Here is a 278,430-nt window from a genome sequence, read left to right on the forward strand (position 1 = left end):
CCGCAGGGAGGTGGAGGAATGGTTCACCACACAGGTAGGCATTGAAGCACACGGTCATTTGGGACTCCAGGCTCACAGACAGAGCCCACAAGGCAGTGGGTGACCCTGTCTCTTCCCCTTCTGCTATCACAGACTGAGGAGCTGAACAAGCAGGTGGTGTCCAGTTCAGAGCAGCTGCAGTCCTACCAGGCAGAGATCATCGAGCTGAGACGCACAGTCAACTCTCTGGAGATTGAGCTGCAGGCCCAGCACAACCTGGTGTGTATTGTTCAGAGTGGCTGGTGTGTAATGGGGGAGGGGTCCAAGGTGTTCCTTGGACCACAGTCCCCTGAGTCCTTGAAGCTCCTGAGTTGTGTGGCAGGCCCTGGAGGAAGGCTTTGCAGGAGTAGCTCCTGACATCCTCATCTTCTCCCCTGCAGAGGAACTCTCTGGAGAACACGCTGACAGAGAGTGAGGCCCGCTACAGCTCCCAGCTGTCCCAGGTGCAGTGTCTGATCACCAACGTGGAGTCTCAGCTGTCTGAGATCAGGGCTGACCTGGAGCGTCAGAACCAGGAGTACCAGGTGCTGCTGGATGTCAGGTCACGGCTGGAGTGTGAGATCAACACCTACCGGGGCCTGCTGGAGAGCGAGGACTGCAAGTGAGTCTGGGTGAAGAATTCCTGGGATAATGTACATGATAGGATTGTACAATGTGGAGGCACATTCATGGTGGCCATCTTTGTAGTTCCCCAAATGATCAACGTGGATTGTCTACTGTATGCTTAGTGATCTGCCATAGCTATGCAAATTTTGAGCAGTGACCAGGATGTCAACAGGCTCTGACTCTGAGGGCTGTTTGGGAAGTGGTGAAAGAGAGATTGCTAGTGACAACTGTCTCTTGGGTAAGGAAAGTCACGATAAGTTCCATGAACACTCAAGGCCATGAGATAATTTTTTTGACATTTTCTACCTTTGCACATGGCATTCTGGGAGAGGGAGAAGGGTTCAAAAATAATCACAATTTTAGTCAAGTGAATTCCAATCACTTAGAACCAATAGATTGTCTCCTTAAGTATAAAGCATATGTGTGCGTCTCTAATGTTTTCTCTTTTCCTTCCCTAATCCACTGTAAACCTCTGTGTCCCTCTAGACTCCCCTGCAACCCATGTGCTACCACCAATGCCAGTGGTAATTCCTGCGGCAGCTGTCAAAAGCGTTGCTGTTAACTGAACAACTTATTTCCTCTTTGAAGACATCCACAGAGTACAGAAAGTAGCCTCAGTCCGCCCTTTGCCAAAGCCGAGTTGCCATGAAGAAACTTCATCATGCCAACTATGATATCAGGACACCAACGGTCTATCCAGACCCAACAAGCAAAGACACATACCATTAACATCCAACATCTGGGAAACTCCTTCATGTTGAGGGCTGTGTCTTTTTATTTTCTTTTTAAATGTTTGTTTCTGAAAATGTAATCCAAGTTCTGGATACCACTTTAGGGAGTTTCCTAGTATATGCTGCCATTCCCTGCTTTCCTCTCTTCCTTGGAATGCATGGAGGTTACTTTATTTATTTCCCAATAAACTTTATTTCTCTGGCATAGTAAAGGTGTTTCTCATTCATAGTCATACTTTGCAAAGTCCTCACCAAGGGTGTTTCATAAAAATGTGCTTCACTTGGAGGTTGAAATGGATTAAATGGCTGATTCGTGACCATTTTGTTCCTCTGGAAACACTGATGGTGAGGGAGGGATGGATTCCTGCGGAGGGGAGAAGGTTTTTTTTTTGTGTTTTTGTTTTGTTTTTGTTTTTTTGTTTTCTTTGGGTCCGGTCATGGGTCCTGAACTCTGGGCTCTTGAGCTCTTCAGCTCAAGGCTAGTGCTCTACCACTTGAGCCACAGCGCCACTTCTGGCTTTTTTCTTTTTGCTTATGTGGTGCTGAGGAATCGAACCCAGGGCCTCATGCATGCAAGGCAAGCACTCTACCACTGAGCCACCTTCCCAGCCCTGGAGAAGGGTTTTTATGAAGGGTAGAATTTGTAGAAAACCTGGCTGTCAACACTCATGCTGTTCTTGCTTGTGGCAAGACCCTTGATAGTCTGAGAATCCTTTTCCCATCTTTCCCTATTTGCTTCTGCTCTTGCCTTATTAGACTTCCCTTTTCCCTAAACTGCCTAAACATTTGTGTCTATAGAAATTTCACAGAGACCAGAAATCCTCTCTACTCACCTCCCTGCTGGACCTGAATCACCAACATAGATGCACCCTCATTCATTTCTATAGTTCTGATCCCTCCGTGTCCTCTTGTATAATGTCTCTGATCACCTGTGATCTCTGGGATTACCTGTTTTCTAATTTCTGTTTTCTAATTAGCCATCTTCCTATTTTTGTTCCAAATAGAGAGACTACTTAAATCTTTATCCTGTTTTTTTTTTTTTCTTTTTCCTTCTACAGCTTATTCCTGAAGGACTAACACCCCTACTGATAATGACTTTCAAGTCTTGTGCTCAGGAAAAGTTCCAGGTTTTCAATTGCCCATAAGATAGTCTTACCTGGGCTGGGAAGGTGGCTTAGTGGTAGAGTGCATGAGGCTCTGAGGTTGATTCCTCAGCACTATATAAACAGAAAAAGCCAGACGCCAGCGCTGTGGCTCAAGTGGTAGAGTGCTAGCCTTGAGCTGAAGAGCTGAGGGACAGTGCCCAGGCCCAGAGTTCAAGCCCCACAATGGAAAAAAAAAAAGATAGTCTTACATGATGTCCCTTCATCTCATCATGTTTAATTGGACTAAGATTTATGATGGTCAAGCTGGATCACTCCTTTACTTATTTCTTATATCCACAAGACATTAGCTTCTAAAAAGACCCTTGAAATGCAGTTAACCAACTGTCTGTCCTTACTTTTTCCTTCTCAGCTATATTCCTTTCTCTAGGATTCTGCACATGTCTGTAGTGTGCTTCCATAAGCTTCTCATCATTTTATTTCCTGTAATTCTCAGAAAGGAGAATATTCTTTTTTGAAAAAAATTAAAAATTTTATTGTAAAGATGATATACAGAGGGGTTACAGTTACATAAGTCAGGTAATGAGTGCATTTCTTTTTGAACATTGTCACTCTCCCCCTCATTCTCTCCCAGTATTTCCCCTTCTGACTTCCCTCCCCACCAAGTTATATAGTTCATTTCCAACATAGTGTCCAGTGGGTTTCACTGCAGAATTGGCTTACCCTTTGTCCCACTGTCTCTGTGCTTCCCCTACCCCTCTCCAAATCAGATAAACTTATATACAAGACAAAGGGTACAGAAATTTAAAAACACAGTGACAGAAGGGAATAAACCAAAGAAAAAAACTCTTCAAAATATAATAAAAAAAACTCTTTCATTTCTTGGAGTTCATTTTGTTAAATATCATTTTATATGATAATGTGCACATAGCTATTGAGCCCTTGTGATCCTCTCCTAAGAATATTCTCCTTTGTTCTCACTATGTGAATGTTTAGACTGCTGTCTAATTAATCATGTCCAAGTGTAATTATTTATCTTTTGCTACCCACGGGGTTTACTTATAGATTTATAGGCACATTTTAATGATTACAAATGAGGGAAACCATGCAGCCCTGTGTTTATTTGGGTATGGCTTACTTCAGTTAATATATTTTTTTCCCAAGTCTTTCCAGTTAGAAAGGATAATATTCTTTAGTATCCCTCAATAAACATTAATCTACATTACCCACCCATTTGCCTTATCTTTGGATTTTTTTTTTGTTGTTGTTGTTGGTTGTGGGGCTTGAACTCTGGTCCTGGGCGCTGTCCCTCAGCTCTTCAGCCCAAGGCCAGCACTCTACCACTCGAGCCACAGCACCATTTCTGGTTTTCTGGTGGTTAATTGGAGTTGAGTGTCACAGACTTTCTTGCCTGGGTGACTTGAACCATGATCCTCAGATCTCAGCCTCCTGAGTAGTTAGGATTACAGGCATGAGCCACCACTGCCAGTTGGATTTTTTTTAATCTCTGAATTTTTAAAGCTGTCAAGTCTGTAAACCACATTGCAGTCTATTCAATTGAACTCCATTTGATGCAACCATATTCAGTTATGTATTGTATGTGCCAGGAGGAGGAGGAGACACACAAAGAAAACTAATCCTAGCCCTGGCCCACAGCACATCTATAGCCTACAGTAAGTAAGGAAAAGAGACAGCCATCATAGACAAATGTGAGGGTGGCTCAAGGAAGGTATAAATGATTAAAATTATAAAGAGATGTGAGAGAATGGTTAAGAAGATGTACCAAGAAGAAGGCAGTGCTAGTGAGGGCATTGAAAACTCAGAAATTCAGTTTGCATAAACTTAGTTTGACTGCCTTATTTCTTTTTTTTGGTCAGTTGTGGGACTTGAACTCTGGGCCTGGGTATTGTCTCTGAGCTCTTGAGCTCAAGGCTAGCGCTCTACCACTTGAGCTACAGCACCACTTTTGACTGCCTTATTTATTGACTGTCACTCTTTCAACAGAGACAGCATCAGCATGAGCACCTAATCAAAGCCTAGTATAAAAAAAAAATGGGAAACTATAAGTGAAGTAAGTAAGAAAGAGTAACATTAATGAGGATTCATGATAAGGTTGTTAAACTTTTGTATACTTCCCATAGATCCAATTTCAATTAACTCTTTTTTTTTCTTTTTTTTCTTTTTATTTTTTGTGAACATACTGTACAGAGGGGTTACAATTACATGGGCAAGATAATGAGTATATTTCTTATCAAGTATTGCAGCTTCCTCTTTTGTTTACCCTTCACATCCCTTCCCAGCCTACCCCCCGCCCCCACCCTCAATTAACTCTTACTATATGATATTAACATGATTCTGAAATAAAGTTTGAATGTTAAAGATGATGAGTATATGAAGGTCTGAGAAGAAGGAAAGTGTTTTTTCAAACATAAATTTTGCCTGGTAAGGAGCTATATTTAATGGCCCTGATAGTCAAATTCTTAGAACTGAAAATAAATGTGGTAAGAGGAGATTAAACTTCAAGATAGTTAGGTAGAGTGCTTTGAATATTATCTGTGAGATTTTCTTGTAAGAAAAGTTGTCATGTGATATATTTAACCATGACTTATAGGCTGGGTTTTGATAGCTTCTGTAAGTTGGTAGAGTTGGGTAGAATAGAAGGAGAGAAGGAAGGTCAATTAGAAATCTAGTGTAAGTCCCCAAAGAGGAAGATGAATGGGTGAGTAGGATGGGGATAGATTGATATTGTATATAAAACCTGGAACATGGAAGGTGAGTGGAGATAGAGGAGCAATGGAGAGAAAAGGATAGGAAACTAGTATTATAAATCACTTTGTTATAGTTTTCAAGCAACTGGACCATAGAATCTCTCTCTTCCTCTCTTCCTTCCTTCCTTCCTTTTTTGTTCTCATGATAAATGTAGAATCTCCTATTTGTAAGTTGATGATCCAGGAGGGCCATAGTTCCATTCCTAAACATGTGATAACCAAGGGAGATAATTAAATAAGTTCAGCCAGAGTTTGAAGTCACCGATTTCTGAGGACAGGAGTAGGTGAATCTTCTTATACTTGTCATTTTATTTGGGCCCTGAATAGATTAGATGATGTCTACTCACACAGTTGAAAGTTATCTTCAAATGTAAACTCATCCAGAAACATTCTTTATAAATACCCAGAACTAATGTTTGTCAGCTATCTGGGCATCCCATAGTTTAGTCAAGTTAATACAATTAATTAACCACCACAAATACCTACTATGGGTCTGAAGTTTTTAAGCCTCAGAAAATGAAACAATAGTAAATCTTTGGGTACTGAGAGTTTGACAAGAGTGGATGGATTTGAAAGAAATGTTAGAAAATTACCAAAATAAAGATGTAGGGGTTAAAGCTGTGGAAGGGAAGGTAGTATAGATGCATTTCAGGGACATATGATAGAAATGACCTCTGAACTGGGGCTCCCCCAAAGTCTGTGACTTGAGGTTCATCTGTAGTTTTGTCAGATCTCTGAGGATAGGAGTGACATCTGATTATAGCGGTTGGAGAATGAAATGGAAACACAACTGACATGACAGTTGTGTTTCATTGGGGGATGGTCAACAGCATCCAGGTAAAGAAAGATGAGAATCAGAAAACTCTAATGGCTATATAACTATGTAAAGATACATTGTTTGTGGGAGGTTAGGGAGAAAGAAACATTTTAGTAGATTCTTCATGCTTGTTTCAAAGCTCCAATGTCATAGCTTAATGCAAAAGTTCACCAGAACACAATTCATATTAAGCGCAAAGTATACTTTATCATCTGTATTCTGCTAAAAATGGTATAACATCTGCATATTTCCTTGATCTGAAGAACTGTCTACATAAACAGGTCCTCATTCCTCTAATGGCCCCTGAATCCAGCTATTCCAGAAATACTAAAACTGTTAAATTGCATTGTCCTGGATTATTCTTCTCTTCCATACTGAATAGAGTTAAAAATATAACATGGATGAGCTTCACCAATTCCCACCGGAAGTCCAGAATGTAGTGTAAGAGGAAAAAAAAAATTGCCAGCTCTGGAGATTTCTTGCACTAGCCACTGAGTTCCATTTTGAGGTATTTATCTTTGTTTGGGCTAACTGCTATAATTTGAATCTTAAATGTCTCCCTAAAAGCCAATTTGTTCAAGGCTTAATCCTTAATGTGGCACTAATGGAAGGTAGTGGAAACTTTAAGAGGTAAGGCTTTAATGGGAGTTTTTTTTTGTGTTTTTTGTTTTAAGAGTCTCATGGACTTTCCTGCCTGGGCTGGCTTTGAACTGCGATCCTCAGATCTCAGCCTCCTAAGTAGCTAGGATTACAGGTGTGAGCTACCAGCACCCGGCTTTAGTGGAGGTTTTTAAGTCATTAGGGGCACAGTATTTCCTGAAGGAGATTATGGACCCTAGCCTCTTTCTTGTTCTCTCTTTTGCTTTTTGGCCATGAGATGAATGAATTTGCTCTATTAGCTGCTCTTACCACAAATGTCCAAGGCAAAGGGGCCAATTGCTATTTCCAAAACTGTGAGACAAAATAAATTGAATATAAGTTGAGGCAATAAGTTGATTATCTCATGGTATTTTGCTACTGCGATAAAATGCTAACTGGTGCATGATCTTACTATTGACCTGGCTCTTTTCCTGCTCCCTCACTGGAAGCTCTATTGAACCCAACTGTTGGGCTTAGATCCTGGATTACCATCACACTTTCTTCCCTAATGTAGTGAGGCTGGACTATTGATAAATGCTGACTTATCAATATTGACTCACCTTTATGGAGCAGCTTGAGAAAGCTCTCTGGCAACATGAACTGAGATTATCCAGAATAGTGGGTTGAGGGTGGCATTAGGCAGCATTTCTGCTTTTCTGATTCTCCTCTGAGATTTCTTTTTGGCATGAGTCAGTCTTCTAGTTTTTGGTAAACCCAGCGATACAGCAATTTTGATTTCTCTCTCTCTCTCTCTATCTCTCTCTCTCTCTCTCTCTCTCTCTCTCTCTCTCTCTCTCTCTCACTCACACACACACACACACACATACACACACAATTAATGACTGGCCCAATATATTATTCTGCATTTCCAAAATCAATAGATTGTACACTTTTCATGGACAGATTTCCAAGCCAGAACGCTGGCCATCATGGAAGATGGCTTTGGAAATGAAGAAGGAGGTCTTCCCCATGACTTTAATGTCTTATGACAAGGATGGTGACCTTAGCCAAAAATCTGCCCTGACTCTACTTCATAGTTAAATACTATTGGCAAGTTTTCACGTGACCCCTCCCATGGAAATAGCCTTAGCTTCCATAATAAATAAACCTCAAAAGCAGAGTGCTCTCATCCTGAGACCAGAAGCCTCAACCACAGCGTCTGCCACAATTACACAGGCAGTTGTAAAACCTTTCTGGTTGTTAGGATTTGAATTTCTCATCACATTTATTGAGAGGTCATTATCCAGAGACAATCTCATCATTTATGCAAAGGTAAGAATGCACTGTAAGTACAATAAGCAGAGTAAATAAGAAGCAATGACTGACCAATGGAATAGAATTGAAAACCCAGAAATGAACCTACAGACCTATAGCCATCTAATCTTCGATAAGGGAGCTAAAACAATAGAATGGAAGAAAGACAACCTCTTCAGTAAATGGTGCTGGCAAAATTGGTTAACTACATGTAGAAAACTTAAGCTAGATCCTTATATATCACCCTGCACCAGAATCAACTCCAAATGCATCAAAGACCTTGAACTCAAAGCAGACACTCTGAAAACATTACAGGATGGAATAGGAGAAACCCTAGGTCTCCTTGGCTCAGGCCGAAATTTTCTGAATAGAGACCCAGAAACACAACAAATCAAAGAAAGGTTGAACAAATGGGATTGCATAAGGTTGCAGAGCTTCTGCAGGGCAAATGACATAGCTAGCAAGATCAATAGAAAGCCCACGGATTGGGAGAAGATCTTTACTAGCCATACAACGGACAAGGGTCTCATATCTAAAATATACCTGGAACTCAAAAAATTAAACCCCCCAACAACAAATCCTCAAAGAAACAACTGCCCAATAAATAAGTGGGTGAAAGACTTAAAGAGAAACTTCTCTGAAGAAGAAAGAAGGATGGCCAATAGACACATGAAGAAATGTTCAACATCCCTAGCCATAAAAGAAATGCAAATCAAAACAACATTGAGATATCACCTCACTCCAGTTAGAACGGCAAAAATCAAGAACTCTAACAACAACAGATGCTGGAGGGGATGTGGACAGAAAGGAACCTTACTTCATTGTTGGTGGGAATGTAAACTTGTTCAACCACTTTGGAAAGCAGTATGGAGGTTCCTCAAAAGACTTCACATAGAACTCCCCTATGACCCAGCAATCCCACTTTTGGGCATTTACCCAAATGTTTACAAACAAGACCACACTAAACCTACCAGCACAACTATGTTTATTGCAGCATTATTTACCATAGCTAAGATATGGAACCAACCCAGATGCCCCTCAGTAGATGAATGGATCAAGAAAATGTGGTATATATATATACACAATGGAATTCTATGCCTCCATCAGAAAGAATGACATTGCCCCATTTGTTAGGAAATGGAAAAACTTGGAAAAAATTATATTAAGTGAAGTAAGCCAGGCCCAAAGAAACATAGGTCCCATGGTTTCCCTTATTTGTAATATCTAGTATAGGTATGAGTCAAGCGGAAAAGGTCAGATAATGTGAGGTCAGGAAAATGAACCCTTAGATGTGTATTTTAATGTTTTTTTCTTTCATGCATGTGTTTCTAATGCATTTATAAGATTATCTCTTTGTTGCTTTGTATATCCCTCCCCCACAGTATAACCCCTGCTTTCACTATATTTGATGTCAGTATAACTTGTGGAGGAGATGGGGAAAAACCAGTTGTTTAAGGATACAGGTGGACCTGTTGCAACAATGAGAAGTACAAGTTGTCATGTCCAAAACAAGCTTTACAACATCGGTGTGGGGGGGGTTAGGGGGGGAAGGAGAAGGATTGGGATTGGGGGGGAGGGGGGAGGCTGGGAAGGGATGTGAAGGGTAAACAAAGGAGGAGGCTGCAATGCTTGGTAAGAAATGTACGCATTATCCTGCCCATGTAATTGTAACTCCTCTGTACAGTATGTTCACAAATAAAATTAAATTAAAAAAAAAAAAGCAATGACTGCCAAGAATTCCTAGGAAGCAAATGGAAATTTGTCCCTTTTCTCAATAGATCTAAATCTTTTCAGCCATCATCATTTAATAGCCATGTAATTATGTAAATAGATACTTCCAAACTCTGTCCTCCATTTTTGAAGATACAAGGACTTTTCCCTTGGGTTTTCTTATTACAATTGAGGTAGAAGCTACAGGAATGTATAGAAGTCTCCATAGATATTTTTGCTTATCTATAACATTGTAGTAATCCTACTTTGTTCATGGATTTATTACAAGCAAATTTGTGCAATTAGTTTTGATCAATCATGGTTAATATTTTTTTCAAAAACAAAAGAATGTTTGAATTCTTGGAAGTTGGAGTTGTGGCTCATATGATAGAGAGCTGCTAGCCTGATGTGAGAAAGCTAAGATACAGTACCCAGGCCCTGTGTTTAAGCCCTACCGATCTCTCTCTGTCTTTTTCTTTCTCTGTTTCTTTTTTTCATATAAATCACTCGTTTATTTTATTTTATTTTTTGTTTTTTTTCTCTCTCTCCCTCACACACAATCATGCTCAAAAAGCAAGATGAATATAAATGTGCTTCATTGAAATGATAAAGTGAAAATTTTAGATCTGTTGAAAGGCAGCATGTCTTTGGTGGAAGTTGGGTAACATTATGGATAAATGAATCAAGCATCCTGCAGTACATTACTGAACTCTATGCATCCTGAGCATGGATGTCTTTTCCTTGGAACCGTATATTCATGGATACCAAGGGTCTATTGCATTCCCTTTCTATTTTTTTTAAGTTCTACTTTTCTCTTTTGAAGCTTAGATGTAGAACAAAGGGAGATCACTTGATAATTACAAAAAAAGAAACTAATGAATTTATTTATTTGACAAATAGGACTTTGATTTGGTACTGATCTGAAACCAATTCGTCCATTCTACATCTCATGGCTTGCAGGGCCATTTCAAAGGTAGAAGAACAGGTAGGAGGGGCAGTGAGCTGTGCATTGTGAATATGAATGAGGTTATCAGCGCTTATAAGGAATTTGCTTCAAAAGACCACATATTTTCTCCAAAGCTTTTATCCTTTCTGAAAATAGATCACATTTGAAATTCCTCCTTAGAAATGACCTTCAAAAGCACTTATAACACAACTTGTTTCCAACCCATTACAAATGCTCTTCAGCTTGGTTGTTGATCTCTCACTCACGAGGTTTGATTCCCAATCACCAACCATCTGGTTCCAAAAATAAACACAGCTTTAGGAGATGCAGATTTTCCATCCTTGCAGACAGTGAAAAGAATGTGTGCCAGACTGCAAGGGATATTTGAAGAAAGGATGATCAGGGTGATGACTATATTGTAGGAGTTAACATATAGCTTCCCCAGAGAACAAGTATAACAATTACCTTCTACATCTGGATCATGGATAGATTGAATGTGAAATCTTTGAAGTTCATAGCTCCATCTAGAATAACCTGAAGGCAGAACATTTGTTTGTCTAAATGTACTGATTGCCAAGAGATGCCATCTTAATCACATGGAGATGTGGCCTTACAGGATATCATCCTTTGGAGAGCTAGGCCCAGAGTTTCCCACATTGGATTCACTTAGGCTTTCCCCATTTTACTTAGTAGATTTCCATCAGAATAGAAACTACTTTTGGTTCTTTAATAGAGGGCAGACTTGCTATTTCTCAGCTCATTCTAATTTAGGAGGAGATCATGTCTAGTACTACTGAGCACCTGGGCTGAACCTATATTCACATTATTGCATCTGATAGTGAAAAGATGGGAAGGCAGGTATAGTGCAATGTGCTAGGGAGAGCATGGCCTTTGGAATCAGAGAACTGCGTCTGAATCCTGGTAACACCTAGTAGGAGTTTTGTGGCCTTGAGCAATATCTCAGAGGCCTGAAGTTGCCTGGTACACAGTGGGTGCTCTGCTAGCAAACACAATCACCAATAAAGAGAGATACTGTGTGTAAACATACACTATTGTGCTTCACGCATAGTAGGTGCTCTCACAATGTTAATTTTCTTAAAGTTTTTGTAGAGATGAATAGTTGAAATGGAGCCTGATGGCTTCCTTCAGCCCTCAAAAGATGGCTAGAGTTGTCATCAGTTGGCTCGAAATGTCAATGGGACATTGAATTCATTTGCTTTCTGACTTTTCTGATCTTAGACAACAGGATGTTCTGGTTTCCAGAAAGGTTTCCTTAGATGTTTCTTCCATAGTGTCTTAGCTGAGTATGAGCTAGATGAGTCAGAAATCTCTCTTTGCTTAGGAGAAAGAAGTCAGAAATGTCCTCCAAATGGAGGGGACAGGGACAGCGGCCTCATGAATAAATGCTGGTGTTTGCATAGTTGGTTACTTTGAAGCCAAACTATGAAGCTTTTCCATAACTAACCAGTATGATTGCTGAGGAGTCCTGACTTAGCAGGAAGCCAGAGTAAAACATTTTATGAGGGAAAAGACTCACTCAACCTGCCTAAGTAACTAATGGAAAAACTGGTAATGAAGGGTAAAAGGGGAGTAATGTTTTACATGGTCACCACGCCCACAACTGACAGAATATAAAGCCCTGGAGAAGACTTGGGTTTATACCAGAGACAAGGAATCAGAATCTGAAGCTGATTTTCAGAGCTCTGCTCCCTCCAGCACCATGCCATACAACTTCTGCATGCCCAACCTGAGCTGCCGCACCAGCTGCGCCTCCCGGCCTTGCATTCCTCCCAGCTGCCACAGCTGCACCCTGCCCGGTGCCTGCAACATCCCTGCCAATGTGGGCAACAGCAACTGGTTCTGTGAGGGCTCCTTCAATGGCAGCGAGAAGGAGACCATGCAGTTCTTGAACGACCGCCTGGCCAGCTACCTGGAGAAGGTGCGTCAGCTGGAGCGAGAGAATGCAGAACTGGAGAGCCGCATCCAGGAGAGGAACCAGCAGCAGGACCCACTGGTGTGTCCCGCCTACCAGGCCTACTTCCGGACCATTGAGGAGCTCCAGCAGAAGGTGAGGGGGGTGGGCCCCACAGTGCTCATTTAGTAAACTATCTGGATTTAGCATATTGACTTCTGAATAGATCTAAGGCTCTGTACAGGTGCACAGTGGCAAAGGTGTAGAATCAACATCAGTCTGAGCAGCTATTTTGGAATCACCATGAAGGAAGGACACAGAGTGGGGAGGGGGTGAAGCATCAGCCCACAATGAGTTGCAGAAACCTTCTGTGGCTTCTTACCTAAAAACAAGAATGTCTGATTTTTTAAAAATAAAGATCTGTTATAACATCATGGAATTATAAAATTTAGAAAAGGATGCACACTTGGATGATTCTTTGATCTAGGGATGTCCTCTGCAAATCATCAAATATTGAAAGTCTTTCAATGGTGTATAAAAGTATCTTCCGGAAACCAAGAGAGCCATTGAATCTAGAAGCCTAACTAGAATATGCAGGTGTGCTTATCATCTAATCGAGTGAGGAATTTTTACAAGTGATGGTTCAGGGCCAGAAATGTAGGCATAGGATTGGGTGTTAACTAAGGAGGGCTCCCCTGCAGAGCCAATACCTGAGTAGGATTTGAAGGGCAAGCACAATGTGTGTTCGGTTGTACAAGCCCTGGGTTCTTGGAGGGAACTGTTGGTCCACTGTTGTATAATACTGGCAGCGTGGATAACAGAAAGGGTTCCTGTGATCTGAATATCATGATTTATTTACTCAGAGCTGGTGAGTGATACATAGAGTTGGGGTGGGGGATGAAATGCTCTTTCCTTCAGGAGCTCACATTTTCATAGGAGACAGAGAGAGAAACAAATGACTACAGCACAAGCCTAAAAATGGTACCAGAGAAGTGCACAGTGTATGGAGGAAGTGGTTTGGAGGGGCTGGGGAAGAAGGGGGTGCAGGTTAGGCAGTGTTGTGATAGGAGAGTGTCAAAGGGCATTCCAGGTAGAGGAATACACTTCAAGCAAAGCATGATCAAGTGCACAATGAAGGGAGACTAGAGAGAGATCAACAGGGCTGGAAGGCAAATGGAGTTATGGTGTTCTGGCTTGTCTGTGACTTGACTGGTTTTAGCATCCCTCCTTTCTAATTAAATTGGGATGACTGCTCACTATACTCAAGGTTGAGCTACCCAGTGAGCTCATTTCCAACAGAAAACAAGAGGCAGACCCAGAAGCAAATAGACACAGAGTAGAATTCATGGAATAGAGCACATTTAATCTGGATGTTTATAGTTTTGAAACAATCAGGTCTATGAAATTGAACCTTCCTTGTATCTCCAAATTGCAAATCTGAAAGAATATGGAGCTCAGCTGGGAAGGTGTTTGGCCCCAAAGGAATAGCTTTGCACTTGAAGTCACAATTCCTGCTGCATGACACTAATTTCAGAACCAATCTTGTCCCCAGATTTTGTGCAGCAAGTCTGAGAACGCCAGGCTGGTGGTGCAAACAGACAATGCCAAGCTGGCTGCTGATGACTTCAGGACCAAGTAAGACTTTTCTAATGATTGGAGCAGTTCAGAACTGGCTTGCATTTTCAGATTGATGGATTTTCTATCCTGGAAATGTTGCGGCAGAAGCTTCTGGATGATCCTGGAACACTTGGTGCATTGATTTAGAATTAGGTTAATAGTCAAAGTTTCTTCACTGAATGCAAAGTTTAGGTTTTGACGCTGAATGCATGCTTTAAGTTTCATTTAAAGGAGTGTAAGAACCTATTCATTCTCTGTTTATTAAGTTTAAAAGTGAAGAATGTGGGTGCTAGTAGCTCACACCTATAATCCTAGCTACTCAGGAGGCTGAGATCAGAGGCTCTTGATTCAAAGCCAGAATAGTCTGGGCAGAATAGTCTTGGTGAGACCCTTATCTCAATTAACCACTCAAAAACCGGAAACGGAGCTGTGGCTCAGAGTGGTAATGCACTAGTAAAAGAGCTCAGGGACAGCACCTAGGCTCTGAATTCAAGCCCCATAACTGACATAAAGAAATAGCAAATGACATGCTGGTCTTTCAGATTCTTCATTATCAGTCCATTAGAAAGAAATTATTCAACCACAAAAATAAGATACAAATCCATTTCCTTCTGAGAATCAAACGATATTTTTATGTATGACCATTGCAATGATAAGGAATGCGTTGCTTTTCGGTGTGACCTTACAGTTTAAAATCTGATTTTTTTTGTTACATACATTATTTCCTCATCTTTAGTGGTGGAGACTTTTTGGGTTTTGTCTTCATTTGACAAAGAAGGCTCAGGTTGATCAAGGACTCTATCCACAGCCAGTGGATGTCAAGGCTGGATCTAAGTGATTTCTGATTTAGTACTTCTCTTGTTGTTAGGATGGTGGGATGAGCTGTAGTAGAATTCTGAAGTACCGAGACTCAAAAGGGCAATGATGGCAGGGCTTTGTTGATAGTCACTTGTGACTGGGATTCTTGTCAAATGTCTTTCTTGATTTGCTCATCATCTTACAGCAAATACCACATTTTGCTGGTTGTTCTGAATGTAGTTGGGGGATTGTTGATGAGCGAGTCACAGGCGGACCTCTTTTTTACATGAAGGAGTGTGGTGAAGTGTTCTATTTCCACTTGGGTCCAGATTTGTGGCTACAGCCCACCAAAGATCTATAAAATGCTTTCTATAGTTGGGTAAGGCTGATGATTTTTCTGAAAGAGATGCCAAATGAATGACAGTGATAGATGACATACAGGCATCCCAACATTGCCTTTTCTGTGCATCTCAGGGAGGAAAAAGTTCTCTCAATTCAGGGTATTTTCCTTTTGGACAATTAAAAATAAATCTTCAAAGTAGAATGCACCTGCCTACTTCAGCCAGAGAAGGCTCAGGAAAAAATGTCCCCCCTCTTAGACTTCCTTTGATCTCTGGCTGTATGTGTAGGTATCAGACTGAGCTGTCCCTGCGACAGCTGGTGGAGTCTGATATCAACGGCCTGAGGAGGATCCTTGATGAGCTGACCCTGTGCAAGTCTGACCTGGAGGCCCAGGTGGAGTCCCTGAAGGAGGAGCTGCTCTCCCTCAAGCAGAACCATGAGCAGGTAAGAAAGTCCCAGTCCTCCATCTCACAACACTGACAGCTCCCTGAGTCCCCTGAGCAGGTCTTCCTTGATTTGCTCATCGTCTTACAGCGAACACCACATTTTGCTGGTTGTTCTGAATGTAGTTGGAGGATTATTGAGGAGCGAGTCACAGAAGGACCTCTTTTTTTTTTTTTTTAACATGAAGGAGTGTGGTGAAGTGTTCCATTTCCACTTGGGTTTGGATTTATGGCTACAGCCCACAATAGACCTTTAAAGAGCTTTCTGTGGTTGGGTAAGGCTTATGATTTTTCTGAAGAGATGCCAAATGAATGAACAAGGTAGAAGGAGATCTCAAATTTTCTTGCCCTCTGTACCACCTAGATAGCTAGAACACAAGCTGAAAAAATGCATAGGTAGAAACGAGGATGAACAGATGGTGGGGAATAAGGGAGAGGCAATGCTTCATTAAGATCTCATGATGACACAGGATGCTAGGGAATCTTACACAGGACTCAACCATATGTTTTCATGAGAAGCAAACAAGCTCTAGTAGTATACGAAGATAGCAAACACGGTATGAATAGAAGGCAATAAATTTGGCTTTCCTACATTTAAGTAGCAACAATTATAAACCACTTGTCATTCTGGAGTTGCCACTGAGCAAAAGGAAAACAAGGAAGAAATAAGAAGGATAGAATCTTTGAGAGGCAAGAAATATTGACAATAACACAATAGCACAGATGAGGAAAGAGACTCAAAGAGGAGGCAGGAGTTCCCGGAGGTCAGAAACTATGGATCGCATTAGCTGGACTCCAATTTATGTCTCCTAATTTTAATGTAACTCGTTCCCTACCATTATTGGACTCCCTTTGAGGGAGTTTAGGTGTAGACTTCATTCAGTAGGCTCATTCTTTCCTTTCCCCCACCAGGAAGTCAACACCCTGCGCTGCCAGCTGGGAGACCGCCTCAACGTGGAGGTGGACGCCGCTCCCACCGTGGACCTCAACAGGGTGCTGAACGAGACCAGGTGTCAGTACGAGGCCCTGGTGGAGACCAACCGCAGGGAGGTGGAGGAATGGTTCACCACACAGGTAGGCATCGAAGCGCATGGCCATTTGGGACTCTAGGCTCACAGACAGAGCCCACAAGGCAGCGGCTGACCCTGTCTCTTCCCCTTCTGCTATTGCAGACTGAGGAGCTGAACAAGCAGGTGGTGTCCAGCTCAGAGCAGCTGCAGTCCTACCAGGCAGAGATCATCGAGCTGAGACGCACAGTCAACTCCCTGGAGATTGAGCTGCAGGCCCAGCACAACCTGGTGTGTATTGTTCAGAGTGGCTGGTGTGTAATGGGGGAGGTGTACACAGTGGGTGTCCCTCAGACCACAGTCCCCTGAGTCCTTGAAGCTCCTGAGTTGTGTGGCAGGCCCTGGAGGAAGGCTTTGCAGGAGTAGCTCCTGACATCCTCATCTTCTCCCCTGCAGAGGAACTCTCTGGAGAACACGCTGACAGAGAGTGAGGCCCGCTACAGCTCCCAGCTGTCCCAGGTGCAGTGTCTGATCACCAACGTGGAGTCTCAGCTGTCTGAGATCAGGTCTGACCTGGAGCGCCAGAACCAGGAGTACCAGGTGCTGCTGGATGTCAAGGCCCGGCTAGAGTGTGAGATCAACACGTATCGGGGCCTGCTGGAGAGCGAGGACTGCAAGTGAGTCTCTGAAGGTTCCCCCCCCCCATACACACTACGACAAGGCATGCACACATGCACACACACGCACTCATACACACACCAGTCTAAAGAGTAAAATAGAGCCTTTGGGTCAAGTTTCAGATACTATGTCAACAAATACTAGTATAGAATATTTGTTGGTTTCAGATACTATGTCAATAAACACTAGTATAGAATATTCGTTGCTAGCATTGTATAGTCTAAAGATACTTGATGTTCTAAAAGATAGTCATGGGTAATTCTTTTCCCTGTTGCTGATTGGCAAAGAAAGTTTTATATCTTTAGGGTTGGCTCTATGGAAAGGACTCCCCCCCATCCGCAAAAAAGTCTCTAACAATCAGTACTCTTTTTGATATATCCAAAAATTTTAAATATCCATTGTTTCATGGATTCTTGTTAGAATTATTTGAGGAAGCTAGAAAAGGATCATTTATAATCACCTAATATCATAAACTGAATATTGAATTGAAAACTCTTTGTACAACTACTCTAAGATAATAAAAATAAATAATTGAAAAATAAAAATATTTTAAAAAAACCAATCACCTTATGGAAGAACATTAGAATATCCTAAGGGAAAGCAACCCAGTCATCAATAGTGTATGCTAGTTGGTGACTAGCAGAATATATTTATTTATTGTTGGTTGTGGGGCTTGAACTCAGGGCCTGGGCACTGTCCCTGAGCTATTTTGCTCAGGGCTAGCACCCTACCACTTTAATCCATATCATCACTCCTGGTTTTGTGATGGTTAATTGGAGATAAGCGTCTCGTGGACTTTTCTGCCTGGGCTGGCTTTGAACTGTGATCTTCAGCTTCCTGAGTAGGTAGGATTATAGACGTGAGCCACCAGTGCCCTGCTGACATAGTATACTTAACAAACACAGCTTTTGGGTGGGGGTAAATTTTTCTACCTGTGTGTGGTAGGCATCACTAATATAATTTTATAGGTATGAGGCTGAAGTTTAGAAGGAGGAAGTGACTTCCTCATGTCACTGGGGTTACAGAATGAACACTGAGATCCTACCTCAAGTGTTGTGTCTCTGAGCTTGGTGTTAAGGTCTGATCTGATCTGATCTGAATAAGACTGGCCTCCTAAGACAGCAGGGAATGAACTCGGCTTGGGTTGAGCCCCCTCACATTTAAAAAGTACTTTTCTGATGACCTAATAATTCTGTGTTCCAGGCTGCCCTGCAACCCCTGTGCCACCACCAATGCCTGTGACAAACCCATTGGCCCCTGTGTCATCAATCCATGTGCTACCCGTCCCCGCTGTGGGCCCTGCAGTACCTTTGGGCACTAAATACCCCAGGGATTGCCATAGGAGGATTGCGTGAAGACAGGAAGATCATGGATGAACAGTTCAGCCTCTCTGACTCCATGCTCAGCTTCACAATGAGTCACTGAGACATGGCCTAGCAGGAGAACAAATGCTTACTGCTGTGGCCTAGCTCTGAGCCCTGGCCTGCTGGGACTTCTTCATCCTGGGTCTCTCTCACCATCTGCTGGTGTTCTGATGGTCTGGGAGGTCTGAGCTGTGAAGAGGCTGCAAGAGATGCTTCCTGGTTGTCCCATTATCCTTCTTGCCATTCCCCAAACCTCCTAATAAACTTTCCTTCTTGCAATCAGACATGTTTCTCATGTGCATTTATTCCTTTCAAAAGTGTGCATTTTGCCTGGGCAGAATGAAAACAGCAGAGGACTTTTAGGGTTCAACATTGTCCTACAAAGGTCTCCATCATGACTTATTAACATTTAGTAGGCAGAACAGCCACCATTATCCATTAAGTCTGGTTAAACCAGCAGAATCCAAAACTGCGAGACCTCATTTGAATACAATAAGCACATTTATCACATGTCCTACCTCTGTAAGATGAATGTAACATTTCTAGGAAGTTCCTTGGTTTCTTTTTCTTTAAGAAGAGGAGAGGATCGAACATTTATAGGACACAGATGCACCAGGAGCTGGGCTATTCCTTCCTTCTCTTAGTCACATGGCTAGGAAGGGGCAAGTTCAGGAAGTTCACTTGCTGTAGGGTAGTTTAATGTGAGGTGTTACTGGGAGAGAATGGAACAGATTGTAAACAAGTACCAGAGCTGCAAATCACCTGTATCCAATTTATCCTGTCCGTTCTCCTGGGTGCTAGGACTACTGTCCATTGACAGTGGCCTGGCAGTTGCTTTTAAGAGGTCCTGAAGTCTCCCAGGTACATTTCCCCCTCCCCCCAGGCCTTCTGAGTAAGGGCTCAAGCTTTCTCCACACTGATCTTATTGTTCAGTGCATGAAGTGTTTAAAACTTCATGTCGTTGGTGGGGTCATGTTGGGATAACTAGATTCAGAAAGTGTTGTCCTTAGTTCTTTTTTAAAAATGGTGGGGTTTTTTTTGGTGAAGAAGAGGAAGGAATGTCAGGGTAATCACCTTTTCTCAGGACAAAGCTATTTCTGTTTCTGATCTGAGTAGGGGTCAGTGTTACTATTTAGCTCACAAATGAGCTAAATCAGTTATGATTTGTGTGGTAGATCAACATCCGGGACAAGGGAATGCCACCATTTCTTGCTTTAAATGGCTAGACATGGAACAAAAAGATCAAATATGTTAAAAACTAGAGAGACAACTGTGAATTTATCACTAGGACTTAAGAGACGTTAACTGTGTACTCTATTTACATAATCTCTGATTTACTTTTTTTGAGAAATGTTATGTCATAGATTGAGCTAAAACTACATTTTATCCATCCTTTTCTCCCCTGGTTTGCATTATGTTCTTTTGGCCTGTCATGGGGCTTGAACTCAGGGCCTGGGCACTGTCTCTGAGCTTCTTTGGCTCAAGGCTAGTGCTCTACCACTTGAGCCACAGCACCACTTTAAGTTTTTTCTGTTTATGTGGTACTGAGGAATCAAACCTGGGGCTTCATGCATGCTAGGCAAGCACTCTACCTCTCAGCCACATTCTCAGCCCTGTATTATGTTGTTAAGCACTATCTTTTTGTAATCTAAAATTTGGCTATTGTTATTATTATTGTTTAGAATTATCTACACACATACATTCATTTGCTTATAAAACTGCTGCCTTTATTTTATTTCTCATTTCTGGTTTTAATCACCTGTTTCAGAAACATATTCTCCAGTAGTTCTCATGAAATCCATGTAATAAATTCTCTGTTATTATATGAGAATAATGGTCACTCATAAATGAGAGTGTAGTTGGTAAAGAGTTTCAGGTTGTTACCTATTTTCCTTCAGTATTTTGAAAATGTTATACAATTAACATTTGGATTTTGTGTTTAATTTTGAAAGCCTGTTATTGGTCTATTTCTATTGTTGGTAATCCTTCCTTATGCTACTACAGGTAACAATAATTTGGTTTAACAACTTGATACATAAAATGATTGAACACATAAAAGGAGAACAATGAAGAAATATAGATCTTGTAAAAGAAATGAAAACAATGCAATATTCCACTTGAAAACCAACAAAATGAATATCAACCCCTAGCTCCCTTCCTTCTCCAAACATATTTGGAGATCTACTTAATTTAATCAGTGATTTTGTTTTATTTGATGAAAAAATAAAACAACCTCCCCCCCCAAAGTTATTGATTCCTAGAATTCGATCTGTGAAACTTTGTGGAAGAATTATAAATAAAATCAGGCTAAGGAAAACATATGACAATTAAATAATTGCTCTAACCTAATCAATGGGAGAGGTATTAGTCTCCTAAGAATGTCCTGTAGGACAGAGGGGCCCATCAGCTGCACAGGACATTGATGTAAAGGAACTAAGCCACTCAAGGGCAGTGATGAGAGGAAGAGAATAAGAGGGACAGAGATAACAGCTAACACTAAGCAAAAAAAAGGTAAGGTACATACCACCTGATGTGGAAGAGATAGCTGTATTGTCGAAGCTCATAGAATTCATAAACTTTATAGACCACGATAATGACAATTTGCCTCATGAAGGTTAGAATGTGTTTGTGATTTTAAGTATCACTATTTCAGAATACTGTGAAATTTGTAAAATTTATGTAATCACTTAATCTCAGTAAAAATTATTTTTAAAAAAGAATGTCCTGTAGGATTATGGGAACTAGGACTTTGTGTTAATTATAATTCTGTTAGTTTAGTTAGTAGTAGCTGAGATGAGAGACAAAAGAAAATCTTGAACCTTTAAAATGACAAGAGACATATTCTTAAAACTTATACCTTAACGTGTATTTCCCATTTCTAGAAGTTCTGCTTTTTTATTAATACATTTATTCTTTTTATAAAACAACCATCTTTTTATAAGGTCTTGGTTTCCTATCATCTCTTTAAACATACTTATTTAAGATTCTTGGCTCTGGTCTCCTGTTTCTTGTGTCTTCTCCTTTCTCAGCCTCAGTTACTTCCTTATGTGGCTGGCAACTTACCATGTAGCTGGGGCGGGAGGTTCTTCAACCCTATGAATTCAATCTCCAGAATTGCTGATAATACAGATCAGTTTAGCAAACTCTAAGGAGAATTTTACTACTATTAATTTGAGAGCCTACTAACAAGTAGTTCAGTTTAAAAAAATCTTCCTATAACAATAAGAATCCTTCATTTTTCCTGTCTACCTCTTCCCCAAGTCTTTTTTTTTCTTTCTGTTTTTGCTAGGCCTGGGGCTTGAATTCTGGCCTTGGGCTCTGCCCCAAGCTTCTTTTTCTCATGGTCAGCACTACCATTTGAGCCACAGTGCCACTTCAGGCTTTTTCTGAGTAGTTTATTGGAGTCTTTTGGCCTTTCCTTCCCCAGGCTGGCTTCAAACTGTGATCCTCAGATCTCGGTTTCCTAAGTAGCTAGGATTACAAGTGTGAGCCACTTGTACCTGGCTCCCCCAAGTCTTTTGAGGGGCTTAGATTTTTCAGTTGATTCGGTTTGAGAAATAGCTAAGATAGCTTTCACTTCCAAAGGGGAAATAACTTACCCAAACTCTCATGGAGAGTTCTTGCCATGAGTCTTTCTTTGCTTTTATAAAATTAATTTTAAAAAATTCTATTAGCATCAATTCATTGTACAGGGATGTCCACATTTTGACATGTCCACATATGCATGTAATGTTCCTTGATCAGACTCATCCTGTTCCATCACTTCCCCTCTTCCCCTCAAATCAATCTCAATAAGCTGGATGGATCTGGAAACCATCATATGAAGCAAAGTAAGACAAATTTGGAAGAACAAAGTTCACACGTTGTTTTCCCATCTGTAGATGCTTGACCTAAAAGACAATCTCTCTAAGATAAAGGGGACTCACTTTGTATTTTACAACAAAGCTGAAGTCATTTCATAGGAATGGACAGAACAGATTGCTTACGCTTCTTGGATGGTTGTTCCTAAATGACAAACTGTTATGAGTCACCGAGTTCAAACGAGCTGAGCGTTTCTAAACTGTTTCAAGCACACTCCAATTATTTCATGAAAGTTTAATGGCTCACCAGCTTTATCATCAGCTGTCAAGATGGATTGTGACACAGAATTTCTTGTAAGTAATAAACATGTTAACTCTGCGGGTTTCACGTTTCAGTTTACCGAAGTTCAGGGCAGGCATACCTTTGAGAACACAGGTGTAGTGTCCAGCAGACACAATCATGTGACCCTAAGAGGGTCCTGATAACTCTGTGGTCCACTCAGGAAACACCCTTCTCACCTTGAATGGGCCACTGGCCAATCTGGCAGCTCTCCCAGGCTCTATTCTTTTATGTGCTCTCCCTCCCTTCCTGTGATGCCATGAATCCATCTTTTCATTTAAACTACTTTTTCATTCTTGGCAATGACCCAGAGGTATTTCTTTTTCTTTCTCAGCTCCTTACGGCTTTGTGTGTGTGTGTGTGTGTGTGTGTGTGTGTGTGTGTGTGTGTGTGTGTGTGTGTGTGTGTGTGTGTGTGTGTTGGCTTTGGGGTGTGAATTCAGGGTCTGAGCAATGACCCTGAATATTTTTGATTAAGGTTAGTGCTCTACCACTTGAGCCACATCTCCACTTCTGGCTTTTTGGTGATTACTTGGACATAGGAGTCTCACAGACTTTCCTGTCTAGGCTGGCTTCAAACCATGACCTTCAGATCTCAGCCTCCTGAGTAGCTAGGATGATAGGTGTGAGCCACCGGTGCTCAGCCATTGTTACTGTTTTTATGCTCCTCCATTGCATTCATTTCTAAAACTCTCACAGCTTCACTTAAGCCTTGTCGGTCCTTCTTCTTTTTTAATCTGTTCTTCTTATCCCTTTCATGAACTCTTAGCTCTCAACTCCTTTTAGCCTCTTATTACTGCATGCCTGGCCTACTATAATAACTTGCTTTCTGGTCTCTGCCTTTAGAATTTCCTTCTTATTTCCAAAACCAACAAATGTTTGGTGAAATGGTCTAATGGTCTCTAACACAGCTTTTTGTTTTGCCACATTCAGGTGTTAAAGCTTACCTTGGCTCTGCTGCTACCAGGGAAGTCTAAGTCCCTTACCTTACTGTGTGTCACTAAGCATTTTTGACATATGACATTGTCTTCCCTAGATGGCTTTATTTTCTATCACTTCCCTATAGCTCTCTCCTCTCAGCCAATCTGGCTTACCAGAGTTCTTCAACCATGTTGAGCTTTCTTACCCCCCTTGATGAAAACACATATGGGTCTTTCTTTTCAAGTCTCTTCATACCAGCACAGTTCCATTACTGTTCTCCCCAATATGGAAACCACTCATGTGTCACTTGTCAACTTGCTTCCTGTTTATTTCTTCATCCGTGTGACCCCCACACTCAGGAGAGTACACTATATGGTAGGGCTAAATGAACTGAACTGTTAGGGGGTATCAAACACAGAGAGATAAGCACAGAAGTCAGGACGATGCTATGCTCAAGTTAAAAGGAGAACTTACAGGAGAAGATCTTAGGGAAGGAGGTAGATCATTTTTATCAGAGCAGAATGATGTGAGGTAAAGAACAGAGACCTGTGTTGGGCTCCTAGCTACTTCAACTTAATATCTCCTGCCTTTGATGTCTTCATTTGCCATATGATTTGCCTTGAAGAGTTGTAGTGAGGAGTGATAAGATCCCATTTGTGAGAGTGTCCATTACCACAGGGGCCTATTCAAGTTCTCAACAAGGACAAGTTCTTTCTGATCATAGCATAGGTCCAAGACAGTACAGTCACACTGAGCTGGACACAGCCTTAACCCAATGTCTATCTGTTATTTAGTTAGTGGACATTATCATGAATGTATCAGGAAGCAAGGTCCCCAGGAACCATGGTCTAACATTTCCAAAAAGGATTTAGTATTTCTAAGAACTATTAGTTTGGCATTTTGGTATTTGGCAGTTGGGCCTACCAACAGACATCTCAGTAAGAGCTCTGCTTTTCTAATTGCACTGAAGAGAGCCAGAGGCATGCCAGAGAGTCAGGGCAACCACAGTGTCGCTTGACCTGCCAAACCCAATTCAATGAAGGTCAGGGTTTCTTTCATGAGTTCAGCCCTTTGAAGTCACAACCATGAAGGTCTGACTTCATGACACACAGCATGGAAGAGGAGTCCTGACTTATAGAGAAGCCGGAGTAAAATCTTTTATGAGGTGAGGGACTCTTCTAAAAGAAACTCATAACAAATGGAGGGGAAGGGCTTTGACAATCACCAAATGATGGGGAGGGGGGTGGAGGAAGAGGACTGCCTTACCTGTCCACACCCTCTGTGGAAGGAGTATAAATGTTCACCAGAGGTAGGTGACCCACAGCTCTGAGGCTTGGGAAACTTGTACTCCGTGTTCATCGGGCACCTCGCTCCCTCCAGCACCATGCCGTACAACTGCTGCCTGCCCAACCTGAGCTGCCGCACCAGCTGCGCCTCCCGACCTTGCATTCCTCCCAGCTGCCATGGCTGCACCCTGCCCGGTGCCTGCAACATCCCCGCCAATGTGGGCAACTGCAACTGGTTCTGCGAGGGCTCCTTCAATGGCAGCGAGAAGGAGACCATGCAGTTCTTGAACGACCGCCTGGCCAGCTACCTGGAGAAGGTGCGTCAGCTGGAGCGAGAGAATGCAGAGCTGGAGAGCCGCATCCAGGAGAGGAACCAGCAGCAGGACCCACTGGTGTGTCCTGCCTACCAGGCCTACTTCCGGACCATCGAGGAGCTCCAGCAGAAGGTGAGGGGGTTGGGCTCCAACCTAGCAGGCCGAGGACCTGAGATGGGATTCAGAAATGATGCACTCTTTCTCATGATGAGGAAGTTATGATGACTGACCTTCCATTTTAATTCTTCAGTGCCTGTGCCCTTTCAGACCTAGACTTTCAGACCTAGGTTGGTTCTGAGTATTGGTATAAAACCATTTGAAGAGGAGGTAGTGGCACGTTGGATTTGCTGAGCCCTACAGTTATTACCCTAGGGTGAGGGAAAAGAGCCGAGTCTCCCTCAGCAGGGCATCTGGATACTCTGACTGCTGGTTGACTGCCTTTCTCTGGATTCCTATTTATCTCAATCCCATTGCCTTGATCTCCATATTTCTGGGCTTCTAGGTATGCAGTGTCCTGTGGGGGAATATAATATTCGCCTAAATCCAGAAAGACTGGAAGCTCTTTAGGTGGAAATGGCCCTAAGCCACCCAGAATGGTGGGACAGCTCCACTAGCTCATTGACCTTGTGTATCTTCTCTACTGGATGGAAAGTTTTCTGGAGACCAGGATCTAGTACTCATTCATTTTTGTGTTTTCAGCTTCTAGAACCATGACAGTAACAAAGCAGATGTTACTACTAAATATGAATAAACTAGGCACTGGTGGTTCAGGTCTGTAATGATAGCTACTCAGGAGGCTGAGCTCTGGGAATCATGGTTTGAAGCCAGCTTGGGCTGGAAAGTCTAAGAGACTCTTTATCCCCAGTTAACCACCAAAAACACTGGAAATAGTACAGTGTTAGCTTTGAGCAAAAAATGCTCAAGGGACAGTATCCAGTCCCTGAGTTCAAGCCTCAGGACTGGCACCACCTCCCTTCATCCCCACACAAATAAATGTGAATTAATACCACCAGCTTCTTAGTATTGCTTATTAGGAAAAGTAAACAAAGTATGATCATTTATCTGCTCATCCTTTCCTTGAATATCTTAGTGATCTGTTTTTGCAAATTTAGTTTCTCAAATATTTGCTGAGTACATGCCATACACAAATAGCACTTGATAATCTTATTATATAAGCTACGAAGTGATTTGTCATTTTGATCCTTCCATATATGTGGATTAGCATGGATTGCCTTTTGGCAAAAAAAAAAAATCAAAGCTCTTGTTCATTCTCTGTGTTTTGGGGCTTTTTAGATCCTGTGCAGCAAGTCTGAGAATGCCAGGCTGGTAGTCCAGATCGACAATGCCAAGCTGGCCTCAGATGACTTCAGGACAAAGTGAGTGGCAAGTGGGGTGGTGATATTTATCTGTCTTCTCCCCTCTGTCTATCCTCAGCCTTCTGTCAACACTGATAAACGCTGACCTGGCTTCTCTCTCAGCCTTTCCATGAGGTCCATATTGATCTTGCTCACTGTAGCTCAGAGATCCCTCTACTGTGCCTCATTCCTTTCTCTTTCCTGACTTCATTTTAGGGTGACATCCCTTGGTCACCCTGAGCCTCAATGAAGACTGCATAGTGCTCACTCATGTCCTACTATGTGAAGGATTCAATCAGGAGAATGTGGGAAATGTATTCATCTTAGAAACATCACAGTTAATCAGCCTTAACTCTACTGGCTCTTTGTAAAAACAATGACCAGTAACATTTTCCCCTGGGACCAGTGTTGTACACCTGCCTGGAAAGAGGTGGTCTTAAAAGCTACCAACTCCTTAGGCGCAATGCCTATGTGCTCTGCACATCCAAATAGTATTTATTGAAATGAACCTTAGGAAAGGGAAGCAAGAGGTTTTTTTCTTTTCTTTGTTGATATTTTTATTTTATTTTCTTGTTGTCTTGTTTGTTCCTTTATCTCTCTTTGGGAGGATAAGGAGGGCACAAAGATGGAGGACAAAGAGTGAACAAATGCAGCAGTGGTACTCACTGGATATCATGTTGAAAATGAACGCTACAACCTGTGGGTGGGGATGGGAGGGAAAAGCTGGGAGAGAATGAGAGAAAGGGTGACATTGTCCACCTGACATGTGTAACTGTAACCCTTCTGTACATCATCTTTATCAAACTTTTTATTTTTACTTATTTTTTATCATAAGTTTAAAAAGAAAACTATCAACTCGAATTCCTGCTTATCTGACAAACCAAATCAAAGCTGAGTCAAGGCCGGGCATGTTCGTGCTCAGCCTATCTGTAATCTCCCTGTGATCACAGGTATGAGACGGAGCTGTCCCTGCGGCAGCTGGTGGAGTCCGACATCAACGGCCTGCGCAGGATCCTGGATGAGCTGACCCTGTGCAAGTCTGACCTGGAGGCCCAGGTGGAGTCCCTGAAGGAGGAGCTGCTCTCCCTCAAGCAGAACCACGAGCAGGTGAGGTTCTCCCCAAACCTGGACAGGATCAGACTCGCCCGGGGCCTGTTTCCAACCACCGCAGGCTGGGGAGAGGCAGTAGGTTGAAGCTCAATTAGCCCGGGAAGCTCTTCTCTAAACACAAAAGGATTTGTAGAGAATGAGTAATCTAAAAATCTGTGATAGGAGATTAGCGTTTGCTGCCAAAGACAGGAACAGGGGTGAAGAAAGTTGGCCAGCCAATAAGGAAGGCTCGGCAATAAGGCAGTTGCTGTGACCCTTCAGTGTCCAGGGGAGAAGCACGTGGCCACTGTAGACTCTGATTCTCTGTTTTGTAACTGGAGAGGATAAGATGGCCTAGGGCTACTTAGCAAGAGGGCTGAGCTAGACATAAAATGCATCCCTCCTAGTTCCTATCCAGAGCCCTTTCTGCTACTCAGAAAATAGAAATGTGGAGGAAAATGCACCCCAATACTAGGGTGGTCTTTGCATAAAGGAGGTATTTACAAATCTTCAATCCCAGAACCAGGCACATAATAACAATTAATATGAATATAATACTGTCTTTTTTTTTCTGGTGGTACTAGGATTTGTACTCAGGGCATAGCTCCTACTGGCTTAAGCAGGTGCTCTACCACTTGAACTACCTCCCAGGCCAACACAATGCTTCCTTATTGACCCATCATTGCGCTAAAGTGCTTTGGAGCTCCAGAGGAAGGTCTCATGTTAAGATGAGGAAATCAAAGATTCCTGAAGGTCCTAGAAACTCTGTTGAGTAGTAGAGATGGGGTATAGTTCAAATCTGCTTCATGCACTAATCCAAGTACTAAGTGATTCTGGCTCTGCAGACAGATTAGCTGTGAAATGAACAGGTATTTATTTCCCTTAGGAAGTTCTATAACCTGGCAGCACCAACACCTCAATAGCTAACTCTGTGTGTGTCTTCAGGGATACGGAAGGTAGCTTCAGGTTAAATAGGGAGCATTGGGATCTGAGGGTGAAGAAAGTCTTCACAGTTAGGAGTCTCAAGTCACAGGAGTGGCCTGTTTTACCATTTAGCTCCATCTCTGTCCTTGTTATCACTTTACCTTTGGAATGTGAACAGGAATGAGTTGCTTGGCAGGTGATCTAAAGCTTTTGTCTGTTTCCTTTAAGATTATTATAAGAAGAAGGCATTGACTGCTGGAGAGGTAGTTTGCTTTCCACACAAGATATTTGTTTTTTTTTAATTTTTTCCACACAAGATGTTTATCAGTGATTTTTCTCTTTCCTGAAGCCTGGGGTAATTGCTGCCTGAGAGGAGTACAGATATAAAGGGTACAGATACAAAGTTGGGGGACTTGTAGTTAATTCACAGGATCTAGCAAGAGCATCATTTAGGTTGCCTCCAACGTTCTTATTTCCTCTGCTTACGAATCAAACCTAAGATGCCATAAGATATCCTGGCCAAAAAAAAACATCATGAAATCATGATTAACCATGTCTTAGCGTTGACAACAAATCACCACCTCTCTCTAAAGAAGAAATACATGGAATATGAAAGTCAAAAGGAGGACTCAAGTACTTGTGAAGTACAGGGATAGTCACTGAATACAGAATCTGACCACTGATGGGAGGGGAGGAAATGGAGCTTGTTGAAAGCTGAAGAATCATCACAACTTGAATTTCATTATCTCAAGGAGCAAAGCAGAGCATCAAGATTTTTTTCTTTTGAGGTTTTGAGCTTTTCCCTTCGCCCTGCAGGAAGTCAACACCCTGCGCTGCCAGCTGGGAGACCGCCTCAACGTGGAGGTGGACGCCGCTCCCACCGTGGACCTCAACAGGGTGCTGAACGAGACCAGGTGTCAGTACGAGGCCCTGGTGGAGACCAACCGCAGGGAGGTGGAGGAATGGTTCACCACACAGGTAGGCATCGAAGCACATGGCCATTTGGGACTCCAGGCTCACAGACAGAGCCCACAAGGCAGCGGCTGACCCTGTCTCTTCCCCTTCTGCTATTGCAGACTGAGGAGCTGAACAAGCAGGTGGTGTCCAGCTCAGAGCAGCTGCAGTCCTACCAGGCAGAGATCATCGAGCTGAGACGCACAGTCAACTCCCTGGAGATTGAGCTGCAGGCCCAGCACAACCTGGTGTGTATTGTTCAGAGTGGCTGGTGTGTAATGGGGGAGGTGTACACAGTGGGGTGTCCCTCAGACCACAGTCCCCTGAGTCCTTGAAGCTCCTGAGTTGTGTGGCAGGCCCTGGAGGAAGGCTTTGCAGGAGTAGCTCCTGACATCCTCATCTTCTCCCCTGCAGAGGAACTCTCTGGAGAACACGCTGACAGAGAGTGAGGCCCGCTACAGCTCCCAGCTGTCCCAGGTGCAGTGTCTGATCACCAACGTGGAGTCGCAGCTGTCTGAGATCAGGTCTGACCTGGAGCGCCAGAACCAGGAGTACCAGGTGCTGCTGGATGTCAGGGCCCGGCTGGAGTGTGAGATCAACACGTACCGGGGCCTGTTGGAGAGCGAGGACTGCAAGTGAGTCTGAGACAAATTATGTTTGTTTTGTTTAACTGGCCCCCGGGGTGGAGGGCACACCAGGCTTCGGGGAGAACAAATGTCTCCCAGGTGGACTTACTTCTAACTTTTTGTTAGGTCATGTAAGGTATCACAGTCATCTAACAAAATGAACGTCTGGTATCTTCCGGGATCCTTAACTTGTTTGACTCTGACTCATTCTAATGATTTCCTGTTTCCAGGCTTCCTTGTAACCCCTGTGCCACCAGCAATGCCTGTGACAAGCCCATCGGGCCCTGTGTTGCCAATCCCTGCCTGACCCGGGCTCGCTGTGGGCCCTGCAACACTTTTGGGCGCTAGAGGCCCTGCCGCCAGAAGGAGGACAAAGGCTCCAGTCCACTTCATCCCAAGATGTTCAACAGCGCTGTGAGCACAGGCAGTACCAGCCTCCTGAAGCCAGCGCTCTCATTCATTCTTCCAATAAACTCTTGACTCTGGTGTGAAAAGTATAATTGTCTGTTTCATGCTTGTGTTCCAAAATTGGAGGTCTTACATTTTTTTAAATAAAAGGAATCAAGGCCAGGAGCCAGCGACTCACACCTGTACTCCTAATTACTATACTCCTAGAGATGTTGTGAGGAGCACTGCTTCAGGCTAGCTAGGGGAGACTTATCTGAGATATTCTGATCTCCAATTAGCTAGCAAAAAGCCATAAGTGGGAATGTGGCCAAGGCAGTAGAGTGCCAGCCTTGAGCACAAAAGCTACGGAAGAGGGAGAGTCCTGAGTTCAAGCTTCAGTACTCTCTCTGACTCCTCTCTCTCTCTCTCTCTCTCTCTCTCTCTCTCTCTCACACACACACACACACACACACACACACACCAGTGTCTTCTCATGAGACAGAATTGTTCACTCCAATCTATGGTCTATGGCTTTTTTCAAAGGAGAAGCCTCCACAGGTGTCACCTGCTGATCTGGGTTTGTCCTAAGTAATCAAAGCTAGATGTCCCTGAAGGCTGGGAAGAAAACACACCAGAGAAGATCATTCCAACCATAGGCACCAGCAACTCAAGAAAGGGAGTCAGAGTACTGCCTTTAAAGGTGGAGGGGCTCCTGAAGTCTGCAGCATTGAGCTGGGAGGAGTAAACCCCCAGGATACGCAGAGGCTGGGCAGGGAAGGGGGTGATATGGGGCTCATTGGCTCTGGAGAAGACTGATTTTTATCTCAAGTGGAAAGGGAAACAAAAGAAGAGCTCAGGGGATGGCTTGGTGAACACTCAGAGAGCTCAGGGGGGTCAGGTGAGTGGCATGTAGGTTTAGGGAACACTTACATGGATAGCTTTGGGATGAGTGATGGGTCCATTGTGTTGTTTGGTTTTTGTTTCAAAGAAGAATAACTGATGTTCCCCATCCAAGAAGGGCCAGAAACTGCGCAAATGGCTCAGAGTATAAGAAGAGAGGATCGTGGTGTGGCAGCCTGCCCTGTATCATTACAAAACTCCTGCCCCTATCTTGACGGGCATGCTCCAGGTAGATGGGCGCGGCCTCACCTGGCTCTCTCTATGCCCACTGAAGGTGTGTGGTGGTTTCAATCTCTCACTCTCATTTAAGTTTTATTTTTATAGCATGTAGGTACAAGCCTTAGTGTGAAATATTAATACCAGGAAAGACTTACATCCCAAACGAGCTCAGCAGTGGTCCCATTTATCTCTTGATTTAATATCTAACTTTTGTTAGTTTTTTTTTTTTTTTTTTGTCATTCCTGTGGCTTGAACTCAGGGTCTGGGCACCGTCCCTGAGCCTCTTTGTGCTCAAGGTTAGCAGTCTACCACTTGAGCCACAGCGCCACTTATGGCTTTTTCTGCATAGTTTATTGGAGATTAAAGTCTCACGGCCTTTTCTGCCTGGGCTGGCTTTGAACTGTGTTTCTCATATCTCAGCTTCCTGAGTAGCTAGTGTAATCCGCTGGTGCCTGGCTAGATCTGGTCTTGGGTGCCCCCTGGGATACTATTTGCTTTTCTTTTCTAGCTCTTCCTGGTCCTGGCCTATCCACTAGGTTACCCATATGAACCATTAGAAAAGAGAGGCTCTCTCATGAGGGGAATGGAGCTGCCCAGAAGGCCTGTGTGGCAGGCAGCGCATTTGCTATTCTCCAGTCAATGCAGAGCCCTGCTTCTGGGCCTTATGCCAGGTGTAACCCTCCATAAACAGATATGGCAGCCTTGACACAACCATACATCCTGCTCAAAGCTGGGCACCCAGATTCCATCTGGGCCATTGTGTCCACTTGATTGACCTCAAGTCATGCCATTTAAATAACTACATTTTTACATTTTAAAATGGATCCTTGTGGTACCTTTATGACAGACACAGGAGGCACATAGGAGATACTCAAAAACTAATTAATCACATACCTGCTTGGCATTAATAACTCTTTTGAGGGCAGTTAAGGAAGCAAAGAACAGAGAGATTGTTTGAGTAGGTCATGCAGCAAAGATAATTTTATTCATTGGCAGAAGATGTTCATGGGGTTCCTGAGAAAAGCAAGAAATAGGCAGGTCCATAGATCACTCATTCTGTCTCTTTCCCTCTTTCTCTCTCTCTGTCTCTGTTTCTGTCCCTCTCTCTCCTTTTTCTATGGTGCTAGAGATTGAAGCTGGAGTCTCACATAGGCTAGGCAAGTGCTCACCCAGCCCATGACGAGAAAGGCATAAGCCCCCCCCCTTTTTTTTAAAATCCTGCATTGTATTCTTTGAAGACAGCGTGTTATTCTTGCTTTAACAACCATGACATATGCAGGATTAGGCCAGAAACTTCATTCTTTGAAGACAGCATGTTATTCTTGCTTTAACAACCATGACATTTGCAGGATTAGGCCAGAAACTTCATTCTGAAAGGACTGAAGTGACAACAACAGAGTTGTTGAGAGCAAGTTTTGAAGGAAGATCAGTACAAAAGAGAAATTAAGAACTTAAGTGACTTGAGCACAAAACAATTGAGTTAAGGCCAAGAGTTTTTCCAATTCTTCTTCAAATGCTGAAGGGTAGGGCCAGGAAGTTGCTGGGCATGCTTGTGTCACAGGACTGCTTAGAGTCTCAGCTTTGATCTGGTGATGATTGCTGTTCTCTCTAGAGGACTGGGTTGTTCTGGTTAAGCTTTTATAAAACTCAAGGGGCTTCTGATCAAATAAAACAACATGGAGTTTACATTCTGAAAAGCTTTGGATTCCAGTTGAGAGACCCTATCTAAGGAATCTCTTTTGTTTCCCTTCAGTGAGTTATTATGTTAAACTAACCAGCAACCAAAGACTTGTTGATTAGACCAAGAAGTTCTCTCAAACTTTTGCTAATTGTAGAGCTGATGAAAAAGAGCCATTTTTTTTAATCCCCTGTTGCCACTATTTTTTATTTTGGTGCCCTGTGTCTTACATACATTTAGCTGATTTGGGGAAGGGAAGAGAAACAAAAAAAAAAATGGTGAGATAAAGGACAAAGGGTGAACCAATGCAACAGCAATACTCACAAGATAAAATGTTGGAAATGAACTTTACAACTTGGGATGGGAGAGTTGCGGGGGAAGGAAATTGGGAGAAAAAATGAGGGAGGGTATAACAATGTTTGACAAGAAATGTATTATGTATATAATTATAACCCCTCTGTACATCACCTGGAAAATAAAATTTAAATTAAAAAATGCTACTTTATGTTTATTCCGAGATATAAACAAAAACAATTTGAATTCATACACACAGTTTAAAAATCACACTCATTTTCTAACGCATTTATAAGATTATCTCTTTGTTGCTTTGTATGTCCCTCCCCCACAGTATAACCCCTGCTTTCACTATATTTGATGTCAGTATAACTTGTGGAGGAGATGGGGAAAAACCAGTTGTTTAAGGATACAGGTGGACCTGTTGCAACAACGAGAAGTACAAGTTGTCATGTCCAAAACGAGCTTTACAACGTCAGTGTGGGGGGGGAAGGGGGGGAAGGAGAAGGATTGGGATTGGGGGGGAAGGGGGGAGGCTGGGAAGGGATGTGAAGGGTAAACAAAGGAGGAGGCTGCAATGCTTGGCAAGAAATGTACACATTATCCTGCCCACGTAATTGTAACTCCTCTGTACAGTATGTTCACAAATAAAATAAAATTAAATTAAAAAAATCACACTCATATATATAACTTTATATATTTTTATAAATTAATGAAGATTATATAAATTATATATTATTTGATTTATATATTTATATAACTTTCATATATTATTTATGATATATGCATTTCATGATTGAGTTTGACTTTGGGAAGAAGGAATTTAAGCGAGATGGTGTATGAACACCAAGGAAGTCCTCTATATTACCACGAATCCTACATTTACTTGATTTTAATCCCATTAGGAGCAAATATAGAAATATATAGTCACCAATCCTCTTTACACTGGTTTAAAATACATTTTCTTTTAATTCATGTTTTTGGTATCCATCAGAGTAGACCAGCTTAGAGTTCTTTTAAAAACAACTCCCATATTTCCCACGTGTTATCACAGTATTAGTTTTCTTACTCATACAGCAGCCATCATTAGGAGGACACCTTAATCACTACATTTCCATCCAAGAACTCAGGTTGGAAATCATTTGAACTTGAGATGTGGGTTCACAAAGTCTGCTTAGCAGGGTGAAGGGAAAGAGCATTGGCTATAAAACTTTGATCACTCTCTGTCATGTGTTATTATTACCCAAGGGGAGTCACTTGGTCACGTCTGATTTTGAAGTAGATAGTATTCTCTTATTGTCTTATTTCTGAAAGGCAGAGAAACAGGGAGAATCATTTGGGGAAGAGTGGCGGTGGCCTCTGCACTTGTTTTCCCAGGAATCTGCCTTGTGGAAATGGCTGAGGTGGAAGGATGGCTTCCCCCCCCTCCCCAAAGAATGGCACTTATTCCTATCAATGCATTGGAAGCAGTATCAGTCAGATGCCTCTTCAGATTCATGGTCTAGTAAACTCGTAGATCTTTGCCTCATAGTGTCTTGGTGGTAGGAATGGGTGGGCTGAATTTCTTTTCTGGACTACCATTTATTACACAAGGGTATGGCATTTTGGAGAACCAGATTGTTGGGGGCAGAAGGGTCTTCTAGGGGTGTCTCTACCTTGGGTGTGTCCTAGGCTTTGTCTTTGTTTCTACTCCCCCAAGTAAGTCATGAGAAGAGCAATTCAAGTTTACCAGGTTCAGTCAATGCACAGGATTTAAGTCAATGCCATTTAAATACAATTTGTTTCTTACATCAAACCAGTTTTTCTGTAGAGTTGCTTCTTGCGTCTGCTTCCGCTGTCCAATCAAAAACCACTGGGTGCTGCCTATAATGTCAGGATGTGAACACTAGAGGCCGCCAGAGCAGCAGGCAGGCTTAGGTTTTAAGATTGTCAGTAAACAAACCATTCATTTGGGCATTGAAGTCCTTCAAAGAAAGACACACAGACTTGTCCACATAAAAAGAAAATCCAAATGCATAAAGGACTCATAGACACAATTAAAAGGAAATGATACCGGAGGACAAATTTTGCAACACAAGTGAATGACACAATGGGAAAGTTAATATACCTGCATAAAATAAGTAGAGCAGAGACATGTAATTTCCTGAAAGAGAAAAAGTAAAAATACATAATAAAAATTAATAAATCAAAATAAATGCACAAATAAATACTACAGGAGAATTTATGGTTGGCCCAGCTGAGAGACATTTTATTTAAAAATTATTATTATTACTTTTGAGATATGGTTTCATTATGTCACTATTTTGAGATCAAGATCGACTTGTTTCAGCCTTCTGAAAGTTGGGATTACAGGGATGAGCCACCAGAATTGGCTTCTTTGACTGACAAAGTAATATATAATTGCTATTGGAAATGGATGCAAATGGGAATACTTTTTCTAGAGAGTAACATTTATTAATAGGGTAAAACTATTTAGGTTAAAAATTACTTGGTGGAAATTTCAGAAGTTATATATATTTTTTTGTTTTTGTTTTTGGGTCTGGTCATGGGACCTGAACTCTGGGCCTGGGTGCTGTCCCTCAGCTCTTCAGCTCAAGGCTAGTGCTCTACCACTTGAGCCACAGCGCCACTTCCAGCTTTTTTCTTTTTCCTTATGTGGTGCTGAGGAATCAAACCCAGGGCTTCAGGCACGCAAGGCAAGCGCTCTACCACTAAATCACCTTCCCAGCCCCGGAAGTTATATTTTTATGAGCTTATTTTCAAGAGATAAAAAGATATGTAGAAACTCATACTTAAGAAAGTTCACTCTAGTGTTTCACCTTATTTTGTTTTCCAGTCCTGAGGTTTGAACTCAGGACCTGGGAGCTGTCCCTGAGCCTCTTTGTGCTCCAGGCTAGTGCTTTACCATTTGAACCACAGGACCACTTTCAGCCTTTTCTGATTAGTTAATTGGAGGTAAGAGTTTCACAGACTTTTCTGCCCAGGCTGGCTTCAAACTGTGATCCTCATATCTCAGCCTCTTGAATAGCTAGGATTACAGGCAGGAGCCACTGGTGCCCATCTTTAGTGTTTCATTTTTAATATTGGAAAATTGGAACTGGCATAGATATCTAACAATAGGAAAGGGTTATACGAATTTGAAAACAAAAATTCTCAATGTTTCATCTTTAATAATGACTGTACTCACAATCATTTCCTATGTGAAATGTATAATACTTTATGTACAAACCAAGATATATATATATATATAGTTTCAATGATGGAAAAATATGTGTCCATGTGAGAACTTTACGATCATCTCTGGTGTTATTTTTTCCTAAATTTCTTTAGGTGTTTGCTCTTTGTAAGTTGAAAAGCAGCAGGAATTTCCTATATTCATTTCCCCAGCATAGGGTTAGGCAAGGCAAGGGCTGGTTTAGGCCATTCAAAGCAGACTTTGGTAGTGAAGGAGGGTGGGTGGGTTTACCTGTGCTATCGGGAACAGCTGAATACAAGTAGTTGAGAGCATGTACATTTCAGCAGATGTCTATCACAAATCTGTTGTCACTCTCTTCAATTCTATGATGTTATTTAAGTCTCCCAAAAATTCAGATACTACCTCCAGAGGAGAAGATGGGGAAGAAATCCTGGATGAATTCTTTTCTTTCTTTCTCTTTCTTTCGTTTCTTTCTTCCTTCCTTTCTTTCTTTCTTTCTTTCTTTCTTTCTTTCTTTCTTTCTTTCTTTCTTTCTTTCTTTCTTTCTTTCTTTCTTTCTTTCTTTCTTTCTTTTTTTGGTACCGGGGATCAAACCCAGGATGCTGCACTTGCTAGACAAGTGCTTTGCCAGTGAGCTACATCCAAGCCTGGATGAATTCTGAGTTTATACAAAGATCTCTCTCTCTCTCTCTCTCTCTCTCTCTCTCTCTCTCTCTCTGTCCCTCTTCTCCCCAGAATTTACAGTGAGGGTTTGAAATAGACTTTAGCAGTTGTAGAGAAAAATGAAGTAATCTATTTCAAACCTACATGTCTTGGAAATTTGTAATTGACCTATGTTTTTATATCCTCTATGTATGTCTATTCATCTACATTCATATTGATATTTACTTGCAATTCTTTAGAATGAAATACTTAAAGGAAAATTAGAATGTTACTTATATGTGTGTGTGTATAAATATGTTGTGGATTGTATTTTCTTCTATTTATTGTTTTGGCTTTCTCAGAAGTATCACAGCAAGCAGATATGAAATGTATGATGCAAAACTATAATGTAAATTTGTAATGTAAGTGGAAACCTGGGAAAATACATCAAAGGCAACCTGGGGGGAAATACAACTTACAATACAACCAAGCTTCCACTTTCCATTGCCTTTAAATGATTCCAATCAATCAAAGGAAAAGACCAACAACTCAAGAGAAAAAGAGAACCCACACAGATGGGACTGGAGTTTATTGTATCTAGCTTAATTTCCTTTGCAACAATAGAAATGCAAATGAAAGCTATTGCAAAATCCTTCCTGCCAGCTGATGGATGAGGCCACATTCCTCCATAGCGCATGTCATTAGTCAGGTATGAAGAGAGCCTCGCACTTGGCCCAATGGCAATCCCCATGAAGATGACCAATTCAAGGCACTCACGGATCTAGCACCCACTCTTCTAAGAACTGGTGGCAGAAATACGTTAAGATGCGTGTAAAATGACTTTATCCCACAGTTATTCACCGTCTCTTGGTTACAGTAGGAAACAAATAAGAATACAAGGAGCATCTTGGAAGTTGATAATTGGCTAAATATAATTTACCAATCAGATAGAATGCAGTGAAGGTCTTGGGCATGGATCTGGAAGGAAGGCTAAGCTCTCCTAAGGAGCAGGAGGAACAGAGTTGAGAAGTGTGAGCCTAGTCTCTATTGGGGGTGCACAGCCAGGTTCTTAGTGGCTTCAGTGTGATTCTAAAAATTTTCCCAGCAGTCTTTGCAGCACTTTGTGGGCAGATCTTCTACAGGAAGATAGAGTTTGTTGGGTGCGGTCTGGATATCCAGCTTCAGCCCTTGCTGTTTTCACCAGGAAACAGTAAGTGGAAAAGAGAAGCTACAGGCTCAAGCTGCCAGCCCTCAGCCTCTCCCTGAACCCCCCCTCCCCAACCCCCGCCTCTGCCCTTTACAGGAAAAGGAAAAAGAAAGCCAGAAAAAAGAAGCCAGTACTTTGTAGGGATCTTAGAGGAGCTGGTAGAGGTGCTGGCGCTGAACAGATCTCTGAGCTCACCAAAGGGATGCAAATGCCAAGGCCCTGTTCAGACCTGGAAAGGCACACCAAGAATAGACCAGAACAGCCATAGAAGGAAGGGATGTCTCCTCGGGGTCCTCGGAGGAAGAGCAAGTTTCCTGCACCTGTTCTCTCAGTGAAAGCAGGTTTCTTTTGGGACTGGACAGCTTCTCTCCAACACCCTCCGACTCCCGTCTTTCCCCTTTCCTACCACTGCAACCTCAGTGTCTCTCCATTCCCCTCCCCACCCCACCCCCACCTCTGGCCAGGCATTGGTGGTCACCATCTCAGGTCCTTGACCATCTTCATCCCCCCAACCCTTCTCACCTGTGCACATGCACTTGCTCACTTGGATAAGACTAACATCCTGCTTAGCCACATGCTGTGTTGTGCCCATTTCCTTGGTCTTAGGGACATTTCTATCTGGGATCTTAGCTTTGGGGTGCCTTCTCTGCTTCCACATTCTCCTCTTCCTCTTTGATCCCATAAAGCATCAAAGTTCCCTTGGCTTGAAATGGGCTCTGGAAGCCAGGTGTGGCATCTGTAATCCTAGCCACTTGGTAGATGGTGGTTAGGAGAATCGAGGTTGGGGAACAGCCTCAGTAGAAGTTCACCAGACTCTGCCTCATGAGCGAACAAACAAAAAGCCACAAAGGACTGGGGGGCTTGGTGCAAGCGGTAGAAGGCTTGGCTAATAAGCCTGAAGACTTAGATTCAACCTCCAGTGCTCTGAAAAGTATAGGGGCTGAGCCCCATCTCACTCTGACAGGCCTAAGTGCCCTGAGTAAGCCCTCTGCCCCCAACCAACCTGTGTTTCTGAGACTATATGGGGCTCACTCCAATCTTCTTCCTGCTCTACCTTTCCTGGTTGATCCCTCTCCTCCTTTTCACAGACATTACAGCCCTTCTTGTGTATACTGCAGAGCTGAGCATTTATTGCTGTCCTAGGGATGCTTAAATTAACTCTTCTCTAGGTGGACAGGGGCTGCACACTCAGCTGGATTTGCCCCTTGCTCTAAAAATGCACTACTGACAAGGTATAAGCTCTGTCTGCTTCACTCCTCTCCCTCCAATCCCCACTACCCGTCCGATCACTAGGCACCTCTGTGTGGTTGTGCTGGTTTTGTTCAGTGCTTTATTTTTGACAAGTTTCTGCTGCTGCTACTGCTGCCGCCGCCGCCTGTGGCCCTGTTCATCCTCAGCGCTTCCCCCTCTGACTGCATTTCCTCCCCTAGGCAATCTTCAAGGGGTGAGGAGCTGGGCTATGTATTAGTGTTAACTAAGTTCTACAGAAGGTGGGGCTCTGTCCCTAAGGTGCTGACACAGATGGGGACAGTTCTCATGTTGACTGTTGAAATGGTGGAGGGCTCACTTTCTCTCCTGTTCTGTCTGTTTCCGTCTGAGGATCCTTTCCTTCCTTCCTTCCTTCCTTCCTTCCTTCCTTCCTTCCTTCCTTCCTTCCTTCCTTCCTTCCTTCTTTCCTTCCTTCTTTCTTCCCTTTCCTCCTTCCTTCCCTTCTCTTCCTTATCTCTTTCCTTCTTCCCTTTCCGCCTCCTTCCCTCTTTCCTTCCTTCTCTCCTCCCTTCTCTTCCTTCTCCCCTTCCTTCTTTTCTTTCATCTCTCCTCTTTCTCTCCTTCCTGTCTTCCTTCTCTTTCTCTCCTTCTTTCCTTCCTTCCTTCCTTCCTTCCTTCCTTCCTTCTTTCCTTCCTTCCTTCCTTCCTTCCTTCCTTCCTTCCTTCCTTCCTTCCTTCCTTCCTTCCTTCCTTCCTTCCTTCCTTCCTTCCTCATCTCTCCTTCCCTCCTCCTCCTCCCTGCCTACCTTTCTTTCTTTCCCCTGTATCTCCCTTTTCTACCAAGGAAAGGCATGGGGCAAGGTGGGGGTGGGGGAGCAGGTGCTGAGCACAGCTCCCCCTGCCCCCGCAGAGAGAAGTGTGCCTGTTTCACTTCCCCTTGCAGTCTAGAGAGAATGTGGCTCCCCTACCTTTGGCAGTTTTATGAGGAGTCTTTCTCCATTTCACAAGTCAGTTATTACTTGTGATTGAGGCTCACGCACCACACCCAAACAAATGTGCTACACAATCTGCATACCACACACACAGACACAAATATTTGCCTAGCTCACCTGGGCTGGGGAGACGATGCCATTTCCACATGTGAGAAGCCACATGATCAGACCTTCTGCATCCCCTTGTAGCCTGGTGCCAGGAACAAGGGCATGGAGTTTTTCCTGGCTGCCTTGGGGAGTCCTCCACGAAAAAGAGCCCCCTGTGAAGTAGAGAGGTCTTCAGGGGTGCGAGAGAAAATGTGGGAGAGGAGCCCAGAGTCTGTGGCTGGCTTCTCCTCCCTCTCTTCCACCTGGCTAATGACAGGTCTTTTCCTAGATGTATTTTTACCCTCTGGACAAACAGCAGTTGGGGAAGAGTAGGGTTCTTGTTCTTTTGTTTTGTTTTGTTTTTATGAGTTGAGGTACTCGGGGTTTGGGGGGGCATAAACAGCCAGTTAATGAGACGGTTCACCTGGAAACTGACACAAATAATAACAAAGCAAACATCCTGTGTCTTGTGCCAGCCCCCCACCTCCTTCCCCCAGGGTGAGGGGGTATAAAAGCCATGGTTCTGCTGGCCACCGTCAGACCTGGGGAAACTTCGGCCGCGTTCCTGACTCTGCGACCTGACCGGCTGGGACCATGGGGTGCTGCCCGGGGGATTGCTTCAACTGCTGCACCCAAGATCAAGACTGCTGTGAGGAGTGCTGCTGCCAGCCCTCCTGCTGCGGCTGCTGCGGCTCCTGCTGCGGCTGCGGAGGAGGGGGCTGCGGAGGGGGGGGCTGTGGAGGAGGCTGCTGTGGGTCTTCCTGCTGTGGGGGTTCTGGCTGTGGAGGCTGTGGAGGCTGTGGAGGTTGTGGAGGCTGTGGAAGCTGTTGTGGTGGCTGCTGTGGCGGCTCAGGAGGGTGCTGTGGCCCTGTGTGCTGCCAGCCCTCACCTGTCTGCGACACGAAATGAAGATCACGCCCGGCACCCCGCCGTGGGGCCGTGTGAAGGGGACAGACAGCCTCCATCAGCTCTGGCTGGAGACTCTGCAGAACCTTCTAGACCTGCCTTCTCCCCATCCCTCAACACCAGTGTCCCGGCCTCTCATGGAAAAGGAGGACGTGTTCTCCATCGCCTGCCTGCCCCTCTCCCTGATTTCAAGATACTGGGAACAAGAGCCATGTCCTGGAGAGAAATTAAAGCTGGGCCCCCCTGACGCGACTCCCCAAGGTCCGGAGGGCGACTCCCCATGGCTTCACTGGCCCGAAGTCAAACGTCTTATCAACCCCCACCCCCAGGCCCCACACACTCCCCAAGCCAGCTTCTCCTGCCAGTGCCTCTGGCTTTGACCCTCCTCCCAGCTTTCCACTGCCTTTGAAACTGGGCTAACCTCTTAATAAATTCAAGCATGCTGGCATATCCCAATCAGTCCTCTGGCCTCTTCCTTCACCCCTCCTCCCCACTAGGTTAGGGAAATGTACTCTCTGGCATCTGCCCTAAGGTTTTGCTTTGTGCAGTGCAATTTATGGATTTATCATGGCAGAATCTAGTTCAAGCAGGAGATTCCTGGAGCATAGGCCTGAGGAATCTGTGTGTGTGGTGCGTGTGTGTGTGCGTGTGCGTGTGTGTGTGTGTGTGTGTGTGTGTGTGTGTGTGTGTGTGTGTGTGTGTGTGTGTGTGTGTGCCAATACTGGAGCTTGAACTCAAAACCTGAGTACTATCCCTTAGCTTTTTTTTTGATAAGGCTGACTCTCTACCACTGAAGCCACAGCTCCACTTCTGGCTTTTTTTTTCCTGGGTAGTTAATTGGAGATAAGAGTCTCATGGGTTTTCTTGCTCAGGCTGGCTTTGAATGGTGATCTTCAGATCTCAGTCTCCTCGAGTAGCTAGGATTGCAGGCATGAGCCACCAGTGCCTGGCTGAGATCTGTGTTTTTCTCGGGTCTCAGGTAATCCTTTGCAGGGAGGCTGGCAACCACACTGGTGCAGACAAGACTCCGTGTGCTGCATGAGACTGGCTTGGAGAGACTTTTAATATATAGATCCTGGGGCTTCACCATTAGCTTTGGTAACTGTTGGTTCTAGAGCTTAGGGCATCTGGGAATCTGTAGTTTTAAAAGCTCCACAGTAAATGCTGGCTCCATGGGCTAGGACTCCTTCTGTACTACAGAGATCTGTAGGAGGGCTTCAGGCTCAAGCTTCCTGTCAAAGTCAGGGTTTGGTAAAATAACTTTGGTTCTGAATGGCAGGAACTCCTGTGGCCACACTATACCAACACATGCAGCTTCTAGGAATGTTCTGGCCCGCTCAGCTCTTTCTGCAGCTTCATGCTCTTTTGCTTCAGAGCAAATAGGGAGTGAACATCTGTTAGCACAGGCCTGACCAGCTGTGGGAGCCCAACTGGTAAGTTTAAGCCCAAAAGATGGTTGTCCTGCTCTGGGAAAACACCTACAAAGCCATGACTCATCTGGCAAATAGATAAGAAAAAAATATGTGTGTGTGTGTGTGTGTGTGTGTGTGTGTGTGTGTGTGTGTGTGTATGTGATTCATAAGAATAGCAGTGATTCCTAAAACTTTGAAAAAATATAAAGAAGAAATAATACCCTCCAGAATACTCAGAGTTCATAACCAATATATAGGTTTCTAGATTCTCATGCAGGCAGATTTACAAATGAAGCTACGATTATGCTGCTCTTACTCTTCTGCCTTTAAGTTTTTTGTTTGTCTCAAAGTTGGGCACTGCTGGCTCATGCATGTAATCTAGCAACTCAGGAGGCTGAGAGTTGAGAATCCCTGTTTAAAGCCAGCTCTGGCAGGAAAGTCTCTAAGACTTCATCTCTTATTAAGCAGTGAAAAGCTAGAAGGGGAGCTGTGGCTCAAGTGGTAGAACATCATCCTTGAGAGAAAAGGCTAACGAAGAACATGAGGCCCTGAGTTCAAGCACTAGTACCAGCACTTGTGTGCAAGTACACACACACACACACACACACACACTTTTGTTTCTCTTTTATAAGTCAATTTTCTTGAGATATAATTTACATATAATAAAATGCTGCCATAATTGTATATATATATATTTAAAATGGGATCTGACAGTTGTGTGTACTATACTCATGTGATCAATACATGGCACTTTTCATCACCTTTCAAATTCCCCAGTCTCCTCTTGCACTAATTTCTTGTCCCCAGGAAGTTATACAATGTAAACATGTTTTTGCTTAGTGTCACACTTTTGATACTCATCCACATTCTTATAGGCAAGACCAAGAGTTTGTTCTTTTTTTTTTTTTTTCTATTGAACAGTACTCCATTTTATGGATAAACTACATTAAAAAAACCCACTGGACTGGGAGGTGTGGCTCAAATGGTAGGGTGACTGCTTAGTAAGCACAATGCCCTTAATGCAATCTTTAGCACCAGAAAAAAGAAAGAAAGAAAGGAAGAAAGAGAGAAAGAAGGAAAAAAAGAGGGAAGGAAAGACAGACAGGAAGAAGGAAGGAAGGATGGAAGGACAGAAAGGAAAGAGGGAAGGAAAGAAGGAAAGGTAGATGGAAAAAGTATTTACCTGTTGATAGGCATTTGGTTGTTTCAAGTTTTTGGTCATTATGAATTAAAGGCAACTCTGGCTTTTATGAATATTCATGTACAAGTCTTTTCATGAACATATGCCTTTGTTGATTTTAGAGAAATACCTAGAAGTTGAGTTTCTAGGTAAATGGTAACCTTATTTAATTCTGTGTGAAACTACCAAATTTATTTGATATGTTTACACAATTTTGTTTTCCAACGAACAATGTCTGAGGATTTCAATTTTATTTTTTAAAATCCCTACTGATTTTATTTTTTAAAAATGATATTAGTGCCAGGCGCTGGTGGCTCACGCCTGTAATCCTAGCTACTCAGGAGGCTGAGATCTGAGGATCGTGGTTCAAAGCCAGCCCGGGCAGGAGAGACCGTGAGACACCTATCTCCAATAAACCACCAGAAAACCGGAAGTGGCGCTGTAGCTCAAGTGGTAGAGTGCTCGCCTTGAGCTGAAGAGCTGAGGGACAGCGTCCAGGCTCAGAGTTCAAGCCCCACGACTGACAAAAAAAAAAAAATGATATTAGTATATTATGCTTTGGGGGAGAACGGGAGACTGTAATCTGTCCTGATTTAGTCTCAGATTCTACTATTTAAGTCATCTTTGCTCTGAATGGAATTGGCCTCCCAGGAACTTTTTCATCCCCAGGATGAAGCCATAGTTAGAACAGGAACAGACCAAGGGGACAAACCTGCCCAGGGGTTAATGGGGCTGCACTGGGGAGCTGTGATTCAGAGCAGTTGATTATTCTATTGCTCATGGTCATGGCGCCCGGATGACTGGGTAGAGGTAGTGATTTCTGTGGACTCCCAAGGAGGGTTGCCTTTCTTGGCTTTCCACAGAGGTCCTCATTTGTTCCTTCAATAAATATTAATTGTGTACCTCTGATGTTTCAAACACTACTCTGGGTGCTGGGTAGACATCTGTAAACTCACAAAGTCCTTGTGTTTGGTACCTATGCGATGTCAAAGAATGATAGGGACCGATTACAAATAATCAAGCAGGAATGACATACCTCAAAGAGAAGAGCTACTTCATACACAGGGAAGGATTATGCGAGGAGATGACCCCCCCCGTCCCCCCTCCCCTGCCACCATAATGTCAAGGATATGCCTACTTCTTGGCTGAAAGTTTATGAAGAACTGATGGGAGAAGGACCCTCTTCACCTGTAATTTCATCACTGGATGAGCCAAGGAAGGGAAGTCGATTGAGAGAAATATTAGCAATGGCAGGGGGGGCTAATAAACTCTGCATTACCCCGTTCAGAGCTGTGTAAAAGTTCTTTGCCTCAAAGAAAAGCACTTCTGCTTTCTAATCTTCCATTTTCAATGACAAGACTTGTAGATTCTGCTGCTTTGGAGCTTTGCAGCTGCTCATATCACTCTATCCCAGAGCGCTACTCTGTTCAGTTTGTCACCATGAAGCTTTTGGGTCATTGCTCCCATCCCTTGGTTGTTTCCATGCCTTGAAATTTCCTCCTTTTCCATAACCAAAGGGCAAATCTGATCAAGTTACCTTCCTGCGTAAGCATTATAAACATCCAAATTTTTACACATAACCAATAGGCATTTTATGACTGGGTGCCTCAAAACCCCCTGTAGCCCCATCGCTGTCCCTTCCTGTCCCCTGTGCTTTTTATCTTGGCTATGTGGAACCATTGGCTGCTCTCCAAATATATGATGCTCTTGTATGTTTGGTTTCCACAGTTTTCTTTTCTTGTCTTTATCACTCTTCCTTCCTTCTTCTTTGAGGATTCCCCTTAGTCATCAAATTACTGGAGAAGTCTTTCCTACCTTCCCTATGAACCATGTTACCAGTTCTTCTGGAGGCCCCCAAATCTCCACATGTCCCCCAGATTACAGCAAGTGCAATGCTGTACCACAACTGCACACGGATGCGTCCATCTCTTCTAAATGTGTGCTGCTGATGGCTCCGCTTAAGACTTAGTCTTTCTATATCTCTCGCAGAGAATCCAGAGTTGGTTGAGCTGAATGGGTGAATGAAAGGGAAAAAGAGTGAATGATTGTAAAAGATTAATGAAAGAAGGGGGACTGGATGGCATGATAGCTCAGTTTTTTCCAAGGCACAGCCTGCTTTTTGCCCTGATGATGAAAACACACTGAGCTTAGGTATTTGAAAATCTGGGGTTGATTTCCTACCTCATCCCTCTGGGGCTTGAACTCAGGGCCTGGGCGCTGTCCTTGAGGTTTTCTGCTCATGGCTACTGCTCTACCACTTGAGTCACATGCCTTTTTTGGTAGTTCATTGGAGATAAGAGTCTCATAGACTTTGTTGCTGGGCTGGCTTTGAACCACAATCCTCAGATATCAGCCTCCTGTGTAACTAAGATTACAGGGGTGAGCAATGAGCATTTGGTTCTTTTTTTTTTTTTTTTTTCTTTTAGGACTGGTCAAAATCTCCAAAGGCAAGGAAGACCATGGAGATCTACTGACTGCGGAGGGATGAGCCTGGGTGGAAGAAGAAAGGAGGGATGAGAAGGAAGTGATTTTCCAGGGACTGGTGGGGATAATACCCCAGTGGCTCCTGCTGCAGGATGGAAGGCAGCATACTGGGCAGAGTCTGTGACACATGACTTTGCTGAAGTCTCCTGAGAAAAGCCAGTCCACATTGGTCCCATAGGAGAAAGAACCTCGACCCTAGATCATGGACAAGCTTTGCATCATCTCCAACAAGTGACTTAACCTTTCCAGGTTCTCCATCTTAATATGGGGGAGTAATCTCTGCCTCGTGAGACTGCTGCTGGATTGACCCAAGATGGCTGTGCGAGGTGCAGTCATTGACAAGGCAGCCTACGTATCCCCTCCCTGTCCGGATTCATCATTTCTCCCTATGCCTCCTTTTGTGTTTTAATTGTGTGTGTGTGTGTGTGTGTGTGTGTGTGTGTGTGTGTGTGTGTGTGTGTGTAGTGTGTCACTGTGGGGCATTGAGTTTGTGTCTGTCCTTGTCTGCCCACTGCAGGACGAGATGCATGAGGGGAGTTGTGAGTCTGATTCCTGTGTACATCATCTGTGCTTAGCCCAGAGCTTCTGATAGAAGAGCCAGAGGGTGGATAAATGATAAGTTTCTTTCTTCTTTCCTTGTTCAGGAAGCTCAGAGGTAAAGACCAGGAAGCTTGGAGATGCTGCTGCTTATTCCACTGTAGCTTTGAGGATTCCAAATTTAGCTTGTCACTACACCAACACCTTCTTGATGGGTAGATAGACAACGTCTAGGTCAACAAACATGGGTATAATAAGATGTTTCTCTGCAACTGGGCCCAAACAGCAATAAGGAAAAGATGCAGGGGCCACAAACAGCATGTGCCAGAGATGGACATATAAAAGACAGGGACTTGGAGCTCCGGCACAGTCGGGCAGCTCCTTTCCAGCATTCACAAAGAAGCAGAGACACCTCAACCATGTCTGGCAGCTGTTGTTCTAGGAAATGCCCTTCCCTGCCAGCCATCTCTCTCTACTCCACTGAGGTGAGCTGTGGAGGGCCCATCTGCTTGCCCAGTTCCTGCCAGAGCCAGACGTGGCAACTAGTGACTTGCGAAGACAGCTGTGGCTCATCTGGCTGCGGGTCCCAATGCGGTCAGCCTTCTTGCTCGGTGAGCAGTTGCTGTCAGCCTGTGTGCTGCGAGGCCAGCGTGTACCAGCCTTCCTGCTCAGCAAGCAGCTGTGCCCCATCTGCATGTCTGGAGGCCACCCTGTGTGAGCCCGCCTGCTCCATGAGCAGCTGCTGTCAGCCGGTGTGCTGTGAGACCACTGGCTGCCAGCAGTTCCTCTGCATGCCTGCATCCTGCCAGCCGGTCCTCTGCAAACCTGCTTGCTGCCAGCCGGTCATCTGCGAGCCCAGCTGCTGTCCGTCTACCTGTGCGGTGTCCACTTCCTGCCAACCAATGGTGTGTGAGCCCATGGTGTGTGAGCCAGTGGTGTGTGAGCCGGTTTGCTGCCAGCCAGTGTGCCCATCGCCCAGCTGCTGTCCCTCGGTCTGTTCCGCCACCAGTAGCTGCTGCCAGCCTGTCTGTTGTGACCCTAGTCCCTGTGAGACATCTTGCTTGGAGGCCAGTGTGTGCCAGCCGGCCACCTGTATGGCTCTGGTCTGTGAGCCTGTTTGTCTCCGTCCTGTCTGCTGTGTTCCAAGCCCTTGTGAGCAGCCATGTGGTTCCGGCCCTTGCCAAGAGCCCTCTTGTTGCGTCTCCAGTATCTGCCAGCCTATGTGCTCTGAGCCTAGCCCCTGCGCTCCCTCTGTCTGTGTGCCCAGCCCATGTCAACCTTCCTGCTACCTGGTCAAACGCTGCCGTTCTGTCAGCTGTGAGCCCTGCCCATCTACTTCGTGCCAACCTCCCTGCTGCCGTCCAGGGTCATCTGCATCTGCCGTCTGTCCACCGTCTTGCCCTCCTAAGACTTACTACATACCTAGCTCCTGCAAACAGCCGTGCAGCCCCATTTCCTACCGCCCGATTTGCCGTCCAATCTGCCGCCCCATCTGCGCTGGACCCATCACCTATAGGCAGCCATACCTGACGTCCATCTCTTACCGACCTTCCTGCTATCGCTCCTGTTACTCCATCCTGCGCCGTCCCACCTGCTTCACTTCCTACTCCTACCGCCCTGTCTGCTCCCGCCAGCCTTGTGCTAATTCCGACTCCTGTAAGCAGGAGGGCAAAAAGTCCACCTCCAGCCAGCCTGATTGTGCTGATTCTACCCCTTGCAAGTCAGAGGTCCCACAGGAGACTCCCTGCCAGCCTTCTGAGGCCAAATCCACCACGGAGGCCACAGCCCCTCAGCCTCCTGCCAACAAGCCTGCCGATCGCTGATCTGACCTCAGCCCACCAGCTCCTGCTAAGCAAGCTCTAAGCTAGAGAGAAACCTGGACTGTTCTGCACACAGCTCATTATGGCTTAGCTCAAACCCTGCTTTTTCTGTGACTGTCATTCACACCACTGGTTTAGGTTCAAAGAACTTACCAGAAATGCCAGTGTCCTAAGGGCCCAAAGGAAGGTTTCTTGGACACTGAGAGGGAGACGGCCTGACTTCTTGTTTTCTGCTGCCAGTAAGCTGAGAAGAGCTGCTTTTCCATAGTGCCTGTCTCTTTTCTGAGACACAGTATTTTCTGTCCTTATGCATGGGCTACCTTGGGTATGTGCTTATGTTCCTTAGGAACTTCTTGGAGATGCATGTAACAGTTCAATAAAGGTGGCTAAAATGAAGGGATATGCTATTCTTCTGTTAATACCATAATATCATCAGAGACCCATTTCATCTTTGAGCAGCTCTACCCATCATCCACTCATCATTCATCATCCATCTATCCATCATCCATTTATCCATCATCTATCCATCCATCATCAACCCATCTGCCATCCATATATCTACTATCCATCTACCACTCATCCATCATCTATTTATGCCTCTCTCCACTCAAGGGTCAACTGTCCATCCATTTAACATTCATCTATCCATCCATCCATCCATCTGCTATTCATCCATATCTATTTATGCCTCCACCAACCCATTTTTCATCCATCTAATCTTCTATCCATCTATCATCCATCCATCCATTTAACATCAATCCATCCATTCATCATACACTCATCCATAAATGTATCCATCCAATATCCATTCATTCATCCTTCATCCATCCATCAATCATCCATCTATCCATCCATCATCCATCCATCTATCCATCATTATTAGATGTAGGTGGCAGGCTGTGTTAGTCTCTAGGAATGAACAAATCAAAAACCCCAGTTCTCATTCTCAGGGAGCTCAGTCTGTTGGGAAAAATATGGGCATTGAGAAAATTATTGTAATTCTTTGTGTTCGGCAGAAGACCCATGTCCTTTCCTTACAAGTAGGAATTAATCAGGTACAAACAAGGAAGAGAGACCTTTTAGGCAGGAGAAGCATGCACAAGTAAATGGGGCTGGGAGCAAACTGCTCATTAGTGGATGCTTTGACAGAAATGTCCTTAGAGGAGAGGCACGTCCTGTGGCGAGGCAGCCCAGAGGGATCGGCCCACATTGGGTCTGGTGTGTTTTCAGTTTAGTGCAGAGCTTCTGTGAGGCATTGAAGGGAGGGTGCTGTGAGTAGGGTAAGGACATAGAAAGTGCTGCGTTTTAGAAAGTCTCGTTTGCCTTGGAATAAAGAACTCAAAGAAAGAGCCTGGGTATAACTGGAAAAAGGGAATAGCTTTGGAGTCCACAGTGGGATGAAAAGAATAAATGGGAGTCAGACTTACAAGAAGGAAGGTTGAATAACCTTTGCTTCTTGTGAGACAGCTAATTTTGTGTTCTCCAGGTCAGCAGAGAAATGCTCGGTATAAACTCCATGCCCACTCTCTTACAATCTGCAAGTAGGGAGCCTCTTCCAAGTAGTTACCTCCTGCACTGGTTGCCCAGGGCAGAGGGCCATCATTTGGATGGATACGCCATGGTGTCTCAACTTGACCACTGCTGACATTTTGGGCAGGATGGTTTCTCATTGTGGGGAATATTCTGTGCGTTGTGGAGTGATAAGCAACATGCTTGGTCACTACCAGCTAGGCAATGGCAACGATTCCTGGAGAGTGTAAAACCCCCCATTCCAGAAGCTTCTGATTAGACAAGGGGAGAAGAAAAAAAGTCAGAAATGAAGCTTATTCTGTACATGAGTGTTGGAGTTACTAGCTCAATGGACCATTGAGATACATCACTGTTGTTTTCAAGAGTCACATGAAGAATTAATCAGTGTGTTAAATCTTTGTGTCAATCTTTGCTTAGTGTTTTATGTAAATCACAGTAATTCTGTAAAGTTTTTCTCCCCTCTCTCCCATGTTTTCTCTATCTACAAGACAAAATATCTGAAGGACAAACCAACAAGTCAATTGCCCATTCAAAGAGAAGTAAATTGTGTTATAGTCACACAAGGGAATATTATACTGAAATAAAAATGACTGGGCCAAGGTTATATGCAGCAACATGAATGGACAATACTAATAATGAGGTTTTAAAAGACAATACATGAATATTTAATGTTCAGAGACAATACACACATATTTTCTATTGTATATCTATCTATCTATATATCTATGGTGAATAAAGGTATTTTAATGATGATGTTTTCTAGATATTGTTCTGATCAGAATAGTTTCCCTTCTTTAAAAATGAGGATGAGGAGCATACCAAGGAGAAAGTATTTTGTAACTAGTATTTTACAAAGTAACCTCCAGAATTGCCAGTCTGTTGGCTGTTGCAATAGCCAAAGTAACCAAGAAACAGTAATGCGGTTGATAACATCTTGGGACTTTGAAGACCTGGATAATTAGCTATTCCATCCAACAATATGTGTTAGCAATGAGCCAGAAATCAAGACCAACCCTGTCTGGTGTGGTAAAACCATTGTTTTTCCAAGGTACCATGTGCAATCCAGCATGAACAAGGCTCAGCATGCGGATAGTATGGGATGCTGAAGTTGATTGGCAATGCTGAGCAGAGGCAAGCTCAGAAGAAAAGAAGAAGGGTCTGGACAGCACCTCAGGAATTCTTCCTGGAGGAGCTACAGCCACTTTGCAGTGATGTCCCAATATTACTTCTGATGGTTGTTCTTTTACATTTGTAGAATTTGTATGCTGTGGGCTCTACCTTAGGAATTGAATCCTTCTTGATGTAATATTTGCAGGTTTAACTTTTTCCATCTGAGTGTACTGCTAAGTAGATGTAAAGGTTAAATTAGCTTTATCTAGCCAATGATGAATGTCTCTGTGGTGGATAAGGCCATCCTCAGGACAGAACTAGCTAGCCTGCTGCTGAGCAAATATCAGCCTCCATCCCCATATACAGTCATGCTTCCCTTCTCTCTTATTTATATTCCTTTCACTCCTCAACTTCTCCAATGCCAAGTGGTATAATAAATAACTAAGATCTGAGATTTGGGGGCCAGCCAAGCCAGATTAGAATTCTGTTTATTCAAAATTACTTACATAATTGGGGAAATATGACATAAACTCTGAATTGAGTCTAGGTACTTGGAACCTAACACAGTGATGACAGTTATACTTACTAATTAAAGTCATTTCAAGGATAAGTGAAAAATGCAGCTAAAGGCTGGGTAGCTCCTGTAAGCATGCAATAAACAGATACCATTACAGCTATTATTGGTAACAATTCTAAAGTTAAGTTTCCAGAAAGTCAGATGTGAAGGTTGTAGAAAGAAATGGAGACCACTGGGTGCCGGTGGCTCATGCCTGTAATCCTAGCCGAGTAGGAGGCAGAGATCTGAGGATCGCAGTTTAAAGCCAGCCTGGGCAGTGAAGTCCATGAGACTCTTATCTCCAATAAACCACCAGAAAACCAGAAGTGGTACTGTGGCTCAAGTGGTAGAGCGTTTGCCTTGAAGCTGAGGGACAGTGCCTAGGCCCAGAGTTCAAGCCCCATGACCGACAAAAGAAAAAAAAAGAAGTGGAGACACCTAAATATCTCTGAGAGTCATCTCAGAGATGACCCTCACTATGCATTTTCCTGTCTGCCATCTTGGATACCCTCTGTCCTGATAGGGTCAGAGCTTCACTTCCTGATTGTCTGGATCTGCAGAGCTACATTCCTGGAGGAAGAGCAGGGTAAGCTTGGTGGAGCCCGCCTGATGAGAGGGTAGAGAGGCAAACCAGCTTCCGTAAGGCTGCGAAGCAACCTGTAAAAGAGACAGCTCATCCCAGAGCAGCATCAATGTATTCCAATCCCTCCAAGGAAAAACTCTGGAGGTTTCTAATCAGATGTTTGCATGCAAATGAGTAAAAACAATAACAAGGAAAGATGCTCTCAGGATGGTGCCAACACCCCTAGGAGAGCACTATAAAAGCCCCTCAATTCTGATAGGCTGGGTTTGCAACCTGCCAACCTGGTGAGCGCCACTACCATGGAGGACGCCTGTAGTCCTGGAAATGCCACTTCCATTCCAACGGTACCCACCGTTTCCACATGCTCCAATGGTCGCAGCTTCCGCAATGCTGTCTGTTTGCCCAGTGCCTGCCACAGCAGGACATGGCAACTAGTTACATGTCAAGAAAATCATCAGCCACCCAGCAGTACCCCGAGGGGCTGTGAATCCACTTGTCAATCTACCTGCTTTCCAGAAACTTCTTGTGTGGGTTTTCTCTGCCAACCCATATGCTCCCACAAAGCCTGCTGTGAATCCAGCACTGGGCAGTCTCTGTGTCCAGTTGCCTCGTGCCAGCCATTCTGCTCGGAATCCAGTGGTTGTCAGACAAAGTCCTGTGATGCCAGCTCCTGCCAGAAACCTGTCTGCACATCTGTATCATGCCAGACCACTTGTGGCCAACCAGTCTGCTGTGATGCTACATCCTGCCAGCCATCCTGCCCCGAAGTAACTTCCTGTGCGGAAACATCTTGCCTTCCAATCATCTGTGAGGCAAGACCCTGTGAACCCTGCTGCCAAGGAGCTTCGTGTCAACCCACCCGAGGCAAAGGCCAATCTGGCAAATCCATTTATTACCAACCCATCTGCTACATTTTCAAACCTTGCCAATCAGTTCCCTGCCTGCCTGTTTCCTGCCAGCCTCTGACTTGTATGTTCAGTCCTTGCAACCCTGCTTGTTCTCCGTGCCAGCTGCTTCACTGTCAAACAGTTCCTTCCACACCTTGCGTCTGCCAGCCTGTGACAAACTGCCAGTCCCCTTGCTTTGTGAAGAGTTCTTGCCAATCATCTTCCCAAGGCACCGTGCTTTCTTGCCAGCCACCTTGTAGTGGACCCTCTCCCTGTACCCCAAATGGCTGCAAATCCCCTTCCTGCCAGCCAGCTTGCTGTGTAACAGGTGTAGGCAAGTCCTCCAGTAATGGCTCCAATTGCTACTGCCCAGAATCTCCCAGCACAGGCAAAGTAAGCACCTAACTGTGCAGCAGTTGTGAATACAGCTTCTGTAAGGCCACACTCTGTGGACCAGATGGAGAACTCTTCACACTTCTGGTGAGGGTGTGCTGCTGTCTAAAAAATGTACAGCCATCTGCAAGGTGCCTGCTCCTGGCCAAGCACAAATGCTGCATGGAGTCTAGTTTCCCATTCTCTCCAGGACTGATGAGAGACCTCCTCAGCCATAATGAGGTCCTTCATAACCAAGGGCAAGGTGTCAGCAATAAAGAGCTGCTCCACAGCTTGCATTTCCTGAGGTTTTCAATTCATTTCATCCCAGTAGAAGTCTTCTCTCCAGTTTTTTTTTCTCTTTCAATGTTAACAGGTTTTCCAGAAGACTGCCAACAACAAATAAAAATGTGAGTGGTGAACTATAATAAATAGGACTCTCGGAGTGTTTTCATTTCATTTTCATACACCCCCTACTCAGATTTCCTTCAGATCACATTTGAACACAATGACCCCGAGCCCTCTGAGTCCGTGGGTCTGCACTGCTCTACATGGGTAGCAGGTGTTTAGAGCTCTAACACTCAAGCAGAAAGGATGAGGTTGGACACTAGTGTCCAACCTTTTAACCACCAAGAACCCTTTTGAGCTGAGTGGCTTCACTTCTTGGGAAATTGAAGATAGAGATGGGGAGGTGGCACCATGGTTCAAAGTGGTAGAGTACTAGAGCAAAAGAGCTCAGGGATAGCACCCAGGCCACGAGTTCAAGCCCCATGACTGACCAAAAAAAAAAAACCAACATAGATGAGGGCCTGGTATGGTGTTGCCTATCTGTAATCCCAACACTGGGGAGGTTGAGGCTGGAAAATCTTGAGTTTGAGACCAGCCCTAGCTGTATAATGAGACCTTGTTCAAACCAAACCAACCAACCAAGCATTCTTTGAGGCATTGACTGTGGAGAACAGCTTAGGGTTAATTCACATAATTAAAGCATTTGTTTTAATCATGAATTTACCTAATTGCTCATTTAAATAAAAGTTAAAACCCTTTAATTTTAACTTTTTTTTATAGTTATTAATGGGGCTTAAAGTCTGGGCTTCATGTTTTCTTGGCTTTTGCTTTACTCCTTGAACCATACTTCTAACCTGGCTTTGGTGTTTATTTTAGAGATGAAGCCTCATGAATGTTCTTCCCCCCACCTCCTATGTTTTCAACACTCTTTTTTGGGGGGGTCAATACTGAGATTTAAATTCGGACTTTATACTAGCTTAGGTAGGTGTTCTACCACTTGAGTTATGCTTCCATCCTTTGTGCTATGATTCATTTTGAGATAGGGTCTCACATTTTTTGCCTGGGCTAGCCTAGACCACGATCCTCTAGGACTAGCTTGTGGGCTAGGGGACTGCTGGGTTTAACAAAATATGCATTATTGAAAGGTGAAGAGCCCACTTCTGCCTCTTGTTAAAACTTCATATCCTAAGCTCACTGTTCAATGTGTGTGTGTGTGTGTGTGTGTGTGTGTGTGTGTGTGTGTGTGTGAGAGAGAGAGAGAGAGAGAGAGAGAGAGAGAGAGAGAGAGAGAGAGAGAGAGAGAGAGAGAGAGAGAGAGAGAGAGAGAGAGAGAGAGAGAATTTGCATTATAAAAATATAAACCAACGTGTTACTGGGTGAGGATTTGGGGATGGAAGCTTCCCATCTAAGTTCTAGATACTTTGTGTCTTGAACAAAGAATGGAGTAGGACACAGACAAGCAGCCGGGAAGCATAGGTTTATTTGAAAACAAAAGTAGTCTCTGTAAGAAAAGCAGGAGTGGGCAAAGTGGGCACTACAGACCCGAGGGTAACACTCCTGCCATCTGTGGGGAGGAAATCAGGAAAAGAGAACTGGGACAGTCCTTTGCATACTTAAGCTGATAGACAGGTTGATTGACAAGTGGGGCTTATGAAACATATTGGTGTTAGTGCAGGCCCAAGTTTGTCTGAGCGCATCAGGATGAATGTGTGCAGGCTCCGTACAGAGATTGAACAGTTTTCACCTGGGATCTGGGTATCATGGTGCCAAAAGGTCATTATGAAGGGCATCATCCTTGACTCCCAAGCATGTGTACTGGGCGAGGGCTCTGTTTTGCTGGACAAACATTCAGGTTGGCAAAGTATGACATCAACAAAGTTGGCCACAGGAATTTTATCAGGACTCTTGGACAGTCTTTGGGGTTATCTTTTTTGAAGGGATATTCGTGTGTTCCTTAGGCAGAGGTGAATCCATGGGGGGATCTATGGGCAGGTCTTGCAAGTGGTTCTGGCAACCGTGGACCCTGTAACTATCTGCCTGCCTCAAAAGGCGAGGAAAGAGCTCTGGCTCACAATTCACAGGAAAACACTTAAATCTCATCTGGTACCTTCCTCTTCCATGTAATAGCAGCTGTGAGAAATGGCAGGTGGACAAATGTGTTTATGGGATTCTTCTTGCATTGCTGGTGGGATGGTTGGTTGGCTTGTTTGGTTAAAAAACAATCCAATCTGACCCTACTTAGGTAGATTATTTATACACAGGTTACATAATTCTGAACTCTTTCTCCAAATTCTTAGAACTCTGGCAATGACCAAAGATGATACAATAAAGACTAGAACTCAATTATTTGCAGTGATATCTAAAATAAAAGTTAAGGAAAGGGAGAGAAAGAGATTTCAGTCATTCTAGAGAAGGGATGAAAGGCTCCCTTCAGTATTTGCTTAGAATTTTCAACAATGTTGCTTACAGTATACTGTTCAAGTGTTTGCTTCTTATACCTCTTCAAATAATTCCTTACCAGAATCCTCAAAATGTCTTGGATTTCAAATTTCATTTTCCTTTCATTTTTTTGACCTACTCAAAATCTACTTTTTTTATTATTCCAATTATGGATTCCTCAGTTAACTGGCCAACACTTTTCCACAGGTCATCTGCCAGGATACAAACTGTAGGTTTAAACATGCCAGGAATAAAATATGGGCTGGGAATAACTGGATCTTTCACTATGCTTGGAAACAGTTCAAATAACAGTGTTTATTTGCTCCTCTTAGGTGTGCTAGAACTTGCCGGTAAAATCATCTGAACCTCCTGCTATAAACAATGTTTTGCATAGCCTGGACATGCTCATAATTAAATTTTTCCTTACATTTATGTCTCCTGCAGGGGAACAATTTAAAAAACATGAGAAAAATATGACAAATATCTACCACTTAGAAATGATCTTTTCTTAATCTCTGCTTTGGATCTTTAAAAGTCTCCTTGAAATAAAGTATCCACAAAGTTTAATTTCTTTTATATTTCCCTCCATTTCCTTTCTTTTTTTCTTTTTAGACATAACCCTACCACAATTTTATTGTATTCATCCCAGTCAATTAATTTATATATAAAATCGAGATGAACTTCAATATTTATAATGTGTATCAAGGTGAAATAATGACATTTTCTTTTAAAAAAATTTCACCATTGCTTTTAAGAATTATTCATTTTTTTCATACATGGATCTGATTCATTGTATTAATTATCTATTTGTGAGTGTGTGTGTGTGTGTGTGTGTGTGTGTGTGTGTGTGTGTGTGTGTGTGTGTGACTACAGCAGCTTGAACTCAGAGCCTCATGATCTTGTTCTGCTTTTTTGTTCAAGGCTCTACCACTTGAGCCACATCTCTACTTCTGGCTTTTTGCTGGTTAATTGGAGATTAGAGTCTTTCAGTTTTTGTCTGCCTGGGCTAGTTTATGAACCTTGATTCTAAGATCTCAGACTCCTGAGTAGCTAAGTTTATAGCTGTGAACCACCAGCACCTAACTAATCATCCATGTAAAAATTTTTAAAAAACGTTATTATTAAAGGTGATGTGTAGTGGTTACAGTTACGTAAGTCAATAAACAGCACATTTCTTTTTGGACAATGTCACCCCTTTCTTCACTAATCATCTAGTTTTGCATGACAAATTATTTCCAAACTTAGTGACCCAAACACTCAACATTTACTATCTTACTATTTCTGTGGGTTTAGAAATAGAGATGTGCCTTAGGATCTGAGCTAGAGATACCAACCAACTAAGAGCCTAAAATCTGAGTCCATTTTAACTGTGGTATGGCCTCCTAGCAAGCCTCAGATGCTCTGGGTATGTGTAGAATATTCCGTTATGGACCTGTCCCCAGCTCTCTGTCTAACTGAATTTGGTGTCAAGGGCTCATTATTATAACATAAAATAAGATGCCAACATTAACAGTGAAATAGGTCATGGTCAACTACCATCGAATTCAATCTGTTTTTCAGCATTATTTGATGTGATTTGGTGTCATTGGTTGTATGTTTTATCTTTTTTCTAGGCACTCATAAAGGATCACTTGAACAATTCATTCCAAGGTTCATCTTCTTCTGAGACAGACAAGATCAAGCTTATAGGTGTATGGCCTTCAGAAACTTGAAAAAGGTGGAATGGCATTTGTCTGTCTCAATACATTGAGCACCCTCCTTCTCTACATTTCTCAAGTGTCAGTATGTTAGAGACTGGAAGTGTCCAGAATAACATATCGTGCACAGTCTACAGCAACCTGTACATGTTTGGAAAATCTGTTTGTAAATTTATTTGTCCTTAGAAATGTTTGTTTCCCAATACTAGTATTCCCCATTGTCTGAAAAGACAGAAAACAAATGCAAATATTTCTAGCATAACATTGACATTATTTATGCTCCAGCCCATCAAGATTCCTTAGATTTGATCTTTACAACTCCCTCTCACCATACCTGGTTCTCATGTCTAAATATAGATCTTTGGATATATGTTAAAAAAGAATACAATTTCCCTGTGTCCTGTCTATCTGTCTTGACTCAAACAAGAATAAATGAACTACAGTGTTCGTTTGTGGGACTTTCAGCAGGCAGAGGGAAAGGAATAGGATGTGTTTGTCACTCATTACAAGCTAGTGATGTATAACCAATGAATGAAATTGATACCTAAAAAATTCAGAGTTAGTTCAACGTTGTGGGGATGATAATTCTCTACTGAGAACTCCTTTTATTTTGTTTATTTATCTTGTCAGTCATGAAACTTGAAATAAGGGCCTGGGTACTGTCCCTGAGCTCTTTTGCTCAAAGCTAGAGCTCTACCTCTTTGAGACTCAGTTGTATTTTGGTTGTTAATTGGAGATAAAAGTCTCACAGATTTTCTTTCGCTGGCTGGCTTTGAACTGAGATCCTTAGATCTCAGCCTCCTAAGTGGCTAGGATTACAAGCATGAGACACTTCTTTAAAAAAATTTTTTTTTTTTACTTTGGATGAAGAAACAAAGGCTTTTAAACCCCAAGTTGCTTGAAATATGATCAGAAATGCCATCAATAGCTAGCAGCTATTGTGATAGCCATGAAGTAGATGGAAAGATAGATTCCAAGCATACTCACAGTGTAATGGTGTGAAGGAAGATGCAGCAAGTGAGAGTCCATAGTTAGATACTATCTAAGATCTGGAATAAGTTCATACCCGTAATCCTGGCTACTCAGGAGGCTGAGATCTGAGGACTGATCAGGAAAGTCCATGAAACTCTTATCTCCAATTAGTCACCCAAAATCCAGAGGTGAAGCTGTGGTTCAAGTGTTAGGGTACTAGCTTTGAGCAAAAATGCTAAATGATGGTGCCCCAGGTTCTGAGTTCAAATCCCAGTTCTGGCCTAATGAACAACATTATGTAAAGTCACTTTAAATAGAAGGGTATCTTCAAAATCTGAAGAACTGACTCCAAACTGACTGATAGAAGCTCAGCATTCAGGCAAGTGCTGGAACTAAAGCTCCCAGTGCTCACTCAGTCAAGCAACTGCCACAGAGAGGGAGAGCTGGGGAGACCTATTATCAAGTCAGAATGTCCAATGGCCTCCAACCTTTGACTCCCTCTAACAATTCCCAGGGCTGATTCCTTGCTAGTGTGGTGATTAAGAAACTCCTGCCAGTCAGTTCTCCTGTAAGTTAATACATAGATGCTCATGCTTTATGGGCTTGCTTAGGGCAAGTCTGCTCCACAAGAAAGCTTGGAATGCTTGGTATGTAAACAAAATCAGGTCTGCGGGGCTGCATGTCTAAAAGACAGCCCTGCTTTATGCATGGGGTTTGTAAATTCTGTCCTGAATGCCTCTTGGAAGATAGATTATTATTATTATTATTATTATTATTTTCTCTCCACGAGAATGCCATTTATCATGACAATGGGTTTGTTTTCCTCATAGCACTGAGTGCTTGAATGCGTATGGATTTTCAAGACTGATAATAATAATAATAATAATAATAATAATAATAATAATAATAATGCAATCTAGGGCAAGACAGGAATTTAGGGGTGTTTAGGAGGAATTCCAGGAATGGAAGGAATCTTGATAAACTGCCTGCTGGGCAGCTTACAGACTCAATATCTGAATCTACTAAATACAAATTTATAGACCCAAGTAGTCTGGTCCATCTTTTCAAATCTCTTTTAAGGATTCTTTGCCTCTTGGGCTACCTTCACTATAAGTTCCCTAAAATGTTTTCCCCAGAGACCATGCACATCCACACATTCAGAATGAATGATCTTTCTGAGCTCTTCTCCGCCCTCATCCAGCTCTCTTTTTTCCTGGAGCCCTTTGTCAAGAAATCACCCCAGACCCCTGCCCCCACCCCCCACCCCCCGCCCCACGTGTGGCACTCCATGAGACTACTGTTCCAGTTAATCAAGCATTTCCCTGTCTTGCTGATACACTTTTTTAGATGGCTCTTTTGTAGTGGCTTCATTAATACTAACGAAGCTTTACCAGAGCTTTCTCACTGTTAAAAAATTCAGAGTGTTTTACCAGAATGCCCAAATGCTTTCTATCCCCCATTGAAGCTGAGACCTTGGATAGGAATTGTTCCGGAAGAGCCTTTAGGCAGACAGTTTGGCACAAATGCACTGGGGAGTTTGACTGTAGGCACTTAGGGCATTGGAGGGAGGCTGGGACATGAAACTTCAGTTAAAATATATTCAAGATGGGGCCCGTGGCTCACGCCTGTAATCCTAGCTACTCATGAGGTTGAGATCTGAGGATTGCGGTTCAAAGCCAGCCTGGGCAGGAAAGTTCATGAGACTCTTATCTCCAATAAACCACTAGAAAAACTGGAAGTGGAGCTATGGCTCAAGTTGTAGAGTGTTCACCTTGAGCCAAAGAGCTTAGGGACAGTGCCCAGGCCAAGTGTTCAAGCCCCATGACCAACAAAAACAAAAACAAAAAATTCAAATTTAGGCTTTTTTTTCCTTTCCTCATCCAGGCTCTTCGTTAGGTATCTTTAGGTATACAATGTGAACAAGTGTCTTATAACCTCCACTAGCCTTTTTCCTTTTCTGCTTATGTAAAAATGGGGCAAATCAAACCTTATTGATGTTTCTAGAAGGTTGGCTGATCAATAAACACATAAACACACGTAAAACACAGCATGACCTTGGTCAGGACACATTATACTCATAAACTGATATGCTGAATTGAAACCTTTTTGTACAACTACTAAAAGATAATACAAATAAATAAATAAATAAAATGCAAGCTTTGGTATAACTTTTGGAAGAGAGACCGAGTACTCTGAGTTGTGAATTTAAATTTTCGAATGTATCATAAAATAAATTCTTGAGTTGTCTAAAGTTATAATTAGATTGGTTAAGTAAAATAAGCCAGACTCAGAAAGAAAGACGAATAGTACCTATTTGTACTCCTATGTGGAATTTACGTAAGAAAGAATATGAATGTAGAAGGTGGAGTATTTATCAAAAGGACAGGAAGGGAATGGTGGTCATAGGAGGTGGATGAAGAAGTAAGAGGTATTGGGGATGTTGAATATGGTTAAAATATGTTATATAGGTGTATGAAATGCCAATGAAACCCATTATTTTATGCCATTAAATATACTAATAAAATATAATTATACTTGGATGACAGGTAATACCATAATTGGCTTTAAAATGTTATGTCATGAAGGAATCAAATGAAAATGTTGTCAGGGAGGTCTTTCTGTGTGTGTGTGTGTGTGTGTGTGTGTGTGTGTGTGTGTGTGTGTGTGTGTGTGTGTATGTGCGTGAGCGCACAAGCGTGAGTGTGCACACACATGAGTATGCACACACAGTACTAGGGATTAAACTCAGGGTCTCATGCTTGCTAGATAGGTGCTCTGCCACTCAAGTCCTCTCTTATTTCTGCCCTGAGCTATCCTGAACAATAATCTCCTTATTTATGCTTCCATGTGTATCTAGGATCATAGCCTTGAGCTACATATGTATATGTTGAGATGGAGGTCTCATGAAGTTTTTCCCTGGCCTGGACTTGAACCACCATCTCTTAGCCTGCTTCTATAACTTGTCTATTTTGAATATTGTTGCTGGAAACACATATACTATTATATGCTGTTACACATTTGTTTGGGTACATTTCCTAGGGATAGAAAGTATGAAGGAATGACGTCAGCAGGATCATTTGGTACTTCTATTTGTAGACCTTTTGAGGGACTGTCATAGTGATTTCCATCATGGCTATACTAATTCCTACTGATAGTATTTCTCCTTTCCTTGTTTTTCTATCTCTGCACCCCATTTGTGTCTTGTTTGTTTTCTTGATTATTGCCACTCTAACTGGAGTGAGATGAAACCTCTTTGTGATTTTTGGCTCACATTCCCTTTATGGCTAAGGATTTCTCATCAGATATGGAAAAGTGTTTGAAAAATGTTTTGTTTTGTTTTTTTTTTCATTTGCCACTTGCTCAATCAGTTCTCCTTTTTTTTTTTTTAACTGCTCAATTTGTTTGTCATTTGCTAATTGGATTGTTTGTTTTACTGGTTCTTTTGTTGTTGTTGGTGGTGGTTGTGGGTCTTGAATTCTGGGCCTGGGCGCTGTCCCTCGGCTCTTCAGCTCAAGGCGAGTGCTCTACCACTTGAGCCACAGCACCACTTCTGGTTTTTCTATTAGTTTATTCAAAATAAGAGTTTCACAGACTTTCCTGCCCAGACTGGCTTTGAACCGTGATCCTCAGATCTCAGCCTTGTGAGTAGCTAGGATTACAAGCTTGAGCCGCTGGTGCCCGGCATTCTACTGGTTCTTAATTTTTGAACTCAGTATATATTCTGGAGATTCATCTTCTGTGTGGTGAATAGTAGCACACAATTCCCCCTGCCCAATTCTCTAAGCTGTCACTTCATTCTGGTAGATACTTCCTTTTGACATATGGAAGCCTTTTACTTTGCTGTAATCCGGTTAGTCAACTCATGCTCTTAATTCCCAAGCTACTGGAGCCCTACTCAGAAAATGGTTGGTTCTGCCTACATCTTCAATTATATTTTGTATGCTTCTTAGACGAAAGCGTACCCAAGCTCAACTTCACCAGTGGACTCAGCCACTGGCAAGTTCATGTGAAGAACGACTAGAAGGTAAATCCTAGTTGAAGGAAGAGAGTTCCCGAGAGTGTTTTTGAAGGGACTCTATTGTTATTGGATACTTCCTCTGTTTCCACTTCTTAGCTGCTATAGAATAAGCTGATTTACACTGCCAAGCCCCTGAACCTATGTCAGAAGCCTACTAACTCAGTATGCAGCATGTTTGGGAATCTACGTTAAGAATGCTGTGCAGATATAGAGGGTGAAGCTCTTACTGGTTTTTTGCCTGGCATTGACTGGATTCTTAAGAAGTAGAATCTAAGCATCCAAGATGATCTTCATTTTGGACTGTGGGAAGTGAAACCATTTGAAATTTGTTACCAAGTCATGATGTGTATGTTTTCTCAATCATATTTTATCCTGCCTTTTTGTAGGTGGGCTTTTACTTGGACAGTTACAGCTGCTATGATTTTGATATTATTTTTAATTTTTACCTTAAATCAATTACAGGAAAAAAGTTTTGAACCTTTCCTGCCCCTGTACTATTCAGCTCCTAAATGAACCTTAAAATTTTTTTGATAATTTTATATTTTCTCTTTCTAAAAATATTAAATCCTAGAAAAAAAGAATGCTGTGCAATATAAGGAAACAAAAATAGTATTAAAAATGGGTTCAGAATTTATTTTTTGAATTTAGCTAAGAATCCCTGTTGCTAAGAAGATAACTCTTAGTGATTATGAAAAGTAAAAGGCACGATACAGGAAACTGTGAGTCGACTGAAAAGGAAAACATGATTATAAAGATAATTGATCCATTGCAGAAATCTAGGAGAAAGTTGGGAGACTTTGTTTTCTTGAGTTACTTGGACAGAAAAGTGTGAAGGCATTGGCTCTGATTCAAAGAAGATACCCTAACTCCCAACTGAGCATATGAGAAGGTGCTTCTAAATCCCTAGGACATAGGGAAGAAAAAAAATCAGGATGAGGTACTCTGTACACACTGACTCCTAAAGGTTGAAGCCAGCAGTTGGACAATAGAACGTTCAGTGACAGCATGCTGGCTTTGGGATTGAATTTTTTCCTACTGAAGCAAATCTGTTGGTAGATGGTTGTGTGAAGATGATGATGGCCTTTGGGGAGTTAATCAGCAGCAGCAAGACTGGCAGCAGCTGGATCCGCAGCCCTGGGACAGGCAACCAGGCACACGGACGCATGTGGGGTAGTAGCAGGTTCTGGTGCAGTACACAGGTCCAGAGCAAACTGGCTGGCAGCAGATCTGGCAGCAGCTGGACTCACAACAGCTGGGCTGGCAACATGGCTGGCAGCAGCTGGGCTGGCAGCATGGCTGGCAGCAGCAACTGGCCATACAGGTTGGTCTCCAGCAGGTGGTTCTACAGCAGGTAGACTGGCAGCAGTTAGGCTGGCAGCAAGAGGAAAAGCAGGAATGGGTCATGGTGGCAGGTGTAGGTAGTGGTTCCTTTCACAGTTAGTATTCTCGAGTGTGGTGCCTTTTTTTCTTCTTCTCTGATCTGGACCTTTTATATACCTGGCCTCCAGAATTTGGACCAATCAGTAAACATTTTCCTTGTTGCTTGTTTATGTTGTTTTTCTGTATTCCATTTAGGTATTGACATGGAGGAAGTTTCCACCCCCCTCTTAAATGTTATGAGTCTTTTGAGAGTGTTTAATCTTTTCTTAATTAGAGGCAACTCATAGAGGCCTTTTACAGATAAAAGGAAGGAGTCAGGTCATCAGCATCTTTCTTGCAGTGATCATCATCTGATCATGTGTTAGCTTCTGCTGGCCCGGGAGTCTCTAGGTACTGGCTCCTCTGTGGCTTTGTTCTACTGATTGTACTTAGATTATCTCTAGTTTGGGGTTGGTGGGGGGGGGAAGAGGGGAGTTTGATTATGTTATGTTCACAGGGCTATACTGAATGTCTGATTCATGTCTGTGTGGCTACAAAAAACATGAGTCCAGACCAGTACAAGTATCTACTCTGTATTAGCAACTCCACTTGTGTGTCAGGTACAATGGAAACAGGTTATTTGGTAAAATGAGTTCCCAGTTATACAGCAAAAACACAGCAGGTGGGTAGAAGCAGAAGGATTACACCGGAACTTAGAAAATACTCATTTCTATCCCCCTTCAACCCACCCTTTCCAGGGATGACACAGTTCAAGATGCATTGTGTTCATAAATCGCTTTGTTAAGTGCCAAAATCCCCAATACATACCTAAAAATTAAGAAAAGTGAGGGAAGAGGTGGGGTGGGTGAGAATGTTAAAAGGGGTGTATTCATAAACTGCTCTGCCAAATGGCAATTCCTTTGAACAACTACTTAAAGACAATAATAATATATTAAAATAGAAATGTGAGGGAAGGGCTGGGTTGGGAAGGGTGGGCGAGCATGTCGAAGGGGTGACATTGATCAAGACACACTGCATTCACAAACCCTTTGGTCGAATGGCAACTCCTCTGAATAACTACTTAAAAGATAAAAAGTATTTTTAAAAGATCTATGTGCTGAGTTCAAAAAAAGACAGAAGTAAACACTAACTTATTTACATCTTAGGTAACCAATAGTCTTTGTCCAAGAATGAGGCATTTTCTATTTATAGTGGGCATAATTGGATCTAACTGGGGAACTTCTTGAAATACCAGATGTGCTGATGATTTTAATAGCCCTGTCACTTAACAGAGTCAGTAATCTGGGGTGGCTGGTTGCATAATTCTTATTTTCTTTCTTTTGTGGTTTTCTTCATAATAAAAGAACTAGATTAGGGACTTCAGTGGCTGAATTATCTGTCAGTGCTAGTATCTCTCCAATACCTCTCCAACTTTTTTGTTAAAAACTTCATTCCTACAGTGTTCCAATTATGAGTTCCCAACTTAATAAATTATCACAAAATTTATTACACCCATATCACTATAATCACGTAAGAAATAGAACATAATTCCTTTTCCTTTAAATTAAACGCCTCTTTCATATCCACAGGTAGACAATCTGTCTATTGATTTCTAAAATTGTAGGTCAATATGACTAAATCACATTATAATGAATGAAATAATACAAATTTGAATATTTTTTTCCTGGATATTTTAATAGTACTTCACTTATTTTTATTGCTCTAAAATATTCCAGGAAATGAAGAGCTGGAGAGGGATAAAGGTGAACATAGCACAGTATATACAGATATGAAAAAATGTCAATCACCTTTACAATAGAATTTAAGTAAAGAAAATGTCATACATGAAAACCATTAGTATAATTTTTTCCACATACCAATCAGACAGACAGGTTGCAGTTTCAACCAAGTGTATATGTGTTCTTTTCCCCCACACCCTAACCTGCATGCTTGTGTTCTTAACCTTGGTCATTCTGACTGGAGTGAAATGAACTCTCAGTATCTCTTTGTTTTGTGTTTCCTTTATGATCAGGGATATTGAGGACTTAGGTATTTATTGTTCATTCAAACTTCTTCTTTCAAGAATTGTCTTTTCAGTTTATTTGTCCATTTATTAGTTGGGTAGTTGGTTCTTTGACAGTATAGTTTGTTGAGCTGTCTAGATGTTGTGGTGATTAATGGTTATCTTAAAGCAAGAAGAGATTCACATTTTCAATATTATATATACATATATATTTTCATCTATATACATATATTGAACATATATACACATATATATTCAATATAATATTGAAAATATGACTTGAACTCAGGGCCTGGGCTCTGTCCCCGAGCCTCTCTGTGCTCAAGGCTAATGCTCTGCCATTTGAGCCACAGTGCCACTTCTTTTTCTGAGTAGTTTATTGGAGAGAAGAGTCTCATGGATTTTACTGCCTGAGCTGGCTTTGAATCACCATCCACAGATCTCAACCTCCTTAGTAGCTAGGATTATAGGTCTGAGCCACTGGTGCTCCGCTTTATATAATAATTTTATACAGACTTACTGTAAGACATTTAGCAACCTAGTATCATGAAGATGTTGTTTATTTTCTTCTATAAGACTTATTATCTTACATTTTGTAATTACACCTAAAATATAACTTTGATTGATTTTATATGGTTTTATTTCCTTCTCCCCCGAGGTGAAAAGTTCCATAAAAGAATCAAGATTCATATGTATACAACCCCTATTGGTTGAAAAACTTAATTGTTCTCTTGTGCGTGGACTAAACTTTCTTCTATTTTTAATGTTTTTTTTAAAATTGAAAGCTAGGCATTTAAAATAATATAGTATGATACAATCTGGAATTAAGATTCTTCTGTAGGGTTTGTCATTACTCTTTGGCTTTTCTCAGCTAATTCTGATAAGTATATCAGTTTTTTTAAAATCACATTTAGACTATTAAAATATGAACTAGATTAGCTAATAATTAGTCAGAGGTTTCCTTAAATACCTTAAACCAATAAAGGGGTTGTCTGCCATGGGACTCTAGATGTGGTGAGTGTTGAGCATGCCAGTTAGGAGAAGCTCTTCAGAAGCCAAGAAGAGTCTATGTTTCTATTTCTGATAGCTTCCAAAAAGATCATTACCTGTTCTTAGGCTCATTTTCCTTTTAGAGAGGCAGGCATGGACTACATAAAGCCTTAATGTTGAGGTTTTGAGAAGGTCTGCTCATGTTTCCATCATGTTCATTGTAGGTTTTGATGGTGTCTAGTAACGTACATGTGTGTGTGTGTGTGTGTGTGTGTGTGTGTGTGTGTATGTGTGTGTATGTATGTGTGTGTTCTTCACTTTCATCTACCTTTACACACAAAACTACCTTGCAAAGGAAAGTGTTGATTTCCTTTGCAAGGGAAAGGCTAAGCTAGATAAAGAGTGAAACCTGCCCAGGGCCAGTCAGTTCTGCTTGGAGAGAAGTAGATATATTAGAGTAACTGTCAGGTAAAATAAGAAGCCTAAGGTGCTGGGCCCAATGACATTGGACAAGGACATTTTGTCACCTACTAACTACTAAAGATATTCTTGGCCTTGAACATCTTTTTGGATAATTGTGGGGCTAGAAAGGAATAGTAGAATCAGGGAATAGTGAATGTAAAGCCTTAGGCACAACATAATATAGAAACAAAAACAAAACCCAGAAACATGATCAGTGTAGAGATTTATTAGGAAATAAATGCAAATTAATTAGACAAGTTCCTTGTCACAAAGAAGAGAATTTTGTAAAGTAAGCATAGCAGGGAGAAGAATAAGCCATAAGGATAAAAGTATAGTGAGGAAATACTCATCACTAAGAAGAGTCAGGAAAGGGGCTATATTTGTCTGCTTACTTTTTAGGTTGTTTAGGGCAAAAAGACATAGATTACTTTTCAACATCTGAGAATGTGACTCACGGTCAAAAGCAGATAAAGTAGACTGAGAACAAGAACACGGATTAGCAGGTAAAGAGATGAACAGCCAATGGAGTAAATTTTTCCCCTATCAACAAGACCTGCCCTTTGCAAGAAAACAACCAGTGGATGGTTGATGATAGCAAAGCCTGACAGTCATATTATTGCCAGGCTTGGGTTGGTAGATGGAAAGTTGCAATGTGAGACAGGGATGAGGGTCAACTGCAGCAAGATTAGAAACAGCTGGATCCACAGCCCTGGGACAGACAACCAGGCACACAGACACATGTGGGGTAGTAGCAGGTTCTTGTGCAGTACACAGGTCCAGAGCAAACTGGCTGGCAGCAGCTGGACTGGCCGCAAGGCTGGCAGCAGCTAGACTCACAGCAGCTGGGCTGGCAGCAGGGCTGGCAGCAGCTAGACTCACAGCAGCTGGGCTGGCAGCAGGGCTGGCAGCAGCTAGACACACAGCAGCAGGGCTGGCAGCAGGGTCTGCTGCAGCAGCTGGTCACACAGGTGGGTCTGAAGCGGGTTGTGCAGCAGGTAGTTTGGCAGCAGGGCTGGCAGCAGCTGGAGCTGCCGCAGCTGGGCTGGCAGCAGGGCTGGCAGCAGCTGGTCACGCAGGTGGGTCTCCAGCAGGTGGTTCTGCAGCAGGTGGTCCTGCAGCAGGTGGGCTGGCAGCAAGGGGAGCAGCAGTTGGTCATGTTAGCAGGTGTGGAGGATGGGCTTCTGTTCCCGGAGGAGATTCCCAGATTCTGAGAGCTTCTTTGATTCTGGGGCTTTTATACCCCTGACACTGGTGTGGGGACCAATGAATGAGCAGGACTTTTCTTTGTTGTTGTTGTTTGTTTTCTGTAGGCTCATGGGGAAATGGCTGAAGGAGGAAGTTTGCCCCCAAGTATTACAAATCTTTTGAAAATCATCCATTAGGCAATTAATAGTGGATAATTCATGGAGAATATTTCTAGAAGTCACCTGCATCATGCTTCCTATTGTAGTCATCATCTGGGGTCATGTGACAGTTTCTGTGGCCAGGGGAGGAGCTTCAACTTCTCCTTCCTTCCTTTGCTTTGGCCCCAGTGCCTCTGTGGAGAGACTGGGAAATGTCTTTGATGCCCATGTGTTCACAGGGACAACTTGAATCCATGTCTGTGTCCAGATGGGTTCGACCAAAAGACAATTTATTCAGGACTACAATAAGTATGTCGGATTGAGCAAACCTTGCCCATGTTATTTATACTTGTTAAACAAAAACCATGGTGCCATCTTTTTCCATATATACCTCAGCACCAAGGGCTGAGGAGAGAGGCTAAAGGAAGATGCAGGGTTTGAAACAGCATTTAGATTTCTCATGGAGTTGATCAGCAGGATATCCCTACCTGCCTGCTGCTTCCATATTCCACATGATGACCCCGTCCGTTTTATCATTTTCAAGGAAATCAAAGCATAGTGTGCTGTGGGACAAGACCATACATTTTTATGTATAGCTTGATCAAATTTGACAAAGAGCCCAGTGTGCTCAGAATTCATGCCAGGACCTCATGTTTTTTCTTATCCCTCTCTTCCCTGTAGCAACTATTTTCCTTCTTTGTCTAATATCACAGTTGTGCCCATTTTTGAACTTTATCCGAATTGAAATTACATAGTCTATACATATTTTTAAAACTTGGTATCCTCTGATAAAAATTAAGTTTGTACTGCCAGGCATTAGTAGCTTGTGCCTGTAATCATAGCAACTTAGGAGATCTGAGAATCTCACTTGAAAGCCTGCCTGGACAGGACAGTCTGTGAGATTTTTTTTTTTTTTTTTTGGGTCCGGTCATGGCGCCTGAACTCTGGGCCTGGGTGCTGTCCCTCAGCTCTTCAGCTCAAGGCTAGCGCTCTACCACTTGAGCCACAGCGCCACTTCCTGCTTTTTTTTCTTTTTGCTTATGTGGTGCTAGGGAATCGAACCCAGGGCCTCATGCATGCAAGGCTAGCGCTCTATCACTGAGCCACCTTCCCAGCCCGTCTGTGAGATTTTTTTTTTATCTCCTATTAACCACCAAAAACCTGGAAGTGGTGCTGTGGCTCAAGTGATAGAAGTACTAGCTTTGAGCAAAAAAGCTCAGGAACAGCACCTAGGCCCTGCATTCAAGCCCCAGTACTGGCACACAAAATATTTGTCACATTTACCCACTTTGCATAGGAGGTATTTGTTCATTTCCAATGATCTGATCTTTTCTTTGTATAACAGGAAAACAACTTAGTTATGTTTCTCTTGATGGACATTTTTCCATCATTAGCGTTTTGGTGAATCATGATCTTATGAATATTTTTGCTCTCACTTTGGCCAATGAGTGCATGCATTCCTGCGAATATATTCTTAGAATGAGATTCCTAAGTTCTGTGTTCTAAATTAGGCACATTCGTAGATCCAAACTTTTTTTTTTTCAAAACTAATTGCAACAACATACAAATTATTGTTTTTTCTGCCTTCCATTTGATCAATACCTGAGTTTCTTCTCCATAGAACTATGGGTTTTCCATTCCTATGTGAGATTGATATTTTTTCAAAATGTTTGAAGCAGATGCCATTCAGTACCCAGTCCTTTGAGCTCACTGTTCTACTTTCAGCAACAGAAACAACATACAAACCAACCAACAAACCACCCTTGTGGGTTACGTTTTGTCTCCCTATGCAGGTCAGTTATAATTAAACTCTTGGAAAATGTCTGCAAGGAACTTTTTAGGCTATGCATTTGAGAAGACCATATATTTCCTGAACCAAAGTCAAGTTAGCTATGTGGAAGAAACTGTGCCTCTCAGAAGGGTCCCTAGTTTCTCTTCCCTTTTTTCCCCCTCTCCTGTAGGAGTATCAGCCATCTCATTAGCAAACACTTGAGTTCTATGTTGTTACTTGTTCCTTTCCCTATAGTTCTGGTGTTCTATCCTTTAGCCTACATTCATCCAATCATGGCTCTTGGCAGTACACATTCCTTTCACCATGTTTCTTTCCTCACATTTTTATAACTCCAGAATCCTAGACTTTCATTTCCTTAAGTCCACTGGTTCCTTCTCAAAAATTTAGGGAGTTATTTCCGTCTTTTCAGTCTAGAGTTTACAGAAGGATCAAAGGCTGATAAGCACTCTGAATTGTTACTTCGATCCCCAGGATTGTCATTACTTAATTTCCCTAATACTATCTCGATCTAGGAACAAATAATCCCTCCAAGTCTGGGTGCAAATGAAATTTGGCCTGTGTTTCATGGGGCATGGCAACTCCCTCATGGCTATTTGTTTAGGTGATCGGAAGCCTTTCTAGATGTTTCTCTCAGATCACAGTCCTGGAAGAATGGTGAGAACACAATGGATGATCAAAATATTTCAAGCATTTACCCTTGGCTGGGTAGAGACTCAGACAGAAAGAACTTCACAACACTGATGAGGGTCCTTTTTTAGTGGTATGTACTGTTATTTGAACTCAGGGCTTTATGTGATACTCTTATTACTTGAGCCACACTCATACCTTTTTTGTATTAGTTTTTGAATAGAGTCTCATGTTTACTTTTGTTTAGGACCAGACACAGATAAGATCCTCCTACCTATGTTTCCTTTGTAGTTGGACAATGGGCGCATGCCACTACAACTGGCTTGTTTGTTGAGATGGGGGTCTCAATGTATAAGCTGCCTTCAGCCACCATCCTCTTGGTCTCTGATTGCCCAGTAACTGGGATTACAGGTGTGAACTACTATTCCTGGTCTTTACTAGAGTTCTAAAAAAATCACTGTTGCTCTTATTATATTGCTTCTTGTTGCTAGGGTACCATGGATGGGGAAGAGCTTTGAAAGTTGAAAATGTTTTGAAAAATGTAAGAAATTTCAGATTCCGTTGCCAAAGGGCAACCTGAAGCGCACTAGCTTTCCCATAACAAGTCACCGGCATCATTTCTACTTATTGTGGAAGCTGTACCTGAGCTTGAACCAGAAAGCCCAGATCCTGGACTCCATTCTGTCTATTACTCCATGGTATGATGCAGACCACTGCATCATGATGGTTCTGTGAAAGTTTCTGATGTTATATGCATAACAATCTCAAATGCAAAACCAAAGCCATGGAAATGACATAGAACACACATAGGAAGCAATGTAGTGAAAACTTTATTAGGAAAGAAATAGGCAGTGCCCTTTTAGCAAAGGGAGAAGTACAAGGATGTTTTAAGAGATAGAAAACAAGTCACAAAGATGTACAGTATATTGAAACAAATGATAGTTATTTACCATTGCAAGACCTAATAAGATATGTCTGGGCATGCCTTTCTGTTTCTTTTTTTAACTTCTTACTATAAAAGGCAATATCCCTTTTTCAAGGCCAAGACCACAAGGCAGGTCAAGAACAGATGATGCTGGCAGCTAGGGAGCAGAATGAAGAGACTATAAAAGTGGATAGGAACATGCTCTGAGCAAGCTGGAAGATCTGTTCCCAAGGAGATGACTGGAAGTTTGATGACAGTGTGTATCTGATAGGCAGAGACAGGGCAGTGGGCTTCTCACAGTGTGGGTATCAGGCAGGTCTGAGAGTAGAAGGTTATTCTAGGCAGGTAGTGGATCTATGATGAGTTGATCAACAGCTACAGGGCTGGCAGCAGCTGGATCCATAGCCCTGGGACAGACAACCAGGCACACGGACACATGTGGGATAGTAGCAGGTCCTTGTGCAGTACACAGGTCCAGAGCAAACTGGCTGGCAACAGCTGGACTGGCCACAAGGCTGGCAGCAGCTGGACTCACAGCAGCTGGGCTGGCAGCAGGGCTGGCAGCAGCTAGACTCACAGCAGCGAGGCTGGCAGCAGCTAGACTCACAGCAGCTGGGCTGACAGCAGGGCTGGCAGCAGCTAGACACACAGCAGCAGGGCTGGCAGCAGGGTCTGCTGCAGCAGCTGGTCACACAGGTGGGTCTGAAGCGGGTTGTGCAGCAGGTAGTTTGGCAGCAGGGCTGGCAGCAGCTGGAGCTGCCGCAGCTGGGCTGGCAGCAGGGCTGGCAGCAGCTGGTCACGCAGGTGGGTCTCCAGCAGGTGGTCCTGCAGCAGGTGGTCCTGCAGCAGGTGGGCTGGCAGCAAGGGGAGCAGCAGTTGGTCATGGTGGCAGGTGTGGAGGATAAATTGCTGTTTACAGTTTAGTTTCTGGATTCTGAGAAGTTCTTCCATCCTGGGGCTTTTATACTCTGGGCATGCCATGTAAGGACCAATGAGCAGGGCTTTTCCTTGTTGTTTGTTTTGTGTGGTTCATAGGGGAAATGGCCTGAGAAGGAAGTTCTTCTCTAAGCATTAGAACTAGTTTGAAAATTATGCTTTAAGTAGTTAATTGTAGATAATTCGTTTGAATATTTCTAGAAATGATCCACCATGTTCCTGCTCTGATATGAGCCTGGTCATGTGATACTTCCTGCAAGCTGGGAACAGGCTACCCTCTGTTCTTCATTGGCTTGTACTTTCAGAGACTGTAGGGTGTCTGCAGGGTGGACTGTGATGTTGTTATGTTCACAGTGACAACTTGAATCATCCTCGTGGCCAAGTCCATTCACCAAAAGAGCCAGCTGAGTCAACTATAACATTCATGTCTCTCTGTCACAAGTACATATCAAAGAATACCTGGAGTAGACTATGGGCAACCCAATCTTCATACATACATCAGCACCAAAGCCTGAGCACAGAGGCAAAAACAAAACACAGAGATTCTGAATGCATCCATCAATGTAGACCATAAGCTCATTTACCAGCCAGGTAGGTCCTCCTAGGTTGGACATTCACATTTGTACATGGTTTTGATAAAAATGAGGAGATCATGTTTTACATGGCATATGTATATTGTGTACCCTCATTAAGTACCCATTTTGTACATTAAGTACTCTCATTTTCAAAGAAATTGATATAAAATACACTTTGAGAGAATGGTAGCCTGGGGTCTTGGCTGAAGTGGTATGGTGCCTGCCTAGCAAGCATAAGACTCTGACTTCAAGTACTGAAAGGAAAAGAGAAAGAAGAGAAAGAGGAGGAAGAGGAAAGGGAGGATGAAGAAGAGGAAAATAGAGAAACAGAGACATAGAAAGACAGAGACAGAAACAGGCAGAGCGATAGAAACAGAGAGACAAAGAAGAGAATTCATTTTAATGTAAATCTTAAAATGTAAGTAAAGAAATAATGTTTGCAAATCATGTCAGAGGATATTAACCCCCATACTCTAGTCACTTTCTTCCTGTTTTTCCTTACTATTATCTTCCTCCTCATTCCTAAGTCAATGAGTATGTTAACTAGAATAAAATTTCCAATTTTTGAACTTTATCCAAATTGAAATTAAGGAACTCTTTGGGGGCTTATTTTATTTTCCTCAAAATTTTGTTTGTTGAGATTTAGACTTTTTTTCCTATGCAGTAGTCATTTGATGATTTGGTATGGATATTTTCGTATTGTTGCATGTGAAGACTACAATTTTAATGCTTTCTCTTATTAATGGACATTTTGTCATCATTCAGACCTTTGGGAATCATGATTCTATGAATATGTTGGTCAAATCCTGTCCCACAGGTGCATGTGTTTCTGTGGATTCTCGTGCTGAAATTTCTGGATTCTAAACTGTACATATGACTGATATTAGAAAATAGTCCCAACATTTCTTTTTCAAAAAAATTGCAATAATGTGTAGCACTTATTATCTTCTTTGCCTTATAATTTGTGTCTGTATGTGTGTGCACACGTGTGTCTGTATGTGTGTGTACACGTGTGTGTGTGTGTGTGTGTGTGTGTGTGTGTGTGTGTAATAGTGGGGCTTAAACTCAGGGCCTGGCACTCTTGCTTGGCTTTTCCCACTCATGGCTAGTGCTCTACCACTTGAGCCACACCTCCACTTCTACCTCCTTGCTATATGTCTGATATTTTTTCACTCTGGAACTTGTAACTATTTTGGTTGTGCATTTGTTATGGTTTATATCTTAAGTGTTCACCCAAAGCTCATGTGTTGAAAGCTTGTTCCTACCTGTCAGCCTATTGAGAGGTGGTGGCAAGATTAAGGGAGGGGCCTATTTGGAGGAATTAGTCTTTTCCTACTTCCTGGTTAGGCTCTAGAGTCTTGGGATTCTTTTCCTTTCTTTCTCATTGGTTCCTGGCCATCAGAAGGTGAGTGGCTCTTCCTTGACCCTTGTTGCTATTATGACATACTGCTTCACCAGAGACCCCAAAGTGACCATGCATTGAAGCATCTAGAACCTGAAAATAAACATATTCTCCTTTGAGTTTGTCTTAGGCATTTTGTTTCAGTACTGGAAAGTTGATTGTCAGACCATCGATTTTATGCTGTCTCATTTCTGTGAAGGTGAATGTATTGAACTTCCATAAGCTTAGTGGACACTGGCATTTGCTTTCATGAGGTGTAGATCATGTCTTAAATTTATAATGCTATATCATCTTTCTCTTATTACTTCATTGATGTTCTTTATTCTGGATCCTGCTTTTACTCATATTTTGCTCAATCAATATCCTTTCTTATTCTGTGACCATGGCTTGTGTGTGTGTGTGTGTGTGTGTGTGTGTGTGTGTGTGTGTGTGTGTGTGTGTGTGTGTGTGTGAGTGTGTGTGTGTGTGTGTGTGTGTGTGTGTATGTCAGTACTGAATTTAAGGCATTGTGTTGTTACTTGGCTTTCTCACTCCTGGCTAGTGCTCTGCCACTTGAGTCATGCCACCAGTTCTTGCCTTGACCCTCCCTTTTCATTTTATTGTTATATAGCCACTCAGGCTTCCATGGTACTTATAATGCTTCCTGCTTCTTCTATAATGAATTGATTATTACCCAATGACATTGGTTATTACCCTATATTAAATCTTAGAAATGCTATTGCTCTACCATTTACTTTTATATATGTAGTATTCTTGGGGTTGGTTTGTATCTGAAATAGGGGTTGATTTTCCTTTCTGCCTTAGGGGGATATATAATTGCCCCAGAACCATTGGAAAATCCAACATTTTCCTCACTTGTCTACATACCAAACTTGCTGCTAAAATAGTGATCTCACAGGTGGTGGCCCTAGTGATTTATTGTTTATTCTTGTGTTTTTCCCTTTCATTTAGCAATAGCAGCTATAACATCTACAATTGTTATTTTCTTTCTTAGGAAATCTAGTGATAACTCTTTTAGCACTACACCTTTGCCAACCACGGGTCCTAGTGGTGCCTACTTCTCAGTCTCTTGCCTCAAATACTTGTTCTTTGGCTTTCATATATCTCAGAAGGCTGGTCTTTCTTTCCCAAAACTCCAGAGCTACTTTGATCTTCAAGGAAATCCCAAAGATAATGGAAGGATCAAAGTCTATAAGGCCTGTTGCACTGTTACTGTGAATACCAGTATTTGCCATGACTTTATTTCCTTAATAATATTTTGACCGAAAGCAATTATCTCCCCAACTCTCAGTTCAAATGAAATTTGGCCTGTGTTTCACAGAACATGACTTACTCACTGCTGCCTATTTGTATAGGTGACTAAAACAATGTTGACATGAGTAATGCTATTTACATAACATCAGAAACTCTTTCTGATGAGCCTCTCACATCAAAGTTTCAGACAGTGGCAGAAACAACAATAAATGATCAAAAAGAATTTAATGGAGTTTACATTGGCTGGCAGGCAACAGACAATAAAATTTTCACACCATTCACTGGTGCTCTTAAGAAAAAGCATGAATGCTCTTATTTATGTGGTTATTGGTTACCGACCTTTCAGAAATGAATTGAGAAGAGTCTAGTTAAAGGAAACTAAAATATAAGGAATTGGAGTTTCCACTGGACACCAACCTTTTAGTATATAAAACTATATACAGGGCTGGGAATGTGGCTTATTGGTAGAGTGCTTGCCTAGCATACATGGAGCCCTGGGTTTGATTCCTCAGCACTACCTAAACAGAAAGAGCTGGTAGTGGTTCTGTGGCTCAAGTGGTAGAGTGCTAGCCTTGAGCAAAAGAAGCTCAGGGAGAGTGGCCAGGCCTTGAGTTCAAGCCCTAGGATTGGCACAAACAAAAAACAAAAAACAAAATATATTTCCATGACTATGGCAGAGCTGGAATGAGACATCCTGGGCTCTAGAGTGGATTCTGTTCATCATTCGCAACATGGCATGATGCAGGTTACTTAACTCATATTGGTTTGCTTACATGTTATGGTTTGAATAGGAAATGTTGGGCTGGGAAGGTGGCTCAGTGGTAGAGTGCTTGCCTTGCATGGTTGAGCCCTGGGTTCGTTCCTCAGCACCACATAAGCAGAAAAAGCTGGAAGTGGCACTGTGGCTCAAGTGGTAGAGCACTAGCCTTGAGCTGAAGAGCTGAGGGACAGCATCCAGGCTCAACACAAAAAAAGGAAGAAGAAGAAGAAGAAGAAGAAGAAGAAGAAGAAGAAGAAGAAGAAGAAGAAGAAGAAGAAGAAGAAGAAGAAGAAGAAGAAGAAGAAGAAGAAGAAGAAGAAGAAGAAGAAGAAGAAGAAGAAGAAGAAGAAGAAGAAGAAGAAGAAGAAGAAGAAGAAGAAGAAGAAGAAGAAGAAGAAGAAGAAGAAGGAAGAAGAAGAAGGAAGAAGAAGAAGAAGAAGAAGAAGAAGAAGAAGAAGAAGAAGAAGAAGAAGAAGAAGAAGAAGAAGAAGAAGAAGAAGAAGAAGAAGAAGAAGAAGAAGAAGAAGAAGAAGAAGAAGAAGAAGAAATGTCTTCACAGGTTCACAGGCTCATGTGTTCCATGTTTGGATCCCAGTTGGGATGTTCTAGAATCTTTGGGAGATGAAGAAATGGGCTATTAGTTGCATGCCTATGCCTATGAAGATTATGTCTGGCTCAAGTTCCATCTTTGCTCTGCTTCCTGTCCACCATGAGCACCCAGACATCCTCCTGAACTCAGGACATTCTTCCCAAGTCTGTGGGTCTAAGCAACCATGGATGGACCCTCTGAAACCATAAGCTTAATAAATCTTTCTGCCTGTAAGATGTCTTACAGGTATTTTGGCCACAGCAATGAAAGACAGTCTGACTAATGCACTAAATTTGGGACAATGATGTGACTTAGATGAGATAATAATGTGAAATGTAGAGCAATTACATTAACAAACAAGCCATCACTGAGGGGGTAATGTAGTGAAGACTTTATTAGCAAGTCAAGAGACAGTGATCTTTCAACAAGGGAGACAATACAAGGTTTCATATAAAAGCCACAAGAGAAGTCAGGAAAGTGATGAGTATTTGGAAACAACATGATGGGTTTTTGGCATTGCAAAGATACAATTAGATTACTGAGTTTCTGCTTTCCTTCTTTTTTTTTTTTAACTTCTTCCTGTAAAAGGCAATCATCACTTTTCCAAGGCTAAAACCAAGAAATCCAGGTTGAATGAAGAGTGGATAGGAACATGCTCTGAGCAAGCTCAAAGATCTGTTCACAAGGAGATGACTGGCAGTTTGATGACAGTGTGTATCTGATAGGCAGAGACAGGGCAGTGAGTTTCCCACAGTGTGAGTATCAGGCAGGTCTGAGAGGAGAAGGTTATTCTAGACAGGTAGTGGGTCTGTGATGAGTTGATCAACAGCTACAGGGCTGGCAGCAGCTGGATCCACAGCCCTGGGACAGACAACCAGGCACACGGACACATGTGGGGTAGTAGCAGGTCCTTGTGCAGTACACAGGTCCAGAGCAAACTGGCTGGCAACAGCTGGACTGGCCGCAAGGCTGGCAGCAGCTGGACTGGCCACAAGGCTGGCAGCAGCTAGACTCACAGCAGCTGGGCTGGCAGCGAGGCTGGCAGCAGCTAGACTCACAGCAGCTGGGCTGGCAGCAGGGCTGGCAGCAGCTAGACACACAGCAGCAGGGCTGGCAGCAGGGTCTGCTGCAGCAGCTGGTCACACAGGTGGGTCTGAAGCGGGTTGTGCAGCAGGTAGTTTGGCAGCAGGGCTGGCAGCAGCTGGAGCTGCCGCAGCTGGGCTGGCAGCAGGGCTGGCAGCAGCTGGTCACGCAGGTGGGTCTCCAGCAAGTGGTTCTGCAGCAGGTGGTCCTGCAGCAGGTGGGCTGGCAGCAAGGGGAGCAGCAGTTGGTCATGGTGGCAAGTTAGAGGGCGGGCTTCTGTTCCCAGAGGAGATTCCCAGATTCTGAGAGCTTCTTTGATTCTGAGGGGTTATATATACTGGCAGGTGGAGAGAGGAATCTGCAGGGCTTTTCCTTGTTTTTTGTTTTTCATGGCTTATAAGGAAATGGACTGGGGAGGAAATTGTTCCTTAGGTACTAGATATCATTTGAAATGCATGCTTTAAGCATTTAATTGTGGATAACTCATTGGAATATTTGTAGAAATCATCAACTTTGTTACTGCTCTGATCTTCGTCTAATCATATGATGCTTTCTGTAGCAACTTCCCTTTCCTCAAATTGGTCCTTTGGCTGTATGGGACTGGGTGTGTCTGTCTGTGCAGAGGTCTATGATGCTGACATGTTCACAGAGCTGAAACTATGATCATGTCCACATCTGTTTACCAGAAAAATCTACTTATTCAAGACTACAATAGACAGGTTTTTTTTCTGCAGCAAACACTGTACATGTTATGAGACTTTTGTCAAAAACTACATGGGTAGGGAATGGCTGACATAATCTTTTCTCCATATACAAGTTAGCATCAAAGCCTGGGGATACAGGCAGAAGTCAGCCACAGTAGCTCAGAAAGCATCCATCATTTTAAATCCTAAATCTGTTCCCCAGCAAAATAGATAAGTACAGAAGGAACACTCTCAACCTACACACAGTTTTTCTGAAATCATACACGACATGACAATTCCTTAGATTACTTTGATTTTGAAGAAATGGAGCATAATATATGTTGAGGGAAGGACATTCATATTTATCCATCTATCTATCCATCTATCAACCTATCTATCTATATATCTTAATCAACTATGAGCAAAGATTTTCACTCATGTCAAGAAATAGTATTCCTATACCCTAGTAGCTTGCTTTCCTCCTCCTCTTCCTCCTCCTCTTCCTCCTTCTTTCATCTTGGTCTTCTTCCTTCTTCCTTCTTTTTTTCTTCTTTCTTTTTTTTTTTCATTTTGCTGGTCCTTGAGCTTGAACTCGGGGACTGGGCACTGTCCATGAGCTTCTTTTGCTCAAGGCTAGCACTCTACCACTTGAGCCACAGCGTCATTTCCAGCTTTTTCTGAGTAGTTTATTGGAGATAAGAGTCTCATGGACCTTCATGCTTGTGCTGGCTTCAAACCTCAATCCTCAGTCTCAACCTCTTGAGTAGCTAGGATTACAAGCATGAGCCACCAGAGCCTGGCTTCTAGTAGCTTTCTTATGTTTTTCTTTATGACTCTTTCTCTTCTTCCCCAAAGCAATTATTATAATGATGTGTATATTGTAGTTTTGCAGATTTTCAAACCCATCCAAAATGAAATGAGATAGCATATATTTTTGGATATCCTTGGGTCAAAATTATGTTTGGGAACTTTACTGAATTTATTGCACATAGGCTTCTTTCCTGTCCATTTCAATGGATATTTTCTTGCCTTTAGATGATGAGAACATAATTTATTAATATGTCTGTCTCTTCTTGATGGACATTTTCCATCATTAAGGCTTCTGTGAATCATACTCATGAATAATTTTTGTTCCACATGCCTCCCTGTGCAATGCATTCTTGGAGTTAAATCTGTGATTTATAAAATTGTGAGTATGGCTTACATTACTAGATAGTTCCATACCTTTTTAAAGTTACAATAACATACACAACTTATTATAGTCATTACTTTACATCTGGCAAATCATTTATGTTCACAATGGGATTTTAGTCAAAATTTAAAAACATTTATTTTGTATGAACTCATTTGACTTTAATTTAAACTACTCTGAAGACTAATGCATTGAACTTTCATATAGTCATAGAATTCTTACTGTTTTCTTTCATGAAGTTCTGACCATGCCTTAATTTTTTTTTCTGCTGCATTGCCTGTCTTTTTCTTATTTTACCATGGAGGTTCTTTACATAGTCTTGTTTAGCCTGACTTTATACTTGATAGTGTACTTTCCTATACTGAGGGTGTCTCCCTCCTCACTTTAATGTTATAAGGTCAATAAATCTTTTACATAACTTTAAAATCCCAATTTTTTGTGTAATGAATTGGTTATGGTTTAAAACAGTGTTGGTAATGTCCTACATTAAATCTTAGAAATGCTATTGCCTTACTATTGACTTTTATGTATAAGTATTCCTGAAGTTGGTTTGCATCTGATATTAGGTAGGGTCACATATCTCTTCTCTCAGGTAGAGCCAGTTGTCCTAGCACCACTGAAAAAAATCCAACCTTCCCCCGACCTGATCTCCTGTCTGTTTTGCTGCCCAGTCAAGTGATCTCGTGTGAGTGGCTGTCTTTCTCACCTATGATTTCTATGCCGACTAAACCTATTGTGAAGAAAGAAGTAACAAAAGCTGACCTTACCTAGTTTTGCATTTTCTTTCATTCAGACCTTTTTTCACAATTTTTAAAAATATTTTTTTGGGGGGAGGGTCCTGTCGTGGGGCCTGAACTCTGGGCCTGGGCGCTGTCCCTCAGCTCTTCAGCTCAAGGCTCGCGTTCTACCACTTGAGCCACAGCGCCACTTCCGGCTTTTTTTCTTTTTGCTTATGTGGTGCTGGGGAATCGAACCCGGGGCCTGATGCATGCAAGGCAAGCGCACTACCACTGAGCCACCTTCCCAGCCCTAATGAATATGTTTCTTTTTTCTTTTTTGGGGGGGGAGGGCCGGTTGTGGGGCCTGAACTCTGGGCCTGGGCGCTGTCCCTCAGCTCTTCAGCTCAAGGCTAGCGCTCTACCTCTTGAGCCACAGCGCCACTTCTGGCTTTTTTCTTTGTGCTTATGTGGTGCTGAGTAATCGAACCTAGGGCCTCTGGCATGCAAGGCAAGCGCTCTACCACTGAGCCACCTTCCCAGCCTAAAAGTATTTTTTTAAATTTAATTTTATTGTAAAATGCTGTACAGAGGGGTTACGTTTCTTGTCAAGCATTGTTACCCCTCCTTTGTTTTTCTCCTACTATCTCTTCCCTCCCCACCTTACTCACTCCCCCCCCCCCATGGAAGTTGTAAAGTTCATTTTCAACATAGTGTCTTGTGAATCTCATTGTTGCAATGGTTCATCCTGTGTCCTTGTTTCAGCATTTTGTTATTCTCCTTCTCCTCCCCAAATTAGATAAATGTATACACAAGATGCAAGGTACCAAAATCAAATACAGTGACAACAGGGATATACCATAGGGGGAAGAACATACAAAAGAAACAAAAAAAATCACATAGTACATTAAAACAACAACAACAAAGAAAGGCCTCTTGTGTCCATATCTTGGGGTTCATTTTGCTTAGCATCATCTTACATGGTCATATGTACATAGCTTTTGAGCTTTTCTGCTTATCTGGAAAGACTGTTCTAGATGTAGGAAACCATGGGACCTATATTTCTTTGGATGTGGTTTACTTCACTGAATATGACTTTTTTCAAGTCTTTGCATTTCCTAACAAATGGAGTGGTATCATTCTTTCTGATGGAAGCATAGAATTCCACTGTGTGTGTGTGTGTGTGTGTGTGTGTGTGTGTGTGTGTGTGTGTGTGTGTGTGTGTGTGTGTGTGTGTGTATCACATTTTCTTGATCCATTCTACTGAGGGGCATGTCTGAACTTGATGTTGCTGCGATCTCCTCTTCAGGGCTGTTTCATAGGTCATGAAGTTAAACTATATTGCACATTTGGAGCTTGGAGTCCAAAATGGTTTGTTTTTGAAGGACAAAAGGCCCTAATTAAAATCTAAGAGTAAAATTTCTGAGATCTGTATTCAAGAGAGAATTTTAAGGAGTCATCTCTCATACTCAGTAGGTCCTTGACTATACCTTGGCTCAAAATATGCAGCTTTAAGTGGGAAGGGATGCTGAAGGAAAGTCAAGTTAGGAAGCTTGGATTAACCAAAAGCATCAATAAATGTCAATCATGTGCAGCCAAAAACTGCACAAGCCATTGTGTCTGCTGCCTCCAACTCCATGCGAGATCCATTCTAAACTCTGGCCTTTGGGATTCTTACTCTTTCCAATTCCATGACCTGCTTCCTTAAAGTGAAAATAAACACATCTCTGAGTTTATTTGTCTCTTTTGGAAAAGTTTTAAAGGAGCTGTAGGTATGTATCTCAGAGGACCAACCATCCCCTGAAGCTCAGTCCTTCCAGGTATCTAGAACTTTCTTATCTCTTGAGGTGGTTCTAGTCATTTGCTTATTTATTGAAGGAGAGTTCTCCCACTTTCCTTTAGCAGTATTGACTTTAACAATCACCACATATTTGAGTTCTCTGCTGCTGTTTATTTTCTTCTTCAAAATTTCTGGTATTTTGCTTATTTTTGTACCAGACTCATACCTACCAAGGTTCTAGTGGCTCTAGTCTTTTGTGTGTGTGTCTCTTCACATTTGTGTTCAATCCAAAAAGCTAGACCTTTCATTTTTTCCTAAGTTGATTGGTCTGTCTCTCTCCAAACTCTGGAATCTATTTTGAACCTTCTGGTGGTCCAGAGAATGTATCATTATTTAATTTCTTGAACTAGCATTTTTGACCTAAGAAGAAAATGATTTCTCAAAATCCACATACAAATGAAGTTGGACTCATGTTTCACAGGACATGACCACATCTTTATGGTCACTGGTATTGGTGGTCAGAAGAATGAGGATCTTAAGATGGCTACTTTTGTGACATAAACAGATCTCTCCTAGAATAATGGTGGGAATACAGGAGAGGATCAACAATATTTAATGAGCCGGCTCAGTGGTGCAAGTCTTCCAATCCCAAGTATGGTAGAAGTGGGGAGAAAATGCAAGTGGATGTTGAGTACAAGGCTAGGCTGAGCAAAAGTATAGATGAGCTCTTGTATCATAAACAAAATAAAAGGCACTGGCTGAGGCATAGCTCTTCTCTAACATGCATAGGACAAGGGGCTCAATCCACAGCACTGTGCAAAAACAGAAAATAAAGTGAATGATTGCACCAGTGGCTGGAAAAAGACCATATAACATTGGTGTGAATTACATCATTTAGTAGGTTGATAAAAATGCTCTTCTTAAACCATGAGTTGTAGTTACCAAGTTGTGGGGAATGAATCAAGAGGAATTAGGAGGGTATTTTTGGTTGTTGTTGTTGTTGTTGTTGTTGTTTGTTTTTGTCAGTTGTGAGGCTTGAACTCAGGGCCTGGGCACTGTCTCTGAGTTCTTTATGCTTAAAGCTGGTGTTCCACCACTTTGAGCCACAGTGCCATTTCCAGTTTTCTGTTAGCTAATTGGAGATACTGGTGTCACAGACTTTCCTGCCTGGGCTGGCTTTGAACCATCCTCAGATCTCAGATCCTGAGTAGCTAGGAGTACAGGCCTGAGCCACCACCAGTGCCTGGCTGAGAGGAATTTTCTGAATTGGAAGTGATCTGAAAATGTAAGGAATTGCTGACACCGTGAGGGAACAGCCTGAACTGTACAACCTCCCAGTAATCTGCTACCACCATGATTCCCACTTACGCTAAACTGTTTCTAAACATCAGACTTGAATCCTAATGCCTAGACCCTTGAACTGATCCTGTCCATCTTTAGCTATGTGGCATGCTGTTGTTCATTTAACTTGTGCTATGTCTCCCTACATTGGGATCTGATGTGGTTTAGATGAGATCTCATGAAATGGGATCATAGAAATAAAGCAAAACATAATATGGAAGTAAGTGTAGTATAAAGTTTATTAGGAAAACAAGGCAATAGTATTTTTGTTTACTTTTTTGCTAGAGAGAGGATACAAAGGTCTCAGGAAAGGGTCTGAAGAGGAGTGATAAAAATAACAAGTGGGTTGAAACAAAATGGCAAGTTTTAGACCTTGCAAAGATCTGATAATGTAGTTTTGAGGGTTTGCTTTCTTTCTCTCTCTCTCTCTCTTTCTTTCTTTCTTTCTTTCTTTCTTTCTTTCTCTCTCTCTTTCTTTCTTTCTTTCTTTCTCTCTCTCTCTCTTTCTTTCTTTCTTTCATCTTAATTTAAAGAGACAATAATCAGTTTTTCCAGGTGAAGACCATGAATCCAGGTCTTGCTTGGTGTCACCAAGTAGCAACTAAACAAAGATCAGCTTGCTGCGCACACTCACAAATCTGTTCAAAGGGAGACTGGCAGTTTGATGAGTGTTGGATACAATTAGGAGAAAAAAATGTGGTGAGCCTGGCATGGTTTTTGGTAGGTCTGAGAGTGGAAGGTTATTCTAGGCAGGTAGTGGGTCTGTGATGAGTTGATCAACAGCTACAGGGCTGGCAGCAGCTGGATCCACAGCCCTGGGACAGACAACCAGGCACACGGACACATGTGGGGTAGTAGCAGGTCCTTGTGCAGTACACAGGTCCAGAGCAAACTGGCTGGCAACAGCTGGACTGGCCGCAAGGCTGGCAGCAGCTGGACTGGCCACAAGGCTGGCAGCAGCTAGACTCACAGCAGCTGGGCTGGCAGCAGCTAGACACACAGCAGCGAGGCTGGCAGCAGCTAGACTCACAGCAGCTGGGCTGGCAGCAGGGCTGGCAGCAGCTAGACTCACAGCAGCTGGGCTGGCAGCAGGGCTGGCAGCAGCTAGACACACAGCAGCAGGGCTGGCAGCAGGGTCTGCTGCAGCAGCTGGTCACACAGGTGGGTCTGAAGCGGGTTGTGCAGCAGGTAGTTTGGCAGCAGGGCTGGCAGCAGCTGGAGCTGCCGCAGCTGGGCTGGCAGCAGGGCTGGCAGCAGCTGGTCACACAGGTGGGTCTCCAGCAGGTGGTTCTGCAGCAGGTGGTCCTGCAGCAGGTGGGCTGGCAGCAAGGGGAGCAGCAGTTGGTCATGTTAGCAGGTGTGGAGGATGGGCTTCTGTTCCCAGGTGAGGTTCCCTGAAATCTATTGTCACTTGGTCTATGGTGCCTTTTTATACGTGGTGCTCCAGAATTTGGACCAATAAGCACAAGTTATATTTTTGTTTATGCTCATTTCCTCAACCCACTGCTTGAAGGAGGAAGTAGTTCCTAGATGCTGTCCATTTCCTTTGAGTAGTTTCCTTGTTTGCTTTCCTAATTGGCAACTAACCAGCCTAGACTCTTTTCCGGCAATGAAAAATCAGTCATCATTCTGTGTGTCAGTGAAATGATAAGCCCCTTCTTTGAAGACATGTTTAGTATTTGATCACCTAACAGGTCCAGTTTAGACTGGTGGTAGGTTAGAAGTATTCTTATAGTTTTCCTGGGTGCTACTTACTTTGGGAAGTACCTCTGTAGGGAGGGTGTTATTGATGAGTCATGAAGCTGAATTAAAATCAGATTAAGGTTTGGAAACCACTCATACTGTAGAAGCCTGGAGGCAGATTTATTTTCCTGCTGCAAGCAATGAGGATCATTTCTGCAGAAGACAATAGACCTGCGAATTGGACTTGCTCTGTTAATTACTAACTTCATTTAAAATCAGTTTTCTTTTCTTTTTCTTTTTCTTTTTTTTATTGTGAGAATACCGTACAGAGGGGTTACAATTACATGAGCAAGGTAATGACTACATTTCTTATCAAGCACTGTTGCATCCTCCTTTGTTTCCCTCATTTTTCTTCTCTCTGAAAGTGAATACCTTCGCTTCCTTTGGGCAAAGGCCTTCTGAGAAGAAAATGAGAGAATATATAGAATATTCAGCTCTAGAGTTAAGGTTAAATATATTGCTGTATAAAATAAACCGACAAAATAAAAAACAAAAATCATAGGATATAGGATAATGTGACTTTTTAGGCTGGCACTGTGGCTTTTCCCTGAATTGCTAGCTACTTGGGAGGCTCAGACTGTGGTTTGAGATCAGCCTAGGCAGGGAAGTTTTGAGAGATCATTTCTCAACCCATAGCTAGACACAGTGGTGTTTACTTGTTAGCCCAAGTTACATGCAAAGCTGAGATTGAGAGGATCGGGGTTCGGTGCCTAGCCTGAGCAGAAAAGTCCATGGACACTTCATCTCAATGGAATAGCAAGGTCTGAGGATTGCAGTTTGAAGCCAGCCTGGGCAGGAAAGTCTGTGAGACTCTTGTCTCTCATTAACCACCAAAAAGCAAAGAAAAAAAACCACCAAAAAGCTATGGCTTAAGTGGCAGATTGCCAGCCTTGAGTGAAAAGCTAGGGAGCAATGCCCAAGCCCTGAGTTCAAGCCTTGGTATCGACACACACACACACACACACACACACACACACACACACACACACACACACACACACACACGGAAGCTGAACTCACGTACCTTAAACCCAGTTATACTTTTTACCTTTGTTAAACTTTACAAGTGTGCTTTGCTGATTTTATTACTCAACATTTTGCTGTAATACCTCAAGGTCTATCTTCTTCTGTGTTAACCTATTTACATCTATTTTTAAACTGTATTCAAATTAAATGGACTCATGTCTTCTCTTGCATTTGGGAACAGCAAGTTAAATGGTTGGAAGGCACAATGAATGACTCATCCTGTGCTCAGAATATCAATGGTTCAGCTAAGAGTACAGGAGGAAATGGAGGAGATGATGAAGAAATTTATAAGGATTTGGATACCTTTAGGGATAAAGAGTTAAGTAAATGAATATGACCCATAGAGGTTTTGACAAAAAGCTCAGAAAATCTGGTAAGTTCTCTTTCAATAATATAAACAATAGTAGGGAAAAAACATACCGAATGTAGTGAAGCGATGGTGTCTTTTCAGCAAGGTATAGAAGGAGATTTGACTGGAAAAGGACATTTGTAACTCCAGAACTGTGATGGTCAATCTTGTTTTTTTGGTAGTGTAAAGAGGCGGTCGTTGGGTTTGAACTCAGGGCCTGGGCATTGTCCTTGAGTTCTTTTACTCAGGGTTAGCATTCTACCATTTTAAGGCACAGTTCCACTTCTGATTTTGGAGTGGTTTGTTCAAAATTAGAGTCTCATGGGGACTTCTTGCCTTGGCTGGCTTTGCACCAAGATTCTCAGATCTCAGCCTCCTGAGTAGCTAGGGTTACAGGTGTGAGCCCCCAGTGCCTGGCTTGATGGTCAATCTTGATAGACCACTTGGTCAGATTGACAGGCACCTAGGAGATGAGCAATGCTCACCTCTGAGTGTCTGTGAAGGGATTTCTAGAGATGATTAGAAGACAATGAACTAATGAGTGGTTTCATCCTTTTCTGGCTTCAAAATCTGAATAGACTTAGGACATGTAGTAGTTATACTGAGGAAGGGGACCTTGGTTGAAAGAAGGAGGCCTTTAGAGGTATGTTCTTGGGGGAAGGGGGCTCCATCTTTCCCTGGCCCCTTCCTCTTGTCACTTTTCTCTGCTTCCTGACTGCCTTGATATGAACTGCTCCTACATGGCTGACATGTCTGAGGCTGTGAGTCACCCTCGATCTTTCCTTCTCACACATTGTTTCTGTCAGGAATTAGTAACAACAAAGATAAAACTGCCTAACACAGAACCTCATGTTATTGGAGACCCATCTAAAATGTAACCCATGATCCTACTCTGACCCAGGCTGTGACAAAAGCCTCTGCTAGAAGAAGAGCTGCCTCCACTTCCTACTGCTGCCAGCCCAGCTGACACCAGGCTAAATGCTGGCCCCCCCTCCATGATTCTCTTGTTGAACTTCCTGACCACCAGCCTTTGATAAGCATCATGTGCTGCCAGTAGGTTCGCCTTTCTCATTTTTTTTGTCTATTGTCCCTGGCCTTGTGCCTACAATCACTATGTATATTTATCCCCCAGTGGCCAAGCCACCAAGCAGCTATTTAAATCAATAAAACCCCAGAACCCCTAACTTCTATGTCTATTACCTTGGCATTCAGTCAGATGACTAAATGTCTCACATTACCTCATAGGAACATTTGCCTATGTATCATAACCATTCGTGGTTCTTAATAATTACTTGTATTTGTATTTCAACAAAATATTTATAAAATGTTTATTTAAATTTGTTTACTTATGTAAATTTATTCATTTAAATAAAATCCGGACCAGGGTTCTGAATGTGAACAAAGGAAACGACTTGCATTTAAGAATCAAAGCCTGTGTGAAAGAAAATGCAAAAGCATTAGATTTCTCCAAAAGCAGATTGCCTACTTTACCTGCCCTGGAGTTTCTTGAGATAAGAACCAGAACTTCTGTCCCACAGTATAACCCCTGCTTTCACTGTATTTGATGTGGGTATAATTTGTGGAGGGGAAGGGGAAAAACAAATCATTTAAATATGGATACAGGTGGACCTATTACAACAATGAGATGTACAAGTCATTATGTCGAAAAATGAACTTACAACTTTGGTGGCGGGGGGCGAGCAGGGAGGGGGAGAGGAAAGGATTGGTTGGGGGGGCGGGGGAGGATGGAAAGGGATGGGAAGGGGAAACAAAGGAGGAGGCTACAATGCTTGATAAGAAATGTACTCATTATCTTGCCCATGTAATTGTAACCCCTCTGTACAGTCTTTTCACAAAAAAAGAACCAGAACTTCTGGGGCGAAGAGGGGGCATAGTTGAAGAGGTGGGAAGGAAGGGATGGTAGGAGAAAAACAAAGGAGGAGCCTACAATGCTTGATAAGAAATGTACTCATTACCTTGCTCATGTAACTTTAACCCCTCTGTACAGTATTTTCACAATAAAAAACTTATTTAAAAAAACCCTGAACTTCTCTTTAACTACATTTAATATAAGGATCAAGCAGCAAGTTCTTGGGATGTGCATAAGATGAATGAGTTCCGGTCCTGAAGCTAATTCACCATGCTATCTTCCAGTGCTAGTGGGCTGCAGGCATAGATGGTATTCTTGAGCTGCATAGCAAGCACTAGACCCTGAGTTCAAACCCCACTGCCACCAAAAGAAATAGCCTTCAAAGTATATATTGAAACCTATTAAAATATGTTTCCTTGTAGCTGCACTAATTTATTAAGGTTTTAAAACTTTAATATTTTACAAGTACCATTAAAAATTGCAACTATTTCACTTTGTATTCCCAGAGTGCAAACAGTAGGTGGTTGAAGAAGGAATAAATTATTCAACTAAACATTTTTTTAAGTTTTTAGTGAGATTATCTTTCAGAAGCCGAAGAAGCATTAAAGTTTCTTTAGTTCTTTATTGAATATCCTTTGGTGGTTGACAATTTTTTTCTTTATTGGGTTATAACAGATGTCCATGCATGCAGAAAATCAGTTCATTTTCTGTTAAAGTTTTTTTATCATTTGTTAACAATAGGTCTTTAAGATATTTGATTTTATTCACATATTTTTAAGATAGGGTCTCTCTTGGTGATCCTAAACTCTCAATCCTTTTGCTTCAGCCTTCTGAGTGCTGGAATGACAGCTATAGACTATCAGACCTAGCTTCTTCATTTACAAAAAAATCCCCAGTCAGATATATAGATAATTAGATTTTCCTTTCCTTTCCTTTCCTTCCCTTTCCTTCCCTTCACTTCCTTTTCCTTTCCTTTCATTCCCTTTCCTTTCCTTTGCATTCCTTCCCCCTCCCTCGCTCGCTCACTCTCTCTTTTTCTTTCTTCTCTTACATTCCTTCCATCCTTCCATCCTTCCTTTCTTTCTTCCTTCCTTCCTTCCTTCCTTCCTTCCTTCCTTCCTTCCTTCCTTCCTTCCTTCCTTCCTTCCTTCCATCTTTCTTCCATCTTAATTTAAAGAGAGAGTAATAAGTTTTTCCAGTAGAAGACCATGAATCCAGGTCTTGCTTGGTGTCACCAAGTAGCAACTAAACAAAGATCAGCTTGCTGTGCACACTCACAAATCTGTTCACAGGGAGATTGGCAGTTTGATGAGTGTTGGATACAATTAGGACAAAAAAAGTGATGAGCCTGGCATGGTTTTTGGCAGGTCTGAGAGTAGAAGGTTATTCTAGGCAGGTAGTGGATCTGTGATGAGTTGATCAACAGCTACAGGGCTGGCAGCAGCTGGATCCACAGCCCTGGGACAGACAACCAGGCACACGGACACATGTGGGGTAGTAGCAGGTCCTTGTGCAGTACACAGGTCCAGAGCAAACTGGCTGGCAACAGCTGGACTGGCCGCAAGGCTGGCAGCAGCTGGACTCACAGCAGCTGGGCTGGCAGCAGGGCTGGCAGCAGCTAGACTCACAGCAGCTGGGCTGGCAGCAGGGCTGGCAGCAGCTAGACACACAGCAGCAGGGCTGGCAGCAGGGTCTGCTGCAGCAGCTGGTCACACAGGTGGGTCTGAAGCGGGTTGTGCAGCAGGTAGTTTGGCAGCAGGGCTGGCAGCAGCTGGAGCTGCCGCAGCTGGGCTGGCAGCAGGGCTGGCAGCAGCTGGTCACACAGGTGGGTCTCCAGCAGGTGGTTCTGCAGCAGGTGGTCCTGCAGCAGGTGGGCTGGCAGCAAGGGGAGCAGCAGTTGGTCATGTTAGCAGGTGTGGAGGATGGGCTTCTGTTCCCAGGTGAGGTTCCCTGAAATCTATTGTCACTTGGTCTATGGTGCCTTTTTATACGTGGTGCTCCAGAATTTGGACCAATAAGCACAAGTTATGTTTTTGTTTATGCTCATTTCCTCAACCCACTGCTTGAAGGAGGAAGTAGTTCCTAGATGCTGTCCATTTCCTTTGAGTAGTTTCCTTGTTTGCTTTCCTAATTGGCAACTAACCAGCCTAGACTCTTTTCCGGCAATGAGAAATCAGTCATCATTCTGTGTGTCAGTGAAATGATAATCCCCTTCTTTGAAGACATGTTTAGTATTTGATCACCTAACAGGTCCAGTTTAGACTGGTGGTAGGTTAGAAGTATTCTTATAGTTTTCCTGGGTGCTACTTACTTTGGGAAGTACCTCTGTAGGGAGGGTGATGTTGATGAGTCATGATGCTGAATTAAAATCAGATTAAGGTTTGGAAACCACTCATATTGTAGAAGACTGGAGCCAGATTTATTTTCCTGCTGCAAGCAATGAAGATCATTTCTGCAGAAGACAATAGACTTGAGAATTGGACTTGCTCTGTTAATTACTAACTTCATTTAAAATCATTTTTCTTTTCTTTTTCTTTTTTTTATTGTGAGAATACCGTACAGAGGGGTTACAATTACATGAGCAAGGTAATGACTACATTTCTTATCAAGCACTGTTGCATCCTCCTTTGTTTCCCTCATTTTTCTTCTCTGAAAGTGAATACCTTCGCTTCCTTTGGGCAAAGGCCTTCTGAGAGGAAAATGAGAGAATATATAGAATATTCAGCTCTAGAGTTAAGGTTAAATATACTGCTGTATAAAATAAACCGACAAAATAAAAAACAAAAATCATAGGATATAGGATAATGTGACTCTTTTAGCCTGACACTGTGGCTTTTCCCTGAATTGTTAGCTACTTGGGAGGCTCAGACTGTGGTTTGAGATCAGCCTAGGCAGGGAAGTTTTGAGAGATCATTTCTCAACCCATAGCTAGACACAGTGGTGTTTACTATTAGCCCAAGTTACATGCAAAGCTGAGATTGGGAGGATCGAGGTTCGGTGCCTAGCCTGAGCAGAAAAGTCCATGGACACTTCATCTCAATGGAAGAGCAAGGTCTGAGGATTGCAGTTTGAAGCCAGCCTGGGCAGGAAAGTCTGTGAGACTCTTGTCTCTCATTAACCACCAAAAAGCAAAGAAAAAAACCCACCAAAAAGCTATGGCTTAAGTGGCAGATTGCCAGCCTTGAGTGAAAAGCTAGGAAGCAATGCCCAAGCCCTGAGTTCAAGCCTTGGTATCGAGACACATACACACACACACACACACACACACACACACACACACACACACACACACACACACACACACACACACACACACACACACACACACACACACACACACACACACACGGAAGCTGAACTCACGTACCTTAAACCCAGTTATACTTTTTACCTTTGTTAAACTTTACAAGTGTGCTTTGCTGATTTTATTACTCAACATTTTGCTGTAATACCTCAAGGTCTAACTTCTTCTGTGTTAACCTATTTACATCTATTTTTAAACTGTATTCAAATTAAATGGACTCATGTCTTCTCTTGCATTTGGGAACAGCAAGTTAAATGGTTGGAAGGCACAATGAATGACTCATCCTGTGCTCAGAATATCAATGGTGCAGCTAAGAGTACAGGAGGAAATGGAGGAGATGGTGAAGAAATTTATAAGGATTTGGATACCTTTAGGGATAAAGAGTTAAGTAAATGAATATGACCCATAGAGGTTTTGACAAAAAGCTCAGAAAATCTTGGGCTGGGAAGGTGGCTCAGTGGTAGAGCGCTTGCCTTGCGTGCCTGAAGCCCTGGGTTTGATTCCTCAGCACCACATAAGCAAAAAGAAAAAAGCGGGAAGTGGCACTGTGGCTTAAGTGGTAGAGTGCTAGCCTTGAGCTGAAGAGCTGAGGGACAGCGCCCAGGCCCAGAGTTCAGGCCCCACGACCGGACCCAAAAATAAAAAAAAACAAACAACAAAAGCTCAGAAAATCTGGTAAGTTCTCTTTCAATAATATATACAATAGTAAGGAAAAACACATCCTTAATGTAGTGAAGCGATGGTGTCTTTTCAGCAAGTTATAGAAGGAGATTTGACTGGAAAAGGACAGTTGTAACTCCAGAACTGTGATGGTAAATCTTGTTTTTTTGGTAGTGGAAGGAGGGGGTTGTTGGGTTTGAACTCAGGGCCTGGGCATTGTTCCTGAGTTCTTTTACTCAGGGTTAGCATTTTGCCATTTTAAGGCACAGTTCCACTTCTGATTTTGGAGTGGTTTGTTGAAAATTAGTCTCATGGGGACTTCTTGCCTTGGCTGGCTTTGCACCAAGATTCTCAGATCTCAGCCTCCTGAGTAGCTAGGGTTACAGGTGTGAGCCCCCAGTGCCTGGCTTGATGGTCAATCTTGATAGACCACTTGGTCAGATTGACAGGCACCTAGGAGATGAGCAATGCTCACCTCTGAGTGTCTGTGAAGGGATTTCTAGAGATGATTAGAAGACAATGAACTAATGAGTGGTTTCATCCTTTTCTGGCTTCAAAATCTGAATAGACTTAGGACATGTAGTAGTTATACTGAGGAAGGGGACCTTGGTTGAAAGAAGGAGGCCTTTAGAGGTATGTTCTTGGGGGAAGGGGGCTCCATCTTTCCCTGGCCCCTTCCTCTTGTCACTTTTCTCTGCTTCCTGACTGCCTTGATATGAACTGCTCCTACATGGCTGACATGTCTGAGGCTGTGAGTCACCCTCGATCTTTCCTTCTCACACATTGTTTCTGTCAGGAATTAGTAACAACAAAGATAAAACTGCCTAACACAGAACCTCATGTTATTGGAGACCCATCTAAAATGTAACCCATGATCCTACTCTGACCCAGGCTGTGACAAAAGCCTCTGCTAGAAGAAGAGCTGCCTCCACTTCCTACTGCTGCCAGCCCAGCTGACACCAGGCTAAATGCTGGCCCCCCCTCCATGATTCTCTTGTTGAACTTCCTGACTACCAGCCTTTGATAAGCATCATGTGCTGCCAGTAGGTTCGCCTTTCTCATTTTCTTTGTCTATTGTCCCTGGCCTTGTGCCTACAATCACTATGTATATTTATCCCCCAGTGGCCAAGCCACCAAGCAGCTATTTAAAGTAGCTATTTAAATCAATAAAACCCCAGAACCCCTAACTTCTATGTCTATTACCTTGGCATTCAGTCAGATGACCAAATGTCTCACATTACCTCATAGAAACATGTGCCTAGTCTTTTCACTGCTGAGCATGTGTTGGTTGTGGCAAGGAATTATGTGTTTTAGGATGACTATGTCCCAATAAATGCTTACTCTCTTGTATCATTACCATTTGTGGTTCTCAATAATTACTTGTATTTGTATTTCAACAAAATATTTATAAAATGTTTATTTAAATTTGTTTACTTATGTAAATTTATTCATTTAAATAAATGGGGGCCGGTGTTCTGAATGTGAACAAAGGAAATGACTTACATTTAAGAATCAAAGCCTGTGTGAAAGAAAATGGGAATGCATTAGATTTCTCCAAAAGCAGATTGCCTACTTTACTTGCCCTGGAGTTTCTTGAGACAAGAACCCGAACTTCTTGGGGGGGAGGGTGGGTGTGGTTGAAGAGATGGGAAGGAAGGAATGGTAGGGAAAAACAAAGGAGGAGGCAACAATGTTTGATAAGAAATATACTCATTACCTTGCTCATGTAACTGTAACCCTTCTATACAATATTTTCACAATAAAAAACTTACTTAAAATAATCCAGAACTTCTCTTTAACTACATTTAATTTAAGGATCAAGCAGCAAGTTCTTGGGATGTGCATAAGATGAATGAGTTCCGGTCCTGAAGCTAATTCACCATGCTATCTTCCAGTGCTAGTGGGCTGCAGGCATGGATGGTATTCTTGAGCCTGCATAGCAAGCACTAGACCCTGAGTTCAAACCCCACTGCCACCAAAAGAAATAGCCTTCAAAGTACATATTGAAACATATTAAAATGTTTCCTTGTAGCTGCCCTAATTTATTAAGGTTTTAAAACTTTAATATTTTATAATTACCATTAAAATTGCAACTATTTCACTTTGTGTTCCCAGAGTGCAAACAGTAGGTGGTTGAAGAAGGAATAAATTATTCAATTAACATTTTTTTAAAGTTTTTAGTGAGACTATCTTTCAGAAGCTGAAGAAGCATTGAAGTTTCTTTCTTAGTGAAATGACTAGTTCTTTATTGAATATTCTTTAGTGATTGACAATTTTTTTCTTTATTGGGTTATAACAGATGTCCATGCATGCAGGAAATCAGTTCATTTTCTGTTAAAGTTTTAATATTTGTTAACAATATGTCTTCAAGCTATTTGATTTAATTTACATATTTTTAAGATAGAGTCTTCCTTGGTGATCCTAAACTCTCAATCCTTTTGCTTCAGCCTTCTGAGTGCTGGAATGACAGGTATAGACTACCAGATCTAGCATCTTCATTTATAAAAATTCCCCAGTCAGATATATAGATACTTAGATTTTCTTCTTTTCCCTTCCTTCCCCCTCCCTTGCTCTCTCTTTCTCTCTCTCTTTCTTTCTTCCTTTCTTCCTTTCACCTTTCTTTTTCTTTCTTTCCTTTTCTTTCGTGACTTGATTGCACTGGAGCTTGAACTTAGTACTTGGGTGCTGTCCCTTGGCTTTTTTTTCTCTACATTACCACCTGAGCCACACCTGCACTTCCAGGTTTATTGGAGATAAGAATCTCATGGATGTTCTTGCCTTGGATGACTTTGAACCACAATCACATCAGCCTTCTTAGTAGTTAGGTTTATAGATGAAAGCCACCAGTGCCAGGCCTAATTTTTGTTATGAAATTATTAATATTTCTTTTGCTATTAACTATCCTGTCTTATAAAAGTCATACTGATTCAAATATTTCAAGAGAATTTCCAAGTTTGGTTCTGTACTTTCATATGATTTACTGTTGATCTTAAAAGAGTCTAGAAAACAAGGAATGGAGTTGTAGAGGACAAGAATGAGTTGCAAAGCCCTCACACTGACACATGGAAGGTTGAAATTTATATGATCTTTCACATGACAACCACTCAGAGGAGCAACATGAAGAGTCCTTGACTTTAGATGATAAACATAAGGAAGTGTGGACCAAGGTGACTCAGGAGAAAACACTGGGTTTGATAAACTTAAGGCAGAAATGCATACTCCCTGACCTTTATATAGAATCTTCCACAACTAACTCATTTGGTAATTGTTTCTCTATTAAATAAACAATAACAAGGAAATAGCCCTTCGCAGAGTGAGACCAGCCGGGTATAAAAGTGGACACAGTGTAGGAGACTCCCACACCTGAGAAACTTACTCTCTTGGAAACCTATCTAGAACCTCCATCCCCAGACACCATGGTCAACTCCTGTTGTGGCTCCACCTGCTCTGAGCAGGGCTGTGGCCAGGAGACCTGCTGCCAGCCCAGCTGTGGTGGTTCTAGCTGCTGTCGTCCTACCTGCTGCCAGACCACCTGCTGCCAGACCACCTGCTGCCGCCCCAGCTGTGGTGTGTCCAGCTGCTGCCGCCCCAGCTGCTGCCGCCCAGTCTGTTGCCAGACCACCTGCTGCCGCCCCAGCTGTGGTGTGTCCAGCTGCTGCCGCCCCAGCTGCTGCCGCCCAGTCTGCTGCCAGACCACCTGCTGCTGCCCCAGCTGCTGCCAGACCACCTGCTGTCGCCCCAGCTGTGGTGTGTCCAGTTGCTGCCGCCCAGTCTGCTGCCAGACCACCTGCTGCCGCCCCAGCTGCTGCCAGACCACCTGCTGTCGCCCCAGCTGTGGTGTGTCCAGTTGCTGCCAGACCACCTGCTGCCGCCCCAGCTGTGGTGTGTCCAGCTGCTGCCGCCCAGTCTGCTGCCAGAACACCTGCTAACGTACAATTTGCTGTCCCACTGGCTGCTGTGGGTCTCATTGAACCTCCCATCTGACGACCAACCCGAGAGTCAGTCATCCTTACAACAGTGTCACCTACTGCAACTTTTCCCTGTGTTGAATGGTCACCAGCTTTCTTATCCTGCTACACGAGGAAGAACTTTGCCAAAGGACATCTCTCTACATTTAGACATCACTCATCCATCCCATGAGTGTGCCCAACTGGGCCACAGATACACGATACCCTCATTCTCAGCCCTCAAGTCCGTGACTGTCCTCTTTGTCTTTTCAATTATGTGTTAATTATTCTTCAATAAATATTACTTTGCCATCAGAAATTCTTGCATTTTCTTTTATTTATTTTTTATTTTCGGTTTGATGGTCAGTTTCTTTTCTCACGCTATTTCTTTCAAGGTGAAGAAGAGTTTCTGTACCCAGGATAAAAGCTGATTTTGCTAGAATACTGATTTTGTTAGACTGTTGATTTTGCCAGTACATTCCTACACTTATCATGGCCCAGTTTGCATCAACCAAGAAACCGAATCAAACTAAATATCCACCAAATGATGGGTGGATAAACAAAATGTTGTAATGCATAACGGAACACAAGTCATCCACAAAAATGAATGAAATCCTGTCACTTGTGGCGCTATGGATGGAGCTAGAATAGGTGATGTTAAGTGGAATCATCCAGGCGCAGAGAGAAAAAAGTTCTGCATGACATCACTCACACGTGGAATCTAAAAAAGTTAATCTTATAGAAGTAAAAAAAAGTAGAAAAGTGGTTACCAGAAGCTGGGGAGAGTAAGGGATAAGGTTGGCTTATAATAAAGTTACCCTTAAATGACAGAAATAAGTTATGGTGTTCCATTGTACAGTAAGGTGCCTATGTATTGCTTTGAAATATATAGAATCTTACATAAGATTCTATATAGAAAGCTAGAAGAAATGGTGTTGACTGTTTTCAATATCAATAAATGATAACTATTTGAGAAGGTAAATATGCTTACCCTGATTTGAACATATGTATGAGGTGCATGTATCAAAACATCAGGTGATGCCCTATAAATATATACAGCTTTTATATGCCAATTATAAAAACAAAGAAAGGGCTGGATGTGGAGATGCATACCTAGAATCCTTAGCTTCTTGAGAGTCAGAAATAGGAGTCATGGTTTGAGGTTAGTCCAGGCAAAATGTGAGTAAGATTTATTGGGGGAAAAAAAGCCAGCTATAGTGGTACTCATCTGTAATCCTAGCTATTTGGGAAGTGAAGGTAGGAGGCTCATAGTCTGAGGCCAGCCCAGGAAAAGGCCCAAGATCTTATCTGAAAACAAAATGCTAAAGCAAAGCAAAAGAGTCTGGAAGTATAGCTAAAATAGTAGAATGCTTTCCTAATAAGCTTGGGCACTGAGTTCAAACCTGAAGGAAGGAAAGGAAGGAGAGAGAGGTGGATGGAAAGGAGGAAGAAAAGAAGACATATTAACTAACAATAGCTTTCTTATTTAGTGGATAAGATCATGGATCACCTGGTATGTCCATTGAACTTATGGATGATTCACTCTACAACCTTAGATTTAATAGGGAGACATGTCAGGTACAGTATGTTTGGAATATTACTGAAAAAGAAGAATGTATTGCTGGAAGAAGAACAATATCCATGAATTGGTTCACATACATAAAATGTATCAAGTCTAAAAATTCAGGAGAGTATACACAGCCCATAAAACATAAGCCAAGGTAAAATCAGAGGATTGAATGACTGCTAAATGTTCGTATTCTCATAATCTTTGGCTTAGTGATATCTGTACTATTTTTTTGGTGGTATTAAAATCAGAGCCTTGTACACAGTAGGTAAAATGCTCTACTACTGAGCTACATTTCGTGGCTCTAAATGTTCATATGGGAGAATTATTGTTCAAAAGATACCAAGAAACCATTGCAATCCTTTCAAGGGTTAGGAGAAGATAGATGTAAAGATTAATTCATAGAGTCTTAATTCATTCATTAATTCATAGGGACTTGGTGTGGCTGGTCCTCTGAGAAAAGGCTCTGGAATGTCAGATTGAAGCCACAGATGCAGTGGGAAAGTCAGTGTGTGTAATGGATAAGACATGTCAGCTATGGGAAGAAAAGTGATGCAAGTTAAGTTGGAAATACTGGATAAGTTCTATTTTTATGGTGCCTGACACATGAGTGACATCCAGTCATGCTCCATTGAAGTTCCAAACATAAGGTTTGACACATGGACTCATTCAACACGAGCTGGCTGAAGTTACCTCTACAACGTGCTAATCACGCAGTTAATTTTCCATCAGTTCTCTTCCATTGTAAAGTCATATCTGCAGATTTAAGAGCTGCAGACTAACTCTGGGCAAAGTCTTTTAGTTGGGAAGAGAATAAAATAGAAACAAAGGCATCACAAGCATAACATGTTCAGTCATGAATGGAGTGGTAATGGAATACAACAATCATATCCTCAGTCTTCATGTGAGGATACACACATCCAAAATATAGGGAATAGTCTTCATCCTTGAGAAGGAAATCCTGACATTTGTGAAAATGTGGAGCAATCTACGGAACAATATGTTAAATAAAATAAGCCAGACAGGGTTCTATACAAGATATCACTTACACTCAATCCAAAAGAGTCAAACTCAAACTCACTGAAGGAAACAGAGAGTAAACAGATAGCTGCCGAGGAATAGTAGTAACAGGAATGGGGAAAATGTTCATCAAAGAACTTTAGTTATACAAGATGAACAAGTTTTGGAAATCTAATGTACAATAAGAACACAGTTATTGGTATTGAATTGTATAATCAAAATTTACTAAAACAGTACGCCTTAAATGTTCCCTCTGTAAAAGGGTCATCATGTGAGGCAAAAGATTTGTTAATTATACAGATTGGTGTAAAAAATTCACAATGTAGATCTATATCAAAATACCTTAAGTACACACAATTTTATTTGTTAATTGTATCTGAAAAATAGCTAAGATGAAACACTTCCAAGAATATAAAATAAAAGAAGCATGGTACCAGGATGCTAGAAGGGGTGACGGGCTAAGTGTTGGAAGAGATTGCTGGAGAAGGTAATGTTACCAAAGTCTTAAAGGACAAGTAGCATGGAGTGTCTATGGTTTCTGAAATAGAAATAGGGGCCCTTAAGCACCATTTATTGCCTACAGGACTCCAGCTTTACAATTCTCCAAAGGGCTTTCCAAGAACATTTCTAACTAACTTAAAGCTCATGTTTGTAAACACGTGTCTTCTGTTGTGAGCCCAGTTATGAGTCACTGGGGATTTTCACTCCCCAATCCACCCTTCTCCCTTGATCCTGAGGATATGGAACTTAGCAGACTGTGGAATCAGCAACTCACTTTCCTTCTGAGAATGATTCATCTCTAAGAGCATTATATAATCCTGGGGAATGTTGAGTGTTGGGACAATTATTCATTACTTACTGCTTTTACCTTTTCTCCTCCTATGATCCATGCTATTGATGGCCAAATAAAACCTATTTTTTAAGATAAAACATTCATTATCATAATTTAGTTTTAGTTATTTTTGTTTTGTTTTTAAAATTTAATTTTATTGTCAAGATGATGTGCAGAGGGGTTATAGTTACATATGTAAGGTAATGAGTACATTTCTTGTCAAACATTGTTATTCCCTCCCTCCTACTTTCTCTCCTCCCCAGTGGCCTCCTCAAAGTTGTGAAGTTCATTGCTAACATGTTATCTCGTTGCATTGGTTCTACCCTTGTCCTTTGTCTCACTATTTTGTTGTTCTCCTTACCTTCCCTCATCCAGATAAACATATATACAATAGCCAGGGTACCAAAATAAAATACAGTGACAACAAGGGATAAACCATAGGGAAAAAAAGAAAAAAAATAAGAAAAATAAATAACTTCACATAATACATTAAAAACAACAACAAAGGAAAACCTCTTGTTTCCATATCTTGGAGCTCATTTTGCTTAACACCATCTTATATAGTCATATGTACACAGCTGAGCTATTGTGATCCTCTTCTAGGACCATCCTAGACATACACTAATTATTATAAATGAGGGAAACCATGGAGCCTATGTTTCTTTGGGTCTGGCTTACTTCACTCAATATGATTTTCATTGCAGCATTATTGACCATAGCTAAGATATGGAACCAACCCAGATACTCCTCAGTAGATGAATGGATCAAGAAAATGTGGTATATAAACTCAATGGAATTCTATGCTTCCACGAGAAAGAATGGCATTGCCCCGTTCACAAGGAAATGGAAAGATTTTTTAAAAAATCATATTATTTTTAGTACTTTGATTTGTTAACCATGACCAGTTTTAGTTCTTGGTATTGGGGAGGGGGTATTGTAGGAAGTACCATTCATCTATTGTTCTTTAGAAACTCAAAGTTCTTCCAATTATTGCCCATCAGTTCTACAATAATGAGTAATACAATGTCTGATGCACGTGGAGCACCTGGGAGAGTCAGGAGTTAAGGCCCTTTCAGTGAGAAACTGGAATTTGTTTTTGTTTGTTTTCTTGCTAGCTCTACACTGAACTAGAGGGAGTAGCCATTGAAATTTACCTAAGCCTGTTGAAAAGTGCTTCTTTGATCTCTGTTGTCCATGGGGACTCTTGAATTTAAGAGGCAGTCCCTTTGATGAGCGCTATAAAAGTTAAGAGTGCTTGCTGGGTGGTCCAACTCCTTTCAAGGAGAAGATGGAGACTTGGTTTTATTGAGGTGGGCAGGGGATGAAAGTCTTACTAATTACCTCTGCTGCCAATTCTTAGATGCATGCTAGAAGCCTGATTCTGGGTAACAGCTAGGAGAACGTGCAGTCAGATTCCTCCAGGACTTGGTATTATTGCTTCCTCTGTATGATCTGAGTCAAGGGCTGGGAGTTAGTCAATTGAAGGAGGGATAGCTTGCCTGCATATTTAAAGCCATCTCTTTGTTCCAGAAAGCTAGCAAACATGGAGTCTCCTTACCATTCTCTATGCTAGGTGATTTAAAAGCTAGTCTTTCTGGTTGAAGTTAAATTGAAGAGCTCAATGAGATACTGATTGCTTCTGAGGGAAAGGTTGGAGACCTGGCCTTACTGCTGTAATGCACTGGTCAGAGAGGGCTGGTATAGTGCCCTGTTTTCTTGCCGAATGAACTCCCAGATCAAACTTCTCCATTTCTGTAGGCTTATATGCATCTCTGCATCCATCCCTGAGCTGCAGCTCTACGCTCAATTTTGCCATCTCATCTTAGAGTCTTGAAATGGGAATTACCACAGAAGCAATAAAGAAAAAAGAAAGAAGGTCTAGGCTCATTCAAAGACCTTCGGAGACAGCCCTCCTGCCTAAAACTCCACAGCCCTCCCTTCTAGTTCACAGGAAGCCCTATTTGCCTCTTGTGAGGCATTGCTTTCCTATGCACTAAATAGTTGAAAAACGTTGTCTTTGTGGAATTCCCTCTTATGAAATATGTCAGTGGTCTTTTTGGTTTGTGAATCAGCATTTTGTGGCAGGAGGGAGACTCAAAATATTTAGAAACCAGTATTTTAACTTCACAAGCTGGTCAGAATGGGTATGAGGCCTAACCCCAAAATGAGGGTAAGATTCTTCCTTGTGGTTCTTGGTTATATATTCCCTGCTGGATCACGGAGATGTGGCATTAGGGAGGACCCTCTGGGCACTCAGGGCAATGGTTGTTTACCAGCTCATTTTTTGCTATCTCAACCATACAATTGACCTGGTGCTACTACCTGCACATTAGGCTGGCCTGAGATGCCCCAGCTCAACCTCAAAGATAAAAATTAAAAGCTGCCATGATCCCACTGACCGGATGTAATTACTATTAGCAATTAATTAATACCTTAGTACTGCTTTGATATTTTCCTATTCACCTTAAAAGTAATTGAAGCTACACTGTAGATTCTGGTTTTTAAATAGAACTATAAATTTTTCCATACTATAGGTGCAGTTACAAATTCCAATGGTGACTCCTAAAAATCGGTGTCCATCCATGATCTACATTTGCCATTCTTTCTTTTTTGCAAATCTTCTTTTGGTGGCATTGAGGTTTAAACATAGGGCTAACCAATTGCTAGAGATGTATTGTTCTACTGGAACCGTCTCCAAACCAATATGTTTGCCTTTGAAAAAGAGGAAATCTGTCAATAAAACCAAGAACCAGGCAATAGGGTAAGAATAATTTCTATGTCCTGGACCTTTCCCTAATTTTGTCCCCTTGAGTATTTAAATTACAATGAGCCATGCTGATAGATCAAACCTTGCCTTCCAGTGCTAGGATTCTTTACTTTTTAGATTTCATTATATCTGATTGGACAATTAAGTCTCTGGTACATAGGAATGCAACAAAAATGGTGGCCATGGCATGACCCAAAGATGGGTCCAATATTATGTCAATCTTCACATGAACACTGCTCAATAGAAGAAGCTGGAGAGTTTTAAACCTAGATAATGCTCACAAGGAGAGAATGCTGAGGTGACTCAGAAGGAAAGATCAGATGGAGTCGAGAGTCAACACATTTACATTGGAATCAACCAGCATCGGAACCAAAATGAAGCACAGAAAGGAATAAAACTAGAAGTGATTCAGGAAGGATAAACAGCATGAATGTCATTCATCAGGAAATAGGAGCAATGTTTATCATTCAATTTGGAAAATGTAATTGCCTAACTTAACAATTAATTACTTATTAGAATAAACAATAACAAGGAAGAGCTCCTTCAGCAGGCATATATAAGGGACCTTGAGCAAGAAGATTTCCAGATTCAAGAAATATACTCATTTGGAAACCCACTCAGCACTGCCATCCTGAACATCATGATCAACTCTTGTAGCTCTGTCTGCTCTGAGCAGGACTGTGGCCAAGGTCACTGCCAGGAGACCTGTTGCCAGCCCAGTTGCTGTGTATCCAGCTGCTGCAGGCCCTGCTGCCAGTCTGTGTGCTGCCAGCCCTGCTGCCGCCCCAGCTGCTGCCGCCCTAGCTGCTGTATATCCAGTTGCTGCAGGCCCCAATGCTGTACCTCTAGCTGCTGCCGCCCTAGCCACTGCATCTCCAGCTGCTGTAGGCCCTGCTGCCAGTCTGTGTGCTGCCAGTCCTGCTGTCGCCCTAGCTGCTGCGTGTCTAGCTGCTGCAGGCCCCAGTGCTGTACCTCCAGCTGCTGCCGCCCCACCTGCTGTCAGACCACCTGCAGCCGCCCCAGCTGCTGCATCTCCAGCTGCTGCAGGCCCTGCTGCCAGTCTGTGTGCTGCCAGCCCTGCTGCCGTCCCAGCGGCTGTGGTAGTTCTTGCTGCTGATCTAGATCTGTGGACAGTCTAACCCTCATCCTTCAGCCATGGCAGAGAGAACCTCTTTTTGGCAGAAAATGTAGACTTTGCAATAGTATGAACTTCAGACACATTGAGTGATCTGGAAAAGTCTGTTTTCTGTATTGTTATTTAGTCTTTCTTTTTAAAAATTAGAAACACTCTTACTAGTGAATCAGAATTTAGGGCTATATTATGCAGAATTGTTTGAGAATTCCTAACTCTGAATAAAAAGCAAAAGCATTAAAATATTTCACTTATTGATTTTTTTCTTACCAATGTGTGTGTGTGTGTGTTTTTTTTTTGTGACATCTATTTTGATAGGGATTTGCTTGAAGTTTCCCAATAAAGCTTTACTTCTCAGACCCTGGGAGTTCTTATCTTTCATTAATTATTTCTTATTAATGAAGTAGTGTGTTTATATTTCTGTCTCTTTTTCTTGATGACACAGGAGGACATGATATCAGAAGGCCTTAAAACTGAAAAATTAAACTGGTACTTACCATTGAATTTAGTCTTATAGTGAAAATAGGAAACAAATGGCTTTAAAAAGAAGTATTTTCATACACAAAATCAAGGTTTTTTTTTTATTTCAGGGTTACAAGCCAATAAATGTAATATAGTATATTAAAAAATCAAAGATAAAACTCATATGACCATCTTAATAATATTACTCAAAGGCCCTTTGATAAAGCTCAACATCGTTTTATCATAAAAGTTCTGAATAAATTAGATATAAGGAAACTTAAGAGCATTTCCTCTAAGATCAGGAACAAGACAAGATTGCCCACTCCCTCTACTCCTTTTCAGTACAGTGATTGAATTCTTAGCTAGAACAATAAGGCAAGAGCAACAAAAAGGATATGAATTAAAAAGGAGGACATTAAACTACCCATTTGCAAATGATGTGATTACAGATGACAAAATTCTGTAGAGTTAACCCTACTGACACCATCAACAAACCCTTTAGCACTGACACATTCCATCAAGAAGTAAGAAGCAAAGTCAGCATACAAAAATAAAGTATTAGTATATAGCTTTTGCTGTATGCCAATAATACATTGAAGTCAGGTAAGCAATTCTGTTCAGAAACTGAGGACAGTGGTAAAATGGCTAGAACATGTCTGACCTACTCACTATTACCTTACCTTGGCTGTAAATATCTTACATTGTGCAGTAAAAAGTCATGGCTGAGCCCAAGCACTGGTGGCTCACACCTGTAATCCTCGCTACTCAGAAGGCTGAGATCTGAGGATTGCAGTCCAAAGCTTGCCTGGGCAGGAAAGTTCATGAGATTCTTATCTCCAATTAGCAACCAGAATACCAGAAACAGAGTTGTGACTCAAAGTGGTAGAGTTCTAGCCTTGAGCAAAAGAGCTCAGGATTAGCTTCCAGTCCCTGAGTTCAAGCCTCATGACGGACAAAGAAAAAAGTTATGGCTCACATAATCCTATCATTTGGAGGCTCAAACAGGAGGATTGTGAGCCTGAGGCTAACCTGTTCCACTTGGTGAGTTTCAAATAGCCTGGGCCTACAAACAAACCAACAAACAAAAACAGGCAAACAAGGCTAAAGCCAACCAACCAACCTACAAAAGTCATTGAGAGATTAAGGCTGAGTAGATAAAAGAACATAATCCAATGATACATTGCCTACATAAGACTCATTTTAGCTTCAAGAACATACAAGCCTTGAAAAGACAGAGAAAAACATAGAAATAAACCACAGACATCCTGTCAATTACTATTGACAAGGATGCCAAGACCACATAATGCCAAGATCACATAAAAGTCTCCCAAAGACACTATTTTTTTGGGTAGGGGGAGGGGAAATGGATATATATCTATATAAGAATAAAACTTGAACCTTACCTTAAACTATACTGAAAGCAATTCAAAGTTAAAGACTAAAGTGCAAAATCTGAACCTACAACACTCCTAGAAGAAAACAGGCAGAAAGTGTCATGATATCAGGTCTTGACAATATCATTTTGGATATAAAATCTCCGTGTTCTATAGTTAAATGTTAAATTAAAAAGAAGTAAGAAAGAATACTGAAAGCTGCAAGACCAAATTTTGCACAGGCAACCAAAAAAATAGGTATGAATATACTATGAAAGTTCTACACATAAGAACAAAATAAAAGACAACTTACAGAATAGGAGAATATATCTGCAAACAAAATATGTGATTAGTGGTTAATATCCAAACTATACCAGAGTTCATAGCACCCTCCTTCCTCCCCAAAAAGAACATATTCACATTAGCAGTGACTTCTGTAAGTGAAGCTGAGCAACTAAGAACAAAGATTGACAAATGGGATAGTATCAAATTAAAATGCTTCTTCACAGGAAAAAAAAGTCACTAGCCTGGCTGAGAGTCCAGATGTGGACCACCACACCTGGCCAATGATCTCCAAATATTTTGATGAACATATTTTATAGTAAGAATGCCAAAGATGAGAGGTCAATAGCTGTCCTCAGAGAGCAGGAATCAATCACTGCCCCCAAGACAACCCTAGAGCTAAAAGTGACATGTATGAACATGGTACAAAGTCAGGCTTTCCCCCCTCTATTTTAGAGTCTTTTTTGGTGCTGAGATGGGCTTGAACTTGGGATCTCACATTTTTTTAGGGTCTCACATTTTTAATTTTTTATTGTAAAAATAGTGTACAGAGGGGTTACAGTTACATGAGTAAGGTAATGAGTACATTTCCTATGGAGCATTGTCACCTACTCCTTTGTTTTTCCCCTACCATCCCTTCCCCCCATCTCCCCAAATCCCCCCTCTCCCCTAAAGTTGTAAAGTTCATTTTCTATATGGTGTCTTGTACATTTCATTGTTACAATGGGTCATCCTGTATCCTTGTTTCAGCATTTAAGGATCACACATTTTTTGCTTGATTTCTTTGCTCACAGCTTGGCTCTACTACTTGAGCCATTCTCCACCTCTGGATCTTTTTTGCTAGTTATTTGGTTAATTGGAGATAAGGATATCATGGATTTGGTTGCCCAGACTGCCTTTGAACTGCAATTCTTAGATGGAAGCCTTCTGAGAGGGTAGGATTACAGGTGTGAACCAATGACACCCAGTTCTTTCCTTCCTTCCTTGTTTCCTTTCTTCCTTGTTTCCTTCCTTGCTTTGTTTCGTCCTTCTTCCTCCTTTCCTCTTTTCCTCTTTCCCTCTTGCTCTCTCTATTTCTTTCTTTCTTTCAATTTAACATGCCTGTTTTATATGTACAATGCATCTTGGATCAGAGATCCCAATGTATCCCATCCCCCAAAGTATCACAAAGTATCCTAGTCTCATTTTCAGGTGTTTACCTCAAATAATATGATTGTATTCACCCATGATTCCTCTTTCTATTCATTATCCCCTTCCCATTAGCTCCCAATCCCTCCAGATATGAAATATTTCTGCTTCCTGGTATTCATTTTGTTAAACTGTGTATTAATTTTTCAAAGGGGATATATTATGGAATTTCACAATGATGTATACAGGATTTTAGTTTGATCATGTATATATATGTATATGTGTATATATAAATATACACTCACGTACCTGTATGTGTATACCCATATATTTATATTTTAGGTCTAACATCTACATATTCAAGAACCTATGTGCCCTTTGTCTCAATTCACTCAATATAATATTTAGCAGATTCATTCATTTCTTTGCAAATGATATCTGTTCATTAGCTCTGTTGGATGAATAAAAATGATATATGTATGTGTATGTAATGTATAGACCACCATATTTTCTTGATCCATTCATTAGTTTTAGGACATCTGGGCTGTTTCCATAACCTGGCTATTGTAAATAGTGCTGCAATGAACATGGGCATGCAGGTGTCACTATTATAGTCTGACTTATATTCTTTCAATTAAATGCCCCCCAAAACATGAGTCTATGAAGATCATTATTACCCAAGGGCAGACATGATTTATTGTGCAAACTGAAGCATATAGTCCCATGAGACAAAATTTCATGGGACAATTCTCTTTGAAGATGCAAGAGCAAGAATGATACATGTGAGATGATTCAGGAAGAGCTGATGGATGAATCCTAACATATCAGGAAAAGGAAATCATGTTTTGTATCCAGTTTAGTATTGCTTGATCATAGGGTGTTCTATTTTTAATTCATCAAGAAGTCTCCATGCTGACTTCTATAATAGTTACACTAATTTATATTCCCACTAACAGTATTAATAGAGGTCATTTTCCCCCAATATCCTCTCTAGCATGTGTTGTTGCTCATATTCTTGATAATGGTTCTTCTGACTGGAATTAGAGGTCTCAAATGAATACACTAATGATGAACCTCAAATCCCTTGAAAACCAAGAACTAGCTAAACCCCCAAACAAGCGGATGGAATGAAATAATAAAAGTTAGGATAGAAACCAATGAAATAGATACTAAAAAACTATACAAAAATCAATGAAAGAAAAAGTTGGTTCTTTGATAAACCCTTAGCCAATCTTACTAAAAGCAGAATGGAAATGACTCAATTAAATAAAATCAGAGATGAAAGTGGAGAAACCACAAATACAAGTGAAATCTCTATGTTGTTGTGAATCCAGGTTTTAAGAAATACATTCCAACTTGTAGACTGGTGACATTCCTTATTTTGTGACAAGTTTTCAGCTAGTCATTGAATTAGGCATTTTTTTTAAACCTTTAAGCTCTTACTACATTTCACAATGAAAAACAAATCACCCACTTAAGCAGATGTCCATTGATCTAGAAATCTGTTTTCTGTGATCAATCTTCTGTCTCTTGTTTGAAGGAAAACAAAGAACTAGAGAGTGAATTTTAATGAACAATTCAAATAAAAGAATAGGGAATATAAAGGTTCCAGCCATGCAACACAACACAATATGAGCTAGAGTAAGAGAGAAAAACACAATATGAGCTAGGGTAATAGAGTAATTTGATGTGGGCAAGTCAATCCACAAGGCAAAGGAGATGAGTTGCTAGAACCTGGTGCAGCTAGAAAGACAAGAAGTCAAAGAAAGAAGAAAAGTAAGTCCAACAGAGTAAGAAAGATCAAAGAATTAACTATCATAGTGTAGCTGAACTTGGCAGCCAATTTTTGCCAGAGGCCCTAAAAATGAGTTTTGGAAGTTTGTGTCCAAAGAAAGAGAAACATCAAAAGTTCAGGACTTGGCATTCTTCCTGAAAATTGTTCTGTATTTGCCATGATAAATTCTAAAAATGGCTCCTAAATTACATGGTGGCATGAGGGTGGGGGGAGGGTTCTTGTTTCAGTGGTCTTTCTGTTCTCATGTCAGTGGTCTGTGTTTTACATTCAAAAACTTCTTTACCCTGAAATATGGGCTTACAGATTATCTTTCTAGGTCTCCAGAAAAAAAAAACCCATGGGTCTATGAGAATCATTATTACCCAAGGACAGATATGATTTATTATGCAAAGTGAAGCATTTAGTCCCAAGAGACAAATATCATGAGACAGCTCTCTTTAAAGATGCAAAAGCAAGAATGATACATGCAAGGTGTATCAGGAAGAGCTGATGGATGAATCCTAACACATCAGGAAAAGGAAACTGTTTTCCATTCAGTGTAAAAATTCAACCAGGAAAACGATCTTGTCTAATTTAATAGCCACTTACATGTTTTTTAACACAAACAATAACAAGGAAAGAATGCTACAGGTGATGACAGCAGATCCTTAGCCAGGTATAAAAGAGCATCGGATGGGGGCAAAAACTATTCCATACTTTTCAAATCACCCTCTAGAAACCCTATTCAGAATCCCATCCTCTGACACCATGGTCAACTCCTGTTGTGGCTCCACTTGCTCTGAGGAGGGCTGCTGCCAGCCCAGCTGCTGCAGGCCCCAGTGCTGCACCTCTAGTTGCTGCCGCCCCAGCTGCTGTGTGTCCAGCTGCTGCAGGCCCTGCTGCCAGTCTGTGTGCTGCCAGCCCTGCTGCCGCCCCAGCTGCTGCCGCCCCTGCTGTACTAGCTCCAGCTGCTGTGGCTCCAGCTGCTGCCGCCCCAGCTGCTGCATTTCGAGCTGCTGCCGCCCCAGCTGCTGCATCTCCAGCTGCTGCCGCCCCAGCTGCTGCAGGCCTTGTTGCCAGCCCAGCTGCTGCCGCCCCAGCTGCTGCATCTCCAGCTGCTGCAGGCCCTGCTGCCAGTCTGTGTGCTGCCAGCCCTGCTGCCGCCCCAGCTGCTGCATTTCGAGCTGCTGCCGCCCCAGCTGCCAGCCCTGCTGCTGCCCCAGCAGCTGTGTGTCCACCTGCTGCCGCCCCTGCTGTCAGTCTGTGTGCTGCCAGCCCTGCTGCCGCCCCAGCTGCTGCAGTGGATCTTGCTGTTGATTGCTCTGATCTTTACCCTCCTGGTCCTCAGCCGCCAACATTTCGATGAACACCACCAGTGAGCTGAATCACAGAGGACAGCTCTCACTGGGGTTCATGTGGGCCTGTCAATCTACCTCTTCTTCACTGCTAAGGTTACTATGTCTCTCTAGAACACACAAGAATTTGAATTTTCTCTGAAATCTGCCCACTCTCATGTCCCCCTTTCCCCCTCCCCCTCACTCATGGGAACATTTGTTTTCTGAAATGCTGTAATTCCTGCAGCTTAAATAAACCTGACTTTTGCATTCATACAAATACAAAGGCATGATGTCTCATGTTTTTTCTTCTTGAATATCTTTTTTTTTATAATTTAATTTAATTTTATTTGTGAACATACTGTACAGAGGAGTTACAATTGCATGGGCAGGATAATGCGTACATTTCTTACCAAGCATTGCAGCCTCCTCCTGTGTTTATCCTTCACATACATTCCCAGCCTCCCCCCTCCCCCCCAATCCCAATCCTTCTCCTTCCCCCCCCTTCCCCCCCCTGCACCGACGTTGTAAAGCTCATTTTGGACATGACAACTTGTACTTCTCATTGTTGCAACAGGTCCACCTGTATCCTTAAACAACTGGTTTTTCCCCATCTCCTCCTCAAGTTATACTGACATCAAATATAGTGAAAGCAGGGGTTATACTGTGGGGGAGGGACATACAAAGCAACAAAGAGATACTCTTATAAATGCGTTAGAAACACATGCATGAAAGAAAAAACCTTAAAATACACATCTAAGGGTTCATTTTCCTGACATCACATTATCTGACCTTTTCCACTTGACTCATACATATACTAGATATTACAAATAAGGGAAACCATGGGACCTATGTTTCTTTGGGCCTGGCTTACTTCACTTAATATAATTTTTTCCAAGCCTTTCCATTTCCTAACAAATGGGGAAATGTCATTCTTTCTGATGGAGGCATAGAATTCCATTGTGTATATATACCACATTTTCTTGATCCATTCATCTACTGAGGGGCATCTGGGTTGGTTCCACATCTTAGCTATGGTAAATAATGCTGCAATAAACATAGTTGTGCTAGTAGCTTTAGTGTGGTCTTGTTTGTAAACATTTGGGTAAATGCCCAAAAGTGGGATTGCTGGGTCATAGGGGAGTTCTATGTGAAGTCTTTTGAGGAACCTCCACACTGCTTTCCAAAGTGGTTGAACAAGTTTACATTCCCACCAACAATGAAGTAAGGTTCCTTTCTGTCCACATCCCCTCCAGCATCTGTTGTTGTTAGAGTTCTTGATTTTTGCCATTCTAACTGGAGTGAGGTGATATCTCAATGTTGTTTTGATTTGCATTTCTTTTATGGCTAGGGATGTTGAACATTTCTTCATGTGTCTATTGGCCATCCTTCTTTCTTCTTCAGAGAAGTTTCTCTTTTTTTTAATATTATTTTATTTTATTTGAGAACATACTGTACAGAGGGGCTACAATTACATGGGCAGGATAATGCATACATTTCTTATCAAGCATTGCAGCCTCCTCCTTTGTTTACCCTTCACCTCCCTTCCCAGCCTCCCCCCTCCCCCCACCCAATTATGCCCCCCTCCCCCCCCCCACCGACATTGTAAAGCTGGTTTTGACATGACATTTTGTACTTCTCATTGTTGCAACAGGTCCACCTGAATCCTTTCGCCCACTTTATTGGGCAGTTGTTTCTTTGAGGATTTGTTGTTGGGGGGGTTTAATTTTTTGAGTTCCAAGTATATTTTAGATATGAGACCCTTGTCCGTTGTATGGCTAGTAAAGATCTTCTCCCAATCCGTGGGCTTTCTATTGATCTTGCTAGCTATGTCATTTGCCCTGCAGAAGCTCTGCAACTTTATGCAATCCCATTTGTCCCACCTTTCTTTGATTTGTTGTGTTTCCGGGTCTCTATTCAGAAAATTTTGGCCTGAGCCAAGGAGACCTAGGGTTTCTCCTATTCCATCCTGTAATGTTTTCAGAGTGTCTGCTTTGAGTTCAAGGTCTTTGATCCATTTGGAGTTGATTCTGGTGCAGGGTGATATATAAGGATCTAGCTTAAGTTTTCTACATGTAGTTAACCAATTTTGCCAGCACCATTTACTGAAGAGGTTGTCTTTCTTCCATTCTATTGTTTTAGCTCCCTTATCGAAGATTAGATGGCTATAGGTCTGTAGGTTCATTTCTGGGTTTTCAATTCTATTCCATTGGTCCTGAGGTCTGTTCTTATGCCAATACCAAGCTGTTTTGATTACTATGGCTTTATAGTAGAGTTTGAAATTTGGTATTGATATTCCTCCAGCAGTGTTCTTTCCATTGAGGAGCGTTTTTGCTATTCGGGGTCTTTTATTGTTCCATATGAATTTTTGGATTGCCTCTTCTATTTCCTTGAAGAATGAGGGTGGAATTTTGATAGGTATCGCGTTGAATTTGTAGATAGCCTTGGGAAGTATTGCCATTTTCACGATGTTAATCTTGCCAATCCAGGAGCATGGGAGGTTTTGCCATTTTTTAAGTTCTGTGTTGATTTCCTTTTTCAAGATTTTAAAGTTTTCATCATAGAGGTCCTTCACTTCTTTAGTTAAGTTAATTCCTAGGTATTTTATTTTTTGTGGGGCTATTACAAATGGAGTTGCTTTCCTAATTTCAGCCACACTTTTCTCATTGTTGGCATACAGAAAAGCCATTGATTTTTGGGAGTTAATTTTATAACCTGCTACTTTGCCAAACTTTTGAATCAGCTTGAGTAATTTGGGAGTGGAGTCTATGGGATTCTTTAAATACAAGATCATGTCATCTGCAAAGAGGGAGAGTCTTCTTGAATATCTTTAACTGACAACTCCTTTGGCAGTCCATCTCTAAAGAGGGAGAGGACCGTAGCAGGCAATTTTATGTGTGTCAGCATTTCCCCTCAGGTGTCCTCATTCTAAAGATGAAGAGGGTTTCTGAAAGCAAGCATCTTAGTGCCGTTTCTGAGAAGTTTCTGTAGTTGAAAATCTAGCTCTGCACAGTAAAGTGTCTAGGAATAGATTTCAGCCAATGAAAGGGAGCTGGGGAAGTCTTCTGTAACTCGTTTCTCATTGATTGTAAACACTCCGGTGGCTGGCAGTGATGTTCTATTCATTGTCATTCTGTAGGGTTTCCTCTGTACTTAGAATCATTCCTATAGTCCCTGACGTGCGTTCAGAGATTATCTGCCAAAGAAACTGTTTATTCTTATACTCCCATGCCGCTAGGAAAGTGGCTCAGTGGTAGAGCCCTTGCCTTGCATGCCTGAGGCCCTGGGTTCGATTCCTCAGCACCACTTAAGCACAAAGAAAAAAAGCCGGAAGTGGCGCTGTGGCTCAAGTGGTAGAGCGCTAGCCTTGAGCTGAAGAGCTGAGGGACAGCGCCCAGGCCCAGAGTTCAGGACCCACGACTGGACCCCCTCCCCCCCCAAAAGAAAATACTTATACTCCCATGCCTAATAGACCTTAGAGGAGCACAGATTAGTGTAACTATTTTCCTAGTCTCTGTCACTGCCCTTCAACACGTGTGTGTGTGTGTGTGTGTGTGTGTGTGTGTGTGTGTGTGTGTATACGCGTGCATGTGCATGCATGCAAACCAGTCCTGGGGCTTGAACTTGGGGCCCTTGTGCTGTTTCTGAGCTTCTTTTTGCTCAAGGCTAGTGTTCTACCACTGTGTCAGAGCACTACTTCTGGCCTTTTCTGAATAGGTTGTTTAGAGATAAGAGTTTCATGGTCTTTCCTGACTGGGCTGGCTTTGAACTATGATCCTTAGACCTCAGCCTCCCAAATAACTAGAATTACAGGTGTGAGCTACCAGCACTTGGCTGTAATGCTTTCTTTCACATCACTGTCTTAGGATGAGGGAACAATTCTCATGGCATCTGAGATTGTATTTAAGGGGCTACTACCTGGGCATCTTGAAGAGGAAATATTGAAGTTTACTAGGTTGCCATCCTAAGATGTTTGTACTAAGTTGGATTCAGTTAGAGCAGAACTTTACACTGGGACCAGAGAGAAAGGGTAATAACAATAATGAAATGCACAGGAAGCAACTTAGAATAGTAAAAGCAGCCACGCCAAAATGCAGTTTTAGTGAATTCCACTTGAACATCTTGGGATGTTCTAGAGTTGAGTAAGACTAATAGCTCTCCCACTCTTAGAGGTAAAGTAGGTCTTTAGACTACTCAGTTATCTCTATCTGTGACCACCCAGGGAAGAGAAGAGGCTACAGAGAGGCCAGACACATTCAGGCACCTGTAGGTGAGGGCAATTGCCTAGGTAGTAGGGCAGGTGAGCTCTGTGAGCTGAGGAAACGTTGTGCCTCTTAATGTACACCTGCATTGTACATTCACCATAGCTTCAGGATGGGAGACCATTAGGGTTCAAAACTCTTAGCATGCAAATGACTCTTGAAAACAGCTTTAATAGACAAGTTACATAAACCAAGAGACATCAGCCCACCGACAGCCCCTATGCAACCTGCTTAGGTAATTTTGACTGACCAAACGCATGGGCTGGGTAGAGGATATCATAGACTAGCCGCATGGATGTCTCCTATACAACAGTAAGATCCATCAGAGCCAGTGAAAGAGGGAGAGGGGGCCTGAAAGATAGAGTTGACTAGCAGTAGAGGTGTCACAGTCTTTTGTCACCAAATGCTGCCACATTCTATTGGGTGGGAGTAAGTTATTAAGGATAGGAAATTATGCAGCTCATGAATACCAGAGTGGAACTATCTGGGGGGCCACTAGAAGCTGCCTGTCCCAGCTAGTACACAACGCATAGCAAAAACCTAGTGACCCAAAATACATAGAGTGAAATTCTGTTTTTATAAAATTCACACATATATTGTAGGATCCACCTGTTGTTTATACATGTGTATCAAGGTGGTATAAGGTGGCATTTTAAAAAGCAATTTAAGGACTACTTTCACACTAGGAATAATAGCCATGTGCTGGTGGCATGCATCTGTAATTATAGCTACTCAGGAGACTGGAGTGTCTTAGTTTGAGGCCATCCCAGGTAGAACAGCAAGGGTTGAGGTTTGAGGCCAATTTGGGATAAAATGTTCACGAGATTGTCTCCAGATTAGCTAGCAAAGAACTAGTCTAAAAACATGGCTCAAAATGATAGAAATCTAGCTGAACAATCAAAATGAGGAAGCATAAGGTTCTGAATTCAAACCTCAGTATATCCATTAAAAAAAAAAAGAGGCCATGTATCAGTGGCTCACACCTGTAATTCTAGCTACTCAGGAGGCTGAGATCTGAGGATTGCAATTCAAAGCTGGCCTGGGCAGGAAATCCCATGAGCCTCTTATCTCCTGTTAATCACAGAAAAATACAGAAGTGGTGCTGTAGCTCAAGTGGTAGAATGCTATATTTGAGTAAAAAGAGCTCAGGGATAGTGTCCAGGCCCAGAATTCAAGGCCTGGGTCCAGAAAGAAACCCCACAAAAGTTGGAATAGTGGAGATGTGGTCCAGAAAATACATGCAGATGAAAAAAATTTCTTCTTAGATGTGGGCTTATATTACATATGTATACTATATATACTTATTATTTTTTATCATATGCTTTTTTACATGATAACAGAAAGTTTTAAGGAATTTTGGTGAATTGAAATGAAAATCAAGATTTACAAACCAATATTAGATTAAGCAATGACTAGAGATAGTTTAAGAACAAGGAGAAATTCAATTTACTTTAAATATTGCTGTAATTAATAACTGGTAACACCCCTCAATTTCTATTTGCAGATATGGAAACGGAGCTTAGTTTTTGTTTAGAATACAGTAACATAATTGAACTGAAAACGTGTTACAGTTCCTGCCAGACATGAGTATTGTAGGTATCTCTGCTCACATTGTGATATTGTAACTAATACAGTATAATACTAATTCATGTTATATTATATGGCCGGGATTTATAAGAATGGTAGCTCACACTAACATAATAGTAAGTGACACCTGATAAGAAAGGTCATGTTGGCATGCCATGTCACTGTGTTTAGGCTAACTGGCAGACATAGCCATTTCCTAGCTGGGTCTATGCAAATGTAATTGTGTCCACTCCCATCTGACTTCCTTAATGTTTGCTCATGATATTCTAAAAAGACAAAAAATAAAAGTGTAAAAGAGGAAAAAGAATCACAACAAAAAATTGTACCACAACCGCTCTATAAGAGGTAGAGTTCAAATAGCTGTCACACCATCAATGTGTCTAGCCTAGATTTTAATATTCTATTCTAGAGTTTATGTTGCTAGATCACAGGTATGATTTAATAAGAAACAGAGTGCTTTCTCTCTTAGTTTTCATTTTCCTCTTCTAAAAGCCAAAGTGCTTTCTTACAGCAATCTCTTATTGCTTCATTCCCTACCGGCCCAATTTTATCTATAAAGGATTGGTTGGCTTTGCTATTAGAATGATCCAAAAGGGTAAACTGGACTGTCAGTGTTCCAGTCTACAGTGCCTAAAGTTAAGAGTCATTTCAGGATTGTTTTCTCAATTGTTTAGATAACATCAATTAAAATTGATGATGTATTACTTTGTCTCTCAATTGAAGATGCATGTCCCATGGAAATATTGGGAAATGGCCTTAAAATCTTACGGCCATTGATACAATCAGGAACTATAAAAACTTGTGACTCTCAGGACTTGCTTAGATCAGTTGAATCAAAATTGTTCTGGTCAGGAGCCAGGCACTGATAGTTTTTAACTCTTCCCAGGTGAGTCTACTATTCAGCCAGCTGTGACCATTGCCAGCTTAGGGGTTGTGATTGTCTATACCTTGTGCTGAAATGAGAAGTTACTATGCTTTTTACTGTGAGAAAAATGACTTCTTTTTTTCTCCCCCCCCCACCCCAAGATCAAGAATCAAACTCAGTATCTGACACTTTTATTCATTGGCTGGTACTTTACCAACTGAACCATGCCTCCAATCCCAGAAAGGAATTTCTTTTTTAAAATTTTATTTTATTGTAAAGATGCTGTACAGAGGGGTTACAGTTACACCAGTAAGGTAATGAGTACATTTCTTGTTGAACATTGTTACCCCCTCCTTTGTTTTTCTCTTACTATTCTTAAGATTTCTTAATCTTCAAAAACTTATAGAGAAACTTTCTTAATATTTTTTTGCCCACTTTATGTACCAAATTCAAGTGATAAATATTCCCACTTAGGACATAAAGTTGTTTAAATCCTTTATGTTCACCAAATTAACAAGCACAAGACTATGAATAGAATATAAGCCAACTGCTTGCTGAACAAGGTAATGGATTGAAATATTGCAGTGGACTTGGTTTTTAAATGGTCTCAATTAAGAAATTCAGTGATGTCATCATATTCTTACAAGTCTCTATTTCTTGAGCCACAGGGGACCAACTGATGGAGTAAAAGTTAGAAATACTAATCACATAGAAACTTGAATGGAGATATGTGCATCCTAGAATACTTTACTATGTCCCTTCTTCATACATTTGAGATGCATTTCTTTTAATCCAGATATCTGATTTCCATCTCTCTTTCTTCACCCAAAATGGTATAAAGCAGAGCAAGGTGCAATTACTCTCTCGAATGATGAAGTCTGAGAATTTAGTGCATTCAGGAACCCAACAGAGAACAGGAAGTCCAGGTGGAAATTAGAATAGGAGACAACCACAGTAGGTGACCTAACTTAAGTTGGCAAAGAAAAAAATCTTGGAAAAAGGGCATGAGTCATGAGTTGGTCTAGCCTGTTAAAGCCAGTTGGTCTATCCTGTTAAAGCCAGAAAGACAGGATACCAAAGACAGGAGGAAAAGAAACCGTAGTATAGAATTGAGGTTCTTGAATTTTATGGGATAGGAGAGTTCTGCAACACATCTCCACCAAATGAGTTTTATAGGTTTGTTCCTGGTGAACAAACTAAGGACATGAATATTATATTGTTAATTTTTCATCACAAAGTTGTTCCATAGTTCCAGCCTTTCTACAAAAAGTCATGATTCACAGAGGAGGAAGGCACATGTCCTAATGGCTTTCCAGTCTCATGGTCTTTCTCCTTCAAATTCCCATGCCCACCTGACCCATTAGGAATGAGCCATCAGACTCAAATACAGCTTTCCTCCTGGGTCACCACAACCAATTATAAGCCTACATGGATAATGATTAAGTAAGGATATTCAATGCACAGAACTGAAGCAAACATGTAGCAGCACAGAATGCCCATGTGACAGCTCTCCTTTGGGCACAAAACCAAGAAATTCACTTAGGAGATGTTTCCCTAAGAGATGACAAATCCTAAAACATCAGGAAAAGGAAATTGACTTCAAAATTTAACCAGGAAAAAAGACTTGGCTAATTTGATTAACACCTATTTATTAACACAAACAACAACAAGGAAAGAATGCCATAGGTAATGACAGTTGACCCTTAGCAGGGTATAAAAGGGCATCAGGGTCAGAGAGACTTCCAAACTTTCCAGCCACATCTCCTTGAACACTAACTCAGAACCTCCATCCTCCAACACCATGGTCAACTCCTGTTGTGGCTCCACCTGCTCTGAGGAGGGCTGCTGCCAGCCCAGCTGCTGCAGGCCCCAGTGCTGCACCTCTAGCTGCTGCCGCCCCAGCTGCTGTGTGTCCAGCTGCTGCAGGCCCTGCTGCCAGTCTGTGTGCTGCCAGCCCTGCTGTCGCCCTACTTGCTGCCGCCCTACCTGCTGCATTTCTAGCTGCTGCAGGCCTTGTTGCCAGCCCAGCTGCTGCCGCCCCAGCTGCTGCATCTCCAGCTGCTGCAGGCCCTGCTGCCAGTCTGTGTGCTGCCAGCCCTGCTGCCGCCCCAGCTGCTGCCGCCCCTGCTGTACTAGCTCTAGCTGCTGTGGCTCCAGCTGCTGCCGCCCCAGCTGCTGCATTTCAAGCTGTTGCAGGCCCCAGTGCTGCACCTCTAGCTGCTGCCGCCCCAGCTGCTGTATTTCAAGCTGCTGCCGGCCCAGCTGCTGCACCACCAGCTGCTGCCGCCCCAGCTGCTGCATTTCTAGCTGCTGCAGGCCTTGTTGCCAGCCCAGCTGCTGCCAGCCCAGCTGCTGTGTGTCCAGCTGCTGCAGGCCCTGCTGCCGCCCCAGCTGCTGTAGTGGATCTTGCTGCTGAGGGCTCAAACCTGTACCCTCCAGGTCTTCAGTAGCCTTCATTGTCAATGGAGACCTTCTGTGAGCAGAATGTTCCTCCTATGGGAATATTTGTTCTCTGTTGTGTTTTCTCCAATGCTGTCACTCCTCCATCCTAAATAAATCGGAGTCTTACATGCCTCCAGTTATAAAGGCATAATGTCTCCTGGGCTTTTTTCCTTTCTGGAATTATTGTTCATACCTGTTAGCGTTTGCCTTACATCCTTAAATGATAAAAAAAAAAAAGACCAAAATCAAGGGTTTGGTGCATCAGGCCTTGGTCTCTTAGCACACCATACAGGAAGACAGCTTCACAGTGTCAGCACCTGGTCCTTTCTTGCTGAGCAATCTCATCACGCAAAGGCCAAGCAATGGGCATGAGGATTCAGCCCCTAGCCACACAGTTCGATCAGTGGAAGGGAGCTGGGTGAAAGCGAGCTGCTCCAGCTCACTCCTCCTTCTGTAGACCTGTGTCATTCCATTGACCAGAAGGTCCTCAGTCAGATTAGACTCCATCTGCCTCTCAGGGGAACTGTGTCACGCTGCACCAGTCCCCTCCCCACCTTGGTTCATTCCCCAGCTTCCCTACAGGTCTTCTTGGCCTCATTCCCTAAGGAAAGACAGTACTCTCTCTCAAACCTTTTGTGGGGTCTCTGTAGAGGACTCTCAGACTAAGTCACCATATTTGCAATCTTAGTGTCATTTCCCTGTCACACATTTTCTAATGCAATCTGGATGGTTGGGATGGTCAATGGTCAGCCCGAGGGTTTGCTGTCCATTGGCTTCTCAATCTTCAGAATATCTCGCTATATGCCCTTTCAGATTTTTGAACACTTGTTGCCAGACTCATTGTCTTCAGTCTTTTTGTTTATGTGTACATGTGTGTTGGCATATGAATATATCTAGAGTTTGAGGTCAGTGGTCAACACCGTCTGCCTCAGGCTAAAGGGTACAGTGTTTACACAAAGTATGCCACAACGCTGTGGGTGGAGAAGTCTCTGGAAAGGAGTGTACAAATTGTGCTCTGACCTATAGGAGGCTGTGTGGAAGGAGATACAAACCTGTGCGTCTAACAGAAAACTCAGAATAAGGGGTTGGCCTGCTAACTTGTGTAGAATAAGTTGGATTTGTGCCCCTTGGAGCAAGGGATTTTCTTTTGTTTATTTGTTTGTTTTTGTTGGTCATGAGGCTTGGATCCTGGGTACTATCCTTGAGCTTTTTCACTCAAGCCTAATGCTCTACCACTTTGAGCCACAGCTCCACTTCTGGTCTTCTGATAGTTAATTGGAGATAAGAGTCTCACAGACTGTTTTGTGCCAGCTGGCTTTGAACCACAATCCTCAGATCTTTATAGGCATGAGCCACCAGCACCCAGCTGCAAGGGATTCTTGTACAGGTCATTTATAAGGAAGTGCTCTGTGCTACCAAAACAAAGAGAAACATGAGTATTAGAAACAGCTGAGAAGAAATGCAGTTTCCAAGACTCTATTTCATTTGACCAACAGTGAGCTCTAGAAAATGAATAGGACCAAAGCTGTTTTTGTCTGGGGGTAAGGGGTAGTGGTGGTGGTGGTCTGGACCTTTTCACTGACTGAGCACCTGTGGGCTTCCCAGCACAGGAAGGAAAAATGTATATAGGGTAGCTATCTCTAGAGGAAGTGACACCTGTGCCTGACAACAAGTAACTAGGGAATTGACTAAGTGAACCTATCAGCCACCTGCCTGTGGTGCTCACACTAGCTTAGTGATGAGGACCTTTAAAGTAAAAAGTCCTTTACTAGATATATGTACTGTCCATCCTGGCCACCTGGGAAATGATTCGGGTCATGGCCATAATGTATAGAGATACGAACTGTTACTGGGTAGGCTTTCTGGTCATTTAGGACAATTGCCTAGTGGAGTCATCTGGGTCTTTTACTGAGACTTCTGAACTCAAGGTTAGTATATCCACACTGGCTGTAGTGGTTACATGGCATGCACATTCCCAGGTATAAGTGGAACTAAAAATACCAGAACATCCCCAGTGGATTCTCTAATGCTAGGTATCTTCCTCCCTAACTTCACTGGGCAGCAGTGTCCTATTCCTTCACGGCAATGAAGTCAGCTATCCTGGAACAGCTCCTTACCTACCTTGCCTGCTTACCCAGTGGTGACAGAAACTCGGGGAGCTAAGGTCACAAACATAACTTTCATTCCCATGAAACCCTTACAGGGTTGCCTTGCGTATTCTCATCTCTTCAGCAAAAGACTTCTACTTCTATGGGACCTAAATTTATGTGGAAGAAGGATGATTTTTTTTTTTCCAAAAGGGATGACAAGGTTGATGAAGGTGTCTCATCTTTTGATCTCTTGCTTTTCTAGGTTAATGCAATTTTAATCATGGAGAACAGAGCCTCACACTACCGTCACAGGTTTAAAGTACGTACAGCCTCCTGGAGGACAGGGAACCGGTCTTGTAGGGTATCGGCTGTAAGCTGGGACCTCAGCCACAGCTTACAAGTTGAAGGTATCACATTCTCAGTTCACCAGGTTTGGGTTAGAGCAATATGGAGTTGTAGCAATGCAACGGGTCCAACAGTTCTGTGCTTATAGTACCATAACCTGTGCTGCATTTTCTCTTGATCCCAGGTGCAATTATTTAGGATTCCATGATGATAGTTCAAGTTTTCTGGAGCCTCAATATAATGGTGCTAAGGAGTTGCAGAGAGAAAAGTAGACTCTTACCCAACTGAACATGAATTCCAGTCAGAAAGAAGCAACTGTACTATCTCCTCATAGAGAGTCCTTTACTTGGGACTCTTTGGCTGGCAAGGTACGTATTAGTGGGGGACAGTTGGGTATTTGATAGGCTGGACTTTTGAACACAGCACCAGTGTGACAACCCTGTAAACCATTGTCACCTGCACTTCCTATCAGCTGGGGCACCTATGTCTTATTGAAGTACAGTACTCATAGTATTTACATCTCCCTGTTTATCAGGTGTGACTAATTGATTCCACCATAATTATGAGTCAATATGATATTTGTAGTCCAGAAGGACTAACATATCTTTTGGAGTACATTGTGACACAGAGAAGATGAATTCACCTTGACAGAGAGAAGGTGACTTGCATTTATAAGTGCTCTCCATTCCACAAGTCTTGAGTCTACCTCTGCATCTTCATCTCTGGCTATTTGAAGGGATCCATCTGCCAGTTCAGGCTCCATGGAGATCCCATACAAGAGATGATGGGAATCTGTTCCTAACTGTATCCTCCCAACAATAAAATTTCTATGCCCTGTGGTCACCCACAGGGTGTATGATCTATTTTTGGTGGAGAAAAGGGAGGGTGTTGAAGAGCTAACCTACCAAATTCAGTGTAAATGTGAAGAGATTCACCTCCCCTGCATTTTCCCTGTCTTCTAGTCGATTTTTATTTACTTTTTTTCAGATGTTTGTGATGTATTTGGTCTTTGAACTGTCTTAATTAAGACATTTAATGATGTCATCCCATTCTTAAGGTCCAATCTCTGCTTGTTTCTTGATTCACAGAAGACAAACTGATGGACTGGTAGCATTCTTCACATTTAGGAATGCCAATCATTTAGCCAACTGGATGGACTTTTTTATTTTTTATGTTTTTGGTCATGGGGTTTGAACTCTGAGCCTTGGTGCTATCCCTGAGCTCTTCAGCTTAAGGTGAGCACTCTACCACTTGAGCCACAGTGCCACTTTGGTTTTCTGGTGGTTTATTGGAGATAAGAGTCTCACAGACTTTCCTGCCTGAGCTGGCTTTGAACTGGGATCCTCAGCTCTCAGCCTCCTGAGTAGCTAGGATTACAGGCGTGAGTCACAGTGTACCCTTTAACCCTTTACTGTATCTATATTATAAATAGCATGAGCCAAAATTCTTCCATTTTGGTGTCTATTTACTATTGGTCTTCTCTTTTTACTACTGCTCCGTTCCTGTTGCCTTCATGTTTGAAAAGCGAGGATATGAATAAGGACTTGAATAATAATGCTGTGCTCAGCAACTTCCACAGAGAGAAGGGAAGACAGATATAAATCATCAAACTTGGATTGGAAAAAGAAGAGGACATGAATGCACCTGTCCTGATAAGACCTGAGCTGTGTAGCCCAATTCCCTTGTTTGCTTGATAATAATATAAATAATATAAATATATGTTTATGTAACATATATTATGCACAAATATGTATATATTATGTATAAAGGAAAGAAAATGAAATATCAACATTTCAACACTTTGTATTTCTCATAAGAAATATAAAACGTGGCTCATGATCCCCAGCAGGGATAGGGTCATGTCCTAATGGGCTTCCTATCCTCATGCCTGTGGTCTCTCACATTTAAACCTTCCTTGTCCACTTGACCCATGATGAATAACCTATGTGACTCCAATGCAACTTTATCTATCTGGGTCACCAGAAATAGTTGAGTCCCTCACAAGATATGCTAGACAAAATGAGACCAAGCATGCGTACTAGGTAGAATGCCAGGTGACAGATTTCTGTAACAGAAATAAGAAGACTCTTAGGAGGTAGATCTGTAAGGAATGAGAGATGAATCTTAACACATCAGGAAAAGGAAGTCATATTTCCCATCCACCTTAAATTCTTAACAGGAAAAACAAACCTGCCTAATTGGATAAGGGCCTATTTATTAATACAAACAACAACAAGGAACAACAACAGGGAAGAATGTTATAGGTCATTACAGCAGACCCTCAGCTGGGTATAAAAGGACACCCTAGGCAGGCAGACTTCTAAACTATCTAACCCACCTTCTTGGATACCCACCTAGAACCTCCATCTTTCAACACCATGGTCAACTCCTGTTGTGGCTCCACCTGCTCTGAGGAGGGCTGCTGCCAGCCCAGCTGCTGCAGGACCACCTGCTGCCGCCCCAGCTGCTGCATTTCCAGCTGCTGCAGGCCCTGCTGCCAGTCTGTGTGCTGCCAGCCCTGCTGCCGCCCCAGCTGCTGCATTTCTAGCTGCTGCCGCCCCTGTTGCCAACCCTGCTGCCGCCCCAGCTGCTGCATTTCTAGCTGCTGCAGGCCTTGTTGCCAGCCCAGCTGCTGTCGCCCCAGCAGCTGTGTGTCCAGCTGCTGCAGGCCCTGCTGCCAGTCTGTGTGCTGCCAGCCCTGCTGTCGCCCTACTTGCTGCCGCCCTACCTGCTGTATTTCCAGCTGCTGCAGGCCTTGTTGCCAGCCCAGCTGCTGCCGCCCCAGCTGTTGCATCTCCAGCTGCTGCAGGCCCTGCTGTCAGTCTGTGTGCTGCCAGCCCTGCTGCCACCCCAGCTGCTGCATTTCCAGCTGCTGCAGGCCTTGTTGCCAGCCCAGCTGCTGTCGCCCCAGCTGCTGTGTGTCCAGCTGCTGCAGGCCCTGCTGTCAGTCTGTATGCTGCCAGCCCTGCTGCCGCCCCAGCTGCTGTGGTGGATCTTGCTGCTGAGCACTCTGACCTACATTTTCCTTGTCTTCAGTAGACAACATTCTTGATATAAATCACCTATAAGTTGAATCATGGGAGGCCAGTTGTAACACCTCAGTTCCCCTGGGGGTTCATATGGGCCTCTAAATACACTGTTCCCTCTCCTGCAAGGTGACTGTCTTTCTCCAACATAAACAGAAGTTTTGAGTTTTCTCACATATCTGTCCACGATTGTGCTACTAAATCATGTTATCATGTGACCAAATATTCCTCTAGGGGAATATTTCTTCCTCCAATGCTGTTATTCCTACATTTTGAATAAATCTGGATTTTGCAAGCATCCAAATATAAAGACATTATGTCTCCTTATTTTCCCTTCTCTATCTCTTGTCTTTATGGGCTAATTTCTTGTGACTCATTTCTTAATAATGAAAAGATCATAATACATGATTTGATGTGTGTCAGCTGTGTCCTCTCAGTCTTCCTCATTCGAATACAGAAATATGGATTCATAGAGCCTGTGTCTGAAACTTGTTGCATGAAGACTTTGGTTGAAAAACATGCTATAGGCATGAGTAAAGCCTCTAGCAGAGCTCAACCAGTATAAGAAGCTCGTGAGCACATTGGATATCTCCCTCGATGGAGTATGTTTTGCAGGTGTTTAGATGGACTGAAGTCCAGTTATCTCCTGAAGTGTTCTGCTCTTTAAATCACTCTGTAACAATATCTTCCTTTCCCTATATCACTTCACAATTTCCTTACAATTCTTTCTAGGATCTTTTCCAAAGTAAACTACTTTTTGTATGTTTGTGTTCAGGTCCTGGGCTTGACCTCAGGGAGGGCCTGGGTGTTGTTCCTCAGCTTTTTTTTTTGCTCAAGTCTAGAATTCTACCACTTGAGCCACAGCTCCACTTCTGGCTTTTTTTGGATGCTTAATTGGAGCTATGAGTCTCATGTATTTTTCTGCCCATGCTGGCTTTGAATTGTGACCCTCAGATCTCAGTCTCCTGAGTAGTTAGGATTATAGGCAAGTAAACTACTTGTTATTCATCTATTCTAAAGAGCATAGTCTAAGACAACCAAGATCTCAATCTAGTGCCTGTCTTTTTCACCACAGTATAACAAATTATGGATGCTTGCCATGGAGTATAGGGTCACCCTTTTGGCTTACTGTTCATTAATTTATAAACTTTCTGAATATGATGCCATATCCTCTTTCCAATTTTTGCACAATTGCTCTTTTAATATTTTGTTGTTTTTAGTTTGGTTTACAGTTTTTAGCATTTTATCAGAATATATTAATTATTTTTAAAAATAATAGTTTTTATTCTTTTTGTGTATGGGAGACAAAGTCTTGGAATGTTCCCTAGATTAGCAAGGACCTTATTATCCCTGAATTGCTGGGATTATAGGCATATACTGCCATAGTCAGTTAAAGAAGTCCATTTCATTATAACATTTTCAGATATGTCTAGGAGGGCCTTTACCTATGTGATTGCCACAATTATCTCCCCTTCCCTGAGTGAGAAGAGTTGATTGGGCAGTCAGAAATGGACATGGAGAGGGAAATTGGATGTTGAGAGCAACTTCATATCTTGAGAGAGTCATTCCAGGAAATAAAAGATCTAAGCCTATGCTTGTAGAGAGCTCTTACTACCAAGCAATCAGTTTACATTGATTGAGGGCAGGAGGCCATGGACCAGACAGGCTTTGGGACTGAGTCACAACTCATGATGGTCTGAAAATTAAGGCCTCACTAGCCATATTCATTACAAAGAAGCCATTTCAGAAAACAAGAGTTAGATAGTCTAGACTTCAGAGTAAATATAAATAAATAAAAATGTATAGCTACAAAGGAGTGAATAAATACAAAGGACTATTTGAAGAGGAAAGCTGAACGATGTAAGAAAGCCAATACAGATTAATTTGGTAAGGATATAGAAAACCTGAAAAAGAATCAAACTGAAATTCAGGAAATGAAAATCTCAACAAGTCAAAAAATAAAAACTCAACAAAACCTCACAAAAAAGCAAAACCTCTGTAGAAAGTCTCTAGTAGTATGGATAAAATTAAAGCCAGAACTTCAGGGCTTGAGAATAACATAGATGCACTAAGATAGTCAAATAAAGAACAGAGAGGACAGTTTATACACAAGACAATGTGTTGGAAATGATTTGTACAACTTGGGGGTGGGGTTTGGGGAGGAGGGAAAGTAGAGAAAAATGAGGAAAGGGGTAACAAGTTTGACAAGAGATATACTTACTACCTTACTTATGTAACTGTAACCCCTCTGTACATCACATTGACAAGAAACAAAAAGAAAAGAAAAAGAATGGAGCAGAAATTAAGAAATACAGGTGGAACATGTAAAACATCTCAGACACTATTGAAAGACCAAACCTAAGAATCATGAGCATAAAAGAAGAGCTAAAAGCTAAAGGTATAGAAAACATATTCAAGCCCCACAACCGACCAAAAAAAAATAGAAAACATATTCAATAAAACAGTAGATGAAAAATTTCTCAAACCTTGAGAAAGAAGCAGCCATACAGGTACAAGAGGGTTTAGGACACTCAAAAGACAAGGCCAGAAAAGAACCACACTAAGGCATGACAAAGGTAAAATATTAAGTGTGTGGGACAAGAAAAAGTACTGAAAGTTGCAAAAGAGAAGAACCAAGTTATATAATAGTAAGCTTATCTGCTAATAGATTTCTCACAAGACAGCTTTAAGGAAGGCTTGGAATGATGTATTTGAAGTTCTGAAAAGCAAACAACTACCATCCTAGATTAATGGTAAATGAAACCAAATATTTTCATGACCACTAAACCATCACTATAAAAGATATTCAAATGAATCCTATACACAAAAGATGAAAAATGCAAGAAAGAAAATTAAGGAGAAAATAAATCCCATCAGATGTTCAAATAAATTAAAATAACATCCAAACTATGCAGAAACAACAAAATGGCAAACATGACTCTGTACCTGTCAATAATAAAACTGAATAGTTATGGTCTCAAATCTCTAGTCAAAAGACATAGAAGGGCAGATTAAAAAGCACAATCTAGCCAATCTAGTTTTACTCACTAAGAAAAACAAAATTTGGCTTATAGTGAAAGATTAGACAAAAATCTACCAAGTAAATGAACCCCAGACTCAGGCAAAAGAAGCTATACTTATACATGATAAAATATACTTCAAACCAATATTGGTTAAGAGAGACAAAGAATGTCACTTCATATTAATAAAGGGAACAATCTGTCAAGAATGAATACCAATTGCTCACATCTACAAGCCAAATATTGGTGGTGTATCTAGCTTCATTAAATAAATACTATTGAACTTAAAGTGATAGGTAGTCCCAAACACAATGATAGTGGTGACTTCAAAACCCTCCTCTTACCAATAGGTAGATTATCTAGACCTGCTCGCTCCTGAAAAAAAAATCCCTACAAACACACACAGAAAAGAAACCTCAGACTAAAATGATATTATATGCAAAATGGGCTTGAAAAACATCTACATAGTATTTTATACAACAATTCCATAATACATATTCTACTCAGTAGACCATGTAACTTTCTTCCAAATACATGCTATTTTATCATGCTTTAGGATGCAAAACAACTCTCAGAATATATAAACAATCAAAATAATTCCTTGTATTCTATCGAATCATAAAAGAATGCAGACAATACCCCAACACATAGAGAATGTGCAACACTGGGTTGAATGATGAGTGAAGGAATGGAGAAAATCCAAAAGTCCCAAGTATCTAATAAATATTTTTGTAAAATTCCTTATTACTATAAAACTAAATTGTTCTTTATGAATGTGCATCAAGATGGTAACAGTATTAATAAAAAAACAATTATAAAGACTTTAGAACTCATACTAGTGAACATTTCTGGGATGGAGGAAGGGATTTTGAGTCAAGAAAAGACACATATTAGCACTTTCTGGTGAAAGAAATGTCCTCTTAGACATGGGCTTGCATTTCTTGCTTGAGAATTATTTATTACACTATATATATATATATATATATATATATATATATATATATATATAGCAAATGTTTTCATAATGGAAAGTTGATGTTAGGGGAATGAACCTCAAGACAAGTATTCAAATGTTTTTTTTCTTTCATGCAATTGTTTCTAACGTATTTATAAGATGATTTCTATGTTGCTTTGTATGTCCCTCCCCCATGGTATAACCCCTGCTTTCACTGTATTTGATGTTGGTATAATTTGTGGAGGGGAAGGGAAAAAACAAATTGTTTAAATAGGGATACAGGTGGACCCATTGCAACAATGAGACGTACAAGTCGTTATGTTGAAAAACGAACTTTACAACTTTGGTTGGGGGGGGAGGGTGGAGGGTGGAGGGGAAGTATAGGAAGGGATGGGAAGGGGAAACAAAGAGGAGGCAACAATGCTTGATAAAAAATGTACTCGTTATCTTGCCCATGTAATTGTAACCCCTCTGTACAATATTTTCACAATAAAAAAAAAGAAATTTAAAAAATTCAGGTGGACAAAAATGCTACTCAAGATTTTACAAAGATTAGGTTAAGTAACGAAGGAAGATAGTTTAAGAACAAAGAGGGCATTTCTATCACTTTAAATAAACTTAACCTGTATTTAATATATCCAAATATTTAAATATACAACCATATAGTATTACATATGACAAAATTATAAATATATTATTAAATATGTTTTATTATTGGTATTAAATATCTTTAATAATATATTTGAATATATATTGAATATGTATTTAAAGTGAAGGAAATGCTCACCAATCAGATTTAAATAGTCAGACGTTTTATGAATTTTTTTTATTGTGAAAATACTGTACAGAGGGGTTACAATTACATGGGCAAGATAATGAGTACATTTCTTATCAAGCATTGTAGCCATCTCCTTTGTTTCTTTGTTTTCCCTGCCCATCCCTTCCCATCCTCCCCCCGCCCCCCACCCAATCCTCCCTGCTCCCTCTCCCCCCCCACCAAAGTTGTAAAGTTCGTTTTCTTTCTACATAACGACTTGTACATCTCATTGTTGCAATGGGTCCTTTTTTTAAATAAATATTTCAATGACTCATAAATAATCAACACAAGTTTGATTTTCATTATAAAGTTACAAATTGAGAATTTTTTTTTTTTGGTTGTGGGGCCTGAACTCTGGGCCTGGGCGCTGTCCCTTAGCTCTTCAGCTCAAGGCAAGCACTCTACCTCTTGAGCCACAGTGCCACTTCCCAAATTGAGAATTTTTAGAGATACTGCTCACTGCTTGAGTTTGACACACAGGGATCAATCAAACGGACTGGCAGCCCTCATTTTTAGGAACACTAATTAATTACCTAGCCGATTGGATAGGCATTTTTGGATCCTTTGAGCCTTTAAGGTAGTCACACTATAAATTCCAGATAATTTTCCTAATCCGAGTAACCTGTTTTCCATCTCTCTTTCCTTTTGTACTAGCTTTTGTGAAGACCCCAAAGTGAAAGTGTAATCTCCCATGCAAACAATGAAACAAGAGTGTCTGATTCATTCTTTTCATGAACTCAAGAGAAATCAGGTCAAGTATAAATGAGAGGCAGAGGTAACAACTCTGGGATACCTACCTGGTTATCAAAGAAAAAATTTGAAAAGACAAGAATTGACATGTTTGCTAAGGTCAGAAAAACAATAGAAAATTAGAAGGAAAATAAGCCTATAGAGTGGAATTGAAGATATCTGAACTTCATGATGTAGCTGAATATTGCTGCTCTCCCACAATGCCCTAAAAATCAGTTTTAGAAATTTGCTTCTGGCAAACAAACAAACAAAGAAATCCAACATTTCACCATTCAGATGTCCAACTTGAAAGACCTCTGTGTTTGCCAAAGAAGTCTAGAAAATATATTGTAATTTGGAGTGAGGAACAGGATAGAAGTCTTCCTGTTCTTTTGTCAATGGGCTTTTGCATTCAAAATTCCTATGCTAACCAGACCCATTAGGAATGAGCCACCACGCTCTGATGCAGGTACTTCCTCCTGGGTCACCAGAAACAATTAAGGCTCAGTAAGAATTTATAATCATGATTACTAAGAATACACAGGAAGTACTGCATATGAGACACAAAATGTCATGTGACAGTTTTCTTTGAGGAACTAGAAAAAGGATACCTTAGAAAATGGTTTTTATAAGAAATGACACAATTGCTTACAAATCAGGAAAAGGAAAACCATGTTTTCTTTACATCTTGGAAAGTGGAACCAGGAAAATAAACTGGGCTAATTTATTAACACAAACAACAACAAGGAAAGAATGCCATAGGTTGACCCTTAGCAGGGTATAAAAGGGCATCAGGGTCAGAGAGACTTCCAAACTTTCCAGCCACATCTCCTTGAACACTAACTCAGAACCTCCATCCTCCGACACCATGGTCAACTCCTGTTGTGGCTCCACCTGCTCTGAGGAGGGCTGCTGCCAGCCCAGCTGCTGCAGGCCCCAGTGCTGCACCTCTAGCTGCTGCCGCCCCAGTTGCTGTGTGTCCAGCTGCTGCAGGCCCTGCTGCCAGTCTGTGTGCTGCCAGCCCTGCTGTCGCCCTACGTGCTGCCGCCCTACCTGCTGTATTTCCAGCTGCTGCAGGCCTTGTTGCCAGCCCAGCTGCTGCCGCCCCAGCTGCTGCATCTCCAGCTGCTGCAGGCCCCAGTGCTGCACCTCCAGCTGCTGCCGTCCCAGCTGTACTAGCTCCAGCTGCTGTGGCTCCAGCTGTTGTCGCCCCAGCTGCTGTACCTCCAGCTGCTGCAGGCCCCAATGCTGCACCACCAGCTGTTGTCGCCCCAGCTGCTGTACCTCCAGCTGCTGCAGGCCCCAGTGCTGCATCTCCAGCTGCTGCAGGCCCCAGTGCTGCACCTCTAGCTGCTGCCGCCCCAGCTGCTGTGTGTCCAGCTGCTGCAGGCCCTCCTGCCAGTCTGTGTGCTGCCAGCCCTGTTGCCGTCCCAGCTGCTGTATCTCTAGCTGCTGCCGCCCCAGCTGCTGTGGTGGTTCTTGCTGCTGAGTGCTCTGACCCACACTTTCCTGGTCTTCAGCAGTCAACACTAATGTAGCCAGTTTGTGAGCTAAATCATGGAAGGCAATTTGGGAAACTTACACATACACTGGTTCCTCTCCTGCCAGGCTGCTGTCTGTCTCTAACATTTATAGAAACTGAATTTTTCTCTGTGAGCCGTCAACTATCAACTATCATATTTCCCCCATGGAAGGAGTCATTCCTTGACATATCCCTTTTCTTAAATCTTGTAATTCCTACATCTTAAATAAATCTGAATTTTGCAGACATCTGAATCTAAAGGCTTTATGTCTCCTGATTTTTCTCTTCTCAATTTCGCATCTGTGAGTGTAATGTTTGTGTCACCCATTCCATATAAAATGACTATTGCAAGGGTTTTTGGCTATATCAGCTCTGTTCCTACAACAGTCCTTGTTCTGGTCAGGGATTATAAGTTCATAGATGGTGTGTCTGGTATTCTCTGCTCCAAACCTTCTTTAGGTTAACAGCAAGCTACTGGCACAAGTTATAGCAGAGTTTAACCAGGAAAATGGACCTGGAGAACAAATACTCTGGGTTCTTGGTGAACATGTATTATTCTAGAGGTGTGATGGGAATCCAGGTGCATCTAGAGGTGCTCTGCTCTTTATTTTACTCTGCAATGACTTCCTTCCTGACCTAGAGAGTTCAAAGGTTCCCTAATGAGATTTTCTGGGATAATTTTCCAAGTAAACTACTTCCTATCAAACCTTTGTCTTGGGCTGTCCCGAGAGCACAATCTAAGGTCCCATGTCCCTGAACTCAGTGTCTGTGTCTGTCTCCATATTTTAAGCACAAAATGGGTGTTTTCCAGGGGATAGGGTCAGTCGTTGAGTTTATTACCCATTAAAATGGTAAACCTTATAGGTCTGTTGCTGTCTCTTCAGTTTCCCAAGTAAAGTACTCAGTGTCATAGGTAATTGTTTTACCTCACCTTTACCCCTTACCCTTATCATCTTACCACACTTTTCCTAGTCTACAAAATAATTTCCCTTTCTATTTTCATAACTTTTTTAAAAAAAGGATTCCACATATAAAACATTGATCTTTCTGAGTTCAGCTAACATTATGATTATCATTTGCATTCATTTCCCTGCAAATGCCATGATTTCTTTCTTCTTAATGATTGCATAATATTCTGTTGAGTACATATGCTACATTATCTATTTAGCATCTATTTATGGACACCTAAATGGATTCCACTATTTGATTGTGGATCCTCTGTATTTACTCCATCAGACTATGGGTCTCTCTCTCTCTCTCTCTCTCTCTCTCTCTCTCTCTCTCTCTCTCTCTGTGTCTCTCTCTTTCTCTGTCTCTGTCTCTCTTTGTTGGCTGTGGTATTGAACTCAGGGTCTGGGCTTTTTTTTTTTATTGTGCTCAGGGCTAGTATTCTATCACTTTGAGCCACATCTTCACTTCTGATTTTCTGGTGGTTATTTGGAGATAAGAGTCTTACCACTTTCTTGCCCAGGCTGGCTTTGAACTGTGATCCTGAGATCTCAACCTCCTGAGTAGCTAGGAATATACAGATGAGCCACCAGCACCTGGCTCTATTTTCATTTGTGTGTGTGTGTGTGTGTGTGTGTGTGTGTGTGTGTGTGTGTGTGTGTTCTTTTTCTTTTCTTCTATGGTTCTGTAGTACAACTTGAAGCCAGGTATTTTGGTTCCAACCACAATAATCCCATGAGAAAGAAAGCACATGATAGCATGTATGCCCTAAATACTTAGTAATCAATCTAATGTGAGTTGTGAAACCCAGAAAAAAGAAATTGGGGATGACATAAAGGGTGGAAAGATATCTGATGTTCATGGATGGACAGAATTAACATGTGAAAATGTCTGTTTTACCAAAACCATCTTTAGATTCAATGTAATTTCATTGACATTTCATTGACATTCTTCATAGAACTAGGAAAAAAATCCCTAAAATTCATATTGAATTGTCTCAAATAGATGAAACAATGTTAAGCTAAGAGAGACAGCGCCAAGTTTTGTTTTTTTTTTTTTTGCCAGTCCTGGGGCTTAAACTCAGGGTCTTGACTCTGTCTTGAGCCTCTCTGTGATCAAGGTTACTCTACCACTTGAGCCACAGGTCCACTTCTGGCTTTTTCTAAGTAGTTTACTGGAGATAAAAGTATCATGAACATTACTGCTCAAGCTGGCTTTGAACAGCAATTCTCAGATCGCAGTCTCCTGAATAGCTAGGATTACAGGCATGAGCCACTATTGCCTGGCTAGTTGTTTGCTTTTAAAGAGCAGTTCTAGAGCTTCAGGGAAAATGTTCATGGTGAAGGTGCTTTGTGCTACTGTGTTTAAGGAAATATGAATGGAAGCTATTACTTGAGGTGGCTGTGTTAAGGTGAACCAATAAATGCCATGGGCAGAGGAGGTGGTGTGTAAACACACACAGCATGAGTTAGGACAGTTTAATAAACTAGGGATTAGGAAACTAGGCCATGTGTAATAAATTGCATTCACTAAAAGTAGAACTTGAAATAGGGATTCTTCTGCAAGTGATCTACAAGGAAATGCTCTGGGTACAATCCATTAAGACATAGAAGTAAGAGGTATACATCAATCCTAAAGGAATATTCCTAATGAGCTCAAATTCATTTGATTTCCAAGCTTCTGTAGAGTGTGAATGAAACTACCGTTTCATTCTCCTCTTAGAAGTATGGTGGCAGCACAGAAATGGAGGGACAAAGGGTGAACAAATGCAGCAGTGATACTCACTAGACACTGTGCTGAAACTGAACTATACAACTTGTGGGTGGGGAGGGGAGGGAGAAAAAGGAAGTAAGGTGGCTAGCTCTTTGCAGTTTTACTCACCTATCAAGGGGCACAGTCACAGGGCAGGAGGACAGGGTCCAGAGAGAAAACAGTCTTGAGGAAACAGAGATAGTTCAGGAAAGCTACAGGGAGAGCAGAGCATGTGGACAGAGGGCGCCCCTTGCATTGGATAGTCACAGTAACTAAAGGCGCTGGGATCTTCATGATGAAAGGTACTTGGACTCTCTTATTCAGGTCACTCCATTTACCTGGTCCAAATTAACCGGAGAAAGTTGCCTAGGGAATGTCTGCTGATGGAGGTGACTTGCCTGGAAGACCACCACCGTCACATCCTGAACGTTCTGAGCCCTTTCTTAATGGACTACAGCTGTTGTTCTTGGAAATAAGAATTCTAGAACGGCTCCAGAGGCTCCCCTAGCACTGAACATTCTCCTTTTCACCACCCACTCCTCACTTGGCAACAATCCTCCGGCTTCCTCATGAAGCTGCAACTGGGAATAACAGCTCATTACATTTCCTGCTTGTCCAATGACATGAGAAGCCCGGGAATGACAGTAGCAAGTGTCAGTCCAATGGAAGCCGTCTGGTGTCCCATGGAGTGTCCACAGCTTTGGAGCCAAAACTTTGCTTCTACAGAGCCTGGGTTTATGGGAGGGGAGTGGCGGTAGGTGGAGAGCTCAGATTCACTTAAATGGACCATGGAGCATAAAGTTGAGTAAGGCAGGACATTCTACCATGGAGATTACCACGTTCTCTGGATACTCACAGACTGCTGTGAGTTACACAACTCCCTTCCCTAATTACCATTCCCAACTCATCCATCACACAGTTAGACCCACATTAGTTTTTAAACTTTAAATGTTCTTCCTGGGTGGGTTTTATTTTCTGTAATCTTATTATCCCTGGAACCCCCAGGGGGGTTAATTTCTGCAATAATGCTTCATACAAAGTTTGGAAAACAGGCCTTATGCCTCTGTGATGCCGGTAACCCCTTCCTACTCCTTTCTCCTCATCTCAGTAAAGCATTGTGCCGTATCACCCAGGGAACAGTCAACGTGTTGGGGTTTCAAGCTTTATGGCTAGACCTGTGCTGCTGGCATTTCTACTTCTCTGTACCCTCTGATCATGCTTTGGTTCCCCGGTGTGGTGTGCAGGACCAGAGAATTCTGAATGAATCATCTCTTGTCATATTACCTCAAAAACCTAACAGCTTGAAACACCATACATTTATAACTTCACAGCTCCTAGGCATCGGAAATCAGGGACAGTTTTGTTGTCTCCTTCTTGTTTTCTCACTAGATCCAGTGCTAGTATCAGCTGGCGCTGGGGGTCTCAAGTGAAGGTTCCACTTTGCAGTTAGCTTCAGTCATTCCTAAGACTCTCGGTTCCTCTCACCCAACTTCAGTGAGAGCCTCCGTGTCCTGTGGGATGCTGAATGGAGACTGTGTTCAGTTCTAAATATTCTCAGCCACTGCTGAAGTGAACTTCAAATAGAAAATCAATACATTGGAATTCTATGCACATAAAAGTTCAATGCTGGGTACCAGTGGCTCACACCTGTAATCCTAGCTACTAAGAAGGCTGAAATCTGAGGATCATAGTTTAAAGCCAGCCTGGGCAGAAAAGGCTGTGAGACTCTTATCTCCAATAAACCACCAGAAAACCGAAAGCGGTGCTGTGGCTCAAATGATAGAGCTCTAGCCTTGAGCAGTAGATAAATGGATCAGGAAAATGTGGTACACACACACACACACACACACACACACACACACACACACACACACACACACACACACACACACACACACACACAATGGAATTCTATGCTTCTATCAGGAAGAATGACACCTCCCTATTTGTTAGGAAATGGATAGACTTGGAAAAAAATCATATTAAGTGAAGTAAGCCACACCCAAAGAAATATAGGTCCCATAGTTTCCCTTGTTTGCAATAGTTAGTATATGTCTAGGAGAATATTATCAGATAAGCATAAAAGCTCAAAAGCTATGTACATATGACCGTATAAGACGATGCTAAGTGAGATGAACCCCAAGATATGGACACAAGAGGTCTTTCTTTGTTGTTGTTGTTTTTTAAATCTACTATGTGATTTTTTTTGTATACCCCTATAGTATACCCCTTGTTTTCACTGTACTTGATTTTGGTACCCTCCATCTTGTATATACATTTGTCTAATTTGGGAAACAAGGTCACAGGATGACCCATTGCAACAATGAGACTCACAAGACACTATGTTGAAATGAACTTTACAACTTCAGGGCGGGGGGGGGGGGAGTAGAGAGTGGGGAAGGTAGGGGAGAGAAGGGATAGTGGGAGAGCAACAAAGGAGAGGGTAACAATGCTCGACAAGAAATGTACTCATTACCTTACTCATGTGACTGTAACCCCTTTGTACAGCATCTTTACAATAAAATAAAAATTTTAAAGTTCAAGAACATGAACACACAAATACATTTCTATCATCCCTTCTACCTCTCTACATAATAAAAGGAGTACCACCGAAGTATACATCACAATTTGTGTGTCCAGCACATATGCATCATCCATCTATTTCACCAGATCAGGAGAGATTTAGCAAGGAGTAGTGTCACTGATGACTCTCCTGGTTGAATTTTATTAAACTCAAGACTATTTTCATTAGTAATCTCCCATTATGCTTAGTTGGTTCCTTCTCTGCCCATGTGGGTTTGTTAGTTTTGATATTCAAGTGACCTGAAATAATACAAAAGGTTATCAGTACTTTAGTCTCAGAGCTCAGTGTTCAAAGTTTCTACTTCAGAACCATTTTCTCTATTGTTTAGATAACTTGAATTAGAATTCAATTGTATTTATGACTTCTCTTTTCTGGATATTGAAACAGAAGGACAGAACAAAAACAATTTTAAGGGGCTCAGCCTCAAGAGGAAAAAAAATCCACCAATATTTTACCATTCAGTTTTCCAACAGGATGTAATCTTGTGTATCCCATAAAAATCTGCTCCTCCCCCAATAAAGAATTGCAGTTCTCAGCAAGGAAATGGTCATGTTCTAATGGTCCTATTCTCATATCAAGGGTTTTCCACATACACATCGTTCTTGCCCACCTGAGCCAGGATGAAGGAGCCTTAAGACTCACATGCAACTTTATCCTCCTGGGTCAATAAAACCATTATGGGTCTATAAGAATCATGATTCCTTATGAGTAGACAGCACATGCTGCAAAAATTAAGATGGAAGTGTACATCCTGAGACACAGAACATCACATGACAGCTCTCTTTGAGGAACTAAAACCAAACCAACAAAAAAAGACAATCAGGAGGTAGTGAATCCTACACCAGGAAAAGGAAGTTATGTTTCCCTTCCCTGACATTTCACCAGGGAAATATAATTACCTAATTTGATAATCACCTATTTATTAACACAAACAATAACAAAGAAAGAATGCTGATGGCAGGCCCTTAGCAGGGTATAAAAGGGCATTACAGGCAAGGAGACTTCCAAACTTTCCTGACCATCCTCTAGAAAACCTACTAGAACCTCCATCCTCTGACACCATGGTCAGCTCCTGTTGTGGCTCATCTTGTTCTGAGCAGGGCTGCTGCCAGCCCAGCTGCCTGCAGTACACCTGCTGCAGGACCACCTGCTGCCGCCCCAGCTGCTGTGTGTCCAGCTGCTGCAGGCCCTGCTGCCAGCCCTGCTGCCGCCCTACTTGCTGCATCTCAAGCTGCTGCAGACCCTGCTGCCAGTCCAGCTGCTGCCGCCCCAGCTGCTGCATTTCTAGCTGCTGCCGTCCCAGCTGCTGTGTGTCCAGCTGCTGCAGGCCCTGCTGCCAGCCCTGCTGCCGCCCTACTTGCTGCATCTCAAGCTGCTGCAGGCCTTGTTGCCAGCCCAGCTGCTGCCGCCCCAGCTGCTGCATTTCTAGCTGCTGCCGTCCCAGCTGCTGTGTGTCCAGCTGCTGCAGGCCCTGCTGTCAGCCTTGCTGCCGCCCTACCTGCTGCATTTCGAGCTGCTGCAGGCCCTGCTGCCAGCCCAGCTGCTGCACCTCTAGCTGCTGCCGCCCCAGCTGCTGTGTGTCCAGCTGCTGCAGGCCCTGCTGCCAGTCTGTGTGCTGCCAGCCCTGCTGCCGCCCCAGCTGCTGCAGTGGTTCTTGCTGCTGAGCAAGTTGACACGCATGTTCCTGGTCTTCAGCAGTCAGCATTCTTGATGCTGAATCATGGGAAGCCAACTGCAAAGCCTCAGTTCGCACTGGGGTTCATGTGGACCTTTCAACACACCGCCCCTCCCCTGACAGATGACTGTTTCCAAAAGAAACAAAAAAATTGAATTTTCTTTGAAATCGGTCACTTTGTCATGTTACCCCCCACCCCATGGAAGTGTTTGCTCTTTAGTCTTTTCTGTTCTCAAATGCTGTAATTCCTACTCATAAATAAACCTAAGTTCTGCAAGCATCCAGATATAAAAACATTTGTCTCTTTATTTCTCTTTCTGAATTTTCCCCAGCTATGAATACATGTGTATAGAAGGCGTTCTGACTTATCCCTGTGACTCTCCACACTGCTCCCTTTCCTAACCTCCCACTAGGGCCATTTCTATTCCCTAGTAACTCCATCTCCACATTCATTTCTAGATAACTGAAGGACAAGAATAAAGGAACTCAGGAAGAATGTTTCACAGGGCTCCATACCTGGAATTCTTGGCTAAGGGCTTCCTCTATTCAAGAGAAAGTTCTGGACAGGAGCTAAGGCCCCCAGGACACAGCTCCGTTGGTGGAAGGGAGCCAGTGCACCCTTCTCCCGCTCAGCTTCCCCTCAGTGCACGTGTGTCCATTGTGTCCCGTGTCCCAGAGGTCGTCCGTGGGAATACATTGTCCTGGGTCCCTTGTTGCCCTCAATGATGTCCCAAATTTCCTACAACCTTTCCTGTGATCATTTCCCAAGAAAATTGTTCTGTCTGAATCCTCCTCTCCCTACAATGTCTGGGCTTCCTCAGAGTGTACGCAGTTCAAGACGCCAGGTTCCTCATCTCATTCTTGCCATCTTCACACAGGTTTGTTTTTTTCCCCACACAATGTGGGTGGTTGTCACTGTGTCAAAGCTGACTGCTTTGTTTTGTTGTTGTTGTTGTTTTTTCCCTCACTGGTGTGTTAAATCTTTGGCTGTATCTTCCTTCCCACATTTGCACAACTGTTGTCAGACTAGCTGTGTTTAATCTTTTCAACATTGCTGTTTAACTTTCAAACACTTTGTCATCAGCGTGTATCAATGATTGTGCAAATTAGTGTATTGACACTTTTCATACATGTATTTCAGATAATTTGGTCACTGGTATTCTGACTTATCCTAATTTCCCACATTCATTCCTTGTCTCATTTTCCACTGATCCATTTTTTCTTTTCTCTCTACTATTGTCTGTTCATTGTTTTTTGTTTTATTGTTTTTAATTCCACATATTTCTTTATTTTCTTGCACCAGCATCTCTCTTTATTTTTTAAAATTTTTTTATTGTAAAGATACTGTATAGAGGGGTTACAGTTACAGGAGTAAGGCAATGAGTACACTTCCTATCAATCATTGTTACTCCCTCCTTTGTTTTTCCCCTACCATCCCTTCCCTCTCCCCCTCCCCAATTCCTTCCCCCCTCCCTCTCCCTCTCCCCACCCCACAAAGTTGTAAAGTTTGTTTTCAATGTAGTGTCTTCTACGTCTCATTGTTACAATGGGTCAACCTGTATCCTTGTTTCAGCATTTTGTTATTTCCCTTCCCCTCTCCAAATTAGAAAAAAATGTATATACATGATGCATGGCACCAGAATCCACATGATGTTTCTTAGTCTCAGAGTAGTTATTTCACTTAACAAGATGATTTCCCATTCTATGAATCTTTGGCAAAGGATTATGTATGTAATTGTGTGTGTGTGTGTGTGTGTGTGTGTGTGTGTGTGTGTGTGCGTGCGCATGCACGTGTTTTATTTTTAGGTATTTTTCAAATAGACTATGGCATTTCCCCCCAGGTCAGCCTTTAATTAGTCATGATGGACTCTTATCAACTCTTAGCCCTTGAACTGCAATGCTCCCAACCTCCTGAGTTCCTACATTATAGGTGAGATACACTTTGTTCAGCTGGTTTCATTCTTCTTAACACATGAATAATATGCCGTTGAGTACATATACCTCATTTCCTTTATTCTTTCATTTGTTGATGGGTCCTTAGGTTGTTTATACCACATGGCTACTTATTCTTGAGATAATGATACCTCTTCAATAGATAGTCACTCTTGGAGATTATAGTTTAGATTTACAGTAAGTCAGTGAATTTCACATAGGATCTCACCGTGTGTGGGGGGAGGAGTGAGTGTGTATGCGCATGTATATATTCTTTTGCTACAAATATTTTAGCTGGCACTTAAAACCTCTCAAGTAGTTGCCAATTATTTCTACTTTCTGGTGTTCATAATCTGCACAATTCTCCATACTTCACCAACTTGCTTCAAAACAACATCACATAAAATCATTAAGTGGTCAGTGACAAACATTGTGACTTTCCTCTTGATGAGCATCTCTTCAGGTTAATCTCTGATGAATGCCTGTCCTGTCAGCAAGAGATCAGCACTTAGACCCTACAATCCCTGGAGCTCATCAGACAGTTGCTTGTGTCAAAAAATTACATAACAGAAAGACAAGTCACACTCTACCTACTACTCTTTGAAATAAAAAGTAGCTTCGCTCAAGCAGACCTCACATAATTTCTTGTATCGCTTGATGTTAATTGTCCATGGTATTTCATGATACATAGGCAAAATTCAGTAAGGAATACAGAGATAGAGCTTCTGGTTTCAAACTTAACAGCCCACCAGCAGGCTATCAATGGCTATTTCATATTGTGCTACATGTACCGTTGGTCCATTCTCTACCATGTGGGTCTGTTGCCTTGGCTATTAGAACAATGTAAAATAGTAAAGAGAATTATCAGTGTTTCAGTCTACAAGGATCAAAGTCCAGTTTCAAGTCAGGATTGTTTCTTCTACTCTGGTACCTAAAGATACCACCATCAAATAAAATGGAGCTATTTTTTCTGACTTCTAGTCTCTGGATATGAAAACAGATGTACTGTGGACACTTTAAGAAAGTGGATCTTACACTTCCCAGCCTAGTGGGAAAACCTGAGGAAATGGAAAAGCTCCCAGGGCACAGGCATTACTCCACACCAATTAAATTGCAATTGTTCTGGACAGGAGCCAGAGACTGGCAGTTTGTAATATTCCCCAGATGCTTTTTTTCAGGCAGCCAACTATGTTATGTTATCTATCTATTACTCCACAATGAGACTGTCATCTTCCCTTTTGCCAGTGGGGAAAGAGCTTCCTTTAGTGCCTAAATTAATATGGAACTCTGTCCTGTAAAAATCAACAAGCCTTCCCTCTATGTCTTTAAGTTTTTCTGTGTCCTCTTTATTAGTAAAAAAAAAAATAACTCCACACAGAACACATCATTTTTAAAATGTTATGTTTTCAGCTTTATAAGCATAAACCTATAATCAAACAAAACACACAGATCAGCAGTGACAGAGAGACAGCAAGACAGACAGAAGGGAAATAAGCTCACAATACAGTACTGAGAGGGAACTTCAGGGTATAAGAGAGTTCTGTAGACACATTCTCACATGAGACACTAAAAATGACATATAGAGATTTGTTTCTCACAAAGAAAAACAAAGATATATCAATATTCCTCCATTCAGTTTTGTACCTAAAGGTTGGCCTATTGTTCCCATAAAACATCTAGAAAATGGATCCTGACTCACAGTGGAGGAAGGAACATGTCCTCATGGCCTTCCTGGCCCCATACTGCTGGCCTCTCACATGCAAACCTTCTGCCCCACCTGACCTGATGAAGCACTCATTAGATTCTAGTGAGGCTTTAGCCTCCTGGGTCACCACACACAATATGGGCCTATAACAATCTTGAATACCTAAGAAGAGACAAAATGTACCATGTAAAATGCGATTGAAACATCTCATAAAGAGACACCGGCTGTCACATGATCACATGATGACTTTTTTTTTTTTTTGTCAGTGCTGTCCCTCAGCTCTTCAGCTCAAGGCTAGCACTCTATCACTTGAGCCACAGCACCACTTCCACCTTTTTCTGCTTATGTGGTGCTGAGGAATTGAACCCAGGGCCTCATGCATGCAAAGCAAGCACTCTACCACTGAGTCATCTTCCCAGCCCACATGGTGGCTCTTTGAGGAACTAGACCAAAACACACACACTTAGGAGATGGTTCTCTCTGAACCGACAGGTGAATTTCAACACACCAGAAAAATAGCATCATGTTTTCCTTCCCACTTGAAAATTTTAGCAGGAAAATATAGTGACATAATTTGATAACCACCCATTTGTTAAGCCAAACAACCACAAGGAAAGAAAGCTACATGTGATGGATCACACGTGCTCCTTAGCAGGGTATAAAAGAGCATGTGGGACAGAGCCTTCCAAACTGTTCACACACATCTCCCTGCACACCCACCCAGAATCTCTATCCTCTGACACCATGGTCAACTCCTGCTGTGGCTGCACCTGCTGCCAGCCCTGCTGCTGCCAGACCACCTGCTGCAGGACCACCTGCTGCCGCCCTAGCTGCTGTGTGTCCAGCTGCTGCAGGCCCTGCTGCCAGCCTTGCTGCTGCCAGCCCAGCTGCTGTCAGACCACCTGCTGCAGGACCACCTGCTGCTGCCCCAGCTGCTGCACTGATTCCTGCTGCTGAGCACTCTGCTCCCTCCTCCAGGTCTTAAGCTACCAATACTTAGGAAGCTGATATCTGCAAGCTGATCATGGAGGCCAGCTGCAAACCTCACGTCCCACTGAGGTCTGTGTGGATCTCCAAATACTGACCCCCAACCCCTAGTCCTTGTCAGCTTACCATCTCTCTTCAAAACAAACCCAAGTTGGAATTTTCCATGAAATCTATCAATTATCTAATTACCTTCTGCAATGCTGTTATTCCTACATCATCAATAAATGTGAACAAATGCAAACATAAAAGCATTATGTCTCTTTATTTTTCCTTCTTCAATTTTTATTCAGATCATTATGTAGTTCATCTCCTAACAATAAAAATTCCAGGTCAGGGCTTTCTGGGTGTGCCAGCTTGGGTCTTTCCTATTGTTCCCTCAAAAATAGACCATGGTTGCCTAGAGCCAGAGACTTGAATGTCTGCTGAGGACTTCCACTAATGATGAGAAAGCTCTAGCCAGGAGATAAACTCCCAGAAGTAGAGCTACAATAATGACAGGAGCTGGTGAGATCTGTCCTGCTCACCTGCCCTTCAGTGCTCATGTATCCACCGTGTCCAATGTATACAGGGTGTCTGTGGGAACATAATCCAGCTGCCCAAGGAGACCTCTCCATATGGCATTTCTTGGTAGTGGATTTTCTCTTACTCTCAATTATTTACCAAGTTTCCTACATCTTCTCCTGTCACCATCTCCAAGTCAACTACTTACTTCAGTCTCCTGAGTCTGGCTATGCCCCATAGTGCACACAATTTAATCTCACATTTTTTCTTATCTTAGTGTTACTGATTTTACATACCTTTTCGAAAACAGGTACAGTTCTCATTATCTGGGCCCCAGCTGTTGAATTCTGTGCTCATTAAACTGTGAAGTCTCCTGAACATTTTGGTGTAGATCATTTCAGTTATGTGCCCAATTGTTCTTAGATCCATAGTCTTTAGTCTTTCATTGTTGTGGATCTTTAATTGTTCTTGATATTGTGTCACTGGTATATATTAATTGTAAATTTTCTTAACATGGGGGTTAAGAACCTATAACCTTAGGTTCTTTGTTGTGATTACCCATACTAATTATCTTCTTTTAGAGACTGGTTTACTTCATACTCTAGAAATGCTTCTTTTTACTTTCATATCTTTTCTTTTTTTAAGGATTGAATGTAAGAGAACAAAACAATACTAGTCTTTCTGAGTCTATCTTATTTTATTTCACATGATAATAACCACTTCCATGAATTTTCCTATAAAGTTATGATATCATTTCTTGTGAATGTCTGTATAATACTCCATTGGGCATCTCTTCCACATTTCTGTTCTATTTGCACCATCAGTGGGCCCCCAGGATGACTCCATGACTTGACTCTTGTGAATAGTCCCACAATAGATGTGAACATGCAGGTATCTCCATTCTATGTTTCCTGACACCTTTAGGTACATAGATGTATGAAGGAGTGCTTTAGCTGGATCATGTGTGAGTTTTATATTTATATATTTGAGGAAAGTCTATACTTACTAGTATACTGGATAAACAACAATCACATGCCCACCAACAGTATATAGGGTTTCCTTTCTTTCCTAGGATTCTCACTAACTCTGTTAATTTTCTTGATGGCAGGCATTCTGACTATGGTGAATCTTGATGTAGTTTTGAGCTGAAAATTGCTGCTAGTGAAATATTTTAAAGTTTCCATGTAATATTTGCCATATATGTTTATTTAATGTTTATTCACTTTATTGCCCATTTTTATGAATGTATATATATACATATGTGTGTGTGTGTGTGTGTGTGTGTGTGTGTGTGTGTGTGTGTGTGTGTATGTATACTGGAGAGTGGACATTTTGTCTCTTGTTTCATAGTGTTCTTGTGGTTAAGTTTTCTATGTTTGGATTCATTCTACATTTGGGTTCATTCATTTTTCTGGCCATACTTGATAAAGCTAGTATATTCCTCTAAGACAATAGCACTTCTGCAATACAAGTGCTGGTACTTTTTGCCAGAATCAGAATACTATAGCTAACTAGCTAATTGGGTAAATTTCTGGGTCTTTTATTGTATCCCATTTGCCTGCTTCTGTTTTAGGGGTTGTGTATTTTATTTTTAGTTAGTTTGTTTTAGCTTGCTAAGTAAGAGCTGTACAACTTGAGCCATCTCTTCAGGTGACCAGATTTTTTTTTGTTAACATGGCTAAATTACATATATATGTATATATTTATTTATTTAAATTTATCAGTTTATTGAACTGTAAAGTTAGCATCACAATGCCTAGTTCATGTTTAAGGGCTCCCCTGTCTCTTCCTTACTGTATGGATAGGACTGCTCCCTGGCTATACCTAAAATTGCCTCTTTTCTCCAGAATTTTATCTGATGAGTAGAAGATATCCAGATGGAAAAAAATCACCTTTATTTTAGGATCATTCATCTTGATTATGTAAACTGCAAAAGAGAAAGGACATCAAGTTTGTAGGAATATTCAGGAACATCATCTGAGCCTTGAAGAACTACAATTTGGATCAGTGAAAGTGGAGGAGAGACCATTCTGGGAAAAGACAACGCTAAGACCTAAGGAAAGTAGTAATGCCACTTCACATTGGTTAGAAGCTCAGTAATGCAGAGGGTCAGCATATGGTTATGAAAAGGACAGGGAATGTGAGGGGGGGGCGAGTGAGAGAGAATAGCTTCTGATAAAAGTGAGGAAAATAATCAGCACTACCCATCTAACTGGAAATCTAGACTAGGGAAATCTAGAAGGGGCTAGATACTGAGACTGAAGTTTAGAGTTCTTTCAGTAACAATAGGAGAAGCTCTGTGGATGTCTGACTGAGGAATGACACAGTTAGGGCGTTACTTCAAGAGAATCCCTCAGGCTGGCTTTGCAGCAGGAAGGAAATACCACATACAAAGCCAAAGCTGTATGAGCTCAAAAAATTGGTGCTGACGGCCTGAGCCTGGGCAGTGGGAGAAAAGGAGAGGAGACATGAGGGAGGGGTAAGGAAAATGGAGGATGTTATAAGTTCACACAGATGCTGCTTTGAACCTATTCCACCGTGTGTGTGTGTGTGTGTGTGTGTGTGTGTGTGCGCGCGCGCGCACGTGTGTGCGCACGTGTGTGCACGCGCATAGGCACCGATACTTGGGCTTTGAACTCAGGGCCTTAGGCCCCTGCTTAACTTTTTCTTTTTTCTTTTTTAAATTAAAATTTTATTGCAAATGTAATGTACAGAGGGGTTACAGTTATGTAAATAACTGTAACAGTGTGACCCCCTATCTTGTTTTCTCCTACTTTTCCCTCTTCCAATTACCCTCCCCCACAAATTATGAAGTTCATTTCCAACATAGTGTCTAGTGAACATTAAGTGGTATAATTTTAAGTATTATGTTGTGAGACTTCCAAAAATAAGTTAATCAAGAATAAAAAAAAAAACAAAAAAATCCTATTCATAATCACATCTGTTCACAAATAAATAAAATAAACTTAACCTAAGACTTGGAAAATTGCTATGATGAAACTTAAAAACCACAGATAAAACTAAAGAAGACATGTGAGCAAGTTGGAAATATATACCATATTCATGGATCAGCAAAATTAACATGGTGAAAAGGCCAGATTATTAAAACAGGTCTAATTATGTCATGTAATTCCCATAAAAAATTCTAGTGGCATTCTTCACAGAATTACACAGAGAAGCCCTTAAATGCACAAGGAATTGTTGAAGACTCTGAATAGCTGAAACAATCTTAGACAATAAAGACAATGTTTTTTTTAATATGAATAAATCTAGCTCTTGAGGGAAATGGCTTTGGTAAAGGGCTGCTATGAAAATGGGTACTTTGCTAATGGATGGATGTATGGAGGAGTCAGTGGAGGAAATTCATTCTAACAGGCAACCAACTGCATGCCAATTTCTCTGACTAACTGCCTTAGGAACTGTCTTGTCTATATATTGGATAACACCGAGAATATGCTCTTGCCCTTTTACCTGTGGGGGAAAGCTTCCTTTATTCTCTAAGGAAACCTGAAGCCTTTCTTATGTCTTTCTAGTCTCCTCTGTGTGGCTTTACTACTAAATCCAGTGAAAAATCTCTTCACATAGGACATATGGTTTTAAATAGCTCATGTATTTCAGCTTTATCAGCACAAACTTATGAATAAAAGTAAACAAATCAGGCATTTAACCAGTAATTTACTGTGATAAAAAATGCAAAAAATTGTATTTAAATGTTCTTCATTAACACATTTAATTATGCCCTCACAAAGGTCAACTAATCTCCTTCTGACTGTTTTATGATACACAGAAGTCTGGCAGAATTTTTTTCTTTTAGAAAAACGAATCCCAAAACTATTTATATGGATATTTTTGTACCTTTCAGGATTTGCTCTATGTACTCTATAAAAATAGCACCAGAACATTTCACATTGTATGTTTTCTATCATACTACTGTTTCTTTTTAGATTCTTTTGTGTGTGTGTGTGTTTTTACTTTTAACAGTTGTAGACCTGAACAGGATAATATGATAGTTCTCTCAATAATGAAGCAGGAGAGTCTTGTTTGTTGACAGGACTCAATAGAAATCTGTCATGTTTTGTGCAGATAAAACTAAAACAGAAGAATAATGTGACATCTAACTTGTGCCAGCAGGCAAATACTGGACAAAGACAAGATTCTGGATGTCTTGTCAAAAGCCAGAAAGGGGGCAAGGGTGTGGCTAAGATGGTAGAGCATAAACTTAACAAGTATGTGATCCTCAGTGCACAGCACAATCTCTCTAAAATGAAAACCAAAAAAATTCCAACAAAACTCACAAACGACACAAACACACTATGTCAAAGCCTGAAAGACAACGTGTTCACAGTGCAATATCAAGGGGAGTGTTTAGAGGACAGCAGAGCTCTACAGCCCACGTTCTCACAAGAGGAACTAAAATTTAGAGTTTTGATTCAGGTAAAGAAAATAAAAAGAAGCAAAGATATACAGATGTTTTTCTATTACAATTTTCACCCAGAGTTAGTCTATTCTTCCCTAAAATGCCTAGGAAATGGATCCTGACTCACAGTGGAGGACATGTCCTCATGGCCTTGGCCCCATGCTGCCAGCCTATCACATGCAAACCTTCCTCCCACCTGACCAGAAGAAGGACTCACTGGTTCTAGTGAGGCTTTCGGCTCCTGGGTCACCACACTCAAATACTGGTCTATAAAATCTTAAATACCTCAGAGTAGACATAATGTACCATGTAAAATGAGACTAAAGTATTCGCTTAGGAGACACTGGCTGTCACATGATGGCTCTTTGAGGAACTAGACCAAGACACACACACTTAGGAGATGGTTCTCTGTGAACTGATAGGTGAATTCCAACACACCAGAAAAATGGCATCACGTTTTCTTTCCCACTTGAAAATTTTAGCAGGAAACGATAGTGATCTAATCTGATAACCACCTGTTAAGCCAAACAACCACAAGAAAACAGAGCTACATGTGATGGATCACATTTTCTCCTTAGCAGGGTATAAAAGAGCATGTGGGACAGAAAGCCTTCCAAACTGTTCAAACACATCTCCCTGCACACCCACCCAGAACCTCCATCCTCTGACACCATGGTCAACTCCTGCTGTGGCTGCACCTGCTGCCAGCCCTGCTGCTGCCAGCCCAGCTGCTGCCAGACCACCTGCTGCAGGACCACCTGCTGCCGCCCCAGCTGCTGTGTGTCCAACTGCTGCCAGCCCTGCTGCTGCCAGCCTTGCTGCTGCCAGCCCAGCTGCTGCCAGCCCACCTGCTGCAGGACCACCTGCTGCAGGACCACCTGCTGCCGCCCCAGCTGCTGCACTGATTCCTGCTGCTGAGCACTCCATCCTGCACCCTCCTGCCCTTCAGTAGGCAGCATTATTGATGTAGTCCTTCTCTGAGCTCAATCATGGGAGACTACTTGTAAACCTCAGTTTCCTCTGGGGTCTGTTTGGGCCTCCACATGAACTGTCCCCCTCAGTCCTTGGCAGGTTTGTATCTCTTCAAAATGAACCCAAGTTGAAATTTTCCATGAAATCTGTCAACTTCTTTGTTACCCACAGGGAAGTATTTGTTCTGTGACATGGTTTCTCAAATGCTGTTATTCCTACCTTGTCAATAAATTTGACTTTTGTCCCCATGCAATTATAAAAGCACCGTGTCTCCTTATTTTTCCTTCTTCAACTGTTGTTCAGATACGTAGCTCATCTCTGAAAACTAAAACTCACATAGCAGGTCATTCTGAGTGTGCAAGCTCTGATCCTTGTCTACTGGTTTCTCATACAGGCCATGGTGGTCTTGAGCCACAGCCTAGAACACTCTGCTGGAGATTTCCTCTACTGAAAAGGAAGCTCTGGGCAGGAGGTCAGGCTCCCAGGGGCACAGCTGCAACAGTGAGAGGAGCTGGTGAGCCCCTCTCCTGCTCACCTTCCCTCAGTGCCTGTGTGTCCACGCTGTCCAGTGTTCCATATGTTATCCATGGGAATGTGATCCAAAGTTGTCCAAGGACAGTTCTACATATGGTGTCACTTCGAACTGCTTCCCTCCCTACTCTTATTTCTCAAGTTTTTCTCATCTAGTCCTGTCATCATTCCCTAAGTAAATCACTTAACTTCAGCTCCCAGGTTAACCTGTGCCCAGGAGTGCACACAAGCTAAGAGTCACATCTTCTTCATCTAAGTGTAGCTGCTGGTCCATACATGGTTTTAAGCTATGGGGATGGTTCTCACTATCTAGCCACCAGCTCTTGGATCCTATGCTCACTGAACTGATTAGTCTGCTAAATGTTTTGATGGGGAACATTGCAGATGTTCTTAGTTAATAGTCTTTAATATTTCATTGGTGTTGATGCTTAGCCCTAGGTTCTTTGCTTTGTCTTTGTGATTACACATGTGAATTCGTCCCATTGGCTTACTTTATTCTCCAAATGGCCCCCTTATACTTTCATATCTATCTTTTTTTAAACAAATATTAAATGTATGAGAAAATAAATAAATACTTTTCTTGCTGAGTCTATCTCATTTCATTTAGCATAATAATTACCACTTCCAAGACTTTTCCTACAAAGTCATGACACCATTCTTATGAATGTCTGAATAATACTGCATTGAGCACATGCACCACACTCCCCCTGTTGATACACCACAGAAGGGCACAGGATGACCCCATGACTTGGCTCTTGTGAATAGTCCTTCAATGCAGGTGTCTTCACACTATATTGCCTGATTCCTTCATATACATATAAATGTGCTTGTATATATATGTATATATGTGTATATATATATATATATGTATGAAGTAGTGCTTTAGCTGCATCATGAGTGAATTTTATATTTATTTTGTTAAGAAATTACATGCTTATTAGTATAACAAATAAAAAATCACACCCACTAACAGTGTAAGGGAATCTCCTTTCTTATGCATCATCTTCACAATCAATATTAGTTTTCTTGACAGCAGCCATTCTGACTATGGTGAAATGGAATCTTTGTGTAGTTTTGATTTGAAAATTCGTGATGGTGAAGACATTGATTACTTTCAATGTAATGTTAGCCATTTGTGTGCATCCAATCTCCATTCACATCATTGTCCATGTTAGCCATTTGTGTGCATCCAATCTCCATTCACATCATTGTTCACTTTTATGGATTGGAAATTGTGTGTGTGTGTGTATGTGTGTGTGTGTGTGTGTGTGTGTGTGTGTGTGTGTGTGTGTGTGTGTGTGTGTGTGTGTGTGTAGGAGAGATACAACTGGTCCTCCTGTTTCTTAGGAGAACCTTGTGGTCAAGTTTTCTACATTTGGATGTTTATACTTGATAAAGCTAGGACCTTCCTCCAAGATGGCAGCCCTTTTGTAATGTATGTGTCTCTGGAACTTTTTGCCAAGGGTCAAGATACTGCAGCTAGCCAACTAATTGGGTAAATTTCTGAGTCCACTACTCTATTCTATTGGTTCATGTTTCTGTTTTAGCTGGTGTGTATTTTGTAGTTTTTGTTTGATTAAACTTGCTAGGAAAGATCTGTACCCCGTGAGCCACCATCTGCCCTGGTAACCCTACCGTTTTTGTTAGCATGGCTAGATGTCATAATTATGTGTCATAATTTTAGGTATTATATTGTGACACTTCTGAAAATAAACTCACCATTCAGAAATCCAGAAAAATTTCCTACTCATAGCCACACTTATTCCCAAATAAATAACTAAAATAAGCCTAACCAAAGATCTGGAAAATCTCTGTGATAAAACTTACAAATGACAGAAGAAAAAAACTGCCTGTTTTGTGGTGTATAGGAAGTATCAAAATTTTCTTCTTTTAGCAAAGGTAATCATGTAACTAATTAGGTAGGTATTTTTGCACCTTTCTACATTTACTGTGTCTCCCCTATAAATATATTATAATAGCATTTCATTTTGTGTGTTCTATCAAAATTCTTCTTACTTTTTAGGTTTGATTTTTCTTTTGTGTCTCTTTTTATTTCTGAAACTGAAAACCTGAGCAGGAGAATATGATAATCCTCTTGAATAATGAAACAGGAGAGGCTTGTTTATTGATAGGGCTGAGAAGCTCAATAAAGACCTATAATGTTGTGTGTGAATATAAAAATAAGACAGAAGAACAATGTGGCTAACTGGTGCTAGCTGATAAATATGGGGAAATCCCAGAGTTCCAAATGTCTTGTCAAAACCAAGAAAGAATTGGCTGAGGGTGGAGTGAAGATGGTCCTCAGGTCACAGCACAATTCCTCCAAAACAAAAACAAAAATAGTCAAACAAAAAGCACAAAGGACACAAGAACACTGTGTCAAAGGCTGAAGCACAAGAAGTTCACAGTTCATGACGAATCTTTAGAGGACAGCAGAGCTCTGCAGCCCACTTTCATAAGGGGAACTAAAATATTATTTAGAGATTTGATTCAAATAAAGAAAATAAAAAGAAACAAAGAAATACAGATGCTTTTCAATTAGAATTTTCACCCAGAGTTAGTCTATTCTTTCAGAGTTAGTCTATTCTTCCGATAGAGTCTAGGAAATGGATCCTGACTCACAGTGGAGGAAGGAACATGTCCTCATGGCCTTCCTGGTGCCATACCGCTGGCCTCTCACATGCAAACCTTCCTCTCCACCTGCTTGATGAAGGACTCAGTAGATTCATTCTAGTGAGGCTTTAGCCTCCTGGGTCACCACATAAAACGATGGGCCTATAACAATCTTGAATATCTAAAATAGGTGGAATGTACCTTGTAAAACACAATTGAAGCATATCATAAGCATATCATGGCAGCCATGTGACGGCTCTTTGAGGAACTAGACTAAGACACACACACTTAGGAGATGGTTCTCATGGAACATACTGACAAGTGAATTCCAACACACCAGAAAAATGGCATCATGATTTCCTTCCCACTTGAAAATTTAAGCAGAAAGAATACTAATTTGATATTTTAAAAGCCCAATTAGATAAATACCCACCCATATGTTAAGCTAAACAACCACAAGGAAAGAAAGCTACATGTGATGGATCACACGTGCTCATGAGCAGGGTATAAAAGGGCATGTGGGACAGAGAGCCTTCCAAACTGTTCAAACACATCTCCTTGCACACCCACCCAGAACCTCCATCCTCTGACACCATGGTCAACTCCTGCTGTACCTGCTGCCAGCCCAGCTGCTGCCAGCCCAGCTGCTGCCAGACCACCTGCTGCAAGACCACCTGCTGCCGCCCCAGCTGCTGTGTGTCCAGCTGCTGCCAGCCCTGCTGCTGCCAGCCCTGTTGCTGCCAGCCCAGCTGCTGCCAGACCACCTGCTGCAGGACCACCTGCTGCAGGACCACCTGCTGCCGCCCCAGCTGCTGCACTGATTCCTGCTGCTGAGCACTCTCCTCCTTTCTCCTGGTCTTGAGCTGCCAACATCGGAGGCCAACTGTAAACCTCTGTTCCCACTGGCATTGTATAGGCCTCCAACTACTGACCTTTCTCTCTCCCCTCCTTATCAGCTTCTCTTCAAAATGAACCCTAGTTGGAAATTTCCTTGAAATTGGTCACCTATGTTGTTACCTTCTCAAATGTTGTTATTCCTACATTCTCAATAAATGTGAATACATGCAAATATAAAAATATTATGTTGCATTTGTCTCTTTCAATTGTTGTTCAAATATTTAGTTCACTTCCGAACAATAAAAATCTCATAGCAGGGCATTCTGGTTGTACCAGCTCTTGTCTTTGCTATTGTTTCTTCACTAGGACTCCTAGAACTCTCTGCTGCAGACTTCCTCTATTGGGGATAAAGTCCTAAGCAGGAGCTAAGGTCCAAGGACCAGAGCTCCAATAGTGACTAACAGGAGCTGGTGAGCCCCTGTCCTGCTCACCTCCCATTCAATGCCTGTGTGTCCACCTGTCCAGTGTTCCACAAGTTGTCCAAGGAATGTAATCCAGCCACCCCAGGAGAATTCTTCATAGGTTATTCCTTGGTAATTGGGTGTGCCCTTATTCTCAAATGGTTTCAAATTTTCCTACATCTTGCCATGATATCATTCATCAACTAAACTACTTACTTCAATCATTTAGGTCTGGCTATGTCCAGAGTGTACACAATGGAATCTCACATCTTCCTCACCTAATTGTTCTTGACTTTCATACATATTCAAATAATGTGGATGGGGGTCATTATCTAGGCATAAGGGGTTGGGTTCTATGCTCACTAAAGTGAGAAGTCTGAATATTTTGACGTGGAACATTTCAGATGGTTGCCCAATTGTTTTAGATCAATAGTCGTTAGTCTTTAGTTACTGTTGTTGTCTAGCCACTGGTGCACATTAATTGTGTACATAGTAAGTTTTCTTTAGACATTATCATACATGCATATTGGGTTCTATGATCTTAGGTTCCTTGATTTGTGCTTGTGATTACCCATGTTAATACCTCCCATTTGATTAATTCATTCGATAATAGGCCTCTTTTTCATCTTAAAAAATATTCAACAGCCGGGTGCCGGTGACTCACACCTGTAATCCTAGCTACTCAGGAGGCTGAGATCTGAGAATTGTGGTTTAAAGCCAGCCCAGGCAGGAAAGTCCTTGAAACTCTTATCTCCAATAAAGCACCAGAAAACCAGAAGTGACGCTGTGGCTCAAGTGGTAGAGCACTAGCCTTGAGCTGAAGAGCTGAGAGACAGCGCTCAGGCACAGAGTTCAAGCCCCATGACCGACAAAAAAAAAAAAAATTCAACATAAGAGAAAGCATAACTAATACTAGTTTTTTTTAGTGTATCTTATTTCACCTAATATAATTATCATTGCCATGAATTTTTCTACAAAGTCATAACATTCTTGTAAATGTCTGAATAATACTCCATTGAGCACATATACCACATTCCTTTATTCTTTCACTATTGAGTCCCCAGGATGACTCCATGACTTGGCTCTTATGAGTCGTCCTGCAGTAAATATAAGCATGCACATATATATTCCTCTATATATGTATATATATATATATATATATATATAAATATGTGTGTGTGATGTGTATGTGTGTCAGTGTGTAATGAAAAGCCCTCCAAACATTTCAACCATATCCACACCCACCATGAACCTCCAGTCTCTGACACACGGTCAACTCCTGCCGTGACTACAACTGCAGATATATGTATGTATGTATGTATATATATATATATATATATATATATGTATGTATATATATATATATATATATATATCTGATAGCATAGTATTTTCAACAGGTTCTATATGTTAACCATACTGGTTTTTTTAATGACTATTCAGTTCAATGAGCATTTTTATGGGTTGGAATATATAAAAATATGTATTTACATTTGTACTGGAGAGTAAACACTGATCCTCCTGTTCCCCAGGGTAATGTTCTTGGGGTCAACTTTTCTCCATTCAGATATTCATTTTTCTGGCCACACTAGGTAAAGCTAGTATCTTCCTCCAAAATAGCAGCACTTCTGTAAGGCACGAGTTTCTGGAACTTCTTGCCAAGAATCAGGATACTGTAGCTATCTAGCTGGTTGGATAAATTTCTGAGTACTCTATCCTTTCATTTCTCCATGTTTCTGTTTTAGGTCATATGTATTTTATTGGTTTTGTTTGTTTTAGCTTGCTAGGAAAGAACTGTACCAGCTGGGCCATCTCACCAGAGTTAGGTAATATAATTTTAAGTATTATATTGTAATATCTACAAAAATAAATTCATCCAGAATAAAAATAATTCCTATTCAAGCCGGGCACCGGTGGCTCACGCCTGTAATCCTAGCTACTCAGGAGGCTGAGATCTGAGGATCACAGTTCAAAGCCAGCCCGGGCAGGAGAGACCATGAGACTCCTATCTCCAATAAACCACCAGAAAACCGGAAGTGGCGCTGTAGCTCAAGTGGTAGAGCGCTCGCCTTGAGCTGAAGAGCTGAGGGACAGTGCCCAGGCCCAGAGTTCAAGCCCCACAACTGACAAAAAAAAAAAAATTCCTATTCAAAATTGCATGAATCCCCAAATAAATAACTAAAATAAATGGAACCAAAGACCTGAAAAATTGCTGTGATGAAACTCATACATGACAGGAGAAAGAGACCGAAGATGACATCTACAGGTTGGAAATCTATACCATATTCATGGATCAGCAAAATTAACAGGATGAAAAAGGCCAGATGATGAAAAGCCATCTCTTTATATAGTGCAATCCCCATCAATATTCCAGTGACATTCTCTACAGAATTACGTGAATAAGCCCTTAAATGCACAAGGAATCACTGAATAGTAATCTTATGTAAAAACCAATGATTTATTGCTGTTTTTAATATCAATAAGTCTAGCTTTTTGAGGAAAATTGCCTTGGTGGCTGGTGTGAAAATGGGTACATTACATAAGGATGCATCAAGGTGTCAGTGGAGAAGAGTCATTCTAGCAGGCAACCAACTGTATACCCAGTTCTCTGACTAACTGCCTTAGGAACTGTATTGTCTCTACCTTGCTCTCCTTTGAGAATGTGCTCTGCCCTTTGACCTGTGGGGAAAATTGTCTTTTACTCTCTAAGGAAACCTCAAGCCTTTCTTAGGTCTTTCTAGTCCACTCTGTCTCATCTTGCCTACTAAATCCAGTGAAAAATCTCTTCACACAGGACATGTGATTTTAAATACTTCATGTTCTTCACCTTTACCAGAACCAACTTGTGAATAAAAGTATACACATCAAACGTTTGACTAGAAATTCACTATGATAAAAAGAGTGCAAAGCATTTTTGGATTTAAATGTTGTTTGTTAAGACATTTAATTGTGCCCTCACAAACATAACAACTCATTTCCTTCTGCCTGTATTATGACATAAAAGGGGTTAGCAGAATTTCCTTCTTTTAGAAGAACTAGTCATATAGCTAATTAAAAGGGCATTTTCATCATTTATGGTGTCTACCCTATAAATATGCTATAATAATAGTTACTTCTTCTCTCCTATCTTACTTCTTTTTGCTGTTTAGACTCTTTTTTCTCTTTTTTGCCTCTTTTTATTTTTCATAACTGAAAAAGTGAACAGAATAACATAATTTTCTTGAACAAGGAGGCTGAGTGTCTGGTTAATTGATAGGCTGTAAGAAGCTCAAAGAAGTCAAAAGAATAATGTGGCAGCTAATCTTGTGCCAGCAGGTAAATACTTGAAAAGGACAGGATTTCAGATGCTTTGTAAAAAAAGCAGAAAGCCGGCTGGGGGTGTGGTACAGGTAGTAGAGCATTACTGAGCAAGTATGTGATCCTCAGTTCACAGCATAATCCCCCCAAAACACAAGCCAAAAATTCAAATAAAAAGCACAAATGACACATAAACCTTATGTCAAAAACAGAAGGACAAGTTCATACTACAATATTAACAACAATCTTTCAGGAAAAGCAGAGCTCTGGAGCTCAGTCACAAAAAGAACTAAAATAGAGTTTTGAATCTATTAAAAAAATAAGAAGCAAAAATATATGCACGTTTTTAACTAAGTTTTTCACCCAGAGTTAGTGCTACTCTTCCCATAAAACATCTAGAAAATGGAATGTGACTTGCAGTGGAGGAAGGAACATTGTCCTCCTGGCCTTCCTGGCCAGATGCCACCAGCCTCTCTAATGCAAACTGTCCTCCTCACCTCACCTGATGAAGTTCTCATTAGATTCTAGTGAGGCTTTAGCCACACACAAATATGGGTCTTTAACATTCTGTGATATCTATAAGTTGATGGAAAGAACCATGTGAAGTGAAACATATAGTAAGGAGACACTGGCTGTCACGTGACTGATCTTTGAGGCACTATACCTAGACCTACACACACACTTAGGAGATCATTCTCCCTGAACTAACTGACGGGGCAGTCCAACACAACAGAAAGATGGCATCATATTTTCTTCCCACTAGAAAGCTTCATCAGGAATAGACAGTGTCCTAAATTCATAATCTCCTGTTTGTTAACCTAAACTACCACAAGCAAAGAACACTACATGTGATCACACTTGCTCCTTAACAGGAGCAAGTGGGACAGAGAGCCTTCCAAACTGTTCAAACACATCTCCCTGCACACCCACCCAGAACCCCCATCCTTTGACACCATGGTCAACTCCTGCTGTAGCTGCAACTGCTGCCAGCCCCGCTGCTGCCAGCTCGGCTGCTGTCAGCCCTGCTGCCAGTCCTGCTGCTGACAACCTTGCTGCTGTCAGCCCTGCTGCTGCCCCAGCTTCAGCCAGACCACCTGCTGCCAGAACACCTGCTGCAGGACCACCTGCTGCTGCCCCAGCTGCTGAGCACTCTCTTCTGCACCCTCCTGCCCTTCAGTAGGCAGCATTATGGAGTCCTTCTCGGAGCTAAATCATGGGAGACTACTTGAAAACCTCATTTTCCACAGGGGTCTGTGTGGGCCTCCAAATGCACTGTCCTTCTCCATCCTTGGCAGCTTACTATCCCTTCAAAATGAATCCACCTTAGAATTTTCCATGAAATCTGTGAACTATCTTGCCACCTTCTCTAATGCTGTTATTCCTACATCATAAGTAAAAGTGAACAAAAGCAAATATAAAAGCACCGTGTCTCTTTATTTTTCCTTGTTCAACTGTTCTTCATCTCCAAAAACTAAAACTCACATAACAAATCATTTTGTGTGTGCCAGCTCTAATCCATGTCCACTGGTTTCTCATACAGGCCATAGTGGTCTTGAGCCACAGCCTAGAACACTCTGTTGAGGACTACTTTACTGAAAAGGAAGCTCTGGGCAGGAGCTCAGGCCACCAGGGGCACAGTTACAACAGTGAGAGGAGCTGGTGAAGTACTGTCTTGCTCACCTCCCCTCAGTGCCTGTGTGTCCACCCTGTCCAGTGTTCCTCATGCTGACCATGGGAATGCCATCCAGCTGCCCAAGGTGCTGCTTATGGTATCACTTTGAACTGCTTCCCTCCTTACTCCTGATTGTTTCTCAAGTTTTCCACATCTTGTCCTGTCATCATTCCCCAAGTAAACCACTTACCTCTATCTCTCAGATTTCCCTGTGCCCCACATAAGCTAAAACTCACATCTTCCTCTACCTGTAGCTGCTTGACCATACATTTTTTAAGAGATGGGGATGGTTCTCACTACCTAGGCACCAGCTCTTGGATACTAAGCTCACTGGACTGATAAGTCTGCTGAATGTTTTGATGGGGAACATTTCAGATGTTGGCCCCATTGTTCTTAGATCAATAGTCTTTAATATATCATTGGTGTTGATGCTTAGCCCTTTAAAATATTGCCATTGGTGTATATTTTTGTACAAATAGTAAATTTTCTTTAGATATTATCATACTGTATATGGGGTTCTATGACCTTAGGTACTTTGCTTTGTTTGCTTGCCCATGTGAATCCCTCCCATTGGCTTACTTCATTCTCTAAATCGCCTCCTTGAAATTTCATATCTATTTGTTTTACAAAGATTAATAAGAGAAAAAAATACTTTTCTAGTTGAGTCTATCTCATTTCATTTAGCATAATAATTACCACTTCCAAGACTTTTCCTACGAAGTCATGACATCATTCTTATGAATGTCTGAATAATACTGCATTGAGCACATGCACCACACTCCCCTTGTATTTTAACCACAGAACTGCCCTCAGGATGACTCCATGACTTGGCTCTTGTGAATAGTCCTTCAATAGATGTGAGCATGCAGGTGTCTACATCCTATATTGCCTGATTCCTTCATATACATATAAATGTGCTTGTATATATATGTATATATATATATATATATATATATATGAAGTAGTGCTTTAGCTGCATCATGAGTGAATTTTATATTTTGTTAGGAAACGCCATGCTTATTAGTATATTAAATAAAGAAATTGACACCCACCAACAGTGTAAGGGAATCTCATTTCTTACCCATCATCTTCACAAACACTGTTAGTTTTCTTGACATAACCATTCTGACTATGGTGAAATGGAATCTTTGTGTAGTTTTGATTTGAAATTTCCTGATGGCGAAGACATTGAATACTTTCAATGTAATGTTAGCCATTTGTGTGCATCCAATCTCTATTCACATTATTATCCACTTTTATGGATTGGATAGTGTGTGTGTGTGTGTGTGTGTGTGTGTGTGTGTGTGTGTGTGTGTGTGTGTGTGTGTGTGTGTGTTTGTGTGTGTGGACTAGAGAGATAGCACTGGTCCTTTCTATGTTAAGGTTGCGGTCAAGTTTTCAACATTTGGATGTTCATACTTGATAAAGCTAAGATCTTGCTCCACGATGGCAGCACTTTTGTAATGCATGTGTCTCTGGAACTTTTTGCCAAGAGTCAAGATACTGTAGCTAGCCAGCTAATTGGGTAAATTTCTGGGTCTGCTGCTCTCTTCTATAGGTTCATGTTTCTGCATTTTGTAATTTTTGTTTGTTTTAAATTGTTAGGAAAGATTTGTACATTTGAGCCATCATCTGCCCTGGTAACCATGTTGTTTTTGTTAGCATGGCTAGATGTCATAATTTTAGGTACTATATTGTGACACTTCTGAAAATAAACTCACTCTTCAGAAATCCAGGAAAATTTCCTACGCATAATCACACCTGTTCCCAAATAAATAACTAAAATAAGCCTAACCAAAGACCTGGAAAATCTCTGTGATGAAACTTATAAATGACAGAAGAAAAAAAACTGCCTGTTTTATGGAGTATAGGAAGTAGCAAAATATTCTTCTTTTAGCAAAAGTAATCATGTAACTAATTAGGTAGGTATTTTTGTACCTTTCCACATTGACTGTGTCTCCCCAATAAATATATTATAATAACATTTTATTTGTGTGCTCTATCATAATTCTTCTTACTTTTTAAGTTTGATTTTCTTTTGTGCCTATTTTTATTTTTGAAACTCAAAAACTGGCCAGAATAATATGAAAATCCTCTTGAATAATGAAAAAGGAGAGGCTTGTTTATTGATAGGGCTGAAAAGCTCAATAGAGACCTATAATGTTGTGTGTGAATATAAAAATAAGACAGAAGAATAATGTGGCTAACTGGTGCTCGCTGCTAAATATAGGGAAATCCAGAGTTCCAAATGTCTTGTCAAAACCAAGAAAGAATTGGCTGAGGGTGGAGTGAAGATGGTCCTCAGGTCACAGCACAATTCCTCCAAAACAAAAACAAAAATAGTCAAACAAAAAGCACAAAGGACACAAAAACACTGTGTTAAAGGCTGAAGCACAAGAAGTTCACAGTTCATGACGAATCTTTAGAGGACAGCAGAGCTCTGCAGCCCACTTTCATAAGGGGAGCTAAAATATTATTTAGAGATTTGATTCAAATAAAGAAAATAAAAAGAAATACAGATGCTTTTCAATTAGAATTTTCACCCAGAGTTAGTCTATTCTTTCAGAGTTAGTCTATTCTTCCGATAGAATCTAGGAAATGGATCCTGACTCACAGTGGAGGAAGGAACATGTCCTCATGGCCTTCCTGGTGCCATACCGCTGGCCTCTCACATGCAAACCTTCCTCTCCACCTGCTTGATGAAGGACTCAGTAGATTCATTCTAGTGAGGCTTTAGCCTCCTGGGTCACCACATAAAATGATGGGCCTATAACAATCTTGAATATCTAAAATAGGTGGAATGTACCTTGTAAAACACAATTGAAGCATATCATAAGCATATCATGGCAGCCATGTGACGGCTCTTTGAGGAACTAGACCAAGACACACACACTTAGGAGATGGTTCTCACGGAACATACTGACAAGTGAATTCCAACACACCAGAAAAATAGCATCATGATTTCCTTCCCACTTGAAAATTTAAGCGGAAAAATACTAATTTGGTATTTTAAAGACCAATTAGATAAATACCCACCCATTTGTTAAGCTAAACAACCACAAGGAAAGAAAGCCACAAGTGATGGATCACACGTGCTCTTGAGCAGGGTATAAAAGAGCATGTGGGACAGAGAGCCTTCCAAACTGTTCAAACACATCTCCTTGCACACCCACCCAGAACCTCCATCCTCTGACACCATGGTCAACTCCTGCTGTGGCTGCACCTGCTGCCAGCCCAGCTGCTGCCAGCCCAGCTGCTGCAGGACCACCTGCTGCCGCCCTAGCTGTTGTGTGTCCAGCTGCTGCCAGCCCTGCTGCTGCCAGCCCTGCTGCTGCCAGCCCAGCTGCTGCCAGACCACCTGCTGCAGGACCATCTACTGCCGCCCCAGCTGCTGCACTGATTCCTGCTGCTGAGCACTCTCTTCCCTTCTCCTAGTCTTCAGCTGCCAACATTTATGAGGTAGAAATCTGCAAGGATCATGGGAAGCCAACTGCAAACCTCTGTTCCCACTGGCATTGTATAAGCCACCAAATACTGAGCTCTTTCTCCCATCCTTATTAGCTTCTCTTCCAAATCAACCCGAGTTGGAATTTTTCTTGAAATTGGTCAACTATCTTCTTACCTTCTCAAATGCTGTTATTCCTACATTCTCAATAAATGTGAATACATGCAAATATAAAAACATTATGTTGCATTTGTCTCCTTCTTCAATTGTTGTTCAAATATGTAGCTCATCTCCAAACAAAACAAATCCCATGGTAGTGTAGTGTACTTTTGCTGTGCTAGCCGTCATCTCTTCTATTGTTCCCTCACTAGGACTCCTAGAACTCTCTGCTGCAGACAACTTCCTCTATTGAGGATAAAATCCTAAGCAGGAGCTAAGGTCCAGGGACCAGAGCTCCAATAGTGACTGACAGGAGCTGGTGAGCCCCTGTCCTGCTCACCTCCCATTCAGTGTCTATGTGTCCACCTGTCCAATGTTGCACAAGTTGTCCAAGAAATGTAATCCAGTCACCCCAGGAGAATTCTCCATAGGTTATTCCTTGGTAATTGGGTATGCCCTTATCCTCAAATGGTTTCCAATTGTCCTACAACTTGCCATGATATCATTCTTCAACTAAACTTCTTACTTCAATCATTTAGGTCTGGCTATGTCCAGAGTGCACACAATGGAATCTCACATCTTCCTCACCTAACTCTTCTTGACTTTCCATTGATATTCAAATGATGTGGATGGGGATCATTATCTAGGCATAAGTGGTTGGGTTCTATGCTCACTAAAGTGAGAAATCTTCTGAATATTTTGATGTGGAACATTTCAGATGGTTGTCCAATTGTTCTTAGATCAATAGTCTTAAGTCTTTCGTTGTTGTAGCTCTTTAGCCATTGGTAAGTTTTAATTGTGCAAACAGTAAGTTTTCTATGATCTTAGGTTCCTTGATTTGTGCATGTGATTACCCATGCTAATACTTCCCAATGGATTACTTCATTCTCTAAAAGGCCTCTTTTTCAGCCTTAAAAAATATTCAACATAAGAGAAATCATAATTAATACTAATTTTCCTGAGTGTATCTTAGTTCACTTAATATATTTGTCATTGCCATGAATTTTTCTACAAAGACATGACAATATTCTTGCAAATGTCTGAATAATACTTCATTGAGCACATGTACCACATTCCCTTAATTTTTCGATGGGCCTCCAGGATGACTCCATGACTTGGTTCTTATGAATGCTCCTGCAATAAATGTAAGAATGCATATTCATTTTCCTGCATGTGTGCATATATATAAATGTGTGTGTGCGTGCATGGTGCATCTGTGTGTGTGTGTGTGTGTGTGTGTGTGCGCGCGCGTGCGCGTACGCGTGCGACAGGGAGCCTTCCAAACTGTTCAACTATAACTCCTTGCATACCCACCCAGAACCACAGGAACTCCTGCTGTGGCTCTACCTGCTGCCAACCCTGCTGTTGTCAGCCAGCTGCTGTCAGCCCTGCTGCCAGTCCTGTTGCTGCCAACTCTGCTGCTGTCAGCCCTGCTGCTACCCCAGCTGCTGCCAGACCACCTGCTGCAGGACCACCTGCTGCCAACCCAGCTGCTGCACTGATTCTTGCTGCTGAGCACTCTGTCCTGTGCATTACTGCCCTTCAGTAGGCAGCTTTATTGATGTTGTCTTTCTCTGAGCTAAATCATAGAATACCTGAAAACCTCACTTCCCACTGTAGTCTGTGTGGGCCTCCAAATGCACTGTCCTGTTCCATCCTTGGCAGCTGACTATCTCTTCAAAATGATTTCAAGTTGGAATTTTCCATGAAATCTGTGAACTATCTTGCCACCTTCTCCAATGCTGTCATTACTATATCATCGATGAAAGTGAATAAAAGCCAATATAAAAGCATTTTGTTTCTTTATTTTTCCTTCTTCAACTGTTCTTCATCTCCAAAAACTAAATCTCACATAGCAGATCATTCTGTGTGTGCCGGGCCTGATCCTTGTCCACTGGTTTCTCAAACAAGCCATAGTGGTTTTGAGCCACAGCCTAGAACACTCTGTTGAGGACTTCTCTACTGAAAAGGAAGCTCTGGGTAGGAGATCAGGCCACCAGAGGCACAGCTGCAACAGTGAGAGGAGCTGGTGAGGTCCTGTCTTGCTCACCTCCCCTCAGTGGCTGTGTGTCCACCCTGTCCAGTGTTCCTCATGCTGTCCATGTGAATGCCATCCAGCTGCCCAAGGATAGTTCTGCTTATGGTGTCACTTTGAACTGCTTCCCTCTCTACTTCTGACTGCATCTCAAGTTTTCCACATCTTGTCCTGCCATCATTCCCCAAGTAAACCACTTACCTCTATCTCCCAGATTTCCTTTTGCCCCACGTAAGCTAAAACTCACATCTTCATCTAAGTGTAGCTGCTGGACCATATATTTTTGAAGCGATGGGGATGGTTCTCACTATCTAGGCACCAGCTCTTGAATCCTATGCTCACTGAACTGATAAGTCAGCTGAGTGTTCTGATGGGGATCATTACAGATGTTTGTCCCATTGTTCTTAGTTAATAGTCTTTAATATTTCATTGGTGTTGATACTTAGCCCTTTAAAACATTGCCCTTGGTGTATATTAATTGTGCAAATAGTAAGTTTTCTTTAGATATTATCATACTGTACATGGGGTTCAATGGCCTTAGGTTCTTTGCTTTGTCTTTCTGATTACCCATGTGAATCCCTCCCATTGGCTTACTTCATTCTCCAAATGGCCTCCTTGAACTTTAATATCTATTTGTTTTACAAAGATTAAATGTAAGAGAAAAAATGAATACCTTTCTCACTGAGTCTACATCATTTCATTTAACATAACAATTACCAGTTCCAAACTTTTCCTACAAAGTCAGGACATCATTCTTATGAATGTCTGAATAATACTGCATTGAGCACACGCACCACACTCCCCTTGTATTTTAACCACAGAAGGGCCCTCAGGATGACTTCATGACTTGGCTCTTGTGACTAGTCCTTCAATAGATATGAGCATGCAGATGTCTACATCCTATATTGCCTGATTCCTTCATATATATATGTATGTATATACATATATATATGCAGTAGTGCTTTACTGTATCATGAGTGAATTTTTTATTTATTTTATGAGGAAATTACATGCTTAGTAGTATAATAAACAAATTCACACCCACCAACAGTGTAAGGGATCTCCTTTCTTACCCATTATTACTTTTCTTTTTTGGGAGGGAGGGGGCTATGGTCATGGGTCCTGAACTCTGGGCCTGGGCGCTGTCCCTCAGCTCTTCAGCTCAAGGCTAGCTCTCTACCTCTTGAGCCACAGCGCCACTTCCAACCTTTTTTTTCCTGCTTATGTGGTGCTGAGGAATCGAACCCAGGGCCTCAAGCATGCAAGGCATGTGCTCTACCACTGAGCCACCTTCCTAGCCCCCCATTATTACTTTCCTTGACAGAGCCATTCTGACTATGGTGAAATGGAAACTGATTAGTTTCGATTTGAAATTTCCTGTTGGTGATGACATTGATTACTTTCAAGGTAATGTTAGCCATTTGTCTTCATTCAATATCTATTCACATCCTTGTACACTTTTATGGATTGGAAATTGTGTGTGTGTGTGTGTGTGTGTGTGTGTGTGTGTGTGTGTGTGTGTGTATATATACTGGAGAGATACCAGTGATCCTTTTGCTTCCTAGGTTAATGTTGTGGTTAAGTTTTCTCCATTTGGATGTTCATACTTGATAAAGCTAGGATCTTCCTCCAAGATGGCAGCCCTTTTGTAATGCATGTGTCTCTGGAACTTTTTGCCAAGAGTCAAGATACAGTAGCTAGCCAGCTAATTGGGTAAATTTCTGGGTCTGCTACTCTCTTCTATTGGTTCATGTTTCTGTTTTAGGTGGTGTGTATTTTGTAGTTTTTGTTTGTTTCAACTTGCTAGCAAAGATCAGTTCCTCTTGAGCCATCATCTCCCCTGGTAATCCTGCCATTTTTCTTAGCATGGCTAGATGTAATATTTAGGTATTATATTGTGACACTTCTGAAAATAAACTCACGCTTCAGAAATCCAGGAAAACTTCCTATTCATAATCACACCTGTTCCCAAATAAATAAGTAAAATAAGCCTAACCAAAGACCTGAAAATCTCTGTGATAAAACTTATAAAGACAGAAGAAAAAAAACTGCCTGTTTTATGGCGTATAGGAAGTAGCAAAATTTTCTTCTTTTAGCAAAAGTAATCTTGTAGCTAATTAGGTAGGTATTTTCGTACCTTTCTGTATTTACTGTGACTCCTCTATAAATATATTCTGATAACATTTCATTTTGTGTGCTCTATCATAATTCTTCTTACTTTTTAGTTTTGATTTTTCTTTTGTACCTCTTTTTTATTTTGAAACTGAACACCTTAGCAGAATAATATGATAATCCTCTTGAATAATGAAACAAGAGAGGCTTGTTTATTGATAGGGCTGAGAAGCTCAACAGAGACCTATAATGTGTGTGAATATAAAAATAAGACAGAAGAATAATGTGGCTAACTGGTGCTAGCTAGAAAAATGGGGAAATCCCAGAGTTCCAAATGTCTTGTCAAAACCCAGAAAGAATGGGCTGAGGGTGCAGTGCAGGTGGTCCTCATTTCACAGCATAAACCCTCCAAAATGTAAACAAAAAAAATCAAACAAAAAAAACTGTCAAAGGCTGAAGCACAACAACTTCACAGTTCATGATGAATCTTTTGAGGACAGCAGAGTTCTGCAGCTCACTTTCTCATTAGGGGAACTAAAATGTTATTTAGAGATTTGATTGAGATAAAGAAAATGAAAAGAAACAAAGAAATATAGATGCTTTTCAATTAGATTTTTCACCCAGTAAGTCTATTCTTCCAGAAAGAGTCTAGGAAGTGGATCCTGACTCACAGTGGAGGAAGGAACATGTCCTCATGGCCTTCCTGGCGCAATGCCGCTGGCCTCTCACATGCAAACCTTCCTCCCCACCTGACCTGATGAAGGACTGGTTAGATCCTAGTGAAGCTTTAGCCTCCTGGATCACAACACACAAATATGGGCCTATAACTATCTTGAATACCTAAAAGTAGGTGGAATGTACCTTGTAAAATGTTATTGAAGCATATCATAAGAAGACATTAGCTGCCATGTGACGGCTCTTTGAGGAACTAGACCAAGACACACACACTTAAGAGATGGTTCTCATGGAACATTCTGACAATTGAATTCCAACACACCAGAAAAATAGCATCATGTTTTCCTTCCTTCAAATTTAGGCAGAAAGAATATTAATTTCATATTAAAGAGCCCAATTTGATAACCACCCATTTGTTAAACTAAACAACTACAAGGAAAGAAAGCTACATGTGATGGATCATCATTGCTCCTTAGCAGGGTATAAAAGAGCATGTGGGACAGAGAGCCTTCCAAACTGTTCAAACACATCTCCTTGCACACCCACCCAGAACCTCCATCCTCTGACACCATGGTCAACTCCTGCTATGGCTGCACCTGCTGCCAGCCCAGCTGCTGCCAGACCACCTGCTGCAGGACCACCTGCTGCCGCCCTAGCTGCTGTGTATCCAGCTGCTGCCAGCCCTGCTGCTGCCAGACCACCTGCTGCCAGACCACCTGCTGCAGGACCACCTGCTGCCGCCCCAGCTGCTGCACTGATTCCTGCTGCTGAGCACTCTCTTCCCTTCTCCTAGTCTTCAGCTGCCAACATTTATGAGGTAGAAATCTGCAAGGATCATGTGAAGCCAACTGTAAACCTCTGTTCCCACTGGCATTGTATAAGCCACCAAATACTGAGCTCTTTCTCCCATCCTTATTAGCTTCTCTTTCAAATCAACCCGAGTTGGAATTTTTCTTGAAATTGGTCAACTATCTTCTTACCTTCTCAAATGCTGTTATTCCTACATTCTCAATAAATGTGAATACATGCAAATATAAAAACATTATGTTGCATTTGTCTCCTTGAATTGTTGTTCAAATATGTAGCTCATCTCCAAACAAAACAAATCCCATGGCAGTGTACTTTTGCTGTGCTAGCCGTCATCTCTTCTATTGCTCTCTCACTAGGACTCCTAGAACTCACTGCTGCAGGCAACTTCCTCTATTGAGGATAAAGTCCTAAGCAGGAGCTAAGGTCCAGGGACCAGAGCTCCAATAGTGACTGACAGGAGCTGATGAGCCCCTGTCCTGCTCACCTCCCATTCAGTGTCTGTGTGTCCACCTGTCCAGTGTTGCACAAGTTGTCCAAGGAATGTAATCCAGCCACCCCAGGAGAATTCTCCATAGGTTATTCCTTGGTAATTGGGTGTGCTCTTATTCTCAAATAGTTTCCAATTGTCCTACAACTTGCCATGATATCATTCTTCAACTAAACTTCTTACTTCAATCATTTAGGTCTGGCTATGTCCAGAGTGCACACAATGGAATCTCACATCTTCCTCACCTAACTGTTCCTGACTTTCCATTGATATTCAAATGATATGGATGGGTTCATTATGTAGGCATAAGCAGTTGGGTTCTATGCTCACTAAAGTGAGAAATCTTCTGAATATTTTGATGTGGAACATTTCAGATGGTTGTCCAATTTTTCTTAGATCAATAGTCTTTTGTCTTTCATTGTTGTAGCTCTTTAGCCATTGGTAAGTTTTAATTGTGCAAACAGTAAGTTTTCTATGATCTTAGGTTCCTTGATTTGTGCTTGTGATTACCCATGCTAATACCTCCCAATGGATTACTTAATTCTCTAAAAGGCCTCTTTTTCAGCTTAAAAAAATTCAACATAAGAGAAAGCATAATTAATATTAGTTTTCCTGAGTGTATCTTATTTCACTTAATATATTTGTCATTGCCATGTTTTTCTACAAAGCCATGACAATATTCTTGCAAATGTCTGAAGAATACTCCATTGAGCACATGTACCACATTCCCTTAATTTTTCACCATCGATGGGCCCCCAGGATGACTCCATGACTTGTTTCTTATGAATGCCCCTACAATAAATGTAAGCATGCACATTTATGTTCCTGTATATGTGCATATATATAAATATGTGTGTGCATAGTGCATCTCTCTTTGTGTGTGTGTGCCACAGAGAGCCTTCCAAACTGTTCAATCATATCTCCTTGCACACCCACCCAGAACCTCCATTCTCTGACACATGAACTCCTGCTGTGGCTGTGCCTGCATATATATATATGTGTGTGTGTGTGTGTGTGTGTGTGTGTGTGTGTTTATGTTACATATAAATGTATATATATCACTTTATATACATATATGTATCATATGTACATATGCAGGTGCTTTAACTGGATCTATCATGTAGGAGTTCTATATTTACATATTTGATGAAATTCTGTATCTATTAGTATAATAGTTGAACAAATTCCCATTCCCACCAAAGTGTATGGCATCTCCTTTCTTTAACCAGGATCATCACTTACTCTGTGAGTTATCTTAATGGCAGTCATTCTGACTGTGGGGAATTGGAATCTTGATGTAGTTTTGATTTGATAATCTCTGAAAGTATATTGTTTTGAATAGTCTCCATTTAATGTTAGCCATAGTGTTTCTTTAATGTCAATTAAGTTCATTGACCATTTTTATGGGTTGGAATATATATATATAAGTTGTACTGGAGAGTGAATACTGATCCTCCTGTTTCCTTGGGTAATGTCCTTGCAGTCAAGTTTTCTTCCTTCGGGTGTTCATTTTTCTGGTCACACTAGATAAAGCTAGTATCTTCCTCCAAAATAGTAGCACTTCTGTAATGCACATGCTTCTGGAACTTCTTGCCAAGGATCAGGATAGTGTAGCCACCTAGATGGGTGGATAAATTTCTGAGTCCTCTGTTTTATTTCATTGCTCCATGTTTCTGCTTTAGGTGTGTGCATTTTGTTGGTTTTGTTTGTTTTAGCTTGCTTAGGAAAGAGCTGTACCAGCTGGGCCATTTCTCTAGAGCTAGCTCATATTATTTTAAGTTTTATATGGTAATGCTTACAAAAATGTATTCACCAGGAATAAAAATAATTCCTATTCATAATTGCATGAATCCCCAAATAAATAACTAAAAGAAACTTAACCAAAGGCCTGAAAAATCCCTGTAATGAAACTCATAAGTGTTTGTGCCCTCACAAACATAATAACTCGTCTCCTTCTGCCTGTTTTATGACATAAAAGGGGTTAACAGAATTTCCTTCTTTTAGAAGAACTAGTCATAATACTAATTAAAAGGGAATTTTCATGTTATATTACTTATGATGGCTACCCCATAAAATGCTATAATAATAGTTCATTCTTTTGTCCTATATTATTTCTTTTTTCCTTTTTAGACTTTTTTCTCTTTTTTGCCTCTTTTTATTTTTCATAACTGAAAAAGTGAACAGAATAACATAATTTTCTTGAACAAGGAGGCTGAGTGTCTGGTTCATTGATAGGCTGTGAGAAGCTCAAAGAACAAAAGAATAATGTGACAGCTAATCTTGTAGAGCAGGTAAATATTGGAAAAGGACAGAGTTTCAAATGTCTTGTAAAAAAAGCAGAAAGCTGGCTGAGGGTGTGGCACAGGTGGTAGAGCATTACTGAGCAATTATGTGGTCCTCAGTTCACAGCACAATCCTCTAATACAAAAACCAAAAAGTTCAAATAAAAACCACAAATGACACAAATGAAACTTTATTTCAAAAACAGAAGGACAAGCTCATACTACAATATTAACAGCAATCTTTCAGGAAGCGCAGAGCTCTGCAGCTGTTTCTCACAAAAGGAACTAAAGTAGAGATTTGATTCAATCAAAAATATATGCATGGTTTTTAAACTAAGCTTTTCACCCAGAGTTAGCTCTACTCTTCCCATAAAACATCTAGAAAATGGATCCTGACTCACAGCGGAGGAAGGAACATGTTCTCATTGCCTTCCCAGTCCCCTGAAAACCTTCCATCCCACCTGACCCGATAAAGTTCTCAGTAGATTGTAGGGAGGCTTTAACCACACACAAATATGGGTCTATAACACTCTGGAATATCTAAGAGTTGGTGGAATGTACCATGTCAAATGACATTGAAACATATAAGTAGAAACTGGCTGCCGCGTGACTGATCTTTGAGGAGCTATACCAAGACCTACACACACACTTAAGACATAGTTCTCCCTGAACTAACTGACAGGGGAATTCCAACACAACAGAAAGATGGCATCATATTTTCTTCCCACTAGAAAACTTAATCAGGAATAAACGGTGTCCTAAATTCATAATCACCTGTTTGTTGAACTAAACAACCACTAGGAAAGAACACTACATGTGATCACACTTGCTCCTTAGCAGGGTATAAAAGAGCAAGTGGGACAGAGAGCCTTCCAAACTGTTCAAACACATCTCCCTGCACACCCACCCAAAACCTCCAACCTCTGACACCATGGTCAACTCCTGCTGTGGCTGCACCTGCTGCCAGCCCAGCTCCTGCCAGCCCAGCTGCTGCCAGCCCTGCTACTGTCAGCCCTGCTGCTGTCAGCCCTGCTGCTGCCCCAGCTGCTGCCAGGCCACCTGCTGAAGGACCACCTGCTGCAGGACCACCTGCTGCCAACCCAGCTGCTGCACTGATTCCTGCTGCTGAGTACTCTGTCCTGCGCCCTACTGCCCTTCAGTAGGCAGCTTTATTGTAGATAGCTTTCTCTGCGCTAAATCATGGGAGACTACCTGAAAACCTCACTTCCCACTGGAGTCTGTGTGTGCTTCCAGATGCACTGTCCTGTTCCATCACTGGCAGCTTACTATCTCTTCATAATGATTCCAAGTTGGAATTTTCCATGAAATCTGTGAACTATCTTGCCACCTTCTCCAATGCTGTTATTCATATATAATTGATGAAAGTGAATAAAAGCAAATATAAAAGCATTTTGTCTCTTTATTTTTCCTTCTTCAACTGTTGCTCATCTCCAAAACTAAACCTCACATAGCAGATTATTCTGTGTGTGCCATCCCTGATCCTTGTCCACTGGTTTCTCAAACAGGCAACAGTGATCTTTGAGGCACAGCCTAGAACATTCTGCTGAGGACTTCTCTACTGATAAGGAAGCTCTGGGCAGGAGATCAGGCCACCAGAGGCACAGTTACAACAGTGAGAGGAGCTGGTGAAGTACTGTCTTGCTCACCTCCCCTCAGTGGTTGTGTGTCCACCCTGTCCAGTGTTCCCCATGCTGACCATGTGAATGCCATCCAGCTGCCCAAGGATAGTTCCGCTTATGGTGTCACTTTGAACTGCTTCCCTCCTTACTCCTGAATGTTTCTCAAATTTACACATCTTGTCCTGTCATCATTCCCCAAATAAATGACTTACCTTTATCTCCCAGATTTCCCTGTGCCCCACATAAGCTAAAACTCACATCTTCATCTAAGTGTAGCTGTTGGTCCATACATTTTTTTAAGTGATGGGGATGGTTCTCACTATCTAGGCACCAGCTCTTGAATCCTATGCTCACTGAACTGATAAGTCAGCTGAGTGTTTTGATGGGGATCATTGCCCCATTGTTCTTAGTAAACAGTCTTTAATATTTCATTGGCATTGATGCTTAGCCCTTAAAATCATTGCTCTTGTTGTATATTAATTGTGCAAATAGTAAATTTTCTCTAGATATTATCATACGGTATATGGGGTTCAATGGCCTTAGTTTCTTTGCTTTGTCTTTGTGATTACCGATGCGAATCCCTCCTATTGGCTGACTTCATTCTCCAAATGGCCTCCTTGAACTTTAATATCTATTTGTTTTACGAAGATTAAATATAAGAGAAAAAATAAATACTTTTCTTGCTGAGTCTATCTCATTTCATTTAACGTAACAATTACCAGTTCCAAACTTTTCCTACAAAGTCATGACATTATTCTTATGAATGTCTGAATAATACTGCATTGAGCACATGCACCACACTCCCCTTGTATTTTAACCACAGAAGGGCCACAGGATGACTCCATGACTTGGCTCTTGTGAATAGTCCTTCAATAGATGTGAGCATGCAGGTGTCTCCATCGTATGTTGCCTGATTCCTTCATATACATATACATATATAGAGTAGTGCTTTAGCTGCATCATGAGTGAATTTTACATTTATTTTGTCAGGAAATTACATACTTATTAGTATAATAAATAAACAAATTCACACCCACCAACAGTGTAAGGGATCTCCTTTCTTACCCATTATTAGTTTTCTTGATGGAGTCATTCTGACTATGCTGAAATGGAAGCTTTGTTTAGTATTGTTTTGAAATTTCCTGATGGTAATGACATTGAATACTATCAATATAATGTTAGTCATTTGTCTTCGTTCAATCTCTACTCCCATTAATTGTCCACTTGTATGGATTAGAAATTGTGTGTGTGTGTGTGTGTGTGTGTGTGTGTGTGTGTGTGTGTGTGTATCTGTGTATGTGTTTGTACCGGAGAACTTCCACTGATGCTTTTGCTTCCTAGGTTAATGTTGTGGTCAAGTTTTCTCCATTTGGATGTTCATACTTGATAAAGCTAGGATCTTCCTCCAAGATGGCAACACTTTTGTAATGCATGTGTTTCTGGAACTTTTTACCAAGAGTCAAGATACTGTAGCTAGTCAGCTAATTGGGTAAATTTCTGTGTCTGCTACTCTCTTCTATTGGTTCATGTTTCTGTTTTAGGTGGTATGTATTTTGTTGTTTTTGTTTGCTTAAACATGCTAGCAAAGATCAGTTCCTCTTGAGCCATCATCTCCCCTGGTAACCCTGCTATTTTTGTTAGCATGGCTAGATGTCATAATTTAAGGTATTATATTGTGACACTTCCGAAAATAAACTCACCCTTCAGAAATTCAGGAAAATTTCCTACTCATATTCACACCTGTTCCCAAATAAATAACTAAAATTGCCGCGGACCGGGTTCTGTCGGGACAACGGAGGATACCTAGGGGAGGAACCTGGAATAGGATGGGGAGATGGCAAACAGACAACTCACACACATTAGGAGTGGATGCTGAGTGCTAAGTGCGATTTAATGCAGAGGATAACAAACTTTTATAGCAAAAGTCTCCATAAGAAAGGGCAAAAGATTACACAATCTTGCTACAGGGCTTCATTCTTGGATGGTCACCAGCTGGTCCCCTGAAAGGGCAAAAGTTTACACAATCTTGCTGCAGGGCTTCATTCTTGGGTGGTCACCAGCTGGTCACCTGAAAGGCATTTGTTTCCGGCTTATCTCTAAGAAATATAATGGGTTTCGACATTTGTCACCATCTAACCATTACCTTATTTCTATAGAGGCCTTAATTGTCCCATAAGATCTTTCCTGTTCCTTCTTTAATAGTAAGGTCACAGAGGCCTAGATCTAGCAAGTCTCTTAGTAAATGAAAGAGAGTAACAGGAAATTCTTTCTCCTAAGTAGTTATCTCAGCAATTGCCATACATTCCTTCTGTTCTAGCCGCGCCTATAGCTTCTTGCAACTCTTTCAAACAATTCCTTCTGCTGAAGTGACTTTGTGACACCCCCAATACTTTTATATTTGCTTATGGCTTGTCTACTAGCCTCCATAAGAGGGGTTTCAGGGTAGCACTTAACTCTGGTGAGTTAGTCATATTTTTAAGACACTCATCAGATATTGGAGTCATCAACACTCTTAAGAAAGAGCTTTGAATAAGGGAACGTTGACAATGAGTAAGTACAATGAACAGCAGAAACAGTAAAAGATTAATAGGCACTCTTATACAGTGAGGAAAAGAAAGGCAGGAACACATCTTTCCCAGGGGCTTGCCAGCCTTTTGCCGGGAGTAGGCCTCTTAGAAGCCTTATTCTCCGAGGTAGATTTCGGTGAAGTCCCAAAACTTGGAGATAGGTTTCTGTAAAGCCCCATTCTCTGAGGTAGACTTCGGTGAAGTCCCAAAACTCAGAGATAGGTCTCTGAAACCCCTATCTTAGGTCTGATAGATGGTTTCCCATGCTAAGCAGACTCCACTGGAGTAGTCGTGGCAGCCTATAACAATCTTGATTATCTAAAAATAGGTAGAATGTACCTTGTAAAGTGCAATGGAAGCATATCATAAGGAGACACTAGCAGCCTTGTGACAGCTCTTTAAGGAACTAGACCAAGACACACACACTTAAGAGATGGTTTTCATGGAACATACTGACAATTGAATTCCAACACACCAGAAAAATGGCATCATGTTTTCCTTCCCACTTGAAAATTTAAGCAGAAAAATACTAATTTTGTATTTAAAAATCCCAATTTGATAACCACTCATTTGTTAAACTAAACAACCACAAGGAAAGAATGCTACATGTGATGGATCACAATGCTTCTTAGCAGGGTATAAAAGAACAAGTGGGACAGAAAGCCTTCCAAACTGTTCAAACACATCCCCTTGCACACCCACCCAGAACCTCCATCCTCTGACACCATGGTCTCCTGCTGTGGCTGCACCTGCTGCCAGCCCTACTGCTGCCAGCCCAGCTGCTGCCAGACCACCTGCTGCAGGACCACCTGCTGCCGCCCTAGCTGCTGTGTGTCCAGCTGCTGCAGGCCTTGCTGCTGCCAGCCCTGCTGCTGCCAGCCAAGCTGCTGCCAGACCACCTGCTGCAGGCCCAGCTGCTGCCGCCCCAGCTGCTGCCGCCCCAGCTGCTGCCGCCCCAGCTGCTGCACTGATTCCTGCTGCTGAGCACTCTCCTTCCTTCTCCTGGTCTTAAGCTGCCAACACTTATGAGGTAGAAATCTGCAAGGATCATGTGAAACCAACTGTAAACCTCTGTTCCCACTGGCATTGTATAAGCCACCAAATACTGAGGTCTTTCTCTCGTCCTTATTAGCTTCTCTTCAAAATGAACCCAAGTTGGAATTTTCCTTGAAATTGGTCAACTATCTTGTTACCTTCTCAAATGCTGTTATTTCTACATCCTCAATAAATGTGAATACATACAAATATAAAAACATTATGTTGCATTTGTCTCCTTCTTCAATTGTTGTTCAAATATGTAGTTCATCTCCAAACCAAAAAAAAAATCTCATGGCATGGCATTCTGGCTGTGGCAGCTCTTGTCTCTTCTATTGCTCTCTCACTAGGACTCCTAGAACTCTCTGCTGCAGACAACTTCCTCTATTGAGGATAAAGTCCTAAGCAGGAGCTAAGGTCCAGGGGGCAGAGCTCCAATAGTGACTGACAGGAGCTGGTGAGCCCCTGTCCTGCTCACCTCCCATTCAGTGCCTGTTTGTCCACCTGTCCAATGTTCCACAAGGAATGTAATCCAGCCACTTCAGAAGAATTCTCCATATGTTATTCATTGGTAATTTGGAGTGCCCTTATTTTCAAATAGTTTCCAATTTTCCTTCATCTTGCCATGATATCATTCATCAACTAAACTACTTACTTCAATCATTTAGGTCTGGCTATGTCCAGAGTGTACACAATCGAATCTCACATCTTCCTCACCTAATTGTTCTTGACTTTCATACATATTCAAATGATGTGGATGGGGGTCATTATCTAGGCATAAAGGGTTGGGTTCTATGCTCACTAAAGTGAGAAGTCTTCTGAATATTTTGATGGGGAACATTTCAGATGGTTGCCCTGTGGAGCACATGGGCAGCCAAGATGGCTCTGGGAGGGGGTTGAGTGGGCAGAGCCTAATTTACTGAAGAGCACATGGCCAGCCAAGATGGCTCTGGGAGAGAGTAGAGTGGGCAGACCCCAATTGATCTTCTGATCAGTACCTAACCAGCCTGTGAAGGCTCAGGTGAATGATAGGGTGTGACTTTGACAGTGATTGGTTCCTCTTCCTCCCTTACCATACCACCCACCCTCTTTGTCTTTAAAAAGGGGCTGCTCTCTGTTAATAAAGAGTTTTCTGCCTGCTGGATTTGGCTCCCCGCTGTGTCTGATTGTCTCCTGGGCTGAGGGAGGCTAGGGAATGGGCGAGCGCCGCACTTACCTTTCCTCGGATCCCGTCCGTCTTTTGTGGGACGGACGAAGACCCAACAGTTGCCCAATTGTTCTTAGGTCAATAGTCTTTACTCTTTCATAGCTGTTGATGTTTATCCATTGGTGCAAATTAATTGTTCACATAATAAGTTTTCTTTAGACATTATACATGTATATGAGGTTCTATGGCCTTAGTTTTCTTGATTTGTGCTTGTGATTACCCATGCTAATACCTCCCAATGGATTATTTCATTCTCTAAAATGCCTCTGTTTACTTTCTTCTTTAATAAATTCAAAATAAGAGAAAAAATAATTAAAACTACTTTCTCTGAGTGTATCTTATTTCACTCAATATAATTATTGCTGCCATGAATTTTTTTCTACCAATTCATGACATCATACTTGTAAATGTTTCAATAATACACCATTGAGAATATATACCACATTCCCTTATTTTTCATCATTGATAGGCCCACAGGATGACTTGGCTCTTATGAATGGTCCTGCAATCAATACAAGCAGCACAAATATACTCCTGTATATATGCATATATATAAATATGTGTGTGATGTGCATATGTGTGTGACAGAAAGACTTCCAAATATTTCAACCACATCTCCTTGCACACCCACCCAGAACCTCCATTCTCTGACACAAGGTCAACTCTGCTGTGGCTATAACTACATATATATACACACACACATATATAAATATATATATATATATATATATATATTCAGGTGCTTTAACTGGATTATTTAATTGTTCTATATTTATATATTTAATGAACCTCTATAATTATTAATACAAGAGATGAACAAATTCACATTCCTACCAATAGTGTATGGCATCTCCTTTCTTTCCCAGGATCATCACTTACTCTGTGAGTTATCTTAATGGCAGTCATTCTGACTGTGGGGAACGGAATCTCAATGTAGTTTTGATTTAATAATCTCTGAGAGTATGGTATTTTGACCAGTTTCTATATAATGTTAGCCATAGTGTTTGTTTAATGTCTATTCAGTTCATTGAGCAATTTCATGGTTTGGAATATATACATATATATATATATATATATATATATATATATATATATATATATATATATATATATATATATATATATATATATATATATATATTTGTGCCAGAAAGTGAACACTGATCCTCCTGTTTCCTAGGGTAATGTTCTTGGGGTCAAGTTTTCTCCATTCGGGTGTTCATTTTCTGACCACACTAGATAAAGCTAGTATCTTCTTCCAATATAGTTGCACTTCTGTAATGCACATGCTTCTGGAACTTCTTGCCAAGAATCAGGATAGTATAGCTACCTGGCTCGTTGGATAAATTTCTGAGTCCTCTATTCTATTTCATTGCTCCATGTTTCTGTTTTAGGTGTTGTGCATTTTATTTGTTCTGTTTGTTTTATCTTGCTAGGAAATTGTCGTACCAGCTGAGCCATCTCTCCTGGTGATCAGGCTATTTTTGTTAAAAGAGCTAGATCATATAATTTTAAGTTTTATATGTTAATATTCCAAAAATAAATTCACCAGTAATAAAAAATAATTCCTATTCATAATTTCATGAATCCCCAAATAAATAACTAAAATAAACTTAATCAAAGGCCTCAAAACTCCATGTGATGAAATTCATAAATAACATGAGAAACTAAAGAAGACATCTACAGGTTGGAAATCTGTACCATGTTCATGGATCAGCAAAATTAACAGATGAAAAAGGCCAGATGATGAAAAGCATCTCATTATATAATGCAATCCCTATCAATTCCAATGACATTCTCCACAGAATTACATGAAGAAGCCCTTAAATGCGCAAGGAATCACTGAAGATCCTGAATAGCCAAAACAATCTTAGGCAAATACCACAATGATTTATTGCTGTTTTTAATATCAATAAGTCTAGCTTTTGAGGATAATTGCCTTGGTAAGGGCTGGTGTGAAAATGGGTACATTACATAAGGATGCATGCATCAGGGTTTCAGTGGAGAAGAGTCATTCTAGCAGGCAACCAACTGTATACCAAGTTCTCTGACTAACTGCCTTAGGAACTGTGTTGTCTCTACATTGCTCTCCACTGAGAATGTGCTCTGCCCTTTCACCTGTGGGGAAAACTTCCTTTACTTTCTAAGGAAACCTGAAGCCTTTCTTAGGTCTTTCTAGTCTCCTCTGTCTGGCCTTACCTACTAAATACAGTAAAAAAATCTCTTCACACAGGTCATATGATTTTAAATACTTCATGTTCTTCACCTATACCAGCACCAACTTGTGAATAAAATATACAAATCAAACATTTGATTAGAAATTTACTATGATAAAAAGAGTGCCTATCTGGGGCTGGGAAGTTGGCTCAGTACAGTGCTTGTCTTGCATGCATGAGGCCCTGGGTTTGATTCCTCAGCACTGCATCAACAGAAAAAGCCAGAAGTAACTCTGTGGCTCACGTGGTAGAGTGTTAGCCTTGAGTTGAAGAGCTGAGGGACAGTGCCAAAGCCCAGAGTTCAGGCCCCATGGCTGACGAAAAAAACAAAAAAGAGTGCAAATCATTTTTGTATTTAAATGCTGTTTATTAAGACATTTATTTGTGCCCCTACAAACATAACAATGTGTCTCCTTCTGCCTGTATTATGACATAAAAGAATTTCCTTCTTTTAGAAGAACTAGTCATATAGCTAATTAAAAGGGCATTTTCATTTTTCATCATCTACCCTACAAACATGCTATAATAATAGTTCATTCTTCTGTCCCATCTTATTTCTTTTTGCTTTTCAGACTCTCTTTCTCTTTTTTGCCTCTTTTTATTTTTCACAACTGAAAAATGATAATATAATAATCCTCTTGAACACTGAAGCAGGAATGTTTGGTTAGTTGACAGATTGTCAAAAGCTCAAAGAAGACAATAGAAAAATGTGACAGCTACCTTATGCCAGCAGGTAAATATTGGAAAAGGACAGGTTTTCAGATGCTTTGTAAAAAAAAAAAAAAAAAAAGCAGAAAGCTGGCTGAGGGTGTGGCACAGGTGGTAGAGCATTACTGAACAAGTATGAAGTCCTCAGTTCACAGCACAATCCCCCAATACAAAAACCAAAAAATTCAAATAAAAACCACAAATGACACATAAACCTTATGTCAAAAATAGGAGACAAATTCGTACTATAATATTAACAGCAATCTTTCAGGAAGAGCAGAGCTCTGCAGCTCAGTTTCTCACAAAAGGAACTAAAATAATTAGAGATTTGGTTCTGTGTAGAAAATATATGAAGCAAAGATATATGCATGTTTTAAACTAAGCTTTTCACCCAGAGTTAGTTCTACTCTTCCCATAAAACAACTAGAAAATGGATCCTGACTCACAGTGGAGGAAGGAACATGTTCCCCTGGCCTTCCTGGCCCCATGCTGCTGGCCTCTCACATGCAAACCTTCCTCCCCACCTGACCTGATGAAGCACTCATAAGATCCTAGTGAGGCTTTAGCCTCCTGGGTCACCACACACAAATATAGGTCTATAACATTCTGGAATATCTAAGAGTTGATAGAATGTACCATGTGAAATGCTACTGAGACATATCATAAGGAGACACTATCACGTGACTGCTCTTTGAGGAACTATACCAAGATGCATACACACACTTAGGAGATAGCTCTCCCTGAGCTAACTGACAGGGGAATTCCAACACACCAGAATAATGGCATCATGTTTTTTCTTCCCACTAGAAAACTTAATCAGGAATAGACAGTGTCCTAATCACCTGCTTGTTAACCTAAATAACCACAAGGAAAGAACACTACATGTGATCACATTGCTCCTTAGCAGGGTATAAAAGAGCAAGTGGGACAGAGAGCCTTCCAAACTGTTCAAACACATCTCCCTGCACACCCACCCAAAACCTCCAACCTCTGACACCATGGTCAACTCCTGCTGTGGCTGCACCTGCTGCCAGCCCTGCTCCTGCCAGCCCAGCTGCTGCCAGCCCTGCTACTGTCAGCCCTGCTGCTGTCAGCCCTGCTGCTGCCCCAGCTGCTGCCAGACCACCTGCTGCAGGACCACCTGCTGCAGGACCACCTGCTGCCAACCCAGCTGCTGCACTGATTCCTGCTGCTGAGCACTCTGTCCTGCACCCTCCTGCCCTTCAGTAGGCAGCATTATTGATGTAGTCCTTCTCTGAGCTAAATCATGGGAGACGACTTATAAACCTCACTTCTCCCTGGGGTCTGTGTGGGCCTCCAAATGCACTGTCCTACTCCATCCTTGGCAGCTTACTCTCTTTTCAAAATGAATCCAAATTGGAATTTTTCATGAAATCTCTGAACTATCTTGTCATCTTCTCCAATGCTGTTATTCCTACATCATCAATAAAAGAGAAAAAAAGCAAATATAAAAGCATGGTGTCTCTTTATTTTTTCCTTCTTCAACTGCTGTTCAGATATGTAGCTCATCTCCAAAAAATAAAACTCACATAGTAGATCATGCTGTGTGTGCTAGCTCTCATCCTTGTCCACTGGTTTCTCATACAGGCCTGGTGGTCTTGAGCCACAGCCTAGAATACTCTGCTCAGAACTTCCTCTACTGAAAAGGAAGCTCTGGGCAGGAGCCCAGGCCCCTAAGGGGCACAGCTGCAACAGTGAGAGGAGCTGGTGAGGTACTGTTTTGCTCCCTTCCCCTCAGTGCCTGTGCGTCCACCCTGTCCAGTGTTGCCCATGCTGTCAATGTGAATGCCATCCAGCTGCCCAAGAAGAGTTCTGCTTATGGTGTCACTTTGAACTTCTTCCCTCCCTACTCCTGATTGTTTCTCCAGTTTTCCACATCTTGTCCTGTCATCATGCCCCAAGTAAACTACTTACCTCAAACCCCAGTCTTTCACTGTGCCCCAGAGTGCACATAAGCTAAGATTCGCATCTTCTTCATCTAAGTGCCGCTGCTTGTCCGTATGTTTTTTAAGCGATGGGGATGGTTCTCATTATCTAGGCACCAGCTCTTGGATCCTATGCTCACTGAACTCATAAGTCTGCTGAATATTTTGATTTACATTCTTTCAGCTCTTGGCCTAATTGTTCTTAGATAAATAATGTTTAGTCTTTCATTGTTGTTGATGCTTGACTCTTTAAAGTTTTCCTTTGGTGTATATTAATTGTGTAAATAGTACATTTTTTTAGACATTATCATACATGTATATGGGGTTCTATGACCTTAAGTTCTTTGATTTATCCTTGTGTTTACTCTTACTTACTCCCCTCCTGTTTATTTACTTCATTCTCTAATAGGTTTCTTTTTATTTTCATATCTTTTTTTAAGATGCAGCATAAGAGAAAAAACATTAAATCCTTGTTTTTCTGAGTCTATCTTGTTTCACTTAACATGATATTTGCCATTTCAAACATTTTTCCTATAAACTCAAGACATCATTCTTCTGAATGTTTGAATAATATTGCCCTGAGCACTTGTACCACAGTTATGGCTCTTTTTTTACTAGTAATTGACCCCCAGGATAACTCCATGACTTGACTCTTCTGAATAGTCCTGCAATAAATAGGAACATGCAGATGTCTCCATTCTTTTTTTCCTGATTCCTTCATATACATACATACATACATATATATATATATATATATATATATGAGTGGTTTATATATATATATGAGTGGTTTGTATATATATGATGTATATGGTTTATATATATATGTGTGTGGTTTAGCTGATCATGTGTGAAATCTACATTTCTATATTTGAGGAAATAATGTTCATTAGTATAATAAATGAGCTAATTAATATCCCCCCAATTGTGTGTGGAGTCTCCTGTTTTACCCAGGATTCTCACTAACTCTATTAGCCACTTTGACTGTGGAATCTTTTTTTATTTGAAAATCTCTGATGTAATGTAACTCATGTGTTCCTTCAATATCTGTGCATTCATTGCTTATTTTTATTGACTGGAACTATATATATATAAAATTTATGTTTGTACTAGAGAGTGAACACTGCGCCTCCTGTTTCCTAGGCTGGTGCTGTTGTGGTCAAGTTTTCTACATTTGGATGTTCATTTTTCTGGCAATTCTTGATAAAGCTAGTATCTTCTTCCAAGTTCTAGCACTTCTGTAAAGCAGAAGTTTTGGGGACTTTCTGCCAAGAATCAAGATACTGTAGCTAGCCAGATGAATGGATAAATTTCCAGGTCCTATATTCGATTCCATTGTTCCATGTGTACCATCTGGTATGTATTTCATTGTTTTTGTTTGTTTTAACTTGCTAGGAAAGAGCTGTATCACTTGAGCCATATCCCTGATACGTTTTTGTTAACATGGCTAGGTGACATTATTTAAGTATTATATTGTGATTCTCCAAAAATAAATCTACTCATGAGAAACACCAGGAAAATTTCCTATTTATAATTGCATGTGTTCTCAAATAAATAACTAAAATAAACCTAACCAAAGACCTGGAAAAGCTCTGTAATAAAGTTTATAAACAACAGAAGACTGAAACCGCCGGGTTTTTTTTGTTTGTTTATTGTTTTGCTAGTCCTGGGGCTTGAATCAGGGCCTGGACACTGTCCCTGAGTTTCTTTTGATGAAGGCAAGCACTTGAGGCACAGCTCCACTTCTGGTTTTTTTTTTTTTTCTGTTTTTGTGGTACTGAGGAACCAAATCCAGGGCTTCATGCATGCTAGTCCAGCATTCTACCATTAAGTCACATTTCCAGGCACAAAACTGCCTGTATTATGACACATAAGGGGTTAGGACACTTTCCTTAGAAAAACTAATCATACAGCTAATTAGATGGGTATTTTTGCACCTTTTAGCATTTACTGTGTCTACTATATAAATATATTATAATAATTTTTTTTTGTGTTCCAAAAATAATTCTTTTTTTAGTCTTCTGTTTCCTTTTTGGCCTTTTATAGTTTTTAACATGGAAAACCTGAAGAGGATAATATAATATTCCTCTTGAATTATGAAGTAGGAGTATCTTGTTTATTGATAGGGCTGAGAAGCTCAATGGAGATCTGGTATGTTATCTAGATATAAAAATAAGACAGAAGAATAATGCAACATCTAACTTGCTTTAGCAGGTAAATATTGGATAATCACAGGATTCCAGATGTCAAAACCTTGAAAGAGGGGGCTGAGGGTATGGCTCAAGTGGTAGAGCATTACTGAAGAAAACAAAAATCACAAAGGACACAAAAAACATGGTGTCAAAGACTGAAGGACAACAAGTTCACAGTATAATATTACAGGGAATCAATCTTTACAGACAGCAGAGATCTGCAGCCCACTTTTCCATAAGAGGAACTAAATATTATTTAGCGATTTGATTCAGATAAGAAAAAAGAAAAGAAGCAAAGATATATCAAGACCTTTCAATTATTTTTTTCACCCAGAGTTAACCTATTTTTCCCTATAAAGCTTTGAAAATGGGTCCTGACTCACAGTGGAGGAAGGAACATGTCTTCATGGCCTTCCTGGCTCCATGCTGCTGGCTTCTCATGTAAACCTTCCTCCCCACCTGACCTGATGAAGCACTCATTAGATTCACCACACACAAATATGGCTCTATAAAATCTTGATAGCTAAAAGACTCAATGTACCATGTAAAATGCCATTGAAGCCTATTGTAAGGAGACACTGGCTGTCACATGACAGCTCTTAGACCAAGACACACACATTTAGGAGATGGTTCTCCAAGAAATGACAGGTGAATTCCAACACGCCAGAAAAATGGAATCAGGTTTTCCTTCCCACTTCAAAAATTTAATCAGGAAAAAACACAGCCTAATTTCGTAACCACCATTTGTTAACCTACACAACTATAGGGAAACAATGCCACATGTGATGGATCACATGTGCTCCTTAGCAGGGTATAAAAGAGCAAGTGGGACAGAGAGCCTTCCAAACTGTTCATACACATCTCCTTGCACACCCACCCAGAACCTCCATCCTCTGACACCATGGTCAACTCCTGCGGTGGCTGCACCTGCTGCCAGCCCTGCTGCTGCCAGACCACCTGCTGCTGCCCCAGCTACTGTGTGTCCAGCTGCTGCAGGCCCTGCTGCTGCCAGCCCTGTTGCTGCCAGACCACCTGCTGCAGGACCACCTGCTGCCGCCCCAGCTGCTGCACTGATTCCTGCTGCTGAGCACTCTGTCCTCCCTTCTCCTGGTCTTAAGCTGCCAACATTTATGAGGTAGATATCTGCAAGCTGATCATGAGAGGCCAACTGTAAACTTCACTGGGGTCTGTGTGGGCTTCCAAATACATGGCCCCCAACCCCCAGTCCTTGTCAACTTACCATCTCTCTTCAAAATAAACCCAAGTTGGAATTTTCCATGAAATCTGTCAACTCTCTAGTTACTTTCTCCAATGCTGTTACTCCTACATCATCAATAAATGTGAACAAATGCAAATATAAAAGCATTATGTCTCTATTTTTCCTTCTTCAATTGTTTAGATCAATATGTAGCTATCTCCTAACAATAAAAATCCCTTGGCAGAGCATTCTGGATGTGCCAGTTTGGGTCTTTCCTATTGTTCCCTCAAAAATAGACCATGGTTGCCTAGAGTCAGAGAGTTGAATCTCTGCTGAGGACTTCCACTATTGACAAGAAAGCTCTATCCAGGAGATAAGCTCCCACAAGTAGAGCTCCAATAATGACAGGAGCTGGTGAGGCCTGTCCTGCTCACCTGTCCTTCAGTGCTCATGTGTTCACCATATCCAGTGTACACAGGCTGTCCATGGGAATGTAATCCAGCTTCCCAAGGAGAATTTTCCATATGGCATTTCTTGGTAATGAATCTCCCCTTACTCTCAATTATTTTCCAAATTTCTTACATCTTGTGCCATTATCATTCCCCAAGTAAACTACTTACCTACATCTCCCCAGTTTCTCTATGCCCCAGAGTTCACACAAACTAAGACTTACATCTTCCTCATCTAAATGTTGCTGATTTTCCACACACTTTTGGAACCGTTGGGATGGTGATCATTATCTAGGCATCAGTGCTTTGATCCTGTGAGAACTCTTCTGAATATTTTGATGTATATTCTTTCAGATGTTTGCTCAATTTTTTTCTTAGATCAATATAGCTAGCAAGAAAGCCCACAGATTGGGAGAAGATTTTCACTAGCCATACAACAGATAAGGGTCTCTTGGAACTCAAAAAATGGAATCCCCCAACAACAAATGCTCGAAGAAACAACTGCCCGATAAATAAGTGGGCTAAAGACTTAAAGAGAAACTTGTCTGAAAAGGAAATAAGAATGGCCAATAGACACATCAAGAAATGTCAACCTTTCTAGCCACCAAAGAAATGCAAATCAAAACAACATTGAGATTCCACCACACCCCAGTTAGAATGGCTATAATCAAGAACTCTAATAACCATAGATGCTGGAGGGGATGTGGACAGAAGGGAACCCTACTACATTGTTGGTGGGAGTGTAAACTTGTTCAACCACTTTGGAAAGCAGTATGGATGTTCCTCAGAAGACTCCACATAGAGCTCCCACTTTTGGGCATTTACTCAAGTGATCACAAACAAGACCATACTAAAGCTACCAACACAACTATGTTTATTGCGGCATTACTTACCATAGCTAAGATATGGAACCAGCCCATATGCCCCTAGGTAGATGAATGGATCAAGAAAATGTGGTATATAGATACAATGGAATTCTATGCTTCTATCAGAAAGAATGACATTGCCCCATTTGTTAGTAAATGGAAAGACTTGGAAAAAATTATATTAAGTGAAGTAAGCCAGGTGCAAAGAAGCATAGGTCTTATGGTTACCCTTACTTGCAATAACTAGTATATCTCTGGGACAAGCACAAAAGGTCGAAAGTTATGTACATATGACCAGATAAGATGATGTTAAGCAAAATGAACCGCAAATAGGGACACAAGTGGTTTTTTTTTTCTTTCTTGCTATTGTTTCTAATGTATTTATAATGTACCATGTGATTTTTTTTGTTTGTATGTTCCTCCCCAATGGTTATAACCCCTGTTTTCACTGTATTTGATATTGGTCTAATTTGGGAGGGGAAGGGAAAAAACAAAATGTTTAAATAGAGATACAGGTTAACCCACTGTAACAATGTACATCTGTACAAGACACTGTTGAACGATGAACTTTACAATTTAGGTGCGGGCGGGGGGGGGGTGGCGGGAGGGGAAGCTGGTGGGGGAGTGTAGTCATGGAAGTGGGAGGGAAGGGATGGTAGGGGAAAACCAAAGGAGGAGGCAACAATGCTTGATAAGAAATGTACTCATTACCCTGTTCATGTAACTGTAACCCCTCTGTACAGTATTTTCACAATAAAAAACTTATAAAAAAAGTCTTTAGCCTTTCATTGCTGTTGATGTTTCATTGTCTTTGATGTTTTCCATTTGTATATATTAATTGTGCAAAGAACAAATATTGTTAACACATTATCATACATGTATATGGGGTTCTTTGACCTAGGGTTCTTTGATTTGTCCATGTTAATCTCTCCCATTGGTTTGATGCATTCTCTAATAGGCCTCTTTTCACTTTCACATCTTTTTTTTTTTTAGATATTCAAAATACAAAAAAATCATTCAAGACTTGTCTTTCTGAGTCTATCTTATGTCACTTAACATGACAATTAGCACTTCCAAGAACTTCCCCACAAAGTCATGATATCATTCTTCAGCATGGCCGAATAATTCTCCATTGAGTATATATACCCCATTTTGGTTCTTTTTTCACCATCAATGACTCCATGACTTGGTCTTGTCAATGGTTCTGCAATATGAGTATGCTGGTGTCTCAATTTTATGCCTGATTTCTTCAGGCATATATAGATAGATAGATAAATAGATAGATAGATAGATAGATAGATAGATAGATAGATAGATAGATAGATAGATAGATAGATAGATATAGATATAGATATATTGACATCTATCTATCTATCTATCTATCTATCTATCTATCTATCTATCTATCTATCTATCTATCTATCTAACTATCTATCTATCTATCTATCTATCTATCTATTTCCTTTCTTTTCCAGGACCATCACAATCTCTGTTACTTTTTTAATGGCAGCCATTCTGACTGTGGAGACATGTAATCTTGATGTAGTTTTGACTTGGAAGTCTCTGATAATGAAGGATATTGGACAGTTTCCATGTCATGTTAGCCATTTGTGTACACTTGATTGCCAATTTTTTTGGATTAAATATACTGGAGAGTGAACGGTGAGCCTCCTGTTTCCTAGGGTATTATTGAATCACTTAAGGCCCTGAACAGCTAAAAAATCTTGGACAAAAACATACTTTTAATATCAATAAATCTAGCTCTTGAGAGAAACGGCCTTGGTAAAAGGTTGGTATGAAAACGCATACTTTGCTTAAGAATGGCATCAGAGAGTCAGTGGAGAAAACTCATTCTAGCAGGCAACCAACTGTATGTCAAGCACTCTGACAAACTGCCTTAGGAACTGTATTGTTTATACATTGCTTTACACTCACAATGTGCTTTGCCATTTTACCTGTGGGGAAAAACTTCCTTTCATCTCTAAGAAAACCTGAAGCCTTTCCTCTATATCTGTCTGGTTTCCTCTGTCTCACTTTACCTACTAAATCAAGTAAAAATCTCTTTATATAGAGCATATGGTTTTAAATAGTTCATATATTCAGCTTTAATGGCACAAACATATGAATAAAAGTATACAAATCAAGTATTTGATGAGTAATTTACCGTGTTAAAAAGTGTAAGGATTTTTGTATTTAAATGCTCTTTGTTAAGACATTTAATCATGCACACCTTCTGCTTTATGACACCCAAGGGGCTAGCAAAATCTATTTCTCTTTTTTTTTTTTTTTGGGTCCGGTCGTGGGGCCTGAACTCTGGGCTTGGGCGCTGTCCCTCAGCTCTTCAGCTCAAGGCTAGCGCTCTACCACTTGAGCCACAGCACCATTTCCGGCTTTTTTCTTTTTGCTTATGTGGTGCTGAGGAATCAAACCCAGGGCCTCATGCATGCAAGGCAAGCACTCTACCACTGAGCCACTTTCCCAGCCCCTCTATTTCTTTTTGAAGAACTAGCCATAGAATTAATTAAAAGGGCATTTTTTACCTTTCAGCATTTACTGTGTCTACTCTATAAATATACTATAACAAAATTACATTTTGTGTGTTCTATCATATTTCTTTTTGCTTTTTAGGCTCATTTTTTTCTCTCTTTGCCTTTAAAATTTTTTTAACAACTGAAAACCTGGATGAACAAGATAATATAATAATCCTCTTGAAAAATGAAGCAGGAGAGTCTTGTCAAATGATAGGACTGAGACACTCCAATAAGACAGAAGAACAATGTGACAGCTAACTGGTACAAGCAGGTACCAGTTAGAAAAAGACACGATTCTACATGCCTTGCCAAAATCCAGAAAGAGTGGGCTGAAGGCAAGGCTCAAGTGGTAGAGGATTACTTGGCATGTATGTGGTCCTCAGTGCACAGCATAATCCCACCAAAAAGAAATGCAAAGAATCAAACAAAAAACACAAATGGCACAAAAAACACCATGTCAAAGATTGAAGGACAACAAGTTCACACAATAGTATTAATGAGAATCTTTCAGGGACAGCAGAACACTGCAGTCCACTTTCTCATAAAAGGAACTAAAATATTTAGAGATTTGCATCAGATAAAAATAAGGAGCAAAGACATATGCATGTTTTTTATTTAAGCATTTCATGAGGAGTTAGTTGTATTCTTCCCTAAAATGTCTAGGAAATAGATCCTGACTTACATGGGGCCTTCCTGGCCCCATGCTGCTGGTCTCTCTCATGCAAGCCTTCCTCTCCACCTGACGATGAAGAACTCATTAGATTCTAGTGAGGCTTTAGCCTCCTGGGTCACCACACACAACTATGGGCCTATAACAATCTTGAATACCTAAGATTACATGGAATGTGCCACATAAAATGAGACTGAAGCATATCCTAAGTAGACACTGGCTGTCACATGAAAGCTCTTTGAGGAACTATATCAAGATACACACACTTAGGAGATGATTCTCTCTGAACTGTCAGGGGAATTCCAACACACCAGAAAAATGACTTCATGTTTTCCTTCCCACTTGAAAATTTAATCAGGAAAATATAGTGGCCTAATTTGAGAACCACCTATTTGTTAACCTAAACAACCACAAAAAGAACGCTACATGTGATGGATCACATGTGCTCCTTAGCAGGGTATAAAAGAGCAAGTGGGACAGAGCCTTCCAAACTGTTCACACACATCTCCCTGCACACCCACCCAGAACTTCCATCCTCTGACACCATGGTCAACTCCTGCTGTGGCTGCACCTGCTGCCAGCCCTGCTGCTGTCAGCCCAGCTGCTGCCAGACCACCTGCTGCAGGACCACCTGCTGCCGCCCCAACTGCTGTGCCTCCAGCTGCTGCCAGCCCTGCTGCTGCCAGCCCTGTTGCTGCCAGCCCAGCTGCTGCCAGACCACCTGCTGCAGGACCACCTGCTGCTGCCCCAGTTGCTGCACTGATTCCTGCTGCTGAGCACTCCGTCCCGCACCCTCCTGCCCTTCAGTAGTCAGCTTTATTGATGTAGTTCTTCTCTGAGCTCAATCATGGGAGACTACCTGTAAACCTCAGTTCCCTCTGGGTCTGTGTGGGCCTCCAAATGCACTGTCCCCCTCAGTCTTTGGCAGTTTTCTATCTCTCTTCAAAATGAACCCAAGTTTAAAATTCCAATGAAATTTTGTTACCTTCTCAAATACTGTTATTCCTGTATTATCAATAAAAGCAAATATGTGCAAATCTAAAAACATTATATCTCTTTATTTTCTCTTCTTCAATTGTTGTTCAAATCAATATGTAGCTCATTTTTAAACATAAATCTCATGGCAGGGCATTCTGAGTGTGCCAGCTCTGGTCTTTCTTATTGCTCCCTCAAAATAGACCATAGTTGCCTAAAGCTAGAACCTTGAGCTCTCTGCTGAGGATTTCCTCTATTGAAGAGAAAGTTGTAGGAGGAGCTCAGGCCCACAGGGACACAACTACAACAGTGATGGGAGCTGGTGACCCCTGTCCTGCTTACCACCCCTCAGTTCCCATGTGTCCATTGTATCCAGTGTACACAGGCTGACCGTGGGAATGTAATCCAGCTGCCCAAGGAGAATTCTCCATATGGCATATCTTGGTAATGTGTCCTCCCTAACTCTCAATTATTTCCCATTTCCTACATTTTGTCCTGTCATCATTCCACAAGTCAACTACTTAATCTCCATCTCCTAGGTTACCCTGTGCCCCAAGCTAAGACATATAAATATTGTTGTTTTTCAATACACTTTTCAAACAATTGGAATGGTGGTCATTATCTAGGCATCAGCGCTTGGATTTTTTTTGTACCTTTTTATTTGTTAAGGTGATAAGCAGAGGAGGGTTCTGTTACAGAAGTAAGGAAATGAGTAAATTTCTTGTCAACCTTTTACCCCTTCCCTCAATTTTCTCCTATTTTCCCTCCACCCCCAAGTTGTACAGATTGTTTCCAACATAGTCTTGTGTATATATCGCTGTTGCACTTGCTCCCCCTTGTCCTTTGTCTCACTCTTCTGTTGTTCCCTTTGCCTTCCCTATTTGAAGGGTACCAAGGTAGCAAAATCAAATACAGTAACACAGAGGATATACCATAAGGGGAAGAACATACAATAGAAACAAAAATAATCACATAGTATATTTAAAACAACAACAACAACAAAAAAAAACCTCTTGTGTCCATGTCTTGGAGTTCATTTCCCTTAGCATCATCTTATACTTTCATATGTACATAAGTATTGAGCTGTTCTGCTCATCTGCTAAGATTATCCTGTCTAGGATATACTAATTATTGGATACTATGCTCACTAAAGTGAGAAATCTTCTGAATATTTTGATATGGATCATTTCTGATGTGTGTCCAATTGTTCTGAGAGCGATAGAATTTTGACTTTCATTACTGTTATTGTTTAGTAGTCATTGATGTTTCATTATCCATATGCACACAGTATAACTGTGTAACTTGGATCTTGTCAATAGTCCTGCAATAGAGATGAGTATGTAGGTGTCTCAATTTAATACTTTTCGATTATATATGTGCCTGGTTCCTTCACACACACACACACACACACACACACACACACACACACACACACACACACACACACACAAACATTCATATGTATGCAGGAGTGTTTTAGATGGAATGTATGTGAGATCTATACTTAGATATTTGAGGAAATTGTATGCTTATTAGTATAATGAAGGAACTAATTCAAATTCCCACCAACAGTGGATGGGTCTCTTTCTTTCCCAGGGCCCTCACTATATCTGTTAGTTTTCTTGATGGCAGCCATTCTGACTGTGGTGAAATGCTGTCTTGATGTTGTTTTGATTTGGAAATTCTGATAGTGAAGGATATTGAACAGGTTCCATGCAATGTTAGCCATTTGTGTTCACTATATACTTGATTGCCCATTTTTTTGGACTGGATATACTGGAAAGTGAACACTGAACCTTTTGTTTCCTAGGGTAATATTGTTATTGGTCAAGTTTTCTACAACTGGATGTTCATTTTTCTGGCCATCCTTGAGAAAACTAGTATCTAACTCCAAGAGGATGTAAGAACTCTGCAACTTACTTTCTCTCAGGAGAAACTAAAATATTATCTAGAGAGTTGATTCAGGTAAAGAAAATATAAAGAAACAAAGACATATAGATGTTTCTAAATTAAAATTTTCACCCAGAGTTAGTCTATTCTTCCAGAAAGCGTCTAGGAAGAGGATCCTGACTCACAGTGGAGGAAGGAACATGTCCTCATGGCCTTCCTGGCCCCATGCCGCTGGCCTCTCACATGCAAACCTTTCTCCCCACCTGACCTGATGAAGGACTCATTAGATTCATTCTAGTGAGGCTTTAGCCTCCTGGGTCACCACACATAAATATGAGCCTATAAAATCTTGAATGCCTAAGAGTAGACACAGTGTACCATGTAAAATAAGATTGATGCATATCATAAGGATACACTGTTGTCACATGAGAGCTCTTTGAGAAACTACGTCAAGATACACACACTTAGGAGATGGTTCTCTGTGAACTGACAGGGGAATTCCAACACACCAGAAAAATAGCACCACATTTTCCTTCCCACTTGAAAATTTAATTAGGAAAATATAGTGGTCTAATTTGAGAACCTAAACACCCACAAGGAAAGAATGCTACATGTGATAGATCACAATGCTCCTGAGCAGGGTATAAAAGAGCAAGTGGGACAGAGAGCCTTCCAAACTGTTCAACCATATCTCCCTGCACCACCACCCAGAACCTTCATCCTCTGACACCATGGTCAACTCCTGCTGTGGCTGCACCTGCTGCCAGCCCTGCTGCTGTCAGCCCAGCTGCTGCCAGACCACCTGCTGCAGGACCACCTGCTGCCGCCCCAGCTGCTGCACTGATTCCTGCTGCTGCAGGCCCTGCTGCCAGCCCAGCTGCTGCCAGACTACTTGCTGCAGGACCACTTGCTGCCGCCCTAGCTGCTGCACTGATTCCTGCTGCTGAGCACTCTGATCCTTCTTCCTGGTCTTAAGCTACCAATACTTATGAAGTTGATATCTGCAAGCTGATCATAGGAGGCCAACTGTAAACCTATTCCCTTGGGGTCTGTGTGGACCTCTAAATACACTGACCCCTTCATCCCCATTCCTTGTTCAGGTTACCATCTCTCTTCAAAATAAACTCAAGTTAGAATTTTTCATGAATCTATCAACTATGTATTTACCTTCTCAAATGAGGTTATTCCTATATCATCAATAAATGTGAATATATGCAAATACAAAAGCATTATGTTGCTTTTTTCAGTTGTTCAAATATATAGCTCATCTCCAAACAATAAAAATCCCATGTCAGGGCATTCTGGGTGTGCCAGCTTGGGTCTTTCCTATTGTTCCCTCAAATATAGACCATGGTTGCCTGGAGGCAGAGCCTAGAACTCTCTCCTGACGTCTTCCTCTATTGAAGAGAAAGCACAAGCCAGAAGATCAGCTCTCAGGAACAGGGCTCCAATAATGACAGGAATTGGTGAGGCCTGTCCTGCTTCTCTCTCCTTCAGTGCTCAAGTGTCCACCCTGTCCAGTATGCACAGGCTGTCTGTGGGAACATAATCCAGCTTCCCAAGGAGAATTCTCCATAGGACATTCCTTGATAGTGCATTCTCCCTTACTCTCAATTATTTCCCAAGTTTCCTACATCTTGTCCTCTCATCTCCCCAAATAAAGTATTTACTTCAATCTCTTGGGTCTGGCTATGCGCCAGAAGGCACACAATCTAATCTCACATCTTCCTCATTTTCATGTTTTTGATTTTTCCATACATTGTTCAACAATAGGGATGATTCTCAACTATGCCTCAGCTGTTGGATTCTATGCTCACTAAAGTGAGAAATGTTCTGATTATTTTGATGTAGATAATTTCAGATGTTTATCCAATTGTTCTTAGATCAATAGTTTTTACTTTCATTTTAGTTAATGTTAAATTGTCATTGATGTTTGTTATCAGTATATATTAATTGTATAAGTAGTAAATATGCATAAGACATGATCAGACATGTATATGACCTTAGGTTGTTTGACTTGTCCTTGTGATTACTTAATCCCTTTAATCTCCTCCCAATGGTTAACTTTATTCTTGAAAATGTTTCTTTTTATTTTCATATCATTTTCTTTTAAATATTCAACTTATGACAAAAAAATTTAATACTTGTCTTTCTGAGTCTATCTTATTTCATTCAACATGACAATTACCACTTCAATCAATTTTTCTATGAAGTCATGACATCATTCTTCTGAATGTCTGAGTAATACTGCATTGAGCACATGCAAAAAGTGTTGGTTCTTTTTTTTTTATACCCTCAATGGGCACCCAGGATGGCTCCATGACTTGGCAATTGTGATTAGTCTGGCAATAGATGCGGGTGTCTCCATTCCGTGCTGCCTGATTCCTTGAGGTATTTATATGTATGTGCTTTAGTTGGATTTTATGTGAGTTCTATATTTATGTATTTGAGAAAATTGTATGTGAAATGAATGAAGGAATTCAAATTCCCACCAATGGTGTGTGGGGTCTTCTGTCTTTCCAATGATCCTCACTAACACTGTGAGTTTCTTGACAGCAGCCATTCTGACTGTGGTGAAATGGAATCTTGTGTAGTTTCTAGTTGAAAATCCTCAATGGTGAAGACATTGAACACTTCCCATGTAATGTTATTCGTTTGTGTTCCTTCAATGTCTACGCATTAATTGTTTATTTTTAACTGCTGCAAAATATAATGCATATGTATATATTTATACATTTCTACTAGAGTGAATACTGAGCCTCCTGTTTCCTAGGGCAGTGTTGTTGTGGTCAGGTTTTCTATATTTGGGTGTCCATTTCCCTTGCCATATTTGACAAAGCTAGTATCTTCCTCCAACTTAGTGGGTCTTCTGTAATGCATGTGTTTCTGGAACTTTTGCCAAGAATCAAGATACTGTAGCTGATTGGGTAAATTTCCAGGTCCTGTTCCGTGTTTATGTTTGGGTGGCTGTGTGTATTTCATTGTTTTTGCTTGTTTTAGCTTGCTAGGAAAGAGCTATACTACGTCAGCCATCTCCACTGGTGTCTAGAATGGTTTCGCTAACATAGCTAGGAAACATAATTTCAGGTGTTTTATTGTGATACTTCCAAAAATAAATTCACCATTGAAAGAAACCAGGAAAATTTCCTTTTCATAATCTCATCTGTACACAAATAAATAACTAAAATAAACCTCACCAAAGACCTGGGAAATCTTTTTGATGAAATTAAGAAACAACAGAAGAAAGCAATTTACAGTTTGATGACACATAGAGGGTAGCAGAATTTCCTTCTTTCAGAAAAACTAATCCTATAGCTAAGTAGATGGGTATTTTAGCACCTTTCTATATTTATTGTGTCTTCTCTCTAAATATAATTTGTGTGTCCCATCATCATTCCTTTTGCTTTTTAGGCTTCTGTTTGTTTGTTTGTTTGTTTTTGGTCTCTCTTTATTTTTGCAATTGAAAACCTGAACAGCAAAGTCTTGTTTATTGATAGGGATGAGAAACTCAAGAGAGATCTGTCATTTTGTGTGCAAATAAAAATAAAACAGAAGAATGATGTGACATCTAACTTGCAATAGCAGGTAAATATTGGAAAATCACAGGATTCCAGATGTCAAAAAAAGAGTAGGCTGAGGGTGTGGCTCACATGTTAGAGCATTACTGAGCAAGTGTATGGTCCTCAATTCACAGCACAATCCCTCCAAAACAAAAACAAAAAACTCAAACAAAAAGCACAAAGGACATAAAAACAGTATGCTGAAGACTGAGGGCAACGAGTTCATAGTACAACATGAAGGGAAATCTTCAAAGGACAGCAGAGCTCTGAAACCCACTTTCTCACAAGGGGAACTAAAATGTTATTTAGAGAGTTGATTCAGATAAAGAAAATATAAAGAAACAAAGACATATAGATGTTTCTAAATTAAAATGTCACCCAGAGTTAGTCTATTCTTCCAGAAAGAGTCTAGGAAGTGGATCCTGACTCACAGTGGAGGAAGGAAAATGTCCTCATGGCCTTCCTGGTGCCATGCTGCTGGTCTCTTACATGCAAACCTTCCTCCCCACTTGACCTGATGAAGGACTCATTAGATTCTAGTGAGGCTTTAGCCTCCTGGGTCACCACACACAACTATGGGCCTATAAAAATCTTGAATACCTAAGAATAGACAAAATGTATCATGTAAAATGAGACTGAAGCATATGCTAAGGAGACACTGGCTGTTATATGACGACTCTTTGAGGAACTACATCAAGACACACACACTTAGGAGATGGTTCTCCATGAACTGACAGGTGAATTCCAACATGCCAGAAAAACAGCATCATGTTTCCTTCCCACTTAAAAATTTAATCAGGAAAATATAGTGGCCTAATTTGAGAACCTAAACACCCACAAGGAAAGAATGCTACATGTGATGGATCACAATGTTCCTTAGCAGGGTATAAAAGAGCATGTGGGACAGAGAGCCTTCCAAACTGTTCAACCATATCTCCCTGCACCCCCACCCAGAACCTCCATCCTCTGACACCATGGTCAACTCCTGCTGTGGCTGCACCTGCTGCCAGCCCTGCTGCTGTCAGCCCAGCTGCTGCCAGACGACCTGCTGCAGGACCACCTGCTGCCACCCCAGCTGCTGTGTGTCCAGCTGCTGCCAGCCCTGCTGCTGCCAGCCCTGCTGCTCTCAGACCACCTGTTGCTGCCCCAGCTGCTGCACTGATTCCTGCCGCTGAGCACTCTGTCCTGCACCCTTCTGCCCTTCAATAGGCAGCATTATTGATGTAGTCCTTCTCCAAACTAAGTCATGGGAGACTACCTGTAAACCTCACTTTACACTGAGGTCTGTGAGGGCCTCCAAATGCACTGTCCCCCTCCGTCCTTGGCAACTTACTTTCTCTCTTCAAAATGAATTCAAGTTGGAATTTTCCATGTAATCTGTCAACTGTCTTGTTACCCACATGAAGGTATTTGTTCTGTGACTTGGTTTCTCAAATGCTGTTATTCCTCATCAATAAATTTGGCATTTTAAAAATCCAATTATAAAAGCATTGTGTCTCTTTATTTTTCCTTCTTTAATTGCTGTTCCAATATATAGCTCACCTCCAAAAAATAAAATTTCCACAGTAAAGCATTCTGGGTATGCCAGCTCTGATCCTTCTCCATGGATCTCTCAAATAGGCCATGGTTGTCTTGCACCAGAGCTTATATCTCTCTGCTGAGGGTTTCATCCATTGGATAGGAAGTTCTGGGCAGGAGCTCAGGCCCCAAGGGGCACAGCTGCAACAGTGAGAGGAGCTGGTGAGGCCCTGTCCTGCTCACCTCCCCTCAGTGCCTATGTGTCCACCCTGTCCAGGGTTCCACATGTTGTCCATGGGAATGCCGTCCAGCTGCCCAAGAAGAGTTCTGCTTATGGTGTCACTTTTAACTGTTTCCCTCCTACTCCTGATTATTTCTCGTTTCCCACGTCTTGTCCTGTCATCATGCCCCAAGTAAACTACTTACCTCAAACCTCAGGCTTTCCTTGTGCCCCAGAGTGCACACAAGCTAAGAATCACATCTTCTTCATCTAAGTGCAGCTGTTTGTCCATATGTTTTTCAAGTGATGGGGATGGTTCTCATTATCTAGGCACCAGCTCTTGGATCTTATGCTCACTGAACTCATAAGTCTGCTGAATATTTTGATTTGGATTCTTTCAGCTCTTGGCCCAACTGTTCTTAGATAAATAATGCTTAGTCTTTCATTGTTGTTGATGCTTAACTCTTTAAAGTTTTTCCTTTGGTATATATTAATTGTGCAAATAGTAAATTTTCTTTAGACATTATCATACATATATATGGGGTTCTATGACCTTAAGTTCTTTGATTTGTCCTCGTGATTACCCATACTTACTCCCCTCTTATTTATTTACTTCATTCTCTAAAAGGCTTCTTTTTATTTTTCATGTCTTTTTAAAACTATGAAAAAATAAAAATAAAAATGATACTTGTCTTTCTGAGTCTATCTTATTTCAATCAACATGTTATTTACCACTTCAATAATTTTCCTGCAAAGTCATGACACCATTCTTCTGAATGTCTGAGTAGCACTGCATTGAGCATATGCACCACATTTTGGTTCTTTTTTCACCATCAATGGGTACCCAGGATGGCTCCATGACCTGGCTCTTATGAATAGTCCTGAAATAGATGCAAGCATGCATTTATTTCTGCATTCTGTGTTTCCTGATTCCTTCACACACACACACACACACACACACACACACACATATGTATACATATATGCATACACATAAGCAGCAGTACTTTAGTTGGGATCTATATTTATATATTTGAGGAAATTGTATGCTTATTAGTTTAATGAATGAGCTAATTCAAATTCCCACCAACAGTGTATGGGTTCTCTTTTCTTTTCAAGGATCCCCACTAACACTGTTAGTTTTCTTGATGACAGCCATTCTGACTGTGGTGAAATGGAATCTTTGTGTAGCTTTGATTTGAAAATCTCTGATGAATACTTTCTATATAATGGTACTCATTGTGTTCCTTCAATGTCTATTCACTTCATTGCCCATTTTTATAAATTAGATATATATGTATGTATCCATCTATATGTATACACACTTGTACAGTTGTACTGGAGAATGAACAGTGAGCTTCCTGTTTCCTAGGGTGGTGGTTTTGTAGTCAAGTTTTCTATATTTGGATGTGCATATTTCTGGAAATTCTTGATAAAGCTACTTTCTTCCTCCAAATTAGTAGTGCTTCAGTAATGCATGTGTTTCTGGCACTTTTGCCAAGAATCAAGATACTGTAACTAGCCAGCTGATTAGGTAAATTTCTGGCTCCTGTGTTTAATTCCATTGTTCCCTGTTTCTGTTTTAGTTGGCAGTGTGTATTTTATTGTTTTTGCTTGTTTTAGCTTGCTAGGAAAGAGCTGTACCGTATCAGCCATCTCCCCTGGTGACCAGAATGGTTTCATCAACATGGCTAGGTGACATAATTTCAGGTGGTTTATTGTGATAGTTTCAAAAATAAATTCACCATTGAAGAAAACTTCCTATTCATAATCTCATTTGTACATAAATAACTAAAATAAACCTCACCAAAGACCTGGAAAATCTTTTTGATGAAACTTAGTAACAATAGAAGAAAGAAATTGCCTGTTTGATGATGCACAGGGGGTAGCAGAATTTCCTTCTTTCAGAAAAACTAATTATATGGGTATTTTTAGCACTTTTCTACATTTATTGTGTCTTTTCTCTAAATATAATAGCATTTCATTTTGTGTGTTCTTCCATCATTCTTTTTGTTTTTTAGGCTTGTGTTTCCTTTTTTTGTCTCTCTTAATTTTTGCAATTGAAAACCTCAACAGGATAACATAATAATCCTCTTGAATAATGAAACAGGAGAGTCTGGACTGGGAAGGTTGCTCAGTGGTAGAGTGCTTGACTCACATGCATTAGGCCATGGGTTTGATTCCTCAGCACCACATAAACAGAAAAGTCTGGAAGTGGTGCTGTGGCTCAAGTGGTAGAGCACTAGCTTTGAGCTGAAGAGCTGAAGGACAGCACCCAGGCCCAGAGTTCAAACCCCTTGACTGACAAAAAAAACAATAAAAATAAATGAAAGGGGAATCTTGTTTATTGATAGGGATGAGAAGCTCAATAGAGATCTATAATGTTGTATGTGTATATATAAATAAGACAGAAGAATAATGTGGCATCTAACTTGTGCTAGCAAGTAAATATTGGAAAAATCACAGGATTCCAGATGCCTTGTCAAAAACCACGAAGAGGGGATTAGGGGTGGGGTGTGGCTCAGGTGGTATAGCATTACTGAGCAAGTGTATGGTCCTCAATTCACAGCACAATCCCTCAAAAAAAAAAAAACAAAATAATCAAACAAAAAGCACAAAGGACATAAAAACAGTATGCTGAAGACTGAGGGCAACGAGTTCACAGTACAACATGAAGGGAAATCTTCAGAGGACAGCAGAGTTCTGCAACCCACTTTCTCACAAGGGGAACTAAAATGTTATTTAGAGAGTTGATTCAGATAAAGAAAATATAAAGAAACACGACTTATAGATGTTTCTAAATTAAAATTTTCACCCAGAGTTAGTCTATTCTTCCAGAAAGAGTCTAGGAAATGGATCCTGACTCACAGTGGAGGAAGGAACATGTCCTCATGGCCTTCCTGGCGCCATACCGCTGGCCTCTCACATGCACACCTTCCTCCCCACTTGACCTGGTGAAGGACTCATTAGATTCATTCTAGTGAGGCTTTAGCCTCCTGGGTCACCACACACAAATATGGGCCTATAACAATCTTGAATACCTAACAATAGACACAATGTGCCATGTAAAATGAGACTGAAGCATATGCTAAGGAGACAATGGATGTCATGTGATGACTCTAGACCAAACACTCACACTTAGGAGATGGTTCTTCATGAACTGACAGGTGAATTCCAACACGCCAGAAAAACAGCATCATGTTTCCTTCCCACTTGAAAATTTAATCAGGAAAATACAGTGGCCTAATTTGAGAACCACCTGTTTGTAACCTAAACACCCACAAGGAAAGAATGCTACATGTGATGGATCACAATGCTCCTTAGCAGGGTATAAAAGAGCAAGTGGGACAGAGAGCCTTCCAAACTGTTCAAACACATCTCCTTGCACACCCACCCAGAACCTCCATCCTCTGACACCATGATCAACTCCTGCTGTGGCTGCACCTGCTGCCAGCCCTGCTGCTGCCAGCCCAGCTGCTGCCAGACCACCTGCTGCAGGACCACCTGCTGCAGGACCACCTGCTGCCGCCCCAGCTGCTGTGTGTCCAGCTGCTGCCAGCCCTGTTGCTGCCAGCCCAGCTGCTGCCGGACCACCTGCTGCCGGACCACCTGCTGCCACCCCAGCTGCTGCACTGATTCCTGCCACTGAGCACTCTGTTCTGCATTTGCCTGTCTTAAGCTGCCAACTTTTTGGAAGTAGAAATTTGCAAGCTGATCTTGGGAGGCCTAAGGTGCATACACTTCAGTGGGCATTGTTGTTGGTGGCGACCTCTACATACCTTACCCCTCTCCTTCAGGTTCCCATCTCTCTTCAAGAGCAACTTAACTTAAATTCTTTCTAAAATCTGTCAACGAACTTTCTTGTTACTACTCCTGATATATTCTAACATGTTTTCTTAAGTGTTATTATTTCTATATCTTAAATAAATCTCAGTTTTGAGCCATCCCAATATAAAAGACTTATGTCTCTTTATTGTTTTTCTTCTTGAATTGTTTTTCAAATAATAGCTCATGTCTAAATAATTGTTTTTAAACGCTGGGGTGAGGGATTCTGGGTAGAAAGCTCTGGTCCTTTCCTACAGCTTCCTCAACTATTGAAGATGGTTGCCTAGAACCAGAGCTTAGAACTCTCTGTTGAGGACTTGTGCTATTGAAAAGGAAGCTCCAGGTGGAAGCTTCTGCCCCCAGGGTACAGCTCCAATAGTGAGAGGATCTGGGGAACCCCTGTCCTGCTCACCTCCCCTTCAGTGTTTGCGTGTCCACCATGTCCATGCTCTACAGGTCATCAGCAAGAATGCAGCCCAGTGCTGCGGGAAACATTCTTCTCAGTGTGGTACTCCGCGCCTGTTACCTCCCCACTCCTTGCCCTTAATTATTTTCTGAGTGACCCTCATCCTGTCCGATCATCATCATTTCCCAAGCAAACTACTGGTCTTAACCTCCTGGGTCTGGGGATGCCTCAGATCTGTGGTGCAATCTAAGACATATCGCTTCCTCATCTCAGTATCACAGCTGTGCCATACATTTCCATATGATGGGGATATGAATTTCATTAGGACATTTCATGCATGGATATGAGCATCTGTGTCCTTAAGTTCTTTGATTTGTCCTACTGATTATCCATACTGATCCCCTCCTGTGAGTCTATGTCCTATTCTCTACTAGTCCTCTTTCTACTTTATGTCTTTTAAACAACAACAACAACTGATATAGATGAACATATTATGGACAATTATGGAGATGGGTCTTACATTTCTTTACCCATTTGGATAATCCAAGGACCTCATATTGCTTCCAAAGTCCAGCCACTAGCCCACCACAATTCAATTTAAAAAGTTTGTGCATCATGCAGAAAACTGAAAGTGGACTGTCACCATGCACTAACATCAACTCAAAAGACCTAATATCTGCACAGCTAAAGACATAGCAACCAAACTAGAAAAGCAGACAACTAATTGGGAAAAATATTTACCAGCAATATATCAGACAAGGGGCTAATATCCAGTATATACAGGGAACTCAAGAAATTAATCCCTCCAAACCTAACAAACCTATTATTAAATGGGCAAGGGAACTAAAGAGAGACTTCTAAGAAGAGATAAAAATGGCAAAGAAACCCAGGAGGAAATGTTCACTGTCCCTGGTTGTAAAGGAAATGCAAATAAAAACAACCCTGAGATACCACCTTACCACAGTCAGAATGGCCTGCATCCTAAATTCAGCCAATGACAATTGCTGGAGGAGATGCAGAGAAAGAGGAACCCTACTGCTGGTGGGAATGTATACTAATACAACCACTTTGGAAAGCAGTCTGGAGGGTCCTCAGAAAGCTAAATACAGACCTCCCTTATGACCCAGCCATACCACTCCTAAGAATCTATCCTGAACAACAGGAACCAGGATACAAGGACAGATGCACCTCCATGTTCATTGCAGCACTATTTACAATAGCCAAGATATGGAAACAACCCAGATGCCCCACTATAGATGAATGGATCAAGAAAGTGTGATACCTATATACAATGGAATATTATGCAGCCATTAGAAAGGACAAAATAATTGCATTTGCAGGAAAATGGATGGAACTAAAAGAAATCATGTTGAGCGAGGTAAGCCAAGAGCAAAGAGACAAATAGCACATGGTCTCCCTGATAACTGGATGTTAAATCCAAAATGTAAGGATATATGACAAAGTAAACAAGACTCCAGAAACAAAGGACCTCCACTTAGCTGGTTGAATCATTAAAATGACCCCATGCTGCTGACCACATATATGGTATATATGTGCACATCAGAAAAAAACTAGGAGGAGGACACAGAAACAGAGGGAAACAGGGGAAAGCATACAACAGCGGAACCCATCATTTGTAGTGGTCATTGATCAAAATTATGCAACTAATGGCAGCAATGGGATGGAGGGAATGAGCAGGAAAGAGGGAACAGCTGACATTAAGCAAAAAGAAAGAAATGTACATATCACCCAATGTGGAAGAACTGTATTGTCAAAGCTCATAGAATTCATAAAATTTATAGACCTTGATAAAGACAATTTGCCCCACAAAGGTTAGAATGTGTTTGTGACTTTAAGTAAGTATCACTATCTCACAATACTTTGAAATTTATGGAATCACTTAATCACAATAAAAATTGCTATAAAAAAGTTTGTATGAAACAAAGACAAAGGGTGAAGCAATGCAACAGTTGTACGCACAAGACACTAGTTTGGAAATTAACTTTACAACATGGGGGAGATGGGGTGAGGGGGATCATGGGAGCAAAAGCAAAGGAAGGGTGACCATGTTTGACAAGAAATGCATTCATTATCTTACTTATGTAACCATAACCCCTCTGTACAACTCCTTTACAACAATATTAAATTTAAAAAAATTGTGCACTAGCCCAACCGTTGGCAGTTTTTAATGATTTCCATGTTCTGTCTATCATGATATGAACTGGAAAGGACCACTGATTTAGAGGTGTGAATTTCACAATATTTTTAATACATTTTCACAATATTGTTTTATAACAAAAATTTATAACAAAATATTCTGCAATATTTACCTGTGAAAAGGGGTTTCTTTCTTTCTTTTTTTTTTTTTTTGTGCCAGTCATGGGGATTGAACTTAGAACCTGGGGGCTGTTCTTGAGCTTCTTCTGCTTAAGGCTAGTTCTCCACCACTTGGGCCACAGCTCCACTTCTGGAAAGTCTTATGGACTTTCCTGCCCAGGTTGGCTTCAAAGAATGATCCTTAGGTCTCAGCCTCCTAGGTAGCTAGAATTTATAGGTGTGAGCCAACAATGCTTAGTGGAAAAGGTATTCTTTTTGTTGTTGTTGTTGGTCCTGGGGCCTGAACTCTGGGCCTGGGCACTGTCCTTCAGCTCTTCAGCTCAAGGCTAGTGCTCTACCACTTGAGCCACAATGCCACTTTCAGCTTTTTCTGCTTATGTGGTGCTGAGGAATCGAACTCAGGGCCTCATGCGTGCAAAGCAAGCATTCTACCACTGAGCCACCTTCCCAGCCCCTGGAAAGGGTATTTTTAATCTCCCTAATATTTATAAGCTTACCTCTGAATAGTTAAGGAATCTTTTTTCTATGTCTTTTTTTTCTGATCTTGTTTTGTAGCAAAGTGAAGTGGAGAAAAAGCTCCCTATTCAGGATATCTTGTTATTTAAATCTTTCAAGTTCTCTTTATTGACAAGCCCATACTAAAAGCATGAGAATCAAATGTTTGCTAAACAAGTTCATGTGATTAAAAAAAGTACATTGCAATGGGCTTGGTCTTTAAATGGTCTTAATTAAGACAGTGAATGATGTCATCACATTCTTACCAACTAGTCTCTCTCTGCTGTTCTTGATGCACAGGGGACCAACTGAAGTAGTGGCAGCGTTCCTAACTTTTAGTCAATTGGATGGGCAATTCTGAACCCTTTTGTAACTTTACTCTAAGCACACTGTATATACACACAAGCCTATGTTCTCTCATCTATACAGGTTTTATATTAGTCTGTCTAAAGTACTGTTCCTTTAAAAGGAGTCCTGGAAGTGGAATGACCTTTTTGAATAATGAAATGGGTGAGTCTAGTACACAGCAGGGGGTAGGTGTAAATTAAAATAAGAAGCATCAAATATTGGGTTTTCTAATCTGAGTTAACAAGTCAATCTAGGTAGGGAGGACATGGGTCCACATGTCCTCCTGCTAAAGCCACAGGACAGGACACAGAAGTAAAAGAAACCAACAGGGGCTGGGAATGTAGCTTAGTGGTAGAGTGCTTGCCCAGCATGCATGAAGTCCTGGGTTAGATTCCTCAGTACCACATAAACAGAAAAGGCTAGAAGTGGTGCTGTGGTTCAAGTGGTAGAGCGCTAGCCTTGAGCACAGAGAGGCTCAAGGACAGTGCCCAGGCCTTGAGTTCAAGCTCCAGGACCAGCAAATACTACTATTGCTGCTAAACAGTACAGATGGAAAGGAATGAATTTCACTATTTAGCAGAGATTGGCATCCGTAAGTAGCCTTAAAAATTATTTTACAGGTTTGGTTTTGGCAGATGAAAAAGAGAAAGAGAGAGGGGGGGGAAGGGAAGGGAAGGGAAGGGGAAGGAGGAAGGGGAGGAGAGAGGAGAGGAAAGGACAGGAGACATATAGAATGTTTCACTATTTCATTATCCACCTTTGAGATAGTTCTGTGCTGACCATAAAAATGTCTAGAAAAGGGCTGGGAAGGTGGCTCAGTGGTAGAGCGCTTGCCTTGCATGCCTGAGGCCCTGGGTTCGATTCCTCAGTACCACATAAGCAAAAAGAAAAAAAGCCAGAGTACAGGTCCCACGACCGGACCCCCCCCCCCCAAAAGAAGAAAAGTCAAGAAAAAATGGCCTATCATTCACAGTGGGGAAGGAAATATGTCCTACCTCATCTGGTCTTCCTGCTCTCATGCCAATGGTCTGTCACATAGAAACCTTCTTAGCCCACCTGACTTCTGATGAATAAGTAATCACATTCCAAAGCAGCTTCATCCTCCCCGCTATCCAGAAACAAGCATGAGGCTGAAGACTTATGATTCCCTCAAGGCCGACAGGGTATACTAGACACGGTGATGTGTCTTTATCCTCAGATACTTGACATGTGTCAGCCCTCATTGAGGAATAAAGTGAAAGAGTCACATAGGAGATATTTCCATAGGAACAGATGGATAAACACTAACACACCAGGAAAAGGAAATCCTGTTTCCCTTCCACTTTGATATTTAACCAGGAAAATATACTTGCCTAATTTGATAATTGCCTGTTTATTAACATAAACAATAACAAGGAAAGAATGCCATAGGTAATGACAGCTGACCCTTAGCAGGGTATAAAAGGGCATCAGGGCCAGAGAGACTTCCAAACTTTCCAGCCACATCTCCTTGAACACTAACTCAGAACCTCCATCCTCCGACACCATGGTCAACTCCTGTTGTGGCTCCACCTGCTCTGAGGAGGGCTGCTGCCAGCCCAGCTGCTGCCGGCCCCAGTGCTGCACCTTTAGCTGCTGCCGCCCCAGCTGCTGTGTGTCCAGCTGCTGCAGGCCCTGCTGCCAGTCTGTGTGCTGCCAGCCCTGCTGCCGCCCCAGCTGCTGCCGCCCTACCTGCTGCATTTCCAGCTGCTGCAGGCCTTGTTGCCAGCCCAGCTGCTGCCGCCCCAGCTGCTGCATCTCCAGCTGCTGCAGGCCCTGCTGCCAGTCTGTGTGCTGCCAGCCCTGCTGCCGCCCCAGCTGCTGCCGGCCCTGCTGTACTAGCTCTAGCTGCTGTGGCTCCAGCTGCTGCCGCCCCAGCTGCTGCATCTCCAGCTGCTGCAGGCCCCAGTGCTGCATCTCCAGCTGCTGCAGGCCCCAGTGCTGCATCTCCAGCTGCTGCAGGCCCCAGTGCTGCATCTCCAGCTGCTGCAGGCCCCAGTGCTGCACCTCCAGCTGCTGCAGGCCCCAGTGCTGCATCTCCAGCTGCTGCAGGCCCCAGTGCTGTATCTCCAGCTGCTGCCGCCCCAGCTGCTGTGGTAGTTCTTGCTGCTGAGCTCTCTGATCTTCACCCTCCTAGTCTTCAGCAGTCAACATTCTTAGTGGAGACCACCTGTGAGCTGAATCATGGAGGCCAGTTGTAACACTTTAGTTCCCCCTGGGGTTCATGTGGGCTTCTAAACATGCTGTCTCTTCTCCTCCCCATCTCTCTCCAAAATAAACATGATTTGAACGTTCTCTGAACTCCATCAACTATTATGTTACTCATATCCTCACCCCCACTGTGGAAGTATTTGCTCTTTGACATAATACCTCAAATGCTGTATTTCTTACATTTTAAATAAATCTTAATTTTTCAAAGCATCTAAACATAAAGCTTTGTGGCCCTCTTGAATTGTCGCCACCTGCCAATCTTTTGCAGCTGACCTCCAAATAATGAAAAGACCATTGCAGAGGACTTCATATCCCTCAGCTCTCTTCCCTCATCCCCCCTTCCAATTCAGGAGGGTGGTTTCATGGCAGCAGCCCCCCATCTGAAAGCATTTTCTCATTGCAGAGCAAGCGAGAGCTTGCTAGGAGGTGAGTGTAGTACACAGGCAGGGCTCAAGAAGTTTTAACTCTCTAGGAGTTAAAGTTCCTAGAAACAGAGGCCAAGCAGTGCAAAGTTGCTCATGGACATCTGCTCCTGGCCAAGTCCCCTCAGTGGACATCTCCCACTCCAAGAGCTCAGTGGTCCTTGGTGGGATTGGAGCCCAGATTCCTCCAGAGGAATTCTGCTCATTATATCTCTGTTGGTTTCCTCCCAGGCCTGGATCACTTCTCTAGTTCCCTCCAGATCCTCCTTGTGAAGGAGGATCACAAGGAAACCAATTTGTCTCAATCCCCTTGTGTCTGCAGCTGCCTCAGAGTGCACAAAATCTGACACCGTATCACAAGAACCTCAGGGTTCTTGCTCTTTCACTTGTTTTCATACAATATTGGGAGTTGCCACAGCATTGAGCCAATGTTTGCATTTTCTGGCCACCATGCTTGCAAATTATCCAACACTTGTCCTTTCTTCTTCCCAATGTGGGACCATCTTGGTATCTAGTCATCTCCACACCCTTTCTTCAATAGCCATGTTAGTTTATTTGAAGGCTGTAGGGAAGGATGACCATGTTAGTAATTCTCATCCCAATGGACTCATGCTTGAAGAGTGACTTGCTCTATTACATACATGAGTTGTACAAGGAGTGTTTCATTGTGGCATTTCCATAAACACACACCATGTACGTCTCAACCTTACCCTCCCTATCACTGTCTTTCCTCCCTGTTCCTCTCCTCTTCTTCTTCCTTCTTATACTGTTGGCGATGTATCACCCCTGTGGAAATCAGTATGGAGATTCTTCAAATAGCTAAAAATATGTCCAGCTTATGATTGTACCATATCACCTGAATATGCACCTGAATAATTATGTTTACTGAATGGAGTTTTTTTTTTTAATACAACAGACTTTCTCAGAAGAAATCTGGAAGAAACTGGGGGAAGCAAGTTAGAGTCTTAGAAATGGGTGGACAAATGTGGTTTCAGTGAATTCTACCAGATCCAGCCCCCAGAATGTTTCTTTTAATGTTTTTGTTTTTTTATTGTGAAGATATTGTACAGAGGGGTTACAATTACATGAGCAAGGTAATGAGTACATTTCTTTTTTATTTTTTTATTTTTAAAATATTTTTTATCGTGAAAATACTGTACAGAGGGGTTACAATTACATGGGCAAGATAATGAATACATTTCTTATCAAGCATTGTAGCCTCCTCCTTTGTTTACCCTTCCCAGCCTCCCCTCCCCCACCCCCCACCAAAGTTGTAAAGTTCATTTTCGACATGACAACTTGTACTTCTCATTGTTGTAACGGGTCCACCTGTATCCTTATTTAAACAACTTGTTTTTCCCCTTCCCCTCCACAAATTATTCCGACATCAAATACAGTGAAAGCAGGGGTTATACTGTGGGGGAGGGGCACGGGTTATACTGTGGGGGAGGGACATACAAAGCAACAAAGAAATAATCTTATAAATGCGTTAAAAAACAAATGCATGAAAGAAAAAAAAACATTTAAATACATATCTTAGGGTTCATTTTCCTAACATCACCTTATTTGACCTTTTCTGCTTGACTCATACATATACTAGATATTGCAAATAAGGGAAACCATGGGACCTATGTTTCTTTGGGCTTGGCTTACTTCCCCAGAATGTTCTAAAGTGCAACCATATCTCTGCCTCTCCTAGAGGCAATGTGGCTGAACTTCTGCCGTCCCATTTTTTTGTTATGGCCACCCCAGGGTGGAAGGAGATATAACAGATAATATCAAGTTAGATACCAGCAATTGTTTTTAAATTATTTTTGTGACTTGCAATTTAATTTATGTATATAATACTATAATATAGAGGCTTGTCTAAATGTAGTTCAACATTAGGATTCTCTGAGGAGCATTGAAAATGTCTCAAGCCCTGGCCTGACCCTAAACCAAATTAAAACAAGATTGTCCTAGGCAGAAACCAGGCCTGGACAGTTTTAAACTTTCCCCAATGATTCTATCATGCAGCCAACTGTCAGAGCCACTGGTCCCAGCAGTCTTGATGTGCTACTTCTTGGACTATAATAAGAATTTACTCTGCCTTTGTAATTGTGATGAAATGTTTTTCCTAATCTCCATAAATTGATATAGAAACATCACCATTAACAATCAAAAAGGTCTTTTTCTTCTTTGTTGTTGTTTATTTAGTTTTTTCCTCAGCCTCTCATCTGTAACAATTCCAGTGAAAAATCTCCTTTTCCCATCAAGATTCTCTGAGGCCTCACAATAAAATTATTAAAATCTTTCAAATCCCAGCTTTTCACATGCTTACAAATTAAAAACCTGTAAATCAAAGGCAATTTAGTTTGATAAACATATTACAAAGGAGTTGGTCTTTAAATGCTCTTAAGTAAATCAAGCACACCAACTCATCTCTCTTTTTCTGAGACATCTTTGGACTTTATAACGAGAGTCCTGAGTTCTGAGATACTCTCTCAGTCCTGGGAAGTCAGAGACAATTGGACTTTAAAATAACCATCAATACAGCTCTATATGAACTAGCATAGTATCTCACAGACATATGCCAAGCTAAAGATGTATCATTTGTTTGAATTCTAGATCATAACAAATCTATGGTAACAAGTTATTTAGAACACTGCTCTACCCTCCACCCCCAGTGTTGGTGGGACTTGAGTTGACTGAAGTTACACTGGGGCCCTTACATGGGATGTAGATGTTCCTTCTTTTGATAGGAAAGAAGTTACATGGAAGATGCATTTATCAACACTCACAGTATATGAGTTCTACTCAATCATAGAAAGTTAAAACTGACTGACTAGAAATGTTAATGAAGGAATCTATCAATAGTTCTACCAAATTACCACGCTAGCTAATTTGTATAAGTACAATTTTTTGAGTGAGCTGACACTCTGATGTGTTCTTCTGATGTGCCTTCGCTATAGTCTATGATAATTGTGCTTGTGTGTGTGTGTGTTTCACTCATGTGTGCACTCTCCCAGGAAAGAGACTCTACATCATACTCTTAATGGTTGGCAACATGGGTCTCTCTGATCATCTATTCAACACATCTACAGTACGAGCAAAGCAGCATCGGGATCTAGGTGCCTGTACAAAGCTTGAATGAACACTATAAATGCAGAAGGGTCAAGAGGTTTCAGCACAAATATATTACAACCAATGAGACAACATTCTCTCTGCCAAATTAAACCATAACGCAAACAAACGTACTGACAACAGGAACATGGACAGAGAATATAAGAACATTTCTAAACTCCAGTCCTTTAGTCTCCTGGACACTCACCCCAAACCTCCATCCTCTGACACCGTGGTCAACTCCTGCTCTCAGGAGGGCTGCTGCCAGCCTAGCTGCCTGCAGACCACCTGCTGCAGGACCTGCCGCCCCAGCTGCTGCGTGTCCAGCTGCCGCAGGCCCCAGTGCTGTACTTCTAGCTGCTGCCGACCCAGCTGCTATGTGTCTAGCTGCTGCAGGCCCTGCTGCCAGTCTGTGTGCTGCCAGCCCAGCTGTGGAGGCTCCAGCTGCTGCCGGCCCTGCTGCCGGCCCTGCTGCTGCCTGCGTCCAGTGTGTGGCCAGATCTCCTGCCACACCACTTGCTATCGCCCCACCTGCGTCATCTCCACCTGCCCCCGCCCCATGTGCTGTGCCATCCCTTGCTGTTGATCTCTGAGGCCTGTAATGTTGGCCACACTATGGATGTCTTCATGAGTCACATGAAAGTGCATCGTGGGCTCCTGGGGAGCTGGATGCTTACCTACACTGGCCTCTTCTGTCACAGTGGCATTCAGAGTTGCATTCTGCTGCCTGTAGGAAGCAACAGGCACAAACACATTAGTTAAAGGATCTTAGCCCAGGGTCAAATGCCTCTCTTTGTGGAACAATCCACCGTTAGTGCTTGCTAACTGTGACGCTGTCATAGAGAATCGTGCTCTCAATAAACACCATTTCTACGGTGATATTGAAATCTCCTGATTCACTTGTTATTTGGTTGTCTCTGTGTGTGAGATTCATCTGTCAGTTCACACCAAGGTCTCACTCTCTCCAAATTCAAGGGAGAGTTAAAATTTCTGGAGATTTATGAACATGGCAACCTTCTTGTGAAAAATTTAAAACTCTTCATTATCATGTGCTCACCATTTTATCATTTCTCAACAAAAACTCCTAATTTTAGTTCATCACATTATTGAAGTATCTCTATTTTTCTGGGTCACTTTACTCCTTCACTAAGGCCTAATTCACGTGAGCAACTTTTCTGCCCACCAGAACTCAGATAAGAATGGTCCCTGTGACTTGAAAAACATGTAACATGTACAGTAATATTATGTTTCTAAAAATATAAAGGTTTACCAGTTTTTATCCATAATCAAAAATGTATTAAGCCATTTTAAATTCAAATTTTCTAAGCATGATATATTTTCAGTGTTATATTTACAAAGAGTAAATTGTTTGAATTAAGAATAATTGTTTGAATTTTTGAGTCATAATTTTGTATTTCTGTATCTTTATAGAAAGCCAATAATCCTGTTTTTATTCCAAATAGTAAACCATGAGTTGCTATGAATAACTCATCTTCATTTATTTTCCCCTTATCTTTTCTCCCCTGGAGTTTTGCTATTAGTATGTAATAGTTTTATAAAGGATTTTTATTGTGACATGTCCATATATGCATAAAATGTACCCTAATTAAAAGGCGTCAAATTGTCAAGGGACAAAGTGAATAGATGTTGACATATGTTAAATTTCACCTCAACATACGTTGGAGTTATAGCTTCCAAATATCATGGGAAGATCCTGCAGACATTTTCTGTCTCAACCTTTTCCACTCATTCTATAGAGCACAGACCTGTGTCTTTTAATCACTGGGATTAACAGACCCTTCATCCTCCCATAGCTTCTTCTCTGGCAACTGCAAATTACAGGGTGTGGGCTCTAGATTTAATTTGGTGTTTTATTAGCCTGAACAAAATCAAAGAATAGAGCTTTTCTACAGCCTTTCAGTCTTAAAAAAAATGAGGCCTGTAATTTCCAACTTTACAAGAGCAGAAACGAGATGGCCCATTGAATCTGGGTAATGAGAAGATGATTTGCAAAAGCATCTGTCATGTCAAGGGAAATTAGAGAATTCAGAGCACATAATGACTAGAAGCAGATCTGAAGGCCTAGGCAATGACTGGATGAAGTGGCCAGAAGACTGCATGTCTTCACACAAGTGTGGTGGTAACTGCCTTCAGGGAGGATTCTGGTGCTGTAAAAAGGTCTAAGAATGAGGTTATGATGGAAATAACAAAACAGATAAAATATTATGAATGGAAAAGTATGACTGGCATGATTATTTTGTGATTACCACCACTCTGTCTGTATGTATGCTGGGATGGATTTTAGGTGACTGCTAATCATCTTCCTGTGGGATTGACTAAGCCCTTCTCAATAACAAATACGACAAAATATCAAGACATGGGAAAAAAAACCAAGAGTCAACATGTTTTAAGGAGATGTTTTGATTAAGGAACCTGTTGACACAGAAGAAAACGAAATACAAAAATACACAAACCATGGGATAGTTCTTACAACTTTTGGTAAGAACCTTCTTACTATAGTTCAGATGCCAATTGTTTCCACCAAGTTCATATATTAAGGGTCCAGTCCTTGGAATGGTGCTGTTCTGAGGGAGAGGGACCTACAGTGAGGATGGAAGGGCATTGGGTTATGCCCTGGAAGGAGGTTGTGGGATCTCTTGTTTTCTGACCAGAGGGAGGGGGTTTTGCACTGTCATGGGCTTCCCTCTTCACGATGTCCTGCCCAAAAGCAATGAGGTCAACTGATCATGGACCGAAATTTCTAAAATTGTGAGCCAAAAGAAACCATACCTATTGATAAGCTGATTCGCTTGCATTCATCATAGCAATAGAAAATTGACAAATGTGCCTCTTTTTTCCCCCCTTATTTTTTTTTTTTGTTCAGTTTTAGGGCCTGAACTCAGGACCTGGGCGCTATCCCTGAGACTCTCTATGCTCAAAGCTAGTGCTCTACCACTTGAGCCACAGCACCACTTCTGGTTTTTGAGTAGTTAATTGGAGAGAAGAGTCTTGCAGGGACTTTTCTGCCCGGGCCAGCTTCGAACCACAATCCTCAGATCTCAGTCTCCTAAGTAGCTAGAATTACAGGCACGAGACATCAGTGTGGATGTTTTTTTTTCTCTATTTTCAATTTGTTCCAAATCTCTGGTGACTCTTTCTTTGAAAGAAAGACCTTTAGCATTCAGCATAAATATAGCAACTGTCTTTATGGATACTCATCACTCAGTACTGGGAGTCGATTTTCAACACTGTCTCACTTTAATCTTTTCAAACAATCTCTCTCCCCAGAAATTCAAGAGCATTTTGGCATTTCTTTCTTTTTTTTAAAAGACACATATAATTCTTATTTAAGTTTTGAATTATCTTTAAGTAGTTATATAAAGGAATTGTCATTTAGCAAAGCAGTTTATAAATACAATGCATCTTGATTCATTGATGTTCAACATTCTCACCCATCCCTCTCAACCCACCCCTTACCTCACTTTTCTTAATTTTGTAGGATATAATTAGAATTCTTGACTGCATTCTCTTCCTACTTTTCTATTCACTCATCTATTCCTCTCCCCTTGGCTCCATTTCTTAAGACAGATTACTAAAGGTAAAATGAAGCCAGGCACCTGTGGCTCATGCCTGTCATCCTAGCTACTCAGGAGGCTGAGATCTGAGGTTTGGGATTTGAAGTCAGTTGTTCAGAAAAGTCCATGAGACTCCAGCAAATGGTACAGTGCCAGCCTTGAGTAAAAAAGCCAAGTGAGAACATGTGGTCCTGAGTTCAAGCTCCAATACTAATGTATGCACATACACTCACACACATTACATTCAAATTGTATTTCAGGCTTTGGTATGCAAAGAGAAATAAGCATAGTCCCTTCCCTGACAGACTATTTTTGAGGGAGCCAATAAACCAGTGCATTTCTGGTAGAGAATGAAATCAACTTATGCCTACAACAGAAGTGCAGTGAAGGAAGGATTTTGCTTTGTGTAGGGCCAAGGAAGATATGGAAGAAAACCAGCCTTAAACTCACCAATAAAAGATGATCAGCAGAATTCTGACTTCATAAGAAATGTCCTTGCCTCAGACAAAGGCAATTTCCTGAACAGAATAGTTTTCTTTAAATAATTATTTTTACCTAAGTGTTTGTGACACACACAAATAAATATTCCTTATTTAAGACTATAATCATATGAGGCTCTGATTTGGAAATTCTATATGGATGCATTTTCTGTGTAAGTACATGTAAGTTAAGTGATACAGATTTTATATTCACCTTAATGTCTCTAAAAAATTAGCCATAAGGGATACTCCAAAAATTGCAAGTCTTTTTAGCTCAGAAGGTGGGAAAAACATTCTAATAAAATATCAGGAAAACAAGGCAATAAGGTATCTTGATATTCTAAATATTAAGAATAGATAAAATATTCTAAATATTAAAAATAGATGAAAAACAATTTTTCTAGATCATTCTACCTCAGTTTGGAGGACAATTCTGAAGACAGAGCCAGACCAAGCTCAGATACTCTACAGTCCTTAAAAACACGGAGTCACCATTAATGGTTTCAGGGTGCACCGGGGTGCTGAGGATGAACACACATTGGCATGTCCTAAGAACTTCACCAGCTCAGTGACCACCCAGAATGTACACGTGACTCATACGCTTCCTCGATTCTCATACTCACACAGGGGAGCTTACTTCCTCTTCTTCATTCTAGCATTCCATTTGATCAAAGCATGGGTTTACTCACTGGGGACCCTACCTCCATCAGAAGCTTCCCTGCTTCATATCAGAATGAGAAACAGAAAAGTGATGATGGCCCTCTTATTCACATGACACCCAGAGACTGATGTCATGTAATATTGCAACCAAGAGAGAAACCTAGGTGACTCATGAGGTAACACACAGGAAACATGAAAAAGAGGAACTGATTCTTTTCTATGAATTGGTAGGTTTTACTAGAAAAATGCAGTTCATTGGTTCCACTTATCTTAACCAAAGTAAGAACACTGTCTTTTCAAATCACAGAAACTCCTTAGCCGAGTATAAAAGGGGACTACATGCAAGATGACTCCAAAACTTGAAACTCACTTTCCTGAAAACTGGCCCAGAACCTCTACCCTCAATACCATGCTCAGCTCCTGTTATGGGGTGACCTATGAACTCTACACTAGAGGAGGGGAACTGAAATAAATGTCTGACCAATTTGTGATAAGAAAACAATTTAGAAAACAATCCTAGATGAGAATTGTGGAAAAAATATTTAATACCTAATGTTGTAAACTCTATTGCATGAATAATAATTCAAATTGTGCAATGATATTAACCCTCTACTCCACTCACAGCATAGAACACCCTATGTATCTGAGATGACAGGTGGAAACTAGTTGAACCTGCAGGTGATCTCAGCCTACAGAGTAGTTTTTAATGTTATGAGACGACTCTATGTACATGGCTTCCTATCTCATAGGGAACAGTGTCTGAAGAGAACAAGGGTCATGGAACATGCTCTAAGGTGTGTTTCTAAGATGGAAAATGAACAACAACAACTAGAGAAGGTTAAAAGCAACCAGACAGAGAGGTAAAGATGACAACTAGAAAAGAATATGTCATTCTTTCTGATGGAGGCATAGAATTCCATTGTGTATATATATATACCACATTTTCTTGATCCATTCATCTACTGAGGGGCATCTGGGTTGGTTCTACATCTTAGCTATGGTAAATAATGCTGCAATAAACATAGTTGTGCTGGTAGCTTTAGTGTGGTCTTGTTTGTGATCATTTGGGTAAATGCCCAAAAGTGAGATTGCTGGGTCATAAGGGAGCTCTATGTGGAGTCTTTTGAGGAACCTCCATACTGCTTTCCAAAGTGGTTGAACAAGTTTACACTCCCACCAACAATGCAGTAAGGTTCCCTTCTGTCCACATCCCCTCCAGCATCTGTTGTTGTTAGAGTTCTTGATTATAGCCATTCTAACTGGGGTGAGGTGATATCTCAATGTTGTTTTGATATGCATTTCTTTTATGGCTAGAGAGGTTGAGCATTTCTTCATGTGTCTATTGGCCATCCTTCTTTCCTCTTCAGAGAATTTTCTCTTTAAGTCTTTAGCCCACTTATTTATTGCGCAGTTGTTTCTTTGAAGTTTTGTTGTTGAGGGATTTAATTTTTTGAGTTCCAGGTATATTTTAGATATGAGACCCTTGTCCATTGTATGTAGTGAAGATCTTCTCCCAATCCGTGGGCTTTCTATTGATCTTACTAGCTATGTCCTTTGCCATGCAGAAGCTCTGCAATTTCATGCAATCCCATTTGTCCAACCTTTCTTTGATTTGTTGTGTTTGTGGGTCTCTATTAAGAAAATTTCGGCCTGTGCAAAGGAGACCTAGGGTTTCTCCTATTCCATCCTGTAATGTTTTCAGAGTGTCTGCTTTCACTCCAAGGTCTTTGACCCATTTGGAGTTGATTCCTTTTGAACAGTGTTACTCTTCCACCATTTTCTCCCACTTTCCCACCTCTCAACTCCCTCCTCCTCTTCCCCCCCCAGCGCAAGTTGTAAAGTTCATTTCTAACATAGTGTCTAGTATCACTGTTGCACTGGTTCACCCTTTGTCCTGCAGTTTCTATGATTCCCCATCCTTCCCAAATCAGATAAATTTATAAACAAGGCAAAAGGAACAGAAATCAAAATAGTGGCAACAGGGAATAAACCAAAGGAGAAAAAGAAAGAAAGAAAAAAGAAACAATGCAAACCTCTTGCTTCCTTTCTTGGAATTCATTTTGATAAACATCATTTTATATGGTCATATACAAATATCTATTGAACTATTGTGATCCTCTGCTAAGAATATTCTAGACATATTCTAGTTATTAGAAAAGGGAAACCATGCAGCCTATGTTTCTTTGGGTCTGGCTTACCTTGCTTAATATAATTCCTTCAGGTCTTTCCATTTCCTTATGAACAGGACAACGTTACTTATTTCTGTGCCTAAAGAGACCCATACCATCCTCCAATCAAAATTCACTAATTGTTACTCACTGAAGATTGTGTCCTCATTTCTTAAAATGACAAACAACACAGTCTTGTAGCTTTGTAGACTTTATTAGTCACCACCTGACTTTTTACTAGGTGTCTTTCTATTTCATGAGCAAATCACCTAACCCTATCAATCTATCTTACCTTGGAGGATTGTATGGATAAAAGAACACAATATATGCTTCATGTGTCACACCAGACAGCCTGCATCCATAGTATTTAGGGCTTTCCTAGAATGATAAACATGCTTCCATGCAATGAGTAGGCACTAGTTCTGCCTCTGTGTACAACTGTACTCCCCCTCCCCCATGTCACTTCTTTTGATGGAAAAGTTTCAAACCCAAATAGAATCAGAGGACAAGCAGGTAGCTTAGAAGAGTGAGCTAGATCCTGGAGAAAACAACGTGGGTTGATTTTTGGAAACTGTGGCTACCTGCACACTGCAAGACCATATAAAAAGTTCTCCGGAGCTCATGGCCATTAGTTCCACACCGGATACACATTAATTTGCAGGTTCACTCAAAAGCAAGCCTTGCTTTTGTTGATCCTCCCAAGATAACCATCTTTTCATTGACTAATTCCAGAAGAATGTGCTGAGCATTTACTACCCGACCCTATTATGAGTGGAAGGCACTAGCATGAATCAACACGTACCAGATTCTGCATTGATGAGATTTTTCAAAAGAAATTACTAATGATTTCAAATGTTTGGATATATATTTTTTCCAGTACTGAGGCTTGAACTTAGGGCATAGGCAAAGTCCCTGAGATTTTTTTTACCTAAGGCTGGTGCTCTACCACTTAAGCAACAGCTCCACTTTTGGCCTTTTGGTGGTTAACTGTAGATAAGAATCTCATGGACTTTCCTGCCTCATATCTTACCTCTTGAATAGATAGGATTATAGACATGAACTACTGGTGCCTGGTTGTGCCTATACATTTTTACATTTAAGTTTATATACAAGATTTTTGTTTGATCCTTTATTCATATGAATGAGGTTGGTCCCTGGAGTTCCTCTTTAGATGCTGAAGGGGAAACAGCTCCCCACAGGACAGTATAATTAATGGCACATCCTAGTTTCAATCTTGGAGGTTCTCTAGAACCTTCAAATGTGGAGAGTGAGCAATAGATGCAGGCAGGGGGATGAGGAACAGCAGAGAGGTAAACAACCCATTGGTTGCTTGAGGTAAGAACTAAACAAGTAGGTTTCTGTCAAGCATTGCAGAAGACAGCGTAGGGTAATCTAGTATAGTAAAGCCTAAAATATTATCACAGAACTAAGACTTCAGAGACAGAAGCTAGAGGAAATACAAGAATAAGAAGGAAAAACTAACAATAAAAGACTTGGGGAGAGAGCAAGGGGAAGGATGACATTGTCCAAAAGGAAATGTACTCATTACCTGACATGTAACTCTAACCTCTCTGTACATCACCTTTATAACAATAAAAAATAAAAATTTTAAAACAATGAGTAAGAAAATGAGTAAGATGGGGAAATAACTAAACAATAAGATAGATTTTATATTCATTTACCCCATTTGGTCTTCATTTGCTCTCAACCTCCAAAAAAAAAACTAATCCTGTTTTTTTCAAATGTAGCATATTATTTTTATAGCAAAAGCCAAGAATAACTCAAATATCTATCAGCAGAGGAATAGTTATAGAAGCTAAATATGTCCACAAAAAATCAAATACTTTATGGCTGAAATGGAATAAAGAATTTCTGAACATGCTACTATGGAATTCATTGTTGCTATTATATATTAAATGAATAAAATCCAGTTGGAATGAGGTATGAATAGTATGAGAGCATTTATCTGAAAAAAAGGAGATATAAATAGATAAACCTATTTTAAATAACAAGAAAGGAAAGCATTAATTTTTAAATGACCCAAGTTTAAGGTGGTAGCTATACTAATTCTTACTTAATCATTACCCATGATTTACATGTGTCAACGTATTCCACTGTACCTCACAAATATGTACAAATCATTATGTGCCAAGCAAAACAGAATGATTGTTCCACAGGGAAAGAAAGGAATGCAGGCAGGGAAGAAAAATAGATGCATGACTTCTTTGAATATACTCTAGTTTGTGAAATTACTTTTGGAAAAAATATACTTTGTGTAATTACAAAGTCACAAAATTTTAAAGCATAATCCTAATACTAAAACAGACAGACAGACATTAGTGGAGTATTCTAATCCTCCTATGCATGAGGATGACCTTATGTAAATGAACATTTCCCTCAGGTGTTCACCACTGAGCCGGAGTCTTACAGATGAGTGAACACATTCAGGTTCCAGTAAGTTGTGCTCAACTAAAGCACTTCCCAGCATAGTGACACATATAATGAAGGAGAAGAAAATTCCATAAAAAGAAGATGTCAGGGGAAGTACTGAACAGGAAAAGCTGAGCTGGGACTTGAAGAAGAAGAATTTGAAGAAAGACTACTATAAGAAGATGTAACAGGACCACCCAAAGTGTACAATTAATACTCGTTACGCTTTGTAGATTATGACAGGCCATAACAATCTTAACTTGCTTCTTGTGTGAACTCATGGAAAACGGGCATCTTGTGGGTTCTTCAAAAGGAAAACTTAAGACATTAATTTCAAAGTATTCGGTTTCTGTTATCGCCTCTTTTACTGAAAGTATTCAAATGCATAACACTGGGCTTGGACCCTAATCTTATGATACTTTAAGTTTTTGCCCAAATCTTTCCTGTTTAATACATCATACTTTAGCATTCAGAGAACAAAGAGGAAAGCTTATTTGTCCATGTCCTTGTTGCTCAAGCAGAATGTCTTGAAGTTCTCTTAGTGAAAGAGTGTAAGAGAAGAATACTTCAAATAAAACTTTTTATAGATGTCAGAATCCATTGCCTACATTGGTCTATCCCCTATAGGGGTGCTGGCCTTCCCAACTGACTTCTGCTATTGAAAAAGAATGACGTGAAGCCATTCAGGTAGAACCATCAAAATGGAAGGTCTTTAGCAAGGACCCGTCTCCCCAGTCAATCAAGAAATACCTAGGAGAGAGGGAATCCCCTAGTTTACAGAAATAACTGCAAGAAATCCTTCCATCTGTTTCCTTACTAGCATTCTTCCTGGCAGTAGCTTGTGTTTGGCCACACTGACATAAAAAGAGGCTTAAATTGTGAAAGCCATCCTCAGAATATTATCGTGAAAGAATAGAGTGACACATGGGAATCCTCAGTCATAGAGAATCATGTGACGGTCACAATTTAGAAGATATGTAAGACCGGAGTAGAAAGGCAAGTGTGGTTTCACATGGTTTATAACAAGCCTCAATGAATCATACACACCACTGGAAAACACCTGGCTCTTCCTAGGTACTGAAATAGTTAACTTCATAAACACAATTACGACAATAACTTCCCAGTGTAAAAATAAGGAAAAGTATTGTTTACAGTAACATCAGTTACCAGGCAGAGTATAAAAGGAGACCCGGGGCACAAAGATTTCCAGATTCAAGAAAGACACTCCTTGGGAAATCTACCCAGAACCTCCATCCTCTGACACCATGGTTAACTCCTGTTGTGGCTCCACCTGCTCTGAGGAGGGCTGCTGCCAGCCCAGCTGCTGCGTGTCCAGCTGCTGCAGGCCCTGCTGCCAGTCTGTGTGCTGCCAGCCCTGCTGTCGCCCCAGCTGCTGCATCTCCAGCTGCTGCAGGCCCTGCTGCCAGTCTGTGTGCTGCCAGCCCTGCTGCCGCCCCAGCTGCTGCCGCCCCAGCTGCTGCATCTCCAGCTGCTGCCGCCCCAGCTGTGGAGGCTCCAGCTGCTGCCGGCCCTGCTGCCGGCCCTGCTGCTGCCTGCGTCCAGTGTGTGGCCAGATCTCCTGCCACACCACTTGCTATCGCCCCACCTGCGTCATCTCCACCTGCCCCCGCCCCATGTGCTGTGCCATCCCTTGCTGCTCAGCCTGCTGATCTGGACCCAGCTTTCCCTCCTCTGTCCCCTCCGATGTAGGACTTCCCTTTGTATTGACCCTGAGCACACACTGAGTGGGGCTCCTGTTCACTCAGCTGGGTCTCTTGAGTTTGTTGGGATCTCTAGAGATCCGACAGCTAGCTCAGTGACCATTTTGTTGCCTCAGTCTACATCTTTTCCATGTGATCCTCTCCCTCTCATCCAAGTGTGAATTTGCTTACGGTATACCAACTGTTCTTCAGATTCTGCTTCTTCACTTTAAAGTATCCAGCCATCAAACTAGAGGATCCAAAGTTTGATTTCAATATCTTCTACTTTTATAGATTTTCATAGACTCTCTTTCCTGTCCATTGGAGATTCTTTTCTTTCTCTCTCTCTCTCTTTTTTTTTTTTTTGGTCATTCTTAATGCTCAAATTTTCCTGTTGTATTTCTGTCCCAAAATAAACTACCACTTTCCTGTGTAGAAAATCCATGCGACTGTGCTCTTTTCTCAACATCTCAGGCAATCACGTCACAGGCCTTGCCATGCCACAGTACAGAGGAAGCCACATCTGTCACAGCCCACTTTGCACTGATGGTTTCTTTAGTTCTTAAGGCCACATGGAAGGGATTCATGGGTGAAAAATAAGAAAAATACATTTTGGAAGGAGGGCAAACAATGTTGTATGGGTGGCATGCTTTGATATTGCATATTTCTGAAAGTAGTTCATGGTCACTACAAAGAAAATGGAATTGGGTGGCTGTAGCTGGGAGCAAATGATTTGGAGGTGGGGGGAATGAAAGTGGCAAGTGATAAATCAGAATTGGAAGAACAAATGGGCAATGGTGAGGGGATTTTTGGTAGCAAATACTCTCACCTCCTGTACGCCCAGAGCAGATGAAGCTGAGGGCCAAGCCTTAGACTTAAGATGGGAGTAGCAGAGAGCTGGGGTGGTCTTGTCATGACCTAGACTGTTGTACCCACCAAGTTACACCCTCACTGGGACAGAAGGAGAACCGGATGTGTGGGATGGGACTGTCTGAGTTGACCCAATTAAAATCTGGACATTTGGATTCCAAAATACCCCTAAGCCCTCCAGGCCCGCAGAAATTGTTGACTTTCCATGCTAAACTCTAGGATCATCCTTTTCCTGAAAGACGCTGTAGAAGCTTCAGTCTTGACAGTTACCATCTCTGCCTGCTTCTCTTTGCCACACACTCCTAACTGGAATTATGTTATGACAGACTTCACCCACCAAAAAAAGGGTAGAACTCCTAATGGAGGGCTAAGCTCCCAAAGATCTGCAGGACTCAAACTACTTCATGAGTAGTGGTGTACTTGTCTATCAAGAGAGGTATATTGGCCACTTGTCTCTCCTTTTGTGATGTAATGGTTGGAAGATGATCATCTAGTAGCATCATTTCATGAGGCATGGCAAAGTGATGACTTCAGTCACTTGTATTACTCCTGTGCTGCTGACTGGCCATGGTAATTCCATAGAGAAATATCTCCTCGTGAACTTGTGGTTATGCAAGAAATACTATTATTCCATTAAAGGCAAAATAGATAGTCCATTCTCTCCTTTTAAAAAAGTCAGTTTGCATCATCACAACACAGCCAGATAGGGTTTCTTCTTTCTTCCTTTGGGATTCCTATGAATTGATAGATTCCAGTGTATTTGGTGCTATCTCCACTCTAACTTATATGTCCGTTGATTCTCATGAGTGGCTTCAAGGTGGCTTCTGAGGCCTGATGGCTCTAGTAGGCTCTGAAGGTTTTCTTTTTGTTGTTGCTGCTGTTGTTTTTATTGTTTAATGTAAGAATACATTCCAGACTTATTTGGGTATATTCTTCTCTAGATATAATCAGCCATTTCCCCAAGGATTCACAGTTCCTTTCGGTAGAAAAATGGTATCTGAGGCCATACATTAAAGTCCTAAGTTAATTACTTCCTCTCATCCCAGATTTCCTGGTGTCCACAGATAGGTTTCTAGATACAATGACACAGTTTTTATTTGACTTCACACATCTTACCTACAAGAACTAAATGCAGCCCATTGAACTCATCTTGGTTCTTATGCTATCACTTCCTCTTTCTCTATTGTTCCATCATTTTTATGGAAGTAAATTTCTGGTGTGGTGTAGGAGGTGTGTGTGCATGTGCCAGTCCTGGGGCTGGAACTCAGGGCCTGGATGCAACGCCTGAGACTTTTTTGCTCAAGGATACAGTTCTACCACGCGAACCACAGATCTACTTCAGATTTTAGTAATTAATTGGAGGTAAGACTCTCATGGACTTTTCTGCTTTGAATCGTGATCTTTAGACATCAGGCTCCCAAGCAGCTGGAATTGTAGGTGTGAGCCACTGGCACCTGCCAGCATCCTGAGTTTTTAAGAAATATTATACAAATCTGATACACATTATCATCTACTTGATTTATCATTTCTAAATGACATATCCTGGACAGACTAGCATACAGAGTGACACGTTATTCCTTTTTTTTTTTTTTTGGGTCCAGTTGTGGGGCCTGAACTCTGGGCCTGGGCGCTGTCCCTCAGCTCTTCAGCTCAAGGCTAGCGCTCTACCACTTGAGCCACAGCGCCACTTCCGGCTTTTTTCTTTTTTGCTTATGTGGTGCTGGGGAATCGAACCCAGGGCCTCAGGCATTGCAAGGCAAGCGCTCTGCCACTGAGCCATCCTCCCAGCCCCCCCCTTTTTTTTTTTTAGACTGAATACTAGTCCATTTCAGGAATGTGTAATGCCTGATGGACACTCACATTGTATTAGTCTTCTTGTTATTTTGCTGGGATTTCATAAACAGAACAACAGAACTATTGTAGATACTGGTATATCATATTTTTGTCTGAGTATCTTTGGGATACTTTATAGAGTGGGGGGTCACTTGGTCAAAAAAGCAGTGTTGCTAGTTATTGTTAATTATGTACAAGAAAAGTAATGAATATGCCTGTCTCCACATTGTTTCACAGATTATAGGCAAATTTTGAATTTTTTATAACCTAATAGATGAGGTGTCCCACATAGTTTCTTTTAGCATGGCTGAAACTCGACATCTTTATATAGTGAGAAAAATACCTGCATTTCGTTTTCCAACTAGGAAGTGATCTTTTGAAAAACCTATGTTTAGGAGTCCTTCATATACTATGAATTCTTTGGGACATAAATCATGAGATTTTAAAAAGGAAATTAGTCATTTGTTTTACCTTGCTTATAATGGTTTATTGTAAATTTGACTGCAAAAATATGCATGTAGATATGTAATAAAATAGAAGACTTACAGAATCTTCTTTAATGGGGAGTCTCTGATGATCTCTGTTTTTTTTAGGTAGTTCTAATTGACTTTTTGTTTATTTAAATTTTTTTGTTTTTTATTTTGTTGGTTTGTCATTGTTTCAGTTTCATTTTCTCTTGGGTTTTCTTGTTTTCTTTTTTTTTTTTGAGGCAGGGCATTATAGTGTAAGCTAAGCTAGCCTGGAACTAGCAATCCTCCTTCTGCAGCCACCTGAGTGCTGGGATTATAGGTGCTTCCCACCATGGTAGATGTTACTTCCATTACACCAATTCTTACCCCTTCCTATGTACATTATCAACTCTCTACACAGACATTCATCCTATAATATCCATAATACACATGTTCTCCCTGCTTCCCATCACTCTCTCAGCTCTAGTCAATAATAGCTGAGACCTGTATCTGATGGATACAGATACAACATAAATTCAAGAAAATCCTTAAAGTCTCCACATTCACTCAAATGTTTTACTTTCAAAAACTTTCGCATGCACCCAACTAACCTGCACTGGATAAGATATTTTCATGAGACTAGCACCTTGTAGGCTCTAGAAAAAGGAGGTAGACGACAACTTGATGAAGTGTGGTAGCTTTGAGCAGAAGCATATCTTGAAGCCGAGGGGAGGGAGAGATTTATTTTAAATGAAGTAGATGCCAAGAAAGCTATTAGAAATGAGCTATACTGGATACTTAAGTATGTGTAAGAGTTTTCTATCTCAGTAAAAGAGAGAACAATATTCTAGGCTAATGGAGTATTCTGGGCATGAGGAATGGCAGGGTTATCATTCTTCACATTTTAGGGGAATACCACCTCTTTGTTGACTGTGTGCCTGTGGTCTAATTAGATCTCAATTACCTCATGTGTGAAGAATTAAGGGAAATTTTGTCTACCTCACAGAGTCTTGAGATGTGTAAACAAAAAAACAATGGTAGAGAACTCAGAAAATTCCTGATGTACAGCAATTTGTAATGATTAGTGTTAGCTCATCTTTCGCTAGGAATGTACAAATTTAAATACATAATTTTGGTTTGTTTACAATCCTCTAAATGGCTACCAAACTTTTTCCTATGTATTTGTCATATTGGTTTTGAATGTTTACAGGAAAATAAAGCTAAAACCTTTATCCTTTATGCCAAGCATAATATCTCTAACATGCATCATTGACAGATAACAGCATGGAATATAAAAAGTATACTTTCAATACTATTTCAGATGCACATTTTCAGTAATCCAAAATGTTCCCTTATTGCCAGACATTGGTAGCTTACGTTTATAATTTTAGCTACTCAGGGATGCTGAGATTTGAGGATTGTGTTTTAAAGTCAGTCTGGGCATGAAAGTCCATGAGACTCTTATTTCCAATTAATAGTAAAAAGCTGGAAGTGGAGCACTGGCCTTGAGAAAAAAAAGCTCAGGAACAGCACCGAGGCCCTGAGTTCAAGCCCCAGGACCGACACAAAAACAAGAACAAAACAAAACAAAAAATGTTCCCTTAGGATATCCTAGTTTTGAAAAACATGTCAATAATAATTTAGTAATTTTTATAAATTTATTTTATTTATCAATGCCTATATGTAGTGGTGCAAAAGGGTTTCAGTTCAACAGGTCAGTTTATGAGTATAATATATCTTAATAATCTAATAATTTTTTAAAGGGTCCATCATGACAGTGTGATTTTTACTATCTAAAAAGTAGTGAATCATTTCCATTATAAATGTTTCAGATCGAGTAGATTCAATAACACAAAGTACACAGCAGGCCCCTTTACAGCTCAGTGGCCATCTGAAAAATCGAGAAGGATCAAGATATTTCTCACAACTACATACAAGCTAACTCCCCTTCTTGACCCCAGCCCCTAAAATATGGATCTTCTGTCCTGTTTTTTCTACTAGTGTTCCATATTACATCTTCTAACCTATGTGACAGCAGGGGAGATTTAGACATCCATTATAAAAATCTACTCTCAGAATGTCAAGGGAGGTCAAGCCAGAAGCAATTCACATTTAATCCAATGGAAAAGAGTCACACAAAGGGTCTAGTATAGGGGATAGAAGGAAGAAGAGCGGCACTGATTCACTGGGCTTCACCCAATTAAGATAATTCATAATACAAGAGGAAAAGGAAATGGTGTCTTTCCTATATATAGAAATATTCAGCAGGTAAACACAATTAACCAATTAACTAAAACTAAATTTCTTTTAGTACAAACAAGGTCCCTCACATGGTTAGTGGCCCTCAGAAAGGTATATAAAGCAGGAGAGAGCAAGGAAAGATTAAGTTCACTCCACTCATCCTCTTGGAAACCTACTCAGAACCTCCATCCTCTGACACCATGGTCAACTCCTGTTGTGGCTCCACCTGCTCTGAGCAGGGCTGCTGCCAGCCCAGCTGCCTGCAGACCACCTGCTGCAGGACCACCTGCTGCCGCCCCAGCTGCTGTGAGTCCAGCTGCTGCAGGCCCTGCTGCCAGTCTGTGTGCTGCCAGCCTTGCTGCCGCCCCAGCTGCTGCCAGCCCAGCTGCTGCATCTCCAGCTGCTGCAGGCCTTCCTGCCAATCCGTGTGCTGCCAGCCTTGCTGCCGCCCCAGCTGCTGCCGCCCCAGCTGCTGCATCTCCAGCTGCTGCAGGCCCTGCTGCCAGTCTGTGTGCTGCCAGCCCTGCTGTCGCCCCAGCTGCTGCCAGCCCAGCTGCTGCATCTCCAGCTGCTGCAGGCCTTCCTGCCAGTCTGTGTGCTGCCAGCCCTGCTGCCGCCCCAGCTGCTGCCGCCCCAGCTGCTGCATCTCCAGCTGCTGCCGCCCTAGCTGTGGAGGCTCCAGCTGCTGCCGGCCCTGCTGCCGGCCCTGCTGCTGCCTGCGTCCAGTGTGTGGCCAGATCTCCTGCCACACCACTTGCTATCGCCCCACCTGCGTCATCTCCACCTGCCCCCGTCCCATGTGCTGTGCCATCCCATGCTGCTAAATATTCCCCTTCGATCTACCGTTTCTTGAGGCCCTCTCCCCACCGTGATGAAGAATTTGCTTCTAAAATATATGATGCCCAAGACAATGGATGTCCACAGGAGTGCCAGAAGCACACCCCATTCCTAGTAATTTGTTGCCCTCATTTGAAGTTCTGTCTAACCTCCCTTCCAAACAAATCCAGTGAGAATCTCCCAACAATGTAGCAAACTGTCCGCAGCATCCCTCCCTTCGGCATTAGGATACCCCTTCATCATTATTTCTATCCCTTGCAGGTTCTGGGATTTGGTCCCCCCTCAACAAAATTAAATAAAGTATATCTGATCTATAGTACTTTGCACTTTTCCTGTATTTTGTTATTTTCCTTGTACCAAAAGTAAACTTCAATTCTATAGGCATTAAAATTGAACTGTTAATCTCTTATTTTTTAACAAAAGGATTTATTTGGGTCCTAGGTAATATTACTTTGCCTACACTTAGAGAGCAGATAGCATATAGTCTTCAACCTTCCAACAGGTGTTAAATGTCAAATCTCCTGCTTGGTTTTTCTCTAGAAAGACTTTATTGTTTTAGGCAAAACAACGAAGCATACTATAGTCTTTAGAGAAAAAAAAGAGAATGGAATTAAAGTAATAAACTATCCATGAATTTAACAATAAGTAAGGCATTTTGAAAAAATTCAAAAGTTCAATGGGTAACCATTTGAATGTGGGTGAAAAGGAACCCAATTATACTGCTGGTGGGAATGTAAGCCTGTTCAACCACTCTGGAAAGTAATATGAAGGTTCCTCAAAACAACTAATACAGAACTACCCTATGATCTAGTGACTCCACTCCTGGTCATTTATCCAAAAGATTACAAACTCCGATTCAGTAAGGCCCCTTACACCACCATATTCCTTGCACACTTTTCACCACAGCTGAGATGTGGAACCGGCCCAGATGCCCCTCAAGGGGCAAAGGGATCGAGAAAATGTAGTGTATACATACGTAATGGATTTTTGTTCATACCTGAGAATGATATTGTATCATTTGAAAAGAAATTGGAAGGACCTGGGGGGGGACATCATGTTAAGTGAAGTAAGAGAGACAAAGGATTCATGTTTTCTCTCATATGTGGAACCTGGAATTAATTTATAAATATAATAAATAAATGTAATAAGTAAATACTTCAAGGTGGTATCTAAGTGTATATAAGTGTATTGACTGAAATATGGTAGATTCAGGGAAGAACTCAAATGGTCTAATTCCTCAGAAAAGAAAACTCACAGTCCAATACAATAAACTGCAGGAAATGGCTACTGGAAAGAGAGGGCAGAATCAAGGGGATTGGGTAGATGAATGAAAAGAGAAAATGGGGAGGACGAAGTCATATCACTCAATGCACATCTTACAAAATTAAGAAAGTTGAGGGAAGGATGGGATTGTGAGGGATAGGGGAAAATGATGAAAGTGATGGCATTGATCAGGATGCATTGTCTTCATAGACTGCTTTTGTTGAATTGCAGCTCATCTATACAACTACTTACAGATTTTTTTTAAGGTAGTTAAAATCGCAAAGGTATAAATAGATGAAGCCCTGTGATATATTATTTTATGTGTTGAAAAGGAACATTTTGGCTGTAATTCACCTTTAGAAATATTTGGGAAAATCGTTTTCTTACACTCTTCTATTGCTCATCAAGAATAAATGCATGTTTGTGATTTACAATATTTGTTCTTTTAAAACAAGAAAACATTTTTGCCTGTACTGGTGGCTCACGCCTATAATCCTAGTTACCCAGGAGGCTGAGATCTTAGGATCACAGTTCAAAGCCAGCCAGGGCAAGAAAGTCCATGAGACTCTTGTCTCCAATTAACCATCAGAAATCCAGAAATGGTGCTGTGGCTCAAGTGGTAGAGCACTCGCCTTGAGCTGAAACACTGAGGGACAGTGCCCAGGGCCAGAGTTCAAGACCCACAACTGACCAAAAAACACAAAAATACCCCCAAAAACTTCTTTGAGCTAACAAAAGCAGCCAATAGATAGTTTAGCCAGTTGCATATGTTTTGGACTACGAGTTGTGAGTCCAAATGAGTGCAAGGAGTCTTCTCCAGATAAAGAGTGGGTCTATTTCAACCAGGCGGTTCTTCATCCTGCCATGTAAAGAGGCCCTCTCCATGGCCAGGCAAGTGATGCATATGGAGGCCTGGAAAAAGCTCACTGGTATGGCTGGGTGCTGTGTCTTCTTTTCTTGTCCAAGGCAGTGCTTCCTTCCCAGGACAGAATTCTAGCCACTCACACGCCTTACCTCTACTCATGGAGGTCATTCCATCTTTTGAAACAATTTCCACTGAGAACACCTACCGATGTGATTTCTCCCATTGTCCCACACTGCTCCCTTCCCTTCCACAGGATTAGTCCCCAAAACATTAAACCTGCTGCACACTAATCTTTGTTCAGTATCTGCTGTACTTCAAACCAACTGGAACTCTGTGATAGCTAATTTGAGAGCTGGAATGACTGATTGAAATGTACATTTCCTCTTAATGTAGAAAACATATTTAACAGCCTAGAAGAAAATTGTGCATTTTATTCAAATCACATTTATTTATGGGTATTTTATTATACTTTATATATAAATAGTTTAAAGTTTTTTAAATAACAGAAAAGATTGAAACTACAATTAAATTTTCCCTTCCTTCTGATCCCATTAAAGTGCTGTGGGTATGTGACACATCCTTATTAAATGCATTTGTAAATCAGGTGCTGGTGGCTCATGCTTATAATTGTAGCTACTCAGGAGACTACAATCTGAGGACTGGGGTTCAAAGCCATCCCAGGCAAACAAATCTGAGAGACTCTTATTTTCTATTAACCAGCAAAAAGCCAGAAGTAGAGGTGTGGCTCAGGTGGTAGAGTACCAGCATTGAGTGGAAAAAGCCAAAGACTTCCAGGTCCTGAATTCAAGCCCCAGTACCAGCATAATAAATAGACAGATAATAGATAGATATAAATATGCATGAATGCAAGTGTGCTGTATGCACGCATTTGTTTACAACCCTGACTTTCCTTGTATATTTTTTTATTCTGATATTTATTTAAATATCATTTGATATCTTTTAGGAAATGTCACTTCTTTCAGACTAAGTACATTCTCCCATCTAGATTAAGTGCATTGCTTGAAAGAATGACAGATTTTTTATTTTATTTAATTAATTAATTAATTAATTAATTAATTAAGTTAGTTAGTTAGTTATTTTGGTACTGTCATGGGGCCTGAACCGTGGGCCTGGGTGCTGTCCCTAAGCTCGTCAGCTCAAGGCTAATGCTCTACTACTTGAGCCACAGCGCCACTTCCGGCTTTTTTCTTTTTGCTTATGCGGTGCTGAGGAATCAAACCCAGGGCCTCATGCATGCAACGCAAGCGCTCTACCACTGAGCCACCCTCCAGCCCCAGATTATATATATACATATGTATGTATATATATATATATGTATATATGTGTATATATATATATTTATATATAAAAATATTATATATAATATATTATACAGAGAGAGAGAGAGAATGGTGAGTATATATAGAGAATGGTGTGTGTATTTCCCTGTTATGTGTTATGAAGGATTCTTGCTCATGTATAAGAAATGTATCAATTCTTATAAGTCTTGGTTGACTTCATGGTTAATACCAATATTACCTTGATTTTCTAGGATATTCTAAGCATAGAATCATGGCAAACAAAAGCTTGATACCTAGTGGTGCTTTATCTCAAGTGGTAGATCGCTGGCCTTGAGCTGAAGAGCTGAGGAACAGTACCCAGGCCCAGAGTTCAAGCCCCATGACTGACAAAAAAAAAAGCTTGCTATCTGTCACTTACAGTGGTAACCCTATCATTGATTCAAACATTTTAGATTTTTCTTCTTCTACCATCTTACTTTCCCCAATTCCTCACTGGCAACTCCCATATAACAAATCGAGTAAATAATTACCACTTGAGTCTTTAACATGTGACATGTTACTAGCCATATAAACAATGTAAGTACTTAAATAAATAAGATAAATATCATTTCCTTTGAATGGAATTGTGATCCATTTGTTTGGAATGCTCCCTCTGTTCTCTGGCAGTCAGATTAGATAGTTAGATAGCTAGCTTCCTGATAGATGATGGATGGATGGATAGATAGATAGATGAGTGAGAAAGAGACAGAGAAGATAGACATAAAGGACCATTATATGCACCTATGATTTCATTCACTCAATAATCATCTGTCACCCATATCCCTTACCTTTGTTGCTTGAATGGGTAGCAAAGATTTCTTCCATTCTGTGAATTGTCTCTTGAGTCTGATTCTTCTGATATGCAGAGACTTTTTAATGTGATGTCGTGCCATTTTTATCTGATTTTCTAAGCATTTGGAATCCCATTCAGAAGATGATTACCCATGCCAATATCTTCCAGATTTTCTGTATGTCTTCCAGAAATTGTTTCAAAGTTCGAACATTAAGATCTTTGATCAATTTGGAGTTGAGTGTTGTACAGGTAGATAGAAGTACAGTTTCATTCTCCGGAATGGAGAAAGATAACTTGTTTTCCAGTACCGTTTATTGAAGTGGCTCTCTTATCCCCAAGGTATATTTCTGTCTGCTTTATCAAAGAATCACTTGGCCATAGCTGCACCTGTATGATGCTTCTATTCAGTTCCATTGATCTTTGTGTCTGTATTAGTGCTAGTACCATGCTGTTTTTTGTAAAGAAAATATTATTGTTATTATTAAGGTGATGTACAGAGGAGTTACTATTTCATACGTCAGGTAATGAGTACATTTCTTTTGGGCAATATCCATGCTGTTTTTGTTACTACAGTTATGTACTATCATTTAAAATCAAGATCACTTTGGCTATTCAGAGTCTCTACATGTTCATTTGAATTTTAGGATTGATTTTTCTATTTTTTGCAAAGACTGACACTGGGATTTTGATGGACATTGTATTGAATCTTGCCTTTATTTTTGATAGCATAGCCATTTTCAGAAAATTAAATCTATCAATCTATAAACCTGAAAGGTCTTCTCATCTTCAAACTTTTGCAATTTTTCCAACATTTTTTATTGTCAAAGTGATGTACAGAGGGGTTTCAGTTAAATAAGTAATTTTCATCATACAGGTCTTTCACCGTTGGCGAAATTTCTTCCTAGGAATTTTTTGAAGCTATTGTTTTTTTGTTTTTTTTTAATTTAATTTTATTTTATTTGAGAACCTACTGTTTTGAAGCTATTGAAAAAGAACTGTTTTCCTTATTTCTTCATTAGCCTGTTTGTTGTTGATATACATGAAATCTACTGTTTTGAAGTATTGCTTTTTATATCCTACTACATTTCTGAAAGTGTTTATCAGATTTAGTATTTTTTTCTTGGAAACTAGGTCGTTTAAAATATAGAATCATATCGTCTGTAAACATCTTTTTTCTATTTGGAGCCTTTTGCTGCTTTCCTTTGCCTTTGGCTAAAAATTTTATATTAAGTAAGAGCAGGGAGAGTGGACACTCACATTTCATGCCTGACTTCATAGGAAATGATTTCAGTTTTCCCAATTTAGTATGGTGTTGGTTATAGATTTGTTATAAACAGCCTTTATTATGTTAAGGTACATTTCTTCTGTTCCTAGTTTCTTTGAAGCTTTTATCCAGAAAAATGTTGACTTTTGCCAATGACTTTTTCTGCATTAGTTGAAATGGTCATGTGATGTTTCCTTTGATTCTGTTTACATTATGTGTCCCATTTAGTGATTTGCATGTGTTGAACCATCCTTGAATCCCTAGAATAAAACCAACTTGATCCTGATGCATTTCGAATGTTTTGTTGAATTCCACTTGTGAGAATTTGTGAAAATTTCTGCACCTAAGTACATCAAAGATATTGGTAGATGGCTAATTTTTGTTGTTATCTTTGTCCAATTCTAGAATAAGTATAGTACTTGCCTCATAAAATGAGTTCACTAGTGTTCTGTCCCTTTCATTTCATGGGAAAGTTTGAGAAGTATCAGTGTTAGAATTCAGCGGTGAATCCAATGGTCCTGAGCTTTGTTGGACTCTCTTCATTACTGCTTTCTTACTTTTTTACTGTTTTAATCATATGGCTTGTTGTAGGTGTGTTTATGTGGTTTATATTCTCATGGTTCAATTCTGATAGGTCAAATGCATCTAGCAATTTATCCATTTCTTCCAGATTTCCTAGTTTATTTGAATGTAGGTTTTCAAAGTATTTATCATGATCCTCTGGATTTCATTGATTTTTTTGTCTCTCATTATGTTAATTTGACTCTTTCTCCCTACTCAGTCTAGTCAGATTGGCCATGGGCTTATCGATCTTGTTTCTCTTTCCAAAGAATCAACTTAAAAAAAATTTTATTAAGTAATTGTACAAAGGAGTTACCATTCCACAAATTAGTTTATAAGTACAGTGCATCTTGATCAATGTCACCCTTTTGATCTTTCTTTCCCGGCCCTCTCAATCCAACCCCCTCCCTTCAATTTTCATAGTTTCATATGATGTGCATTTAATAGTATGACTCCATTCTCCTTTCCTCTCTTCACTCATCTACCCACCTCCCCTTCCCCTTGACATCCCTCACATCTTTCAAGTGTCAATTAGCTGGTATTTATTTTGGCAAACTGTGAGTCAAGTTTGTTTCCCCCCTACCAAGGAATTACACCATTTGAATTCTTTCCTGCAAATACCATATTTTCAAAAACTAACTTTTTGTTTTGAGGATTCTTTCTAGAAATTTTTTTCACTCTCCATTTTCATTGCCTTTTGTCCTAATCTTTATTACTCTGCTCTGCTTGCTAACTTTAGATTTGACTACTTCTTGGTTTTTCAGGGGCTTTGGGTACATGACAAGGCTATTTATTCAATGTAGACACTCATAACTATTAAATGCACCTCTTTACCAATGCCTGTGCTGTTTATCAAAGGTTCTTTTAGGTTTGTTCTCATTTTCATTAAGTTCTAGAAACATTTGGATTTCCCACCTTGTTTCATCAATGATACATTCATTTATTGTTCACTCTCTGTAAGTTGGAATATTTTTCTGTAGTCTCTTTTCCTGTTTTACTGTATTATGGTCTGATGTTATATATGGAGTTATTTCAGTTTACTTATGCTTGCTAAGACTTTCTCTGTGCTCTAAAATATGATCTATTCTGGGGATCTTCTATGGGTTACTGAGAAGAATGTGCATTGTAAAACTCCTGGACAATATGCCATGTAAATATATGTCAAGTCCATCTGATGATGTTACTTAATCCTGAGGTTTCTTTGTTGACTATTGGGGGGGCGGGTATATCTGTGACTTCTCTATTGGTGAGAGTGGGGTCTTAAAATCTCCCACTATCATTGTCTATGCTCTTAAAGCCGGTAGTGTTCCTTCAATGAAGTTGGGCATACCAATATTTGGAGCATGTATGTTAACAAATGTTATTTCCTTTGGATAGCTTGTTCTCTTTATTATTATGAAGTGACCTTCTTCGTCTTTTGATTTTGAGGTGTATATTACCATTTGAGTATAGGTACTCCAGCCTGATTTGGGGATTAATTTTCTTAGAAAGTCTTTTTCCACACTTTAATCCTAAACCAACGCCTGAGATGGTAGTTCCTATGTACCTGTGATCCTAGCTATGGTTGAAAGCACAAATACAAAATCCATTCATGCAAAAAAAATGAGGCCATACAGAAGGGAACCTACTGCATTGTTGGTGGGAGTGTAAACTTGTTCAACCACTTTGAAAAACAGTATGGAGGTTCCTCAAAGAGCTCTCCTATGACCCAGCAGTAATCCCACTTTTGGGCATTTACCTAAATGATCACAAACAAGACCATACTAAAGCTACCAGCACAACTATGTTTATTGCAGCATTACTTACCATAGCTAACATATGGAACCGACCCAGATGCCCCTCAGTAGATGAATGGATCAAGAAAATGTGGTATACATACACAATGGAATTCTTTTTTGTGTGTGAAAAAACTGTACAGAGGGGTTACAATTACATGGGCAAGATAATGAGTACATTTCTTATCAAGCATACACAATGGAATTCTATGCCTCCATCAGAAAGAATGACATTGCCCCATTTGTTAGGAAATGGAAAGATTTGGAAAAAAATATATTAAGTGAAGTAAGCCAGGTGCAAAGAAACAGGTCCCATGGTTTCCCTTATTTGCAATATCAAGTATATATCTGAGACAAGCAGAAAAGGTCAGATGATGTTAAGTGCAATCAACCCCAAGATAAGGACACAAGTGGTTTTTTCTTTCTTGCTATTGTTTCCAACATATTTATAAGGTACCACATGATTTTTTTGTTGCTTTGTATGTCCCTCCCTCATGGTATAACCCATTTTCTCTATATTTGATGTTGGTATAATTTGGGGAGTGGAAGGGCAAAAGCAAATTGTTTAAATAGGGATCCAGGTTGACCCATTGCAATAATGAGATGTACAAGATGCTATGTTGAAAATTGAACTTTACAATTTAGGCGAGGGGGGAGTGATAGCAGGGGGAAGTAGTTGTGGAGATGGGAAGGAAGGGAGGATAGGGGGAAAACAAAGGAGGAGGCAACTATGCTTGGTAAGAAATGTACTCATTACCTTGCTCATGTGATTGTATCCCCTCTGTACAGTATTTTCACAATAAAAACCTTATTTTTTTTAAAAAAGGAGGCCATATAACCAGAATCAAAAGGGCACAGCTCAAGGCCTAAGAAGGGTGCTTGCTTAGCAAGTGTGAAGCCCTCGGTTCAAGCCCCAGGGCTATCATATGTAAATAAATAAATAGGAAACTTTAAAGCTGGGCCTGATGATGCACAACTGTCATCCCAGCACTTGGAACGCTGATTTATGAGGATCATGAATTTGACATAAGCCTTCGCCACATAGGAAATCTCTGTCAGGTGCTGGGAATGTAGCTTGGTGGTCGCGTGCTTGTCAAGCATGCAGGAAGCCCTGGGTTCCATTCCTCAGTACCACATACACAGAAAAGGCTGGAAGTGGTGCTACAGCTCAAGTGGTAGAGTACTAGCCTTGAACAAAAGAAGTTCAGGGACAGTGCTCAGTCCCTGAATTCAAGCCCCAAGACTGGCAAAAAAAAAAAAAAAAAAGTCTTTAAAAGGGGCTGGGAATGTGGCCCAGTGGTAGAGTGTTTGCCTAGTATACATAAGGCCCTCGGTTCAATTCCTCAGTACCACATAAACAAAAAGGAAGAAGAAATTTTAAAAAATAAGAAATTAAAAAAGAAAGTCTGTCAGTAATATTAATGATAATTATAAATTATAAATAAATTACAAATAAAAGTAAAACTCTCTACTCTTAAAAGACTATTCTGAGAGACACTGAGTAAAAGATATGTTTTTATTATTTTATAGTGGTGAGTGAGTCATTGCCAGAGGCTGAGACTCTGGAATGAGAGTTTAGAGCTTCCTTGGACCCAGTCATCTCTCTGACCATCTAAGAGGTCCACAAACAATCACAACCATGCTCACAACACACAGGACATTTTCCTCCTATGGTTTTTTCATTCTAATTCTTTTCAACCTGAATGGAACATGCTTTGACAACCAAAGAAACATTCAGGAAAAAGTATCTTCCATGATTTGTAATCATTAGTATGCAGATAAGGGCAAATGTCATATTTAAAAACAAAATACCAGAGACGCAGGTGATAAGTGTTTTGTAAGCTTTTGGATAGGCCCAGGGCAAATGTGACACACACCAATGAAGAAACAAGACAAATGCTTCAACTGGAGACATATAGCATACCAGGAAAAGGAAATGTGTTATTTCCTTCTATTTCTTTTGGGGGGGAATATGTCACTAGAAACACTCAATTATGTCATTAAATGATTAAGTTTTCAAAGACAGTAAATAATAACCAGGAAATAACGCATAGTCACAAGAGGTCTTCTGCAGGGTATAAAAGGGGACATGGGCCAAAAAACTTCCAAACTCAAGATCTTCACTCTCCTGAAAACACACCAAGAACCTCCATCCTCCTACACCATGGTCAACTCCTGTTGTGGCTCCACCTGCTCTGAGCAGGGCTGCTGCCAGCCCAGCTGCCTGCAGACCACCTGTTGCAGGACCACCTGCTGCCGCCCCAGCTGCTGTGAGTCCAGCTGCTGCAGGCCCTGCTGCCAGTCTGTGTGCTGCCAGCCTTGCTGCCGCCCCAGCTGCTGCCAGCCCAGCTGCTGCATCTCCAGCTGCTGCAGGCCTTCCTGCCAATCTGTGTGCTGCCAGCCCTGCTGCCGCCCCAGCTGCTGCCGGCCCAGCTGCTGCATCTCCAGCTGCTGCAGGCCTTCCTGCCAGTCTGTGTGCTGCCAGCCCTGCTGCCGCCCCAGCTGCTGCCAGCCCAGCTGCTGCATCTCCAGCTGCTGCCGCCCCAGCTGTGGAGGCTCCAGCTGCTGCCGGCCCTGCTGCCGGCCCTGCTGCTGCCTGCGTCCAGTGTGTGGCCAGATCTCCTGCCACACCACTTGCTATCGCCCCACCTGCGTCATCTCCACCTGCCCCCGTCCCATGTGCTGTGCCATCCCTTGCTGCTCAGCCTGCTGATCTGGATCCAGCTCCTCCTGTGCTTCTGCCCCAGAGATGTAGACCCTTCATTTGTTAGGACCAAAGGAATCCAGTTGATGTCATTTAAAGCATGGGTTTCATAATTTTAATGAGCCCACAACAAACCCATGGCCTCTTTGAGCCTATTTTAAACTCTCTCCTTAACTATGCATATCTTGCAACATTGCTACTAAATATGAACTAATTTTTAATCCACTAGTTAAAAAATTCACTATGCTCTTCTTTATCACTCTGGGGCTCTAGATTACTCTTTCCACCATGTTAATTACTAACTTCAGCCTCTGTTTTTGGCACTGATTTTATACCCTCAGGTCCAATTATTTTCTATCTTTCCTCCTGGAGTAAATGTCTTATGTTCTGTTGCTTCTCAATTTCTAATAAACTTTTCATCCCATAAGCACTTATTGACACTGTTCTTCATTGTTTTAATTATCATATTAGTCCTTCAGTAAGCACATGTGTTTTACATGAAGACACAGGAAGAATAAATGATGTTGAAATCATTTAAAAAATAAACATTATATCAAATGGGAATGGCTTAAGATATTAATGTAAAAGTAATATGTACGAACTGGATAGCCTTGGCTCACACCTGTAATCCTAGCTATTTTGGAGGCTGAGATCTAGAGGATCATGGTTTCAAGCTATCCTGGGCAAGAAAGTCCAAATCATGTATCTAAACCATAGCAATTGTGATGGCCAGCTAAGAATTTTGCCCTCCATTTCCTGGGCTTCCTTGTAGGGTGAAATTGTTCCAAGAGATCATAGGTAAGTTTTTAATTTGAGGCTAAGGCTCTAGATCTCTCATACTATTATTTTCACTGTGATTTATTGATCAAAGCAAGTTTTCAGGCCAAAAAAATGCAATACTGTGGGTCACTGTGGCACGACAGAGGAAGGAAGCTTTGCTAAGGTTCCTTGCTACCTCACACTTATTTGTAAAATAAGAACATTTATTTATGTAAGTCAATCAGATTCTCACCTCTATGAGTTATGATCTAAAAGATTTGGCAACCATTATTTGCAGAGAAAGAGTTTGAGGGGAGGGTCCTAATGGCTTTCTGTATTAAAGTCAAGTAAAAATGGGGAGAATGATTGTTCTAGACTTCAACATGATCCCACATGAGCATCTGGAACCAACTGACCATGGCTTGTGAAAAAACTTATTGTCACTTCTAATAACAAAAGAGTCTGCACCACCCCATACCAACCTGGGAATTTGATAGGGTGGAGAAAAAGGAAAGAAGAAGTTATTTTTTAAAGATGCATTGTACTTATACATTGATTTGTTGAATGGCAACTATTTGTACAACTTAACAATAATAAAACATATTTTTAAAGAGGTCAAAACATTGAAAGGGAAGTAGTACTGCTACTGTTTCTGCTTCTATTATCAAAAAACTACTGAAAATTTTGTTAGATTGAAAAATTGTTCAGGAAATAATGAATTTTGTACGACTGACTTGACATCAAGTATATAGAACCCAGACTTAGAACTTAGAAGAAAGTACTGAAAATGGCACATTCTCTAATCATTCTTTCACCACAAGCCAATGGAACAGTTACAACCCACAGTCCTCTCCCATTCACTAGAGAATGTCCACACCACTACCTAGATAAGCCATGTGGTTACCAGTAGTAGACAATTGTCTGGATGAAAGGGTAGGGTCTTATCTATTACTATAACACCAAACTAGCCAACTAGAATGAAGTCCCCATATTCAGACATTTATGTCAATCACTGATAGATTAATAAAAAAATAAAATTACAAAGACATTTCCACAGCCAAGAAATATGACATAAATAAAATGAAATAAATAAGAAGATAACAAAACCAACTTCCTTACAGAACATGAATAAATAATGGCATGTCACATGAGGAAATGGACCACCCCTGGTTCTTCTTGGTGATGATTTTAGGCTTACTATTGCTAGGATAAAGATTTCTCTGACCTGAAACAAGTATATTTCCTGGCCTGGGATTCTCTCAGATCACTTGCTATCGCCCCACCTGTGTCATCTCCACCTGCCCCCGCCCCATGTGCTGTGCCATCCCTTGCTGCTAAATATTCCCCTTGGATCTACCGTTTCTTGAGTCCCCCTCCCCACCGTGGATGAAGAATTTGCTTCTAAAATATATGATGCCCAAGACAATGGATGTCCACAGTAGTGCCAGAAGCACACCCCGTTCCTAGTAATTTGTTGCCCTCATTTGAAGTTCTGTCCAACCTCCCTTCCAAACAAATCCAGTGAGAATCTCCCAATAATGTAACTAACTGTCTGCAGCATCCCTCCCTTCGGCATTGGGATACCACTTCATCATTATTTCTATCCCTTGCAGGTTCAGGGATTTTGTCCCCCCTCAACAAAATTAAATAAAGTATATCTGATCTATAGTACTTTGCACTTTTCCTGTATTTTGTTATTTTCCTTGTACCAAAAGTAAACTTCAATTCAATAGGCATTAAAATTGAACTGTTAATCTCTTATTTTTTTAACAAAAGGATTAATTTGGGTCCTGGGTAATATTACTTTGCCTACACTTAGAGAGCAGACAGGATATAGTCTTCAACCTTCCAACAAGTGTTAAATGTCAAATCTCCTGCTTGGTTTTTCTCTAGAAATTATTTTTTTAGGCAAAACAACCAAGCACACTATAGTCTTTAGAGAAAAAAAAGAGAATGGAATTAAAGTAATAAACTATCCATGAATTTAACAATAAGTAAAGCATTTTGAAAAAATTCAAAAGGTCAATGGGTAACCATTTGAATGTGGGTGAAAAGGAACCCAATTATACTGCTGGTGGGAATGTAAGCCTGTTCAACCACTCTGGAAAGTAATATGAAGTTTCCTCAAAACAACTAATACAGAACTACCCTATGATCTAGCGACTCCACTCCTGGTCATTTATCCATAGGATTACAAACTCCGATTCAGTAAGGCCCCTTACACCACCATATTCCTTGCACACTTTTCACCACAGCTGAGATGTGGAACCAGCCCAGATGCCCCTCAAGGGGCAAAGGGATCGAGAAAATGTAGTGTATACATACGTAATAGATTTTTGTTCATACCTGAGAAAGAATGATATTGTATCATTTGCAAAGAAATTGGAAGGACCTGGGGGGGGGGACATCATGTTAAGTGAAGTAAGAGAGACAAAGGATTCATGTTTTCTCTCATATGTGGAACCTGGAATTAATTTATAAATATAATAAATAAATATAATAAGTAAATACTTCAAGGTGGTATCTAAGTGTATATAAGCGTATTGACTGAAATATTGGAGATTCAGGGAAGAACTCAAATGGTCTAATTCCTCAGAAAAGAAAACTAACAGTCCAATACAATAAACTGCAGGAAATGGCTACTGGAAAGAGAGGGCAGAATCAAGGGGATTGGGTAGATGAATGAAAAGAGAAAATGGGGAGGACGAAGTCATATCACTCAATGCACATCTTACAAAATTAAGAAAGTTGAGGGAAGGATGGGATTGTGAGGGATAGGGGAAAATGATGAAAGTGATGGCATTGATCAGGATGCATTGTCTTCATAAACTGCTTTTGTTGAATTGCAGCTCATCTATACAACTACTTACAGATTTTTTAAAGGTAGTTAAAATCGCAAAGGTATAAATAGATGAAGCCCTGTGATATATTATTTTATGTGTTGAAAAGGAACATTTTGGCTGTAATTCACCTTTAGAAATATTTGGGAAAATCGTTTTCTTACACTCTTCTATTGCTCATCAAGAATAAATGCATGTTTGTGATTTACAATATTTGTTCTTTTAAAACAAGAAAACATTTTTGCCTGTACTGGTGGCTCACGCCTGTAATTCTAGCTACCTAGGGGGCTGAGATCTGAGGATCACAGTTCAAAGCCAGCCAGGGCAAGAAAGTCCATGAGACTCTTTTTTTTAAATTTTTAATAAGTTTTTAATTGAGAAAATACTGTACCGAGGGGTTACAATTATATGAGCAAGGTGATGTGTACCTTTCTTATCAAGCATTGTTGCTTCCTTCTTTGTTTTTCCTCTAATATCCCTGCCCTCCTTAAATTAATTTTTTTTAATTTAATTTAATTTTATTTGTGAACATACTGTACAGAGGGGTTACAATTACATGGGCAGGATAATGCGTACATTTCTTACCAAGAATTGTACCCTCCTCCTTTGGTTTACCCTTCACATCCCTTCCCAGCCTCCCCCCTCCCCCCCATCCCAATCCTTCTCCTTCCCCCCTTTCCCCCCCTGCCCCCCACACCAATGTTGTAAAGCTCGTTTTAGACATGACAACTTGTACTTCTCATTGTTGCAACAGGTCCACCTGTATCCTTAAACAACTGGTTTTTCCCCATCTCCTCCACAAGTTATACTGACATCAGATATAGTGAAAGCAGGGGTTATACTGTGGGGGAGGGACATACAAAGCAACAAAGAGATAATCTTATAAATGCGTTAGAAACACATGCATGAAAGAAAAAAATATTAAAATACATATCTAAGGGTTCATTTTCCTGACATCACATTATCTGACCTTTTCCACTTGACTCATACATATAGTAGATATTGCAAATAAGGGAAACCATGGGACCTATGTTTCTTTGGGCCTGGCTTACTTCACTTAATATAATTTTTTCCAAGTTTTTCCATTTCCTAACAAATGGGGCAATGTCATTCTTTCTGATGGAAGCATAGAATTCCATTGTGTATATATACCATATTTTCTTGATCCATTCATCTACTGAGGGACATCTGGGTTGGTTCCATATCTTAGCTATGGTAAATAACACTGCAATAAACATTATTGTGCTGGTAGCTTTAGTGTGTTCTTGTTTGTAAACATTTGGGTAAATGCACAAAAGTGGGATTGCTGGGTCATAGGGGAGATCCATGAGACTCTTTTTTTTTTTTTAATTTTATTTTATTTGAGAACATACTGTACAGAGGGGTTACAATTACATTGGCAGGATAATGCATACATTTCTTACCAAGCATTGCAGCCTCCTCCTTTGTTTACCCTTCACCTCCCTTCCCAGCCTACCCCCTCCCCCCCACCCAATCATACCCCCCTCCCCCCCCCCACTCCGACATTGTAAAGCTTGCTTTGACATGACATTTTGTAATTCTCCTTGTTACAACAGGTCCACCTGAATCCTTAAACGACTTGTTTGTCCCCCTCTCCTCCACATGTTATACTGACATCAAATAAAGTGAAAGCGGGGGTTACACTGTGGGGGAGGGACATACAAAGCAACAAAGAAATAATCTTATAAATGCGTTAGAAACACATGCATGAAAGAAACGAAAACATTAAAATACATATTTAAGGGTTCGTTTTCCTAACATCACATTATCTGATCTTTTCCGCTTGACTCATACCTATACTAGATATTGCAAATAAGGGAAACCATGGGACCTATGTTTCTTTGGGCCTGGCTTACTTCACTTAATATAATTTTTTCCAAGCCTTTCCATTTCCTAACAAATGGGGAGATGTCATTCTTTCTGATGGAGGCATAGAATTCCATTGTGTATATATACCACATTTTCTTGATCCATTCATCTACTGAGGGGCTTCTGGGTTGGTTCCATATCTTAGCTATGGTAAATAATGCTGCAATAAACATAGTTGTTCTGGTAGCTTTAGTGTGGTCTTGTTTGTATACATTTGGGTAAATGCCCAAAAGTGCGATTGCTGGATCATAGGGGAGATCTATGTGAAGTCTTTTGAGGAACCTCCATACTGCTTTCCAAAGTGGTTGAACAAGTTTACATTCCCACCAACAATGAAGTAAGGTTCTTTTCTGTCCACATCCCCTCCAGCATCTGTTGTTGTTAGAGTTCTTGATTTTTGCTGTTCTAACTGGAGTGAGGTGATATCTCAATGTTGTTTTGATTTGCATTTCTTTTATGGCTAGGGATGTTGAACATTTCTTCATGTGTCTAATGGCCATCCTTCTTTCTTCTTCAGAGAAGCTTCTCTTTAAGTCTTTCGCCCACTTACTTATTGGGCAGTTGTTTCTTTGAGGATTTGTTGTTGGGTGGTTTAATTTTTTGAGTTCCAAGTATATTTTAGATATGAGACCCTTGTCCGTTGTATGGCTAGTAAAGATCTTCTCCCAATCCGTGGGCTTTCTATTGATCTTGCTAGCTATGTCATTTGCCCTGTAGAAGCTCTGCAACCTTATGCAATCCCATTTGTCCAACCTTTCTTTGATTTGTTGTGCTTCCGGGTCTCTATTCAGAAAATTTCGGCCTGAGCCAAGGAGACCTAGGGTTTCTCCTATTCCATCCTGTAATGTTTTCAGAGTGTCTGCTTTGAGTTCAAGGTCTTTGATCCATTTGGAGTTGATTCTGGTGCAGGGTGATATATAAGGATCTAGCTTTAGTTTTCTACATGTAGTTAACCAATTTTGCCAGCACCATTTACTGAAGAGGCTGTCTTTCTTCCATTCTATTGTTTTAGCATCCTTATCGAAGATTAGATGGCTATAGGTCTGTAGGTTCATTTCTGGGTTTTCAATTCTATTCCATTGGTCCTGAGGTCTGTTCTTATGCCAATACCAAGCTGTTTCGATTACTATGGCTTTATAGTAGAGTTTGAAATTTGGTATTGATATTCCTCCAGCAGTGTTCTTTCCATTGAGGAGCGTTTTTGCTATTCGGGGTCTTTTATTGTTCCATATGAATTTTTGGATTGCCTCTTCTATTTCCTTGAAGAATGAGGGTGGAATTTTGATAGGTATCGCATTGAATTTGTAGATAGCCTTGGGAAGTATTGCCATTTTCACGATGTTAATCTTGCCAATCCAGGAGCATGGGAGGTTTTGCCATTTTTTAAGTTCTGTGTTGATTTCCTTTTTCAAGATTTTAAAGTTTTTATCATAGAGGTCCTTCACTTCTTTAGTTAAGTTAATTCCTAGGTATTTTATTTTTTGTGGGGCTATTACAAATGGAGTTGCTTTCCTAATTTCAGCCACACTTTTCTCATTGTTGGCATACAGAAAAGCCAACCAGGCAGGGACTCATCAAAGAAAGAGAACTATAGACCCATTTCTTTGATGAACATCGATGCAAAACTTCTCAACAAAATTTTGGCCAATCGACTTCAACAATTCATCCAAAAAATCATACACCACGATCAAACAGGATTCATTTCAGGGATGCAAAGCTGGTTCAATATACGCAAATCAATTAATATTATTCATCACATCAACAGGAGCAAGAACAAGAACCACATGGTTATCTCAATAGACGCAGAAAAAGCATTCGACAAGATCCAACACCCCTTTATGATGAAGGTTTTGGAAAAATTAGGAATCCATGGAACAATCCTCAATACAATAAAGGCTATATATGACAAACCTACAGCCAGCATTATACTCAATGGTGAAAAACTAAAGCCATTTCCTCTTAACTCAGGAACAAGACAAGGATGCCCACTCTCTCCACTTCTCTTCAATCTAGTATTAGAATGCCTAGCTACAGCAATAAGACAAGATGCAGACATAAAGGGGATCCAAATAGGGAAAGAAGAAATAAAACTCTCCCTCTTTGCAGATGACATGATCTTGTATTTAAAGAATCCCATAGACTCCACTCCCAAATTACTCAAGCTGATTCAAAACTTTGGCAAAGTAGCAGGTTATAAAATTAACCCCCATGAGACTCTTATCTCCAATTAACCATCAGAAATCCAGAAGTGGTGCTGTGGCTCAAGTGGTAGAGCACTCGCCTTGAGCTGAAACACTGAGGGACAGTGCCCAGGGCCAGAGTTCAAGACCCACAACTGACCAAAAAAACACAAAAATACCCCCCAAAACTTCTTTGAGCTAACAAAAGCAGCCAATAGATAGTTTAGCCAGTTGCATATGTTTTGGACTACGAGTTGTGAGTCCAAATGAGTGCAAGGAGTCTTCTCCAGATAAAGAGTGGGTCTATTTCAACCAGGCGGTTCTTCATCCTGCCATGTAAAGAGGCCCTCTCCATGGCCAGGCAAGTGATGCATATGGAGGCCTGGAAAAAGCTCACTGGTATGGCTGGGTGCTGTGTCTTCTTTTCTTGTCCAAGGCAGTGCTTCCTTCCCAGGACAGAATTCTAGCCACTCACACGCCTTACCTCTACTCATGGAGGTCATTCCATCTTTTGAAACAACTTCCACTGAGAACACCTACAGATGTGATTTCTCCCATTGTCCCACACTGCTCCCTTCCCTTCCACAGGATTAGTCCCCAAAACATTAAACCTGCTGCACACTAATCTTTGTTCAGTATCTGCTGTACTTCAAACCAACTGGAACTCTGTGATAGCTAATTTGAGAGCTGGAATGACTGATTGAAATGTACATTTCCTCTTAATGTAGAAAACATATTTAACAGCCTAGAAGAAAATTGTGCATTTTATTCAAATCACATTTATTTATGGGTATTTTAATATACTTTATATATAAATAGTTTAAAGTTTTTTAAATAACAGAAAAGATTGAAACTACAATTAAATTTTCCCTTCCTTCTGATCCCATTAAAGTGCTGTGGGTATGTGACACATCCTTATTAAATGCATTTGTAAATCAGGTGCTGGTGGCTCATGTTTATAATTGTAGCTACTCAAGAGACTACAATCTGAGGACTGGGGTTCAAAGCCATCCCAGGCATACAAATCTGACAGACTCTTATTTTCTATTAACCAGCAAAAAGCCAGAAGTAGAGGTGTGGCTCAGGTGGTAGAGTACCAGCATTGAGTGGAAAAAGCCAAAGACTTCCAGGTCCTGAATTCAAGCCCCAGTACCAGTACAATAAATAGACAGATAATAGATAGATATAAATATGCATGAATGCAAGTGTGCTGTATGCAGGCATTTGTTTACAACCCTGACTTTCCTTGTATCTTTTTTTATTCTGATATTTATTTAAATATCATTTGATATCTTTTAGGAAACATCACTTCTTTCAGACTAAGTACATTCTCCCATCTAGATTAAGTGCATTGCTTGACAGATATTTTATTTTACTTATTTATTTATTTATTTATTTATTTATTTATTTATTTATTTATTTATTTTGGTACTGTCATGGGGCCTGAACTGTGGGCCTGGGTGCTGTCCCTCAGCTCTTCAGCTCAAGGCTAATGCTCTACTACTTGAGCCACAGCGCCACTTCCGGCTTTTTTCTTTTTGCTTATGTGGTGCTGAGGAATCAAACCCAGGGCCTCATGCATGCAACGCAAGCGCTCTACCACTGCACAATCTTCCCAGCCCCATATTATAGATATATATATAGATAGATAGATAGATAGATATAATATATTATATATATTATATAGAGAGAGTGAGAGAGAATGGTGAGTATATATAGAGAATGGTGAGTATATTTTCATGCTATGTGTTATGAAGGATTCTTGCTCATGTATAAGAAATCTATCATTTCTTGTAAGTCTTGGTTGACTTCATGGTTAATACCAATATTACCTTGATTTTCTAGGATATTCTAAGCATAGAATCATGGCAAACAAAAGCTTGATACCTAGTGGTGCTGTGGCTCAAGTGGTATATCACTGGCCTTGAGCTGAAGAGCTGAGGGACAGCGCCCAGGCCCAGAGTTCAGGCCCCACAACTGACAAAAAAAAAAAAAAGCTTGCTACCTGTCACTTACAGTGGTAACCCTATAATTGATTGAAACATTTTAGATTTTTCTTCTTCTACCATCTTACTTTCCCCAATTCCTCACTGGCAACTCCCATATAACAAATCGAGTAAATAATTACCACTTGAGTCTTTAACATGTGACATGTTACTAGCCATATAAACAATGTAAGTACTTAAATAAATAAGATAAATATCATTTCCTTTGAATGGAATTGTGATCCATTTGTTTGGAATGCTCCCTCTGTTCTCTGGCAGTCAGATTCGATAGTTAGATAGCTAGCTTCTTGATAGATGATGAATGGATGGATAGATAGATAGAGGAGTGAGAGAAGATAGACATAAAGGACCATTATAAGCACCTATGATTTCATTCACTCAATAATCATCTGTCACCCATATTCCTTACCTTTTCTGGTTGAATGGGTAGCAAAGATTTCTTCCATTCTGTGAATTGTCTCTTGAGTCTGATTCTTCTGACATGAAGAGACTTTTTAATCTGGTGTAGTCCCATTTTTATCTTATTTTCTAAGCATTTGGAATCCAATTCAGAAAATGATTACCCATGCCAATATCTTCCAGATTTCCTATATGTCTTCCAGAAATTGTTTCAAAGTTCCAACTTTCCCATTAAGATCTTTGATCAATTTGGAGTTGAGTGTTGTACAGGTAGATAGAAGTACAGTTTCACTCAACTGCATGGAGAGAGATAACCTGTTTTCCAGTACCGTTTATTGAAGTGGCTCTCTTATCCCCAAGGTATATTTCTGTCTGCTTTATCAAAGAATCACTTGGCCATAGCTGTACCTGTGTGATGCTTCTATTCAGTTCCATTGATCTTTGTGTCTGTATTAGTGCTAGTACCATGCTGTTTTTTGTAAAGAAAATATTATTGTTATTATTAAGGTGATGTACAGAGGAGTTACTATTTCATATGTCAGGTAATGAGTACATTTCTTTTGGGCAATATCCATGCGGTTTTTGTTACTACAGTTATGTACTAACATTTGAAATCAAGATCACTTTTGTTATTCAGAGTCTCTACATGTTCATTTGAATTTTAGGATTGATTTTTCTATTTTTTGCAAAGAATGACACTGGGATTTTGATGGACATTGTATTGAATCTTGCCTTTATTTTTGATAGCATAGCCATTTTCAGAAAATTAAATCTATCAATCTGTAAACCTGAAAGGTCTTCTCATCTTCAAAGTTTAGCAACTTTTCTAACATTTTTTATTGTCAAAGTGATGTACAGAGGGGTTTCAGTTACATAAGTAATTTTCATCATAGAGGTCTTTCACAGTTGGACAAGTTTCTTCCTAGGAATTTTTTGAGGCTATTGAAAAAGAACTGTTTTCCTTATTTCTTCATTAGCCTGTTTGTTGTTGATGTACATGAAATCTACTGTTTTGAAGTATTGATTTTTATATCCTACTACATTTCTGAAAGTGTTTATCAGATTTAGTATTTTTTTCTTGGAAACTAGGTTGTTTAAAATATAGAATCATATCATCTGTAAACATCTTTTTTCTATTTGGAGCCTTTTGCTGCTTTCCTTTGCCTTTGGCTAAAAATTTTATATTAAATAAGAGCAGGGAGAGTGGACACTCACATTTCATGCCTGACTTTATAGGAAATGATTTCAGTTTTCCCAATTTAGTATGGTGTTGGTTATAGATTTGTTATAAACAGCCTTTATTATGTTAAGGTACATTTCTTCTGTTCCTAGTTTCTTTGAAGCTTTTATCCAGAAAGATGTTGACTTTTGCCAATGACTTTTTCTGCATTAGTTGAAATGGTCATGTGATGTTTCCTTTGATTCTGTTTACATTATATGTCCCATTTAGTGATTTGCATGTGTTGAACCATCCTTGAATCCCTAGAATAAAACCAACTTGATCCTGATGCATTTCGAATGTTTTGTTGAATTCCACTTGTGAGAATTTGTGAAAATTTCTGCACCTAAGTACATCAAAGATATTGGTAGATGGCTAATTTTTGTTGTTATCTTTGTCCAATTCTAGAATAAGTATAGTACTTGCCTCATAAAATGAGTTCACTAGTGTTCTGTCCCTTTCATTTCATGGGAAAGTTTGAGAAGTATCAGTGTTAGAATTCAGCGGTGAATCCAATGGTCCTGAGCTTTGTTGGACTCTCTTCATTACTGCTTTCTTACTTTTTCACTGTTTTAATCATATGGCTTGTTGTAGATGTGTTTATGTGGTTTATATTCTCATGGTTCAATTCTGATAGGTCAAATGCATCTAGCAATTTATCCATTTCTTCCAGATTTCCTAGTTTATTTGAATGTAGGTTTTCAAAGTATTTATCATGATCCTCTGGATTTCATTGATTTTTTTGTCTCTCATTATGTTAATTTGACTCTTTCTCCCTACTCAGTCTAGTCAGATTGGCCAAGGGCTTATCGATCTTGTTTCTCTTTCCAAAGAATCAACTTTAAAAAAAATTTTATTAAGTAATTGTACAAAGGAGTTACCATTCCACAAATTAGTTTATAAGTACAGTGCATCTTGATCAATGTCACCCTTTTGATCTTTCTTTCCCGGCCCTCTCAATCCAACCCCCTCCCTTCAATTTTCTTAGTTTCATATGATGTGCATTAATATTATGACTCCATTCTCCTCCTTTCCTCTCTTCATTCATCTACCCACCTCCCCTTCCCCTTGACATCCCTCACATCTTTCAAGTGTCAATTAGCTGGTATTTATTTTGGCAAACTGTGAGTCAAGTTTGTTTCCCCCCTACCAAGGAATTACACCATTTGAATTCTTTCCTGCAAATACCATATTTTCAAAAACTAACTTTTTGTTTTGAGGATTCTTTCTAGAATTTTTTTTCATTCTCCATTTTCATTGCCTTTTGTCCTAATCTTTATTACTCTGCTCTGCTTGCTAACTTTAGATTTGACTACTTCTTGGTTTTTCAGGGGCTTTGGGTACATGACAAGGCTATTTATTCAATGTAGACACTCATAACTATTAAATGCACCTCTTTACCAATGCCTGTGCTGTTTATCAAAGGTTCTTTTAGGTTTGTTCTCATTTTCATTAAGTTCTAGAAACATTTGGATTTCCCACCTTGTTTCATCAATGATACATTCATTTATTGTTCACTCTCTGTAAGTTGGAATATTTTTCTGTAGTCTCTTTTCCTGTTTTACTGTATTATGGTCTGATGTTATATATGGAGTTATTTCAGTTTACTTATGCTTGCTAAGACTTTCTCTGTGCTCTAAAATATGATCTATTCTGGGGATCTTCTATGGGTTACTGAGAAGAATGTGCATTGTAAAACTCCTGGACAATATGCCATGTAAATATATGTCAAGTCCATCTGATGATGTTACTTAATCCTGAGGTTTCTTTGTTGACTATTGGGGGGGCGGGTATATCTGTGACTTCTCTATTGGTGAGAGTGGGGTCTTAAAATCTCCCACTATCATTGTCTATGCTCTTAAAGCCGGTAGTGTTCCTTCAATGAAGTTGGGCATACCAATATTTGGAGCATGTATGTTAACAAATGTTATTTCCTTTGGATAGCTTGTTCTCTTTATTATTATGAAGTGACCTTCTTCGTCTTTTGATTTTGAGGTGTATATTACCATTTGAGTATAGGTACTCCAGCCTGATTTGGGGATTAATTTTCTTAGAAAGTCTTTTTCCACACTTTAATCCTAAACCAACGCCTGAGATGGTAGTTCCTATGTACCTGTGATCCTAGCTATGGTTGAAAGCACAAATACAAAATCCATTCATGCAAAAAAAATGAGGCCATACAGAAGGGAACCTACTGCATTGTTGGTGGGAGTGTAAACTTGTTCAACCACTTTGAAAAACAGTATGGAGGTTCCTCAAAGAGCTCTCCTATGACCCAGCAGTAATCCCACTTTTGGGCATTTACCTAAATGATCACAAACAAGACCATACTAAAGCTACCAGCACAACTATGTTTATTGCAGCATTACTTACCATAGCTAACATATGGAACCGACCCAGATGCCCCTCAGTAGATGAATGGATCAAGAAAATGTGGTATACATACACAATGGAATTCTTTTTTGTGTGTGAAAAAACTGTACAGAGGGGTTACAATTACATGGGCAAGATAATGAGTACATTTCTTATCAAGCATACACAATGGAATTCTATGCCTCCATCAGAAAGAATGACATTGCCCCATTTGTTAGGAAATGGAAAGATTTGGAAAAAAATATATTAAGTGAAGTAAGCCAGGTGCAAAGAAACAGGTCCCATGGTTTCCCTTATTTGCAATATCAAGTATATATCTGAGACAAGCAGAAAAGGTCAGATGATGTTAAGTGCAATCAACCCCAAGATAAGGACACAAGTGGTTTTTTCTTTCTTGCTATTGTTTCCAACATATTTATAAGGTACCACATGATTTTTTTGTTGCTTTGTATGTCCCTCCCTCATGGTATAACCCATTTTCTCTATATTTGATGTTGGTATAATTTGGGGAGTGGAAGGGCAAAAGCAAATTGTTTAAATAGGGATCCAGGTTGACCCATTGCAATAATGAGATGTACAAGATGCTATGTTGAAAATTGAACTTTACAATTTAGGCGAGGGGGGAGTGATAGCAGGGGGAAGTAGTTGTGGAGATGGGAGGGAAGGGAGGATAGGGGGAAAACAAAGGAGGAGGCAACTATGCTTGGTAAGAAATGTACTCATTACCTTGCTCATGTGATTGTATCCCCTCTGTACAGTATTTTCACAATAAAAACCTTATTTTTTTTTAAAAAAGGAGGCCATATAACCAGAATCAAAAGGGCACAGCTCAAGGCCTAAGAAGGGTGCTTGCTTAGCAAGTGTGAAGCCCTCGGTTCAAGCCCCAGGGCTATCATATGTAAATAAATAAATAGGAAACTTTAAAGCTGGGCCTGATGATGCACAACTGTCATCCCAGCACTTGGAACGCTGATTTATGAGGATCATGAATTTGACATAAGCCTTCGCCACATAGGAAATCTCTGTCAGGTGCTGGGAATGTAGCTTGGTGGTCGCGTGCTTGTCAAGCATGCAGGAAGCCCTGGGTTCCATTCCTCAGTACCACATACACAGAAAAGGCTGGAAGTGGTGCTACAGCTCAAGTGGTAGAGTACTAGCCTTGAACAAAAGAAGTTCAGGGACAGTGCTCAGTCCCTGAATTCAAGCCCCAAGACTGGCAAAAAAAAAAAAAAAAAAGTCTTTAAAAGGGGCTGGGAATGTGGCCCAGTGGTAGAGTGTTTGCCTAGTATACATAAGGCCCTCGGTTCAATTCCTCAGTACCACATAAACAAAAAGGAAGAAGAAATTTTAAAAAATAAGAAATTAAAAAAGAAAGTCTGTCAGTAATATTAATGATAATTATAAATTATAAATAAATTACAAATAAAAGTAAAACTCTCTACTCTTAAAAGACTATTCTGAGAGACACTGAGTAAAAGATATGTTTTTATTATTTTATAGTGGTGAGTGAGTCATTGCCAGAGGCTGAGACTCTGGAATGAGAGTTTAGAGCTTCCTTGGACCCAGTCATCTCTCTGACCATCTAAGAGGTCCACAAACAATCACAACCATGCTCACAACACACAGGACATTTTCCTCCTATGGTTTTTTCATTCTAATTCTTTTCAACCTGAATGGAACATGCTTTGACAACCAAAGAAACATTCAGGAAAAAGTATCTTCCATGATTTGTAATCATTAGTATGCAGATAAGGGCAAATGTCATATTTAAAAACAAAATACCAGAGACGCAGGTGATAAGTGTTTTGTAAGCTTTTGGATAGGCCCAGGGCAAATGTGACACACACCAATGAAGAAACAAGACAAATGCTTCAACTGGAGACATATAGCATACCAGGAAAAGGAAATGTGTTATTTCCTTCTATTTCTTTTGGGGGGGAATATGTCACTAGAAACACTCAATTATGTCATTAAATGATTAAGTTTTCAAAGACAGTAAATAATAACCAGGAAATAACGCATAGTCACAAGAGGTCTTCTGCAGGGTATAAAAGGGGACATGGGCCAAAAAACTTCCAAACTCAAGATCTTCACTCTCCTGAAAACACACCAAGAACCTCCATCCTCCTACACCATGGTCAACTCCTGTTGTGGCTCCACCTGCTCTGAGCAGGGCTGCTGCCAGCCCAGCTGCCTGCAGACCACCTGTTGCAGGACCACCTGCTGCCGCCCCAGCTGCTGTGAGTCCAGCTGCTGCAGGCCCTGCTGCCAGTCTGTGTGCTGCCAGCCTTGCTGCCGCCCCAGCTGCTGCCAGCCCAGCTGCTGCATCTCCAGCTGCTGCAGGCCTTCCTGCCAATCTGTGTGCTGCCAGCCCTGCTGCCGCCCCAGCTGCTGCCGGCCCAGCTGCTGCATCTCCAGCTGCTGCAGGCCTTCCTGCCAGTCTGTGTGCTGCCAGCCCTGCTGCCGCCCCAGCTGCTGCCAGCCCAGCTGCTGCATCTCCAGCTGCTGCCGCCCCAGCTGTGGAGGCTCCAGCTGCTGCCGGCCCTGCTGCCGGCCCTGCTGCTGCCTGCGTCCAGTGTGTGGCCAGATCTCCTGCCACACCACTTGCTATCGCCCCACCTGCGTCATCTCCACCTGCCCCCGTCCCATGTGCTGTGCCATCCCTTGCTGCTCAGCCTGCTGATCTGGATCCAGCTCCTCCTGTGCTTCTGCCCCAGAGATGTAGACCCTTCATTTGTTAGGACCAAAGGAATCCAGTTGATGTCATTTAAAGCATGGGTTTCATAATTTTAATGAGCCCACAACAAACCCATGGCCTCTTTGAGCCTATTTTAAACTCTCTCCTTAACTATGCATATCTTGCAACATTGCTACTAAATATGAACTAATTTTTAATCCACTAGTTAAAAAATTCACTATGCTCTTCTTTATCACTCTGGGGCTCTAGATTACTCTTTCCACCATGTTAATTACTAACTTCAGCCTCTGTTTTTGGCACTGATTTTATACCCTCAGGTCCAATTATTTTCTATCTTTCCTCCTGGAGTAAATGTCTTATGTTCTGTTGCTTCTCAATTTCTAATAAACTTTTCATCCCATAAGCACTTATTGACACTGTTCTTCATTGTTTTAATTATCATATTAGTCCTTCAGTAAGCACATGTGTTTTACATGAAGACACAGGAAGAATAAATGATGTTGAAATCATTTAAAAAATAAACATTATATCAAATGGGAATGGCTTAAGATATTAATGTAAAAGTAATATGTACGAACTGGATAGCCTTGGCTCACACCTGTAATCCTAGCTATTTTGGAGGCTGAGATCTAGAGGATCATGGTTTCAAGCTATCCTGGGCAAGAAAGTCCAAATCATGTATCTAAACCATAGCAATTGTGATGGCCAGCTAAGAATTTTGCCCTCCATTTCCTGGGCTTCCTTGTAGGGTGAAATTGTTCCAAGAGATCATAGGTAAGTTTTTAATTTGAGGCTAAGGCTCTAGATCTCTCATACTATTATTTTCACTGTGATTTATTGATCAAAGCAAGTTTTCAGGCCAAAAAAATGCAATACTGTGGGTCACTGTGGCACGACAGAGGAAGGAAGCTTTGCTAAGGTTCCTTGCTACCTCACACTTATTTGTAAAATAAGAACATTTATTTATGTAAGTCAATCAGATTCTCACCTCTATGAGTTATGATCTAAAAGATTTGGCAACCATTATTTGCAGAGAAAGAGTTTGAGGGGAGGGTCCTAATGGCTTTCTGTATTAAAGTCAAGTAAAAATGGGGAGAATGATTGTTCTAGACTTCAACATGATCCCACATGAGCATCTGGAACCAACTGACCATGGCTTGTGAAAAAACTTATTGTCACTTCTAATAACAAAAGAGTCTGCACCACCCCATACCAACCTGGGAATTTGATAGGGTGGAGAAAAAGGAAAGAAGAAGTTATTTTTTAAAGATGCATTGTACTTATACATTGATTTGTTGAATGGCAACTATTTGTACAACTTAACAATAATAAAACATATTTTTAAAGAGGTCAAAACATTGAAAGGGAAGTAGTACTGCTACTGTTTCTGCTTCTATTATCAAAAAACTACTGAAAATTTTGTTAGATTGAAAAATTGTTCAGGAAATAATGAATTTTGTACGACTGACTTGACATCAAGTATATAGAACCCAGACTTAGAACTTAGAAGAAAGTACTGAAAATGGCACATTCTCTAATCATTCTTTCACCACAAGCCAATGGAACAGTTACAACCCACAGTCCTCTCCCATTCACTAGAGAATGTCCACACCACTACCTAGATAAGCCATGTGGTTACCAGTAGTAGACAATTGTCTGGATGAAAGGGTAGGGTCTTATCTATTACTATAACACCAAACTAGCCAACTAGAATGAAGTCCCCATATTCAGACATTTATGTCAATCACTGATAGATTAATAAAAAAATAAAATTACAAAGACATTTCCACAGCCAAGAAATATGACATAAATAAAATGAAATAAATAAGAAGATAACAAAACCAACTTCCTTACAGAACATGAATAAATAATGGCATGTCACATGAGGAAATGGACCACCCCTGGTTCTTCTTGGTGATGATTTTAGGCTTACTATTGCTAGGATAAAGATTTCTCTGACCTGAAACAAGTATATTTCCTGGCCTGGGATTCTCTCAGATCACAGAGAAGTCTAGAGTCAGATTCCAAACTCACTTTAGCTCTAAGTTTTCACTATGGCAATAGGGTTTATTTTCTTTTTTTCTTTTCTTTTTTTTTTTTTCTATCAACCTTCCCCAAAGAACAAGACTTCTCTTAGCAGACTTAAATTTTCCAATTATCCTTTCTCAGACAGGAGATCTGATCCAGTTGTCTGAGCACTTAATTGTCCTGAAGTGATATCTTTTTTGATCTTTGAGAAAGATATTAAAATCTTAGCCTTGAGCCACTGACTCATAACCTAAAGTTGCAACACCAGCTCACAGATTAAACAATCTGGTCTCAAGTCAGATGTAGACCGGACAAATTAACAGCTAATGCTCCTTTTTATTCTGGCACCTTGGTTGTTTTTTAAACTCAGAAATTTATTATTTCAAAATTTGCCATAGGCCAAAGGCATGGTCCCGTGGTGAAGTAGCCATCTAAAAACTACAAGGCCCTGAGTTCAAATCCCAGCACCCCTAAAATAATTACTCCAGATATTTATGAACTTAGGTCCTTCAATTATATTTTTTTCCAAGAGAAATTTTTCTCCATTAGTGATTGGAAGGAAATAGAATTTTTGAGAAAATATTTAAGAAAATAGCTACTTTCATAACATAGTTTTCTTCTCAACTATATTTTAATTTTTGAATACCTACTCAAATATCAGTTAATCAGAGATAGACAAGAAGTTCCTATAGAGAAATCAGGACATTTCTATTTAATCAGTGGTAGTTCTTGTTGAATCAGAAAGAGAAAAAGGGTAAAAATTATATGCACGAGAGCTAGGCACTTAGTGACTCATGCCCTAAAATCTCAGCTGCTCAGGAGACTGAGACCTGAAGGGCCACAGATCATAATCAGTCTGGGCAGAAAAGTTTGATAGGTTCCATCTCCAAACTATCAAGATAAAGAGCTGAAGGTGTGGTTCAAGGGGTAAAGCACTAGTTGTGGATAAGTAAACCAAGGGAGTGTGAGTTCCAGCTCCAGTCCTGGGGGAGAGAAGGAGAAAAAAAGAAATTATCCTTATGAATAGAAACCCATGGGCATAATCTATTTTGATTTTTACATGTTTGTGTTTAAGCTTCACATTAGACATTACTAAAACAATTAGCTCCCCTTCTACTTCAGTAAATTAGATTATCCTCTTTTAATACTTACTCTTTCGAGTCCTCTCTAGAAGTAGTCTTTCCCAACTGAGCAAAGACCAGAAAGGTATCCATGGGTCTGATGTCTCTCCTAACAGAAAGTAGGGCTGCCAGCTACAACATAGGACAGCTCACTACATTTGAATTTCAGATAATCAACACATACTTTTAAAATGTAAGTATGCCCTCAGGATGCTAGACATAATTTTTATTAAAAGGATTAGAGGGTTCTCTGAAATTCAAACTTAACTAAGGAGCCTGTATTTTCATTTGCTAACTTCAAAAAGAAATTTCAAAACAACTTGTGGCCAGAAGCCAAACACGCCTAGCCTTACTCAACTAACCTACAGACACATGACCAAGAAATAAATACTTATCACTGTATGCGACTAGACTTTGTGGTTTTCAGGCAGCCATCACTGACTAGTCCAACCGTGGTAATAAGAAAGTAGTTTAATTCACCGATCTGTGTACAACAATGAGAAGATAGATTTCTAAAAGGTGGAAAAAGACAGTCGTGTCCAAGAATGTGTGCGTTAGGCTGGTGATATTCTAAATCTTTTAAAAATTTTTAAATGTAGAAGGTATTAATTAATAAATTTCTAGGCTAGTAGATAAAATAAAACACAAACAGTATTAAGTGAATCGATTCATGTTAAACTGGAAAATAAACCTATTCGTTTATAAGCACTTTGTGAAAACGAGCTTATGGGTTTGATATACTTGAGTCTAAATCCAGACTGTATAATTAAAGAACTGAGTAAGGGAAAATTAGCCAATTTCTCTCAGCTTCAGACTTCTCTGTGGAGTGAGATAACAAGAGCTATCTCTATTGATCATTATGATCACTAATTAGGGTGAGGTATGTAAAGCAGCTGTTATAATCACATATTCAATAGATGGCAGCTTAAAGCTTAAAGGAGAGCTGAAATCCAGCACCAATAAGTAAAAAAGCACACTCAAGGATGAACTATGATGAGCTGTTCTTAAAGTGGGTGAAGAGATCCCAGTAAGATCTGAGTTATAAAAGATAAAACTTTGTCTCAAAGGATACTGAAACCAAAAATGTCTACTAAAAATTGGTCATAAATAAAAAGGCTTGGGGCTGGGAAGGTGACTCAGTGGTAGAGCGCTTGCCTTGCATGCATGAGGCCCTGGGTTCGATTCCTCAGCACCATATAAGCAAAAAAGGAAAAAAGCTGGAAGTGGTGCTGTGGCTCAAGTGGTAGAGCGCTAGCCTGGAGCTGAAGAGCTCAGGGACAGTGCCCAGGCCCAGAGTTCAGGCCCCACAACTGGACCCAAAATAAATAAATAAATAAACAAATAAATAAATAAATAAAAAGACTACTTGTAAACAAATCACAAAACATTTCCCTCTACAAAAATCACATCATTTTGCATAGAATGTTACCATGGAACCAAGATTTCATCTTGGCAGGAAGAGAGAAGACTAATTTGACATAATTCACATCTATAGTGTTTTCTATGGATCATTAATGAAAAATGGAACTAATCCGCTCATGAATTTCTTTAAAAAATAATTCCCTTGTTAGGCAGCAGTGGCTCATACCTGTTATCCTAGCTACTTGGGAGTCTGAGACCTGTGAAGATCATGGTTTGAAACCAGCCTGGGCAGGAAAGTCTGTGAGATTCTTACCTCCAGTTAACCACTAAAATCTGGAAGTGGAGTCGTGGCGAGTGATAGAGTACTAGCCTTGAGTAAAAGAGTTTAGAGACAGTCCCCAACCCCTGACTTCAAGCCCTAGGACCAGCACACACACACACACACACACACACACACACACACACACACACACACACACACACACACACACACACACACACACACACACACACACACACACCATTTCCTTGAGATTTAAGCAGACTAATTTCAGCATAAATTATATTTTAAAAAACATTTAGTGGCTGGGTGCCAGTGTTCACACCTGTAATTCTAGCTACTCAGGAGGCTGAGATCTGAGGATCATGGTTCAAAGCCAGCCCAGGCAGCAGCACCCATGAGACTGTTATCTCCAATAAACTACCAAAAAAGGCCAGAAATGGTAGAGCACTATCCTTGAGCAAAAGAAGCTCAGGGATAACACCCAGGTTCTGAGTTAAGTCCTAGTACAGGCATGAACATGTGTGTGTGTGTGCGTGTATGTGTGTGCACACACGCATGCACACATAGTGATTTGTAAGCTCTTTGCCTTTCTGTTTTTCCTTAGTACTTGTAAAAAACATAAGCAGGGTTGATCAAACATGATTCCCCCCCCCCCCCCGCCATTTCCAAAGGAAGAGAGTAGATCTACATCAAAAGAAAAAGAGATTTTTATACTTTTAAGGAACTCATCGTAGAAGGTAGTGAATATACAAATAATTAATTAAAAGATTAGACAAGAGTGTATTTCCCAGCTTCACAATGTCTACCAAGGGAAACATGATGATATTTCAACACAGAGATCAGGGAAATAGTAGGCCAATAAGAAGTTACCCCTTGTTGACATTTGGCCAAGAGTTTCTGAACTAGAGCCCAGTGCTGACTCCAGCTGGAAGTTATCTATCCTGGGGTCAAACATTCCCTCAGTTACCATCCAGTATCACTACTATGGATGCTGCTGAACTAAAGAAGGAGCTTTGCTTATTTTATTCAATAGTATTTTATTGAGTCAGTAAGTATACATCTCTAGATGGAGGGCACTTATGATACATGAGAAGACAATGGAGCATAGCCCTCACATTGCAAACTCATTGTGACACCGTAAATGATCTCCACGAAACCCCTCTGTACAGTAGCTTTAAGTAAAAAAATAATAATAATAAGCTCCATGATTTGAGCCATCAAATGAAAACAGAAGTCTGTATATGCTCCTCACTCTTTTCCCAGTTCCTACAGATGCAGTGACTAATCTCAGAAAAAAAATTCAGAGATAAAAATGGCAATGTGCCTTTGAGGCAGGTTTTACAGCAGAGGAGGTGGAAGCTGAGCTCAGATTATAAGGACAAAGAGGGCATTCCAGGTGAAAGAGAAGACATCAAGAACCAAGGTAAGAAAGCCTTGGTCCTGTGCCAGAGAGAGTGATCAAACCAGTATGGCATCATCTCCGGGGCTCCACCTGGTCCTTCCTCATAATGGAAGACTCTGGGAAGGAGATGGTGATTGGCCTGTCTGCAGTGATGCTATTAACCTCTTACTGTCATTCCCCTGTGTTCTAATGAGGCAAGTCACTGCTTGGGTGGCAATCTGGAGAGTTTTTGAAGGATGAGGAATAAAATGCTGACTTGGGGGCCGGTGGTTGAGTGATTAGGTCCTATCTACTTGGGAAAACACATTCTTTTATGAGTGAAACATATTTCAAGGCAGATTCATCAGAATTAAACCCAATGTCTAAATTTGGTAAGAACAGACCATTAAAGGAATTGAAGAAATACTTGTGATGCATGCACATGGATATGTGTGAGGTGAGGGCAGCCAAAAATACTATTAGTCAATGTTAATTCCTCACTTAATTGGCTACAAGATCATGTGTCCCAGGGGTCATCAACTGCTGGCCAGGTATATAAAGAGCCCAGGAGGAGAGGGAAATATCACACCTGAGAACACACAACTTCTCTCAACTCCTCCAGTCCATACCAAACCAGACACCACCATGATCGGCTCCTGCTGTGGCTCCTTCTCCTCCCAGAGCTGTGGTGGAGGCTGCTGCCTCCAGCCCTGCTGCTGCCGCGACCCCTGCTGCTGCCGCCCTGTCTCCTGCCAGACCACAGTGTGCCGCCCTGTCACCTGCGTGCCCCACTGCACGCGCCCCATCTGCCAGCCCTGCCCCCGCCCCATCTGCTGTGACCCCTGCAGCCTGCAGCAGGGCTGCTGCCGCCCCATCACCTGCTGCCCCAGCTCCTGCACCGCTGTGGTCTGCAGGCCCTGCTGCTGGGCCTCCACCTGCTGCCAGCCCATCACTGTGCAGGCCCCCTGCTGCCGGCCCCCCTGCTGCCAGCCTGCCCCCTGCCGCACCACCTGCAGGACCTCCTGCTGCAACTCCTGCTGCTGAGCCCCCGGTACCTATTGAGAATGACTCACCAGCACTTAAACATCTATTTGGCCTTTGAACTAAGTTAAAAAGAAATAGATTCACCCCCATCCCTAAACGTCTCAACAATGAAGCATCTCACAATCTGGGTATATAGTCTGATATGAGCGGAGTTTCGTCACCATCCTCCTACCACCTCAACAAAATCCCTGTTGGCCTTTGAAAAAAATCCATCCTTGGGTTGATGGGCTGCTCAGATTCCTCACTATTGTCTTTTGACATGTGGTGCTCAGTGTTGTCAATAAACTAATTTTCCCTGAACTAGCAAACTGTCTTGCTCCCTGATTCATTGGGTAATGTGGGTTTATTAGCATACTCAAACCAATAAGATAGGAGAATCCTCATAAGAGAAACAAAGCTTGGCCTAAGCAAAACTTAGGCCATTGAAATCCAACTCACTGAGTCCATCTGTGATGGTTGCAGAGGGAGGACCCTCAATGGTTGCCACGTAGTGAAAAACGAGCCACATCTCTTGTAGCAAGGAGCTTCTGGTGCAAGGGAGTAGACAAGGTGTGGGTGAAGAGGGGTGGAAGGAGATTATACCTAGCCCAGAGTGATCACTAACAGTAAGCTGCCCCACACCATGTATCTCACGACATCTGTCTTTTCTAGGACTCCTAGAATAGTACTGTCTGAGTGTAGCCCATGCATCATCTCAGTCAGAAACTCCTAGGATGCTTACTAAAATGCACATGGCCCAGGATGCACACTTAACCTTGCAGATCAAAAATCTCTGAGGACAGGTGGCCAAGACGGTGTGTATCGCTTCCATGCAATTCTCAGGCACATTAGAACTTCTGGACCATGATCTCTGGGGGAGATCTGGATTTGAGCTCCTCGAAGGCTTAACAAACATGAGCCTGGAATGTTCATCTGAGAATGGCCACCAGAAAAGTCACAGAGAAGACTTTTGGAGAGCAATTTGGCTGGGAGATCTGTCACCCTGTTGATTGTCAGGGCGCTGATTCAGCTGATCTGGCTGCTTAGGATATGTTCCCTTCCTCCCTCACCACTCCATGCGCTTCCTCCCTAAAGCAGAGCACTTGGATGAAGAGTACAACCATCCCTGATAGAGAAGGGTTGTTCTTTGGTAAAGGGTATATCAGTAGCTTCACTTCCCTGCCGGAGTCCCCAGATAAGCTCTAGAGAAGATGCTCAATTTAAGTGGGGAGTGGGGAGGGGGGGAGGAAGAGAAATATAATAATAATAAGATTGAAACAATCCCTGCTTGTCTGTAATCAAAAGGATCAACATGGAGGAGGAGTACCTTTTCTACAAATTTTTATCATTACCTTCGTTGTACAAAGGAGTTGGTAAAGGAGTTCAACAAGTCAGTATCAGGACCATGCGTCTTGATGGATGTCACCCACTTGCTCCTTTGTCACTCTCCCTCATCTCTCCCAACTCAACCACTCCTCTCAATTTTTAATTTTGTAGGATATGCATCCATTTTTTTCTCTTCTTTCATTGACAGCCCCTCTCCTTGATCTCTTCCCACACACCGTTCGAGTGCCAGTTTCTGATATTCATTTTACTGGGCTGTGAGTTCATTTCTCTGAGGAATTACATACTTTGAATTCTTTCCCACACATACCATACTTTGGTTAATACGTTTGTGTACAGTCCCATACAATCTCATCTCTAAATTAGTACTATTGCTTCCACATATCCTTTGCCTCTTTGGGCCTGACTTACTTCACCTAGCATAACCTTTTCCAGATCTAGAGGAGAATCATCTTTAAAGGACAAAAGGGAAAAAGCAGCTTGAGCTGGTGGTAGGTAGAATAAAAGTGACAACAACCAAAATGAGACAAGAAGGATAAAGAGGCAAAGGACTAAAGGAAAGGCAGAGAGGGGAGGCAAGGAAATGAAGATAAAGGAGAATGAAGAGGAAGAATTAGCTTAGGTGGACATGGAGAAAAAGAGAGGTTAGCAATCCTCACAGGGGTATTTGACAGGCATACAGAGGACCTAGGCTCATCCCTAGTCTATCATTTTATTATTATTATTATTATTATTATTATTATTATTATTATTATTATTATTATTTATTTTACCAGTCCTGGGACTTGAACTCAGGGCCTGGGCACTGTCCCTGAGCTTCTTTTGTTTAAGGCTAGCATCCTACCACTTGAGCCACAGCATCATTTCCAGCTGTTTCTGTTTATGTGGTACTCAGGAATCAAACCTGGAGCTTCATGCATGCAAGGCAAGCACTCTACCACTAAGCCACATTCCTAGCCACTTAGTCCATTATTGAGGATAGGAGATATCTGTTCTCTGTTTTCTGCCCTTCGCCCACTCCTGCAGCTCCATGTCTTACCATTCCCTCCCCATTGCTTTCTTCAAGCCACATTGGTCTCCTTCCAGTTACTAGTCATTGGAGTTACACATGTCTCAGCTTTTGCTCATGCTCAAATGCTCTTTTCAACTACCTTTTCTCTCTTCTTTCATTACCAAAATACAGCCTAGCCTTTTGCAGCGGTCCTGTCCCAACTCTAATAGCACATCTGCAAACATGATTGCATGCATGTGAACGCATATACACATATACTTGCACAGACATTAGGTTAGGTGAGGAGACGTGGCTCCATATTCTTATAGCATCCTACGCTTAACTCCATCCTCATAAGGTATTGCATTGAGATTGCCTATTTCTCTGCTTTCAAGGAAGGGACTGACATTTCTCATTTTTTCCTACCACTGAGCTCAGTGTTTAATTTCTATTTGTTCAATCAAACTAAATTGAAAGAGAATTCACTTTAGAGAAAGAATTCTACAAGGTAGATATTTATTTAATTTATTTGACTAAGCATTTCATGTAAGTTAACCTCTCTAACTCTTGGATTTCCTATCTGAAAAAAAATGGTAAAATTAACACTACTATAGATGTCTGAAAAATGGAAATAACTTTATATTGTAAATTGTCCAACATGCTTTATATATGTAGGTACTTCCTACCATTTATTTATGGTATGTGTAGGTTATCTGAACACCACTGTAACAAACTAAACAGAATTTTAAAAAATATACTTGTAACCAGCAAAAAGCCAGACTGTAGGTATGGCTCAAATGGTAGAGCACCAACTAACCCAGTCAGCCAAGTAAGTGTGAGGTTCTGAGTTCAAACTCCAGTACTAGAAAAGTAAAAACAAATGAGCATACAAAGACACACCTTAGAGATAAATTTGGTCTGCAAATCAGCAAATGCTGAACAGGATTAATTTTTACTCCCAACTCCACACTTATTCTCTAAATTCCCAATCATCTTGGCTATAGCTATAAAGAACAAAATTACTTTAGATGGCCAGTCTATTACTATCCAATTTATTTTATAATCCTACCTCAGTACCCCATAATCAATCAAACTCATCAGCCAACAAGCTATACTGTCTATAATTGAAAGATAAATGATTCCTTAACAAATATTTTCAATAGGTTGAGAAAAAATTTAATACAAGGTATTAACATTACTGTTAGAAAGCAAGAATTATCCCAATTTCAACTTTTATATCCAAGACCATAATCAGGGAATGATATTCAAAAGTCCTAGTGTACATAAAAATCCTCATTTAGTTTGATCTTATTGGCCCATCAAAAGAGTTCATCTCCTTTGGAATTCCTTGATCTACTTTTATATTACCTTTCTAGGCTGCACACCTATAATCCTAATTACTCAGCAGGTTGAGATTTGAGGGTCACAATTTTAAGCCACCTAAGGCAGAAAAATCCACAAGACACTTGTTTCCGATTAACCAGTAAAAACGTGGAAGTAGGGGTGTGGCTCAAATGAGAGAGCAGCAGACTTGAGCAAAAAAGCTAAAGGACAGTGCCCAAACCTGAGTTCCAAGTCCCAGTACCAATACCACACATTACACATATATATATGTACACACATTATATTCTTTCTACATTTGTGAATATTGTATGACAGGAAACTATTCAGTGTTTATTTTTATTTCTCTAAACTCCCACCCCCACCAAATATTATTATGCTATTTACATAGTGGCCCATAATTGATTGTGAGTTGTAGGCCAACTCAGGCTGCTTAAAACAAACAAAAATCATTCCAGGGTTTTGATGGTTATTTCCTTCTAAGCAAGGTAAAGCAACATGTTGTTTTGCAGAAGCTCTGGGCCATGTTTTCATAGCAGACTAGAGACACGTCACCTTTTATGAGCGATTTTGGTTTGGGCCAAATTGTTACTTCATCCAACTGCCAATCAGAAACCAGTCCCGTGACTCCTGTGCTGCGTCCCTGTCTGGTTGCTTTTCAGGGATGGTGAGCAGGAAGAAAGGGTAATGGTGACAGTACTTGGTCCCTCACACTTTCAATCTGTCACATGACCTGGCCTGCAAGGGTTCGCTGATGGATAAACAATTCTCCCAATGACATAAACATCAGGTATTCATCTCAAGGAAAATAGCAGAGAGGTGGAAAGGAAAACATTCTTCCTGGGGCTGGGATTTTGCCCTCAGCCACTGAATCAACCCAGGGTTCTCATTCCCATGGATGACCACAACTCCAGGATATGACCTTGTATCCTGAGTGGGGGGAGGTCTTCCACACCAGGGCTAGTATATAAAGGGCCCAGAGGGAGAGGAGGACATCACACCTGAGAACACACAACTGCTCTCAACTCCTCCAGCCCATACCAAACCAGACACCACCATGACCGGCTCCTGCTGTGGCTCCTTCTCCTCCCAGAGCTGTGGTGGAGGCTGCTGCCTCCAGCCCTGCTGCTGCCGCGACCCCTGCTGCTGCCGCCCTGTCTCCTGCCAGACCACAGTGTGCCGCCCTGTCACCTGCGTGCCCCACTGCACGCGCCCCATCTGCCAGCCCTGCCCCCGCCCCATCTGCTGTGACCCCTGCAGCCTGCAGCAGGGCTGCTGCCGCCCCATCACCTGCTGCCCCAGCTCCTGCACCGCTGTGGTCTGCAGGCCCTGCTGCTGGGCCTCCACCTGCTGCCAGCCCATCACTGTGCAGGCCCCCTGCTGCCGGCCCCCCTGCTGCCAGCCTGCACCCTGCCGCACCACCTGCAGGACCTCCTGCTGCAACTCCTGTTGCTGAGAGGCCCAATGCACAACCTTGCCAGGTGTGCAGACAGTGGCACTGACATTTCCCACTCCTGCTGGAACAGATGCCACCTTTGCAGCCTGTGTATTCTTCAACCATGAACTCAACTGTAACTGTCTATCTGTTTCTCCATATGGTTCTGGCAGCTTCATTTTGGTCCTGCTTGACAGGCTTTAGAAAAATCCCAGCTCTCGTTAATTAAATTCCTGGTCTGGAAAAAATAGTGCACAAGCCTGGTGCCAGTGGCTCATACCTGTAATCCTAGCTCCTTAGAAGGCTGAGGAGGATCACAATTTGAAGCCAGCCTGGAGAGAAAAGTCTGTAAGACTCTTATCTCCAAATTAACCAGGAAAAGCCAGAAGTGGAGCTTTGGCTCAAGTGACAGAGCATCTAGCTCAAGTAAAAAAGCCAAGCAAGAGCAAGTGGCCCTGAGTCCAAGCCCTAATTCTGGCTCCTAAGAAATGCATAAACAAAGATCAAAGTTCCTCTTCAAAGAAATTCTATCCCCCAGATTAACCATCATTTTTCTACAATCTCAAGGTTATCAAATGGAACATTTTTTTTCTAGGATGCTTATTTTTATGCTGTATTTTTCCATAGTAAAAAAGAAATAAAAACATTATTTCTGGGGAAGTAAATATGTTTCTTCTTATTGTTTCCTAATCTTCAAAAGTTCATTTGCAGCTTAAATTATGAAATGCAGAATGAGAAAGATGAAGGGGAGAGAGTTTTCACAGGGACTATGTTTGAGCCTAACTATAAAAGCATTCAGGTGGGAAGTCCCTGATTTTTCAAAGCAGTTCAGGCAGGTCAGATCCTCTCATGGGATGGGCCTTCCTATTTCAAGTCACTGATTGTGTGGCCATGGGAAGGAAGGCGTGAGTCTCCAGTAGGTCTCTCTGATCATGAGCTTGACACATCGATGGCCCAAGAGGGACACGTGACAAAAGGAGACGAGCCTGGGTTACAGAGGTATATGCTACCTACTGTCAAAAAGTGTGCAATGAATGATAGCCAGTGTAGCCAGGGGATCCCAAGCCACTAAATACCTTGGTTAAAGGAACCACCACTATCCCACTGTCTCCGCAGCTCTCACCAGCACCACCATGACCAATCCTGCTTCCAATCAGTAGCTGCTGTGGAGAAAACAGGGAGAAATATAGTCTTGGTTGGAACCAAGTAATGAACTCAGGATGCAGTTTATTACCGGAACAATGTCAGTAAGATAGCTGACATCGATCTGTAATTGATGGTCTTGTTGTTTGTTAGACACTTGGAGGCCAATACGGATTATCAACTGCCTTGAGAAATATATTCTGTGTCCCCGGAAGTTAATCTCAATGAGTTTTGTGGAATGTGCAGTTTGTGTGCATAGTCATATATCCTGACTCTTAGAAGAGGCAGGCAAGGAAGGCTTGTGAGAGGAAGGAGTTTTCTTATTTTTATTTTATTTTTCTTTCTTTGTGCTAGTACTAGGGCTTAAACTCAAGGTTCTGCACACTGCCCAGGAGCTTTTTTTTCCCTCACAGCTAGTGCTTTGCCACTTGAGCCACAGCTCCACTTCCAGCTTTTTGGTGGTTAACCAGAGATAAGAGTCTTACCTTGGGGCTGGGAAGGTGGCTCAGTGGTAGAGCACTTGCCTTGCATGCATGAGGCCCTGGGTTCCATTCCTCAATACCACATAAGCAAAAAGAAAAAAACTGGAGGTGGTGCTGTGGCTCAAGTGGTAGAGCACTAGCCTTGAGCTGAAGAGCTGAGGGACAGTACCCAGGCCCAGAGTTCAGGCCCCACAACCGGACCGCCCCTCCAAAAAAAGAGTCTTAGCAATGTTCCTGCCTTGCCCAGCTTTGAACCATGATCCTCAGATCTTAGCCTCATGAGTAGCTAGGTAGGTGTGAGCCACCAGTGCCTGGCAGAGGCGAAGGATCTTGATCCATTTCGCTTACTAGTGAATTTCTACTGATCTGCACAACAGAAGGTACTTGGCATATAGAAAGTAATCAGAAATTATTTGTTGAATAAAGAAATACTAAGAGCATTAGAAGAGATGTAGACATAATCCTAGCTCAACTCTTTTCATTCTGGACACATAAATATTTTCAATGAAAAACTAAGTCCCCTCAGGATGAAAAATATTTTTTCTTTATACGTGGTAAAACTTTCTAAAGTATTTATATACAGGGTACTTAGTGTTAGGAATTCCCAAGTACTTTTCTACATCAATCATTGCAATTTTACATTTTCAATATGTGCACAATGGATTTTTTTTCTTTATTAAGGGTCTGATAGTTTACTTATACATAGGCTTACGAATCTAGTTTTATTCCTCCTGCCTTTCCTTGATAACTAATATTTTTAAATTTCCAACTATGTCAATTTCTTGCCTCTCCATTTTTTTCTTTTTTCTTTTTGGGCTGGTACCAGGGCTTGAACTCAGCTTTTTTTCTCATGGCTGGTGCTCTATTATTTGAGCCATATCTCCAGTCCAGCATTTGGCTGGTTAGAGATGGAGTCTCTTGATCTTTTCTATCAAGACTAGCTTGAAACTATGATCCTCAGGTCCCAGCCTCCTGAGTAGCTAGGATTATAGAGGTCTGAGCTACCATGGCCTGCTAGAATTTTCTCTTTGGACTTCCAAGGGCTTCCTTGTTTGCCAGCGTTCTCTCAGATGCATATGTTTTATTTCTCTAAAATTCATCATTATTACTGGAGCTTGGTTGATTTGTGTTTTTCATGATAACCCAATGGCCTGGCCAGCCACATTGGCTAGGGCAGCTCTCGATAAATCTGTAAGGGGCTGTGAAAGTAAGGTTATCAATAAGGGATGAACCTGTACCTTCGGCGACAGACCTAGAACAGAATTAGTTGCAAGGAAAAGCTAGATCCAAATAAATTAAGAGACAAGAGCTACAAAGTATTTCTGGCTTGATTTTCCCAGATCTCAGAGTTGGAAACAACTAGACATGACGGTTGGTTTTGTCAGCAGGAGTGAGCTCAAGCATAGTACACAGGAAGGTGCTAGAGACCTCACGATGGGCAAGATGGCTCTGAGACCCTTGTCAGCTGGGATCACTAACTAGGAATTTGGAATCTTGGGCGATGGCCACCTTTATGTAGATGCACTCAGGTACTCTGTCTTCCTCACTATCTTGTGGCCTTTCTTCACATGTCCCTTAAACAATTGTGACCAATTATGATACTATGTCCAGGGGGTATGTTTTAGAATGTTCAAAAGACCGAGTAAGATATAATTCTTAAAATTCCTAAGGATACTGGAAAGATATCCAATCTTTACAGATGACTCTAACAGTTAGCCATGTCACAAATAACAATTGTTTTAGAGCTAAATGTACCATTAAAATTCCTAAGTATAGCAGACATTTATTGAGGCCTGGGAATGTGGTTCACATACTCATTCTCTACCTCTTTTGGACTGGAATGTCCCCACAGATATTTCTGGAATAAGTATTGGCTCCCATACTTACTAGATGTGTAAACTTGAACAAGTTGCTTATTAGGTTCCTTACACAGAGAATGAAAAATACAATTAGGTTTGCCTTCTAGAGGGTTATCAGGAATAACTTAAGTATATCAATTCATTTTAGTATTATAGTACTAATAATATAAATTAATGTATTTCAATAAATATGATGGCTGAACAGAGTTACAAGGATAGTAAATAAAGGGTATAGATAATGAAATTCACCTTGGTTTTGAAAGATAAAACCCTGGAAATCAATGAGCGAATTTCTAAGTCTACACAACAAATGCTGCAGTGCCTACAAGGTATATCCCTGTGGCTCCAAAAGTAGACTGGAAATTTCTTTTCTGACTAACAGAAATTTGGCTTTTAAAGTGTTGTGGTACTGACATTCTCAGCTTGTTTTATGCAGGCAGGTTAGCAATGGAAAATACTTGTCACTGCTTGGCAAATTCCCTGCCCTTGTTAGTAAAGAACCCTCAGGCCACAGCAGCTACTGTGCTCTCAAAACATCCCCTGGCAAAAGCATCATCAAATTATACACGTAATTGGAGACTTTGAAGTTGGTCATTCAGTTCATATTTGCAGCAGAAATAGCGAAATATAATGGTTCCCCAATTAACTAAGGGAAACAGAGCCTTGTATGAGTACTTGAGACCTTAAAAATATCAGCTACAGAACTTACTAATTTGGTGTCATTTCACAAGGAATAAACCAAAACAAGGAAACGGTCACCTGACCTGGGGGTCATCAACTCCTGGCCAGGTATAAAAAGGACCAAGAAGAAGAGGAAGACATCATACTTCACTGCTCTCAACTCCTCCAGCCCATACCAAACCAGACACCACCATGACCGGCTCCTGCTGTGGCTCCTTCTCCTCCCAGAGCTGTGGTGGAGGCTGCTGCCTCCAGCCCTGCTGCTGCCGCGACCCCTGCTGCTGCCGCCCTGTCTCCTGCCAGACCACAGTGTGCCGCCCTGTCACCTGCGTGCCCCACTGCACGCGCCCCATCTGCCAGCCCTGCCCCCGCCCCATCTGCTGTGACCCCTGCAGCCTGCAGCAGGGCTGCTGCCGCCCCATCACCTGCTGCCCCAGCTCCTGCACCGCTGTGGTCTGCAGGCCCTGCTGCTGGGCCTCCACCTGCTGCCAGCCCATCACTGTGCAGGCCCCCTGCTGCCGGCCCCCCTGCTGCCAGCCTGCCCCCTGCCGCACCACCTGCAGGACCTCCTGCTGCAACTCCTGCTGCTGAGAGGCCCATGATTGCTGAGGGTCCTTCAGTGGATTCTCTGCATTTCCTGGCGAAGCCTATTGCTCTAAGCTAGCTCTGACTACCCAGTAAAGATAGCTTTCCAGTCCTAGACTTCTCTGTCTTCTTTGAGCCCTATGTCATATTCTCTGTTTTCTAATAAATACCACATTCTTAGCATGGAACACATAGTCTTTGTGCTACTTCCTTTTGCACTAGTAATCTTTTGTGTTTTGGGTTGGTTGTTCATGGTCCAGAGCTTTCCGAAGCAGAACAATCTTCTTCAATGGTTCTCTGCAACAACCTGAGTCTGTATAGGAAATGTCATTCAGAGGCTTATATTTCTAGAGAGAAAGATAGAAATGAGTGTGTCTTTTGCACATACAGGGAGTTTCAGCAAACATCAGCCACCTGAGAAATGTCTTGCAAACATGGCTACATGTGGCAGCCTTGTCTGGGTGACCCTCCATTCACCATATCAGGGTTAGTTGCTTGAGCTCACCCCTGTGGGAACAGCACAAAAGCCAGTAGGATGAAGGTGGGAGAAAATGCCTAGGTAAAATCTTGCCCATCATCTCTGTTTTCGAAGAATAGTGAATAGTGAATTGTGAATGGATGAATAACATAGATAAAACGCAATTATAAGCCCCGGTGTCAAGAAACAACCCCAGAGAATACAAGTTTCCTGACATGAGACCGTGAATCAAACATGTCCTCTCAGTCAGGTAGAAGCATGCTCATCTTCCCAACGTAAATTATGGCCTTTATTCTTTTTCTTTTTGTGCCCAATTCATTATTCAACTTGGATAATGGATTCCCCTCTTATGTGCCTGAGAATAGGTATTCAAAATATTATTTACAATACCAATGCAAGTAGACACTAAATCTACATTGGGTTTCCATATGGGCTTTTCTGTGCTAAGAAATCACACATTAATGGCATTTCCCAAGAAAATTAAACAACTGCTATCCATCTTCACATATATTGAACATGAAGTTAAGAAGCTCACAGACTTTTCTAACCAAACTGGCTTTGAATGGTGATCCTCAGGATCTCAGACTCCTGAGTGGCTAGGATTACAGGCGCACCAGTGCCTGGCTTAGGTATTTTAATTTTACCTCATACTGTTAACTCATGATTGAGTAAGCATCTTATTTAATGTGCATTCTGTGGTGGCCATTTTCCATATCAAATGTGTTCATTTTCTCCTAAATTGAAAAGTAAGACTTTATTTGCCACAACATAATATAACATTTTAAAATACACCTCTTGATTTATTTAATACATTTTTTGACAGTTTCAGGATACTAAGAGTCACTGTCCTAAAGTCTTTGACAAGTATTAGCTTATTTAAATCCCATGACAAGCCTGATATATATCATTATCTGACCCAAAGCTACATAACCAGCAAGTGACAGAACCTTAAATGAGTGTAAATAGCATCTGAATTCCTGATTGGCTAGTTGGCTAGATATTAAGAGTAGATTTAGAGTTACCTGGTTGTGTGATGTGGAATATATATACATATGTATGTATATATATATATACATAAGTGTATATGTATACATATATATGTATGTATATATACATGTATTTATATATTTATATGGCTTAAACTCAGGGCCTCATGCTCTTGATTTTTTTTTATTCAAGGCTGGCACTCTACCACTTGAGCCACACCTCCAGTTCTGGCTTTTTTTGCTGGCTAACTGGAGATAAAAGTCTTATGGATTTGTCTACCTGGACTGGCTTCATTTCAGCTAGGATTATAGGCATGAGCCTGCTAGATCATGTATTTTTACTTATATTCGTATATTCACAAATTTGACACATTAAGAATGGCCCACTTTTGTTCTTTTTTATAAAATGGTGAGCTGCAACCAATTCTATTGAAAAAAATTTAAATAGCATCTAGCTTGCCACCAGTGACACAGCATGAGCTGAGTTCCTGCAGCCCTGTGACTTTTGAAACCAGCACCACAAGCCTAAAGTTCTCCACTAGAACTAGTGAGTGGGGATGAGTGTGCTAGAATGTCTAAATTTGTGTAGAATTTTACAGGGGAGAAAACATATCTTTGGGTTAGCTTTATGGGAGAAGTACTTAGAAAAGAGAACTTATTTTCATTAGCATTAACTTTTGTCAATGTTGGCAATAGTTCAATCACCATAAAGGCTTCACAGCAACCCAAAGGCTGATTAGGAGATAATATATCCTGAAAAGAAGAAAAGCACTACTTTCATGTAAGTTTCTATTATAAGCAAAGGAAAAAAAAAGACTCACGTCTGTGAGAAAAGAAAAGGATGCAAAGCCTGGGCAAGTGGAAAGTCGTTAGAGTGGATGCAGACTACTTGAAGTCTCGCTCGTCTGTCTCCTCAATTGTGGTGATGAGTCAATCCATATTCCTTTTAGAGTTTTGGAGTGATGTTTCAAATTCTATTTGGGGGAATTTCGATCCTCAAAAGTGCTCAAAGTACTTGCTTTTGAAAGGAAAAATGATTCTAAAGGGATCTAAATGTTGCCTGGCAACCAACAGGAGAGGTAAAGATGGAAGGGGAAGAGTCTGCTCCTCACTGCCCACAACCATGCTTATAGAATAAGCCAGGCCCATCACATTGTCATCACGGCACAAGATGAAAACGAAAAGACACCCTCCCTGAAGTGGGTAGTGTCATATGTTTATAATGTTGACTAAGAGAACTTCCATCATCTCACTTGGTAGTTATAGCACACAGGTCAAGGTACATGAAGAAAAAAACTTCCCATGATTCAAACCGTGTGTGTGTGTGTGTGTGTGTGTGTGTGTGTGTGTGTGTGTGTGTGTGTGTGTGTGTGTGTGTGTCTGTGTCTGTGTGTGTGTGTGTGTCTGTGTCTGTGTGTGCACTGATCCTGGGCTTGAACCTGGGTGCTATCCCTTAGCCTTTTTACTCAAGGATGCAACTCTACTACTTAAGTCACAGCTCCACTTCTGGTCTTTCTTCTTTATTTCCTCCTTCTCTTCCTACTTCTTCTCTTCTCTCTCTCTCTCTCTTACCTTCTTTCATTCCTCCCTTCCTTCTTTCCTTCCTTTTCCCTCCCTTCCTTCTTTCTTTTTTTTCTTTCTGGTTAATTAGAGATAACTTACAGACCTTCCAGCCTGGGCTGGCATCAAACCATGATCCTCAGATCTCAGCCTCCTGAGTAGCCAGGATTACAGGCACAAACAACTGGCACCCAGCATCTCAACTCTTGATTACATACAAAAAGTTGCTTTAATACTTAAGACAAGTATTACAAAATATCATGTTTAGAGATTAAAGAAGGGCCAGAGTTATAAACAACATGAATTGGAATAAAAAGAAAAAATAAATGGAAGTCTTTAGATACTTTATTCTAATATCTACCTGATTTACATGAATATAGTTCTGATTTTCTGTGTGTGAGCTTCAGTTTGATTGGAGACATATACATTCATCTATATCAAATGATAAGCAAATGAATTCCCAAGGGAAGATGTGCCTGACATCTGTCAGATGCACAGGTAAGTTTTTCCAGGGAGGCTGCTAGTGGAGAAGGATCTAGTAAGTGCTCTATGAATTCCTCTATGCTGTATTCTTTTAAAAGAAACATGCTCTCTCGGGGCCATTCTCTAGAGGCTTAACTGGATGCCCCCACTCAAAGTGAACATCAAGAGATGCAAGGAAGGGAAAAGATTGGTCATAGCTGTTAGGT

At 41.2% G+C, this 278,430-nt stretch overlaps 25 protein-coding genes and 1 pseudogene across 28 annotated transcripts in view; 21 read left to right on the plus strand and 5 right to left on the minus strand.

Moving 5' to 3' along the window:
* Positions 1-1,207, plus strand: part of LOC138830445 (keratin, type I cuticular Ha4-like) — a 4,046-nt gene extending 2,839 nt beyond the window's left edge. The window contains exons 4-7 of the mRNA XM_070026824.1: positions 1-34; positions 133-258; positions 420-640; positions 1,132-1,207. The exon at positions 1-34 is cut by the window's left edge and continues 128 nt beyond it. Coding sequence (XP_069882925.1) covers positions 1-34; positions 133-258; positions 420-640; positions 1,132-1,207 — 457 coding nt within the window. The remainder of the gene's footprint in view (positions 35-132; positions 259-419; positions 641-1,131) is intronic.
* An 11,126-nt stretch (positions 1,208-12,333) lies between these two features.
* On the plus strand, positions 12,334-18,731 carry LOC138830446 (keratin, type I cuticular Ha3-I-like). Its single transcript, XM_070026826.1, has 7 exons — positions 12,334-12,681; positions 14,078-14,160; positions 15,570-15,726; positions 16,638-16,799; positions 16,898-17,023; positions 17,189-17,409; positions 18,614-18,731. The coding sequence occupies exons 1-7, from the start codon at positions 12,334-12,336 to the stop codon at positions 18,729-18,731; spliced, it is 1,215 nt and encodes a 404-aa protein (XP_069882927.1).
* A 6,487-nt stretch (positions 18,732-25,218) lies between these two features.
* On the plus strand, positions 25,219-30,730 carry LOC138830447 (keratin, type I cuticular Ha3-I). The gene is made up of 7 exons (XM_070026827.1): positions 25,219-25,566; positions 26,728-26,810; positions 27,740-27,896; positions 29,619-29,780; positions 29,879-30,004; positions 30,171-30,391; positions 30,613-30,730. Exons 1-7 carry the CDS (start codon positions 25,219-25,221, stop codon positions 30,728-30,730), a joined length of 1,215 nt encoding a protein of 404 aa, XP_069882928.1.
* A 17,401-nt stretch (positions 30,731-48,131) lies between these two features.
* On the plus strand, positions 48,132-49,535 carry Krtap16-1 (keratin associated protein 16-1). Its single transcript, XM_070026828.1, has one exon. It carries the CDS (start codon positions 48,132-48,134, stop codon positions 49,533-49,535), a length of 1,404 nt encoding a protein of 467 aa, XP_069882929.1.
* A 4,075-nt stretch (positions 49,536-53,610) lies between these two features.
* Krtap29-1 (keratin associated like protein 29-1) lies at positions 53,611-54,603 on the plus strand. The gene has a single exon (XM_070026912.1). The coding sequence runs from the start codon at positions 53,611-53,613 to the stop codon at positions 54,601-54,603; it is 993 nt and encodes a 330-aa protein (XP_069883013.1).
* A 14,900-nt stretch (positions 54,604-69,503) lies between these two features.
* On the minus strand, positions 69,504-69,974 carry LOC138830449 (keratin-associated protein 9-2-like). The gene has a single exon (XM_070026829.1). It carries the CDS (start codon positions 69,972-69,974, stop codon positions 69,504-69,506), a length of 471 nt encoding a protein of 156 aa, XP_069882930.1.
* Positions 69,975-73,873: 3,899 nt separating this feature from the next.
* Positions 73,874-74,389, minus strand: LOC138830450 (keratin-associated protein 9-6-like). The gene has a single exon (XM_070026830.1). It carries the CDS (start codon positions 74,387-74,389, stop codon positions 73,874-73,876), a length of 516 nt encoding a protein of 171 aa, XP_069882931.1.
* Positions 74,390-79,843: 5,454 nt separating this feature from the next.
* Positions 79,844-80,356, minus strand: LOC138830451 (keratin-associated protein 9-6-like). The gene has a single exon (XM_070026831.1). The coding sequence runs from the start codon at positions 80,354-80,356 to the stop codon at positions 79,844-79,846; it is 513 nt and encodes a 170-aa protein (XP_069882932.1).
* A 6,236-nt stretch (positions 80,357-86,592) lies between these two features.
* On the minus strand, positions 86,593-87,165 carry LOC138830452 (keratin-associated protein 9-6-like). The gene has a single exon (XM_070026832.1). It carries the CDS (start codon positions 87,163-87,165, stop codon positions 86,593-86,595), a length of 573 nt encoding a protein of 190 aa, XP_069882933.1.
* Positions 87,166-92,223: 5,058 nt separating this feature from the next.
* Positions 92,224-92,709, minus strand: LOC138830453 (keratin-associated protein 9-2-like). Its single transcript, XM_070026834.1, has one exon. The coding sequence runs from the start codon at positions 92,707-92,709 to the stop codon at positions 92,224-92,226; it is 486 nt and encodes a 161-aa protein (XP_069882935.1).
* A 5,475-nt stretch (positions 92,710-98,184) lies between these two features.
* On the plus strand, positions 98,185-98,697 carry LOC138830454 (keratin-associated protein 4-2-like). The gene has a single exon (XM_070026835.1). It carries the CDS (start codon positions 98,185-98,187, stop codon positions 98,695-98,697), a length of 513 nt encoding a protein of 170 aa, XP_069882936.1.
* A 6,844-nt stretch (positions 98,698-105,541) lies between these two features.
* LOC138830538 (keratin-associated protein 4-3-like) lies at positions 105,542-106,018 on the plus strand. The gene has a single exon (XM_070026913.1). The coding sequence runs from the start codon at positions 105,542-105,544 to the stop codon at positions 106,016-106,018; it is 477 nt and encodes a 158-aa protein (XP_069883014.1).
* Positions 106,019-111,820: 5,802 nt separating this feature from the next.
* LOC138830539 (keratin-associated protein 4-6-like) lies at positions 111,821-112,369 on the plus strand. The gene has a single exon (XM_070026914.1). The coding sequence runs from the start codon at positions 111,821-111,823 to the stop codon at positions 112,367-112,369; it is 549 nt and encodes a 182-aa protein (XP_069883015.1).
* An 8,532-nt stretch (positions 112,370-120,901) lies between these two features.
* On the plus strand, positions 120,902-121,516 carry LOC138831033 (keratin-associated protein 4-3-like). The gene has a single exon (XM_070028080.1). It carries the CDS (start codon positions 120,902-120,904, stop codon positions 121,514-121,516), a length of 615 nt encoding a protein of 204 aa, XP_069884181.1.
* A 4,839-nt stretch (positions 121,517-126,355) lies between these two features.
* On the plus strand, positions 126,356-126,982 carry LOC138831035 (keratin-associated protein 4-3-like). Its single transcript, XM_070028081.1, has 2 exons — positions 126,356-126,804; positions 126,847-126,982. The coding sequence occupies exons 1-2, from the start codon at positions 126,356-126,358 to the stop codon at positions 126,980-126,982; spliced, it is 585 nt and encodes a 194-aa protein (XP_069884182.1).
* A 6,410-nt stretch (positions 126,983-133,392) lies between these two features.
* Positions 133,393-134,013, plus strand: LOC138831032 (keratin-associated protein 4-3-like). Of its 2 annotated transcripts, XM_070028079.1 has the most exons (2): positions 133,393-133,664; positions 133,710-134,013. In XM_070028079.1, the coding sequence occupies exons 1-2, from the start codon at positions 133,393-133,395 to the stop codon at positions 134,011-134,013; spliced, it is 576 nt and encodes a 191-aa protein (XP_069884180.1). The 2 variants fall into 2 exon arrangements, with proteins under 2 accessions (XP_069884180.1, XP_069884179.1); XM_070028078.1 differs by having other exon boundaries at positions 133,393-134,013.
* A 6,378-nt stretch (positions 134,014-140,391) lies between these two features.
* Positions 140,392-145,599, plus strand: LOC138830540 (keratin-associated protein 4-3-like). The gene is made up of 2 exons (XM_070026915.1): positions 140,392-140,960; positions 145,413-145,599. Exons 1-2 carry the CDS (start codon positions 140,392-140,394, stop codon positions 145,597-145,599), a joined length of 756 nt encoding a protein of 251 aa, XP_069883016.1.
* Positions 145,600-169,926: 24,327 nt separating this feature from the next.
* LOC138831029 (keratin-associated protein 4-3-like) lies at positions 169,927-192,936 on the plus strand (annotated as a pseudogene).
* A 5,588-nt stretch (positions 192,937-198,524) lies between these two features.
* Positions 198,525-209,865, plus strand: LOC138831030 (keratin-associated protein 4-6-like). Of its 2 annotated transcripts, XM_070028074.1 has the most exons (5): positions 198,525-198,610; positions 199,540-199,700; positions 203,763-203,896; positions 204,787-204,790; positions 209,299-209,865. In XM_070028074.1, the coding sequence occupies exons 2-5, from the start codon at positions 199,560-199,562 to the stop codon at positions 209,863-209,865; spliced, it is 846 nt and encodes a 281-aa protein (XP_069884175.1). In that variant the 5' UTR covers positions 198,525-198,610; positions 199,540-199,559. The 2 variants fall into 2 exon arrangements, with proteins under 2 accessions (XP_069884175.1, XP_069884176.1); XM_070028075.1 differs by lacking the exons at positions 198,525-198,610; positions 199,540-199,700; positions 203,763-203,896; positions 204,787-204,790 and having other exon boundaries at positions 209,260-209,402; positions 209,460-209,865.
* A 3,770-nt stretch (positions 209,866-213,635) lies between these two features.
* Positions 213,636-224,469, plus strand: LOC138830542 (keratin-associated protein 4-6-like). The gene is made up of 2 exons (XM_070026916.1): positions 213,636-213,974; positions 224,101-224,469. Exons 1-2 carry the CDS (start codon positions 213,636-213,638, stop codon positions 224,467-224,469), a joined length of 708 nt encoding a protein of 235 aa, XP_069883017.1.
* A 5,623-nt stretch (positions 224,470-230,092) lies between these two features.
* On the plus strand, positions 230,093-230,716 carry LOC138831031 (keratin-associated protein 4-6-like). Of its 2 annotated transcripts, XM_070028077.1 has the most exons (2): positions 230,093-230,401; positions 230,441-230,716. In XM_070028077.1, the coding sequence occupies exons 1-2, from the start codon at positions 230,093-230,095 to the stop codon at positions 230,714-230,716; spliced, it is 585 nt and encodes a 194-aa protein (XP_069884178.1). The 2 variants fall into 2 exon arrangements, with proteins under 2 accessions (XP_069884178.1, XP_069884177.1); XM_070028076.1 differs by having other exon boundaries at positions 230,093-230,716.
* A 10,038-nt stretch (positions 230,717-240,754) lies between these two features.
* LOC138830543 (keratin-associated protein 4-6-like) lies at positions 240,755-241,303 on the plus strand. Its single transcript, XM_070026917.1, has one exon. It carries the CDS (start codon positions 240,755-240,757, stop codon positions 241,301-241,303), a length of 549 nt encoding a protein of 182 aa, XP_069883018.1.
* A 15,791-nt stretch (positions 241,304-257,094) lies between these two features.
* LOC138830544 (keratin-associated protein 4-6-like) lies at positions 257,095-257,643 on the plus strand. Its single transcript, XM_070026918.1, has one exon. The coding sequence runs from the start codon at positions 257,095-257,097 to the stop codon at positions 257,641-257,643; it is 549 nt and encodes a 182-aa protein (XP_069883019.1).
* A 6,835-nt stretch (positions 257,644-264,478) lies between these two features.
* On the plus strand, positions 264,479-264,877 carry LOC138830455 (keratin-associated protein 2-1-like). Its single transcript, XM_070026836.1, has one exon. It carries the CDS (start codon positions 264,479-264,481, stop codon positions 264,875-264,877), a length of 399 nt encoding a protein of 132 aa, XP_069882937.1.
* A 4,712-nt stretch (positions 264,878-269,589) lies between these two features.
* On the plus strand, positions 269,590-269,988 carry LOC138830456 (keratin-associated protein 2-1). Its single transcript, XM_070026837.1, has one exon. It carries the CDS (start codon positions 269,590-269,592, stop codon positions 269,986-269,988), a length of 399 nt encoding a protein of 132 aa, XP_069882938.1.
* Positions 269,989-274,324: 4,336 nt separating this feature from the next.
* Positions 274,325-274,723, plus strand: LOC138830458 (keratin-associated protein 2-1). The gene has a single exon (XM_070026839.1). It carries the CDS (start codon positions 274,325-274,327, stop codon positions 274,721-274,723), a length of 399 nt encoding a protein of 132 aa, XP_069882940.1.
* Positions 274,724-278,430: the final 3,707 nt, after the last annotated feature.

Source organism: Dipodomys merriami, unplaced genomic scaffold (assembly GCF_024711535.1).
Source record: "Dipodomys merriami isolate MVZ:Mamm:240054 unplaced genomic scaffold, mDipMer1.0.p SCAF_19, whole genome shotgun sequence".
NCBI lineage: Eukaryota > Metazoa > Chordata > Mammalia > Rodentia > Heteromyidae > Dipodomys > Dipodomys merriami.

What these genes read in the sequence shown, in the direction of transcription:
- LOC138830446 (XM_070026826.1), top strand. Translation starts at nt 12,334, where the DNA reads ATGCCATACAACTTCTGCATGCCCAACCTGAGCTGCCGCACCAGCTGC. An exon ending in TGCAGGCCCAGCACAACCTG is followed by an intron (nt 17,024 to 17,188) that starts GTGTGTATTGTT and finishes TCTCCCCTGCAG; the next exon opens with AGGAACTCTCTGGAGAACAC. An exon ending in CTGGAGAGCGAGGACTGCAA is followed by an intron (nt 17,410 to 18,613) that starts GTGAGTCTCTGA and finishes TCTGTGTTCCAG; the next exon opens with GCTGCCCTGCAACCCCTGTG.
- LOC138830447 (XM_070026827.1), top strand. Translation starts at nt 25,219, where the DNA reads ATGCCGTACAACTGCTGCCTGCCCAACCTGAGCTGCCGCACCAGCTGC. An exon ending in TCAGATGACTTCAGGACAAA is followed by an intron (nt 26,811 to 27,739) that starts GTGAGTGGCAAG and finishes CTGTGATCACAG; the next exon opens with GTATGAGACGGAGCTGTCCC. An exon ending in TGCAGGCCCAGCACAACCTG is followed by an intron (nt 30,005 to 30,170) that starts GTGTGTATTGTT and finishes TCTCCCCTGCAG; the next exon opens with AGGAACTCTCTGGAGAACAC.
- Krtap16-1 (XM_070026828.1), top strand. Translation starts at nt 48,132, where the DNA reads ATGTCTGGCAGCTGTTGTTCTAGGAAATGCCCTTCCCTGCCAGCCATC.
- Krtap29-1 (XM_070026912.1), top strand. Translation starts at nt 53,611, where the DNA reads ATGGAGGACGCCTGTAGTCCTGGAAATGCCACTTCCATTCCAACGGTA.
- LOC138830449 (XM_070026829.1), bottom strand. Translation starts at nt 69,974, where the DNA reads ATGACCAACTGCTGCTCCCCTTGCTGCCAGCCCACCTGCTGCAGGACC.
- LOC138830450 (XM_070026830.1), bottom strand. Translation starts at nt 74,389, where the DNA reads ATGACCAACTGCTGCTCCCCTTGCTGCCAGCCCACCTGCTGCAGGACC.
- LOC138830451 (XM_070026831.1), bottom strand. Translation starts at nt 80,356, where the DNA reads ATGACCAACTGCTGCTCCCCTTGCTGCCAGCCCACCTGCTGCAGGACC.
- LOC138830452 (XM_070026832.1), bottom strand. Translation starts at nt 87,165, where the DNA reads ATGACCAACTGCTGCTCCCCTTGCTGCCAGCCCACCTGCTGCAGGACC.
- LOC138830453 (XM_070026834.1), bottom strand. Translation starts at nt 92,709, where the DNA reads ATGACCAACTGCTGCTCCCCTTGCTGCCAGCCCACCTGCTGCAGGACC.
- LOC138830454 (XM_070026835.1), top strand. Translation starts at nt 98,185, where the DNA reads ATGGTCAACTCCTGTTGTGGCTCCACCTGCTCTGAGCAGGGCTGTGGC.
- LOC138830538 (XM_070026913.1), top strand. Translation starts at nt 105,542, where the DNA reads ATGATCAACTCTTGTAGCTCTGTCTGCTCTGAGCAGGACTGTGGCCAA.
- LOC138830539 (XM_070026914.1), top strand. Translation starts at nt 111,821, where the DNA reads ATGGTCAACTCCTGTTGTGGCTCCACTTGCTCTGAGGAGGGCTGCTGC.
- LOC138831033 (XM_070028080.1), top strand. Translation starts at nt 120,902, where the DNA reads ATGGTCAACTCCTGTTGTGGCTCCACCTGCTCTGAGGAGGGCTGCTGC.
- LOC138831035 (XM_070028081.1), top strand. Translation starts at nt 126,356, where the DNA reads ATGGTCAACTCCTGTTGTGGCTCCACCTGCTCTGAGGAGGGCTGCTGC. An exon ending in AGGCCCTGCTGTCAGTCTGT is followed by an intron (nt 126,805 to 126,846) that starts GTGCTGCCAGCC and finishes CTGCATTTCCAG; the next exon opens with CTGCTGCAGGCCTTGTTGCC.
- LOC138831032 (XM_070028078.1), top strand. Translation starts at nt 133,393, where the DNA reads ATGGTCAACTCCTGTTGTGGCTCCACCTGCTCTGAGGAGGGCTGCTGC.
- LOC138830540 (XM_070026915.1), top strand. Translation starts at nt 140,392, where the DNA reads ATGGTCAGCTCCTGTTGTGGCTCATCTTGTTCTGAGCAGGGCTGCTGC. An exon ending in GTGTGCTGCCAGCCCTGCTG is followed by an intron (nt 140,961 to 145,412) that starts CCGCCCCAGCTG and finishes CTGTGGCTGCAC; the next exon opens with CTGCTGCCAGCCCTGCTGCT.
- LOC138831030 (XM_070028074.1), top strand. Translation starts at nt 199,560, where the DNA reads ATGGTCAACTCCTGCTGTGGCTGCACCTGCTGCCAGCCCTGCTGCTGT. An exon ending in GCCAGCCCTGCTGCTGCCAG is followed by an intron (nt 199,701 to 203,762) that starts CCCTGCTGCTCT and finishes TCCTGCTGTGGC; the next exon opens with TGCACCTGCTGCCAGCCCTG.
- LOC138830542 (XM_070026916.1), top strand. Translation starts at nt 213,636, where the DNA reads ATGGACAGAGAATATAAGAACATTTCTAAACTCCAGTCCTTTAGTCTC. An exon ending in CCTGCTGCTGCCTGCGTCCA is followed by an intron (nt 213,975 to 224,100) that starts GTGTGTGGCCAG and finishes ACCTGCTCTGAG; the next exon opens with GAGGGCTGCTGCCAGCCCAG.
- LOC138831031 (XM_070028076.1), top strand. Translation starts at nt 230,093, where the DNA reads ATGGTCAACTCCTGTTGTGGCTCCACCTGCTCTGAGCAGGGCTGCTGC.
- LOC138830543 (XM_070026917.1), top strand. Translation starts at nt 240,755, where the DNA reads ATGGTCAACTCCTGTTGTGGCTCCACCTGCTCTGAGCAGGGCTGCTGC.
- LOC138830544 (XM_070026918.1), top strand. Translation starts at nt 257,095, where the DNA reads ATGGTCAACTCCTGTTGTGGCTCCACCTGCTCTGAGCAGGGCTGCTGC.
- LOC138830455 (XM_070026836.1), top strand. Translation starts at nt 264,479, where the DNA reads ATGATCGGCTCCTGCTGTGGCTCCTTCTCCTCCCAGAGCTGTGGTGGA.
- LOC138830456 (XM_070026837.1), top strand. Translation starts at nt 269,590, where the DNA reads ATGACCGGCTCCTGCTGTGGCTCCTTCTCCTCCCAGAGCTGTGGTGGA.
- LOC138830458 (XM_070026839.1), top strand. Translation starts at nt 274,325, where the DNA reads ATGACCGGCTCCTGCTGTGGCTCCTTCTCCTCCCAGAGCTGTGGTGGA.